General features: G+C 37.8%; 2 protein-coding genes across 14 annotated transcripts; one reads left to right on the top strand and one right to left on the bottom strand.

The window, feature by feature from the left end:
- Positions 1-63,304: 63,304 nt before the first annotated feature.
- FAM13C (family with sequence similarity 13 member C) lies at positions 63,305-194,671 on the top strand. Of its 12 annotated transcripts, none has more exons than XM_084996998.1 (14): positions 63,305-63,346; positions 63,485-63,523; positions 70,585-70,638; positions 74,012-74,165; positions 133,944-134,007; positions 150,244-150,328; positions 171,501-171,711; positions 173,161-173,299; positions 178,759-178,840; positions 180,290-180,501; positions 186,620-186,715; positions 188,011-188,210; positions 189,620-189,721; positions 193,072-194,671. In XM_084996998.1, exons 7-14 carry the CDS (start codon positions 171,707-171,709, stop codon positions 193,193-193,195), a joined length of 960 nt encoding a protein of 319 aa, XP_084853124.1. In that variant the 5' UTR covers positions 63,305-63,346; positions 63,485-63,523; positions 70,585-70,638; positions 74,012-74,165; positions 133,944-134,007; positions 150,244-150,328; positions 171,501-171,706; the 3' UTR covers positions 193,196-194,671. The 12 variants fall into 12 exon arrangements, 10 of the variants coding, with proteins under 10 accessions (XP_084853124.1, XP_084853127.1, XP_084853123.1 ...); XM_084997001.1 differs by lacking the exon at positions 133,944-134,007 and adding an exon at positions 115,278-115,396 and having other exon boundaries at positions 188,014-188,210; XM_084996997.1 differs by lacking the exon at positions 133,944-134,007 and adding an exon at positions 115,278-115,396.
- On the bottom strand, positions 192,637-284,400 carry PHYHIPL (phytanoyl-CoA 2-hydroxylase interacting protein like). Of its 2 annotated transcripts, XM_084993039.1 has the most exons (6): positions 284,037-284,400; positions 283,429-283,491; positions 215,139-215,335; positions 212,978-213,152; positions 209,087-209,204; positions 192,637-195,725 (listed from the first exon to the last, which is right to left on the bottom strand). In XM_084993039.1, exons 1-6 carry the CDS (start codon positions 284,140-284,142, stop codon positions 195,191-195,193), a joined length of 1,194 nt encoding a protein of 397 aa, XP_084849165.1. In that variant the 5' UTR covers positions 284,143-284,400; the 3' UTR covers positions 192,637-195,190.
- Between the last annotated feature and the right edge of the window lie 3,958 nt (positions 284,401-288,358).

The following is a 288,358-nucleotide window of genomic DNA, read 5'->3' as shown; positions in this document are numbered from 1 at the left end:
AGATCTTGATGATACATGGTAGCCCCCTGCTGAGAGATTCTGACCCAGTGGGGTGAAGACAAGACCCAGAATCTCCTTGGTGATTTCTGATATGCAGCCATTTGGAATACCACTGAGTTAGGGGGATATGCCTCCAAGGAAATGTTTGTCAACAGTTGGCATATGGGTAGGAAAATGGCATAGAAATTCAGCTCTGAGATCAAGGAGGAAGAAGGATAATTTCTGTAACATGGGGATTTGCACTCAAATCACTTACTAACCATGATTGTATCACTGGACTGATAAATCTTACCGGGTGATCCATGTAAGGAGGAGAATGCTCTCTTAAACTAGGGCTCCTGAGAGCACCTCAAAATTTATGGAAAACATATATGCTAAGAAACTAGGGCTCCTGAGAGCCCCTCAAAATTTATGGAAAACATATATGCTAAGCAACTAGGCCTCCCCAGCTGCTCTTTCCCTGGATAAAAAGGACTCTGGAAGCTTAATAAGTAGTAAAGGGTTGCATCATTGCCAGATGGCTGGATCAGGCCCATTTTGGGGTGCAATGGCCTGAACATTAATATGTGTCGACCAATCAGTAACTGTTAGTGCAATATAACTTATTTTTACTTTTCTGACCACTATTAACTTTGCTACAAGGTGGATAGCATTGTTATCCCTATTTTCTGTATAAGGAAACCAAAATTCAGTGAAACAAAATGTCTTGCTTAATGTCACAAAGCCAGTAGGAAACAGAGTCCAAGCTAGGATAAGAATCCAGTTCTCTTTGTCCTGAGTACTATGATCTTCTTATTATAAGAACATTTGCTCAAGAAAAGGATCAGCATGTCCAAAAGCAGAGTCAAGGAGCTACAGATCAGAACAAGAGTAAGGCAGGACACCGGAGAGGTAAAGGATGCAAAGGATTGGGAATCCACCTGAGACAGAGAAAGACATACAAAAGCTTCTAGGACATCAAGATTAATAGTATAAAATAAGGGGCAAGACAAAAACTCCTATTATCCAAGAAAGTTAGCAAAAAGCCCAAAAGCCTTCAGGTTGTGATGTCATGCCTGAACAGATATTAAGGTTGATATTGCAGAAGACACTGACATCCTCACTAAACAAAAATAGTCTACTCAGCATTAATTATTACAGTTTGATTCACTGTGTCAGAGGAAAATGTCAGTCATTTTATTGAATAGGGATTTCTATAAAAACCAATTAAATTAACTTATGGTTAGTTTTTTTTTTTAACTTCTGACATGTAGACAGAGCCTCTAGGTTTTATAGACATAAGTGCTGCCTTGTCTCCCCAGCCCCTCAAAAAGTAATATTTAAATACCACTACCTTAGCCACAGAAACCAGGCCAACCATATTCTGATTTTATCATGGATGCAATCAAACTCCAATGCAGAGTTTGGTCCTACATCACATTCACAGAGGAAAGAGATCCAAAAATGTTCAGCAATTCATCCAGAACCAAGACTTAAACATATGTTCCCAGGTTAGGTTCTTGTTCTGGTTGCCTTTCATTCCTCCAAACCAATCCAGTAAATGCTTAAGAATGGTAGATAGGTTATGGTTAGCGTTTTGGATTGTTCTAAGAAAATCTTCTTAATATAAATAATAAATGCAACTGAAGACAACCTTATTATAAGTGTTGTGTGTAGTGGAGAGTGATTCACAGCTCATTTGCTTCATGACTCATAGCTCTTGGAAAAGTACAAGATTCCAAGGAAAGAGTGTTTTTTATTCATATCTGGTCAATTGTTAACTACTTTCATCTTCTTCTTTTTGAAAAACAACAGCAACAAAAATACTACAGCCAGGTAGAGTGCTTATAAAAACATCAATAAATAAATCTTCATTATCTAAATCACACAATAATAGAACTTTTTGCAGTGTTCATATAGATGAGAAAATTGATAATACTTATTTTCTGGAAAGAATAGCTAGAGCTGAGAGGCTTTAAAAAATAAGAATTCGGAGAGCATTTTAACAGATCATGATTACTCATTATAAACTTTCCATTGCTATGACTCAGTCTTAACCCAGATGTCATTCAGAACCTACAGTGTATCTTGAAGATTAGATTGTCATGACACAAATTGGAGAGGGTATCAGAATTCATTCAAAATGAAAGCCCACTAGATGATAGGATGAGTAATAAAGCATGCAGGAGAAAATTCTCTTGAGTTAATAATCCTCCCCCAACAATTTCAAGGGAAAGAAAAACAACTTGCTGCAAAAAACACACCTTCTCTTGGTTTTCCAAGTAGGAGATTATTATTTATACCCGTGATTTGACACCAGTACAGAATCTCTCCTTGTCCTTTTCATATTTCTTTTTCCTTTGTCTGCCTCCTCTTGTAATCCAGGATGAAAATGAAAATAGATAACTTGTGTAAATCAAGTCATTTGTGAGTAATAAAAAAGTCAACAAAAGCTCACCTAAAACTAGATTATAAAGTGACTGATGAATCGACTTATATAACTTGAAAGTTCAAGGCATATGGGGCATGGTTTCATTTAGGGATATAAAGGATGCTAGTATCTTTATGTGTCTGTGGGGGTCTGTCACTCAGGTCTACTATTCTCCATATTGGTCTTGTTCTGAGGCAGACTTCCCTGAAAGTGAGGTTTACTGAACCCATTTTCTGATCTACCAGGTTAGCAAGCTTAGGGAAAAAGGGGGAAAATCTTGTTGACTCTTTGCTAGTATATCCTGAGAAGCACTTAGACTCCTATTGGGCCAGGGTGCATTGAACTTCCAACCCCAAATCAATCACTGAGACTAAGAGGATAGATTATGTTAATGGTCCGGCTGGAGCGTCATATCACTACTGTGGTTGGTGAGGAGTGGGACAAAGAGATGGTCAACCTCGGTGATCCACATGGACTGAAAGCAGGAGAGGAGAGCCATGTTTTCTGCTACTGGAAAAAGAGATAGCAGGCATAAGCAATGGATATTTACTGTATAACCTACCAGTTGTCATTTTTTTAATCTAAAAGTGTTCTAAGGGCCCCAGAGCACTCTTGTTTCCTGTGACATTGCTCCTGGAGGCCCTGTCTTCTCCTCTCAATAGCTTCTGCTCTGTCTCCATCTTAATCAAGTCTTGGGCCTGAATTCTGTCTTATTAGCCTGGCCCTTGCTGGTTTCATCACAGCCCATTTAGTCTACAAAAGAACAATTTTCTCTACCTTGCCTGGGGTGTATGTATTAAACCTGAGAGCAAAGAAGCTTAGCAGAGAGAGAAGAAGAGAAAATACTTTTTTCTTTCCAATATATTGTAGGAATTCATGTTGATTACATTTCCTTTTCTCAAAAAGACTAATTCCTTCATCAATCTGGAGCTTTTAATACAAGCACAGGAGACTGTAGTGGCTAAAGGATTATATATGGGATGGTTGCGTGATTTGTCTTTGCTTATAATCCTGATGTGCCTAACTTACCTTCATCTAATAGATGTTAAAACATCTTTCTTAGATTTAAAAGAATTATATCCTTTCAAGAAATGTCAGAGCTCAAAAATCAAATGAGACAATTGGAGCAGCTGAATTAATAAAATCTCTGTTTATGGTTATACTTTTTACTCTTAAGGAATTTATGGGGAGCTAAAATTCTCTACTCTGGAATTGGAAAACAGCTTGATGAATATTGACATTTATTTAACATCTAGTTCATATTTTCTGTGCAAACCATAATTGAGCTCACTATTCAGCTAAATGTCTGCTTTGTTGCATCCTTGCTGTTTTAAATGTTTGGCAATTGAATTGAATTCACAACGAAGGTGCTAAGGCATTTTGCTCATCTGGAAATTGAACACAAAACCAAAGAGCTGACAATTTTTACGTTCTTTTGGCTGTAGCCCCCAAGATTGTCATGTTCTCTGTATACAGATGCCAAGTACTTTCTCTCAAAGTAAGGGATGAACTGGGCATGTGGCCAGTGGGTTGAACTGGAAGATTCTTCCCAAGTTGGGCTGAGATGAGGCCTCAATCGCTGGGATAACACTGGCAACTTGATTTGAGTTATGACTTGCAAAGAGACAACCTTAAACCACTGACTCATCGAGTGAGTCACCCTTGCTGAGCCGTGCACTTTTATTATCCTCAGAAAGCTATCAAGAAATTGTCTCGTTGCTTGCCTCACGCAAATGGAAATGTCTAGCATATTGATTCCACTCCCAGTTTATGCTCAGGATAGAGACCAATTTACACCTGGGGAGCGTGCCAAGATCCTTCTGGGGCGAAATTGTGAAACAGGCAGAAATCGTCTTCCTGCAGTTCTTCTCAGGTCCCCTTCTAGTGCATATTAACCCCTTACCTCTCAGAACCCAAGCTATCCCCCTCTCCTTTCCTCTTTCCCTCCCCCCTTCCCCCCACACCACATGCATGTGCAAAGACACACACACACACACACACACACACACTCTCCCAGTCACTTCCTGGGTTCTCATGGTGGGACACTGTGACTCTCTCACCAGATGCCATCTTCCCTGAAAATTTCCCCTTTCTCTTGCTCCTTCCCTCTGCACCAAACTAATTCTCAAAGTTCCTATCTTTTGGGCCTTCCTAAGTGGTTGAATTTAATTTGATAAACATGGATTTGCATATCGAGCAAGATAGTTGACAAGAGGTATTTACTTAATGTCAGAGAAACTTAACTTATGAAAGACTCAAAACTTTCCTTCCAGCTAATATATGCACACTTGGCACCTAAATAACTACTCTTTGGAAAGGCATCATGGTTGGGTACAGCGTATGGACCAGGAGGTAAACGTGTTCTCCATCTGGGTAGATTTGAATATGTCTTTTAACTTTTTTGAGATTAGGTATTCTTACCTCTAAAAAAGGGAAAAACAAGTTCTTTCTTTTCTCATGAGAATGACCATCTGCTGGGTATGCCCACTTGGCAGATATTTCCCCTCCTTTCCAGTTTTCCTTTGCACAAATACTTCTCCCCACACTTGGTCCATATGCTTTGCTTTAGGGTATCCTGGACCCCACTCAATTCAGAACAGTTAGAGTTATCCTCAGCCATAAAAAAGAATGAAAGAAATGCCATTTTCAGAAACATGGATGGACCTAGAAATTATCATACTAAGTGAAGTAAGTCAGACAAAGACAAATATCATATGAGATCACTAATATGTGGAATCTAATAAAACATGATACACAAGAACTTAGAAGACAGAAGCAGACTCAAAGATTTTGAAACCAGGTTAACAAAGAGGAAATGTGGGGTGGGAAGGATAAATCAGGGGGGGTTGGGACTGACATGGACACACTGCTATATATAAAATAGCTAGGTAACAAGGACCTAGTGTATAGCACAGTGTAAGCTACTGAATACTGTGTTATAACCTACATGGGGAAAGAATCTGAAAAAGAATGGAGAAAGACATATATACACACACACTCACACACACATATATAACTCATTTACTTTGCCGTATATCTGAAACTACCACAACTTTATAACTCAACAAGACTCCAATAAAATTTATTTAAAAACAAACAAACAAAAGTACAGTTAGAGCTAACCTGGGGACTTTTGCTGCAACTACCATGAAAGAGATGAGTTCTTTCCACTGGTAACTCCCAGTGCTCGGTGGTCATCTGTGCCAGACTTGGGGAGAACTCCAAGACTGAGACAGCAGGTTAGCAATACCAACAGAAGGGTGTAATCAGCTTCTTTCTCTCAGGATCTGCCTCTCAGTCACAGGAAGGATTCCTGGCTGGCCCTGGTTGGGTCAGGAGCCCATCCTTGAATCTGGTCCTGCTTGTTGCCAGATCTACGCCTGAGCTACACGATCCCATAAATCCTCCTGTTTGCTTCAGGTATGTTCAAGTTGGGTTTCTGTCACTTATGGACAGAAGTTGCAACAAATCCGTCTTTAAAGGGGTAAAAAGAAGTCCATGAACAACTGGCTTTTGTTCTGTAGCATAGTTTAACAAACATTTTCTGTCAGGGGTCAGACAGGAAATATTTCAGGATTTGTGGGCTGCAAAATCTGTCAAAATTCTCCAACTCTACCACTGTGGTAAGAGAGTCCTAGGCAATACAGAGATAGAAGTGTGGCTGTGTCACCCTTATTCATTTTTATATAGAAGAAATACTATCTATAAATACTATTTATGACACTGAAATTTGAATTTCATGTAATTTTCATATACCTTGAAATATTATTCTTTTGATTTTTTTCAACCATTTAAAAATGTAAAAATCATTCAGTATGAAAACAGGAGGTATGCTGTGGTTTTCTCACCTTTGTTCTATAGGAATAGTTGACTGCAAGTCTCCCAGCAACTGCTTTTCTGGAAATTACAAAAAAGGTTCAGGTGTCAAAGAACACTTAGTGACCTCTGTGTAGTCACTGAATCGAGAATTTTCAGTGACTCTGGGTTTTTTGTTTTTGTTTTCGGATTTTTTTTTTTTTTTTTTTTTTTTTGGCTATCCTCACGCTAATGTCTGCTCAGTCAACAGAATTGGCCACAGGGTGAATTTTATATGAATGTTAAATGGCCTAAGTGTTAGGTTTCCTATATATTTGTCAAATTATATTTTTTCCTAAGGGACATTTTTAATTACATAATTGACCCGGGCATTGAATTGAAGAGAACCAAAAGCTAAGGAATTGATAAATGCAGTCAATAAAAATAAAGATCCTCCTATTAGAGAATACATTGAAGAGTACTTACCAACAGGGAGGATTGACTGCAACTCATTTATGGTCAAGACATGAATAGCAAAGATGGTGGCTAAGAGAAGAAAGTAAAATGTGGGAGAAGAAACTTCAAATACTGAAATAGCAGATACACCAATCAGTGTAATATGTTCATTATCATTCCTATTGTATGCATGTCCATGTGCTGGGGGCTATTTACAAATTTTATATATTGATAACAAGTTATGTGGACATTGTTATAAGTTAGTAAAGTAAATGATGCCAGTTGAAGGTTATTTGAGGAAAGGAAAAAACAAAAATACTAAAATTTTCAGGTAGCGTTCAGGCATGTGAAAGTCAGTAACCCAACATCCCATAACTTCTCTTTTCAAATCATTCTGAGTACAGTGATTATTTTTTAACGCTATGGAATATTACCTGAAATAATGATTGCCCATGGATTACCAAATCACTCTGAATGAATATAATTAAGAGACATTCCGAATACTTGAATGATTTAGAAGTTCTCTTCAGGAGTCAGCCATAACATCTTCCTTTCTTTTTTCTTTTTCTTTCTTTTTTTTTTTAATTTTTATGGCCGCAATCACGGCATATGGAAGTTCCTAGGGCAGGGACTGAATCTGAGCTGCAGCTGTGACCTATACTACAGATGGGGCAATGCTGGATTCTCTAACTTACTGTGCTGGACTGGGGATTGAACACAGACCTCTGCAGACATCTGAGCCACTGAAGTCATCTTCTTAACCCACTGCACCACAGCAGGAACTCCATGGTCCTCCTTTCTTATAGAAGAGTTCCTTAGCTGAAACGCATCTTTAGAATGACTTTATGTGAAAAAAGTGAGGCAAAAATGCCTCAATGTCTAATCACCCTGACATCAAAACGAAAAGCAATTCCATTTAAAAGTAAATACACTTTATCTTCTGTGCAGCCCTTAAAATTTTATTGAGATGTATATATTCTCTACCCCAAATCCAAACTAATTCCCATAAATAATGCTAAGTGGGAGAATGTGATCCTCCATTTTATTTTGTGGCAGAGAACTTATTCCTGAAAATTGGTGGTTTTCTGTTCTATTTTGATTTGATTTTTCCCTTTAGAGGAGCAGCATTTTCAGTTACCCAGAACTACAGCCTTAATTCCTGTTGGGGCAAAGGGACTTGGGTAGACAGCAGTAACACTTGCATCAAGCTCTAGTGTCTCTCAGTGAAGCCAGCTCCAAGTGATTCTTAAATATACAATAAAAAGAGATTCTTAAATATACAATAAAAAAGCCATGTCCTTTCAAGCAGGATAAAAACAGTGATAAACTAATTTTCAGTACCAACATCTTTCCATCTGGTTTCCTATTATTTCTAGACTTAAGTGCTTAAAGCACTTTTTCAAGAAAAGAAATTCACCCAAAGTTGCCTCTCTCTCTTTTCTCTTTATTTCTCCCCTATTCCGTTCCACATTATGTTCTAAAATCACTGCTCTGACCTTATTATTTTTCCCATTGAAAAACTCTCAGGGACTCCCAGAGGCAAAGGGCAAGTGAAGTTCAAATTCTTAGTGCAATATTCAAGGTGCTAATTTTGAATAATCAAGGATTCAGATCTCCACAGGAGATTTAAACTTGCCTTCCCAACCTAAATTTCCCACTTGTGCCCTTCAGACATTGTTAAAGCAGGCAATCAGGAAACTTTGCAATTTCTGGTTCATGATCTTTTTCTTCTCCAAACCTTTTTTTTCAAACTATTTCTTCTCATGCATTCTGCTGAAATTCTCTTTCTCTAGGAAAACTTCTGAGACCCCCAGGCAGGGTTTAGATATTTTTCTGTTCTCACACTACTGTCTCATAGCACTCATTCTAATCTACTGTGGATTATATTTATGTGTATGTTTTTAACATGTCATCTTTCCAACTGGAGGACAAAATTTTTGCGGAGAATAACTAGATTTTTAAATATTGTATCTCTAGGATTTCGTTTTAAAACACAAAGCTATGCCGTATAATAGATTTGCTGTATTAGAAAATAATATTTCTCTCCTTCTCCTTCCTTTTCTTTATTTCTTTACTTCTCTCAATTTTTTTAGCTCTTTTTCCTCCATCTCTAATTCTGCAAACATTTTTCGTTTCCATTTTCCCTTTCCCTCTCTTTCCCTGTCATCTTCATTCATTTTTTTTCCAGTGCTTCATTTGCTATCCCTTACTTTCATCTTCACTGTTGTGGAGTTAGCATGTATCTCCCACCATTAATTCACCTGTCCTTTTATATTTTTGATGTAAAATGTTGAACATGCTCTGAAGCCAATTTTGGCAATGCATCATTATTGAATAACTTACTCATTTGTTTTATTTCATTTTATTAAATAAATATTTGTTGTTTAGCCACTAGCACCAGGCCCTGTTCTAAGCCCTGGAGATCTGAATTGACTAAGACTAACAGAGTCACTGTTCTCATGGAAGTTATGTTATTGTACGGTGAGACAGAAAGAAAATAAATCTCACAAAGAAACAAAATTCTGTAATAATGAGTGTTTTGTATAGAACTTGAAAATAGACACCAAATGATAAATTCTTAATCTCAGCAATGACAGTTATGAGTATCAGACTTACCCTTCAGTCATAAAAATGTGAAATTCAGAAAGTAATACACAGTAATCTTTTCAGGCATTCAACAATAGACCTGCTAGACTGTTACTCTTAAAAAGAAAGAAGCACATGAGGTGAACAACACATTTACCCTAGCTTTCCAAACAATTGTACAGTGAAATAGAAATCAGACGTATCAATAGTGTCCAAGGTCAGAGGTAAGAGGTTTGTGGGGATAAAATATTTGAAGCAGGTTGGCAAAGAGAAGGTAGCTGTTTAGAGATGGAACTTCAGAAATATTTACCAAGGTTCACTTGAGCCACTGGCTTTGCACTCACAGGGCAAGACTCCCTGAGGCTCAGAAGAGAATTTATTAAGGGATGTGAGATGAATGAAGATTTTTGAGGTTGAATAATGCTGAGGACCATTAAAGGTCCACTGAGGCAGAGCAATGGGCCCTCGTTCCGAATGAATACATGGGACACTGGGCATTCAGCAGAGATGCCAAGAAAACCACATCTTAGGGCTTTCATCTGTTCTTGCCTTAGAGCAAGAATTCCTCTAGACAAGTTCTAACAAAGCCTAAAACCAAGTCTGAGAAAGATCAAATGGAGCCCCTGCCAGCCAGAAACTTAACACTCTTCAAGAAAAAAACCACCATAGAGATTTGTAAAAAATTTTGGTAAATCTGAAGCTATACACCTGAAACTAACATAAAATTGTAAATAAACTATATTTTGAAGAGAAACTTTAGAAGAGTTTTTAAAAAAAATTAAGAAAAACACAACGTAAAATTAACTATCTTAACCATTTTTAAGTAGACAATTAAGTAGGGCTTTCTATATTTACATTGTGCAACAAGTACCTAGAAATTTTTCATTCTGCAAAACTTAAAAATCTATACTAATTGAATAATTTTGCATTTCACCCTCCTCTTAATCCCTGGCAACCATTAGTTCTGTTTCTATGAGAATGATGACTTTGGATACTTTGTAAGAGTGGAATCTTATAATACTTATCTTTTGGCAACTGCCTTATTTTACTTGACATAATGTCCTTGAGGTTCATCAATATTGTATAATGTGACAGGCTTTCTTTCTTTTTGAAAGCTGAATAGTATTCTAGCATATGTAAATATACATTTTCTTTTAAAAATTTTATTGAATGAAAGATTTTTACATTCGTTAGTGTTTTATAATTTTCAAAAATTTCTCATGATGATTTCATATAATACCATAATAACTCTTTTTCCTCCTTCTCTGTATTGCCCCTACCCCCGTCCCTCTTCCCACTGGTAAACACTAGTTTATTTTCTATATGTGAGTCAGCTTTATTTTTGTTTCGTTCCCTTGTTTGTTGTATGTTTTTTAGAGTCCACATATAAGTGGTAGCAAAAAGTATTTGTCTTTCTCTCTCTGGTTTATTTCATTTAGCATAATTTCCTCCAAGTGAATCGATGTTGCTGAAAATGCAAAACTTCAACTTTTTATGGCTGAGTTGTATTTGGTTGTGTATATACATGTACATATACATATACACACATATGGGTATATATAGATATACACCCCATCTTCTTTATCTATTCATCTATAAATGGAGACTTACGTTGCTTCCATATCTTGGCAATTGTAAACAATGCTACCACGAATGTGGCAATGCATGTATCTTTCTGACTTAATCTTTGGGTTTTTGGGTATATATAGCCAGGAGTAGAATTGTTGGGTGATGTGGAAAATCTATTGAGGAATCTCCATGCTATTTTCCATAGCGGCTGCCCAAATTTACATTCTCACCAACAGTTCCCTTTTTTTCTACATTTTTGCTGACATTTGTTATTCGTGTTTTTTTAATTACTCAATGAATTTATTACATTTATAGTTGTACAATGATCCTCACAATCCAATTTTATAGGATTTCCATCCCAAAACCCCAGCACATCCCCCCACCCCCCAAACTCCCTCCTTTGGAAACCATAAATTTTTCAAAGTCTGTGAGTCAGTATCTGTTCTGCAAAGAGGTTAAGTCTATCCTTTTTTCAGATTCCACATGTCAGTGAAAGCATTTGATGTTGGTGTCTCATTGTCTGACTGACTTCATTTAGCATGAAGTCAGTCCATCCATGTTGCTAAGAATGCTGGTATTTTGTTCCTTTTAATGTCTGAGTAATATTCCATTGTGTATACATACCACATCTTCTTGATCCACTCCTTTGTCAATGGACATTTAGGTTGTTTCCATGTTTTGGCTATTGAAAATAGTGCTGCAGTGAACATTGGAGTACATGTGTCTTTGCAAGTCATGGTTTTCTCTGGATAGATGCCCAGGAGTGAGATTGCTGGAAATGAAATGACAACCCACAGAATGGGAAAAAAATCTTTGCAAATCAGTCGACTGACAAGGGATTCATCTCCAAAATTTATAAACACCTTCTGTAGCTCAATACCAAAAACACAAACAACCCCATCAAAAAATGGACAGAAGATCTAAACAGAGAGTTCTCCAAAGAAGACATACAGATGGCCAAAAAACACAAGAAAAGATGTTCAATATCACTCATTATTAGAGAAATGCAAATCAAAACCACTATGAGATACCACCTTACACCAGCCAGCATGGCCATCATCAAAAAGTCTACAAATAATAAGTGCTGGAGAGGGTGTGGAAAAAAAGGGACCCTATTACACTGTTGGTGGGATTGTAAATTGGTGCAACCACTGTGGAAAACAGTATGGAGATTCCTCAGAAAACTAAAAATAGAACTATTATTTGCGTTCTTTTTTTTTTTTTTTTTGTTACTCAAATGAATTTATCACATCTGTAGTTGTATAATGATCATAACAATCGGATTTCACAGGATTTCCATTTCACAGCCCAGGCACATCCCCCCACCCCCCAAACTGTCTCCTCTGGAGACGATAAGTTTTTCAATGTCTGTGAATCAGCATCTGTTCTGCAAAGAAGTTCAGTCTGTCCTTTTTTCAGATTCCACATGTCAGTGAAAGTATTTGATGTAGGTGTTTCATTGTGTGGCTGACTTGCATTCTTTTTGATGATAGTCATTCTGATAGGTGTGAGATGACATCTCATGGTAGTTTGGATTTGTATTTCCCCTAACATTAGTGATATTGATCATCTTTTCATGTGTCTGTTGGCCATTTGTATTTATTCTTTGGAAAAATGTTTATTCAGTTCTTCTATCATTTTAAAAAATCAGATTATTGATTTTTTGATGTTGACTTATATGAGCTTTGGATATTAGCCACTTATTGGTCATATCATTTGAAAATATCTTCTCTACTCAGTAGGTTGTTTTTTCTTTTTGTCATTGATTTCCTTTGCTGTGCAAAAGCATTTAAGTTTCATTAGGTCTAATTTTTAATTTTTCCTTTGTTTCCTTTTTTTTTCGGAGACAGATCCAAAAAAATATTGCTATGATTTATGTCAAAGAGTGTTCTGCCTATGTTTCTCACTATGAGTTTTATAGTATTGGGTTTTACATTGAGATATTTAAATCATTTTGAGTTTATTTTTGTATATAGTGTTAGAGAATGTTCTAACTTCATTCTTTTACATGGAGCTGTTCAATTTTCCCACCACTGCTTATTGAAAAGACTGTCTTTTCTCCATTGTATATTCATGCCTCCTTTGTTGTAGATTAATTGACCATAAGTATGTGGGTTTATTTATGGGGTCCCTATATTTTTCTGCTAATCTATGTGTCTGTTTTTGTGCCAGTACCAAAATAGTTTTAATGACTGTAGCTTTATAGTATATTCTGAGGTCAGGTCATATCATTCCTCCAGGTTTGTTCTTCTTTCAAGATTGTTTTGGCTATTGGGGGTCATTTGTGTTTCCATATAAATTTTAAAATTATTTGTTACAATTTTTTGTAAAAATACATGGATATTTTGATAAGGATTACATTGAATATGTAGGTTACCATGGGTAGGATGGTCATTTTAACAATATTAATTCTTCCAATCTAAAAACATTGTACATCTCTCCTTCTGTTTGTGTCATCTTCATTTTCTTTCATCAGTGTCTTACAGTTTCCTGAAGACAGGTCTTTTGCCTCCTTAGGTTTATCCCTAGGTATTTTATTATTATTTTTTTTTTCTTTTTAGTGCTGCACCTGTGGCATATGGAAGTTCCTAGTGTAGAAGTCCAATTGGAGCTGCATCAGCCAGCCTATACCACAGTCATGGCAATGAGGGATCCGAGCTGCATTTGCCACCTACACCACAGCTTACGGCAACCCAATGAGCAAGGCCAGGGATCAAACCCACATCCTCATGGATACTAGTTGGGTTCATAATCTGCTTAGCCCCAATGGGAACTCCCCATTCTTTTTGATGTATTGGTAAAGTGGATTGTTTCATTAACTTTTCTTTTTGATACTTTACTGTCAGGATGTAGAAAAGCAACAAATTTCTGTGTATTAATTTTGTATCCTTCAACTTTAATGAATTCATTTATGAGCTCTGATTGTTTTCTGGTGGCATCTTCAGGATTTTCTGTGTATGGTATCATGTCACCTGCAAAAAGTAACAATTTTATGTCTTCCTTTCTAATTTGACTTATTTTGTTTTTCTTCTTTGATTGCTATGGCTAGGACTTCTAAACTATGCTGAATAAAAGTAAGTGTTTATTCAGTCCCCTACTATTAATGTTTTATGGGAATTGGTTTGGAGCCTTTAGTTCACTCATATTTAAGGTAATTATTGATATGTATATTCTTATTGCCGTTTTGTTAATTATCTTGTATTTATTTTTATAGGATTTTAAAATTTAACCTTTATTCTTTTGTTCCCTTCTCTTGTGATTTGATGATTATCTTTAGTGTTATGTCTGGATACATGTTTCTTTTTGTATGTGTATATCTTTTGTAGGTTTTTTTGTTTTTGGTTACCATGATGTTACAAAAACCTCATACAAAATAGCAGTCTATATGTTTCTTTTAAGTTAGTGATCTCTTAATTTCAAGTGCATTTTGAATACTCTACATTTGTGCTCTCCTCCTCTCATTATTACTGATTTTGATAACATAATGTCAACATATTGATTTTGATAACATGTGTACAATATTTTCTAACTTTATGTTTGCCTTTACCAGTGAACTTTCCTATTTCATAATGTTCTTATTTCTAGTTTTGGCCTTTTCTGTTCCACCTAGAGAAGTTCCTTTACCATTTTCCACAGAGCTGGTTTGGTGGTACAGAATTCTTTGGACTTTTGCTCATCTGTAAAGCTTTTGATTTCTCTGTCAAATTTTAAAAAGAGCCTTTCTGGGTAGAGTATTCTTGACTGTAGGTGTTTCCCTTTAATCACTTTAAGTATGTCATGCCCCTCCCTTCTGGCCTGCAGAGCTTCTGCTAAAAAATCAGCTAATAACCTTGTGGGGATTCCCCTGTCTGTTATTTATTGCTTTTCTCTTGTTGTTTTTAATATTTTCTCATTGTCTTTAATTTTTGGTGAATTTGATTACTATGTATCTTGGTGTGTTCCTCCTTAGTTGTATCCTATTTGGTACTCTGCACTTCCTGTATTTGAGTGACTGTTTCCTTTCCCATGTTAGGGAAGTTTTCAGTTATTATGTCTTCAAATATTTTCTCAGGCCCTTTGTCTCTCTATTCTCCTCTGGAGCTCATACAATATGAATGTTGTTGCATTTGATGTTGACCCAAACATCTCTTAAACTCTCCTCATTTCTTCTCATTCTTTTTTCTATATTCTGTTCAGTGGCAGTGATTTCCACCATTCTCTCTTCCAGCTCATTGACCCATTCTTCTGCCTCACTTATTCTGCTATTTATTCCTTCTAGTATATTGTTCTTTTCAGTCATTGTATTCAACTCTGTTCAGTTTTTCTTTATGTTTTCTGACTCTTAAAAAAAAAAAAAAGTCTTGTGGCTTCTTGCTCTGTGCACCCTTTCTTTTCCCCATTTGGGGAATGGATCATTTTTATGATCATTACTCTCAATTATTACCCATGTAGATTGCCTTTCTACACTTCACTTAGCTGTTCTTCTGGTTTTTTATCTTGTTCCTTCATCTGAAACATATTCTTTGGCTTTGCCATATCATTTTGTTTAAATTTCTACATTTATTTTTATGAATGCAGTAGATTAGTTATGTTTCTTGACCTTGGAGGAGTGTTCCTCTCTAGGGGATGTCCTATGTGTCCCAGCAGTACACTCCCTTCTCATTACCTAAGGGCCAGGGACCAGCAGGTTCTGACCTATGTTTACAGACTTGGTTCTCTAGGCTATAGGATCATAGTTTTTTGTTTGTTTGTTTGTTTGTTTTCTTCTGGTGTATGTTCCCTGGTGGGTGAGGCTGGTCTAGTGGTTTCTATAGGCCTTCTGCAAAGAAGGGCCTGTGCCTGCTTATTGGTAAATGTAGCTGTGTCTTGACCCTCTAGTGGGCAGGGCCATGTCAAGGGGCATATATAGAGGTGTCTTTGGGCTCAGGAAATCTTTAGGTAGTCTATCTGCTAATGGGTGGGGCTGTGTTTCCACTTTGTTAGTTGTTTGGCCTGAGGCATCCTAGAACTAGAGCCTACAAGCTACTGGGGCAGGGAGCAAATCTTGGTACTAATGACCCAAGCAAGATACCTGCCTTGAGCAAGCATTTGTGTAGGTGAATACTCCCTGATATGTATGCCACCAGCATTTATGACTCCAGAGAGAGAAAGAGAGACACATACAACCACTCCCTGCTTCCCCAGGAGATCCTCCATGACCATCAAGTAGATCTGGCCCAAGCTCCTTTGAAGTCACTGCTTTTTCCCTAGGTCCCAGTGCACATGAGATTCTGTGCACCCTCTGAAAGTGGATTCTCTGTTTCTCCCAGTTCTGTGGAGCTCTGCAATCAAGCCCTACTGGTCTTCAAAGTCACATGTTCTGGGGATTCCCCTTCCTGGTGTCAGACCCCTGAGGGAGAACTATGCAATATAATTACTCTCCAGCTTTTGGGTAGCCCACCTGGGGAGTATAGGATTTGATTATATCATGAGTGCACCCCTCCTACTGTCTCACTGGAGTTTATTCTTTAAATCATTGAATGCAAAATATTTTTTTTTTGGTGGGGGGTAGATTCCTGTCTTTTTAGTTGATGGTTTTTCAGGAATTGGTTTTGATTTTGGTGAGGTTGTAAGAGGAGGTGAGCTTGAGTCCTTCTACTCTGCCAGCTTCTCTTTAGAGTTCCCTAGGTTTGACAAGTCTTTATTTAGTTAGAGTGACTATGGAAAAAGAGAGATAATATTCAAATTACTAAAAGCAAAAATGATAAGAGAGGGCATTTCTCCTGACCCTGCACAAATCTAGTGATTTGAGAAATGAAGCTTTCATAAGTACTCTTTTGCCTTGAGCCAAATTTAGGAAAGAACTACACTCTCCTTTGAGGCAGGTATGACTAAGATATTATAGATTGGTAGAGTTTATAAACAGTGACCCACAGGCTAAATTGAATTATTAGATGTTTTTTGAGGTGGCTTACTTATTGATTTTTTATAATTTTATATATATTGATATGTAAAGGTCAGAAAAATTCACATTTTAAAAATTTCTGACTTCTTGTAGGAAAATCTGAAGATTTAGTTGCCAACATTTCAACATGACAACTATTAGATATAGCAAGAAGAACTATTACCTTTAGAAGATACATGTATTTTCAGTAGTTCATAGCCCTCTTGTCTTATACTTGATCATTTTTTTTTCATTTACTCAACTTTCAGCCCTTTTAAGGATTATATTTTAAATCCCTGTTAACAGACATAGATCCATGACCCATTCAGCCCAATATTGAGTGTATGACAAAAAACTCCTTTTCTTAATATCAACCTCAAATGCTAGTTTTAGGGAATATCAAATCCAACCCTTTTTATTCTTCTTGCAGATATATAAGCAAAGTAAGATACAAGAACATAAAATGCTTTAACTAAAGTCACATAGCCAGCTAGTGGAAGAGCTGGAACAAGAACCTTAGGCATGTTTGTCAATTCTCCCAATTTTATGTCTTCCAAATATTTCTGACAACTATTTAAATATTACCTATACTAATTATTTGATCTATGAATTCCATGTTTACTAACCTATGTGTAAAGATGGTTTGTCATAAATTGTCTTAATTTTGCCTCTTTGCAAGGAGGGTATAAAGAGGTTTGGTGTTTTTTTAAAAAAATCCATATTTACCCCTTTTCTATGACCACTTTTCAAAATTTTTAATTTAGTTTTTTTTTTTCTTTTCTTTTTCTTTTTTCTTTTTTTTTTTTTTTTTTTTGTCTTTTTGCCATTTCTTGGGCTGCTCCTCCGGCATATGGAGGTTCTCAGGCTAGGGGTCTAATCGGAGATGTAGCCACTAGCCTATGCCAGAGCCACAGCAGCATGGGATCCGAGCCATGTCTGCAACCTACACCACAGCTCATGGCAACACTGGATCATTAACCCACTGTGCAAGGCCAGGGATGGAACCCGCAACCTCATGGTTCCTAGTCGGATTCATTAACCACTGTGCCACGATGGGAACTCCTATTTTTTTTTCATTTTTAAAGTTATATTGAAGTAGAGTTAATTTATAATGTGATAATTTATCCTCTACAACAAAATGATTCAGTTATATTTGTACACACATTCACTCTTTTTTAGATTCTTTTCCCATATAGACCATCACAGAATATTGGATAGAGTTCAGTGTGCTATAATACAGCTGGTCCCTGTTGGCCAATCATTCCATATACAGCAATGTGCATATGACCTCTTTTTAAAAAATATGCTTTGGTCATTATTCCTCCAGCCTTTATGTTTCAAAGAACTCTAACTTCTCTGTGGGGCTTCCCTTGGAAGTGGCTAAAGGTCATTATGCTGTAGATTTCCCTATTTGCACTTTAGTGCCTCAAAGAATATGTTTGTAAGATTACTGTCCACCCCCTCAGTGCCCTACCTGCAAAGACCACCACACTTAAAGGGAAGCTTATTATGAGAGAAAAAAAGCTCAGCCTAAGAGCTGTTGACAGTTTCCACATCACCTTCCACTGCATATACTCTGATTTCTTTTCCATAATTTCTCTAAAGTTCAACTTTTTGTTTTCTGACCTTTACACATAATTTTCCTTAATCCTCTTATAGTGATTTTTTTTCATACAATTTTTACTTTTACCTTTTTATCTCCTAATTCCTGCTCTTAATCCTTAATCTTCTATATTTATATGGGTTTTGACTAAAATTTTATTTCGTGGATTTTTATCCTTTATCTCTTTTGCTTTTAGATTTTTAGTCTTTAATCTCATTGACCTCTAGCCTTTTATACTTTCTTAAAAATGTTTTCTTTTATTATTTTTTACTACTAGTCTTTTACCTTTTTGGGGGCTTTTTTCCATTTTAATCTATATTTTATTCCTTTTTCTTTGTTTTAATGCTTTCATGTTAGTCTTTCTAACCTCCCATTCCTTTTCAACGATTAAAAATTGTGTTTTTTCTTTAAGTAATTTTTAAAATCATGACTCTCCAGGAGTGTGATTATAGAGGTAGGAGCCATAGAGAAGACCTGTACTAGAAGAGGAGGGATGGGACACTTTCCTTTCTGCCCAAGTTGCCTTCACAGATCTCTTCTTAGTGACATCATTTGTTCATCCTTCTCCTGAACTCTTCATTGATTTTTCTTACGATTTCATAAGTATTCAACATGTATTTATTCTAGTTTCCTCCAGCAGAGTTAGTTTTCTCTGGGGATTGAGTTTTGAAGTTAGCAATGGTCTTTTGTGATTTCATTTAGAATGAAGGGCAATGAGGAGACTGATTCCCTGGGGAACATTCTTTTATTGACATTCATTTATTTCAATTATTTTACCTTTAATGTGTAATTAAGCGTTTATGAAAATGTGAACAAAAAGTTTTAAAAATTTAATGCAATCTTCTGAATGCAATATTACAAGAGAAGTAATTCTAGTTTATCTTTTTCTCTCTTGCTTTTGTTTTACCCTTGCTTTCATTCTCTCTTTTCTCACCTGTAAACATGAGGATTATAATGCTGACTCTATAAGCTTGCAATAAGAATTAATTAAATGAGAAAAAAAATGTATATAACAATGAACAGTGTAATGCATAAACTGTAGTAACTTCTTCTTTTTTTTGTCTTTTCAGGGCCGCACCCGCAGCATATGGAGGTTCCCAGGCTAGGGGTCTAATTGGAGCTACAGCTGCCGGCCTACAGTGCAGCCACAGCAACATCAGATCCAAGCAGCATCTGCCATCTTACAGCACAGCTCACGACAACAGTGGATCCTTAACCTTACTGAGAGAGATCAGGGATCGAAGCTGCAACCTCATGGTTTCTAGTCGGATTCATTTCTGCTGCGCCATGACGGGAACTTCTATAGTAACTTCTCAGTGGAAGTTACTTCTTTTTCTTCATAACCAATTAAAAATTACATCAAATAAGTTGCATATATATTGATTAGAAGAATTAAGAACTTCGTAACTTATAGAAACAACCAAAGCTTATGCTTATTATCAAACACAATTAGCCTATGGAAATAAAAGACATAACAAATATACAGCAATTGATTTTGTTAATAGTTATTTCTTCACTTTGAAATGTATTAGTTGACTTATGATTGATGTCTTTATTAGGGATAGTACCAGACCAGAACAATATCTTTATCCCTTGAACTAACCTTGAGAACCAGAGATCCAGTATAGGAACATTCTTTTACTATCAGATGTATCACTTTAAATGAAAAATTTCTCAAGGAGGCTCCAGGGCCCAATGGTTAGTATACTGGATTTCTAAATGGAAAGTTCCTCACAAAATATACCTATGAACTGATGATGGTGGTGTATGGGGTAACTAAGGAAAAAAATTCCAGAGAATTTCCATCCCAAGGCCACCGTCTTGGAGAACTTCCAGGATATGTCATCCATATGAGTGATAATGTAAATAATGCCTCCTGAGTCCATGTAACTCCAAAGACCTATGTGTCTAATTTCCATGTCAGCACTATTTATTGCGTCAAGTTACCCTTTCTCCTTATCACCTTCTTAGTATGATTTATTTTTCCCAAGAAAAAATAAACATTTGTAATGTGTAGCCTTGCTGTCCCAGTGTTCATTACTCATTCTCAGAAGTAAGGTGGACCAAAGCTTTAAAACTCTGTTGTGACCTATTGCTGTTTAAAGCCTGTTTAAAACTCTGCCATCAATGCTTCAATGGAAATTCTATTCCTTCTCCTTTTATCATCAGTAATTTATTTGAGCTTCAATAAGTCTGTCTTCGTTATGTGACAGCAAACATGGGTCATCTGAAAGCCTATTTTAAAATAAAGAGTGGCAGTTTAGAATGACCCGAAAAGACTATCACCTTCTTTAAGTCAAATTTAATGTTATTATAATTTCACCATCTTAAAAATGTGGGATTTGAGAGTTCCCAGGTGATCTAGTGGTTAGGATTTGTTACTATCACTGCTACAGCCCAGGTTCAATCCCTGGCCTGGGAACTGAAATCACACATCAAGCTGCTGCATGTTGTGGCTAAAAAACAACAAACAAAACCCCTCAGGCTTAATAAATAGAAGTAGGAAGAACTGAACTTGGATAGCATACTTAGCCAAGGGGAGCAGATATAGGATGTGTAAAGCTAAGATCTTGATGAATTGGTAGGAAGCATTCAATTTCTGTTTTAAAAATCACACACAGACACCCCCACACCCATCTCGCACCACACTCAAGATAGAGGTGGTTTTTTTTAATCACCACAAACATTGTCAAGAATTGAAGGGGAGAGGCTGTAATAGTTTGTATAGTTTCATACTGAAATGTGGGTGCAGAGTGGACTGGTTCGTGACTTACATCTAAGAGTCAACTGTACATTTCTTTCTTTCTTTCTTTTTTTTTTTTATGACCATAGCTGTGCAATGTGGAATTTCCCAGGCTAGGCATCGAATTGGAGCTGCAGCTGCCAGCCTACACCACAGCCACAGCAACGTGGGATCTGAGCCATGTCTGCAACCTACACCACAGCTCATGGCAACACCAGATCCTTAACCCACTGAGCAAGGCCAGGGATTGAACCTGTATCCTCATGGAGACATCAGGTCCTTAGTCCACTGAGCCACAATGGGAATTCTTACTGTATGTTTCTTTATAAAGGACACACACATTACCCATGTTGTAAAGTAATAATGTACTTCATTTTTTGAAAGGACCTCTTTTATTCTACAGAGTTGAAAAGTTACCTTATTACACAATTAATCTAAAATATATGTTTCTCTCTTGATGGCAACTTTGGGCTTTTGGGGCCGGGAATCTAATCAAAGAGCAAATAAATGTTTTGCTCATCATCCCCTGGATGGGAGTTCTTTTATGACTAATTGAAGCAAGTTTAGTGCTTTTATCCACTATTCCCCAGCCTTTGAGTCAGTGTACAAATACCAGTATTGAGTTTAGTAAATTAAGTTAAAATAAATCCATTGTTTTTGATACATGTACAGATTTAATATGACTTCCAGTGTAGGGGTTGATTGGTATATAATTTTGATTAATCACAAAACAATTTTCATCTCAGGAGTGTGTTCTGTTCATGGTTCCTTTTTAATTCAAAGATTTATGTCCTGAAACTGATTTTGCCTGGGATAGAGACATACCTCTCTTCCATACAGATAAACATTGTTTAATATGCAAATGTCATGATTTTATTATCATGATCCAGCAGTGCCCCTAATAGATAACCAAACTGACTCTGTAATTATGCTGAGAAAAAGAAGGGTTTTGGGTCAAATATTTTAATACCAAAGATTTTGTTTTGAGAGGATGAGTTTTACTGTGACATTTAACTATATTCTAGCCAATGCTTCTATATGGCAGGTTTTACGTTTTTATTTATTTTATGGTATATTTTGCAACTGGTTTATCTTGGCGATACACTCTGGTTTATTGTAAGAATGCACCATTTTAAATATTGCCTGGCTTTCTTGACAGTTATATTTTTAATTGCACAGGTAGGTGTCTGGTGCTTTAAATGTTTTCCAGGCTAACACAATTTGGGCTATAATCTGTGGTGTACAATTTGGGGGCTATAACCACTTTTTCTTGTGTGCACTGAAGAAGAATCAATATAACCTTTTTCCATTTTTTAATTGAAGTTCTGTAGATTTCCAGTGTTACATTAGTTTCAGGTGTACAGGATAGTGAGTCAGTATTTTTGCAGATTATACTCCATTATAGGTTATTACAAGATAATGACTATAATTTTCTTTGCTATGCAGTATATCCTATTTTACACGTAGTAGTTTGTGCCTGTTAATACCATACCCCTAATTTGTCCCTTCCCGCTTCCCTCTCCCCTTTGGAAACCACAAGTTTGCTTTCTGTATCTGTAAACCCATTAAGAACCACCATATGATCCAGAAATTCCAACATAACATTTTGAGGGGCCTCTTGGACAGTGGAAACATCCTCTCTCAGCTCAGAGGTAGAGTAACATCTCCACATTTTCCATAAGAAAAAACTAGCCCCACTCCATCTCAGTTGGTTATGAAAATACACATTGCCACATTTAACTGGAAGTTTAGAATATTTGCAATCCAGGTTTTGACAGCAAACACTAAGCCATTTATTGCTTTGTCTGTCAAGTGCTATTTTCCTATTCTACAAGTAGCAACCTTCTTCATTACAAAATTACTGGCCCATTCTGTTTTAGACTGAATGTTTGTGTTCCCCTGCCCCATCTATGTACCCTAACCACCCACTGTGGCTGTTTTTGGAGTTGGAGCCACTAAGGAAGTAATTAAGTTTAAATGAAGTCAAAGGGTGGAATCTTTAGGATCCAGTAGTTGCTAGTGGTCAGGATCTAGGCAAAAGAAGAGGTGAGAGAGGGAAAAGGTATTTACTGCAGTCAAGGCCTCGATTCCTGTTGTTTCTGAGGCTCAATTGCACCTCTTTCCTTCTGATAATTTCATGGTGAGCCTGTTAATTCTATTTAGTCCAAGCTGATTTAAATTGTGCCTATGTCACTTGTAACTTCAAGTTCTGCCTAATGCAATGAGCTTGACTTTCAAGCTCAATGTAATTCAGTACTCATAAACACTTGGTAGAACAAGTCCATTTGCCCCCATAAAACTCACATAAAATTATGCTCTAGCATGGGATCAGCCTCTTGCATTGGTGCATGGTATCAGGAGTAGCCCTATAACAGTCTTATAATTATCTTAAGAATCTTAGGAAAGTTGTGCATGACATAGTGTCCTCTTTCTTAAGATGAACAAGATAAATATATTTCTAGTGGAGGCAATAAGCCTGTTTTGGGGGATAAAAATCATGCTTTAGTGAAGCAACATATAATTGGATTTGAAATCCTAGAGTTCCAACGAGTCTCTGTCACTTTAAAAAGTTGTGGTATATATGTACAATGGAATATTACTCAGCCATAAAAAGAATGAAATAATGTCATTTGCAGCAACATGGATGGACTTAGATATTATACTAAATGAAGTTAGTGAAAAACAAACATCATATCACCTACATGTGGAATCTTAAAAAAAAAGGTACAAATGAACTTATTTGCAGAACAGAAACAGACTCACAAACTTTGAAAACAAACCTATGTTTACCAGAGGGGTCAAGTGGTGGGGTGGGTAGGGATGGACTAGGGCTTGGGATTGGCATTTGCATACTGAGGAATATAGAAATGACTGGCCAACAGGGGCCTGCTGTATAGCACAGAGAACTCTACCCAATATTCTGTGATAATTTATGTGGGAAAAGAATCTGAAAGAGAATGGATGTGTGTACATGCATTACTGATCACTTTGTTGCACAGCAGAAATCATTACAACTTTACTTCAATAAAACATTAAAAAAATAAGGAAGAAAAAGTTGTGAGTTCCTCATGGATAGGCCTGGAGAGCATTATGCTAAGTGAAATAAGTCAGACAGAGAAAGACAAATACCATATGATATGTATGTAGAATCTTAAAAAATAGAACAAACTAGTGAATATAACAAAGAGAAGCAGACTCACAGATATAGAGAAAAAACTAGTGGTTACCAACCGAGAGAAGGAAGGGGGAGGGACAGCATAGGGGTAGGGGATTCAGAGGTACAAACTACTAGGTATAAAGTAAGCTATAAGGATATATTGTACAACATGGGGAATATAGCCAATACTTTATAATAAGTATAAATGGGGTATAACCTTTTAAAAATTGTGAATCACAGAGTTCTCACTGTGGCTCAGTGGAAATGAACCTGACTAATATCCATGAGGAGGTGGATTTGATCCCTGGCCCTGCTCAGTGGTTTAAGGATCCAGCACTGCTGTGAGCGGATGTGTAGGTCACTGACTCATCTCAGATCTGGCATTGCTGTGGCTGTGACATAGGCTGTCAGCTGCATTTCCCATTCGCCCCCTAGCCTGGGAACTTCCATATGCTGCACCTGCAGCCCCCAAAAGAAAAAAAAATGTTAAAAAAATTGTGAATCACTACACTGTACACCTGTGACTTATATAATATTGTACATCAACTATACCTAAATAAGGAAAACAGTTGCGAGTTCTTACAAAAAGTGAGTATATTTGTGAAGTAATGATACATAATGTGTGTTCTACATAGCTCTCATTGTGGCTGTAGGCCAATATATGCAAAAGGGCTTTGTAAATTAGGAACCACACATCATAAATACGATTTGCCTATTCCAATCTCACTTTTAATCATGAATTTCAAGGTAATTGTGCAAATTTTTTTTTCTTACTGCACTGGAGTACTGAATATTGCTGCTTGGGGAAACAGCACCTTGACAAGAGCAGAAGGTTGTAGGAAAAAAGAATATTGACAAGATGGGTCAGCAATTCTATTGGCCTGAGCTGATAGAGATTTTTTACCTGCCATTTAGCTCCAAGCCCAGGGCTCTGGGTCCTTTGTGCAGACAAAAACCAAGGTCAGCCAAGGGTTTGAGTGTTCACAGCAGAATCATTTAATTTGGCTCACTCAAGTGTTTATTTGGTAATTAGCATGTTGTCTGCTTCCATTTTAAATCTATTTTGTTTCAAAGTTTAGATTTCCCCTTTTAGTGGTGTGTGTGTGTGTGTGTGTGTGTGTATCTAGAAAGAGACAGAGAGACAGAGGAAGAGATAGAAGAAAGATTTCAATTTTTTTCCTTCTGTAAAATGTCCACTAGAAAATTATAGAAATAGAGAAAATATTCCTAAGAATAAGATTTACCTTATAACTCTTGTATATAGAAATACTCACTGCTACCTGTAAGTTTCTTTTTTGTACATAATGTATTTATATCATTGAGCTTATGTGTATATGCAATTTTGCATTCTGGCTTTTTAAAATAATATCATATCTGGATAATTTCCCAAAGTCATTAAAATTCTTAGTAAATATAACTTATGGCTGTAGAAGAACTCACAACCTAGGCATACTTTTTATATTTCATCATTACCCCATTTTTAGATAATTAGGTGAATTCCAAATTTTTTGTTCTTATAAACAGTGCTGTGATTAATATTTTCTCATAAAAGTCAGTACTCTTTAAAAAGAACTTCGCATTTATTTGTGGCACTTCTTTTGCCATATTTGGAGACTCTTCTACTTATAGACAGGTTAGTTCTGAAGATTACATGTAAGTCCATTTGTTTTTACATCCAAAAAGCCCAGCAAGAACTAGTGCCATCTGTTGGCAGTAGGCAAAGACAAGGGACCTTGCTCTGGCTTGTGGTTTTATTTTAGGGTGTCTAGGCTGAACATTCACAATCAGGAGAGTTTATGTTCTAAACTCTTAGATATTGAATTTGCTGCTAAGATATTCATTGGTGATATCCACTTATCCCATTTTATACCTTATTTTTTTGTTCAAATAACAGATTCTGATGGCATACATAACACATTTATTGCAAAAACATATAAACACTGGAAATTCTGAAGAAGAAAAAGTTAAAACAATCGTTAATGTACTGCACTTAACCATTTGACATACTTTTATCTCAGTGGGTGTTTGTGTGTATTTATACCTTTCCCCCACATAATCGAACTTGTACTTCATATCTGCTGTCCTCAAGGAAGTCATCTGTAATGATCAGTCCTGGTGGTACCCATTTTACATCCTGGTGTGTGAGTGACTCTAGTCTTCTATGGACCATCTCCTTGCACTGTGTCATCTCACTTTGCCAACCATATGGTTGGGTAACAATAATAATGAAATTCATGCATGAAGTATATTTTGTGGTCACGAAGACAACGAGGTAAGGTTTGACTCCATATAGCACCAACTAACTCTGTGACCTTGGGCAAAATTTAACCTCTCAGAGTCTTTCTTTCTAGACCTAGAAAACAGAATAAATAATAATACCTACTTTACAGAGTTGGTATGTGGATCAAAGGGAAAAATGGATATAAAAAGCAAAATGTGACCTATTGAATCCTGTAGGCTTGTTAGCTAAGAAGTAAAATTTTTTTTATTTAAATAAATTTTATTGGATTATAGTTGACTTCTAAAGTTGTGGTAGTTTCAGGTACACAGCAAAGTGGTTCAGTCGTACATATATGTAATCCATTCCTTTTCAGATTCTTTTCCCCTATAGGTTATCATACCATATAGAGTAGATTACCCTGTACTATACACTAGGTCCTTGTTACCTAGCTATTTTGTGTATAGTAGTGTGTACATGTCAATCCCAACCCCCTAATTTATCCCTCCCACCCCACATTTCTCATTTGGGAACCATGAATTTGGATTCAAAATCTTTGTTACTGTTTTGGAAGTTCTTTTGTATCATTTTTTGGTTAGATTCCACGTATTAGTGATCTCATGTGATATTTGTCTTTGACTTACTTCATGTAGTATGATAATTTTTAGAACCCTCCTTGTTATTACAAATGATATTAGTTCATTTTTTGACTAATATTCCATTGTATTTATGTACCACATCTTCTTTATCCAGTCTTCTGTCAATGGAATAGAAGATTTTTTTTTAAAATGGAAAAATGATAGGAGGAGAATGTCAAAACACTCTTAGCTACAAAAGCCTCAAATCCAGTACTCCGTTCCATTTAGAGAAAGGGGTTTGACTGTGGCAGTACTTGGCTCATCTTTTAGATCTTGCCCATTGCAGCATTAGTTTAGAATCTTTTGGAAATTTTATCTTTGTAAGCAATGTCAGTAGATTTCCATAGTATATATTAATTAATTCATTCATTTTCTTGTTTATTTATTAAATAAAATGTCACAAGTAACTTACTGTGTGTCCAGTATTGTGTAAAACTCTAGGGATAAAATGTAAGTAAGGCATAGAAACTGACCTTCAGGACTACACAGTCTGGTGTGGGAAACAGGTGTGTAAGCACAATCTTATGTCCAAAATACAGGCAATTTACTGGGAGAACCAGGGTAGGGAAGCAGTCACTTCTGACTGGTAGCAGTGGGGAGGGGAGCTTGAATGATCACAAAAAAGTCACACCTGAATAAGTCTTACATATGCAAAGAATGAAGCATGTTCCTTCTTGGCTAGGAGGACAATGTATACAAAGGCCAGAGAAGGCATGCTTACAGGAGAAACAGGGAGAAGGAGGGAGTAATGCGGAAGGTTAGAACAGAGCAGGGAAAAGGGAATTTTGTAGGAAATGAAGGAACTTAGTCTGGGATTTGCAGTAGATGTATTTTTGTCTGCCCAGCAATTCATTGAATTTTTTGTCTCCCATTTTTTAGTTCAAGTCATTTAAATAGAACTGACTTCAAGTGACAGTAGATGTGACTTTAAGAAAAATGGGAAAATCAGTTATTTAATACAAATATCTTGTTGGATTCATAAAACCTTGAACAATATAAGAATCATGGATAAAATTAATAAAAGAAAGTCCTAGCCTTGACAAAGTTTGTAAGCACTAACTCATAAGAAACATGCTTCTAATTTTCAATTTAGTATCATCTGAATCAGGTCGTGGATGCAGTTCTAGCAACAAACATGAGATATTTTACTGGTGGAAGAGAGATCATAAGGTCATATTGACTAGATAACTAGAACATTTCCTCCTTTGTGAAAGCCTTTAAAAATAATAGGCTAACCTATGGAAACTGGGTTCTCAAAGGTTAAACATTTATTTTATCAACTGTTTAAATAATTTGGGTTAGGTTCCTTATTTTTCCTGGAGTATCTGCATCCTGGAGACATTATACATTTCTTTAGGCTTGGCCTAATTTGTGGCGGTCAATTGGTGATTATTTTATTGTCAGTGTAATAAAGAAGGGAAGAATATATTTTTATGAATATTCTTGGATCCCTTAGAATGCTGTTGGGTATTCCTACAAATGCCGATTCTAACAACTGTGAAACAGAGAAATTGACAAACTGTGGAAGATTTTTAGTATTTTGATATGATCTTAGAAGCAAACAAGACTGAGAAATACTTTATCGCTACCATCTGAATTTATCATCTGCATTAAAATGTAAAGCCATCCTCCCATCTCACAAAACAGAACAATGGTGGAAAACAATGGCCATCAGTGATTCCAGTTGTTAATGGAAGAAAGAATTTTGAGGCTCAGAATATAGGCTGGAACTCCCAATGGGCTAGTATTAGGAGGAAGAAGCATCCGGCCAGCAATGCTTACTTGTCTGTTAATACAGAAAGTTATTGATGTCATCATCACCACTCCTCTAATCATGGTTATTAATCTTAAGTTTTCTCAATCACTGCTGGAGAAAATAAGCCAAGTGGTTCTTTTTGTGTGGGATTGAACATAGGACTTAGTTCAGAAGAACTGTTCCTAATGCCATCAATTTCAAGTCTAGATGAAAGATTGTCTAGGCAACTCACCCAGCAGCTACATGGCAATAAAGGTGTTTTATCTGGAAGATGTGTGAAGCTAGGAAAAAAAGATGTATAGGTACAAAGAATGCTTTGTTAGGGATTTAGGGAGGGGAAAGAGATTCTCTGTGTTTCTGAGTCACACTCTTGCTGATTTCTTTCAAAAAGGAAAAAAATGGGACATTCTGGCTTGACACAACTGAGATGAAATCAGCTTGATCCAGCTGTCTGCAGCATCAGAAATGATTGCAGCTGGCTAATCTCTAATTATAGAATCTCTATTATTGGTGATGGAAGTGGCTGAATCTGTGCATTGACTTCTCTGATCCCTGGCTTTGTGAAAAGCTGGGATTTTTCGATAACATTTTTTTCCTCTGCATTAATAAACTAAACAAATTTAAATTAACTCTTGGGACAAATATAATTAAGGAGCATCATGTGATATGTTTGTGCCTTTTGCTGACCAGAGTATGCCCTAACTGTGACCTTGGATGAAATTATTAAATCCTGTTTCCGTGGGATTCAGTCCAGAGAATACAGCTCTGACGTCCTGAGGTATTTGGAGAGGCCAAGGTCAACATCAGGAATTCTGACTTTCAGAGAAAGTTTATTTCTCTAATGGTTTGTGTTTAGAGAAGATTTCAACAGAATTACTGCATGTCAATTTCACTCTGAGCCCTTCCTTAATCGTTTGTCTTCCTTGCTCTCATTGTCTCCACTAATTCTGTTTTTGCAGACTGGTTTAGAGAGGAACAAGTGGTCAGGTCAGTTATCAACGTCAATGTATTAGTCTACTCAGACTGCTATAAAAATAGCATAGACTGGGTGACTTAAACAACAGACATTTATTTCTCACAGTTCTGGAGGCTGAGTCCAAGGTCAATGTGCCAGCCAATTCCTATTGCTGGTGACAGCCCTTTTCCTGGCTTGGATGGATGGTTGTCTTCTTGCTGTGCACTCACATGGTATATAGGGAGCAAGTGAGTTCTCTATTCTTTCTTTATAAAGGCACTAATCCCATCATGAGGACCCCACCCTCATGACCCCATCCAAACATAGTTACTTTCAAAGGCCCCACCTCTAATTACCATCACATATTAGAGCTTCAATGTATGAACTTGGGGGAGAGGGGCACAAATATTCAGCCCATTATAGTCAGGAAAACCTCAGTTAGTTATAACTTTTTAAATTAACTTTCAACTTGTCATTTTAAGAGCAGGAGACAGATTACAGATTAATTTGGCTGAATGGTCTCATTAGTCCCAAGATGGTCATCCACCCAGTTTCAGATATCATCTTTGTGCTTGGTATCATATCATCACAACTAATGGGGGGAATGTTGCTCAAAACACTGAAAAATCTTAAGATATCCAACAGGCAATATATATTTTTTTAATTTATTAAAATATGGTTGATTTACAATGTTTTATTAGTTTCTGCTGTCCGGCAAAGTGACTCAGTTATACATACAGATATGTATATATGTGTATGCTTTTTCATTTTCTCTTCCATTATGGTTTACCACAGGATATTGAATATAGTTCCCTATGCTATATAGTAGGAACTTAATATTTATCCATTCTATATATGTTCTAGTTTTCATCTGCTAAACCTGTATGTTTTCTAATACTTCCGTGAACCTGGACTAATAAACCTCAAAGGTTTTCAGTTCATTTTGGAATGAAAATATTTTAATTACAAGCCAGCCAGGAATTATATACCCATGATTTCACCCATTCCCTGCATGTTTTAGCAAGGTATTATACGGCTATTATAAAAATAATAAAACACAGCTTCTGTTTTGATTTTTCAAATAGCCCATTGTTGGACAAATTTAATTATTCTCTATCTCCCACACCAATCTGTTATTAGGCAACTGTCAATCCTAACTCAGAAAATGTGTCTTTTTCTTGACCCATTTGCAAGAAGAGCCTAAGGCAAGGACTGAAGGGCTGAAATTTTGAGAGGGATAAATATGGGGTGGCAAGGCTGAGGAATAAGGCAAGTGAAGCAAAGAAAGATGTAAAGCTATGTGACATATTTCCATGCTGGCTACCAGGTCGTAAGAAGCCATAAAGAGAAATGGCAGGGCATTCAGGAGGCAGACTTACTTAGCATAAAGTACCCTCCAGAAGGATTATGGGGAGGTCATGCCCCTCAAAGCTGTCCTGGAAAGTGGGAAAGGAAGGCAGATTATCCATCTGATACACTCCTACCTCCACTTCCTACTGGTCAAGTGTCACTCTGCAGCAACTTAACTTTCCACATTTCTAGCTTGTGCCATCCATGCCCTAGGCAGCTTAGAAAGCCACTGTATGATATTTGGGTCCTAAAAGCAGAGGTAATTTGGCATGAGGGTCATGGGGCCATGGAATCCTGAGAATTTAACTGACACCTTCCACCTCAAGGAATTTAGTGAAGCATATGTGGTCCAGGAGATGGCCATTGCCTTAGAAAGCAGGGGGGCAGTCAGCCAACTGGAGTTGGCATACAAGATTCGGTCTGATAGAAAACTCTACGGTCCAACTTGAAACTATAATGTGAGAAATTTAGAAAAAGTAAAAATATAAAAGCATGAAAATGATTAATCCTTTAGGAAAACAGACCCATCTGTTTGTCAGATAGATCTTTGTATCAGAAAGATTTAGGATTTTCCATAGAAACAGAACAAGTAGGAGATACCTGTATCTATATCTATCCATCCATCTACATACAAATATGTACAGAGATTTATAATAGGAATTGGCTCATATGATCATGGAGGTAAGTCCAAAATCTGCAGGGGGCGCCCAGTGGTGTAGGGGACCTACAGAGAGCTAATGTTCCAGTTCAAAGATGTCAGGCCGAAAGAGTCAATGTCACAGATGAATCTGAAGGCAGTCACCTAGGAAATTCTCCCTTACCTTGGGGAAGGGTTTGTTTTTTTGTTCTCTTCAGGTTCTCAACTGTTTGCCACCCATATTACTGAGGGCAAACTCCTCACTCTACTGTTGAAATGTTAATTTAATGTTAAAATCTAGCAATTTAAATGTTAATATCATCTAAAAAAAACCCTCCCAGAAACACTTGGAATAATGTTTGACCAAATATCTGAGCATCCTGGGATTCAGTCAAGTTAACACATTAAAGTAACCATCCAAAGGGTCTATCTGGAGTTCCCCTTGTAGCGCAGTGGAAACAAATCTGACTAGTATCCATGATGATGCATGTTTGATCCTTGGCCTCATTCAGTGGGTAGGGGATCTGGTGTTGCCATGAGCTGTGGTGTAGGTTGCAGATGTGGCTTGGATCCTGTGTGACTGTGGCTGTGGCTGTCACCGGCAGCTGTAGCTCTGATTTGACTACTAACCTGGGAATTTCCATATGCTGTGAATGTGGCCCTAAAAAAAAAAAAAAAAAAAAAAAAAAAACCACAAGCAAAAAGGGGGGGGGGGTCCATCTCTCTTACTAGAAAATTCCGTGTGAAACAGGAGGAATGTAGAAAAGGTGAGGAATTGTGAATTCAAGCCCAGACTTGGCCAGTGATTGGCTTTTTGACTCCAGGTAGGTCAATTTATGGCTGTGGGTCTTGGGCTCCTCATCTAGAAAATGTGGGAGTTAGATGTCCAAGGACTTTATAACTCTAAAATTTGCTAATCCCATATACTCCTTAGTACTCAGCTGCAAAGGGTATGTTATAAAGAGATTGGAGGCCATACCTAACTATAGTTAATAGACAAACACAAGAAATCTGTGTAAACTTGTAGGAAGATAGATTTATGTCAGCTCTGTGACAGACCCTCCTCATTTATTGAAGGAGATAAGAGAGACTGAAAAATGATTTATTATAGAATATTAGGGAGACAATGACACCCTGTTTTCTGATTCCGCACACTTTTGACTTAAAGCAGAGCCTGTCATTTTGGGGCCTGCATTTCAAGATGCCATTGTAATGCCTGATGAGTTATTACGCAATTTGTATATTTTATGTTTAAATGCTTGCCATCTTAAATGTTATTTGATATTTTAAATATCTGATCTTCTGTAAGTGGCTATCTAGGGCAAAGAAATTCACCTGCTACAACCAATGAAAATGAAGATTTCAGAGAATTGAGAAAATAGACATGAAAAAGGGAGTTCCCACTGTGGCACAGTGGGTTAAGAATCCAGCTGAAGTGGCTCAGGTTGCTGTGGAGGTGTGGATTTTATCCCTAGCCTGGCACAGTTGGTTAAAAGATCACCATTGCTGCAGCTGTGACATAGGTCACATTACAGCTCAGATTCAATCCCTGGCCTGGGAACTTCCATATGCTGTGGTGCGGCCATAAAGAAAAGGAAAAACAGTTTGGAGTTTTGGGAAGGAAACTGTTCTATTTGGAATGGATGGACAATGGGGCCCTACTGTACAGCATGGGGAACGATGTACGATTGGGTCACTTTGCTGTACAACAAAAATTGAAGAAATACTGTAAATCAACTATATATTTTTTTTTATTTTTTTGTCTTTTTGCCATTTCTTGGGCCACTCCCCTGGCATATGGAGGTTCCCAGGCTAGGGTTGAATCAGAGCTGTAGCTGCTGGCCTATGCCAGAGGCACAGCAACACGGGATCCTAGCCGCGTCTTCAACCTACACCACAGTTCACTGCAATGCCTGATCCTTAACCCACTGAGCAAGGCCAGGGATCGAACCCGCAACCTCATGGTTCGTAGTGGTATTCATTAACCACTGCGCCATGACAGGAACTCCATCAACTATACTTTAATAAAAATATGTAAAAAAGAAAAAAAGGAGAGCTGTTACAACATTAGGTAAGATGCAATTTTCCTATCCTGTTCAGTCTTTTGTAGCTACACTGCAAGACCAATGGCATTTAGTTGCCAATTCTGTTTTTGGACTCTTTGTGAGAATTTTCTTAGTAACTTTTCTCTTCTTGCCCAGGTGTCTTCTATCCTGTTGCCTTTGTGTGGGAGTAGATGTGCTAGCACATAGAATCTAGCCCTCAATGTACTGCCAGCTGTAATAGAGAATACATCTTCTTAAATACTGGTTGTCAGGTTTGAGTATCTGTAACATTTATAATTAGATTACACCATAGGTTGTACAGATACATGTGTAACAAGTAGTGTTATTACTATCCCAGGTTGGCTTTTGTTATACCAGTGTGAGTGTAGGTAAGATTGATAGGTTTGGTAATTTTGCCTACAAAATAGTAAAATTGAGGAATAGTAAATATTCAGTTATTTGGGTGCAAAAATTTCCTTCGATTTTTATTTAATTTTTTTTGGTTGAAATATGGTTGATTTACAATGTTTCTGTAATTTCTGTTGTACAGAAAAGCGATCCATACACAGTTCCGTGTGCTGCGCAGTAGGACCCCATTGCCCATCCATTCCAAATATGGCAGTTTATGTCCCCAAACCCCAATCTGCCTGTCCGTCCCACTGCTTCTCACCACCCCCCCTGGGAATCACAAGCCTGGTCTCCTTGGCGGTGATCTGTTTCTGTTTTGTAGATAGGATCATTTGTGCCATATTTTAGATTCCACAAATAAGTGATATCATATGGTGTTTGTCCATTTCTTTCTGGCTTACTTCACTTAGTATGAGAATCTCTAGTTGCATCCATGTTGCTACAAATGGCATTGTTGTTTTTTATGGCTGAGTAGTATTCCAATGTATATGTGTACTGCCTCTTCTTAATCCATTCATCTGCCAATGGACATTTAGGCTGTTTACATGTCTTGGCTATTGTGAATAGTACTGTGATGAACATAGGGGTGCATGTATCTTTTACAATGAAAGTTTCGTCTGGATATATGCCTAGGAGTGGGATTGCTGGATCATATGGTAGTTTCTATATTTAGTTTTCTAAGGTACTTCCATACTATTCTCCATAGTGGTTGCACAAATTTGCATTCCCACCAACAGTGAAGGAGAGTTCCCTTTTCTCCACACCCTCTCCAGCATTTGTTATTTGTTGACTTGTATATAAAAAAAAATCCAATTATGCCTCCTCCAGGCAGTTTAATCTTTGATCAGTTTGCCATCATCCTGCAGGGTATGATTTGGGACCCAAAACATGTTCTGTTCTCTGGAAACCCCTCTCCCTGTTCATATACAAGTGGTACCCAGAGAATTTTCTTTCCTTGGCTAGTTTCTCATTATAACTGAAGTGACCATCTGTGCAGCAGCCATCTTGCACAAGGGGACAGAAGAGCAGAAAAAGCCAAACTGGAGAGAAAGAAAAAGAAGAGAAGAGAAGGGTGGGGAGGTGAGAAGAAGGCAAAAGCAGACCCATTAGTGGGGAGAAGAAATGAGAAATTGTGGAAGAGCACAAGGCAAGTGTCAGTTCATGTCCTCACACCCCAGTCTAAGGTAAAGATTGCAAAGGAGTTTTATTGGTTAAATCCAGTCTATAGAAACATTTTATTTGCTCAATATAGATTTAAAAAAATAATTTCCAGCTGAGAGATACTATATAAAAAAAATCCAGGAGTTCCCTGTTGGCTCAGTGGGTTAAGGATCTGGTGTTGTCACTGCTGTGGCTTGGGTAGCTGATATGGCACAGGTTTGATCCCTGTCCTGGGAACTTCTACATGCCATGGGCATGGCCAAAAATCCACATTCCTAATTTTTAAAAAGAGAAAGAAAAATACCATATGATATCACTTAAATGTGGAATCTAAAATATGGTACGAATGAACCTATTTACAAAACAGAAACAGATCTCAGACATGGAGAGAAGACTTGTGGTTGCCAAGGAGCTGAAGGATGAAAGTGGGATGGATGGGGAGTTTGGAGTTAGCAGTTGCAAACTATTACATTTATTTTATTTTATTTTATTTTTTTCCACTGTACAGCATGGGGCCAAGTTATACGTACATGTATACATTTTTTTTCTGCCCTTTGTTCTGTTGCGATATAAGTATCTAGACATAGTTCTCAATGCTACTCAGCAGGATCTCATTGTAAATCCATTCCAAGTTGCATCCAATAACCCCAAGCTCCCAATCCCTCCTACTCCCTCCCTCTCCCCCCGGGCAGCCACAAGTCTGTTCTCCAAGTCCATGATTTTCTTTTCTGAGGAGATGTTCATTTGTGCTGGATATTAGATTCCAGTTATAAGTGCTATCATATGGCATTTATCTTTGTCTTTCTGACTTATTTCCCTCATTATGAGAGTCTCTAGTTCCATCCATGTTGCTGCAATGGCATTGTCATTCTTTTTTATGGCTGAGTAGTATTCCATTGTGTATATATGCCACATCTTTCTCAGCCAATTGTCTGTTGATAGACATTTGGGTTGTTTTCATGTCTTGGCTATTGTGAATAGTGCTGCAGTGAACATGCAGGTGCATGTGTCTCTTTAAGTAGAGTTTTGTCCAGATATATGCCCAAGAGTGGGATTGCAGGGTCATATGGTAGTTCTATGTATAGATTTCTAAAGTATCTCCAAACTGTTCTCCATAGTGGCTGTAGCAGTTTACATTCCCACCAGCAGTGCAGGAGGGCTCCCTTTTCTCCACAACTCCTCCAGCACTTGTTATTTGTGGACTTATTAATGATGGCCATTCTGACTGGTGTGAGGTGGTATCTCATGGTAGTTTTGATTTGCATTTCTCTTATAATCAGAGATGTTGAGCATTTGGTCATGTGCTTGTTGGCCATCTGTATATCTTCCTTGGAGAACAGTCTATTCAGGTCTTTTGCCCATTTTTCCGTTGGGTAATTGGCTTTTTTGCTGTTGGGTTGTATAAATTGCTTGTATATTCTAGAGATTAAGCCCTTGTCCATTGCATCATTTGAAACTATTTTCTCCCATTCTGTAAGTTGTCTTTTTGTTTTCTTTTTGGTTTCCTTTGCTGTGCAAAAGCTTTTCAGTTTTATTAGGTCCCAATTGGTTTATTTTTGCTCTTATTCCTGTTGCCTTGGGAGAATGACCTGAGAAAATATTCATGAGGTTGATGTCAGAGAGTGTTTTGCCTATGTTTTCTTCTAGGAGTTTGATGGTGTCTTGTCTTATATTTAAGTCTTTCAGCCATTTTGAGTTTATTTTTGTGCATGGTGTGAGGGTGTGTTCTAGTTTCATTGCTTTGCATCAGCTGTCCATGTTTCCTAGCAATGCTTGCTGAGTAGACTTTCTTTTTCCCATATTATGCTCTTGCCTCCTTTGTCAAAGATTAATTGATAGGTGTCAGGGTTTATTTCCGGATTCTCTATTCTGTTCCATTGGTCTGTATGTCTGTTTCGATACCAATACCACACTGTTTTGAAGACTGTGGCTTTGTAATATTGCCTGAAGTCTGGGAGAGCTATGCCCCCTACTTGGTTTTTGTTTCTCAGGATTGCTTTGGCAATTTTGGGTCTTTTGTGGTTCCATATAAATGTTTGGATTGTTTGTTCTAGTTCTGTGAACAATGTCATGGGTAAATTGATAGGGATTGCATTGAATCTGTAAATTGCTTTAGGTAGTATGGCCATTTTCACAATATTGATTTTTCCAATCTGTGATCATGGAATATCTTTCCATTTCTTTACATCTTCTTTAATTTCTTTGATTAAAGTTTTATAGTTCTCAGCATATAAGTCCTTTACCTCCTTGGTCAGGTGTATTCCGAGGTATTTGATTTTTTGAGATGCAATTTTAAAGGGTATTGCATTTTTGTATTCCTTTTCTAATATTTCATTGTTGGTATACAGAAATGCGACTGACTTCTGAATGTAAATCATATCCTGCTACTTTGCTGAATTTATTAATCAGTTCAAGTAGTTTTTGAGTTGAGTCCTTAGGGTTTTCTATGTGTAGTATCATGTCATCTGCATACAGTGACAGTTTTATCTCTTCTCTTCCTATATGGATGCCTTTTATTTCTTTTGTTTGTCTATTGCTGTGGCTAGGACTTCCAAAACTATGTTGAATAGCAGTTGTGAAAGTGGGCATCCCTGTCTTGTTCCAGTGAGAAGGCTTTCAGTTTTTCTCCATTGAGTATTATATTTGCTGTGGGTTTGTCATAAATGGCTTTATGTTCAGGAATTTCCCTCTATACCCACTTTGGCGAGCGTTTTGATCATGAATGGATGTTAGACTTTGTCAAATGCTTTTTCTGCATCTATTGAGATGATCATATGATTTTTGACTTTTCTTTTCTTAATATGGTGTATGACATTGATTGATTTGTGTATGTTGAACCATCCTTGTGAACCTGGGATGAATCCTACCTGGTCATGGTGTATGATCTTTTTGATACGTTGTTGGATTTGGTTGGCTAAAATTTTGCTGAGAATTTTTGCGTCTATATTCATCAAAGATATTGGCCAATAGTTTTCTTTTTTGGTGTTATCTCTGTCTGGTTTTGGAATGAGGGTGATGGTGGCATCATAGAATGTCTTTGGGAGTGTTCCTTCTTCTTCAGCCTTTTGAAAAAGTTTAAGGATGATGGGCACCAGATCCTCTTTATATGTTTGGTAGAATTCACCTGTGAAGCCATCTGGTCCTGGACTTTTATTTGTAGGGAGTGTTTTTATGACCTCTTCAATTTTATTTCTAGTGATTGGTCTGTTCAGTTGGTTTGTTTCTTCTTGATTCAGTTTTGGCAGGCTGTAAGATTCTAGAAAAATGTCCATTTCTTCCAGATTGTCAAATTTGTTGGCATATAGTTGTTCATAGTATTCTCTTATGTTTTTTTTTTTTAATTTCTGCAGCATCCATTGTGATTTCTCCTTTTTCATTTATAATTTTGGTTATTTGGGTTCTTTCTCTCCTCTTCTTAGTGAGTCTAGACAGGGGTTTGTCAATTTTTGCCTTTTCAAAGAAGCAGCTCTTGGTTTTATTAATTTTCTCTATTGTTTTTTGAGTCTCTATTTTATTGATTTCCTCTTCGATCTTTATAATTTCCTTCCTTCTGCTGACTTTAGGACTTTTTTGTTCTTCTTTTTCTAATTCATTTAGGTGGAGGGTTAAGTTGTCAGTTTGAGATCTTTCTTCTTTTTTGAGGAAGGCCTGTATTGCTATGAATTTCCCTCTGAGCACTGCTTTTGCAGCATCCCATAGATTTTGAGAGGTTGTGTCTTCATTATCATTTGTTTCAAGGTAGTTTTTAATTTCCTTCTTGATTTCCTCATTGACCCATTGGTTTTTTAGTAGCATGTTGTTTAGTCTCCATGTAGTAGGTTTTTTCTCATTTCTTTTCCTGTGGTTGATTTCTAGTTTCATGGCATTGTGGTCAGAGAAGATACTTGAAATAATTTCTATGCTCCTAAATTTGTTGAGGTTATCTTTGTGTCCCAGTATGTGGCTGAATCTTGAGAATGTTCCATGCGCACTTAAGGAGAATGTGTATTATGATTTTTTTTGGATGTAGTGTCCTGAAGATGTCAATTAAGTCTAATTTTTCTATTGTTTCCTTTAGGATCTCTGTTGCTTTATTGGTTTTCTGTCTAGAGGATCTGTCCATTGGTGTGAGCGGTGTATTAAAGTATCCTACTATGATTGTATTCCCATCAATTTCTCCCTTTATGTCTGTTAATATTTGTTGTACATATCTGGGTGCTCCTGTATTTGGGGCATATACGTTGACGATAGTAATATCCTCTTCTTGAATGGATCCCTTAATCATTAAATAGTGTCCTTCTTTGTCTTTCTTTATGTCTTTTGTTTTAAAGTCTATTTTGTCTGATATGAGTATTGCAACTCCTGCTTTCTTGTCATATATATTGGCATGAAATATTTTTTCCCACCCCTTCACTTTCCAATCTATATGTGTCCTTTGTCCTAAGGTGTGTTTCTTATAGGCAGCATATTGAAGGTTTTTGCTTTTTTAGTCCACTCAGCCACTCTGTGTCTTTTGATTGGAGCATTCAGTCCATTGATATTTAAGGTGATAATTTATAGATGATTATTTATTGCCATTTTAAACCTCATGTTCCAGTTGATTCTATGATTCTCCTTTCTTCCTTTCTTTTTTTGGTTGGACGGTCTCCAATTATTTTCTGCTTGAGTGTTTTTCTTTTCATGTTTTGCAAATGTAGTGTTTGGTTTTGATTTGTGGTTGCCTTCTTTTTTAAGTATGCTAACCCCTTCCTATAATTGTGTGTTTTAGCCTGATAGTCCTATAGGTTCAAACACTTCATTACTATAGTAAAATTAAGAAGAGAAACAAAAAAAAAAAAGAGAGAGAGAGAGAGAGAGTGAGAGAGAGACAGAGAGAGAGGGAAAAAAAAGAAAAAAAAATTTAGAGTCTATTTATTTCCTTACTTCCCTTGCCCATGTTTTATGATTTTGATGACTCTTTTTTTCTTTTTAATTTTATTTTGTTTTAAACATGTTCATGATTAAATCTGTATGCTGGCTTATTTGAATGACTGCTCTCTGATTGTGGTTTCCTCAATCCTAGTTCTTCCTCTTTTTTTCCCTTTCTTTCCTTCCTTTCTTTTTGGTTTAGAGAAGCCCCTTCCATATTTCTTTTAGCCGGGTTTTGTACTGCTGTATTCTTTTAGCTTGTGTTTGTTGGAAAAAATTTTCATTTCCCCTTCTATTTTAAATGATATTCTTGCTGGATAGAGTATTCTAGGTTGCATATTTTTTTTTTCTTTTAGCATTTTAAATATCTCTTGCCATTCCCTCTTGGCCTGTAGAGAAATAAGCTGATAACCTTATGGGGGTTCCCTTATAGGTAATATTTTGCTTTTCTCTTGCTGCCTTTAGGATCCTCTCTTTATCATTAACTTTTGCCATTTTTATTATAATGTGTCTTGGTGTGGGTCTATTTGGGTTCAACTTGTTTGGGGCCCTCTGTGCTTCCTGTATCTTGAAATCAATATCCTTTAGATTTGGGAAGTTTCCAGTGATAATTTCTTCAAATATATTTTCCATCCCCTTATCTTTTTCTACTCCTTATGAAATTCCTATTATGCATAGATTGGCCCACTTTATATTATCCCATAGGTCTCTTAAATTGCTTTCATGTTTTTTCATTTGGTTTTCTGTCTGCTGTCCTGTTTGGGTGATTTCCATTATTCTATCTTCCACATCACTAATTTGTTCTTCTGCATTATTCATTCTGGTTTTTACTGCCTTTGGCTCAGTTTGTATCTCTGCAAATGAATTTTCTAGTTTTTCTTTCCTCTTCCTTATATTTTCTAGTTCCTTTCTGAGGGTGTCTGCATTGCCGTTCATATCTTCTCTTAATTCCTTCAATATTTTCACTGTTTCCCTTTTGAACTCCAAGTCTGTCAGACTGAAGAAGTCTGTTTCATTGTTGACTGCTTTAGATGAGTTCTCCTGTTGGTTTAACTGGGGATGGCTTCTCAGCTTCTTCATCTTGATTGTTATTTTCTTTTTCTTGATGGAGTTGTACTCCCCATGGCTGGGCAGGGTTTGCCTTGGCACTGCTGTGGAATGTTTCCTGAGGGCTGGCATTGTTGGTTGATCTTCTTTGAGGCAGCGTGGCTTTTCCTGTGGGCGGGCTGGGCTGAGAGGGTCTCTCTTAAGCAAAGGAGGACTTCTTGAGTGCAGACAGGACTGGGAGGTCTACACCATAATGGAAGTAGATTCCACATGGCTGGGCAGAGCTTGCTCTGGTGTTTCTGGGCTGTGGGGCTCTTCCAGGGGGATGGCAGTGCTGGACAGCTGTTACACGGGAGTGCAGCACCCCCTGAGGGTGGGAGCGGCTAGCTGGGCTGCTGAAAACCCAAGGGGCTCCTCCCCAGGGCACCCAGAACTGGCAGGACCGCCCTTCAATGCAGGCAGATTTTGCATGGCTGGGCCAAGCTTGTTCTAGCTTTTCTGGGCTGTGGGGGCTCTTGCAGGGGGCTGGCAGTGCTGGGCAGTTGTTCCATGGGAGTGCAGCAACCCCTGAGGGTGGGAGTGGCTAGCTGGGCCACTGAGAACCCAAGGGGCTCTTCCCCAGGGCAGCCAGAACCAGCAGAACCGCCCCATAATGGAAGCAGATTTTGCACAGCTGGGCCGAGCTTGTTCTAGCTTTTCTGGACTGTGGGCCTCCTCCAGGGGGTTGGTGGTGCTGGGTGCTACTCTGCAGGGGTGTAGCCCCTCCAGAAGGCAGGCAGGCCAGGACAGAGAAAGCCCATATGGTGGTGGGCTTCCTGCAAATTGTGAGGCCAGCCCTCCGGGATGGCAGGCAGCCTCAGCTCCAGCATGCGCATGTGCAGGGTAGGGGAAGTTGGATGCACTGGGAAGTACAACTTTCTGACAGCTGGTGGGCAAGTGAGCTTGCTGTGGTGTAGGGAGTATTCTGCGGCAGCCCATCCCGCCTCCTCTTCCCTCCCCAACACTGGCGCCTTGTCTCTCCTGCAGATCCAGCTCTTCTCCCAGGTTCCCTCTGATGTGGCTTTCCACTCCCCAGCCCTTAGCGTATTGCTCCCTCCACCCACAACGCTCTGCTTTCTAGTCTCCCAGGCAGTCTCTGCCCTGCCAACCCAACCCACCAGTTCCTAGTCCCCAGGCAATCTCCTCACTGCCCACCCCAGCCCGCTCCCAGGGACTAGCCTCTGGAGCTGAGGTCTCAGTGCCCAGCCCCCACCCAAGCACCTCGGTTTTTGGTGACTATGCCAGTAGTTCAGATGATCTGTTCAGTTCTCACTCTGCTCTTCAGGTCTCAGACTTACTGCTGCGCTCTTCTCTTCATCTGGAGATCCCTCCGATTCAGTTGATCTTTCCACGATTAGGTGACTTTTCAGGGTGTGGGATCACTTTCTCCTCCACAGTTCCCTTTTGGGAGTGCCCATCCAGCCCCGATTCCCCTTCTCTCACTCTCCTCCTTTCTCTTGTTTTATCCGGTTATGTCATGAGATTCTTGACATTATTGGAGTTTAAGTTCTTCTGCCAGTGATTAATTGCTGTTCTGTATGAGTTCTTTAACCTGTAGATGTGGGGTTTTTTTGTTGTGTTTGTGGGAGAGGGCAAGTGTGTCCCCCTACTCTTCCACTATCTTGCCTTCCTCTCAACCTGTTACATTTAGAATGGATAAGTAATGAGGTCCTGCTGTACATCACAAGGAACTATACCCAGTCTCTTGGGGTAGACCTTGGTGGAAGATAGTTTGAGAAAAAGAATGCGTATACATGTATGACTGGGTCACTATGCTGTACAACAGAAATTGGCACAATACCATAAATTAACTATACTTTAATAATAATAATAAACCATATGTTCTGTGAATTTTTGACCCTCATTCCCTTGTGACATTGATGGAGCAGCAGGCTGCAACTGTAGTGGCCTCCTTATATTTTCTTTAAATTTTATTGGGGTACAGTTGATTTACAATGTTGTATTAGCATCACGTTTATAGCAAAGTGGATTAGTTAACATACACACACTACTGTATATAAAATAGATAACTAACAAGGACCTACTGTAAAGGGCAGGAAGTTTTACTCAATGTTTTGTAATAACCTAAGGGGGGCGGGGAGAATGGATATATGTCTATGTAGGGGCCTCCTTTAGATGGAACAGAAACCCTGTCCAGTTCACAGTCACCTCCATCCCACAAGTACTTCCCACCTGCTTCAATGGCTTGTGACAGTTGCCTGGCCTCTTGGGGCTTTTGCATTAAGGACTTTTGCAGGAGTCTTTACTGTGGTCTAATCACCTTTATTTATTCTCTCTAGTCTACTTGGCTTGTCATAGGTGCCGGTGAGTAATTGTGATTGCTGAAAAAAGATATTGTTGATAACAGCCCTGCTCCAAACATCTGAGAGACTTGGAGCAAGAACACATATATTTAAAGTAATAAAGCATGTTCATAAACTATTAAGTAAAAGCCATTCTCTCCTGCTACGGTGGTAAATATCTCTTCATAATAACAAATAATTCTTTTAAGCTATAGATTTCTTTATAGTTATATTTTCAACATTTTAATTTATTCTTTATAATAGAATTATATCTGGCAAAATGTCAAAGTTGACTGATTTTTTTAAAATTATTTTTGCATATATATGGTTATTTGAGCAAGCAATGTTTTAAGGAGTAGAAAAATAAAGATCTATATAATTTATGAATTATTTTAAATTATTCCATAAAACTTATGTTTTATTTCAGCAAAAAATATGTTGTTATTACAAGATTTTCAAATAGTTTGTGCTCTGTTCTCATCCATTGTCTTTGTGAATTATTATGCTTCTAGATAGTTTTTTTATTAACTTTCAGAGAGCTTTTATTTTCCTAAAGCAACAGTAATTGGAATTGTTTAAAAAAATGCTTAAAGCAATATTCCAATTTGGAGATAATCATGAACTTTATATTTAACCCACAAATTTACATATCATGTTTAAACATTGTGATAGGATTGCATGTGATAAAATATGATCACGGAATATATTTTAAAAATACTCTAATTTCATCATATAAATCTATTACACTTATTCCTTAATTTTCATGCTGTCTTAAAGTAATTTTAAATTCACAGGGTAACACAAAGAATTGCCTTCATGCTTCATGCATATATGTCTTTAGATACAGTGGGATGTGTGTGTGTGTGTGTGTGTGTGTGTGTGTGTGTGTTTGAACCAAGCACGTTAGTCTACTAAAGAAGGGATAATTTTATATGGTTCATCCTGATATGTATTTAAGTTATTTGAATAGTTTCATGCTGTAAAATGCTCCTCAGCTGCCAACACCTCATTAATTTGTGAGTGTCTAGAACTACAAATAGGAAGGAAGAGAAGCAAAAATGGGTGCTCAGCACTCCAGGGAAATTATGCAGGAGTCTAGGGCATTCACGCTATCTGAGAGGAAGGATTGACAAGTTAGCTAATTTGTCTTTTATCTTACTCAAGCTTTTCTGTCATTCAAATTCTCCCAGTTCTCTGGAGCAGTGTCTGTGGAAAAACCTGAAAACTACCAGGGCATTTGGGCACAGTTGCTTTTCTTTTCAAGAATAGAAGGCAAAAGACATGGTGCAGTGTGGCCCTGAGGCCAAAGCGGGGTTAGAGGCAGGAGTGAGGTTTAACTGTTGGTCTCCCTCCCTTAGTGGTTTAACTGGATCCTCAAAGACTCATGAATCGCTGTGTGGACGCCAACAGTCCAATAAAGCATGGGCCCAATGCAGAGCCCCCTCTTGCCCAAGTGTAAGAGTAACAAGGGTTGTCAAATTCATATTGCTGAAGTGTGGCTCTAATCATAACAGGATCCCAGTCAGAAGCATTCATTGATGCACAGAATACAGTCAAATATGGCAGTTCAGGCCTGAGACAGCTGCATCCAACACAACCTGCGGGCGTTCCCTCCTACTCTTGGCCTTTTTCCAGTATTCTTAAGGGCAGAAATTGCAACTAAGTAAATTCTAGAAGCCAGCCACTACATGTACATTATTCCTTCCCTCCATCCTTAAAAGCTTGCAAGATTACTTATAGTAGAATTTGAAATTTAGAAACATTAGGGAATTAGATTTGAATAATGTCTTCATATTTCCCACCCAGATCTAGCTTTGAAGGTGGTGGTTTTTTCACTAAGGCAGGCTTTTCACAAAAACCCAGGGATGGCTTTTCCCTTCTGCATAGTCCCTCCTTGTCCTGCATTTAAAATGTGCTCAGTTACATACAGATGATCATACTAAGTGAAGTAAGCCATACAAAGACAAATATCCTATGGTATCACTCTTATGTGGAATCTTAACAAAAAAGGATACAAATGAACTTATTTCTAAAACAGTAACAGACTCACAGACATAGAAAACAAATTTATGGTTACCAAAGAGGAGTGGGGGAGAGGGATAAATTAGGAAATTGGGATTAAAATATGCGCATTACTATATATAACAACAAATAATGACCTACTGTATAGTAAAGGGAACTATATTCAATATCTTATAATAACCTTTACTGGAAGATTTATAAAGAAAGGATATATGTATTCTTTCTTTATAAATATGTATATCTGAATATATACATATATCTGAATCACTTTACACCTGAAATTAATACAATATTGTAAATCAACTATATTTCAATATTTCAATAGTTGATTTTTTTCTTTTAATGATTCTTATTTTTTTCCATTATAGGTGGTTTACAGTGTTCTGTCAATTTCCTACTGTACAGCAAGGTGACCCAGTCACATGTACATATATACATTCTTTTTTCTTACATTATCATACTCCATCATAAGTGACTAGATATGGTTCCCAGTGAAAGCAGGATCTCATTGCTTACCCATTCCGAAGGCAATAGTCAATAATTTTTAAATTAAAATAATAAATACATAAAAATAAAATGTGCTCCATTACTGTTTGTAGCCTGAATAAACTTATATTTTTTATCAGAACCCCAAAGGAGAAGATATCCAAAGTCAACATACATTTTCTTTAGGCAGTTTTTTCTTTCAGGAGGGTGGCTCAGCTTACCAAAAAGGAGCTGACTTGACCTGGCACACTCCCCATAAAGCCCACATTGAAGTTTTACTTGCTGGTTCTCTCTGTTCCTGTTATCACAGCTTAGACTGGCTGTTGGCCAAATAAGGCGATGATTTCTGTTTAGAGCTCTTTGAGATTCTGAAGAATTCTCAACATTTTTTATTCCTGAGTGCAATAGTGAATTCCTAGCATAAGAATTATTTCCTTAGCTTTCCTGATAAAGCTGTGAACAGATTAATTGAAAGAAATGTTAAAAATTGCATGTATCTGAGAGTTTTGGTTATCAGCGATTACAGACTGTGTATTGAGCTATATATACCATTTGGAAGAAAAGAATGAAATAATGCTGTTTGCAGCAACATGGAAGGACATAAAAAGTATCATACACAGTGAGGTTAGACAATGAAAGACAAACATCATATAACATCACTTATATGTGGAATCTGAAAATAAAGGATACAAATGAATTTCTTTGCAGAACAGAAAATGACTCATAGACTTTTAAAAACTTACCAAAGGGGACAGGTGGGGGTGGGAGGGATGGACTGGGAGTTTGGGATTGGCATATGCACATGGAGATATATGGAATGATTGGCCAATGGGGACTTGCTATATTGCACAGGGAACTCTACCCAGTATTCTGTAATCATCTGTGTGGGAAAAGAATCAGAAAGAATGGATTTGTATATATGTATATGACTGGGTCACTTTGTTGTATAGCAGAAATTATTATAATTTTATAAATTAACTATACTTCAATAAGACTTAAAATGGCAACTTTAAAAAAAAACAATTATTTTTTAAAATTTTCTTTTTCTTTTTTAATTTTTAAAAGATTTAAAAATTTTTTATTAAAGTGCCATTGATTTACAGTGGCATGCCAATTTCTGCTCTACAGCATAGTGCCCAGTCGTACATATATAAACATTCTTTTCTGCGTACTCTTTTCCATCATGGTCTATCCCAGGAGATTTAATATAGTTCCCTGTGCTCTACAGTAGGACCTCAAAAAAATAAGCAATAATTTAAAATTCTCTAGCAAATAATAGGAACAATGAAAGGGAGTGAAGCCTCGGTGATAACAGGAAATCAAAGGACACACACTCACAGGACTTACCGTGTACATTACCATGACTTTACCATTGGGCTGTTTAACTTTATTATCCCACTGCCTTCATCAATTTGACTTCACTATTCCAGGGTACTCTTGCCTGAGAAGATAAAAGTTGCAAATAAACCTATTGCTTGTTTCAGGAACTTCCCATCAAGCCCACTTAAATGAACATTAAACTCTGAATCTCTTCAATTGACAAGCAGCAAGCCAGTGTTTATGCCCAAGACTCTTCGAACTCTTTGCCTCAAAATCCTTACCTTGTAGCCACAGGTCATAAATTATTACATCATGATCCTACTTAAACCTCATCATGCCCCCCTCCCACTGAATGTTCTGCCTTAAACCAGACCTCACAATCTCTTAAATATCTTTTCTTTGCCACCCTCCCTTTAAGAGGATAATAAGGCCAGCAAGGTGTTATTCTTCCTTATTAGGTGAGAATAAACTCATCTCTGTCTTATCAAAAGGCCGTTTTGATGAATTTGGGGAAAGCCAGCATTTGGCAAAAGAAGAGTGGCTGAATACTGATAAGTTGGTGAAGCCGAGTGATTGACATATGAGGTTTGTTATACTCACCTCTCTGCTTTTGTGTATATTGGGAAAATTTTGGAAAAAAGAAGAAGCTAAAATCCTTGAATTAAAACCTGGCTGGGACGGAGGCCAAGGAAAGGAGCTGCGGAGTGAGTGATGAGAGCCCAAGACAATGTGATAAGTAGGCTGGAAGATGGAGCTCTGATGTCAGCCTCCTATGGCCCTGTAACATGGTTGCCCTCAGTCTGAGGGATGCGCACATGAAACTTCCAACCTATTCTTGACAAGTACAACATAAAAGGGCATCTCTTCCCACTCACAAATGGTATCCCAGGCTATCACACTGTTCTTATGAGCATGTTATCTATCTGTGATGGTGCTCACTCCAGAGCCTGGAACATGTGAATTGAACCCTCTTTTACCAAAGTATATCTTTTTAAAAAAAGGATTTTATTTTTGTTTTTTGGATTAAAGTATAATTGATTTACTGCCAACTCTATCTGCTGTATAGCAGAGTGACCCATATGCATACATTCTATATTAGTTTCCATCATGGTCTATCCCAGGAGACTGGATATAGTTCCCTATGCTATACCATAGGATCTCATTACTTGTTCATTCTAAATGGAATAGTTTGCATCTACTAACCCCAAGGAGACAAAGAAAACAATAGAAAAGATCACCATGTTATTTCTTCTAATGGTAGAAAGAAGGTATATACACCAGTAAGGGGATTGTTAGGTGAAGCAGCGTAGGAACCGGGAAGTTGAGAGAATCCCAGGGCTTGATTGGAAATAACCCCATTGGCTCTAATATCTACACATACTTTGCCTGTCACTTTTTGGATACTTTGCCTTATCCCTGACCTCAGTAGCCTCCAAACACTTCCCTTCTTCCACTCTTACTTCCAGACCTCTCACGATTATCATGTGGGTGGGACGGGGAAAGAGGGAGATGTCATCTTCGTCCCTTCAGCTTCCTCCCATAGAAACAACTTCACAAACAGTGGAGAAGTAGGTAGCCCAGGCAAGCCCATAGAAGCCAATTTACCCATAATGTAGCAGAAATTGGAGGCGGACTACTGAGATAGTCCCATTCTATTTCTAAAAATAGAAGACCATTTTCTGATGGAGTTATTGAGGTTTCCTAGAAGATTGTAAGTAGAACCTACAAGTCAACATTCTGTGTTATGAGTCCAAAAAAGTCTAGTAGTATTGTAACACCATTAGTTCAAGTTCTTATTCTTTGGACAATCTTTTACCACTTTCATTAAGTCATTTATTGCATTGATATGGTCATCTAGATGACATCAACACATATATATATATACAGTTCTTTTTCACTTCTTTACTTTCTTCTCTCTTTCCTTCCCTTCCCTACCTCCATCTTGCTTTCAAAGTTTCCTCCTTTCCTTCTTTCCTTCCTTTTTCCTCCCCTCCCTTAAACAATGTTGTGGCAGTTTCTGCTGTACAGCAAAGTGACCCAGTCATATATATATACGTGTGTGTGTGTGTGTGTGTATATATATATATATATATATATATATATATATATACACACACACACATTTCCTTTCTTATATTATTTTCCATCATGGTCTGTCCAAAGAGATTGGATATAATTCCCTGTGCTGTACAGTAGGACCTCATTGCTTACCCATTCTAAATGGAATAGTTTGCATCTACTAACTCCAAACTCCCAGTCCATCTTATTCCCTCCTTTTTTTTCCCTCCCTTTCTTCCAAAAATAGGCCATACAGCTTTTTTCCATTTCCCAAGAATCAAAAAATTTTAAAGCTGGCCAAGCCATTAGAGACCGTCAAATCTAGCTGCTTCATAATGTAGGACACTGAGGTCCAGGGATGTTTAGCCACTCACCCCACAAGATTGAGTGTGTTGATAGAATTGAGGCAGCTTTCAAGCCCAAGAACACTCCCTCTATGCTTTTTCTTGCACTGTGTTGCTTTCTAGGTTTTTAAGCTTTCGGCAGTTTAGTTGTTAGGTGAAAAGTATCTCTAATGGGTGATATAGATTTTAACATTTATATTTCCTTTTTTTTTCTTTCTTTTTTTTTTCTTTTGTGCGTGTGTGTGTGTGTGTGTGTGTGTGTGTGTGTGTGTGTGTTTGGTCTTTTGAGGGCCGCACCTGCGGCACATGGATATTCCCAGGCTAGGGGTCTAATCAGAGCTGTAGCTGCCAGCATACGCCACAGCCACAGCAACACCAGATCCGAGCCACATCTGTGACCTACACCACAGCTCATGGCAATGCCGGACCCTTAACCCACTGAATGAGGCCAGGGTTCAAACCCACAACCTCATGTTTCCTATACAGATTCGTTTCTGCTGCGCCACGACGGGAACTCTGATTTTAACATTTATATTTCTAAGTTGCTTCTAGATATTCTATTTTTGTTTTCTAGATTGACCATTTGTGATTAGTTTTATGGCAGTAATTTGTGTCCTGTTGGTTCTAGGATTTGATATTTACTGTTTTAGCTGAAAGACATAGTATCACACATGAATTTTTAATGATTTCTTGAGGACCATTAAGAAGTTAGTTGGTTTCTGTGCGAAGTCCAGCCCAGTAACAACAGGCCCTGCAGTGATCTGAGTTGAATACCACACTGAGGGATTGATACCAAATATAGAAACAGAGCAGCCCTGACTGCCTTAGGGCCCAAGGGAATGCATTCTCTCTGGGTGTGTGTAAACCACCTGCAAATGGCAAATAGCTCACAAGGTCCATAGAAGGTGGAGCTAAGTTATTGTCTCAAGGAAGTGGTAAAGGCGAATTTTATTTTTTAATAGTAGGCACTCAGTAATTAGAAATAGTTGTGGAGTGAGACATTATGCTTTTAGAACTATAAATATCTGCTGTTTTTAGCATTAGTGAATAGTATGCCTGCCTAATCTTAGCAATGTATGACTTTTGAGTTATTTTTTCCAGTATGATTGGTAGCTGGTACATTTTACCAAGTTTCAATAGCCCACATTTGTGAACACACTGGGGAGAGGATTATGAGAAGGAGAGAGAAAAGCAGAAGAGAAAAGGGCAGACACGACTATAAGATTTTTCTTTGTTGCTACTGAGCAAAATAAAATTTAAAATTGCTTCATATTTGGATTTTATCCAGCTTTTATCTAGCCAGCTAATACTGGCTTCATTAGCAACATGCTCTAAGCTAGGAGTTCTTAATCTTTTATTTCCCTCTAAGCCATGAAGGATGGATGTTGGCTGGGGTGTGGAATTTTCCCATCAGTGTGCCAGGGTTATGAGCAGTTCCCAGTGGAAGTGCTGCAACAACCCCACCCCTTAAACTGCACTGAAGAATGTAGTTGGGAATGAATGGGAGACAGAATGATGCTGTTTGAAGGGAAAAAAGCATGGATCTACTCTAATTTATTATTTAGGAATTCAGTTATTTCCAAATATCAAATTTGACAAATAGATTACCAGTTGCAACATGTTGTGCAGGGTGTTGAAACAATGATAGTGAGGATTGCTGCTTTAATCAGATAAATTAAGTAGCCAGACCTTTTGTTCTTTGAGAATGTCAGAAATCTTGCCTCTCTTCTTCATAAGTGTATCATACCCCATATGATTAACATATACCCTAAAAGTACAGATTAATGGTCCTTTGAAATGAGAGGTATAACTGTCTGCTGTCATGACTCTAAGAATAGAAAACCAACATTCAAGGTAAATGTCTGTAGCAGATTAAAAATGGATACAAATACTTTGAGGCTCCTCCCATTAAAAGCTGGGTCTATTATTTCTGCAAAGAGGACATACAGATGGCCACTAGGCACATGAAAAAATGTTCAACATCACTAATTTTTAGAGAAATGCAAATCAAAATTATAATAAGGTACCACCTCACACTGGTCAATAGCCATCATTAATAAGTCTACAAAAACAAATGCTGGAGAGAGTGTGGAGAAAAAGGAATCTTCTTATACTATTGATAGGAATGTAAATTGGTACAACCACTCTGGAAAAGAGTATGGAGGATCCTTAGCAAACTAAATATAAAACTACAATATGATCCAGAAATCCCACTCCTGTACATCTATTCAGACAAAACTATAATTTAAAAAGATTCATGTATCTCTATGTTCATTGCAACAGTATTCACAGTAGCAAGACATGGAAAAAAACTCAATGTCCATCAACAGATGAATGGATTAAGAAGATATAGTACATATACTCCATGGAATACTATTCATCCATAAAAAAGAATAAAATAATGCCATTTGCAGCAACATGGATGCAACTAGAGATTCTCATACTAAGTAAAGTAAGTTGGAAAGAGAAAGACAAATACCATAGGATTTCACTTCAATGTGGAATCTAAAATATGGCACAAATTAACCTATCTACAAAACAGAAACAGACTCACTGACATAGAGAATGGACTTGTGGTTTCCAAGGGAGAGAGGGAGGAGTGGGATGGGCGGGGAGCTTGGGGTTAGTAGTTGCAAACTATTCCATTTAGAATGGATAAACATTGAGGTCCTGTTGTATAGCACAGGGAACTATATGCAATTTCTTGGGATAGACCATGGTAGAAAATAATAAAAGAAAAGGAATGTATATATATGTAGGACTATGTTACTTTGCTGGATAGCAGAAGTCATCACAAAATTGTAAATCAACTATACTTAAAAAAAGAGGTAGGTGTATTATCGTGCTCTTGAATCTGAACTGATTCATATCTGCTTTAAGTGATAGAACATGGCAGAAGTGATGTTATACCTGTCCAAGCCAAGTCTTTAAGTGGACTGGCAGCTTCTACCTTGGTCTCTTGGAGGTCAGCCACCATGTAAGAAGAAAAATTACCCTGGGATAACAATGCTGTGAGAAGTTTAATCCATAGAAAGAGACCCTAAAGGAGAAGATGCCTTGTGGAGAGAGAGGCTGGAAACACTGAGTGATTGGCTCTTTGAGTGAAGGAGTTAGCATAGAAGGTGGTCCTCCCGTCTTACGTGCCCAAGCTGACACCACATGGATCAGACTGCCCAGCTGAACTCTTTTGGAATTTTTTTTCTTTTTACTGCCACACTTGTGGCACATGGAAGTTGAACTGGGGTTGAATAGGAGCTGCAGCTGCAGGCCTATACCATAGCCATGGCAACACTGGATATGAGCCACGTCTGCAACCCTCATTGCAGCTTGCAGCAATGCTGGATCCTTAATCAACTGAGCGAGGCCAGGTATTGAACCGCATCCTCCAGAGACAACTAAAATCTTTAACCCAATGAGCCACAACAGAAACTCCTCTTCTGGAATTTCTGACCCTCCAAATCATGAGCAAAAATAATGTCTTAAGCCACTAAAACAAGAGGTAACCAGAGCAACCTCGGTTGAGAATTTTAAAGGCATCATACAGAATATCATGTTGTAAGCAAAGTCATTTATTATAAGGAGGTTCCCAGATGAAATGTGAACAGATTTACACGGGCCACAGCTCAAGAGCATGTAAATAGCAATAGGATGCTATTGAGATTTAAAAACAGAGTCTTTAAATGGAACTGTGGGAGGAGAAAGAACTTAGAAATTTTCTCTTGGAAGGTGTAGGAGGAGTTATGGGGAGAAAATACACTTTCCCCTTCATAGAACAAAGGAGGATTTTATGAGTGGGCCCCAGGTATCTGAGCTGCATTCTGCTATGGGTACCCACGGAAGTGTGAGGCTGTCCTTCAACTGGATGACTCATTAAATTGCTCTATGTTTGACTACAACTGCAGCAATTCCACTTTGCTGGAATGATGAGGGTGCTGAGAGGATAGATTTTCCACTCTCACCTTGAATCCATATACAACTTCCAGTTGCCACCTCTTACCCTAGGAGCTCCACCAGTATTGGGCCTAAGCCCTTTTTCTCATTCTGTTCCCCCTGCCACCCCTAAAATAGCATAATTCCAGGTATTCTAGGTTTTACCATATTAAATAATTATTTAATAAATTTTCCTGATTTAAATAAATGGAAAATTATGAATGGTATAAAAGCATATTTCTTGAAATGACTGTATTGATAGAGTACTGATTCTATAAAACTGGAAGAGACAGCCAACACAATTTTTGCTAAGATGTATATTCTCAAATGATCCGAAAGGTGGGATTTGATAATATGCAATGTCAGGTCAAACAGTATAGAATTTCATAGGAGTGTATGCGAAGCAGGGACATGGGTTCAACAAACAAATGGCTCTCTTTTTGGAAGGCACAGATGTGGATCTGGAGTAGCCATTGACTCCCACAGTCTGGGTCTTCAGTGTCATGTAACCACCAGAACCGCTCAAGTGATCTTGGGCCCTGTGCAAAGAGGATAAGTTTAAAAACATGGGGGTGCAAATCTCATTTCACTCTTCACCAAACAAACCATGCCTAGAGTGCTGACATGTTCAAGGTAGTAAAGGCAATTTAAGAGGACATTTTCTCAGTTTATTCAGGGCTACACAACCCAGAAAGATGCTGAGGGGGTTCTAAATCACACTGTATGAGAATGTACTGAAGGAAAGGAGGATTTGGCTAGGAGATCAGAAGATTAATTTTTAGGGGCATTCAGTCACAGGTGAGAGTGACAAGAAGCAGGGGGCGGCGTAAGTAGAAAATTTTTTTTCAAGAACTAGAGGATTGGGAGTTTCCATTATGGCTTAGCATGTTTGGAACACAGGTTAGATCCCTGGCCTCACTCAGTGGTTTAAGTATCCAGTGTTGCTGTGAACTGTGGTGCAGGTCACAGAGCAGCTTGGATCCCGTGTTGCTGAGGCTGTGGTGTAGACTGGCAGCTATAGCTCCAATTCAACCCCTGGCCTGGGAGCTTCCATACGTCGTGGGTGTGGCCATAAAAAGAAAATAAAAAAAGAATTAGAGGAGTCCAGTAAAGGAATTTGTGAAGTGTAAGTTTCTTGTTCTTGAAGGTTTCAGGCTGCAGTTGGGGAACCGTCCTGGCACAAGCTCAGTTATTAAAAAAGAATTAGACCAGTTAACTCCTGAGGTTCTTAAGAATCCCATCAATAGGAAGGGCATATTTAATCATCTTAAAATGAATTCAAGATAAGGTGTTAAAAATGAAATGTGTTTTTTTTTTCCCCCTGGAAAAATTTTGTTTTAATAAGGTGTTCTAAGTCAGTAATTCCACTACCATGCCCCCAACTGCCCTAGAGCAAACAACACCAGCACTCCTTCTGGCTGGGCTGGGACCACACCTCAGAAACAATGTTCTGGGCAGTCAGTACCATCAACCGTGTTGGCATAAGAGCATGAAATCTGTTTGTTATCCCTACAGAACAAAGGAAAGGATGTCTAATTCAGGAAAGCCTCATTACCTGAAGGTAACTTGTATTGGAAAAAGTCCACGTAAGGTGAGTCACTTAAGGTGAGCATTTCAAAGTAAATAGAAAAAGTAAGAGTTGAATAGAGCTTTATTTTGGAAAAAAAAAAAAAATGTGAAGGAGTTCCCTGGTAGCTCAGCAGGTTAGGATCCAGCATTATCACTGCTCTGGTACATGTTCTATTACTGGCCTGGGAATATCCACATGCCATGGGTGAGGCCAAAAAAAGAAAGAAAGGAGAAGAAAAGAAAAGAAAAGAAAAGAAAAGAAAAGAAAAGAAGAGAAAAAGTGAAACAATATATTCATTTCAATTCACCAGCATTTTCCAAGTAAGTACCATGGTAGACACCATTTTCTGCCCTGGGGATACAGAGGTAAATAAGATTCACAAATGTTTGTCTTCAAAGAGCTCCCCTGCTAGTGGGGGAGGCAATTATAACACAGACAAATATTAAGATCAGCTAGTGACAGGTGCTATGAAGAAATTATGGCAGGACAAAGTGATGGAAGCTGAGAATTTAAGAAATGTGGTCAGGGAAGTTTTTCCCAAGGAAAACTGAGCAGATCTGGAGGTGGTAATCCAGCGGCCTAGGGAAGGATCAAGGTCACCGGTTGTAACAAGAGCAAGGAGGTCAACAGGATTGGTGGTATGTTCAGAGTTGTCTCAGGACCAGAGCACATAGGGCCTGGGAGGTCATGGTAAACAGTAAATTACATCATAAAAATGTTCTTGGAATTACCACCATGGCGCAGAGGAAACTAATCCAACTAAGAACTATGAGGTTGTGGGTTTGATCCCTGGCCTCGCTCAGTGGATTAAGGTTCTGTCGTCACCGTGAGCTGTGGCATGGGTTGCAGACATGGCTTGGATCTAGCGTTGCTGCGGCTGTGGTGTACTCTGGCAGCTGTAGCTCTGATTAGATCCCTAGCCTGGGAACCTCCATGTACCACGGGTGTGGCCCTAAAAAGCAAAAAAAGAAAAAAAATGTTCTTAAGTTATATTATATTTGCAATGGTCATAGTGATCTAATTCTTAGAAACAGTAAGGAATAGATTATACTTGTTGGAGGAAATATATAATTTTCTGCAAAAAAAATTTTTTGGGCCACGCCCATAACATGCAGAGGTTCCCAGGCCAGGAATCAAACCCACACCACAATAGTGACTAGAGCCACAGCAACAGCAATGTTGAGTCCTTAACTGCTTGGCCGCAAGGAACTCCCTGTGAAATTTTGAATAACTCAGAATGATAGCCTTCACTTCACATTTGACATCCAGTACTAACTATAAAAAGATAACCTTTACAAAATTAATTAAGGGCTTCAGGTATTTTTCCAAGAACCACTCTTGTCAATTTTTTATTCTCTGGTGGTTATTGCCAAAACCTCATTTATCACTGGTTTTGAATCACTTCCACTGATTTCTTGAAATCCTGAATCTTTTGCAAAAATTAAAATTTCGATTAGCAATTGCTTTATATTGTATTTGCATTTTGTTGTCAGATGAATCAGAGAGAGACTGTCAAAGGTGGTTTTTCTGTATGCTAGCCTTAATTGGGGAGAGGGATGTTTGAATGAAAACCAATATTATAACTAGTCCGCCATCCGTTTATAGTTTTGGTATCACAACTTTGCTTCCCTGAGCATCTTTGAATCTTTAGGAGCTTAGGCATCCATTACTCAGATAATGAGGCCTTTTCAGTTACCATGTCAGGTTTGGGGGCTGGTGAGGGAAAGGATGAAAGAATAAGAGGACAGAGAATCAAGGAGGGTTTTTTTTTTGTTTTTTTTTTTAAGTGGAAAATAATCTTTTCAGGCAAGAGTCCTCTTTTTCCACAGGGAAGCCTGGTTGCTCCCAAGGGTCCTGGCAGGAAGCTACAGGTCACTGTGTCCAGGCCACTAGAGCAGGCCTCTGTTGACTTCCTGGCATTGTAAAGACCCTGGCTCCTTGCCGCAGGGTCTTGCAGCGAGTGATTTCTCAGAATTGAATGTTCCTCCAGAGATGTGTGAGTATTTTAAATCAAAGGGCTATAAAGTGAACACAAAGCCACTCTGGTTGGAGCTTATTTCATTTTTAAGAGCAGCCCATCTACATTTAGTAAAGTTTTCATTTTCATTGTTCTTAAAAAAAACCTATGTAAACACTATACCATTATGGGAAATAGAAAGAAAACATCATGTTTAAACCTACAACCTAGCACAGCAGTTTGTTCATCCTGTTTCAAACTTTATGTTTATGTATTCTTCTATCATGATAATAAAAATGATACTGATGATAACATTTAACTTTTTTCTGTCATTTTCAGTCATGTCATTTAATGTATATTAGAAGCCAGGAGATAGTCATTATTATCTCCAGTTAAACAGTTGAGAAAACTGAGCCATGGTGTGGTTGTCCAAGTTCAAACTACTAGTAACTTGTGGGTTTTCAACCTTTGCATACAGTCAAGTCAATACATTAGCATTAATATATTTTCAATGGTAATAAAGATTCTTGTTATTAAGGCTGAAATTCAGATATTGATTCTAAGAGCACTGATAGAGAAAGTAAAGCATTGAAAGTCAACACGTAAGTGAATTAACCATATTCAAATATAGCATATTCATTTCCCCCTTATTATAATTATATTGTATAAAATAGGGTTGTACATACACTATATACTATACATATGTATACATAAATACGTAATTACTCTTAAAAAACATGATGACAGGGATTGCATCTGTCTTGTTAATAGCCATGGAAGAGTGACACACATGTAGCACTGTTTGTTCATTCATTCACTTGTTCAATTAATTACTATACCAGTTAATCTGTTTTGCATTTTCCCTGATATACTCAGGAACTTTCCCTCAAAATTCCTACTTCAATATGATGTTAGCAGATTACATATTTAACAAAAAACTGTTTGGTCTTCATTGAGCTTGAGAAATGTTGGTTGAAAAACAAGATAATTTGCAACCTAATATGCATTTTGAAGTTATAGTGTGCATCCTTTGAAAAACTTATTTTGATCATGTAACTCTGTTTGTTTGTTTGTTTGTTTGTTTGCTTGCTTTTCTTGAACCATCTGGAAGACTAGCATTCCACCGAAGGCACTTTGGAAAAATCTGATCTAGAAATTACTTCTTTTAGACTGCCAATATTAAATTTTCTTCTTTTTTTGAACTCACTTTGAACTACTATTTAGTCAGTTAGTGTCTCCAAAATAACCAAATGTTGTCTGACTATTCATCAGTATTGTCCTATTCCAGGTTGATTAAAACAAAATATCAAAACAAAATGAAGACTCAGACGGTATAAAGATAACCTCTAAACCCAATTTAAAATGAAAACAAATAATGTAGAAGAATGGCTTAAAACATAAAAACAAAAATGGTTGACTTTTTTACATACTGCCAAAAACAAGTATTTTTTCCTGGGATGTTTTTGTTTTTTAACCATAATCGGCTATATAAACAAAGTGTTTCAGTGAATAAGAGTATTACCTAAAAATCTCACTTTGGTCCAAACTATTCATGGAGCTGCTGATTATTCTTATTTCTTTTATATGGACATTGTTGAATATATGCATTTATTTTATACAGTTTTTATTTCATGTTATTTTCAAAGGGCCCACATTATTTTCATACATGTGTCCAAGTCCTACTTTAAAGTTGAAAGCATCATATTTTTCCATTCCAAATGGATCCCTGGGAATGCTTAAACAGGAAAAGGATGATCTTTCTCTGCATTAGAACATTTGAAATCAGCATCATACATAGACAATGAGTAAAAGAGGTTTCCAAAACCTTTGAATTTTTATTATTTTATGTTTAAAAATTTTTATTGTAGTAGATTTACAATGTTCTCTCAATTTCTACTGTACAGCAAAGCAACCCAGTTACACACACATTCACACACACACACACACACACACACACACATATAAATTCTTTTTCTCATATTATCTTCCATCACATTCTATCACAAGTGACTGGATATAGTTCATTGTGCTATCAGCAGGACCCCATTGTTTATACACTCCAAATGCAATAGTCTACTGACCCCAAACACCCAGTCCATCCTATGCCCTCCTGCCCCTTGGAAACCACAAGTCTGTTCTCCATATCCATAATTTTGTTTCTGTTCTGGAGATAGGCTCATCTGTGCCATATTTTAGATTCCACATATAAATGATATTATATGGTGTTTGTCTTTCTTTTTCTGACTTACTTCACTTAGTATGAGAATTTCTAGTTGCATCCATGCTGCTGTAAATGGCATTTGTTTATTTTTTTTTAATGGCTGAGTAGTATTCCATGGTGTATATGTACCACATCTTCTTAATCCATTCACCTGTAATGGACAACCTTTGAATTTTTAGAGCCAAGAATGTGGAATGTAAATGTACTTTGATCAGTCTCAATAAAGCAGAAAGAGTAGACCTTGTTTTGTGCTGGCTGAATAATGTATACACATATATAGTGACAAGGCCATGTTTGACACTCCTGAACATACCTTAGGTGAGGCAATAGGTGGCTTAGGAATGTATATATACTGTATATTAAATAATTCAAGGGGTAAATATTCTTAAATTATTTTAGTCCATAGAGTTCAGACCATACAGGCATACCTCATTTTATTGTTCTTTGCTTTATTGCTCTTTGCAGATATTGTGGGGTTTGTTTGTTTGTTTTACAAATTAAAGGTTTTGGGCAATCCTGTGTCAATCAAGCCTATTGGCACAATTTTTCCAACTGCATTTGCTTACTTCATGTCTCTGTGTATCATTTTGCTAATTCTCACAATATTTCAAACTTTTTCATTATGATATTTGTTATAGTGATTGGTGATTAGTGCTTTTTGATGTTAATATTGCAATTTTTTTTTCAGGCACCACAAACTGCACCCATAAAAGATGCTGAACTTGGTCTATAATTGTTCTGTGTGCTCTAACAGATCCAACAGGCCATTCCCTCTCTCTCTCCCTCTCCTTGGGCCTCCCTTTTCCCTGAGACAGGACAGTATTAAAATCAGTCCAGTTAATAACCCCACAATGGCCTCTAATTGTTCAAGTGAAAGGAATAGTTTCCCATCTCTCACTGGCATCAAACCTAAAAATGATGAAGCTTAGTGAGAAAAGCAAGTGAAAGCTAGGGCTCTTGCACCAAACAGCCAAGTTATGAAATGCAAAGGTAATGTTCTCAAAGGAAACTAAATCATCACATCCATTCTGCACCCTATGCATCTAGGAGTAATTTAGACTTTCAAATCTTAGTGTCTAAGAAATTTTTTTTTAAGGCCACACCTGCAGCATATGGAAATTCCTGGGCTAGGGGTCAAATTGGAGCTGCAGCTGCAGCCTACACCATAGCCATGGCAACACCAGATCCAAGCCACATCTGTGGATTCTTAACCCACTGAGCAGGGCCAGGGATTGAATCTGCATCCTCACAGAAGCAATATTGGGTCTTTAACCCACTGAGCTACAGCAGGAACTCCCAAAGTTATAAGGCTATAGCTACCCTAAGTTTTGATTCCTCAGATAGATCTGGACAAAGCAGATTGAAAACCTTCTGAAAAGGGTTCACCATTCTAGATGCCATTAGGAACATTTGTGATTCATGGGAAGAGGTGTAAATATCAACATGAACAGCAGTTTGGAAGAGGGTGATTCCAACCTACATGGATGACTTTGAGGGGTTCAAAACTTCAGAGGAGTAAGTAACTGCCAATGTGGTAGAAAGAGTGAGAGAACTAGAATTAGAAGCACAGCCTGTAACTGTGACTGAATTGCTACAGTCTCATGATGAAACTATAAGGGATGAGGAGTTGCTTTTCCTGGGTGAGCAAAGAAAGTGATTGCTTGAGATGGAATCTAACTCCTGGTGAACATGCTGTGAAGATTACTGAGATGACAACAAAGGATTTAAAATACTACACAAACTTGGTTTATAAAGCAGAGGCAGTGATTGGAAGGATTGACTCCAAGTTTGAAAGAAGTTCTACAATGAGTAAAATGCTATTGAACACCACTGTACACTACAGAGAAATCATTTGTGAATGGAAGTGTAAATTGATGTGGCAGACTTCATTGTCTTATTTTAAGAAATTGCCACAGCAACTCTGACCTTGAGCAACCACCATTCTGACTGGTCAATAGCCATCAATATTGAGGCAAGACCCTCCACCATCAGAAAGATTCCAGTTCACTAAAAGCTCAGATAATGGCTAACATTTTTAGCAACCAAGCATTTTTAAATCAAGGTATGTACATTGTTTTTTTCAGATATAATCCTATTGCACACTTAGACTACAGTATAGTGTAAATGTAATTTTTATATGCACTGGGAAACCAAACAATTTGTGTGACTAGCTTTATTCCAACATTTGCTATATTATGATGGTCTGGAATCGAACCTATAACATCTCCAAGGAATACCTATATTAGGTTTTTATTCTGCCAGTGTTAAAAATGTCCAGGGAGAGGAAAGGAAAATTGCAAAAGACTTTAAGGAAATCTTGAAAGGTAAAGATATGACTCTCATACAAATATAGGCACACACCAGAATCTATTAACTTACTAATGCGGGGATCTATAAGATGATGATGCTCTTGATTCCAAGCTCATTTTGAGGATCTGAATATTTATATCCATTTAGAAAGAATGTTAGTATAAGACTGGATATGAAATTGGTTAAAGCTGCGCAATGCAATAAAACCATAAATGCTGAGCTTATCTTTTTCTCTGGACAGACTGGACAAAATGTGTAGCATTAGCAGTGTCAGTGTCTGTAGTGTCAGGAATCTAACCAATAGTGAATTCAAATAGTGAGTCAAATTCTAGTCAATCTTTTAAGAAAATTAAGCAGTCCATGGACCTGTGAAACACTGTCTCAGTGTGATACTGAAAGGACTCGTTCTTTCCCCTTGTTACAAATTTGAGTAATTTTTCTAAAAACCTGAAAGTAAAAATTTGAATTTTTTGTTAAATTAACTCATTGGTTTATTTAATTTGGACTAAAACCCACCATCTCAGCTGCTTCTGGAGGGGGAGAGATTAAAAGGGGGGAATGGGGCATCTCAATTCAAAATAAGCATCTTTCTCAGGTGACTGTTCACTGGGTTTCAAGGTCAGCTGAGCAGGAGAAATTAACAATGGAAGGCGGGCAGGACAAATCTCTCCAGGGTGGTGAAGCCACCCCTCCCCCAACGGGGCTGCTTTTATTTAAAGGGGATAGCTTTAGTGGATTTCATCTCTCATCCTTTCTAAAGGTGGTTGGGAGTGGAGTTCAGGAGGGCTGCTCTGGGCAGAGTAAGCCCCACCCCGTGGGGGGTCGCCCCAGTCACCAGCTAATGCCTGAATAAATTCTCCGCTTGCTCTGCAAGGGCTCATTCACCTGCACCCTGGGGCCGACCGCTTCCTCTATGGTACTGAAATAACAGAGTGCAGACAGCTCTGGTGTGATACAGCGAGCCCTCTTTCAGAGGCTTTTCTTTTTCTACACACACACACACACACACACACACACACACACACACACACACACACAACCAGCTATGTTCCCCTCCCCCCGTTCCCGTCCAGCTTTTTATAAACGACTGATGAATCTCTGAGAACCTCCATCCCTTGGGGGGGTGGGGGTGTCTATGAAATTGGTCGGAGACATCTGGAAGAAAGCAAGACCCCAGGGGATTTCAGCACCTAGGCAGAAACACTTGGGCTTTCCTGAGGGTGGCTAACACTGGGTGGCCAAGAGTAAACGCGCCAGAGCCCAGCTGGCGAGACTGGGATCGCACGGTACCGCTCCAGGGGTTCCCTGCGGGGATCCCGGGGTCCTGGGTCCCGGCCCCCGCCGCCGCGCCCCGCCCAGCTCTGTCCCCGCAGCCTCACGGGCTGCTGGGCTTTGTGGTTCGCCCGTGCGGCTGGGCCCCTGCTGGGGGTGTCGTTACGAGCATGTGCAGACAGCAGCCCAAGGTAGAGCGAGCGTGCCGGGCGAGCCCTGAGACTTGCCTTGCAATGCCATGTTTGTGTATGTGCTCTAACTCCCGGAGAGCGATCAGGGAGACGGCTCCCGGGCCAGACTTGGCTGATGTTTTCTTGTTTCTGTTTCAGCCTTCAGGATAATTCCTTCAGCAGCACCGCTGTAACCGAGTAAGTGATTCTTGTCCATAAAATAAGACTTGCATGCCTTTCTTTGGAAGCAACTATCGGGAAGGTACCCTCCACCGTCCCTAGCAGCTCTTGATACTAGATGCATTGTCTCCTGTAATCTGGGGCTGTGAAGACCGCGAGAAGTGCCGGCAGAAGGGGCCCAGAATCTTTATAGGTTGAAATTGGCCTTTTAGCAACTATGGGAGAGATATTAAACAAACCGATGGCTTGGAGAGCTCAGTGCTCCCAGATATGTGTTCTCGGAGTTCAGATTTTTTAAAAAAATAAATCTATTTGACATGTCAGCAAGGAAGCTTTGTTGTATTTTGCCAATGTTGGTATCTGTTTTCATGGAGCGTGCTGTATACATTTACAGCAAATAAGAGATGGATGTGAAATGAGTTCAATTCCAGCATGCGATAAACAGGCTAAACTTAGCCTCACCCTCTCTTGACTATAGATTTTTAAGACACAATAGAGTAAACTTTTCTTGCATGCCCTTTGTCAATTTTGTCTTCTGACCTCAGAGATCTGGCTAGAGGAGGAATGAGTTACCCAGTCCTATGTTTAAAGTGTTCGATTGGGATGGCTAAAATCATGTAACGTTGAATGAAGACCAGCATGCATGGTATTTTTTAAATTAGATGTTTATAGTTTATGGCTTTAATTCTTGCCATCCCTTCCTTAATATGTTTTTCTAATATTGTACATATATATTAAAAAATTAATAGATAGTATATTATGCTAATACTATAACTGATATATAATTGATATATATACATATATGTATGAATGTCTATACTTCATTTAATAGCATTTCAGGAAAAGGGGTATATAAAGTTCTATACTCAACTACATTAAAAATGCTGCAAGTTTGATATAGAAAGCCTAGTAACTTTGGAGCTTTTTGCTAAAGTTTCCTAATAGGCAAATAAATTATGTGAGTTTCAAGTCATCACTGTCACAATGACTTGGTGATGGAAGGTAAGATTCTACAGGGCTTCCCAGGCTCTCTTGTTCACATTCTTTTGTTTCTCTGATTGGATATGCCACTCTCTTGGTATTGTGCTTTGGACTGACTTAAGTGGAATTACTTTAAAAAAAGAAACAAACAAATAAAAAAGCCCCAGGGTTGATTTTAGAAGATGCAATGTAAAATACTCATTGGGACCTGCATCCTGTTAATGAGACTGCTTAGTAAGGATGCTACAACTTTGCTTTTGTAAAAGCCTAAGGGGAGGGAGAGTTGCAGGCCAAAGATAAGGATGTGACTCCCTGGTTCAGGTGCACAGTATTGCTTTCCTCTTTTTCCTGTGCCTACAGCACCAAGTGATTTCTGGGCCTGATTCTCAGGACCCCTGTGTGGCAGAATCCCCAGAGTCGGCCACAAGCATAGCAGCTTCACCATGGAGTTACTTAATTCCAGGTTTCACATGGACAATTTTTTTAAAATCCTTTATAGTTAAATGCTGGGGAAAGTCTGGTACCTTGTCTTTGGACACTCCCCAAGGAGTTCTGATTGCATAAGATCCTGTTGTTGTTTTCAGAGAAGTGACAGTGATTTATTTTAAAAGGCACAGAGTGACAATTGGAATGCCATCTGGCTAATCTAAAAATCTGAGGGTCATGTTTAAAACATACCAAAATCTTCATAGGTGTCACAGCACAGACTACGGTCATTTAAAACTAGCCATTGTATAATATACTATTTTCTCCTCCTCTTAGAAATATGAACCATTTTCCTTGGTTCTTTGGGCATGACCCCCAAGCCAGCAGGACCAGGATGCATGATCCTGAGACCAAGAAGTAACAGGTGCTCAGCCAGTATTTGGGTCTGCTCCTGGTATACACTGAGGAGGCCCTTGCTTCTCTTATATGTTTTGGATACAAGAAAACTTCTCCTTCCTCTGTCCTCATCCCACTCCTGTTTCCTCCGATCCACATGTACTTATCTTCCTTCATGTCTGAAATTCTAACCAGAGGTTTTTTGTTTTTTGTTTTTTGGTTTTTTTTTTTTTGGATGAAGGATTCTGGTGGTGACCCTTATTAAAATGGAAATTAAAAAGTCTGCGCCCCTGGGAAGTGAATTCAAGCTGTCATTAAGGCTTTAATATAAATTATGTTATCAGATAGTCTATTAATAGAGTTCTGCTTGGCCAGCTGGGGGTCTTCTAAGAGTCAAAGAGAATGGGAATTTGGAGGGAATCAAGGACATATTTTAATTCTTTTCTCAGTTTGTCCCATGCCTGGCCCTGTCTGTGCAGCTCTGGACCAGTTCACTGCTAAGATCAGAATGGCCTTGGCCTTCCCTTCTATATCTGTAGCACCCTTTCATCTATTCTTTTTCCATGGTCATTTCTTATGTTGCCCTGGCTAATCCGCTATTTGAAATGAAGTCTGCCCAGCAATGAATTCTGTAAGGAATTAATTATCATTCAAAGCAGTGGTTTTAAAAACCAGCTGATCCTCAGTCTCAACTGGGGAAGGGCCTTGAGGCTTGTGAAAAATCCAGTTTCCTAGGCTTTATCCTGAAGTAGGAACCTGGAAATAAATGATGGGATTGGAGTTAGCCCAGTGCTAGTCTGGGTTTCATAAACCTGCGGGCAGTGTTAAACATTTTAGAAGCATACTGGTTATGAGGCTCCACCCTCAAGAGAGTTGATGTAGTGGGGAGCTGAAGCTAGAATTTTCTTTTCTTTTTTTTTTTTTTAGGTCACACCTGCGGCATATGGAAATTCCCAGGCCAGGGGTCAAATTAGAGCTGCAGCTGTAAGCCTATGCCACAGCCACAGCAATGCCAGATCCAAGCTGCATATGCTGCAGATTGCAGCAACAACAACTCCTTAACCCATTGAGTGAAGTCAGGGATCGAACCCACATCCTCATGGAGACTCTGTTGGGTTCTTAACCCACTGAGCCACAATGGGAACTCCTGGAACCTTCTGTTTTGATCAGGCACTCCAGGTAGCACTGATACAAGTGGTTCTGGGGACACACTTTGAGCAGCCACACAGGATTGCAGCCTGTACCTCGGCAACTTGGCCTTCAAAGGACACGGTACTGCAGGTAGTTGTCCTTGCCTGGTACAACTACATTTTATCTAATCACCAGTCTGAGGCCTTTCTTCTTATTTACCCCAAATCAAAAAAGAAAATCTCTCATGGGCACTTCTTTCTCTACCATGATGCTAAGAAATAAGACTTTCTCTCTCTTATGAGCCTCTAAGAACAGAGACTGAAGAGACTATTTGGTGGGCTGAGTTGGTGGAGCAGAAACAACATGAGCATCACTGCTTTATGCCTTGGAATTCTGGGCAATTCCTTAGCCCCTGTGTGAAGGTAATTCCTGCTTCATAGCATCACCAGGCTTAATTGAGATAATATGAAAGACAAAGTGAGCTGTAGAGTACTATCTACCTTTTTTCTTATTTTTGGTTGATAAAGTGAAAGTCCAAATGGAAAAGTAACAACCCTGAGCATTTCACAAAGAAATGATTTCAAGGACAAATTACCTGTTTACTGTTTGGGAGACCACAAATTAAGAACTCTGGGATTTAGAATCTAGTTGATGAGAACCTTAAAGGAAGTCATTTAATAAAGATGTCTTTCACATTTTTTTTTTTTACTATGGACAAGAGCAAGAAAAACATTTTGTATTGCAATCCAGCACACACACATATTGTATTTATACAATGTATATTTATAATGTATAATAAATCATGATTTGTTTAAAAAGTTTCATGAAATAAAGCTTCACCCGCATAATACTGACATTTTGCATTCTGTTTCTCTACCAACAATGTTAACAAAATACTGGTAGAGGCTAATTTCAGGACCTGCTAATGGGTCCCAATTTGCAGTTTGAAAAGCATTATACTAGAAGATGTCCAGTTCTGAATATTTAAGGAGAACATCATTTAAGAGATTTGTCTTTAAATTTTCTTGTTGGGATATAATATAGGAAGAGAATCTCATGCCCAAGACCAATCAGGCATTTGATCTGCGTTGATTTTGGGGGGAACCTCTGGATATGGGTTCCCACTGTGGAATGCAGTTTTATAATTTGGCCAGTATTATACATTTGTAGAGGGGGCTCCTGGGCAAGGAATCAGTAAAACAATCAGAAGGAAGATGTAAATTTAGTAGAACTTGATGGTCTTCAGTGAAGCAAATGAAAACCCAATTAAACCGAAAGAGCTTAGATATGTGCACCACAGAAGCCACAGGGAGATCTGTTTCATCACCATATCGCCAAGCTAGGAATTGTGTCTTCTGGAGTGGTGATCGGACTTATTCAGCAGTCCTTAAAATTGGATCAGCTAATTAGCTCTGGCCTCATCCTTCAGAAAGACTCTGCAATATGTTCTGGTGCCCCGTTTCCATTTTTAACTAATTCTACTTGGAGAAGAAAGATTAAATAAGTGAGAGGGAGAAAAAAGTTCTTGCCAAACTCCCAAACAATAGGTATTGCTGAGCTCTGAGGCTGAACCTCTGTTTGAACCCTAGTTCTTCAGAAGCAATGATTCCAGATTTCTGTTCTTCATTGATTTTTCTACTTAACTAGGTTGCTTTTACTGGGAAACATTTTTACTCATGTAACAAAGCTCAGATGATCTATGAAAGTAAATGCCTCCTAATGTGGGAGAACAAGGCAACATTTAGGAATTTAATTGTTGTTTTCCATGAAATGGACAAAGTGGGTTATTGAGAGTCAAAAAAATGGGAAAGCACGGAAATTTAGTTCATTTTGTTAAGGAGAGCATACTGTTAAGTTGGTGGATTTTTTTTTTAAACTGCCACAGGAATAAAATATTTCAGCAGGTAGAGAGGGCTGTAGTCTGTGGGTGGCCTTAGTTTAATTCATTACAAAACCATAATTTAAAAGGGGTAATAAGGGAAAAGAACTGAGGCTTCATCAGTTTGTTCTGTGAATAAATTATACACCATGGCTTGTAAGGAATATTTTAAAAATTTAAATGATTTCACATAGTATAAATACTATTTTATGGTTATATCTATGTATGTAAATATTTATCTGGTTTTGTCTACTCATTACATTGTGCCTCTCTCAGAGCAGGGTCCAGTTCTTTACTTTTTTTCTTTTTTTAAAAAAAATTTATTAATGTATAGTTGATTTATATTTGTGTCAATTTCTACTATACAGCAAAGTGACCCAGTCATATATATGTATATGTATATATATATATACACACACACATATATATGTGTATATATGTATGTGTATATATACATACACACATATATATGTGTGTATATGTGTATATATATGTGTGTGTGTATGTGTGTGCATATACTTACATATATATATATACACACACATATATATATACATTCTTTTCCTCATATTATCGTCCATCATGGTCTATCCCAGGAGATTGTATAGAGTTTCCTGTGCTATACAGTAGGATCTCATTGCTTATCCATTTTAAATGAAATACTTTGCATCTACTAACCCCAAACTCCCAGTCCAGTTCTTTCTCAACTTTCTGTCTTTTAGAAGTAGTGCTACTCAAAGTGTGGGCTCACAAATCGTTTGTAATTTGCCTGAGAGATAGAAAGGACAGAAATAGGGAATCTGCATTTAATAATTTTTATAGGAATTTGACATTCCTTTGGTATTTTTACCAAGTTATCTATCCACAGTGAATTGGAAATAAGAAACCAACTAGGGTCAGTCCCAAATCCCCAAAAGCTTGAGAAGCAGAGCTCCAATGCCTAATGCGGTCCCTGGAAGGCAGTGAATGCTCTATAAATGCTTGTGAAATTATTTCAGGGAACAGACTTGCTGAGGAACCAGAGTTAATGATTCAATTCAAACATTTATTGAGTGTTTACTCTGGAACAGTGCTGTGGGTACTGTAATAGTATATCCAGAAAAAGAAATAATGGTTCTTGTCATGGAGTTAACAACTAATTTAAAAGATCTCAAAGAGGAGTTCCCATTGTGGCAGTGGAAACGAATCCGACTAGGAACCATGAGGTTGAGGGTTTGATCCCTGGCCTTGCTCAGTGGGTTAAGGATCTGGGATGCCGTGAGCTGTGGTGTAGGTCACAGATGCAGCTTGGATCTGGTGTTGCTGTGGGCTGTTGCTTAGGCCAGCAGCTGTAGCTCCAATTCGACCCCTGGCCTGGGAACCTCCATATACTGCAAGTGTGGCCCTAATAAAAGCAAAACAAAACAAACAAAAAAAAACCAACTCAAAGGTACAAAGGAATTGCATAACCATTCTAGGCAGGATATGGTTGGTTACTAAAACCTCAGTATGAAGAGTAAACATTTCTGTATTAAGGTTAAAGTGGAAACAAGGTACATGGGTGAAGTTGGCAAAGGAAGTTCCCAGAGCTTGGGAGACTTGAGCATGAAAGCTGAGTAGAAATTGAAGATGGAAAAAGCATTTCAGGCTGGAGTAGTGTGGATTGAGGTGGGGTGGGAGAGAATGGCTGAGAACAGGAACAAAGGCTCCCTCACACAAGGCAGTGGGAAAATGGTCCTACTCCAGATTCCCTTAGGGCAGTATGGAGCATTGGAGAGTTTTCAATATGGAAGAGCCAAGAATTTTCCACAAGGTTATTTCGGGTGTTTTGTGAAAAGGAAGGAGATCGAGAAAGTTTGAAGGCCAATGGAGAAAGCCAAATGGCAACTGGTGTGGTTTGGGACTGCCTGAGGCAGAAATAATGCCAAGAGGCATGTTGTAGAGTTTCTTTTGAGCGAACAACAATCCAGCAATCCTGGTATCAGATGTTCCCTCAAGTACTGTGACCACTTAAGTGTCCTTGTTAAGAACTTGTTAGTTTAGGTGATGCAGAGCAGTGGAGAAAAAGGAAATATTACCTCTGGTTCTGAGCTTTTAAGTTCTCATAATATAATGACATTACTCTCATTACCTGGTAGACATTTTGGGAACTGATGCTGGTTTGGGCCAGAGTGGTAAAGATTGTTCCATTTTTTAGTTTTTTGTGCTAATCTTAAGATAATTCTAGACTATTGCTGCTTATGCTGCCACAGACATTTGGATCTGATGTTTTCTTCCTTCTCCCCAGGTGTGACGAAGACACAGTCTCTCTGCAAGATCAGACTGACTGCTCCAGTCTGAGGTATAACTCACCATTGTTTAGTTCTTGAGCATGAAGAACAGAAACCATCTGGGTCTGGTGTCTCAAGTCTCTTTGAATTCTAATAATTTGTTCTCAGGTCCCATTTCTTCTAATAGATGATCTCCTCTTGAAGGAAGTTTTGTCTTATCCCCTTTTGGGTGGATACCACTCTTAGCATCCAGGACAGTACCTTTCATATGGAGAATGCTCAGTAAATTCCTGTTGGATTACACATGGATTAGTGCATCTCAGTGTTACTGTAAGAGAACTTAAGGAAGAGGTTCTAGATTTATTCACAAAACATGTCATTGAGTGTCTGGAGGGTGGTCTTGGTCATCAAGGGGTTCATAGTATGATGGCAAAACCAACACAGTTAACCATTTCTTCCATATTTGCTTTGTCCCAAGCACATTCACGTACATTTTGTTATTTCATCTAAACTGAAAGGAAGCGGATGTTTTCCTCCTTATCCTGTAGATGGAGAAGCTGAGGCTCAGAGGGATTAGAGCTTATCTAAGATGACACAGCCATTCTGAGGCAGAATTTGGATTCTGGTCTGTCCCATGCTAAAGATAACTTGTTGGATAACAAACATTTGTTGAAGGCCTATTTTGTGAGCCAGAAACCAGTGGAAATATGGGGTAGAGAAAGATAAACTATACCCTGACCCCAGGAATTCAGTCCACTGTAGGAGATAGGCAAGAATATAGATGTGGATGTTACAGTGTATTAAGTGCTCTTTTACTAGAGGTAAACAGAGGATTCTCTTAGAAGAACCTCAATAGCTCAGCAAAGTTTCTGGGATGGATTTCTAAAGAAAATTACACATGGTGCATGACTGTTTTCGATGGGATATAAGGCTCCCAAACCATGATGTAACCGAGCAGAGGGAGTAACTTACTGGAAAGCCAACAGAGAAAAGAGAAAATAATTCAAGTTGAAGGTACAGCAAGCAGTTCAGGATGGCAGGAACTCTGAGAACTGAGGAGGCCAGGATTGGCAAGAAAGTTCCAGAGATAAACAAAAACCCGATTACAAAAGTTTTATGTATCCTGCTAAGGACTTTGGAATTTATCCTGAAGGCACTGGGAAGACTAAATATAGACCTCAGGTTTTTTTCTTTGCAAATAAACACTGGCCTAAGACCCCAAGTAAGTGTAATAATAGCCACTGTTCATTGAGTTGTGGCCTTGAGCCAACTTTCTATGGTAGGCATTTCACAGAGACTATTAGCTCTGCAAGGTAGAGATGCCAGGCATCTTATGGATGAGGGTCACAGAGGTGAAGTAGTGTGGCTTAGGCTGCATTACTAACAAGTGAGAGGATCTTTTGGACTCTTGTTCTTTTCAGAACACCATGCTCCTTCTCAGTTATGATTGATTCCAATAAGCAGTTACCTAATTTACATTACCTGTATTCTATGGGGGATTCTGAGGAACCAATTGGAAATATATTTCTAAAGATGACTTTTGTATTTAGGTTTTATATTTGTATATGAGAGGAAGATGCTTTTTGCTCTCCCCACTCCATCATTTTCCTTGCTTTCAAGTCAAGGAGGTGCATGAAATGGCTTTTATAAACTTTGGGTGCCTTGAAAATATGATATAAAAACAAAATTTAGGTGCCATTTTAAGAGTGAGTCTATCAAAAGAGTAATTTTAAATTTGAAAAATCACTTGTTTTCTTATCGAGTGTTCTAGAATCCTCCTTGAATGAGGAACATTTAGGTTACTGTAAAGGCAGCTGTTCCTTCTTTTGCTGCTCATCCAAGAGTGCAGATTGTGTGGATGAGTAGTATTTGTTCCTATTGAGAGACTTGCATTTCAAATGAACTAGTATAGCTCCAACCCATGGTTTGATATTGGTCTCCAAACCCATTTGTGACTTGAATTTTTTTTTAATGATCCTAAGGGAAAATATGAACCAATTTCACTAGCATTGTGTTTTTTTTTTTTTTTAAGTTAATAATATGAAGAATTATTTCACCTGTTGGGTTTACCTTTCCCAGATTCTAAATTTGTCCTGAGGCTTAAGTTTAACTTTTTCACACAATTTTATTTCCACATCATACCCAAATGCACGCCCTCAGTCATGATCTAGACCACCTGTCCCAATGCTTTCTTTGTTCTCCTCTGAAAAACTAACTGGAGCTCATCCTTCTGCTATCAGCTTAGTGCATTTAATCTTTCACTTGTCAAAAGACATCCAGAGCAGTGGGCACAGAAATCCTTCCTTTGCTGGTCTTGTCTCTTGTCTTGAGCGACAAAGCATTGCTTTCTAGCAGACCTTGTCAAAATCTCTTATGGATGCTTCTGGTCAGAGAGAAGGAGGGAAAGACACCATCTGGGGAAGTGGCCAGTTGTACAGAATTGCATGATCTACTACCATGATCTAGTTGCCCTTGGGTTAAGGAGGATGATATTGATTGTGGAAAGAGAATACCCCATCTGGCTCTGTCCATGATATTTGTGGAATTCTTAGCAAAAGAAGAAAAAAAATGCACCTAGATTTAAGAGGGACAAATGACTTCAAATAGCAGTGTTATTATGTCACAATTTTTGAGGAAATTGAAACAGCAGGGTGATGTTGTGTTGAATTTTATTGATGCGTGAAAATGAGCAGTGCCCACTGAGCACTGAGTGTGTAGAGGTAACACCAGTCCATTCAGTCTTAGCCAGCAATTCTACACCCATAGGACCCAGACACTGAGATCTTTGGCTTTGCATTGAGAGTGTTATTCAGATGGATGGCTTGGTTAGGTAAAATTTGACCCTTGTATTATCTTCTATTGAGGAAGTATGTATCCTATTAAAATAGACCCCAGTTAGACTTTTAAATGTGTCTGAAAATTGTAAGGAGATGCTTAAAGACTTGTCAGTGAGGAGGAAACATCATGCCTTGAAACAAAGACATGTGCCCTAGAGACTGGAGACCCAGTTGAGCACTGCAAGTCTGGGTGAGTTAGCCCTTCTATTCAGCATTTTATTTAATCTCTGGGGTTTAGAGTCTTAGTCTATATACTGGGATGACAATAGCTGAGCAGACTATCTCAGATGATTATTGTGAGTGGAAAAATATGACATGGGAAACCATCTTGAGGTGAAAAATTAAAAATAAATATGACAGGGCAAAGCTACAATGACAAAAAATTATGTATCACTAGCAAAGACTGGAAGGGAATGTGGGGTGATCCAAACAGTGACATTCAGTTCCTTCAAAACGAAGTCTACACTTAAAAAAAAAAAAAAAGTCTGCTAAAATTTTCCAAGTACTGGGAAAATAGAATAGCAATGGGGATCTCCAGCCTCTCCTTCCCAGGGCAGTTTATTATAGGCTTTTTGGTGCTTTCTAAGTTGGGTCTTTCTTGTTTTAGAGATGAAGACAATAAAGAAAATTACCCCGACGCCGGGGCTCCGCTAGAGGACTCCGCGGCTGACGTGCTGCGATCCAGCATGGGCAACTTCAAGTCCCGGAAGCCCAAGTCCATCTTCAAGGCGGAGAACGGGAGGAGCCACGGAGAAAGTCAGGTAGCGAGGCTCCACTCCCTCAGGCGTTTGCCTAGACCAGTGCTTCCCGGGCCAGGGCACAGTTCAGGTGACCGTCGGTGGGTCGGTCTGGGCAGGTTATTCTGCAGGTGGAGGTTTGCGTGACTTGTCTTTGCATCCCGCACCAATACCCTGGGGTGCATGCATGCTCCCTTGGGTTAATAGCGGCGTGCTCTGAGCAAGCAGGCTGCGCTTTTAGCGCCCTTTCAAACCAGTATTCTCTCATGCTAGACTTTGACATCATTGATTTGGATCATCCTTTGCAGGGGAGAGTGGAGGAGGATCTCCACTTATCTTCACTTATCCAGGGCATGTAGCTCTTGTCCCAAACTTGGAGATTTTTCTCATAAAATCAAAAATCCTGTGTTTATCCAGAGCCATGCTTCTTAGCTGCAGTTTAATGGCTTTGAAAAAACTTTCAAGCCTGTATGTGCCTGTTTGTCTGCTGTGTGTGTTTAGTAGCTGGTTCTTTAAGGTCAGTAAGTATTTAAATATATGAATGATCATCTTTCCAACTTGATTCAAGTAATACTGTGTGTATACACACACACACACACACACACACACACACACACAAATTATTTTTTATTTTACTTTTCTTGTTGTAGATGGATGTATCAAAGAATGTGATTTTTAAAAATCTTAAAACCCCTCAAATCATTTTGGGTGCTTTTAAAAGAGATTAACTGAAAATAATCCATTTTAATCTTACTGGGAGGTTAGTGGCCCCAACATTAAGACTATACTTGTCATGCACCTAACAGAGTTTTGGGGACATAGGTGCTTCATTAATGTGTCCTTGGCTTTTTTCTTAATGCTTAACTGTGAACTTTAAAAATCATGTGGGGAATTCCCATTGTGACACAATGAAAACAAATCCAGCTGGTATCCATGAGTATATGGGTTTGATCCCTCCCATTGCTCAGTGTGTTAAGGACACGCTGTTGCCCTGTGAGCTGTTGTGTAGGTCACAGATGTGGCTCAGATCATATGTCACTGTGGCTGTGGTGTAGACCTGTGGCTGTAGCATCGATTCAACCCTAATCTGGGAACTTCCATATGCTGCAGGTGCAGCCCTAAAAAGCAGTAAAATAAAATAAAATAATGTGGGAGGTTCTAGGTGTAGGTAGGTTAATTATATAATAATTTTAAGTCTTATTTAGCAAATGGGCACCAGGTGATCTTCTTGCTATAATGACTTTGGCTGGGCAGTTTATTTGACCTTGTAGTTTTCTTATATGCCTTGTGATTTTTATCTCATTTCTTTCTTCTTCTTCTTCTTCTTCTTCTTTTTTTTTTTTTTGGCATTGTGACCTCTTAGTTAATTTTGCAATGAGATGAAATGCCCTATGCATTCATGAAACTGTGCTGTGACTAGTTTAAACTAAGTTGAGTTGCAGAGAAAGATTAAGTGTAAAATAGCATATACATTATGATAAACTTGAGACCCTGGCTATGACTGAATGTACCCAACACTTGTTTGGTTAGGAGTGTGGTGCTGAAGAGGGCATAGGTACCCAAAGGCTGCCTGCAGAGTCTGACTGGTTCTGGGGAGGTTCTGACCTTGAATCTCCTATTAAAGGTCACCCGTGACATCATGGGCTTGGGGTGACTGGCTGTCTTTCCTAAAATGCCCTCTTTCTTGTCATCCTATAGTCTGGCCTCATAGAAATGACACAGTCATTACCTGTAATAAGGGGCTAATGGGGCATGTAATTCCCAACATGTTGCTCATATACAGGAAGATTTCAGAAGAAGGATATGCTGGTAGAATCCTGGCTGATAATATGACATAGGAATCCTGGACTGCAGGTAAACTTTCCAGTCCATTCCTAATATCTCTGTGTACACAATGAGATTTTTTTCCCTAATGACTAAGAAAACTTTGATACTTTTATTTTAGGCCTTCCATATTTTAGACAAATTTGAAACAGATTTCATTCTTCCCATTTTTTTTTTGGAGAGATATACTTAATCTTGGTTGAGTATTCACCAAGAACTGAGCATATTTAAATAATAATATAAATAAAATCAGCTAAAACTTGTTTAAGCATTTACTGTATCCAAGGCATGTACCATGTTTACAATGATCCTATGGAATGGCATTATTATCTTTTTGTACAAATGGAAAAATGAAGGTTCAGAGGGATTACATAACCTGAGTCAGATTTGGAAGAATTTGAGTGGAATGTCTTTTCCATAAAAGACAGTGTTTCTAACAAAGAGGTACCCAGAGCATTCAGGTATGAGTCTAGTGATTTACTTACCTCCTTATACCACTCATACCCTAATTTTTGTATAAAACCTGTTACTTCACTCTGGAATTTTTTTCCTTTGGTGACATATGTTGTTAAACGGTAATTAGTTATGTTGAAAGGATTACTTTGGAGAAAATTTTATATGTATTTTTCTTCTGTGCCTTAAAGCTTGTGATATTTGTCACATAAGCTAGACAAATCATTTGAGTGAATTCTAGCTCCACTAGGATTTAAGTTCCTTGAGGTCAGTGAGTTAATCTTTCTTGTCTGTCTTTGGATCTCAGTCCCTCCGTATTATTCACTGAACAACTCGAAACTGGAAAAATGTAATCATATATATAATATTACCATAATCATATAAAATATTATATACTACATATGTATTATTTGTAAAATGATATATAATTTTAAATATATAGGTAAAATATATAATGGTATAAAATGTTATAAAATGTAAGCATTATATCTTCATTTAATTATAAATTCATTTCAAAAGTGAATAAAATCTTGACTCTTACACAAATAAGAATCAAAGATTTTATTTAAATCATGAATTAATGAGGGAACCAATAAGCTATTATAACCAGTTCAAAAAAGAATGCAAAGTATCACACATTTATAGTGTGATAAGGAGTGCTGAAATAAATTTGTAAATGCTCTCAAAATCGGCAAAACTTATAATATCTGTAGGTATCTATAGGACATCTACTCAATTTCAATGTCTTTTGTTTTTCCTTGCCTTCTTTTCCTCCCTCCTTCCTTATTCCTTGTGATCATGATGATCTCAACGAAAGATTAACCTTAATCACAAGATAAGACTAGTCTCATTAGGTTTGGTCTTAGTATTTATCCGGGCATAGCAAGAGTGTTAGTTTACCATAGAGGTCCTCTTACATATGCTTTGCAAAATCTAGGGCCATATAGTTTTGAATAATTACAAAATTCACTTCTTTCTGGAGGTTTTCATAAGAAATCTCAGATTGGACTTTTAATGCCTCTATTATTTGCATTAAGGCAAGAAACCAAGTTCAAGAAATTCCTTCCTCCTTATTTCGCCTGCAGTATTTATATATTTGGGTGAATTCCTTTCTTCTAAAGGTCCCCAAAATAACTTTAGGTTCCTGACTTACTGCCTCTAGGTTGGACCCTGTAAACTAGCTAGCAAACTAATTATCCTAGGAGGCCTTTGTAGGCATTGACTCCATGATTAAGTCACATTAGTTCCTTAAAATTGGCCTGTTGTACCTTATCCAAGGAGCATCAGTCTCAATATGATGATCTAGGTGAAACATTAGTTACATAACATATTTCTCCAATTATATCTTGGTAAAAAGGAAGACATTGTTATTGAATAGATGAAATAGCCTTATTGCCATTGAAAGTAAGGATATTTGGTATGAATTTCTGAACTCGGGCTATTAGTAAGACTCAGATATCATTTTAAAATATGTCATTTCAGTTTATATAAACAGAATGGTTTTTAAATACAGGTTTTTATTAACATTCAGTTATGATGAGGCTAATAGATCAGAAAATGACTACTATTTGGAAAGCTTCCTACTCACTGTTCTTAGGTAGGGGTTGTGGGGGTGGCAATGCCTTGTCATGCTGGGCCACATGGGGAAGCACCAAGGTTGTTCGGGAGGAGGATAGGGCAAGGGGCTTTATTGTGGTTTTTAATTGAAAAGGCAAGGCAAGTGAGAGTAAACAGGCTTAGAATTGGATGGTTTGAATAATTTCAGTGGACACTGAGATATAGGGATTCTCTCTACTGATCTGGTAACTGGTCCTGGAATGAGGCAGAGGAAAATTGCCTTTTGGAGAATATGAGACAGATAGAGGAGGTGGTTCAGAGTATGGGCTCAGAATTGGTTAGTTTGCATATGAAAGGCACACTCCAATTTATTTGATATGTTTGCTGTCCCTAAGAATTGATTATCCGCCCCCCCCCACCGAGATGCAATCTGTTCCTAGTCACTGAGGCCCCAAATGCCAGAGCATCAAGAATACAGAAGATAATAAAAAGAAAACTAGTGTAAAAATCTACTAAATTAAATGAGTAATTAATAGTTGATGTAGAAAGAGAAAGGTCTTTCTTATAGATCCAAAAGACAGAATGTTAAGACAACAATATTCCAATCAGATAACCACTGTAAGATTTCCGTTATCAGTCCATTCAGTTTTGTGTAATTAATGCTTGTTCCACTTGATTTTAGGTTAGCAGTGACATGAAGTTGTCTGCTTCTTGACTAAAGTTCTGCAGGTCTTGACTCAGCCCACTGGTGTCATCAGACACCTATAACCCAAGAGTCTATTCTTTGAAAAGTCAGTTATTTAAAATATCTGAGCCTTTACCATGGGACTCTTAAGTGCATTCTTTGTTGAATACACAAACTCTGGCCTGAAGCTGATAGGAGAACCTTCAGACAATATCTGAGGAAAATGAACATCTTTAGATGACAGAAACCGAAAGTGATTTTGGTTAATTTACTACTAATAATTTTCAAATGTGAAGACAATTCATAATAAAAATGGTGCACAATGTGGCATGAAAAACAGCGTAATAAAATCATTCCCCCCAAGTTAGAGTGTCTCAAAGGGTAATAAATAAGCCTATTTTTAAAGAAGTCAGGGAATTTATTTCTGGTTTTACAAAAATGGAGGAATGTAATTCTTACAGATGAAAAATATGGCATAATTATCCTAAAAGAAGATGCCAAGAATATCAGGTAAAACATTCATTAAGTCTGGTGTGGCTCTTAGACATCTATATTATAAAACACCACAGAGAAGTCTGTTGTGCATCCCTGACTGAAAACCACTGGCCTGGATGATGCTAGATTCACATGAAAGAAGTAGGGATCTGGATAAGTCAGTGTTTTAAATAATAACCACAATTATCATTGATAATATTACAGTATTGCTGTCTAATATCATCAGGCAAAGATTCACCAAACTGGAACAAATATACGAGTCTAATAGGACTATGTGTTTCATAAAAGTTTTTTTTTCCCCCAATTTTTCTTTCTTTCTTTCTTTCTTTATATTTAAATATAGTTGACTTACAATGTTTCAGGTATACAGAAAAGTGAGTCAGTTAAACGTATACGTATACTCTTTTTCAGATTCTTTTCTATTGTAGGTTATAACAAGATACTGTTGTTCCCTGTGCTATATAGTAGATGCTTGTTTATTTTATATACATTGGTGTGTATCTATTAATCTCAAATTCCTGACTTGTCCACCCCACCTTCCCCTTTGGCAACCATGAATTTGTTTTCTATATCTGTGAGTCCATTTCTACTTTGTAAGTAAGTTCATTTGTATCATTTCATTTATTTATTTTGATATTTTTTTGGCTTCACCTGGGGCATGTGGGAGTTCCTGGGCCAAAGACTGAATCAGAGCTGCAGCTGAAACCTACACCACACCACTGCACCAGACTGGGGATTGACAGAGATAGCACTGGATCCTTAACCTGCTATGTCACAGTGGAAACTCCTGTATCATTTTTTTTCTTTAATTCTACATGTAAGTGATATCATATATTTGTCTTTAACTGACTTTGCTTGGTATGATAATCTCTAGGTCCATCTACATTACTCATAAGAATTTTGACCAAAGGGTAAATGACCTGTTAACTACATTTCCCATGCACCATGGTGGAGAGAATAGTTCTGTTCATAAAGCCGGATTTATTTGGGGGAACTTGAGTTTATGGCTCAAATCCTGCCTGATGCTTGTTGCCATCATCAAAACACAGTTCTAACTGGTCTGTATGAGATCATCACTGACCAAAAGTATCTGTGAAGACCCTATGGGCACAACTTTATAACTTAGAAGTAACCCTTTTGAAGCTGAAGGTTTAGCTGTTGCCACTTCTGGGTTCTCTGTTCACAAAGTTTATATTTAGGATCCCTGAGTGGATCTTCAGTATGATCCTAACCAGGTTGGGAATGAGGGTGTGGGCAAGGGAGAAGGGGCCAGATAGGAACCACTGGAAGTTTTAAGCTTTCTTACCTTTCTGAACAACTCCAAAGTTAGAATCAGAAATTCCATTTATAGAGGCTGAGATTCAATCCTACTTTGAGCAACTTAACTTTAGTCCACAGAGTAGCAAAATCTGAGGTTTTGTCTATATGTATGAATGTGATTATTTAAAAGAGGAGTGCTTTGGATATATTTGCTGATTCTATAAAAGTCCAGGAACCAAGAAGGAAATGCAAGAATGTCCTCAAAGAGGTTAAGATATTTAATATCTCAGCATAATAAAACTCATTTATGACAAACCCACAGCCAACATAATACTGAACAATGAGAAGCTGAGCCTTCCTGCTAAATTCTGGAACAACACAGGGGTACCAACTCTCACTTCTATACAACGTAGTATTGGAAATCCTAGCCACAGAAATCATACAAGAAAAATAAATTAAAAGTATCCAAATTGGGAAGGAGGAGGTAAAACTGTCGTTGTATGCAGATGATGTGATACTCTGTATAGAAACCCCTAAAAATTCCACACAAAAACTATTAAAACTGATAAATGAACTCGGCAAGACAGCAGGATACAAGAATAATGTATAGAAATCTATTGCATTTCTTACCCTAACAATGAAATATCAGAAAATAAAGTAAAAAAAAAAAAAAACTTCATTTAAAATCACATTAAAAAATACCTAGAAATAAACCTAAACAAAGAGGTGAAAGACCTATCTGTATGGTGAGAACTATAGAACATTGGTAAAAGAAATTAAAGATGATTCAAGGAAATGAAAAGATATCTCATGCCCTTGGATTGGAAAAATTAATTTTGTTATAAATATACATACTACACAAAGCAATTTACAGATTTAATGTGATCCCTATCAAATTACTCATGATATTTTTCACAGAGCTAGAACAAATAATCCTAAAACATATATGGAACCATAAAAGACCCAGAATTGCCAAAGGAATCCTGAGGGAAAATAAAAAAGCTGGAGATATAACCCTCCCAGACTTTTGAAAATACCACAAAGCTACAGTAATCGAAAGAGAGTGCTATTGGCACAAAAACAAATGTATGGATCAGTGGAACAGAATAAAGAGCCCTAAAATAAACCCATGCACCTATGATCAATTAGTATTTAACAAAGGAGGCAAGAATATGTGATGGAGAAAGGACAGTCTCTTCAGCAGGTGGTGTTGGGAAATCTGTACATCTGCATATAAATGAATGAAATGACAACACTCTCTCATACCAGGCACAAAAATAAACTGAAAATGGCTTAAAGACTTAAATATAAGCCATGGCACCATAACACTCCTAGAATAAAACATAGGCAAAACATTCCCGATGTAAATCATAAAAATATTTTCTTAGATCTGTCTCCCAATTCAGGAGAAATAAAAGCAAAAACAGACAAATGGGACCTAATCAAACTTATAAGCTTTTGCAGAGCAAAGGAAACCATAAACAAAATGAAAAGACAACCTACAGGCTGAAAGAAAATATTTGCAAACGATTCAACACAACTCACAAGGGATTAATTTCCAAAATACACAAACACCTCATGCAACTCAATATAAAAAAGAAAAACCAATCCAATTAAAAAGTGGTCAATCTAAATAGACATTTCTCCAAAGAAGGCATACAGATAGGCAATAAGCATGTGAAAAGATGTTCATCATCACTAATTATTAGAGATGCAAGTCAAAACCACTGTGAGGTATCACCTCACACTGTTCAGAATGGCCATCATTAAAAACTCTATAAATAATAACTATACTTCTAATTTTTAAAAATCTACAAAAAATAATAGCTGGAGAAAGTGTGGAGAAAAGGGACTCCTCCTACACTTTTGGTGAGAATATAAATTGGTGTAGCCACTATAGAGAATGATATGGAGTTTCCTTAAAAACTAAAAATAGAGTTACTGTATGATCAGTAGTACCACTGTTGGGCATATATCTGGAAAAGAGAAAAAATTTAATTTGTAAAGGTACATTCACCCCAGTGACCATGGTAGCACTATTTACAACAGCCAAGACATGGAAGCAAGCTAAATGTCCATCAACAGATGAATGATAAATAAAATGTGGTATATTTATAAAATGGAATGCTACTCAGCCGTAAAAAAGAATGAAATAATGTCATTTGCAGCAACATGGATGGACCTAGAGATTATCATACTAAGTGAAGTAAAACAGAGAGACAAATATATGGAATCTAAAAAAAAATAATAATACAAATTAACTTATGAAACAGAAACAGACTCACAGACATAGAAAACAAACTTAGGGTTACCAAAGGGGAAGTGGGGAAGGATAAACTAGGAGTATGGAATTAACAAATACACACAACCATATATAAAATAGATGAACAAGATGATTTACTGTATAACACAGGGAACTAATAACTCTAATATTAGAGTTTATTGATATGATGAACTTGAAGTTAAAACAAGACTTGTGAGTTTTTGCTAAGCAGAGACTTCTTGTCAAAGTAGAGTCCAATTAACAACTTTCTATCCTGTAGAATGTATTATTAAATAGCAAACACTCTTTTTAGGGAGGAGAACTGATTAAGGCAATAGATTATACATGTTCTAATATTTTGTGAAAAATTGTACAATACATGGGGAGTGGGTGAAATGGGTGAAGGTGGTCAAAAGATACAGACTTACAGATATAAGAGAAATAAGTCCTGGGGATGTAGTATACAGCTTGGTGACTGTAATTAACATACTCTATTGTATATTTGAAAGTTGCTAAGAGAATATATCTTAAAAGTTCTCATCACAAGAGAAAAAAATTATAACCATGCGTAGTGAATGAATGTTACCTAGAATTATTTTGGTGACCATTTTGTAATATCACATATATCAATTCAGTATGTTATAATATTATGTCAGTTATATCTCAATAAAAATATATCTGCCTTATCTCATGATTAACAATGAGCTCTGGGGGTTTCATCTCTCCTCTTTAGAATATTTAGGTAATTCTTCATCTTGAGAAACTTTGGAATTGATTGTGAGACCCCGTAATACGTATGTTTTCTACATGTTTAATATGTGTGTGATTATCAGTCTTGATTGGTCTCTCTTGATTTGCGTACAGTTTCTACTATTTTCTGGAACGATTTGTCTCACATTAACTTTTTATAGTCACACTTTCCCGATTACTTAAAAATGTAGAAACCTACCATTTAATTAAAAAAATCCCTATTTATCAACATTTCTGTACTGATTAAAATGAGCATATCCTGGTATTTAAAAAGACAATAGATTTTATGTACTCTAATACTTGGTGAAAAATTCAAGTCTGTATTTCTATCATATTAATCCCCGATGTGGCAATGAATAGACTTGACTAACAGAACCGCCTTCTTGAACTGGATCTCCAGAAGGCATTTAGAGTTAGCATTGGTGAATCAAATTTTACCATCTTCATTTCCTACCAGCTGGCAGCAGGCTCTGCACCATGCTTCTGTCCTCCTTGTGGCTATTTTATTTTATTTTATTTTTTATTTTATTTTCCCACTGTACCCTTGTGGCTATTTTAGCAGAAGAGAAAAAGGAGGCTTATGGAGAGGTTTTTTTTTTTTTTTTTTTTTAAACCATACCCATGGCACACAGAAGTTCCTGGGCCAGACTGAACCTGAGCCACAGCAGTGACAATGTTGAATCCTTAACCATTAGGCCACCAGGGAACTCTTTTCTACTGGAGATGTATGTATGTGTGTGTGTGTATAATATATATACATATATTTTTTTCTGCTAGTTTTTTTAACTGAATTTTTTTTGGAGAGTTTTTCTGCAGTGAGCTGTGTACTGTGATCGTGATGCCAATCCATTTCCTTAGGGAGACCAGCTGTTCGGTCTGGTGTACATACATTGGCATCAGGTTTCTTCCACTTGGCTCTGGTAGATGTGTTAAAAGGCTGGAAAGAGATCCAGGTCTGATTGTGAAAATTGTATTTTTATCTTTCTGCAGAAATAAAAAGCCCCTGAACACTTTTAGGCAAAATAACCTAACTTTATTTACTATAGTAAAGTATAGTCCTTATTCTTACTGTTATACTCTGAATTTTAAAGAAAATCAGTACCTAATTCTGGGTCATTTTTTTTACTCCAAAAGGAACTAAGACTCTGTTTCTAATTATAATTCTACTTTACATTGTTCTTAGTATATGATTGAACCACTTAGCTAGTGCAAATGATAGAAACCTACAGCTGATTGACTTTGAAATTGAGAACCCTGGAAATCTAAAATGAGTGGACTTCAAATAGAATTTCACTTGCTTTTCAGTGAAGGGAAGACTTTTACGTTCTGAATATGCCTTTGAGGGCTTGTATTTTGCAGCGTGTCAAAAGCATGAATTTACTGTGATTCTAACAATTGGTCTTAGATAAGTTTTTTGACACATTAGTTTGCGTTACATTATTTCTCTCATGTGATTGTGCAGCTCCAGTGAAGATGTTTTACTTCAATTCCTGTTAAGGTATGGATCTATGAGAAAACTTGTTACTGGTCAGTTCAAAACATGGCTCTCTGGGAGTTCCTGTCGTGGCGCAGTGGTTAGCGAATCCGACTAGGAACCATGAGGTTGCCGGTTCGGTCCCTGCCCTTGCTCAGTGGGTTGACGATCCGGCGTTGCCCTTGCTCAGTGGGTTGACGATCCGGCGTTGCCGTGAGCTGTGGTGTAGGTTGTTGCAGACGCGCCTCGGATCTTGCATTGCTGTGGCTCTGGCGTAGGCCGGCGGCTACAACTCCGATTCGATCCCTAGCCTGGGAACCTCCATATGCCGCGGGAGCGACCCTAGAAATGGCAAAAAGACAAAAACAAAAACAAAAAAACCATGGTCCTGTGGATTTTTTTTTTTTTCCAGGTTCCACATCACTCCACTGAGAGTAAATGGTTGAAATTCAGAGGGATAGAGTGAGAGAGGGGGTCTTTGAAAGTGAGACCATCTGAGTCAGTGTTTGGATTTATCTGTATCTCATGGTATATCAGATTCTGATACTTCTCTTCAAAATAACAGCCAACCTGTTCTTAGTGATTAAGCTGATGATGAAAGATATCTTTAGGAAGGAATCTGGAATGTTTGTAATATAACTTTATTGCTTCTTTTCAAATAAATAACTACATTCAGCGTCATACTGACATGTAGGAATCTTAAAATTAAGTGAGGTACCTCATTTGGGCATTGAATCTCAAAATTTTTTAAACAATTGTCACTCAAAAAGAGTTTATGTTCAAGTAACTGGTTGGAGACAAGTTTATGAGCAATGGAACATTTGAAATATTGGCACTATAGTGCTTAAGGCCACATTATCTAATTGATATTCCATCTATGATGGACATTACTGAAGAATTACCCTTAAAAAAATGAAGATGGTATTGGTTCTTCTGAGTATAGCAGTGGAAGATAGCCAGAACTCATCTCTACTTACACTTAGCAGAGATGATTCCCACATAGAATGGCTCTTAAACTTGCCTTGTTATCTTTCTTATCCTTATTTATCTGTACAAAGTTATCCTTCACATATATAAAGAAATTCTGATTTAAAGAATCTCTGATTTCCCCTACATAGTTCCAAAGATGGTTTCTGATACTAGACATGTAGCCCTATAAATTTAGCCCAGAGGCAAGACCTACCAGAATATAGAAAGAGGAGTAAATCATCCATGGAACACCATTGTCCTGTTGGTACCTGCTGCCCTTCCATGGGGTTCTAAGACTTGCTCCCTCTACTATAGAGAATTTAATAACTTCAATAACTTCCAGAGCTATGGTTGAATGGTAGTATAATGAGGTGGTAGAAAGCATGCTCTATAGTTCCTGCTGGATATGGCCTCAAATTTCTTCTCAGCCACTTACTTTATGTGTGACTTTAAGCATTTATTTACTAGCTCATTGTGTTAGTGTTCCATCTATAAAACAGAGATTATAATTTGTATTTACTTTAAGAGTTATGATTTGTATTTACCTGTAATTTGTATAACCCTAATGGTTCAACATGTGTTGGGGGCTTAAAAAATTGAATAAATGTTTTATAAACTTACTTGGCTGGAAATACACTAAGCTTCAATAATTCCATGTCCCCTGAGTTAGGCTAGGCTGGGCTCTGCCGCAATAACAAATAATCCAAAACCTTAGTTGTTTAAACCAACAAAAGTGCATTTCTTGTACATGTTCTATAAACATCATTGGTCACTAGGAAGTGTCTGTTCATGGCAGTCAATTAAGGACCCAGATGAACCAAACAGTGTCAATCTTGAATGTGCTGGTTTTGAATCAGAAAGAAAAGAGAGCTCTGGAGGATTCTGAACCAATAATTAGAAGATTTAGGCCTGAAGCCATACGTAGTATTTCCATTCTCTACTAATTGGCCAGAGTTGGTCATGTGTTTCCCCTGTAACCACAATTTCAAAACACAGGGACAAGGAAGTCTAATGCTGCACCATGTCCCCAGAGGGAGATTAAGACACTGGCCAGCAGCACTAATGACTTCTGCATCTTAGAGTAGCATGTCACCTATAGCAAGAGGAAGTTAGTTGACCTTTTTTCTCATCCAGTCCTTCAAAATTATAATGTATTAATGTTCTTAATGTCAAGGACTAGAAGAAAAAAACATTAATTAGGCTAATTTACTAAAGGAGATACATGGCATTATATTATTGTTTTGAACAGGAATTGCAGTTTTATATAAGCACCCTTTCAGTTAAACACCTTCTTCATTAGTATCAGAAAAAAAGAGGTATGTTCAGTTATTGATTTTTTTTTCTCTATTGCCAAATGAAACTTCGGAGTTCATCAATTGTATGTCATTTAGGGACAATTGTGGTTTAAGTCTTGCCTGAAGATTGTAGTGACTTTGGGTTATGTGCAACCCATGGTACTATGATTAAGAGGCATTTTTAAATTTGATCCCTGAATAATCTTTCCTATAGAAAATGGATTTGACAAGGGGGACACTGTCAGCTGTGAGAGCTGGGTTTCTGAATACACACAGATATGCAAATTCACATCCTCATGTACTTGGTGATATTTATCCAAGAGCAGGGTGTTCTTTAGGCAAAGAAAACAGCTTAACAAGGACTTAGCCTGTTTTGGAGCTTGGAAGTGAAGCTGTTTGGGAAGTCTGGAGAGCGGAAACATAATGAACTGACATTTTGGGTAACTAAGGATTGCCAATCTAAACTTTATCAAACATGGTTAAACATCACTTTGGGACCAAGACATAACATATCAACCTCAAGCCTGCAATTTCAGAATGCATATTTTGCAAGAGAGGTCATTGCCAGATAAAATATGGGATATCCAGTTAAATTTGCATTTCAGATAAACAGTGGATAATTTGCTAGTATAAGTAGGTCTCATGTAGATATGGCTTGGAACAGGAATGGGAGTTTTGTACAAGCAAGTGCCTACATGGAACATACTCATATTACAAGGTTATTGTTCATCTGAAATGCAGATTTAACTGGACATTTTGAAATTTTAGTTACTAAATATGGTAACCTTTTCAAGAATGAATGGCCTAGGCATTTGACCTCACTCACCTTCTCTTCCAAGGTAGAAGTAACTAATTGTACCCCTGTAGCCTGAGAGCCTCAGGCTTGGGAAATATTTTTTTTTAGTTGGGTCTTTCCAGGATAGTTCAAACAGGCATAGGAAGGGAAGTCAGCCTGTCCAGAATATTGAGGCTTATAGCAATTTTACATTGCCAGCATCCAAACAGCTTGAAAAATTCTGGGAAAAGCAGTCTACTCTCTTGGGATGATAAAGCCTTAAAAACCGGATAGAAGTACTAAAAAGTTTGAAAATCTGCCCTTGAAGCCTGCAGATTATCCCACTGGACCCTCCTTGCTGTGAACAGGGGCTGTCATCAAGTCAATCGAAAGGCTGGACTGTGAGTTTGGGGTTAGTAGATGCAAACTATGGCATTTGAAGAGGATAAGCAATGAGATCCTGCTGTATAAAACTGGGAATTATATCTGATCACTGTGATGGAGCATGATGAAGGATAATGTGAGAAAAAGAATGTGTATATGGGTATAACTGGGTCACTTTGCTGTATGGCAGAAATTGACAGACATTGTAAATCAACTATAATAAAAAATTTAAAAATTTTAAAAATTAGAAAAAAAGAAATGCTGACTTTGAACCTAAAACAACCAAAAACAACATAATTGATGTCAAACACAGACAGAACAAGGGCACTGGTGTTTTGAGCATTAATCCTGCTGAAGATAAGCAGCCAGACAGAGGAATGCTGCCTTGAAAATTGCTGCTCTGGACTGAGGCTAGTGCCTCAAGCAAGAATGGCCTTCCCTTGAAAACAAAGCTTAGGCATTCTTTTATTGTGTGGTTGACTGACTCCTGACACAGGTGACTGGTGGTCTGAGTCAATGGTGGCACTTTGCCTTCCCACCCAACTAAACCCTGCTTGGTTTTGTTATGAATCTTTAAAAAAAAATTTAATAACTGAGCCTTCTGAAACTTTACTGCTTAATAAGTCGTAGTCACTGTTAGGGGATTTCTTGCAGGAATATGGGTGTTCAGATCTGCTTCTTTTGTTCCTTAACATGCTGGACTACAACATTCTGATTGCTTGGCTTGGTAGTGTTGCTCTGTGCCAGGGAAATTTCCAGTAGGAAAGGTCATCCCAATGTTAGAATTTCCGACTTTTCAGCCGTAACTAACCGTCGGTGATCAAAGGGATACTGTCAAGGTTTAAAGCTCTCTTTATCCATCTGCCAGCAGGTAAGGGGTTGGCTTTTAGTATGTTTTAATCCAGAACGCATTCACTGTACTGAAGGTATGACTTACCAGATTTAAAAGATGCCAGGGGGAAAATCCTTGAATGGTGTGCTTGTGGATCTAGAGGAGGTAGAGGAGGGCCCTAGCCTCCATCACCACCTCTTCCTTACGTCATTCCCTGTTGCTTGCTGTCTTCTCAGTTGAATTGAAACTGATATTTGATTATGAAACCAGGAGAGCCTTGTCTAAATATTGCTTCCTCTGAGAGACAAGAGGACTGAACAGAAGACTGAATTAGTGCAGCTCTAAAGAAAATGCAGGATTTAAGGCTCCTTTAAAATTTTTATTTTTTAAATTTATTTTTTAAAATAAAATATGATTGATTTACACAGTTGTGCCAATTTCTGCTGTAAAGCAAAGTGACCCAGTCTCACACACACACACACAAATACACACACATTCTTTTTCTTTTTCTCATGCCATTCCCCCCCCCAATCAAGTTCTATCCCAAGAGATTAGATATAGTTCCCTGTGCTATACAGCAGGACCCCATGGTCCATCCATTTTAAATGTAATAGTTTGCATCTACTAACCCCAAACTCCCAGTACATCCCACTCCCTCCCCTCCACCTTGGCATCCATAAGTCTGTTCTCTATGTCTCTGAGTCCGTTTCTGTTTTGTGGGTAGGTTCATCTGTGCCATACTTTATATTCCACATATAAGTGATACCATATGGTGTTTGTCTTTATTTTTCTGACTTACTTCACTTAGTATGAGAATCTTTAGTTGCCACCATGCAAATGGCATTGGTTTGCAACCTCAAGTGACATTGGTTCGTTCTTTTTTACGGCTGAGTAGTATTCTGATGTATACATGTCTTGTTTTTTAACTGGCTACTTATAAAAACTTTGACTGCTATCATCCTCCCTACCAATATGAAACATTAAGGCAGAAATAGAGAAAAAAAATAAACAAGATGTAACCCCTATTAAATCTCTACCTCTCTTCTACCTTGTACTAAAAAGAGGATGGGAACCAAGTGATTGTTTCTCCACGTGATCAGGAGTCTGGAAGAATAAGAATTAGAGCTGTCTTTGGGCTGTCTACAGGGCAAGAATCTGGTGAGCTCTACTTTGGCTGATGCAGTCTTGGCTCTTCAGGGTTTAGAGGCAAGGAGGGGGTTCAGGCAGACAGTCCCCCAAAAGGCAGGCAGATATGGGATGGGCATGAAGTAGGCAGAGAGCTCACACTAGGAAAGAGACGGGGTTCTAATCTCAGCAATGGAGATAAAATTCTAATTTACAGAACAATGAAAGTCTTTGCAGAGACTATTTTAAATGATTTTTTTTTTAAATCAGAAAATGCAGTAGCTGGAACTCTGCTTGAGCCTTATCTTCCTGTCTTTGAAAATTTCATTATTTGATTAAAGTTTCTAAAATGATACTTCTAAGATTTATTATAGTGTCTTATAGCAGTGCTGTAGCTCTGAACACGTTTTGTTCTTGACTAGGGTTTTTTTTTTTTTCTTTTGGCCTAGAGTATTTTTTTTTTTTTCTTTTGGCCACATCTGCAGTGTGTGGACGTTCCTAGGCCAGGGATCAAACCCATGCCACAGCAGCGATCCAAGCTGCAGTGACAATGCTGGATCCTTAACCTGCTGTGCCACGAGAGAACTCCAACACCTTGATTTTGGACTTCTGGCCTCCACAGCTGTCAGAGAATAAGTATTTGCCTTTTTACACCACTGAGTTAATTTTTACAGAAGCCCTAGGAAATGGACATAAGGGGTTTCCTGAAGTTAGACCATACATAGGCTGCTCCTCATGCTCCAGGGAAACTGGCCAGAGCTGGATGGGATGCCAACCCAGGAGGATGAGCAGACTGGCAGGGCAGAGACATGGGTACAGAGTGTCCATACAGTGGGCCCCAGGCTGGGATTGGGTGACAGGAACAAGGCAGATACTTGGAATAAAACCTCAGAGTGGCAGCCGCAGCAGGACACATCTGTTGCCACATTACCTACACTGACCTTCCTTTCCTTTGACAGAGGACAGAATCGGCCCCAGATCCTGTTAGAGCCGAACCAAACTGAACTCAGGCCAAGGGAAGGTGGTTGGAGCAAGGGGGCAAGCAATTCATCACATGCAACAGTGGGGTAACTGGACGTTTTTGGATGTACACTCAAGTGCTCACTACTCACACAGTTGCTGAGAACTGTGTCAGTTCCATGTGTTTTTAACTTTTTTGTTTTGGGCCATACCTATGGTGTATGGAAGGTCCCAGGCCAGGGATCAAACCCTTGCCACAGCAGCAACCTGAGCCACTGCAGTAACAATTCCAGATTCTTAACCCACTGATCTACTTGGGAATTCCTCCATGATTTTGTTTTTTCTCTTGGTGGCCACATCCTTGGCATATGGAAGTTTCTGGGCCAGGGATTGAATCCAAGTTGCATCTGTGACCTAAATGCCAAAGCTACAACCTAAATGCCATGACTGCAGCAATGCCCAATCCTTTAACCCATGTTCCAGGCCAGGGATTGAACCCACTCCCCCGTAGTGACCTGAGTTGCTGAATTTGGATTCTTAACCAACTGCGCCACAGTGGGAACTGCAACACTATGTTATTAACTACAGTCACCATGGGCACAGCCTGGTCATGAGTGCTTTATGACAATAATTTCATATGTAATATGTATATGATATTTAGTAAATAATAAATCATGTATTTATATAATAATTCATTTCATTCTCATAACAACCCTGTGGGGGTACTAGTACTCATTCCTTTTTACAGATGAGGACACTGAGGCACAGAGAAGTTAAGTAACTTGCTCAAGACCACAAAAATGGAATGACTGACCTAATGGTATTATTAGGTACTGCTTAGGGTTGTCTTAAAATTGATTTATATTTTTTATCAATTGGGGGATGGATTTGTCCTATTTGGGTCCTTCAATATAGACACCAAATAAGTCATCATAGATTACGAATGTGTCCAGGGCCTGGGAGGTTAAGATCTGCTGGGACTCAAGAAAAGGAGGGAGGGGTTCCTCTTGTGGCTCAGCAGGTTAAGAACCTAACACAGTGTCTGTGACGATGTGGATTCAATCTCTGGCCTCTCTGAGTGGGTTAAGGATCTGTTGTTGCTGCAAGCTGCAGCATAGTTCACAGATGTAGCTTGGATCCGGTGTTGCCATGGCCGTGGTGTAGGCCTGCAGCTCCAAGTCCAGTTCAACCTCTAGCCTGGGAATTTCCATATGCCACAGTGTGTGGCTGTATAAAGAAAAAAAATAAAGAAGGAATCCAACATTCCTCTTACCTGTTGGGATAAGAAAAATATGTCATTCTTAATAAAAGAATCAATTGCACAGGGATTTCCTGGCACTTCCTGAGGAGTAGGAGGAGGGAACTAGAGATATTTTAATGGCATATCTTTGTAATTAATGACAGGTGAGTGCTGTGGCTTTAATGCCATGTGGTATGCTTCAGACGACTTGATTTTTTTTCAGGCAGCAGGGGGTGCTTTTCTTTAGATGTGTAATGGGGGCAGTTCTGTCTGGGCATTTGCACATGAGTAGAAAGGAGTAAGATCTCAGTGGTCGCATTCCTGTAACAGCTCTCGCTGTCTGTTCTGAGTCCCTGGAACCTTGCCACCTTGGGGAAGCTGAGGCATATGGCCGACTTATCCTTTAGTGGTTGCATCAATGGAGAATTGGCCACAAAGTAGTTCAAAACCAGGTTGAGCATATTATCTTAAAGCCTGGCTTTCTTGAAAGCACAGATGTTGTTGACAGTTTGTACTGGGTGGTGTTTTTACCATCAACTTTGGCCGTGGTTGAATGGCAAGATGCAGAGCTTCTTGACCTTAACCTCAGGTTGTGAATGCATACAGTGATTTAGGACCTTCTCTTTCTTCCTGTAACAGCAGGCATTGAGGGTGCCTCTGCATGTGAGGACTTGATCCAGGGTAGTTGTGGGGCTACTTTGCTTGAGGTGGATGTACTGTTACTGGGGAGATGATGACAGGAACAGTGGAGCATCCATTGAGCCCTGGGTGAGGTGCAGCCTCTTTTGTCATTGTTTGGACTTGGATTCCTGTGAGGCACCTGAGATTACCCACAGCTGAAATGGTGGCTGATAGTGTCCTTCCTCCCATTAAGGTTGTTTAAGGCTTAAGTGAGATAATCCTTGTAAAGCAGTGACTGGAAAGCCTGGTATGTAATAAAAGCTCAATATATATTAGAATGCCAGCTGTCACTATGGTTATTATATCCTAATATATTGCTGCAATAATGAGAATGAAAAGTTCCTATCCTTTTACAAAAAGACTAACTGTTCTGTGGCCATCAAAACCTGTTTTACATTTGTTTAAACTGATTGATCACTGCATCACACATGCTTCTATAAACCAGCTAATCAACACCAGCAGCCCCCAATCCTGGGAACACACCCATTGTAAAGGCAGTCAACAAGAATTTCACCCTGGTGATTGCCAGGCTGCTAATCAGCAAATCCACCCTTTTCTCACTCTAGCTTTGCTTCTGCACCTCAGGGTCGGCTAAATGCCTGAGCATTCCAGCCTTTGGAAGTCTCCTAGCCCCTGAAATCCAAGGGTCTCCAAATGCTACATAAGATCAGCTCTCTCTGTTTTGCTCAGAAAGAAGGTCTGTTCAGGCACAGCTGTCCCCTGCTCAGCAAGCTATCAATTCCGCTTTTTGTTCAGATAGTGAGTGTGGAGCTCTTCTTTCAACAATGGACATATGTATAAAGTGTTAAGGTATCACAAAGATGGGGTTATGTGGAAAGGTTCATAGGAAGGGTGATTTCTTGTCCAATGTGTGCAGTAGGAATTAAGTAGGAAAAAATTTGTAGGTGGAGGGAGATTTCTGACTTAAGGGAACACAACATGAGTGATGATGGCAGTTTAAGAGCTGCTACCCGGTGTTCCCATTGTGGCTCGCTGGGTTAAGAACCCAGCATAGTGTTGGTTAAGGATGTGGGTTTGATCCCTGGCCTTGCTTAGTGGGTTAAGGATCCAGCATTGCCACAAGCTTTGGCATAGGTCTCAGACGTGGCTCGGATGTGGCATTGCTGTGGCTCTGGTATATAGTCCGAGAGCTGCAGCTTCTATTCAACTCCTAGAACTTCCATTTGCTGCAGGTGTGGCCCTTAAAAAAAAAAAGCTGCTACCTAATTTGTTATCCCTGGACTGTAGGGTATGTGAAGGGTGGGGTGATGGAGACTAGGACTGGAGCAGTTTGCAGGGACTGGGTTGTAACGGCCTTGGATTCCATCCTAAGGAGTTCTCCTCTTCTGGTGCTTCTCAAACATTTTTCTAACTTTCTGAGTCCTAACCACAGAAGACTGAGCTTTTACCATAAGAGGGAGTTTCTTTGAAATCTCCCTATAGGGGATATTTGTCATTCTATTTTGGCTGCCCAGCCTTTGAACTCTGCTCTTGGGTTTGGAGCATTTCCCACAGAAGGGAAAAAAAAGCAGAATCTTTTTTTTTTTTTTTTTTTTTTCATTCTAGAAGCTGAAAATGCCAGTATTTGCTTCTCCAGCCTCCCTTTCAATGAGGACATGGGCAGAACCTGGGGTGGGAGCCAATGCAGCAGGAGGCAAAACCAGGGCTATGCAAGGTGGTTGTGGTGGTGGTGCCTGTTCTAGTGTGTGTGAGCATTGCATGCTACAGGATCCACTGTTGTTCAATCCAGATATTCCCATATCCCTAACCTTTAAGTATTGCTGAAATAAAGGTGCTCTTGACAATGTTGTGATAGAGTTTGATAAAACATATTATCTAATTTTTCTTTAAAAAATAAAATTGGTGTCCCCTGGTTGCTCAGCAGGTTAAGAATCTGGCATTGTCACTGCAGCGGCTAGGGTCACTGCTGTGGCATGGGTTCCATCCCTGGCCTAGGAACATCCTCATGCTGCGAGTGTATCCAAAAAACATAATAATAACACAATGGTTTTAATAGTGGCATCGGAGATGCAGGGTGCTCAGTGGTGGCAGAAATGTTCGTGTTGGGCCAGTTCCGAGCCCAGTTTTGGTCTTCTGAGCCCAGACCAGAACCCATGTCTGGTTCTCCAGCCTGTTGCATTATTTTGTAAGCTTCCCAATGAATTCATTCTTTGTTTAAATTAGAGTTTGCTTTTACTGTCTGAAGCTAAGAATCTTGACTGGTGGATACTTGCCATCTGAAAAAGTCATAAGAATGCTTCAGGTTATTAATATAGTTGTTTTGAAAGAAGCCGACTTTTTTTTCCTCCCCAAATCTTCACTTAAATTTGATGTCCCAAGAATCTATGCCATGTTAATAGCTCATCATTCAACAAGTATTTATTGACAACCCCTGTGTGATATTATGGAGAATGAGCTCATAATGAAGCTTTTATGTCAGCAGGTATCTTGTGAGTTTGCATCCCCCTGGCACAGCACCTAATGCCAGCCATTCCTATCCTGGGGGACTGGACCCAGGTAAAAAAGCACAGTGTAGGCAATGGAGAGCTGGTAGATACTTTAACTTGAGGAAGGGACCTGATCTGTAGAACTGCTTCTTAAGGGCTTTCTTCCATTATTCTTATCATTATTCACCTGGTGGAATCCTGTCTCCAGGATTCCTGTATCTTGAAGGGTTTCCTATATCTTGAAGCTCTATGGAAACTAATTTGGAGCCGGGAGCTATGACTTTTGGGTTTTGAGACACCAGATATCTATCAAGCTCCAAATGCTTTTGAGTCCAATTGTTCTAGATGGAAAGCTCTTTCTTCATTCCAGCTAATTGCTGGGTTTCCAAATTTAAAACTTCCTTAGTGGGAGTGGTGCTACTATAAGTATTTGGGTCCAGTAGATCCTTAGACTTCTCTCGGGTCCATGTAAGAACTTTTTCATTAGTTACCTTTACTTGGATTATTCAGTTCAGTCAACATGTATCATCTGATCTTACTATGTAGAAGGAAACATCCTTTCTAAATGGGACCCCTTCTTTGCAAAAGCTTTTCATATTCTACCTGTGGCTGAAGAATCTGATAAAAAACTTGAGATAAACAATCCTAGTTTCTCAGTCTGAGTTCATTGAGAAATTAGACATAGAGGTTGCTTGTGTGGCCTTTGATAACACAACTCTTGGCTTCTAGAGAGGTGGTGTTGATTTGTACTAATGTTGTAGATAGAGATCTTTTGAGGGGGGCTGATGTTTTGCACCTTTGTGGGATCCTCTAAAGTCTAGGGGTATTACCAAGGGAAGCTAGCATCAAAGTCTTAGCATCTTTTGACTACTGTTAAAATGGACAAAACCATGATGCAAGTGAATGTTGGTATTCACAAAATACCACTATTTTCAATGTGTATTATCTTTATGGAGCTTAGACTAATTTTCTTGTCAGGGTTTGCTTTCTCACTCCTGTTATTTTAAATTTGAGTTCGCTTAGTCCATAGTATTTCATCGTCACATCAGTTTATTTTAATTCCAGTTATAAAATTCTTTCTAAAGTAAGTTTCTGTGAAATTAAAATCCATCCAGGCATTTCTGGTTTCTGAGATAACATTATTTCTCTTCCTCCTTCTGCTGCTTTCTACAACCTCCCTCAAAAGGAAAAAAAAAAAAAAAAAAAGCCCCAAACAGACCATATGCTTTAAAGATGGGAGTGGTGTGATGCTTCCACAAGGTCGTTAAATAAAGAATGTTCACTGGTCAACAAGATGAAAGACACATGTCCCTTGTTAATTTAGAAACAGAATCGGAGCCCAGTGTTGAAAGCTGTGAAACACCCTTGTCTGATGTTGTGTTTTATTCAGTCCTTGGGTGGAGTTCAGTATTCTACAGGAAGACCTAAAGTTTTCATTTGTTTAGAATTTGTAAGACAAATTCTGGGTTGAATTTTACATGACCATCAGCTATGAAAAACAGACATAATAATAATGTAGACAGGCTTATAAGAATTATAATATTATAACATTATTATAAACATCATCATAATAATATGTAAAACTCAGATTCTTTCCAAGTATTTTGATGCCCTTATTTAAGAAACATACTTGATAAATTATGCTAATGGATGGAAAAGCAGTTTGAGAAGTTTACATACTACAAATGCAAGCTGCTGTTAGTGTTTGGCAGTTTCTGATTTATTCAGTAAAACAGCTGTTCAAGGCCCTTCCCTAGGCCAAACTCCCTTAGCCTCCTTCCAGTTACAGAAATGAGCATGTGAGCAATGAGACATGGGTGTTTCAGTACAGAGATTTAGTTTTTATGCTGTGGAAGTGTGTGTGTGTGTGTGTGTGTGTGTGTGTGTGTGTGTGTGTGTGTGTTTAGTTTACCAAATCCACAAACGACTGATTTTCAGCATCAGGCACTGGTGCTCAATGGACATGTGGTGACTATCTGAATGAATCAACCGATAATTTATATGGTGGTGAAACACTTTCAGAGACTGAAAGAAATGCAAGACACAGATCTCCTTCCTTGGGGTGCTTGCTTACATTTTAACTTGAGGATGTAAGCTAAGCATACAGATCCTACATATACTGTGCAATAGGCTGTACAGGATTAAACACACAGAATGAGAGCAGAATCCAGAGGAGAGGGACAAGGTTTTGATGTGGCTTAAAGTCATCAGAGGATAGGATTTGAGGGGGACCCCCAGGATCTACAGCATATGATATGGACTGCATATGCATACCCCAAAATTCATATGTTGAAACCTTAATCTTTAATGTGATGGTATTTGGAGCTGGAGCCTTTGGAAAATGGATTAGTGTTCCTGGAAGAAGAGACAAAAGAGGGCTTGCCTCCTCTCCCTCTGCCATGTAAGGTGTAGCAAAAGGCATCCATCAGCAAACCAGGAAGAAGCCACCTTCCTGGAGCCTTCATCTTGGACTTCTCAGCCCCTGGAACTGTGAGAAATAAATCTTGGTTGTTTAAGCCACTCAGTCAGTGGTATTTATGTACATCAGCTGGAACTGACTAAGATAGGCTATAAATAAAATGGGAATCAGGCAGATATCCCAGGAGGATGAAGGTGGTCAGGGCACAGCAGAATCTTCTCAGAGGAGAGTATGTATTTTGTGGGGCTCTTAGGCTTATTGATTTGATTGTCTGTTATTACAATAGAAGGTAGGAAGTAGGAAGGAATCCGCATTGACTTCGCAAAAACCTAGAACGTTCTTCGTCTTTTCTCTTCATCTTTCTCTTCCTCTCTGTTTTTCCCCTGAGTGATGATTTGTTTTGTTTTCCACTGTAGTCCCACAGCTAGAACCATCCCTGGCACTGTAGAAAGTATTCAGTACACATTTGAATAAGTACCTGTTAAGGAACCACAGAGGTTTTTTTGTTTGTTTTGTTTCTTACATTTTTAAAAATTACAGTTGATTTACAGTGTTGTGCCAATTTCTGCTGTACAGCAGAGTGACCCAGTCATACACATATATACACTCCTTTTCTTATATTATCTTCCATTGTGGTCTATCCCAAGAGATTGAATATAGTTCCTGATGGTATACAGTAAGACCTCGTTGCTTATACATTCTAATGGAATAGTTATTAATAACTAGAATTGGAAGTCCCTTTTGGCCACCTGCTTATTGAGTATGGAGGGTTTTTTGTTTTTTTTTGTTTGTTTGTTTGTTTGTTTTCCCCTGAGTTTGAGGATATCCCTACTTCTTTTTGTGCTTAACATGACTTGAGAAGCTTGCGGAGCTGGGGTAGTTTTGGGGATGGTAATTTTGGATTTTTCTCATGACTGCTTTGGGAATAGAAAAATAATTTGCTTCTTGCTAAACTAAATCAAATAAACAAGGGAGCTTGTGAAATGAAACATTGAGGGATATTTGAAAGCAAAGAATAATAGACATAGTTCAATCATTTCAGAAAATAACATGATAGAGTTTCCATATCAACAGGCTGTTCACTTTCTCAGTGAAAAGGGAGATAAAAGGTGGCTTTTCCTGGGAAGGAACTGTTCTTAGTAAGAAAGAGGCATTTAAAGGAGTTTAAATCCCAACTCAAAGGGAGATGATTTAAAATATACATAAATATTTAATTTATATTAAGGTCCAGAAATTAGCACTTCGGATTCTTACAGTTATAGTGATCTAAAAAGTCAAAACAAGGCACTAGCTTCTGTCATAGGCTTGAGAGGCCAGGGGCTGAGAAGAAAGCGCACACAATGAAGGAGCCTTTATGTCTTTCCTTCATGTTTCTACCCTTTGTCTATGACCGAGCTCTAGTAGGAAGGCTTGAGCTTCTGTTGCCATATTTATAGGTGGTGACTCACTGCTCCCGTTGTCCCATTTGGGCATGATTTCTTGCTGATGAAAATTGTATGTCTTTATTAAAATTTAACATACACAGACTTTAAGAAACAGTGGCCTCTATTTTAAAGAACATCATTTATAACATTTTCGGACAGAAGTCATATGGTTGAGTGTGCTTTTACTATTTATTGTATATTTTATTGCCTTACCCTGATTTTCTTTTTATTTTATGTTGAATTGTATTTTATTTTTTCATTTTTTAAAGTTTTATTGAAGTATAGTTGACTGACCATGTTGTGATAATTTCTGCTGTGCAACAAAGTGATTCAGTCATGCGTATATACACATTCATTCTTATTCAGATTCTTTTCCCATGTAGATTGTCACAGAATATTGGTTAGAGTTCTCTATGCCAATCCCAAACCCCCAGTCCATCCCTCCCTACCCATCTGTCCCCTTTGGTAACCATAAGTTTGTTTTCAAAGTTTGAGTCTGTTTCTGTTCTGAAAATAAGTTCATTTATATCCTTTTTTATATTTTATTTTATTAATTTTATTTTATTTTATTTTGCTTTTTCAGGCTGCACCTGCATGTGCAGCATATGGAAGTTCCCAGGCTAGGGGCTGAATTGGAGCTACATCTGCCAGCCTACGCCGTAGCCATAGCAATGTGGGATCTGAGCCACATCTGTGATCTATACCCAGCTCATGGCAATGCCAGATCCTTAACCTACTGAGCAAGGCCGGGGATAGAACCCGCATGCTCATGGATGCTAGTCAAAATCACTTCCACTCCACCACAATGGGAACTCCTGGTTTATATCCTTTTTTTAGATTCTGCATATAAACAATATCATGTTTGTCTTTCACTGTCTAACTTTGCTTAGTATGATAATCTCTAGGCCCATCTATGTTGCTGCAAATGGCATTATTTAATTCTTTTTTTGTGGATGAATAATATTCCATTGTGTATATGTACCACATCTTCTTTATCCATTCCTTTGTTGATGGACATTTAGGTTGTTTCCCTATCTTGGCTGTTGTAAATAGTGCTGCTGTCAACATCGGGGTGCATGGATCTTTTCAAATGATGGCTTTCTCCAGATAGATGCCAGGGAGTGGGATTGCTAGATTATATGGTAGTTCTATTTTTAGTTTTTTGAGGGACCTCCATCCTGTTTTCCAAAGTGGTTGCACCAATTTACATTCTCGCCCACAGTGTAAGAGGGTTAGCCTTACCCTGATTTTCCACATGGAATTAATGTCCTTAAGCATTACAGTGAGATAAGACATAAGTAGGATTAGGCAAGAAGCTTCCCTGTCTCTGCATTTTCTTACCATCTCTCTTTCTTGGACTTCTTTGAGATTTCCTTCCCATCTGCCTGTCTCTTAAATGTTGTTAAAATGAAATCTTCTTATTTTAAATTATAAAATACATACTCATAAAATAGTTCAGACAATAGAGCAGTTTATAAATTAACATGTCCCACATTAAAAGAAAATAAGTACACAGTAATACACACATACACATATGTTTAGTTTTCCCCTCCACCTTTCCCCATGGACTCTTACTATATATACTATTTTTCAGCTTAATTTTTAATTTAACAATATATCATCAGTGCCATATACCTGGTAGGTTCTCAATTCCTCCACTAGGTTTTCTCTTCTCTTTCTGCACATGCTGAATGGAATGATACTGTTGTGAAACTTGGCTTCTATCCACCAGCGACAAATAGAAACTAGGAGACAGAGTTTTGGGTGAAGGAGAAAAAGAAATAGCTTTTATTGATTTGCTAGGCAAAGGAGGCCACAGCTGGCTAATGTTTTAAAGACTGTAAAGAAGTGTTCCCCTCCCTTGGGGAAGAATCGTGAAGAGTTCTATAGTCAAAAAGGAGAAAAACAGGGTTCCAGATAAGAATCTGGGTTAGGATAAGTATACATTCTTCTTTCTTTGGGGGAATATTAGTCACTGAAGTTGGTTTTTGATCTGTTGGTCTTCTGGGTTATCTATCTTGATTTTTCCTAGAATAAAAATACTTGTGAAAAGGGCATATTGATCAGAGGTTAGGACGATCTAGGAAAGTACCTAAAAAAATCGTGTGCTTATAATCTTTCACCCACAGGCCATTGTGCTCAGGGTGCCTAATCATGGGTATTTGTGTTTGGGGTGCAATCAAGCCAGGGAGAAGGACAAAGAAGGGCTCCAAGCTGTTCAATTTTAAGCAAGTCATTTCTAAAAGAAGCACAAAGAACATAACTTCTCTCTTAGGTGTATGAGGTGCCTGCAACAATACCACTTATACTCTTAGTTACTTTCATGCTTATTTCCAAATATATATTCCTGCCTTGATCTTTTTTCTTTGATGGTGATCTTCTAGTTTATTTTTTTTTAATTTATTTTAATCGAAGTATAGTTGATTTACAGTGTTGTAGTAGTTACAGGTATGTAGCAAAGGGATTCAGTTATTTACATGTGTGTGTGTGTGTGTGTGTATTCTTTTTCAGATTCTTTTCCCTTGTAAGTTATTACAAAATTTTGAGTTTAGTTCCCTATGCTATATAGTAGGTCCTTGTTGGCTGTTTTGTATCTATCTATATATATATAAAATTTTGAGTTTAGTTCCCTATGCTATATAGTAGGTCCTTGTTGGCTGTTTTGTATCTATCTATATATATATAAAATTTTGAGTTTAGTTCCCTATGCTATATAGTAGGTCCTTGTTGGCTATTTTATATATATGAATGTGTATATACTAATCCCAAACTCCTAATTTATCCCTCTCCCCCTTCACCCTTTGTAACCATAAGTTTATTTTCTATGTGGGTCAGTCTCTGCTTTGTATATTTTGTGTATATATAAAAATATGTATCATTTTTTAAGATTTGACATATAAGCAATATCACATAATGCTTGTATTTCACTGTCTGGCTTACTTCACTTAGTATGATAAGCTCTAGGTCCATCCATGCTGTTGCAAACACCTAGCCCTGATCTGTCTCTGAGACTCCAGCCCACCATTGCCCATTTGGATGTCCCATGGACATTACACCCAGTTCTTCCTAAACACTGTTTCTCCTCCTCTGTCCATCTCAGGAAGCAGCAATATGATTTACTCCATTTCACAAGCTAGAGGTCTGGCATCATCTTCAGTCCATCATCTTTCTCATTCAACCATATGCTGTCCATCACCAAGCCTGCAGTTTCCACCTCTTTAATATCTCTTAAAAAAATTTATTGAAAAAAAAAAAAAGAAAAGGAGTTCCCGTCGTGACGCAGTGGTTAACGAATCCAACTAGGAACCATGAGGTTGCGGGTGCGGTCCCTGCCCTTGCTCAGTGGGTTAACGATCCGGCGTTGCTGTGAGCTGTGGTGTAGGTTGCATACGCAGCTCGGATCCCGCGTTGCTGTGGCTCTGGTGTAGGCTGGTGGCTACAGCTCCGATTCGACCCCTAGCCTGGGAACCTCCATATGCCGCTGGAGCGGCCCAAGAAATAGCTAAAAAGACCAAAAAAAAAAAATTATTGGAGTACAGTTGACTCACATTGTTGTATTAGTTTCAGATGTACAGCCAAGTGAATCCATCATATATCCATTCTTTTTTTCCCCATATAAGGTATTACAAACTATTAAGTTTTCCTGGGCATATATCCAGAGAAGACCATAATCCACTGATTTAATATCTTTTAAATCAATTAGTCTTTTTCCGTTCTGACTACCACCTCTGTAATGCCAGGCGACACTCTTCCTTTGCTTGGGGCTGTCATTCCTACCAGTTCATTTCACACATATCTTGATCCTACCAGCTCATTTCACACATATCTTGATCCTATTGTAGCCTTGATCATACTGCACCGTAATAGCCTGTGCATGGTTTGTGTCACCTTGCCTGCCCCTGCCCCTGCCCTTGCCAACACTAGACTACAAGCTTCCTGAAGAACATAGAATACAGCACCTGTGAGGAGCCACATATTTGAAGGATAAATGAATGTGCAGACAACCGTTGAATAACATGAGTTGGACCTGCAGGGACCACTCACATGTAGATTTTTTCCCCAAAATACTGTACCTGTATTTTCATTTTACAGATCTTTAATTAAGTGTGTGTGAAAGTCTATGTTGATTCGAAAACATAGTATGTGGAATCAAAAGATCTAGATTTTGAGTCCTGATTCTGTCCACAGGGCTTTTCATTCAACCACATGCTGTCAATCACCAAGCCTGTAGTTTCCACCTCTTTAGTATCTTTTAAAAAAAATTTTATTGGAGTACAGCCTCCTGCCCTAGAGTGAGTCACCCATCAATTCCTCGGGTTTTGAGGCAGAGCTCATAGTACACAGATTTTCGACTGGAGGTGGGGGTGGGGAGCCAGGTGCCCCTAACCCCTGTATTGTTTAATTGTCAGCTGGAGTCAGAAACCCCAGGAGCCCCTCATGCTTAAGAAATGGTCTGTTCCAGAGTCCCAGGCGTCAGAATGGTCAGGTCAGAAGCTCCACCCACCTTGAGGGATCGGCAGCTTCACAGGTCCCTGTCAGCACTTTTCAGTTCCTGGGCAGTTTGAAATACCAATGCTGTTAGAAAGAGAAGTTTGAAATACCAGTGCTGTTAGAAAGAGCAGAAGCTCTTTCCATTGTGCTTCATCCTGGGTGGGGCCTTCCTGTAGACTCAGTGACACATTGCAATTGGAGAGAGTGGGAGAGTCGGAGGCTTGCACTAGGTGTAACTCTTCAGTGAGACAGGACAGATGTGAGGGTTCCTGGAGCAAGGTACTTGGATTTGGGGTAGTCATTAACACCCAATCATACCCCTCTGGAGCTGGTTAATCCCGCCATCCCCTGCCAGCCAACAGCCTCCAGTCTGTGTGAGCTCATTAAAGGAAGACCTTTGTTTCTTCATGAATCTCTCTCACTTTGGAGTCCCCGGGTTCTTTACCCACATGCTGCAGAAGAGAAAATAAATACCACTCAGAACCCAGATGCCTTGTGACTCTCTTTTATTCTTTTTAATTATTTATTTGTTTTTTATCAAATTATAGTTGGTTTACAGAGTTGTGCCAATTTCTGCTGTACGGCGTAGTGAACCAGTCATATACATAGCTACATTGTTTTTCTCATACCACCTTCCATCATGTTCTATCCCAGGAGACTGGATATAGTTCCCTGGGCTACAAAGTAGGACCTCATTGCTTATTGATTCTAAATGCAATAGTTTGCATACTCTATTTGATGCTCTGATGATTTTACACTTGAATATCTCTGACCCCAGCTGTCACATTTTGTTCAGTGTGACTGTTCACCCTGATGTTTGCATGGGACACTTCTCAGGTCTACAGTGTTAACGTTAATTTTATATCAGGACCCATAAGATGGAGGCTGCCCCAGTGGCCCAGCCCACCTCAGGCATCTAAATCTAAGTCAGCCTGCGCTTAGGTGAAACACCTGGCAAAGAAATTTAAACCAAACCAATCACAATCCTCCAACTCAGCTTTGGCTACTTTAACCTTACCTGGAAAACAGGACCCACCAGCCTTAGAAGGGATTTCTCTTCTCCTGGCCAATCACACACTGCTTCCTCTGCGTTGCTGTTTCAAATGCTCTATAAAGCTCGCACTTGCCCAGAATCCTTCTCGAAGAGCATTCCACTGCTTAGGAGGCTCTGTACTCTCTCCCCATTAGCGGATTGTATTCCCTTCAGTCAAAGGCATCATACTTGTTACTAAGTTGTTTTAGTTTCATCATTTGACAGTGGTGACGAGATAGGACTCGAAGACTCCTGATGAAAATTGCAGAGGCAGCCCTGAGACGCATATGAAGGTAACAACAGACCCTATTTGGTTTGCAGCCTCTGGGAGAGGGCCACTCTCTGGGCTCTCCAGAAAGCTTCTCTTGGATAGAGCTCCGATTCTTTTGCATTCTGAGCTCTTTGAGTCTGTTGGTCCTAATTTTTCTAGGTGGAAAATTGGTGTTTCAGTGACTCTAGGTTTTCAGGGTGAGACTTAAGGTCTCAGGTACTGTGCTCAGGCAGCCACAAAGAGTAAATCTAATTGAATTAGGGAGAATTATTTCAAGGGAAAATAATAGGTACCCCCTCAATCTAAAGAAAGCAAGGTGTCAGCCATTAGGAGACTTATAAGGCCTCCAGGTAAGTCCACTGGGGGACTTGGGAAAAATAAATTGAGAGAAGAAATTCTGACTTTTTTGACGAAGGGCACAAGTTAGCTATTAAAAACCATCAGGAAATCTTCCACTATAAAGAAATCTTCTTTTGTTCAATTGAGGTAAATTTTGTATATAACATATTAGTTTTAGATATATAACGCAATGATTACATATTGATATACACGCAATGTGAATCACTACAGTAAGTCTAGTTTCTGTCCATCACCATGCAACTGACCTCCTTCACCATTTTTGCCCACCTTCAACCTCTTTCCCCTCTGATAACCACCAATCTGTTCTTTGAATCTATGAGTTTGTTTATAGGTTTTTTTTTTTTTTTTTTTTAGATTCCACATACAAGTAAAATCATAGTTATTAGTCTTTCTCTGACTGAACACATCTCACTTAGCGTAGTACCCTCAAGGTCCATCCCATGCATGATGTTGCAACTGGAAAGATATCATTCTTTTTTTATTGATGAGAAGTATTATCTGTCTATCTATATAGATATAGACACCCACAAATACAGATATATCTCAAATCTTTATTCACACATTTGTCAGTGGACAGTTAGGTTGCTTCCATATTTTGTAAATAATGCTGTGATGTATATTGGAGTGCACACACCTTTTTAAATTAGTATTTCCTTTTCCTAAGATAAATACCCAGGAGTAGAATTGCTGGATCATTATATGGTTCTATTTTTAGATTTTTTTTTTTTTAGTAAATTCCCTTTTCTGTAGTGGCTTTGTCAATTTACTTTCCCACCAATAGTACACAAAAGTTCCCTTTTCTCCACATCTTTGCCAGCACTTATTATTTATTGTCTTTTTCCTAACAGCTCTTCTGACAGGTGTAAGGTTAATATCTCATTCTGGTTTTGATTTGCATTTCCTGGAGACTAGTGATGATGAATATATTTTCATGTGCTTGTTGGCCATCTTTCTGTCTTCCTTAAATGTTTTTTCAGATCCTCTGCCCATTTTTAAATTGGATAATTTTTTTGTTGTTGTTATTGAGTTGCATGAGTTCTTTATATTTTGGATATTAGCTCCTTATCAGCTTTATGATTTGTGAATATTTTTTCCCATTCATTTGGTTGCCTTTTATTTTGTTGGTGGTCTCCTTCACTGTGCAGAAGCTTTATAGTTTGATGTAGTCTCATTGAATTATTTTCGCTTTTGTTGCTGTTGTCTTTGGAGTCAGGTCCAAAAAATTCTTGCTAAGAGTGATGTCAAGGAACTTACATATATGTTTTCTTCTAGGAGTTTGATGATTTCTGGTCTTACATTCAAATCTTTAATCAATTCTGAGTTAAAGTTTATGTATAATATATGAGAGTGGTCCAGTTTTATTCTTTTGCATATGGCTGTCCAGTTTTCTCAACACCATTTATTGAAGAGACTATCCTTTCCTAATCGTGCTTGCCTCCTTTGTCATAAATTGTCTACATATGCATAGGGTTATGTTTGGGCTCTATTCTGTTCCATTGATCTATGTGTCTGTTTTTATATCAATACAATACTATTTCAGTTAATAAAGATTTGTAGTATGATTTGAAATTGAGGAGCATAATACCTCTAGCTTAGTTCTTCGTTCTCAAGATTGCTTTGGTTATTTGGTTTCTTTTGTGGTTCCATATAAATTTTAAAATTATTTGTTCTCGTTTTGAATGCCATTGAAATTTTGACAGAGACTGCATTAAATTTGTAGATTGCTTTGGGTATGTGGACATTTTAACACTGCTAATTCTTTCAATCCATGAGCATGGAGTCTTTCCATTTATTTGTATCTTTTTCAGTTTCTTTCATCAATGTCTTATCAATGCACAGGTCTTTCACTTCCTTGGTTAAATTTATTCCTGGGTATTTTATTCTTTTTCATGCAATTGTAAAGTAGATTGTTTTCTTAATATCCCTTTCTGATAATTTGTTATTAGTGTTTAGAAACACATGTTTTTGTATATTAGTTTTGAATCCTGCATCTTTACTGAATTTATTATTTTCTGTATATAATGTCATGTCGTCTGTAAAGAATGACAGTTTTACTTCTTCCTTCCAAACTTATGTCTTTTATTTCTTTTTCTTGTCTAATGGCTCTGGCCAGGACTTCCAATATGAATATTTAAGTCAGCCTGCACTTAGTGGAACACCTGTCAAGGAAACCTAACACACATCAATTATCATCCTCCAACTTACCTTACACTAGAAGATAAGGCCCTGCTAGTCTCATAAGGAAGTCCCCATCTTCTTAGCCAATCATGTCCTGTTTCTGTGTTGCTTCTTCAAATGTTCTGTCATACTCACCTTTGCCCAAAATCCCTCAGGAAGAGTGCTCTACTTCTTGGTAGGTACTGTACTCCCACAACCCCATGGATTTTTGCCCTTGAATTAAGTATATCAAACCAGTCACTAAGTTGTTTTAGTTTTGCTATTTGACAGTAGTAAACACAGGATATTGAAACATAGTGGAAAGAATTCTAACTTTGGATTTAGGAGATAGAGTTTAGGATCTGGATTCTCTAGCTTGAGTGGTACACTATGATCCTGTTTTATGGAATTTTAATGAAATATTGAATATAAAGTTTTAAGTCTCAAATGCAGGGTCTTCAGGAAGGCATCTCTTACATAAAAGATAGTCTTTCTGGCCTAGCTGAGTCATCTGTCTAGTCTTCCTTTGATTATTCCCAGTGGGGAAAACTGGGAGGGCAAAATCCACCTCCTAGTTTTAAATGAGGAAGTATAGCTTAAAAGTGCCTGGTTTAATGGTTGGTACAGATAAACCACTCAGTGTTTCTTCTTTTTTTTTTTTTTTTTTGTCTTTTTGTCATTTCTTGGGCCGCGCTCCCTTGGCATATGGAAGTTCCCAGGCTAGGGGTCTAATCGGAGCTGAAGCCACTGGCCTACACCAGGGCCACAGCAACGCCAGATTGTTAACCCACTGAGCAAGGGCAGGGATCGAACCCGCAACCTCATGGTTCCTAGTCGGATTCGTTAACCACTGCGCCACTACGGGAACTCCAGTGTTTCTTCTTTGATTTGGAAAGTAGACAAGATAGATAACATAATTTGAGTGTCTGTTTTTTACTAGGAATTCTTAAAACTGTAAGCAGTAAACTGGGTGAGATCTCTGTATTGCAGATAGAGAAATAGGATCAGAGGAAATTTGACTTTTTGGATATGTGGGGATTTTGAACCTAGGCCTGCCTTCCTTCATGATTTACTTTATTTCTGTGTTGAAACTATGACTAAGGTAGGTAGAAGTTATTTTTAAAATGGGACTGATAGCACTGAAGAAATAGTTATATAAGATCCCTGTTTCTTAAAGGGCAAAAACAAATCAAGTAGTAATCAGACATACATTAAAAGAAATTTAAATCATCTCTTTCAGGACTTCCTTTCTCCAGTTATGAAATGAATGTGATAATCAAATCTTTTAATCAGGGGTAAAAGTCTGTAAAACTCCCAGTTATTCAGAAGGATTTTAAGTCGCTTTCACAGATGTGCAGGTTTAAGGTAATAGGAACTTTAGGGTAACATAGGATAGGGTAGATTGAGAACACTTTGCCTGTGTGTTCTAAGAGAGGAAGATACATGCTTCTCCAAACTATGATCTTCAATGCATCAATCACGTAGTAATTAGAGCTCTTGGGAAGCCCACGCTCTCATAAACACAAGACATTTTTATTAGCAATGGAGTGATTTAGTGATAAAACCATTTAATTTATAATTTGAGCCAGCAATTGAATAACACTTTTAATCAATTTTAGGGTAGAATGGACACAGATTAATACCTCAAATGTGAGAAGATTGGAAAAAGTTACTGTTTGGACTGACTACCTCTTGGAAGGGAGATTTATAGGATGCATATGTCTTTGAAGCCCAAGGGTAATATTATGATTTGGCAAGTTAAAGTAGGTAGGTAAAAACTGGAATGAAGATGAAAAATTCTTTCTTCTGGTTCAGCAATTTGTACAAATTAAGAAATTTGGAAGGGTCTGAAGCAGTGGCCGTGCCATTGGATACTCTCAATTTCTGTATGAGCCAGCTAAACTCATTAAAATCCCAACAAGGACAAAATATCATATTTCACCATTTCTGCTTAGGGAGCAGCTAATTTTTCCTTAACTTGGCTGGGGTTTTGAGCCTCTCAACCTAATAGAGAACTTCTCTCTTATCACCATGTATATACCATCCTAGCCTCTGCTCATGGATTAGAATATAACCAAAATAATGTTTGTTTTATTAAGAATATTTTTCTTGGAGTTCCTGCTATAGTACAGTGGGATTGGCGCACATCTCTGGAGCACAGCGGTGCAGGTTTGATCCCCTGGCCAGCAGAGTGTGTTAAAAGATCCAGGTCATAACTGCAGCTTGGAACTGATCCCTGGCCCAGGAACTTGGGGGGCCAAAAAAGGACAAAAAAAAAAAAAAAAAAAAAAAGAAATATCTTTTTTTAACAGAAAAATCTTTGTTATGAAATATCTTAGAGATTAGTCAATTTTTCTCCTGTATAAAGCAGAAAGCCCAGAAATCGCCTTATTGGGGCTGTACTGGGCACATGTGGGAAGTGAGGTCAAAGGGTAGAAGAGGATGATTGGGAGCAGGAAAAGATGTAGGATGGTTCCTTTTACAGATGCCCATTCATCATAGATGGCCATGTGGCAGGAAGACAGGCATGCAGAAGAGGGTCATGGCCTTTACCACCCTTTCGCCCCTTGGTCAGCTTGGACCTGCCCACTTGAACACAGAAGTAGGCAAATTTGTGTATGCCCTCCCACACTTAAGTCAAAACCAGTAAATTTTTTTTTTTTTTTTTTTTTTTTGCTTGTACCCACAGCATATGGAAGTTCCTTGGCCAGGGGTCAAATCAGAGCTGTAGACACTGGCCTACGCTACAGCTACAGCAATGTGGGATCCAAGCCACATCTGTGACCTACACCACAGCTCATGGCAACACCAGATCCTTAATCCACTGAGTGAGGCCAGAGATCAAACCTGCTTCCTCATGGATACTAGTCGGATTCTTTTCTGCTGAGCCACAACAGGAACTCCCAAAACCAGTAAATTTTAAAGTTCCTTGAAGGCAGGGACGTCTTATTCACTTTTATATAACTCTCTCAACTATTAATATCCTTGGTATGCAGTAGGTGACAGCTTTTTTTTTTTTTTTTTTTTTTTTTTTTTGGCGTGGGTGGGCATAGGTGCAGCATATGGAAATTCCCAGACTAGGGATCAAATCAGAGCTGCAGCTGCTGGCCTATGCCACAGCCACAATGCCAGATCTGAGTCATGTATGCAATGTCCACCACAGATCACAGCAATGTCAGATTCTTCACCCATTGAGTGAGGGCAGGGGTCAAACTTGCATCCTCATGGATTCTAGTTGGGTTCGTCTCTGCTGAGCCACCATGTGAACTCTGGTGATGGCTTTTTTTAAAATTGAAGTATAGTTAACATTCAATGTTATGCTAGTTTCAGGTGTACAGCATGGTGGTTACATAGTGGTTCAATATTTGCATGCAATACAAAAGGATCACCATGATATGCCTAGTAACCATCTGTCACCATACAAAGTTACTACAATATTACTGACTCTATTCCCTATGTTGTACCTAACATACCTGTGATTTATTTTTTAACTGGAAGTTTATGCATCTTAAATCTCCTCCACCTATATTGCACAGTCCCCACCTACCTTCCCTCTGGTGACCATCAGTTTATTCTCTGTATCCATGTGTCTCTTTCTGTTTTGTTTTGCTTATTCATTTGTTTTGGTTTTTTTAGATTCCATCTGTAAGTGAAATCGTATGGTATTTGTCTGTCTTTGTCTATTTCTCTTAGCATAATGCCCTCCAGGCCTATCCATGTTGTATCAAACGGTAAGATTTCTTTCTTTTCTTATGACTTAATCCTTTTCTTATGACAGTATTCCATTGTGTGTGTGCATAGGTTTATACCATCTTCTTTATACCTTTTGTCAATGGACACTTAGATTGCTTCAATGTGTTGCCTATTGTAAATAATCCTGCAGTGAACATAGGAGATGCATATATCTTTTCAAATTAGTGTTTTCACTTTCTTTGGATAAATACCCAGGAGCAGAACCACTGGGTCATATGGTAGATCTATTTTAAATTTTTTGGGAAAACTGTTATACATAGTGGCTGTACCAGCTTACATTCCTACCAGCAGTGCATGAGGATTCCCTTTTCTCCAAATCCTCACCAACATTTATTTGTTGGCTATTAGAAAAAAAGATATTCTAACAGGTACGAGGTGATATCTTATTGTAGTTTTGATTTGCACTTTCCTGATTGTTAGTGATGTTGAGCATCTTTTCAGGAGCTAGTTGGCCATGTCTGTGTCTTCCTTGGAAAATGTCTATTCAGTTCTGCCTATTTCTTAATCAGAATCCTACTTGTTATTGTGTTGTATAAGTTTTTTTGTATATTTTGGATATCAGCACTTTATAGAGCACATAATTTACAAATATCTTTTCCCATTCAGTAGGCTGCCTTTCATTTTCTTGATCTTTTGTGTGTGCATGTGCAAAAGCTTTTTAGTTGGAAGTAGTCTTTTTTATTTACCTTTGGTTCTGTTTGTACAATCCATGGGAATCCAGCTGTGGGTAGCCTCTAACCCTTCTCAACCCTGTGGGTTCAAAAGATTAGGTAAAACACTGTCTTTGGGAAATAAAAAACTACTCTTTCCTTAAAAGGATTAAATTTTAATAAAATGGAAATTTCTGGTTTAAACTTTTTAGAGATTCAAAGGGCCATTTCTTTAGGTCTGCAAGATTGGAGATTTATGAATATGGTGTTTAAAATAATATTGTTAGTATAGAAACCTGAAACAAGCATCTAACCACAGAATAGTTTTGCTTTTGCTAACCTCATTTAAAACTCCAAGGATTTCCTTAACACTAGTTTCAGAATATTGAACTTTAAGGAAATTTTTATAACAGGAATTATCATTATCAATAGCTCCCATCCACTGTGTGCCTCCAGTTGGCAAGCAGTAAAAGAGCATCTTCTTCAACAACCTAGTGAACTTAGAGTATTATCTCTATTTTACAGACAAGGAAACCAAGATCCAGATAATTAATATAACTTGCCTAGGGTCACATACCTAGCATACTTGAAAACAGAGCCATCTCACTTGGAAACTATTATCAGGGGGAACTTGGCCAGGATTTGGGTAGCTGTAGAATTTTTCACAAGTGGCTACTATGTCTAGCGAACGTCAGACACTCATGGAATCCTTTCATGTGATGTATCTTCCAGCTTGAAGCTGGAGGCTTAGAAAAATATAATTAAAGAAAGGATCCTAGTAGGTTTTATTCATTCCATTTCCTTAGCTCTGCTCCCACTTTCCATTTTATCCCTCTTCTAGGAAGGCATTCCTACGGTTTTGCTTTAAAAACTTGTGATGACTACTTGGCAAATAGCCCCACCAAATTATTCCAGTATTTTTTTTTATTACTCAATTAATTTATTACATTTATAGTTGTACAATGATCATCACAGTTCAGTTTTATAGGATTTCCATCCCACAACCCCAGCGCATCCCCCCGCCCCCGAACTGTCTCCTTTGGAAACCGTAAGTTTTCAAAGTCTGTGAGTCAGTATCTGTTCTGCAAAGAAGTTCATTGTGTCCTTTTTCAGATTCCACATATCAGTGAAAGCATTTGATGTTGGTGTCTCACTGTATGGCTGACTTCACTTAGAATGATAATTTCTACGTCCATCCATGTTGCTAAAAATGCCTGTATTTCATTCCTTTTAATGGCTGTGTAATATTCCATTGTGTATATTCTAGTATTTTGGAAAAAGTACTTCTGAGGCACCTGACACATTGGCACTTGTAGTAACTTTAACACACACCTCCAATAGAGGAACTTGGCCTATAGTGTCACTGCAGTATCCTGCACAGTTAGACCCAAATTCATGGCATCACATGGATATTTTGACTGCATGACAGTAGCCATCTGGGTTTTCCGAATTTCTCACTGATTTGAGTTGTAGCATTTCATTCATCAGGTAAAGAGGGACTCTTTTATCTTTAGGAACATTTGTCAGAAGTTTGGCATGGCTCAAAGACTATAGTGATTCCACTGCTGAACATATATAAATCTTTCATTTTGGGAATATGTGCCCTTGTATTGAATATAGATTCATTTTATCTTGGGTGTGTTTATGATTTTATAATACTCTTCTTTTTTTTTTTTTCAAGAAGGAAGAGGTTTTTTTTCTTTTTTCTTTCTTTCTCCTCTTCTTTTTGCTTGTTTGTTTGTTTTGCTTTTTAGGGCTTCACCCACAGCATATGGAAGTTCCTAGGCTAGGGGTCAAATCAGAGCTGTAGCTGCTGGCCTGCACAGCAACATGGGATCCCAGCCATGTCTGCGACCTACATCATGGCAATGCTGGATCCTTAACTCACTGAGTGAGGCCAGGGATCAAACCCGAATTCTCATGATATTAGTCAGATTTGTTTCTGCTTTGCCACAATGGGAACTCCCAGGAAGAGATAATTTAATGGAATAGTGGTAGGTATTTCACTTAACTAGATGGAAAGCATGAAATTTTTACCCTACCACAAAGTAACTTGATGTTTCACAATTTACATGTGTATTTACATATACATTTTGTATATATTTTGACATTTGTATCACAATTCTGGCAATTTCAATTTTCTCCCATCAGAAACATTTCAGATTAAATTAAGAGCATCCCAGAGCCACTCTATGATGCTCTTTATAATTAGCTTCTGGAGTTTTTTAAAATAATGAGTAGATTTCATCATGGGATGATGGGACCAATATAATGATTTCTTTGGATGCAGTGTAGCCAATGACAGGTGTAGGGTTGTATGTGTGTCAGGAAGGGAGAGAGGGTTGGGAGACCAAGCATGTCTTGGATTTTGAATTTAGAAAAAAGATTTGTTCCTTAGTTTTCAGACCAACTTAGATTTCTTATTATAGGAATAATGTGTGATTATTGTAAAAACATATAGATGAGCATCTAATAGAAAAAAAATGACATCTTAGTGTTAGTCGCTGTTAAGATTTTGGTTCACTTTATCCCCATTTGTGTGTGTGTGTGTATTCATATATATGTTTGTTTTTGCAAAAATGAGCCTAGGCCATAAATATTCTGGAAATTATCTTTTCAAATGTATCTATTCATTAAATACTCATCTATAATATATTTTTTTCCTGGCCACACCTGTGACATATGGAAGTTCCCAGGCAGGGATTAAATCCAAGCAAGAGCTGTGACCTATGCCACATCTGTGGCAATGCTGGATCCTTAACCTACTGCATTGGGTTAGGGATTGAATCCACACTGCTGCAGAGACCACACTGGATCCCTAACCTGCTGCACCACAGTGGAAACTCCTATAATATTTTTAATGTATATAAAATGTAGGTTTTTATTGTATGTTTCTTTATTGTTTACTCTTTCTATTAAAGAGGCTTTTTAAGTTTTGGATCACTCATCCCTCTTCCTCACCATCATCAGTAGTGTAGTGTGTTTTGTCAGGGCTGCTTACCTGCCCTGAGATCCACCTCACCCTATCCCATCTACCCTCACCAGAGAACACTATGGAACTAACTGAGGGCTGCTGACAGTTCCTCTGCTATTGCTGTTTCTATTGCAGGAGACGGAGCATGTGGTCCCCAGCCAGCCGGAGAGTCGGGGGAGAACAGGAACACCAGTTCAGGAGAGTCCACAAAACCACACCTTCAGGTGCCAAGAACCTGTGCGAGTTCAACCAAGGTGGGCCCTTCATTGTCAAAAGCTGCACTGGGCCTGGGGTTCCTGTCCCAGAAAGGCTAACACCTATGCTTGCCATGCCCACATAAGATGCAAGGCTTTCTGACTTTGTTGGCATTCCTTGCAGTCAGAGAAACCGCTTGAAGGGCCCTAGGAGGAGAACCACTGAGTCTGAGCTTGAGAGAAACATAAATAACCTCCTTCCTCTGCTTTGAGTTTGAAGATAACCAGCCTTAAGGCTCTGGGAGGAGATACCTTCCCCCCGCCCTTTGAGAGAGACATGCTGATCTCATTTTGTCCTCTTTCATTCTATTCCATTCCAGAGATGATTAGGTTTTCTTCTGTGACGATAATTTGTGATGACAGTGTAGGCATCAAGCCAATTGCTCTTCACATATTCTGTCATTTAGCCCTTACCACTTCTCCAGAAAGTGGGTGCTCCCAGCCCCATTTTAGACAGGAGGAGCCTGAGGCTGAGACATTAAGGCACTTGTTCAGCATAGCCCAAGTCAAAAAGGCTGAGCCAGAATTTGAACCTACAAATGTCTGATGACAGCATAGCAGGTGTGACTCAAGTGCTGATCCAAGTGGCATCTTTAAGCCCTGAAGTGGCCCTGGGGCTGGCCTCTCTGGTCGCCTCAACCTGCTGGAAACAGCCCTGGGTCCAGGGCAAGAATGTGGGTAGAAGGCTGTCTGCAGCGGGGTTGGCATGGCATCGGAATGGGAGCCTGGCCCTGCAGCTGTCTATGGAAAGTCTCTTCTGAAAATAAACAGAAGAAAGAATTCAACCGCTAGTTGTGTCAGCTGTCTTTGTAGGATCTTGTGTACAGTGTAATCATAGCTCTCACTCAGTGGTAAGGGAGGGCTAGGCTTCTGGCCTGACCTTTAGAAATCTTTTCTCAGGCAGCAGAGTCTAAATGAATCAACAACTCCAGACAACATTGGCTGTGCTATGAAATTGTCCTTTAAAATATTCAACATACTAAGTTTAGAATCATAGAGCCTCACAGGGTTGATGGGGAGACCCCAAATGTAAAGTGATCCATTATCCAGTCGGATTTCTGGGCCCCTTTTCTCACCCTTCTCAGTGGTTGCCACTTCTTATCTGTTTATTCTTTCTTGACCTTGGCTCGAGTAAGACTCAGCTTTGTCCTTTCTCTGCTGATCAGGAGCCCTTACTATAACAAAGCTGTTTGGGGTTGACTAAGGACCACATTAGGCAGTGACCCCATCTCCCTGCACCAGACTGGTGACTGCCTCTCTCAGCAAGAACAAGGAAAATTGTATTCCTATGCATATTTCAAAATAGCAAATATGGCAAAACAAAACATTAAACCAAAAAATCATTTATATTTGTGTGTGCAGTGCATGGAGCCTTTAGGGTGGATATTCCACAGAGATTGTTAGGGGAAAATGACATTAGCAGTTAACCTTCTCAGAGATGCTTGATGTTTGGTAAACTTTAAATCCCTTCCAATCCCATTTACAGTGGAGAAAGTAAATGGTAATATACCTGTTATTAGAGGGAAAGTCAGAAATTTAATAGGGTTCTGTGGTGAGAATCATTCACACATGACTAGTAATAACTAAGACTATTGAATTACTCAAGAGGAACCATACAGGGCAGCAATTCTTAAATTTAGGTGCGGGAGGTTACAATTTCATTCAGATTCTCAGATTCATGGCTGCTTTCCTCAGACAAATAGAGTGCACAAAGACACAGAAATTTGTTTAACATTTTAGGAGATCCCTAGACCTCTTCTGCATGTCAGGAAAAGGAACTGGTTACAAAGGCCTTCCCTGCTGAGTCCAGGCTTGTCTTCCCAACAGAGTGGCTAATTCTTGCAAAAACATATCTGGTCTCTTGCTCTTCCCCTATACTTTAGCAAACCTCCATAGGATTCCAGTTACCTTGTTGTTCTTTGCTTCCTTTTCCCTTCTAGCCTCCATGTTCCACTTTGACAGGGTCTAGTTTTCTGAGCTAGCAGCATTCCAGAATAGTCCGTGCGCCAGTGTTGGCAATCACAGGATCCGGTGCTAAGTCACCAGTCAGGAGCTGTGCTAGGCCAGTGATGTCTGATATATTAGGTTTTATATTTAGATTGGGCTGATAACCTTTAAACTACAGAGTTATTTGTCACAACCGTGGTGGCTTCACCCAAGGTCATTCTAATGGAACTTAAAAAAAAAATCTCAAAATATTATAGGGATTGTGAAATTTGATGAACTGGTGAAATGAGATCTGAGGCTAAAAACAACGTTGAGTCAGGTAGCTCACATTCCTGATAACATTCTTCCTCTGTCCTAAGCCAGCATATGGCCAGGTCCAGGCATATCATGCCCAGTAAGATCTTGATAGAGACATGGTACTAAAACTGGACACCCTAGACCTAGGTCTGACTCAAGGTGAGAGGAGAAGCCAGGCTCAATCTCAGCAGGTGTAAAATGTCACCTTCTTGTGGTTGGGGCAGGGGGACATGTTCTCAGCATAATGAACACTTTGAGAAAGGGAAGAAAGATCTTTCTTTAGCAAGGAGCTGCCGAGGGGTCACATGCCATTTGGGTGAGACTCAAAAACGTAGTTAGTGTTCAGAGAATGAATACATCCTTGTAGAAGTGAGATTTGGGGCTGATTGTGTCCTGGGGTGGTATTGACCTTCCCACACATGGAAAAGAGAAATAGTTTCATACCTTCAGCTCTGAGATCATATTGTTGAGCCCTTTCTAGCTCAAGGAGCCTTTATCTGTGTCTGTGGATGAGCTTTGGAGGGTCTATGAATGTTTTTGCCCAAGTTTGAGTGTTTGTGTACTATATTGGCTGTCTACTGCTACTGTAACCAATGACCACAAACCTGTGGCTTAAAACAACACCAATTTATAATTTTACAGTTGTGTAGGATAGATTGTCAACATGGGTCTCACTGGACTTAAATAAAGGTATCAGCAGGCCTATATTCCTTTCTGGAAGTTCTAGGTTCTGGTAACCTTTAAGCTATAGAATTATTTGTCACAACTGTGGTGACATCACCAGGGGTTGTTCTAATGAAACTTTAAAAAAAAAAATCTCAGAGTTCCCACTGTGGCTCAGCAGTAACCAACCAACCTGACTAGTATCCATGAGGATGTGGGTTCAATCCCTGGCCTTGCTAAGTGGGTTAAAGATCTGGCATTGCCATGAGCTGTGGTGTAGGTCACAAGTGCAGCTTGGATCCCAAGTTGTCATGGCTGTAGTATAGGCCAGCAGCTGCAGCTCCAATTTGACTCACAGCCTGGGAACTTCCATATGCTGCAGTTGTGGCCCTAAAAAGCAAAAAACAAAAACAAAAAAACCCTCAAAATATTGTGAAATTTGATAGACTGGTAAAATGAGATCTGAAACAACATTGAGTCAGAATCAGTCCATTTCCTTGCCTTTTCCAGTTTCCAGAGGCTGCCTACATTGCTTGGTTTTGGCTACTTTTTCCATTTCCAAAGCTAGCAACATTGCACCTCTCTGAGCATTTTTCTGTACCTTTCCCTCTGACCATGTTATTAAGTCCAAGGTCCTACTGCTCATATCACAACTGGCCAGTAAATCAAGAGATGAGGTGTTGGGGCAAGGAATAATGATTTTCTTCAGAAAGCCAGCAGGCTGAGAAGATGGTAGGCTAGCGTCTCAAAGAACCATCTTACCCTAGTCAGAATTCAGACTTCTTTTATATTAAAAGGGGAGGTGGTACAGCTGGTTGTTGCAAACTCTTTGGTGCTGGAATCCTTTGTTCTTGCAGTTGTCCAGGTAGGTCTGATCACAGAGGTCCTGTAAACCTGCAACTAGACAAAAGTTGTTCTCTTGTTTTGCAACTTTTTATATCTGTAGGAATGGAAAATGTGTTGTACCTTTAAAGGTCAGAGCCTTGAGAGTGGGCTATCCTGTATATTCCAGGCTATAGGCAACATTCTTTTGCAAAGAGCCAGCATGAGGAAGCCTAGGCCACAAAGCAAAAGGTTAGAGCTAGAGGAATAGATCCAATATAGGGCCAGGTTTGTTCTCTGTTACAGCCACGGGGAGGAAGGATATTCTGATTTTCAGGATTCATGTGATTAGATTGATTGGGCCCACCTAGATAACCCACTGTAATCGCTCCATCTTAAAGTCCTTAACTTAATCATCTCAGCAGAATTCATTTTGCCATGTAAGGTAACATGGGGAAGGAGACACACAATGAAGACATAGGTATCTTGTGGGCAACATTATTCTACCCATTGCATATGTTTAGTTTTCTAGTGAAAATATCTATTTATTATAGTCTCATATGCTGCCCATGACCCACAAAGAGGTTTAGACTCACTGTTGTAACTTCATCCTACCTCCACATTTGATTGCTCTTCTGAAATTTCTCAACAGAGCCGACTTCAGATACTGAGTTAGCCTGCACTGTTCTCTTTCATCACATCCTTCCTCCTATTTGCCATCTTCCCTCATCTCTCTTTTATATTCCTTGGCAGTACCATGTTCCACATCAGAGATCTCAAAGTTGGTGTCCTGCAAATGTATCTAGTGAGGAGATATATTTTGCTCATAGAATGTTTTTAAAAGATTTTGATTCAGTATTTAAAATTCAGAGGTTTCATGGATTTTTGACATTCTTTTGAAAAATCTAAAGGTGGGATAGCTCAGGGCATACATTCCTGCAAGACAGCAATTAGCTGGGGCTGAGGAGCAGCTGTCCATTTTTTCACAATTCTCACTTAGATCTCTTCCTTGTTTTATGCTCATTGCCTGGCATTCTATAGGCATTTGATTTAAAATGCCTGCTTCAATCCTTTTCTTCCCAGCAACTGCTCCTCCTTAGGACTCTAGTTGCCTGGAGCTAAGCCCTAATAAGGTGATGGCTGATAATTCCTTAATGCCTCCTTTCCCAAGATTATGTGTTTACATTTTAACTTGAATTTTCAATGCATCTGAGTGGTTGGGCTGCATTTTACCCCTCTCTGGGATGCTCCTCAGGACCCAGAGCTTTTCAAAATATGTAAAATTACAGAACTGCATTTAGTTAGAGCAAGAATGAACATTAGTAATCATTTAATACAACCCTCTCGTTTTCTATTTGATACCCAGTGAGGCTTTGATTTGCTTAAACCCTCACGTCCCCTATAATAGAACCTAGACAAGCGCCATCAATCTGTTTAGAGCAGTCAATTGATGAATATGCATCAGTTTGATTGATTTTTATAGCTAAGCCAGTGCCAATTCTGTAAATGCTCAGATATGACAAACGGGAATTTATGGATGTAAGAGAATACTAATGAAGTCGGGGATTTCTTACCTAGCTAAGTAAATTTACTTTTGAAAGTGATTAATGCACTTGTGTTTAAAATATTGTATTAAAATTTATGACAACATTAAGCCTTTTAAATGTCTTTAAAGACCTTATCTATATAAATAGGAGTTATTCTATAGCAATGTGTTACTACTAATTAAGTTGGAGGTTATATTTGCAACTTGGAGTTCATTAGCCTCTTCATCTGGAGGTTAAAGGAGGTTGAAGATTGGGGTATTAGCAAGGATAATGGTCTTTGATGGTTTTGACTATTTTTGCAACATTCCAGATAAAAGAAAAAGCTTTTGTTACTTTATGGAAAGAGGAAGTTTTGTTGGCAGCAACTTTTCCATGGGGGATAAATCCTTTCATCTTTTGTTTTTGAGATAGACAACTTTGTGTGTGTGTGTGTGTGTGTTAATAGCTAATTGTTTCTTGTTGAAATGTTTTTCAGAGAAGTAAGCAGTCTTAATGGGCTCTGCTAAAAAGAGAAAGAATGAGTAAGAGAAGCAGCAGCCAGAAATTTTTTAATAATAAAGAGGATAAGATCTGCCTTCTTGGACTGTACCAGAGTAGGAGCTCTGCATGTTGTCAGCATGTTCTTCTTATTAGTGTGCTCTTAGGATTTTTCTTTTTCTTTCTTTCTTTTTAAATGGGGCTTGGAAGTGAGTTTGCTTATCTTGACAATGTTTTGAGAGTCCCTGGTTTGTTGGGTAATGAGTGGATTCTAAAAATAGCTTTATTTGCTTATGCTGCATAGGCAGGAAGCAATATAGTGAGGGCTCTCTCCTTCCCCACCCCCACTCCCACCCCCACCCCAATCCTGCCTCTGCTTCCATGGGTGAAGAAGCAATCTGGTGGAATGGAAAGAACAGCCAAACTAAGAAATGCAGGGTTTTCTCTCACGTCTGTCAGGTGACCTTGGTCACTTCACTGACATCCCTAAGTCCCCTCCACTAACATGAGTTTGGGTCAGATGATTTCTAAAACCCCTTCCAGCTCTAACATTGAAAACGCTCAACACTCTAGGTGTTTAAAGGATTAGACACAGAAAGACTTTAGCTAAATAATACAAGCTCTTGCGGTCACAGATAAAAATAATTCATTCCCCCTGCTGTAGAGCACAAAAAAATCCCACACCAAATCCTTAAATTGTTGATTGAAAAAGAGCCCACACTTGATTATTCTGGGAGTGAAACTCTCTTTGCATGCTTTCTTGCTTTCTTTCTTTTTTTCCTCTCTCTTTTCTTTTTTTTGAAGGAGTCTGCCCTTGATTTGTCACTTGATAAAATGTTAGCACTTTGGCTGAACAATGATTAGCATAAAGATAAAAGGGAAACCCATTCTTTTATTAATAATAATAATACAGTAAGTGAAACATGGTTTTATTGAAAGATACAGTAGGGAGTTCCCGTTACAGCTCAGCAGAAACAAATCTGACTAGTATCCATGAAGACGCAGGTTCAATCCCTGATCTCTCAGTGGGTTAAGGATCCGGCATTGCCATGAGCTGTGGTGAGTTGTGGCGTAGGTTGCAGACGCAGCTTAGATTTGGCATTGCTGTGGCTGTGGTGTTCCTAGCCTGGGACTCCATATGCCATGGGTGAGGCCCTAAAAAGACAAAAAAAGAAAGAAAGAAAAAAAGATATAGTAAATTTCAAGGAAATAAAAATGTATTGAAATCTTACCATCCAGATATAAACTCTTTTACCATTTAGTATATGTTTTTATGTTGCTGCCATTGTTTTAATGTGGCCATAAAAAAGAATAGTGTATGAAAGGGACTTCCTAATGTACTAGGGTTTGATTCTGTTAGAAGCATTATTTATTTAAAGCAGGCCCCAGGGTATAAAGTTAGAGTAGAATGCATTCTGACTCTACAGTCTTTGTATAGAAACTGAGTAATAGAGTAATAGGTTAGTGTCACAAGGCTAGTGAGTTCATTGATGGCTAAGGCCAACAAATGGGATTTTCTATAACAAACACTTTAACTTACAAATGTTCTATAAGAAGCTTGTTTTTACAAACGTTGGTGTCATTATAGCCTTGGGTTAGAAATATTTCTAGGAGATTGAATAGAAAACTTTGGCTCTAACATCTCAACATTTTGGGAAGTTTCTTGGCCTAATTTGGAATAGATTTAAGAAAGAAATTTCAATAATGATTACAGAGACCATGTGTGTGTAAACTTGAATCTGAGAACTATGACTATCTGGTCAAGGGTGCAGTGTTCCTGAGGTCATGGGAATGAGGTTGTTCTTCAGCTTCCTCTTCTTCTTCCCAAGAGGCACTGGCTGCTCCAGTACTTCTATCATGGTATCATCAACAGGATTATTCCTTTTTAAGACTAATGCTAAATATTACACACATACACACACACCATATATAACGACACACTCAGTTCCTACCAATGCCCTATTTTTTTTCTTTTATCCTTTACCAATGCTAGGTAAAGAACATTTTTGATTTAATATATATGCATATGAAATATATTTTCTTCATATTATGAGATCTTAGAGGCATTTTTCTATGTAGCTTGCTGTCATACTTAGTGATTATGATTATATTATTCTAAAATAGTCATGACTGGAAATATTATAATTTATGGATAGACCATCATTTATTTAGCTTATTCTGAATTATTTGATATTTGGGTTCCTTCTAGGACTTATATTTGTAGATATTTCTATAGTAAAAATCATTAAAAATACTTTTATGTGCACCCATTGTAGTTTTCTTGGTCTGTGCATAAGGGTTAAAGCTGTCTAGCTGTAGGATTTAAAATGGCTAATCAAGGAGTTCTGTGGTGCAGCACGTGAAGGATCCAGCATTGGCACTACAGTGGCCTGGGTTGCTGCTGTAGTGTGGGTTTGAACCTTGGCCCTGAAACTTTTGTATGTTGTGGGCATGGAAAAAAAAAAACAAAAGGTTAGCTGAAATGAGACTTAGGATATAAATTTTTCAATTTTCTGGTCATGGAAGATAGGAATATAATGGATAATTGATAACTCAGAGAGCTAGATAGAGTCGTGGGGTGGGATTTCTGTATGTGGTATCACAGAATAGTGGCTTTGGGTGAAACATGACTCAGGGCAATTCAGTCCAGTCCCTTCCTCTATACTTGTGTATTCTAGATACTTCTATTTCATCCTGTAGCTCTCATCATCTTCTAACAGATTGTGCTGAGGTCGACTGCCCCTGGCTCTCACATTCCCAGAGGACATTTGGAGGTCATGCGGGGGTGGAGCAATGCTCTGCTTTGTGGGACTGCCCCATACATGTCAGGCTCACAGAGTGTTGGTGGGCACCCCAACATCTGTGCCCATCACAAATAACCCCCAGTTTCCTAAATGTTCCCAGGAAGGTGTACCACCACCCTCTTGAGAAATGCCAATCTGTATGACGGATGTTTAAAACCATGTTTTATGGGAGTCTTTACTTGAATGGGCACATGTTCCTGATCTAGTTATATGTGGCGGGGGGAAGCAATTATCTCACAGTTTTACAACTTGAACCTCAAAGTCTTCAGACACTCACATGCTCCCCTCTCTGTTCTGCTGGCTAAGAGTTGCCTTCAGCGAAGGTAACTCTCCCACACTTTCAAGCTAAGGGATCATGTTCTGCCTCAAATAAACCTTTTTATATAAAAAAAAAAAATTGTTGGAGTAGATTTGACTTACGATGTTGTGTTAGCTTCGAGTGTACAGCAAAGTGAATCAGTCATACACGTACATATATCCGTTCTTTTTCAGATTCTTTTCCTATATAGGTCATCACAGAGTATTGACTAGATTTCCCTGTGCTATACGGCAGCTCCTTATCAATTTTGTATATAACAGTGCGTATATGGCACTTCTAGTGTCCTAATCCTTCCCTCCCTCCAGCATTTCCCCTTGAGTGACTATAAATTTAGTTTTGAAATCTTTGAGTCTGTTTCTCTTTTGCAAATAAGTTATAAAAAACCTTGAGTCAGTAAAATGAAGAGCCTTGGCAGGTGCTTTCAGGAGTGGGGGCGGTGGTGCATATAATGTGAGTGAGCAGAGCTGTGCATGTCTTCTAAGACCCCTCTGCCTCCTGGGCTGAACCCTGCCTGCACTGGAGCAGGTGTCTAACCATTCTATACTAAGTGAGTAGAATAAGTGAGGTGATGGAAGCAGGGAGCTTTGCATCCTGCTCAACAAACCCGGTGATGCTATCACTCATAATAATAATGCATTATTGGGACCTCTGCTTCTGATGGGTTTCCTGTCCTGAATATGCTGTCTTGGACTCGACCTCCTTCCCTCTCCCAGTCCTGACATTGGGCCTCACTGCTCACTCATCATCCAGGTGTTAGTGTGGTTCTGGCTGTTTCTGGGGTCTGTTCCAGCCCACCAAGGTGAGAGTTGGTACCTATGCAGTGTGGCCGGGCCACCTTGTGTTTGAAGTTTCTTAGAGCATCTGCAAGAACTCAGCCCTTGCCTCTTCTGGAATGTGTCCCCTGAGAGGCCAGGCCAGAAACATCCAGGTACTCCTATACTCCCAGAGTCCCTCACCTGTGCCCTTCAACTGCTGGTCTCCTCCCAGGTGGTGGCACTTGAACTTTTAGGATGAAATTTCCCAGTTGGGAATGCCCTGGAGTGCTTGTTAAATACACGTTACCACTCCACTCCTCTGGAAATTCCAATTCAGTGTGAATGTGGCCAGATATCTCTGTTTTTAGTAACACTGGTTGATTCTAATCTTCTGAGAAGTAGAAGGTGGGGTGGTAGCAGTGAGGCTTGAGTCCCAGCTACTGGAGGGCCTGTTACTGGGGCTCAGCATTCTTCCTTTAGCCCTGACACCTAAGTTCCCTCTATGGGAGCTTATTGGCCTGGACAAGGAGATCCATGGATTGAAAAGTCAACTTGACATCTGTCTCTCCACTTCTAGTTCTCTTTCCCAGCAGGGATCCCTTTGAAGGTCATTTTGAACTTTGTGCCTCGGTCTCTTTACCTTTGAAGCTGGTTGCCCAAGATTTGATCTCAGTCCATTTAGCATAGAAACTTGGTAAAAACTAGTAAGAGAATGTCTTTAATACAGCTTACACTCTGTAGGGAAAAGGAGCTTTATATTTGCTGGGTTTGAGAGTTGTTATTGTATCTAATAATATTACTGGAATTTATTGGCATCTTGTACAGAGCTATTGTGTGTGTATAAAGAATATTTTGCTCAGAGGGTTGCCCTCTTGGGATATACCTTTTTGTTTTCAAAAGAGTTTCAGGAAACAACAGTCATCCAGCCAGCGGACCCCACCATCCGGGTATGCATTAGTGTATCCTGTGTTGCTTTCTAATACAGAGGCTCAACCTGAGGCAGTGGAATATCTTAGACTCTTAGCTTTAAAATTCTCATTCTTTTTTTCTTCATTTTTTAAAGTCATTGACGTTTCATTGATTTACAATGTTGTGATCATTTTGGCTGTACAGCAAAGGGATTCATACGCATATAAACATTCCCATATAGGTTATCACAGAATATTGAGTAGATTTTCCTGTGCTGTACAGCAGGTCCCCATTGACTATTCCATACACAATAGTGTGTACCTGCCAATCCCAACCCCTAATCCATCCCTCCCCTTTCAAATTTCTGATTCTTTATTTATTTTCTTTTTTTTATGGCCACATCCATGGCATACAGAAGTTCCTGGGATAGGGGTTGAATCAGAGCTGCATCTGTGACCTGCACTGTGGCTTTCAGAAATGCTGGCTCCTTAACCACTGAGCAAAGCCAGGGATCAAACCTACATCCTCATAGACACTATGTCGGGTTCTTAACCTGCTGAGCCACAACATGAACTCCCTGATTCTTTAAGAAGGACTCTGAAAAGTGTGTTAGAGGCTGCTCTCCTTTGACTCTTCCTGCCCAGATTTTCTAAATAGGGATTAGGGAGTTCCCATCATGGTGCAGCAGAAACAAATCCGACTATGAACCATGAAGTTGCAGGTTCGATCCCTGGCCTCGCTCAGTGGGTTAAGGATCTGGTGTTGCCGAGAGCTGTGGTATAGGTCACAGACATGGCTTGGATCCCATGTTGCTGTGGCTGTAGTGTAGGCCAGCAGCTGTAGCTCTGATTGCACTCCTAGCCTGGGAACCTCCACACACTGGGGGTATGGCCCTAAAAAAAAAAAATGTGGGTGAGAAAGCCAGTTGCTAATCCTTAGCAGGTAAGGTCTCTTCCATCAAGAAAATGTATCTACTGATGGGAATGAGTCATTCCATCCAGCCTGTCCTGCCACCATGCTACAGGTGGAGGATGGAGTGGGAGTTTTATCCTAATCACAATACACACTTAGGTTTATACCAGAATTGGCAGCTGCCTATAACCCAGGGATTGATACTTTATTAACAAACATGTGAGCACCTCCTATGTGCCAAATGCCACGATTAGCTCTAGAGGTAAAACATTAAGCAAGACTCATGTGATCCCTGCCCTGTTAGAGCTTACTGTCATGAGAAAGAGACAACAGTATGAGAAAAAGAGTTTGTGTGTGTGTGTGTATATGTATATATATATATATATATATATATATATACACACACCACCTTAAGCCACATTACTATCATCTGTGGGAAGGGGACAGATGCCAACGTGATTTGGGATAAGACTTTGAAGGACTTGGTGATGGATTGGCTGTTGAGTTTGAGGGAGAGGAGAGTGTCAGCTTACTCTCATATGTCTTCCTCGAGCAATCAGATGGATGGGGGAGCTTTTCACTGAGATTGGGAACATTTTTATCTGCTAATTGAACTGTCGAAAGTTGCTCTAAATCAAAAATCCTATGCTAAAATACTCTTTCTTCACAAATTATTGCATCTGTGGTTTGACATTATCCTCAGGCCAAGAAAAATATCTTAATGCTTTGTTCGTTTCACTCTGGAGTTCCAGTCTGCCTCCCAAGGGAAGGTAACTGCAGGATGACCCTAAAGTCTGGCTCAGCACAGGCTTTAGTGTTCCAGCCATGTGGGAACACCAGCAGTTTTAGAAAAACTGCCCCTTCATGGCCAGGCTGCAATTTTATAGTCACAGAGTCCAGGAAGAAGCTCTTTCAATATGAGCACACTATTAAGTTTTATGTTCCTCTGTTAAGGAGTGTTTTATATTGAATTATATCACAATGGTGGTTGTCATGGTGGCAATGGTAGTGTTGGTGATGACGATGGTGATAGTGATGGCGATGGAGACAGGATGGTGGTAACAGTGATGGGGTGGTGGTGACAGTGAGGTGGGTGTGGTGACAGTGATCAGATGATGATGACAGTGATGAGGTGGTGGGGACAGTGGTGAGGTGGTGGTGACAGTAACGGGTGGTGGTGACAGTGAGGTGGGTGTGGTGACAGTGATCAGATGGTGCTGACAGTGATGAGGTGGTGGGGACAGTGGTGAGGTGGTGGTGACAGTGAGGTGAGTGTGCTGACAGTGATGGTAGGAGTGGTGGTGACAGTGATGGAGTGGTCGTGACAGGAACAAGGTGGTGATGACAGTGAAAGGGGTTGGTGAAAGTGTTGAGATGGTGGTAACAGTGATGAGGTGGTGGAGACAGTGAGAGTGGTGGTGGTGATAGTGATTAGATGGCAGTGACAGTGATGGGTGTTGGTGACAGTGACAAAGGTGGTGGTGACTCTGTGATGGGGTGCTGGGGGTGTTGGGGTGATGGTGATTGGAGGCATCAGTGCTGAGAGCCATGAGTGGGCTCTGAGGAGTCCAGGCCACATTTCCTATTGCCCGGGCCTGGGCTGGAGGGCAGGCTCCTGTTGGAGGTGGCTGAGCACCCTGACTAGCTGTCTCATCGTTGCCTTCTCCCGTAGGAGAAGTGCTTGGAAGGAGATGTGCTGTCATAGTTTTAGATGAAGGGAGGCAAGAGAAGTGGATTGTTTCAGTGTGAACCAGTTTTTGTCCTTAGGCCAACTTCCAGGCAGGATTGTAAATGGTTCAAGCAGTACCTTTAAAGACTTATCAGACACAACCTAGAATAGATTTACAAGGAGATCCTGCTGAATAGCATTGAGAACTATGTCTAGATACTCATGTTGCAACAGAAGAAAGGGTGGGGGAAAAAACTGTAATTGCAATGTATACATCTAAGGATAACCTGACCCCCTTGCTGTACAGTGGGAAAATAAAATTAAAAAAAAAAAAAAAAAAGAAGGTAGTTTGAGACACCTTAATCCTGTTCCAGGTCTTCTCATTTCACTGCTCAACTCCTCTAGAGAGAAGCTTCCGATTCGGTTTCTTCTTCTGCCATGACCTTATCTTTTGCATTCCAGTGGCCTTTTATTTCTCAACTTTCGTTCTCATCATTTCCAGATGACTTGGAGATTTTCTAGCAGCATGAGCTTGGGCAGTCCTTCTGCACACCCTGTTCTCCTCGCCTTGCTTTCTTGTTATGTAATATTTAGCCTCTGGTGCACCATTGATCACTGGTTTATTTCTTTAGCTTCTCTCTGCTTCTACAAGGGTACAAGTTCCATAGAGGGCAGAGGTGTGTTTTATTCACTGCTTTCTTTCCAACACCTGCAATAATACTTGACATATAGGTATTTAATATATATTTGTTGAATGAATTGATAAAATAATCACCTTAACTGTCTCCTATTAGATCAAATGGGCCTAATAATGCTAATAATAATGTAAGTAAAATGCCTGGTATTAACCTGGAATTGTCAGGCTCTTCTTGACATTCTTTTATTCTTGTAACTTCTTTTTTTTTTTTTGTAACTTTTTTTTTTCTTCACTATTTAAAGTGCTCTTCTGGTTGGCTTCTTATCTCCTTCATGGTGCATCTGTGTTTTCCTCATGGCTCTTCTTTCTTCTGTCCCCTAACTGGCCAATTTCTGAGACCCACCCAGAGGCTTTGAGCAAGTATGACCCAGTTTTTATCCCTTTCAGCTTATTTACTCACCAGGCTTCAATGATTACTAATAAGATATGCCGTTAATTATTATCATTTATGATTTTATTATGTTTTGTTTTTGCTTTTAGGACTATACCCGTGGCATGTGGAAGTTCCCAGGCTAGGGTTCGAATTGGAGCTGTAGCTGCCAGCCTACACCACAGCCACAGCAACACAGGATCTGAGCCATGTATGTGACCTGCACCACAGCTCATAGCAATGCTGGATCCTTAACTCATGGAGCGAAGCCAGAGATCAAACCCATGTCCTCATGGATACTAGTCAGGTTCGTTAGCACTGTGCCACCATGGCAACTCCCTATTATGGTATTTTTTACATTTAATTTTACATTTCATGTGGGGTTTTTTTGGTTTTCATTTTCTTTTTTGGCCACCCTGTGGCATATGGAGTTCCTGGGCCAGGGATCAGATCTGAGCTGCAGTTGAGACCTATACCACAGCTGTGGCTGTGCCAGATCCTTTAACCCACTGTGTCAGACTGGGGATCAAACCTGTTTCCTGGCACTGCAGAGATGCCGCCAATCCCACTGTGGCACAGTGGGAACTCCAATGTGTTGTTATTATTATTTTTTTGACTTTTCAGGCCTGTACCCACGGCATATGGAGGTTCCCATACTAGGGGTCAAATTGGAGCTGCAGCTGCTAGTCTACACCACAGCCACAGCAATGCTGGCTCCTTAACCCACTAAGCGAGGTCAGGGATTGAACCTGCATCTTCATGGACACTAGTTAGGTTCGTTAACCACTGAGCCACAATGGGAAATCCCTTGTGTTATTTTTAATACAGCTAACAGTATTCATAAGCATTTTTCACAAACTGTCCTTCACGTCATGAATTATCCTATGCAATAGCTGACAGTGTCTTCACTTCACGGGTGAGGAAACAGAGGCTGAGAGAGGTGAATATCTTACCTATAGATACACAAACCTAGTAAGTGTTAGATTAAAATCATTTTTGGGTCTGGATTCTTCTGTTCCTTCATTTATTCATCCATCCAAAGGGCATATAGAAAGCATGTGCTGTGTGCCAGGCACTGTGCTAGGCTCTGGCCACGCAGAGAGTTAAAGCTTTGAATATATAAATGGAAACTCATGAATTGCCTCTCTTTATGCCTGCTGCCTGTACTCCCTTCCCAAATGGCATATTTTTCTATCTCCATTGAAAAAAACCACCTGTCATCTTTCTTGTCATACAGGCTCGAAACTTTGAAAGAATTTTTATTACCCCATCTCTTTCATTCAATACTTTCAAAACACATCCAAGAACTCATATTGTGTTTCTTCCTGATGATGTTTCTTTATCTGTCTCTACCCCCCCAATTCCTCTCCACCATCCTCCTATGAGCTCCCGTGCCTTCATCCTTGAGGTATGGAAATAGCCTCAAGACTGAGAGTTAGTCAGTTTTATTTTCTTCTTCAGAATCCACTAGATTGTAAGTCTCCTAAAAGTCAAGAGTCTGCTTATTGATTTGTATTTCTCCAACACTGTATCAGTCACATAGACGACAGTCAGATGACCCTTAAATTAAAGCACCATAGATGCTTTGAACATGGTTCTCAAACTTGATCTAAATGCTTACCCAGAGATTACAAGTTGTTTTCCTGGAAAATCCTGTGACTCTATGACATGTAGCTATTCTCTACATCTCAATAATATATACAAAGTCAATTTTTTGCTTTTCTTCCATGACTATTGGCTATTGTGTATTTGTTTTACCATCTTCTGGCATTAAAACCCTAGAGAAATGGTTGAGAACTGTCAACTGATAAATATTCTTTCCATTAGAGGACATGACTTTCCTTTTTCTGCTGCTACCATAGCTCTATAGAAACACAATTTGGGAACCCCTTTAGGTTAGAGGAAAATTAAAAGCCCTTCAAATTTTTAGGTGTTACCAGACAGGCTGGATTTATGCCTCTCCCCCAGAAGGTTTCCCCCATTTTGTAAGAAAGAGCTACTTTGCATTTTCTGAAGCTCTGGAAAGAAACTGATAATTGTGGTTCAGGGAATTGATGTGCAGAGCATGGGTGTGCCAGGTGCCTTCTTCCTCACTGTTCTTTCTCACTTGAACCAACTCTCCCAGGGTTCATGGTTGGGACCCTCAATCTTCTCTCACACCCAGGAGGGACATTCTGATTTGTGCAGACATGGTAGATATCAGTGTGACAGTCACAATTCTGTTTTACCACTCACACATTTTTCTCATTGGAAGTTAATTGTTTGGCAAATGGGGGACAGGTGTGGGGGTGGGATGGACTTGGGGTTTGGGATTGGCATGTGCACACTGAGGAACATGGAATGACTTGCCAACAGGGACCTGCTGTATAGCGCAGGACACTCTACCAAATATTCTCTGATGGTCTGTGTAGGAAAAGAATCAGGAAAAGAATGGATGTTTGTACACTTTGTTGTACAGCAGAAATCTTCACAACATTGTAAATCAACTATACTTCAATAAAAGTTAAAAAAATGAAAAAAAAAAGAATTAAATTCCTGGAGAGTTCCCTGGTAGCCTAGTGATTAAGGATTTGGTGTTGTCATTGCCATAGCTTGGACCACTGCTATCATGTAGGTTTGCTCCCTGGCCTGGGAACTTCCACATGCTGTGGGGTGTGATTAAATAAAAATTGTTTTCACAGTTAGCAGTACTTATGGATTGAAAGAACTTGACATTCTTAAGAATATTTTGAAGTTAGGCTTGTAGCATTCTAAAAATGCATAATAACTTTTAGAAATCATTCATCTTGATGACCACTCAGAGGCCATATATTCTTTCTTCAGGATTCAAAGTAAAGCAGATAATAACTGTAAATAATTATGTTCCAAAATAAATCTTTTCATAAATGACTTAGCACTGACTAAATCCTTTATTCCTTAAGATAGCAGGCCTTTTTATAAGGATAATAACTGTAATTTAATATATTTATTATAGAATAGCATACAAACTGCTGCAGAAAAAAATTGAATGTTATGTAATAGATACCATTGGACCATAGCATTTGATGAATCCCAATTTGGAGCTAAGCATCTGCCAGTAGTGGAGTTTTTGTGGGGTTTTTTGTTTGTTTTTGACCTAAAAAAAATATATTCAGGGTAGATTTGCCTTGTTTCAAGTCCTTTTTCTTCTACTGGAAACAATGAAGAGGTGAAACCTGGCTTTACCATGTTACCCAGCAATTGTCATAATATTTATTGTGTTAGTTAAGTTATAGAATGAAGTTTCCAAAAGCTATCTCCAGTAGACAAATGGTATTTTTCTGGAGCAGCTATATCAGATGATGATTCAGGTTCGATCCCTGGCCTTGCTCAGTGGCTTAAGGATCTAGCATTGCTGTGAACTGTGGCAAAGGTTTCAGATGTGGCTTGCATCTAGCGCTGTGGCTTCATGTAGGCTGCAGCTATAGCTCCTATTCGACCTCTAGCCCGGGAACCTCCATATACCGCAGGTATGGCCATAAAAAGGAAAAAAATAATTTGTCCTAGGTACGGAGGATTCAGCAGTGTAGAAGGTGGACAGAATCACTGATTTCTCGGAGCTTACATTTTTATGTGGAATTTCCCATAACAGGGTAACTTTGGGTAGTGATAAGGGCTAGGAAAAAAATCTAAGGACCAGGCTATAGAGAGTGAAGAGGAAGGATGCTTTGATCAGAGAGGTCAGGAAGGCCTTGCTAGAAGATGACCTAGAAGCTGAGCCGATGCTACATGCTGGCAAGAGTCAATCTGGTGAAGATTTGGGGAAAAGCACATGTGAAGGTTTTTTTTTTTTTTTTCTTTTTGGGCTGCACCTGTGGCATATGGAAGTTCCCAGGCTAGGGGTCGAATCAGAGCTGCAGCTGCCAGCCTATGCCACAGTCACAGCAACGTGGGATTTGAGTCAAAACTGCTACCTATGCCTTGGCTTGCAGCAATGCTGGATCCTTAATCTGCTGAGCAAGCCCAGGATTGAACCTGTATCCTCATGGATACTTGTTGCCTTCTTAACCCTTTGAGCCACAATGGGAATTTCAAGTGTGAAGGTTTGAACAGGAAACCAGGAAACTGCACTGTATGTTCATGAAACAGAAGGTCAGAGAGGCTGGAGGGTAGGGGACTGGATGGGAGTGACAGGTGGTGGGACAGGAAGACTGGCAGAGCTCAAACACTACAAATTGTTGCAGACTTATAAGGAGCTTGGATTTTGTTCTTTAGACAGTGGGACACCGGTGAAGAGTTTTCAACAGGGCCATGGCCAGATCTGTAGCTGCCAGCTGCAAATGTATATTGTTGAAAGGTTTCTTTTAAATGGAAATATTTTTCTTTCTTTGTATTTTATAGTATAGACCAGAAAGCTACCATTTGGCCAAAGGATGCTTTTGAAACTCAACAGGACTTCGAGGAGGTAGGTGCAATCATTGCTGGTTGTATGCATATGAATTAGCCAGTCATGAAATTTATTATTCTTTTACCTAGTAATAGAAATTTATTTATTTATTTATTTATTTATTTTTAGGGCTGCGCCCATGGCATATGGAGGTTCCTAGTCTAGGGGTTGAATCAGAGCTATAGCCACTGGGCTAAGCCACAGCCACAGCAATGCCAGACCCGAGCCATGTCTGTGACCTACACCACAGCTCACGGCAATGCCAGATCCTTAACCCACTGAGTGAGGCCAGGGATCGAACCTGTGTCCTCATGGATACTAGTCAGATTTGTTTTTTGCTGAGCCACAACAGGAACTCCCAGGAATTTATTCTGATTCAAATTTTTAGTACTTTTGCTCTTAAGTAAACTTGTTTTCCTAGCATTTCTTTGGGCAGTGTTTTCCTTGCTGTGGATCAGATTCATTTAAAATGTTATTTGCAAGATTGTTCATTACGTTTTGGACCTAAGCTAAGTCCCATAGTCATTTCATTATACTTCTTTCAACTTTGCTTCAGGATTGTATAACCATGACTGTGACCATTGCATTTGTAAATTTTTCTCTTAATTTTATTTAACTCCCTGCCCTGCCACCTCCTACTTTTTCTGATAGCTTTTGCAGTCTCAAATGCTTACTATTTTTCCACAGAGCATGATATAGTTTGATATTTGCAGTGTGGTCTTCCAGTATGCTTTGGGATATTGAAGCCATACTTTCCAAACCAAATGGTTTCCCACTGCACTGGACATCACAGTGTTAATTAGCTTGTTCTAGATTTTCTTTGAGATATATAATTTAATTCTGTTGGAAATCAATATAGTATAATTAGGATCCCTGTTGTTACAAATGCCTTAGCTTAAGATGTTGCTTTGGAATACTGTAATTTCTCTTGTCCTCGTTATATAATTAAGGAGCAGTGGGTGGTATATCTGATTAGGATTGTGGCAAAAGAATGAAAGGACTTGATGCTCAGATGCCAGGAAGAGAAATGATGGGCTTTGGGTAAATTGTTTGTCATTTGAAGATGCATCTCTCTTCTTCCTCCCCCACGAAAGGCAATTACTGAACTTAGATGGGTTTTTTTTTTTCTCTGTAGAATTTGGCAGAAATGAATAGCCAAGGTAAACCAGGTGCCTTATTAAACTCAGTTAATAACTGAGGTCGTGGAAAATATCCTAAAGATAACAACACAGAAAACTGCCTGTTACTCCTTTGAGCATAGAGACAGCCTTCAGATTCCACAATCTCAATGGTGATAACAGGATGGAAAAAGGAGTTTGAGGAGATTGAGGCAATAAACTGAACTGTTTGCCCCACTGGGAATAAGCACAATGCTAGTTGTAAAGAACACTGATTTATTTTGTCATAAGTGCCTAGAAAAAGGAGGGGCTTGTAAGAGTCAACTTATGATACTTTCAGATATTTGGGAGAGACTCTGAATTGTGAGTTGGAACCCCATGAAAATACTAAGATGACTTGAGCATTCTCAAATTACAGTGGCATAACGCTCTATTTGAAAAACTGCTTTGCTGTATCCCTTCACTATATTGTATTTGAAAATTACATGAACTGTGCCAGCTCACTGCCCTGGGATTACATGGGTGCCAGAGTGCTGAATGGAGCCAGGCATGTGAAAGAGCAGTCAGCGGCATATTGTACATGTGTGCTTTTCCACGAAAAGGTGGTGCTGCTGATCCAGACTTGTTGATGACAGTGAATGTGTATTCAAAGTGGAATTGCTCCATTTACAAGGGTAAATCATGTGTGCAGATCATTTTGTGACTAAGGTTTGAAGACTGTTGGAAACCTTAGAAAAGCTTGAATGGGGCAACTCATGGTCCAAGGCCATGTAGGGAGGGCTGACGTGTTCAGACTCAATGATGGAGACCTCCTGTAGACTAGGAACATATTGTTTAAATTATTAAAGTGTAGTTGATTTACAGTGTAGTGCCAATTTATGCTATATAAAAAAGTGACCCAGTCATATGTATCTTTACATTCATTTTTTGACATTATCTTCCATCATATTCTATCCCAAGAGATGGGATATAGTTCTCTGTGCTGTACAGCAGGATCTCATTACTTATCCATTCTAAATGGAATAGTTTGCATTTACTAACTCCAAACTCTCAGTCTGTCCCACTCCCTCTCCCCCTTGGCAAACACAAGTCTGATCTCTATGTCTGTGAGTCTGTTTCTATTTTGTAGATCGGTTCACTTGTGCCATATTTTAGATTCCACATGTAAGTAATATCATATGGTATTTGTCTTTCTCTTTCTGACTTTCACTTAGTATGGAAATTTTTAGTTGTGTCCATGTTGCTGCAAATGGCATTATTTTGTTCTTTTTTATGGCTGAGTACTATTCCATCATGTATATGTACCACATCTTCTTAATCCATTCATTTGTAGGTGGACATTTAAGTTGTTTCCATGTCTTGGCTAGTGTGAATAGTTCTGCAGTGAACATAGGGGTGCATGTATCTTTTTCGATGAAAGTTCTGTCTGGATATATGCGCAGGAGTGGGATTGCTGGATCATATAGTAGTTCTATATTTAGTTTTCTGAGGAACTTCCAAACTGTTTTCCAGAGTGGTTGTACCAATTCCCATCAACAGTGTAGGAGGGTTCCCTTTTCTCCACACCCTCTCCAGCATTTGTTAATTTGTGGACTTATTAATGATGGCCTTTCTGTTAGGTTGAGGTGGTACCTCAATGTAGTTCTGGTTTGCGTTTCTCTAATAATTAATGGTGTTGAGCATCTTTTCATGTGCCTATCGGCCATCCATGTGTCTTTTTTGGAGAAATGTATGTTTAGATCTTCTGCCCATTTTTTGATTGGGTTGTTTGTTTTTTTGTTGTTGTTGAGTTGCATAAGTTGTCTCTATATTTTGGAGATTAAGCCCTTGTTGGTTGCATCATTTGCAAAGATTTTCTCTGTGGGTTGTCGTTTCATTTGAACATATTAAACTGGGTCTTCCCTAGCATTTCCCAAACTTATAGAATACCCAACTCTTTTTTGGAAGACCCCCCCCCCAAATTACCATTCCTTTAGACAAATGAGTCTTATGGAATACATATGGGAAATACTTCTTTAGTATTTTTAATGTAAATAGAAAATACATATAGAAAAATGCACATAAGTATACACCTAGGTGAATTCTCACAAAGTGCACAACCAGAACTGAGAAAAAGAACACTATTAGCATCCCAGGCACCCCTTTTTAATTCCTTCCAGTCACTGTTCCCCTATAAGGATAACTGTTCTTTAGACTTAAGTAGATTTGTTTTGTCTGTTTTTGAACTTGTTATAAATGGACTATATGTACTCTTTTGTGTCTGGTTTAATTTACTTACTAAATGAGAGATTCATACATGTTTGGCACGTAGTTTTAGCTTTCATTCTTCTTGCTGTAACCCATTGTATGGCTTTTTCTAGTTTTTGACTGTTATAATCAGTTGCTACTAATTGTAATTTTTTTTTTCTTTTGAGGGCTGTACCCGTGGCATATGGAGGTTCCAAGGCTAGGGGTCTAATTGGAGCTACAGCTGCTGACCTATGCCACAGCTACAGCAACACCATATCCAAGCCTCATCTGTGACCTACACAACAGCTCACGGCAACACCCGATCCTTAACCCACTGAGCAAGGCCAGGGATCAAACCTGCCATCTCATGGTTCCTAGTTGGATTCTTTTCCACTGTGCCACAACGGGGACTCCATAAAGAGTTTCTTGAACCTCATAAGAAGCATGGTCCACAAGTATTTTCCAGGTGTTTCTATGGATGCTAATGTTGTAGTTGTTGATTATAACAGTGTTAAGATATTACATATATGCTTTATATTTTCCCCAGATTTCACATCTACTTTTTAAACTTCTTCATTCTACTTTCTCTGTGACAGATAGATGGGGCCCAGCTGTATTTGATTCCAGATCTGGTACTTGACCAAGGTCTCCAGTCTATTCAGTAAGGTCTCCTCTATGCAGTAAGGTCTCCTCTATGTAGCAGGTCTCTTCTATACAGTAACTTGACCCGAGGTCTCCTCTATGCAGTGTGATGTAACACAGATACCTATCGATGTCTGTCTCTGTGTATGTTCCCCATGCTTTCCCAGTGAACTGAAAACAATCACTTCTTGTCTCCCCAGGGCATGAGTACAAATTTGATTCCTGCCAGTCTCACTTGTCTTCTGCCAGTCTCAAGCCCCTGGTTTTTGACTTTGGTCTCTTGATAGGACTTGCATCTCCATTCCATGAGTTTCAGTGTCTCTGGAACTATTCTATAGGAGTTGGTTTCTGAAAAACTTGAGTTTCCTTTCTGCCATTGACCTGAGCTTTCAAGTCTGCCTCTACAAGACATCAGATTTTATTGGCTGTGGTGTCCTGATCCTGATTGGAAAATACTCTAGATTTGAGATCTGTTAATGTCTCCTTCACCTTAGCTCTTGGTTTTAGTCATTTCCCTATGTGCGTATAATTGATAATCAGTCAGTAGTCCCCAAAGTTGCTTGAAGAATAAAATGAGAAAAAATATTGTTTTCCTCTCCACATCTTAGCAGATCCCATTCTTGGCTTCAGTTTAATTAAGAAAAATAACAGGAAGTTCCTGTTGTGGCTCGGTATGTTAAATATTGTCTCTGTAAGGATGTGGGTTCTATCCCTGGCCTCCCTCAGTAGGTTAAGGATCCAGCATTGCTGCAAGCTGCAGTGTATGTCTCGGATGTAGCTCGGATCTGGTGTTGCAGTGTCTGTGATGTAGGCCTGCAGCTGCAGCTCCAATTTGGCTCCTAGCCCAGGAATTTCCATATGCCATAGGTGCAGCCATAAAAAGAAAAAAAAATTAATTAAAAAAGAGAAAATAACAGATGTATGAGGAAAACTAATGTATCTCTTATTCCCTGAGAAAACATGCCATATTATGTCTTTATAATTCTTTCTCCAACTCCCAGACTACATATCATAAAGCATCACATTAATCTCTTTCAGTTTTTGATTTGTAAAATTGAGGCAGAAGTTTTCAAATTGGGTTAACTCAAGGTGTGCTTTCAGTTTTAACACTTATCGCGTCATTCTTTTTTTTTTTTCTCACTGCCTGTAGAATTTAGTCATAGGTTCCCATGAGGGATGGAATGAGGCAACTTATGTCCCTTTTCAAGTGTATATGCACATGTCTATGTGTGTATCTGCATGTGAAAGATTTGATTGCTTTTTTTATTACCATCCATAGTTTGGCATATAGATAAATTTTGGCATCAAGCTGTATCAGACCTCCAGATGGTACTTACTGTTTTGTCTGAGATATGTTTCTCCTCCAAAATCGTTTTAATTTCAAGAAACAGTCTAGCAAGAGGTTTCTTTAGACCCCTGATACTCCTGAGTTGGCTGAATGGTGTTTTTTTCTGTAGGAATAGGCAGCTGTATTTTCCTCTTGAAATGCAAACTCAGTCTACAGGGTTGGGCCTTAGATCAGGATTGACTGAGAATTTTTTTTTCCCCAGTGTCTGGGATTTTTTTCCTTGTGACTGAAAGTTAATTCAAGCTGGCTTTAATAAATAACAGGCTTTTATTGATTCACACACCTGGAACTTTAGGATCAGGATAGGCTTCACGCATGGCTAAATCCAGGGATTAAAGACTTGTCATGTAGATGCTATTTCTTTCTATCTCTTGACTCTACTTTCCTATCCTGATTTCATCTTTATGTCAGCCCCTCTCTGTGGACACATTATTCTTACAGCTAGTAATTCCAGTGTATGTTAGTCTTCTTTTTAAAATTTTTTTAAAGTTAAAGTACAGTTGATTCACAATGTTTTTTCTGGTATGATTTCCTAAGTTGAAAGAAAGTGGTCTTGCTTCCCTACCAACGTTTCTTCCTCAGCAGGAACAGTGTCCAATGATTCATTTAATTTTAGCTCACTTCTCTTTTCATTATCAATAAGGACATCCTGCAGCCAACATGGTCATGGTGTAAACCCCAGTTCTCTTTTCCAGTTGAATGAACCGCACAGCAAAGAAACTCAGAGGTATTTCCAGGCCTGGTTTATTTTGCCCCCTCATTCAGAAGCAACTCTCCAGCCTGGCTTCTCATTTCCAGGGAAACCAGGTTTATAGTCATCACCCTCAGGGGAATCCTTAAGAATAGCACTGGCAGAAAATGTGGAAGCTGTGGCAGCAGCTGGTCAGAATTTCTCCTTGTCTGGGAATTGACTTGGAGAAACTTCAGGGGTGTTGGGCTGAGCAGAGAAATTATGGTAAGACTCACCGTAGCTGACCCACTATGTTTGCCTTTTGCTTAACAGCCTTGCCTTCCCACACCCCACCCTGCTGTCCCCTGTTCTTTCCTCCATCCACTTCCTTGCATTTACTCCTGTCCACACTACTAATTTCCTACTCTCTCATGACAGGCTGGAAGGGACTCTGTCTATTTAGTGATTCCAGGTTTCAGCCTGTGCGGTAGCTTTCATTGCTTTGTAGCTAAAGGAGAAACATAAGAACAATGTAGTAAGGGTTTTTATAAAACCGACGTTGAGAAATAACTCTTTGGAGATTGTTCTTAAAAATTTCATTTTGTGATGAAATGATGGGGAGCTTTGTTTATTCATATCTATCTATCTATCCATCCATCCATCTACCCATCATTCTGTCTATCTATCCATCCATGTATTTTCCACATGATCTCACTTGGCAAAATGTAAAGCTCACAGTTTTCATGATATTCTCTGTCCCCCCACACACTCCCCTGCCAACTTACTTCTACTGATCCTAAGACCAAATTTTTGCCTGAAAGCTGTGATTTTGGGGCTGTTTTTTAAAGGAGTAATTCTTTCCTTCAGTAGTATTTATTACGAAGCAAATGTGTATCCAGTTCTGACTTGGGAACTGGAGTTGGGTGTGGGGGCTGCAGTAGAAGAATGAACTTTATTATCCTTACTTTTCAAGGATTTACAGTATCTTTTACCTTTTTAGGGCATTTTTGGCTTTCTTAGGACTATAAAACTCAGATTTTAAGGGAGGCAAATGCTTAATTTTCACATTTTCTAGCAAAGTATTAGTATTTGAGAAAACAGCTGATGCTTTCCAGTGTGACCTGACATTTTTAAAGACACAGGCTGGTAACTTATTTCATATGGCAAATGATTTTATGATTTCCAGTGGAATGGTTATTAATTTCTAATATTAATTGAATTTTAGAAATTGAAAGGGTTAATATAGTGTCATCAGAAAAAAATAAATTGGGAGTTCCCATTGTGACTCAGCAGCTTAAGAACCCAACACTGTGTCCGTGAGGATGTGGCTTTGATCCCTGACCTCACTCAGTGGGTTAAGGATCGATCTAGCATTGCTATAAGCTGTGGGGTAGGTCACAGATATGGCTCAGATCTGGCATTGGTGTGGCTTTGGTTTTGGCTGTGGCTCCACCTGCAGCTCTAATTCAACCCCTAGCCCAGGAGCTTCCATATGCTGCAGGTGCAGATGTAGAAAGAAGAAAAAAGGAAAACAAGATAAAGTGCCTCTGGATCAATGTGGTTGGATGGTTTGCCCACAGACACAGAAGTAACAAATGGTAGATTTGAGATTAAAAGTACCTGTGGTCCCTCTGCTGTGCACACATCTTACTGAGTTTAGTTTTTAAGCAGAGTATTTTTCAGGACTAAATGAAATTGGGACTTAAGGTACCACAAAGAAGTAACCATATGGGCTACAACGTGGACTAGATTCATGGACTTCAGCCTAAGCGACATAATTGATGTTGTGGAAAAATGTTTTCTTTTTAGGGGGTTTATTCTATCTTAAAACTTGTGCTTTTGCATGGTTTAAGTACTAGACATGACAAAGAGAAGCCATTGAAGTTCACTCTGTGAGTTGAAAAAGAGACATGCTCTTATTTTTGAAAAATCAATGTTTTATCATCTAGAAAAGCTCACAGTCCTGAATGAAAACATGAATTTATAAACTGTATTATTCTCTCTCAAACATCTTGTTTTTATTGCTTATTTAAAAAAGTGAACATAATGAGGATATCCCAAAGAGGTATAGGACTCCCGCTTCCCAGGTTAAAATCAAATCAGAGAGGAGGGAGTGGGAGGGACAGGGAGTTTGGGGTTGATAGAGGCAAATTATTCCATTTAGAATGAATAAGCAATGAAGTCCTACTGTACAACACAGGGAACTATATCCAGTCTCCCTGGGTAGACCAAGATTGGAGATGATATGAAAAGGAATGTAAATATACATACGTGTGTGTGTATGTATATATATATGTATGTATGTATGGGTGACTGAGTCACTATGACATACAGCAGAAATTGACACAACACTGTAAATCAACTCCAATAAACATAAAAATTTAAAAAGTCATCTGGTTGGAAGAAAATTTGGTTTGCATAATTATGTGTGGTGGCAAGATTGTCTTTGGAAAAGAAAGGCTGCTGTCATGGGAGTAGAACCTGGATCCTCTTGTCAGCAGAAGACTACTTGAAGTGAATAGCTTGTTCTCTGAGATTGAATCTCTCCACTGGGTAGTGCAGGAAGGTGAAGGCTGGCCATCCTGCACAGAAAAAACTGGGATGGGCCAAGCATCATCCTTCAGTTAGACTGGGCTGCAAAGCATGGTGAAAGGTAAGCAACACAGGCCCCACAGGGATTAGTGTCCCTGGGAATGGGGTGGATTAGTCATTTTCTTTCTTGCTTGCTTGCTTTGCTTTGCTTTGCTTTCTTCCTTTCTCCTCTTTCTCCCTTTGTCTGTCTGTTTTTTTCTTTCTCTTTCTTTCTTTCTCTTTCTTTCTTTCTCTTTCTTTCTTTCTTTCCTTCTTTCTTTCTTCCTTTCTTTTTTTTCTTTTCTTTCTTTTCTTTCTTTCTTTCTTTCTTTCTTTCTTTCTTTCTTTCTTTCTTTCTTTCTTTCTTTCTTTCTTTCTTCCTTCCTTCCTTCCTTCCTTCCTTCCTTTCCTTCCTTTCCTTCCTTTCCTTCCCTTCCTTCCTTCCTTCTTTGTCTCTTTCTTCCTTCCTTCCTTCCTTTCACTTTTTAGGGTTGTACGTGCAGTATATGGACATTCCTAGGCTAGGAGTCTAATCAGAGCTGGAGCTGCCAGCCTGTGCCAGAGCCATGGCAATACCATATCTGAGCTGCATCTGTGACCTCCATCACAGCTCATGGCAATGATGGATCCTCAACCCACTGAGTGAGGCCAGGGATCAAACCCATATCCTCAAGGATACTAGTTGGGTTTGTAATCCACTGAGCCACAACAGTAGCTCCAAATTTGGCATTTTCTTGGTAGCCATCACCATTGGAAGAAGTCCTACTTCTTTTGGCAGGAATATCCAGAGTACAGCGGCCACAGTTCAAGAGGTAACTCTGCCTTGCTTCTGAGCACCCCATATTTTATACTTCCTGATGTGGTGGTCCAGCACCAAAGATGGATGCCAGGGCTAGAGGCTATTGAGGGTATAGATCAGGGAAAAGTTATTGTTCCTAGGACAGGTAGAGCTAAACAGGCAACCAAGGCAGGGGCTGAGGGAGCATTTCTTCAAGTGTGGACCTTGGACCTCCTGCATCTAAGCAACCCTGCCCCAGACCACAGAATCCAAGTCTGTCCCTTTCTGGGAGTGCACATCTGTAACAAACTCCCTGGTGATTCATAGGCTTGTAGAAAATTGGAGCCAGGGAAGCAGGGAGGCTTGAAACTGGATACTCACAAGGGCCTCCCTGGTACTACCAGAAGGGTCCAGGAAAATAAAACATATATAATGGCTGTCTTTTTATTTTTCTTTTCTATTATTTTATTTTTGCTTTTTAGGGCTGTTCCCGCGGCAAATGGAGGTTCCTGGCTAGGGATCAAATCGGAGCTACAGCTGCTGGCCTACACCACAGCCACATCTACACAGAATCCAAATTGCATCTGCAACCTACACCACAGCTCACAGCAATGCCAGATCCTTAACCCACTGAGCGAGGCCAGGGATCAAACCTACAACCTCACGGTTCCTAGTCGGATTCCTTTCCGCTGCGCCAGGACAGGAGCTTCTTATTTTTCTTTTTTTAAAGGATGAGTATATTTTATTGTTTCTATGAAGCCTGGTCACAATGACTTCTTTTTTTTTCATTTTTAATATTTTATTTTATTTTTTGTTAGAGTTGGTTTACAGTGTTGTATCAGTTTCTGCTGTATAGCATAGTGACCCAGGCATACATATCTATACATTCTTTGTCTCATTCTTTTTCATGGTTGGCTCCCCTTCTTCTTATCATGCTTAGGTACAGCCATGAACAATGGTGGCGTTGTTCCAGCCCTCTTGGAACTGCAAAGGGCCAGTAAATAGGTAGAGAAATCAAGAAGAGTCCACAGTATAGCGAGTATTGGGAAGGAAAAACACAAGATGCTGAAAGAGAAAGTGGGGGGCCCTTGTCTGAAGAAGGTTATCAGAACTGGCTCAAGATTTGACAGAACTCTGACTATGAGGCAACTAGAGCTGAATTCGGCCTGGGGAGGTTCAGGCAGGGAGTGGATGGGAAGGAAGGGTGGAGTGTGTGAGGACTGGAACATACTCAGGAAATGTGAGCTCAGGGAAGAAGGATGGGCGGTAGACATAGGGGTGTGCAGGGACCCCATCGTAACCTCAGTTTTGAGCAGATTTCCAATTTGATATTGATCCATATAACCTTAGAGAATCTCTGTGTAACTTTTGGGTAGCTAAAGGGATAGGGCCATTTAACCTCTTCATAGAATTTAAAAGTAAGTTAGCTCGATGACTGGGGAATTGCAGACAAAGGCATCTGAAAATAGTGTTTCAGCCTGTGTGGGTGTTCTCCACTCCAACCCAACTAAAGTGGGACCTTGTAATTGTAGAGGAGAGAAAACAAGGAGAGTATTTTCTGAAACAAGTAGCATATTTTCCATTATGTAAAAGAGAAAAATGAGCTTTTCAAAAACCCCACCAAGGTTTCATGGATGTCTCTCTGGTGTCTTTGGTGACTGGATGGGAGAACTGGGAAAGCAGAGATGGTTCTTGTTGTTGAGAGGATCCAAGAAATTGAGCCTTGCTCAATTTTCCTGCAGATCCTAAAGACCCATCCAGGGAGACTTGGGATGTGAACCTGGAAAAGTGCTAGAGGCTGGCCTTGAGGGATGGGCTGGGGGCAGCCTGGTTGGGAGCACAAGCCCCCAGGGAAGAGGAGGGAGCACTAGGACCACAGGGCTTCACTGCCCTTCATTTTTCAATCAGAGGAAGGCTTATTTCTGCATTAAAGGTCACCCAGTCAGGCAAGGTTGGAGAGAGTGACAACTGTTTGCTCTCTCTCTCCCCAGGCTTGTAGTTCCTCTCCTCCATAGCCCTGTGAGAGTAGTAACTGGCATTATTGTTTGATTTCTTTGCCTGTTTATTAGCTGGTTCCCCAGTAGACCGGAGCCCCATGAGGAAGGGGCTGACATGGGTCTTGTGCTGCTCCAGAACCCATCTCAGCTTTTTGTGCATTGAGAGCCTGGGAGCTGCCCTGTGTGGTACAGCTGCTAGGGGCATGACCCTCACATCCAATGGCCTTCTCAGGGGCGGCCCCATGGGGCTTCACCCAAATGAGACAGGCTTGATGCCACCTGTCGCCCCCTTGTAGGGCATGTGTGTGACAATGGTAAAAGTCATAGGTAAAGCCTCCTGCTTCCACTATTCTGGGTTCCCTGTCATCAGGCCCATCTCACACAGTCCTCAGGTCATGGGTCTGTTCAGGGTGGGCAAGGGACATGGCTGATGACAGTCGATGGGCGGTTTCTTCCATTCTTCCTCTGCTACTCACTTCCAGTGGTTGATGTTCTCCCTTCTACCTGGAGGTCTTCTTGTCCCTGGAGACCTTCATCATCTCTCTGCTGTTCCATTGGCCACTCTGTCCTTCCTCATTCCTTTAAGCTTCCTCCTATCTGATGTCTGAGAGAGGACTAGATCAGCCATGCAGACACACACCTTTGACCCTCAGAGTCTCAGCTTCAGCCTGAGTACAAGTGAGGGAGGAAGGGAAAGATGGGTGCGAACCACCCCATTACTGCCTCTGTCCATAACTGGGTGTCTGCATTACACCCCACTCTCTGGGGGAGTGGAGAGGCCTCTGAACTCTCTGACTGGATGAACTCTGCAATGAACTTCTTTGCTGTTTCTTTGCATTGTATGAACACATGGCTTGGTTCCACAGACACCGTCCAAGCACCCATACCATCAGGTTCTGTGCACCAGCCTTGTTTGCTTTTTTTTTTCTTGAAAGTTGGAAGGGAACTTACAAGTCACCAAGGCTCAGGTTCTGCCCAGGCAGATGCAGAGAGGGAGCTTGGGAGGTAGAGTGATAAGCCGAGGCCTCAAATTTGCTGTGGGGTTTGGCCTCCTGCATGACCAGCCCTCTGCCCCTGGGATTGGAAATGCATGTAATTACCACACATAATAACCACCATGTCTGGTGCTTGAGTGTTTACCACATGCCAGTGCTGTGAGAAGTGCTTTCTGTGCTGTCCCTCATTTAATTCTTAGAGCAGGTGCCATTGTCACCGTCATTATTGCCTCTAAGATTAAGGCTCAGAACAGCTAAGATACCTGCCTAAAGTCAGGTGCACAGTGTGTAACAGATGTGCCCTCTGGTTCTACATGAAGGCTGCATCCTAGATGTCTTGGTAGAGTATACAGGAATGCATAGAGTATATGAGAGGCAGCTGGTTCCATGTCATCCCGCTAAATATAGAGAAGGACTGGTTTTCGTTCTGTTGTACTCTTGGGTTTTTGTGTTTGGTTGTGTGTCTTTTTAGGGCTACACCTGCAGCATATGGAAGTTCTCAGGCTAGGCGTTGAATCAGAGCTGTAGTTGCCGGCCTACACTACAGCCACAACAACTCGGGATCCAAACCACGTTTATGACCCACACCACAGCTCACGGCAATGCTGGATCCTTAACACACTGAGGCCAGGGTTGGAACCTGTGTCCTCATGGATACTAGTTAGGTTCATTACCACTGAGTCACAACAGGAACTTTTGGGGTTTTTTAAGTTAGGATAAAAAGACACAACATAAAATTTACCATCTTAACCCTTTAAAGTGCACAGTTCAGTGACATTAAGCTCCTTCACACTCTTGTGCAACTATTACTATTATCCATCTCCAGGACTTTATCTTCCTCATCTTCAACTCTGTACCTGTTAAACAGTGACTCTTTCCAACTTCCAACCAGCCCCAGGCAACCACAATTCTACTTTCCATCTCTATGAATTTTATTATTCTAGACATTGTTCTTCTGTGACTGGCTTATTTTAGGTGTAACATAATGTCCTCAAGGTTCATCTATGCTGTAGTGTGTGTCAACATTTTCTTTCTCTTCAAGGCTAAATAGTATTCCATTGTAGATATATATCACATTGTATTTATCAATTCATCTGCTGATGGACACTTGGTCTGCGTCTACCTTCGTATTAATCTAGTAATACTCTCTTAGGTCTGCCATTAAAAAAAAAATGATACCACAGACTCAGGGGCTGAAACAAGATTTATTTTCTCATGGTTCTGGAGGTGGGAAGTCCAAGATTAAGGTGCTGGTAAAACTGGTTTCTCCCGAAGCCTCTCCTTGGCTGCAGATGGCTGCCTGCCTTCTCACTATGTCCTCACCTGGCCTTTTCCTCTGTATATGTGCATCCCTGGCCTCTCTCCTCTTAGAGGGCCCTGAGGGATTAGAGCCTCAGCCTTACAACCTTATTTTACCTTGATTGCTTCTTAAAGGTTCTGTCTCCAAATACAGTTACACAGGGGGTGAGAGAGGCAACATAGGAATTTGGGAGAGTCAATTCAGTTCATAACACATTTCTTGGTTATTCTGAGTAATGTTTCTATGAACATGGGTATACAAATGTCTGTTTAAGTCACTGCTTTCAGTTTTTTTGGGGTGTATATCCAGCAATGGGCTAGCTGGATCTATTTTTAGAATGACCATGTTTGAAAAACTACCTATTTTTAGAACTACCATACTGTTTTCTGTAGCTGCTGTACCATTCTACACCCTTATGGTGCTAGTTCTTAATTTTCAGAATAGTTTTGCTCGTTTTGAGAGGTCACCCCTATTTCTAAGGTTCTTTAGTAGGAAGCTTGCCTGGAATCATTCTTTTTGCATCCCTGATGCCTGGTTACTAAATCTTTCCAGAAACATGGTGCCCTTGCTCCTCTGTGTCTCCTGTTAGTAACCTTGGGCTCTTGTTTCCACCTTGATTGCTCACAGAACATCCTAGAAAGGAAGAAGCTGTAAAAAATGGCCTGATGTTGAGCAGATGGGTCATTCCAGCTGTGGGCTCCAAGGCAACAGCCCCTGAGCACAGGGGATGGGGAGTTGGGGGTGGGGTTAGGGGTGGGGGTGTGCCAGTTCTCACGTCATCTCTGAGCGTGGTGGGGGAGGGGTCCTGAGCCTGAGAAGCCCCTGCTACTTTCAAACTGGCCTAGAAACAACAGATTTAAGAAATTTCTCAGTGAGCAGCTTTTAAAACATACTTCAGGTTCATACTTAAAGGCCCTGTCTCCAAATATAGTTACACAGGGGGTGAGAGAGGCAACATAGGAATTTGGGAGAGTCAATTCAGTTCATAACACATTTCTTGGTTATTCTGAGTAATGTTTCTATGAACATGGGTATACAAATGTCTGTTTAAGTCACTGCTTTCAGTTCTTTTGGGGTGTATATCCAGCAGCAGACTAGCAGATAGGGGAGTCTGTGCAGGAAGGGCCTGGAGTGTGAGGAGGTGTTGGGGGTGGGTGTTCATGTGCAGAAGGTGGGAGGGTGTAGATGGGGATTAGGGGTGGGCATGTGTGGGAACACAGTGTGAGAGTGGGAGTTGGGTATGGGGTGTGGGGGTGCATATAAAGCAGGATGTTGGTGTGCGGTGATGGAGATAAAAAGGGCTGAGTGTGAGGGGTAGGAATGAGAATGTGTGTGGGGTGGAGGTGGGGTATTTGAAGTTGAAAGTATGAGTGGAGTAGAGTTTGAAGGTAGGAGGGTTGGGCATGAGGGTATGAGAGACAATAGCTGAAGGTACATGTAGGGCAGGGGGCGTGGTGCCTGTGTGTCACAGGGTGTGAAAGTATATAAGGGAAGTGGGTATATGGAGTAGGATGTGGCTGTTGGGATAAGGGTGTGTGGGGAATAGATTATGTGGAGAGCAGGCTGTAGGTGTGGTGTGTATGTGTGTGTGTGTTGCAGGTTCATAGTAGGGAAAATGGCTCCACCCCAGGTAGCCTCCCTGCCAGGAAACTGGTGGGTGGAAGAAGAGGGGAGTCCAGCCAGGGACTCGGTCTGACTCACTTCACCTGGTCATCTGGTAGGGGAATTAATTTGCTGGGCATCTGCATCACAGCAGGATATGTGCGTCAGAACATATGACTGACAGTCTTTATGACTTTGTTCTTATTAAGCACCATGGAAGAAATTTAAAATGAGAAAGGAAGAGGTGTGAGGGGATGTCATGCTGGGAGTTAGAAAAGATCAATTGCTTCTCCCTCAGTGGCTGGGTCAGACTAAGGGGCCAAGGTCATCTCCCTCCATCCCTACTCTGTTCTTGATAAAAGACAGCTGTGGCTAATCCCATGTGAGCGAAGTAACTTCAGAAGATACATACACACACCCCTACCCACATGCACACACACCGCATGCCAAGCTAGTTAAAGGAGTCCCAGAGCACCTCAGCGATGCCAGGCAGCCTCTGCAGCAGTAACCCTCTGTGCACTGCGGTTTGGTCTGCTGCAGTCTTTGCGGTGGAGGGATGCTGGCTTTTATGAATGGTAGCTGGGAGGGGCCTCAGGTCACCCGCTCCTGATGTCAGCACAATGAATGAAACACTGGCACAGTGTAAAGCCTCTAACACTCAGGAAGCAGATACCTCCTCAGATTGGTTATCTGGGTGCAGCGTCTCTTGCTGACGAAATCACCAGTCCCATGTGTCACAGATAATCCATATGCGTTAGGATTTAAATGAAGCAGAAACTGAGGCTGCATGTGGAATAACTCTGCATCTGATTCTGGCACAGCCAGCTCTGCCTGAAGCAGCCAAGGCCCCCTTCCTGCCGGTCGCCTGAGAAAGGAGCTGCAGACCCAGCACTCTCTTAAGATCTAAGGGAGCAAGCCTGATGTTCTGCTTTTGCTGGCAGAATTCCTTTCTAAAGCTCCAAGCCCTGGAAACTGATCTGTGCTCTGCCTTTTTGACACACCAGGGAGAAGCTACTCAGGTGCACGGAGTCAAGGATCCAGCCCTGGTGGCCACCCAGAGTTCGCCAGCTGGAGGGGCAGATGCGACAGGTAAGAGGCTGGGCTGGGCTAGGGAGGTCCTCAGTTGTGCTCTCAGGATACTTCAGCCTCTTGCTGCTATCTCTAAAACCTGGTCCCCCATGGGAAACTGCCTGGTGCAATGAAAGCTGAGGAGGTGCCTGTGGCTCCAGGGAGCTGAGAGGGAGGAGGAGGAATTAAGATGGGTTGGAATCTAGATCTTTCTCTCTAGCCGGGGGCCAAGAGTCAGACTTCCCGAGCTGGCATCAGGTGAAGAGCATCCACTTCACCTGATGCCACTCTTCATTTTCCTAATGGTTGTCCTATGACAAACAAGGGGTATGTTTATATCACTGGATTTAGATAATCTCTGTGATTTTGAGAGTCATATTTTTGAGGGATTGAGGGAGTAGGGGAGTTTCCACATTGCTAGTTCCTTTCTTCTGTTAATTGCTTGTAAAATGATCCTTCAGCCCAGGGAATGTGGAGGTGAGTGACATAACTCCTTATGATTCCATGTTGTCTTATGCTGTCTCATTTTTTTCATTAATTTCTAAATTGAAAAGTCTCAAACTTGGGTCTATTTGTCTGTTAGTTTCTCTAGTTTTCATCTCAGGGATGGTAGGTTGACTCACAAGCAGGAGGCAAATGAATGCTTGCAGAAGACTTTGATAGGAAAGAAATCCTAAATAGATGTGATTAGAAAAGACAGTTTATATTTTCTAACCCAAAGGGGTCAGAGGTTTGCAGACTGGTTTCAGAATGGATGGGAGAACTAGACATAGGTGAGCTGGCTTCATGAGATGTCCTTTAGCTCCAGGAACTGAAGGAAGAGACTTCCAAAGGTAATCTATTTCAGTCCCCTTAGCAATAGTGCATTGTAGACATTACTGTTTGAAAAAGGTCCACATGATATAATAGGCAACACAGTCATCTCCAATGTTAGAATATGTATTAATAATGGTGTCTAATAATAGCTAGTAATAGTGGCTTCTATTGTTATTTAAGACTTTCTATGATCCAGGCATGGTTCTAAGTTCTTCATAGCTATTAATTTAAATCCTTAACCTTGTGACATAATAGTATTCATAGTAAGGACACAAAGGCTTAATATGACCCTGTAAGTAAGTGGTAAAATTATTTCCCTGTGGGTGCAGGTGGCCAGTTGGCTGTCCTATCACCTGGTGAGCTCCTCTGTTCTGTTGACCATTGTGTTTGAATGAGATGTAAGTAAAACTGGGAAGGAACCAATGTCAAGCCAGTTAGGGATTTGAGTCACATTATTAGACAGCATCCTTCTTCTTCAACCCCATATTACACTCCCTGTAAACAAACAACATAAAAGACACATAAAGAAGTCCCAAGCCAAATACAAATTAACTTTTGAATTATCTGATGTTTCATAAAGCTTCACAAGTATCTGGCAAAGACTGTTCAATAAAATATTTGTTGCATGTTGGATATGGATATATGTAATATAAAACTATTATTGACGTGTGTCTTATTTTTTACAGAGGTCAATAATAGTTTTATATTTTCTTCTAGATGGACAGGATTTTGAATAAACTTATTAACACATTCTTTATAAAACAGAAATGCATACTGAGTTGATGTAGGGCTCACTCCCACAAAGGAACCACTGGTATATTCCATGTTAAATATCAAATGGAAGAAATGAGCCATTACTGAGGAGGTTTGTGGGCTACATCTGGATTTTCCAAAATGTAGGTGAATCTGAGATACTCTAGGGTCCTTCTAAGAGAGTTTATGAAAAAGAGAGATTTGCATTGTGTGTGTCTGGGGTGTGTTTGCATGTGCGTGCATGTGTGTGTACTAGGCAAGAACAGCTCCTGAAAGTTTTTCAAGGTAAAACCCATCCTGACATTTCTCTCCTTTGCAAAAGGTCTTGTTTAGCTAAAATGACTGCATGAGAATTGACACAGGAAAAGTACAGAAGTCCCAACCCTGATATTGGACCTTGGAATGCTTTATTTGGCACATATTTTATTTTAAAAATTCCCTTTGTCACAGTCTGGAAACCACCCACTAGATGTTTTCAGGGACCTAAGGGACCTTCATTTTGCAGGAATAGTGCCAAAGTGATGAGCACTTGGAAGAGGCTTTCACAGTTCAAGTTGTGGAGTGGTTTGGTCTCACTGGCTTCCAAGATACACTTTTATAGGAAGGCCATACATTTTCTAGTCCATCTGTCACTCAGAAGGAAGAAATGTATGTTCATATTAGATCAGCACTTCTTAACTTGGGGCCTGTGAATGGATTTCTGGGGTGATCTTTGAACTTCTTGGAACTAGATTTTTGTGTGTACATAGAGACTTAATGATAGTGTGACTGCATAAGATTAGCACAGATGGCCATACATCTATAAAAAATTAGAGTAACTTAATTTTTTCCCTTTAAGTCTAGAATCTAGCCCTGGGCCTTAATTTGTCTATATTGAATCAATATTTATTTATGTCAATATTTAATATAACAAGGACAAAATCCAACAAGTGATTTTTATAGGAATGGCTGGATAGAACAAGCTACCAAGGAGCTGTTCAGAACAAACATTCAGAAATACAAATTGTTGTGATTTAAATAGGTTTGAGACATTTTAGATTCGATTTAAGTCATGCCTTAAGTTGTTTAACTTTTGCACTGGACATCCGAAATGATGGTATGAGCAATACACTGTCGTCTTTATGCCTTCAGATGAAAATGCTGGGTTTTAACTTGTGTTGATACGATACCAATATTAGTCTCACCTAGTTAAATACCTGAGATGCTCCCTTGTTCTAGAAATCCAATTACAAACTGCCTGCACAGCCAGAGCAGATTTTATAGCATCCTGGAGGGGCACGCTGTTCCAGAGAGTGTTCTTGAATCTTTCTGTCCATCATGATTACCAGGAAACTTTTATACATGGGGATTCTCAGTCCTCATCTCTTGACAGTCTAAGGTTGGAAGTCCTGGAATCTTTATATTTCATAAATATTCCCTAGTATTGGAAACCACTATGTAAGTGGAAATTGTCTTGAATTAAGAGAGAGAGAAGGTCAGGTTCTCTTAGGTTCTCTTTGACTTAGTTTCATCAGCCAGAAGAAGCTCACAGACGACATGGACTTATAAATCAGGGTATGGCTCAGTCCATTTACTTCAGGAGGAGAAAGGGGATCAAGACAGAGCAAGGGATGGGTGGGATGGGGCAGGGACAGAGCTGAGGGATATAGAGGTATTTAGAGAAAAGTGATAGAGAGGGCATCAGCTGAAAGGCAGATTCCATAAATAACTGCCCCAGTTCTAACACTAAAAATTCCACACACTAGAAATCCTCAATTCCAGGCAATCTAGGACGGCAAGTGACCCTCCACTCTGTATGTTGTAGACTGTGTAATGTGAGATGGAAACCCACATAGTACTTCAGCTCAAAATCCCACTAACTGAATCAACAGCCTCTTATAGAGAGAGCAAATGCTTCCACTGGACATTAGTAAGCATCTCTTCTGGCGATGTTGATTGGAAAATGGAATGAAGATTGTCTTTTCAGCTGCTTGTCATTTTCAATGTGTGTGCAAGAGCCGTTTGACATTCCACATGACCAAGCATAGTCACCTCTGTTCTGCGTGACCAGAGATGATGGAGATTTTAGCAAAAGCTGGCACTGAGGATAACTGAAGGCTGATTACTAGAAGTAATGATTCCAAAGCAATACCAAATTAATGATTATATTCTAAAATCTTGATTTTTCAAATTGAACTTTCCATTTGGGTGAGAGTCTTGTTGCTAATGTTGATTTTTAGACAACACTAATGTCTATGTACAGTCTATAGTTATTTCCAGAAATAATTCTGCACGGCCTGTAGGTTTCTTTCCAATACAAAAGTTGAAATGGGGAAGAATCAAAGAGGACCTGACTTTCCCTATTGTATTTCAAGATATTCCCAATTACTTTGGAGTGCTTATTAAACTTAGATATGTCTGGGCTACCCACCATAAGATGCAAAATTAAAATGTAGAGATGAGGCCTGAAAATCATCATGTTTGAAAAGCTCCCTAATGAATCTGCTGTTCAAGGAGGTTCAAGAACACTTTCTAGAACAAAATACCCTTCCAAGGGTGCCATGAAAGTTGTTTTTGCTGCAGGTGCAGTTAGTTTTTTTTTTTTTTTATGATTGACTTTTAATTTTTTTCTTTTTTTATTAGAGTATGGTTGATTTACAGTGTTGTGTTAATGTCTGCTATACAGTGTAGTGACCCAGCCATGTGTGTGTGTGTGTGTGTGTGTGTGTGTGTGTGTTCCCTTTTTAATATTATCTTCCATCATGGTCTATCCTAGGATATTGGATACAGTTTTCTGTGCTGTATAGTAGGACCTCATTGCTTATCCAATATAAATGTAATAGTTTGCTTCTACCAACCTCAAATTCCAAGTTTATGATTGGATTCAGAAATAGGAAAAATCTCAGCTATCCCACTTGGTGGGATACCATATCATCCTATTTGGCAGAGCCCCAGATAGTCTTTGAAAGTCAGTAAAGAGGGGGTATTCATCACCTCAATTCCAGAAGTATGCAGGATTCCATATATCTTTTGGAAACGTTATACACTGAGTTTGTGTATGTGTGTAATAACTAAATCATTCTTGAATCTTTTTATGTTTTTAGTATGTAGCACTGGTTGCTTTAACTAGAAAAAGGCTATCACTGTAGAAAGTAGTCCTTCATTTTCTGGTCCTAAATTGGTTCCTTCAGACATATGTTTTCAATTTGGGTTTTTCCCCACCCCACCCCACCCAACTTGGGGACATTCAACAATATCTGGAAACATTATTTTGGCATCACAGTTTGTTAGTGTTAGTGCTACTGGCATCTAGTGGCTTGAGTCCAGGGGTCCTGCTAAATGTCCTACAATGTACAAGACATTTCCCCCACAAATTGTTATCTGGTCCAAAAGCTTAGTTATCTAGTGCCAAAGCTTAGAAACCCTGCTTTATAGGTCTTTAAATGAATAGCATCAACATTAGCTAACAATGACCTCTTCATTTATGGCCAGGCATTGTTACATCAATTTTCTTATTTTATTGCCACAACCACCAAATGAGCCAGGTGCCATTATTATCTCCCAACGAAAGATGAGGAAAATTTAGTGGGTTAATATTGAGGGTTCCACAGCTGCTGAGTGGGGAACAGTTGGGAGGAAGTGGGAGGAGTGGGGGAGTTTCCCCAATCAGACTCCATGGTCTCAGTGTTTCACCCTATGTCATTTGCCATCAGTTCACATGGTTCTAATATTCTAGAATTTGAAATTAAGCCCAAAGGTAGCCTGTATACACTCAATATAGCTACTATGTTTTAAAGTCAATTTTAAACTCCATCCTTGACTTTGCAAGACTGAAGAGACCTAGACTGGTCATTGGTTAACTCATTGCAGCCTCTCTGTTCCCATAGTCATTTCAGCTCATTTGATCTAAACCATCTCTAGGTCCCTGTGCCTTTCTTGATGGGTATTTACCTGACCTGCATAGTGTATTCCATTTGGAGTCAAATAGTAGAATTTTATTTGTGAGTATAGGTACTATGCTTTTGCAGAATGACACCATTGGGGAAAATTAGGCAAAGTGTATGAGGAATCTGTAATTATTATTATTTCTTATAACATGTGAAACTCAATGATATCAATACCTAAAAAATATGAGCAGCAGGAATGTTTTATAAAATAGTTACAAAGTAATTATGCTTGTGGGATTGCTTTATATACCCTTTCTAGAAATGTACATTATTTTCTTGCCCTTTTTGTCATATCAGTCCATTTTATGAGATCTCCAAAATTCCCATTCCCTATCAAACAAAGAGTTTAGTGCTTATTATTTGTTAAGAGATGATGGATTAATTTTCTCCAGATGAATTGCCTACTGGCCCACAGTGATGGCCATCTGCCATTATTGAGCCTCTTCATGGTTTGTGCTTTTCTCTTGTGGTTACATAGCATTTTACTCTTTGAAAACTCAGACTCATAACTCTACTTCTGGCTTCCATGTCATTTCTGAAATGTAAAATTAGATTAATCCAGGATCCATTGGCAAGGATCAGTACTCACATGTCTGTCATAAAGATACCAACTCAATCCTGTTTTGGGGGGCATATTATTAATTAATTTTTTTTTTTAGAGCTGACCCGCCCCCATGACATATTGAGGTTCCAAGGCTAGGGGTCCAATTGGAGCTGTAGCTACTGGCCTGTACCACAGCCATAGCAACGCCAAATCCAAGCTGCGTCTGTGACCTACACCACAGCTCATGGTGATGCCAGATCCTTAACCCACTGAGTGAGGCCTGGGATCGAACCTGGTCCTCATGGATGCTAATCCAATTCATTTCTGCTGAGCCATGACAGAAACTCCCTAAGTGAATAATTTTATCTATGACAAAACATTTAGCCCAATCATAATTTGGTTTTGTTTTTCAATAACACTTTGTATGAACACCATGCCATAGACTTCTTGAAAATATAAATAAATTATATTTATTAGGTCTGCCTTGTACAGAAGCATAGCTCTTTGTAGAACCTGATAAGCTTCTTGGGTGATCTCAGACAGGTTATTTGACCCCTCTATGTCTCAGTTTCCTTTTCTTTAAAAAGGGAAAAAGGAGAGCATCTACTTCTTAGGATTATTGTGAGAATGACATAGCATAATACATATGAGGTCCTTAGCAATCACCCGTGGTAAATGCTCAATAAATGTCATCTATCATTGTTTAAGAAGCTGGACATTTAGAGCTTATATTGCCTACCCTCCACTTGACAATGCTTACATTCATGTTTAAATGTCCACTCTATCATAATTTCTAATGATTTTCAAGAGATGGAAATGACAGTTAGTACTGTTTATTCCCTAGAGCCTTGCATATGATTGACATTACTCTAGTTCCCTTCAGCAAAATGTATTTATAACAGCAATAATCTATAGAGCTGATAGTTGAATAATTACCTCTTATTAAAGTCTAAACTACATTTGCTGTCATAAAATCTACCCTGTGCTAAACCTATGACATAACTTGGCTGGAAAAGATCTTTACTGTCAATAATTTTCCACTGATGCTTTTATAACCATCTTCATCATCTCTGAAAGAGGGAGCTTCACATTAACCCCTTATTTCCCAAAGAAAGCATTTTTAGAAATGATTTAAAATTCATGGATGACAGTGTAATTCTCTGATGCCATTTCTATAATTGGCTTTTCTAAAAGGAAAAAATCAGTCCTACAAGCCTAAACTACCAGGCTGAATTTTTTTAATTCAGTTTTTAAGTGAGGCCAAGAACTGTGTTGTATGCATGGTCCCAGTTGTTCACTTTTACAAAGGATTTTGAGTTTTAAAAGGCTCATCTGGCTTAGGATATAATGGCTGTGAGCAAGTAGCATCCCAGACCAAGTTCAGAGCTCTGACTCCAGAGCCAAGGCTTTTAATCAGACTTATGAAACATGTTATTTTTTTAATTTACAGATATTTTTAATGGCCACACTCACAGCATATGAAAGTTCCTGGGCCAGAGATGGAATCCGAGCCACAGCTGTGACCTATGCTGAAGCTGCAGCGATTCTGGATCCTTAACCCAATGCACCAGGCTAAGGATTGAAACCAAGCTCCTCAGCAACCCAAGCTGCCACAGTTCATTTCCTTACCCACTGAACCACAGCAGGAACTCGTAGTTTTCATTTTTAAGGGATTTTAGGTTTATAGAAAATTGACCATACAATACTGAAAGTTCTCATATGCCCCTCTTGCCCCTGCACATAATTTCTCATCTATTACAGTCATTAAAAAACCTTTCTTGAAGTTCACTGTGGCTCAGAATGTTAAGAACCTGACATAGTATCCTTGGGGATGTGGTTTTGATCCCTGGCCTCTTTGACTGGGTTAAGGATCTGGTATTGCTGCAAGCTGTGGTGTAGATTGCAGATGCATCTCAGATCCCACGTTGCCATGGCTGTAGAGTAGACTGGAAGCTGAAGCTCCCATTTGACCCCTAGCCTGGAACTTGCATATGCAGCAGGTGCGGCCATAAAAAGAAAAGTAAGTTAAAAAATAAAAACCTTTCTGATTACTCATTCTTTCTTGCTTATGAAGAATAGTCTAGAAATGATCAGATGTTGTGCCTGGATGCTGAACAGCCAGCTCCTAGGCCAAAGGTAGACCACCTCTTCTATCTCTTCCAGTTCCCAGAATCATATTTTTCCATGTCTCCATGTGGAACTACAGGTCTAACTTTTGGGACTAATGTTTCCTGACATTAAATGAACCTAGAAATACACAGGGAAGGTGGGAATTTCTTTCAGTAGTCTTCCTGTTTACTTTGTATATAATTTCCGTTTTGCTTTTCAAAGCACATCTGCTTGTATATGAACACCCTCTTTTGAAATGGCTCTTGTTACCTTCATAGATGGTTTTTATCAGCTATACCACTGAGGTGATCAATTGTGCAGGAATCAACCAGAAGACGTGGAAAGGCTAAAAAGGATCAACATCACAGCACCCAGTTTTCTCTATGTACCAGGAGGGCCCTTCTGAGTCTTGGACACTATCATGGGTGATATTTGCTCTTTCTTCCCAACCCCTACCCCCTCAACTTAACTGAGCACGTGACTCTACTTTTGTGATATAGGGAGGGGAAAATATTTTTATTTTTATTTTTTTATTTTATTATTATTTTTTTTAATTTTCCCACTGTACAGCAAGGGGATCTAGTTATCCTTACATGTAAACATTACAATTACATTTTTTTCCCCACCCTTTGTTCTGTTGCAACATGAGTATCTAGACAAAATTCTCAATGCTATTCAGCAGGATCTCCTTGTAAATCTCTTCTAAGTTGTGTCTGATAAGCCCAAGCTCCTGATCCCTCCCACTCCCTCCCCCTCCCATCAGGCAGCCACAAGTCTTTTCTCCAAGTCCATGATTTTCTTTTCTGAGGAGATGTTCATTTGTGCTGGATATTAGATTCCAGTTATAAGTGATATCATATGGTATTTGTCTTTGTCTTTCTGGCTCATTTCACTCAGGATGAGATTCTCTAGTTCCATCCATGTTGCTGCAAATGGCATTATGTCATTCTTTTTTATGGCTGAGTAGTATTCCATTATGTATATATATACCCCATCTTCCGAATCCAATCATCTGTCAATGGACATTTGGGTTGTTTCCATGTCCTGGCTATTGTGGATAGTGCTGCAATGAACATGCGGGTGTACGTGTCTCTTTTAAGTAGAGTTTTGTCCGAATAGATGCCCAAGAGTGGGATTGCGGGGTCATATGGAAGTTCTATGTATAGATTTCTAAGGTATCTCCAAACGGTTCTCCATAGTGGCTGTACCAGTTTACATTCCCACCAACAGTGCAGGAGGGTTCCCTTTTCTCCACAGCCCCTCCAGCACTTTTTATTTGTGGATTTATTTTTGATGGCCATTCTGACTGGTGTGAGGTGGTATCTCATGGTAGTTTTGATTTGCATTTCTCTTATGATCAGCGATGTTGAGCATTTTTTCATGTTTGTTGGCCATCTGTATATCTTCTTTGGAGAAATGTCTACTCAGGTCTTTTGCCCATTTTTCCATTGGGTGATTGGCTTTTTTGCTGTTGGGTTGTAGAAGTTGCTTATATATTCTAGAGATTAAGCCCTTGTCGGTTGCATCATTTGAAACTATTTTCTCCCATTCTGTAAGTTGTCTTTTTGTTTTCTTTTGGGTTTCTTTTGCTGTGCAAAAGCTTTTCAGTTTGATTAGGTCCCATGGGTTTATTTTTGCTCTAATTTCTATTGCTTTGGGAGACTGACCTGAGAAAATATTCATGATGTTGATGTCAGAGAGTGTTTTGCCTATGTTTTCTTCTAGGAGTTTGATGGTGTCCTGTCGTATATTTAAGTCTTTCAGCCATTTGGAGTTTATTTTTGTGCATGGTGTGAGGGTGTGTTCTAGTTTCATTGCTTTGCATGCAGCTGTCCAGGTTTCCCAGCAATGCTTGCTGAGTAGACTTTCTTTTTCCCATTTTATGTTCTTGCCTCCCTTGTCAAAGATTAATTGACCTTAGGTGTCAGGGTTTATTTCCAGGTTCTCTATTCTGTTCCATTGGTCTGTATGTCTGTTTTGATACCAATACCACACTGTTTTGATGACTGTGGCTTTGTAGTATTTCTTGAAGCCTGGGAGAGTTATGCCTCCTGCTTGGTTTTTGTTTCTCAGGATTGCTTTGGCGATTCTGGGTCTTTTGTTGTTCCATATAAATGTTTGGATTGTTTGTTCTAGTTCTGTGAAAAATGTCACGGGTAATTTGATAGGGATTGCATTGAATCTGTAGATTGCTTTGGGTAGTATGGCCATTTTTACAGTATTGATTTTCCCAATCCAGGAACATGGAATATCTTTCCATTTCTTTACATCTTCTTTGATTTCTTTGATTAAAGTTTTATAGTTCTCGACATATAGGTCCTTTACCTCCTTGGTCAGGTGTATTCCGAGGTATTTGATTTTGTGAGGTGCAATTTTAAAAGGTATCGTATTTTTGTATTCCTGGAAAATATTTTTAGAGATTAGGCACTGTTCATCAGCCCTTTCCCTTGGTTATTTCTCAATTGTTCTTTGGCAGTGTGCATATAGGCAAAGAAATAAGTCTCAAATAATGAGAGTAAAGTGAAAAGATTCATTTAGTCACCTGGTGGATTTGTCTAGGAGATTGTTTCTTGTTTTCTCCTTGAATTGTGCATTTGGTTTGGTGCTGTGTAGAAACTACCTCCAAAAATATGACCTATCCTTGCCTCATAGGTTCTTCTTCAGAACAATGCAAAGAATAGATTTCTTCCTTTTCCCCATATGACAGATACCCAGAGGTTCCACCCCTGTCCTCAGTGTGGGTCCTGTTACTGTAGCCCACAGCATAGTGCTGAGCTAGAGCAGAAGTCACTAACGTCTGAAGACCTCAGTCTGCCTTGGGCTAGAATTTTACTCTCAGGCTTGTTTCCTCAGAACAATCTCAGCCTTGTCACCCTGCCTTGCCTGCTTTCTCACCCACCTCCACCAGTGTTGTGTCTCTGTTTTTCTTCTTTTTCTTCTCCCACAGCTTCTCGGCTGCCCTCTTTCTTACCCACTACCTTGCCACTTTGTCTTCCTCTTTCTGTTTCCCCCTTTTCCTTTGGTACTTTCCTTGGCTAAGCTAGTTAATTTCATCCAGACACTTAACTTTATTGAATATCAATGTAATGCTGAAAATTTGGATGAGTTCAAACTATTTACACCTCCCAAAATGACACTGTAAACAACATATTAGCCAAATGGCATTGTAATTTCCCTTTGCTTGGACCTTTTTCGCTACTCCCTTTTTTTAAACTGGAGGTCATATATTCCTTATTTTTACCATGGAAACCGTGTATTCCTTATTTTTACCATGGAAAGTGAAAATTCTTAAAAATCCTGTAGAGGAGTTCCTGCTGTGGCACAGTGGGTTAAGAATCTGAGTGCAGCAGCTTAGGTTGCTGTGGAGCTGCAGGTTTGATCCCTGGCCAGGAGCAGTGGGTTAAAGGATCCGGTGTTGTTGCAGCTGTGGCTCTGATTCAATCCCTGGCCCTGGGAACTTCCATATACCATGGGTGCAGCCATAAGAGTAAAAAAAACCAAACTGTAGAAGTCTCTTATCAGAGGACATATAAATTATTATTGTACTAAAATAATCAGTGACAGTATACCCTGATGATTTATGTATCTATATATTTCTGGGATATAAATGTGTTTACTTGGCAAAAGGTGTAGATATGTTCGATATAATAACAGTGACTTAAGAAAACAATATTCTAAAATTGTCTTTCTATAGTTCTCTGGGAAACAGAAGTGGTAGTATTAAATTTATCTTAACAACTCAAAAACCTAAAATCTGCATCTTTATTTCCTGATGGAAATTTAATTAGAAGATTATAACCAAAAATGCAGAGGTGAAGAATAAGTTAAGATCTGAGCTGAGGCTTCTTGATCCATGAGCTTTCTGATTTTTCAGAAAGGATTTTGTATTTTCTCATTGCTCAGCTAACCTGGTGGTTCATTTTAATTGAAATCAGTACATTGGCTCCTTCCATAAAGACAGTGCTCACTGCCCTACCCCCTACTCCAGAAGGAGGATTTAAATGGGGAAGTGTCTGCTGAGGTTGAACCCAGTTAGATTATGTCCCCTGAGCTCCATACCTACACTTATATAGGGCCTATTGGGCACCTTCACCCAGATGACCAAAAGTGCATCTTTTTTGGCGGGAGGGTGTGTTATTTAGCTGAGTCCATGGTGTGTAGAAATTTCTGGACCAGGAATCAAACTCAAGACACATCAGAGACCTCAGCTGCTGCAAAGGCAACACCGGGTCCTCAACCTGCCGGGCCACAAGAGAACTCCCAAATGCCCCTCTTAATCCATTCAGAACTGAACTCATTTTCTTTTCTGGCTCCCATCCTTAATTTCCTAACTAGATCAAACCATAAATACAAAAAACAACTGTCATTTATTAGTGAGTTATTATGCCCCCTCCCTCAGGCACTGTCCTAAACATTTGATTCCTTATCTGTTTATTTTTTGTTGGTTTTTTTTGTACGCAAATGTTCACAGAAGCTTTATTTGTATTTTTTTCATTTTTAAAAGTTTTATTGAAATATAGTTGATTTACACTGTTGTGATTTCTGCTGTACAACTAAGTGATTGAATTATACAATACACATACACACACACACACACATATACACTCACATCCATTCTCTTTCAGATTCTTTTCTGATACAGATTATTACAGAATACTGGGTAGGGTTCCCTGTGCTACACAACAGGTTCCCATAGCCAGTCACTCCATATACCACAGTGTGCATACACCAATCCCAAACTCCTAGTCCATTCTTCCCCACCACCTGTACCCTTTGGTAACTGTAAGTTTATTTTCAAAGTCTGTGAGTCTGTTCCTCTTGGGCAAATAAGTTCATTTGTATACTTTTTTTTTTAAGATTCCATATAAGTGATATGATGTATTTGTCTTTCAGTCTAACTTCACTTAGTATGCTAATCGCTTTATGTCCACCCATTGTTGCTCCAAAGGCATTATTTCACTTCTTTTACAGCTGAGTAATATTCCGTAATATATATATGTACTACATCTTCTTTATCCATTCCTCTGTCAATGGGCATTTAGGTTGCTTCCATGTCTTGGGTATTGTAAATAGTGCTGCAGTGAACATTGGCATGCATGTATCTTTTCGACTCCTTCCAACAGTTTATGAGGTAGATACTGATATCATTCTCACCTGAGACAGATGGGAAAACTGAGATTGAAGAAGATTGAAAAAATTGGGACTTGAAGCTGGTTGTTTGTTTTATTTTTTGGGGGTGCATTTATTTAATTTTTGTTGAAATATAGTTGATTTATAATGCTGTGTTAGTTTCTGCTGTAGAGCACCCTGATTCAGTTATGGATACATGCATATATATAAATATATATGTATGTATGTATATACTCACACACATATATATACATGTATATATGTATGTACAATGTACACACATATACACAGACACACATCACATTCTTTTTTATGTTCTTTTCCATTATGGGAATCTAGGTGTTTCTGAAACTATAGCTCATGCTTTTATTCATGATGGCAAACTTCCTCTTGGGATCTGCAGAGTGTTTGCCATAGAGCTCAGTCTGCTTTCACAGTGACATATTCCTCACCACCCCCGCCCCCCACCACCCCCAGCTTCCTGGGGTTTCTGGTGGTTGTCCACAGAAACTGGCACATAGTAGCCTGCTTGGAGTAGTGACCTCGTCCCACTTGGTAGCTGGAATCCCTCTTCATCTGTTCTTATCCTTGCCTGCCCATCCTAACCTCAGACATGCTGCTTCCCTCTCAGTGGTCTCTGAGCAACCATCTATTTCCCCAGGCTTAGTCATTGGGAGGACTTCATGCCACCCATGTTCTCTCTCTTGTGAACTCTTAGTGTCTTCAGGCACTTAAATTAAACACACCTACAACTAAATTCGATGTGTATCCACCAGACATTTGGGGCTGTTGGTTTTGTTTTGGTGACCCTTTTTTGTGAGGCTGGCCGAGAACTCTGATGCTTGAGCCTTGGTAGAATCATGGACGTACTTCTGGCTTATGTAGTTTTTAAAATCATCAAAAGCTGATGTTTGACATTTTGGAATATATCTGAATGCTACCCATGAACCCACCATGATGGGCAAACACAAATTAACAAACCCACAAGCCTATGGCTCTTTTGTGGCTCAGATCTCAGCAGTCCATCTCAAGTGCTTGCAGATAGAGGCTTATTTAAATTTTGAGGGGTTCTCACTGTGGTGCAGTGGGCTAAGGATCTGACTACCACACTGTGGTAACAGCTGTGGCTCTGTTTTGATCCCTGGCCGGGGAACTTCCATATGCCATGGGTGTGGCTGAAAAAGAAAAAAAAAATGTTTTTGAATCACTTTATTTATTTGTTTTTAATTTTAAAAATTTATTTAAGTGTAGTTGATTTACAATTTGAATCACGTAACAATTCACATTAGAAAGATACATTTTAAAAACTGATTCATATAACAACTGTAATACAGCTTCTAGTCTCACCTGGGGTTGCGCCAGATCAGAAGTGGGCACTTGGACTTCACACCTGGGGATGATGACTTCTCTTCACTGTGTTCCCTATGCTCAGTGAATGCACTACTGGAAATACTCCCTGGCCTCCAGGGTCAGAGATGTGGAATCTTCTACCCACAGGCATTGGTCAAACCCTCCCTGACTAGAGCTAACATGGTCATAACCACCTTCCTTACTGAATTTCAAATGGAGAACACGTTCTTACCAGCCTCCTGTGGTTATTATGAAGATTAAATCACTGCAAACCTCTTACAGGACAGAGCGAGTCATTGTATAAGTATTAGCTGTGATCATTTTTCTTAATTATAAATAAGAACTGGTAGGAGGGACAATATGTTGATTCTCATTCCCTATGTTAACCTCATATGGAGTCCTTGTGTAGTTGGTGCTTGGTAAGAGAAGGTAATATTCAACTTTCTCATTTTGATGATAATAATTGTTAAAATGATGCTTCTCATGGTTACTGTGTTTAGTGGTTTCTACGCCTTATCTCAGTGTTTCACCAAATATGCATGGGTGAAGATTATTTTAATAGGGCTTTAATGTGTATTAGTTGAAGAAATATAACATGTCAAATTCATGATTTCTTGGCCTTCATTACCTAAGATGAAGCTGAAATTTTTAAAAGTCGTAGATCGAAAATAAGATTTTATGTATACATAATATATACACACACAAACATATATATATATATATATATATATATATATATATATACACACACACATATATACACACACACACACATACATATTAAAACAGGTTTATATGGATAGGGCAAAAATTTTTTAAGGGATAAAGTTTTCTTTCATTTCATCCTCTCTCAGGCTTGAGATGCAGGCCCCATTATTCTCCCCATTTTACAGATGAAGAAACTGAGGTTTAATAAGGCCCATCCTTTCTGAAGTGCCTCTTAACAGGTGGTGGACCTAGGGTTCCAACTCAAAATCTTTATATTCTCTCTTGTGCTGCCACAGGGTTATTTCTCACTTACTTTCTCAAGAATGCTTTTTCCCCCCAAATTTTTATATTAATTTTATTGGGTTTTTTTCTTCCTATAAAATTAAGACATATTCATTATAGAAATTTTGGAAAATACAATGAAGGAAAAATTAAAAAAAAATTATTGTAAGAATGCTTAACAACACAAGATGTACATTCTTAAAAACTTTTTAAGTGTATAATACAATAGTGTTAACTGTGAGTGTGGTGTTGTACAGCAGATCTTTGACTTTTCTGTCACAGCCCTGTGAGATGGTCCAAACAAGGACACTGAGAGAGGTCCATGAACTCACTTGAGCTCTACAAGAAAGTAGGAGCACCCCAAACTCCTGGCTCTCAGGCCCTCCCTCTAAATCATACTGCCTCACAGAATGGACCCTGGAAAACTATCCTTCCTTTGGAAAAAAAAAAAAAGTAATGTGTGCTCAGTGTCCTTCAGAAGCCACTTGAGTTTAATTTTGCCATAAGCTTCTCCCTGTTAGGGAGCAGGGTCTGTAAGTGGGGACCTGGGCTCTGTTTCCAGGATGGCAGCAATGCTTGTTGGCTCTGAATCTACCCTGGCTTCTTTTATTGAGCAAGGAGCTTGGTAATGCTGTCTACACAAATGCACAAGCACCCACTGCTTTAATTAAGCCAATTCTCAGTTCAAATGGGGAGTTTAGACAAAGAACTGAGGTGCTAACAAATTGTCAGTTTTTGACTGCTTATTATATTACTTTTCAACTGATCACTTTGGGATCTTTCGGGCTCACTGCTTCCTTGTATGGTGAGTGAGGCAGAAGGGAGGCAGGGATATTAGTTGGGTAGCACTGGTAAATTATGGGAGTGCCCACACAAACAGATACCATGTAAACGGAGGTTTACAGTTGCTCTCACAGTGTAGTTCAAAACGAGACGTTCATAATGGTCTGTGATTCTGTGAAGGCACATCTTAGGTCTCTGTGGGTTTCAGAAGCTGAGCTCTTTGCTTACCTCCACACTTGTCATATGGTTAGGAACCTAAGTGCCTGCATTCTGTAATTTTAAGTCGCGCCAAGGACTTCTCTTAGTTTTGACCTTGGCACCACAGCTGAGCTGAAGAGAAGGCCTCAGATCTTTTTGTTTTATTATTACTCAATGAATTTATTACATTGATAGTTGTACAATTATCATCACAATCCAGTTTTATAGGATTCCCACAACCCCAGCGGATCCCCCCCCAAACTGTCTCCTTTGGAGATCATAAGTTTTTCAAAGTCTGTGATTGAGTATCTGTTCTGCAAAGAGGTTCAGTCTATCCTTTTCTCAGATTCCACATGTCAGTGAAAGCATTTGATGTTGGTGTTACATTGTATGGCTGACTTCACTTAGCATGATAATTTCTAGGTCCATCCTTGTTGCTAAAAATGCTGGTATTTCATTCTTTTTAATGGCTGAGTAATATTCCATGGTGTATATGTACCACTTCTTCTTGATCCATTCCTCTGTCTATGGACATTTAGGTTGTTTCCATGTCTTGGCTATTGCATATAGTGCTGCAATGAACATTGGAGTACATGTGTCTTTGCAAGTCGTGGTTTTCTCTGGATAGATGTCCAGGAATGGGATTGCTGGATCAAATGGTAATTCTATTTTTAGTTTTCTGAGAAATCTCCAATTTTCCACAGTGGTTGCACCAATTTACAATCCCACCAACAGTGTAATACGGTTCCTTTTTCTCCACACCCTCTCCAGCATTTATTGTTTGTAGACTTTTTGATGATGGCCATTCTGGCTAGTGTAAGGTGGTGCATCATGGTGGTTTTGATTTGTATTTCTCTAATAATGAGTGATGTTGAACATCTTTTCATGTGTTTTTTGGCCATCTGTATGTCTTCCTTGGAGAATTGTCTGTTTAGATCTTCTGCCCATTTTTTGATAGGGTTGTTTGTGTTTTTGGTATGGAGTTGCAGGTGTTTATAAATTTTGGAGATGAATCCCTTGTCAATCGATTGATTTGCAAAGATTTTCTCCTATTCTGTGGGTTGTCTTTTTGTTTTGTTTAGGTTTACCTTTGCTGTGCAGAAACTTTTAAGTTTAATTAGGTCCCATTTTTTTATTTTTGTTTTTACTGTCATTACTCTAAGAGGTGGATCTGAGAAGATGTTGCTGTCGTTTAAGTCAGAGAGTGTTCGGCTTCTGTTTTCCTCTAAGAGTTTTATAGTGTCTGGTCTTATATCCAGGTCTTGAATCCATTTGGAGTTTATTTTTGTGTATGGTGTTAGGGAGTATTCTAATTTCATTCTTTTCCATGTGGCTGTCCAGTTTTCCCAGCACCACTTATTGGACAGGCTGTCCTTTCTCCATTTGTATATCCTTGCCTCCTTTGTCTGGATTAGGCTGTAGGTGCATGGGTTTAATTCTGGGCTTTCTATCCTATTCCACTGATCTGTATATTTGTGTCTTTGTGCCAGTACCATTTGGTTTTGATGATTGTTTCTTTGTAGTATAGTCTGAAGTCCAGGAGCCTGATTCCTCTAGCTCCATTCTTCGTTTTCGGGATATCTTTGGCTATTCTGGGTCTTTTGTGCTTCCAAACAAACTATAAAATATTTCGTTCAAGTTCTATGAAAAATGTTCTTGGTAATTTGATAGGGATTGCATTGAATCTATAGATTAGAGAAGGCCTCAGATCTTAACCATTTCAACAAAAATATGCTGGTCCCAGGTGCTTGCTAAAGATCTCTTTCTTCCTCACCACTATGACCAAAAGATAAGACTCAGAATTGGGTAACATGCATAAAATGCATTTTTTTTTTTAGAGCTTAATGGTTTAAGAAAAAGATATGATAAGGAACTCATACACTTCCTGGTGGGTTTTGAAGGTCATTTGTAGTGTAAGCTGCAATTTACTGGTCAGTAACTATTATTCCTGTTAGTCCTTAGGGCTCTTGCCAAATGGCAGTGTTTTTTGGCTATGCTACTGTTAGCAAGGGTGTTGCCTTTGGTGACCAATGCCAGTCACACCAGCACATCTCACCTGTGCCTGGGCAGTGACATTTATCTGGGTCTATCTTTACCCTACTCTCACCCCATCTGTATCCGACCAGCCTCAGCCACTGAATGAAGTGCCCTCAATGAACTGCCTTAAAGGCACAATAGGAAGCATTGTCCATCTTCTCAGTCTCCAGCCTAACAGGGGAGGAGCTGACTGAAAACACACAAGGACCTAATTGGACCATTGCAAATTGCATTTCAAGCTCTGGAGAACATGAGCCATTCTAAACTGATTGAGATGCATCCGGTTCCAAATCATGATAAGTGTTTGTTTTGGAAAAGGGGATCATCAGTATTTTCACATTCTGTTTATTCACCTAGAAAATCTGTGTTTTCCTCTTCCTTTTTTTTTTCTTGTGTCTTTTTAGGGCCACACCTGTGGCTTATGAAAGTTCCCAGGCTAGGAGTCAAAACAGAGCTACAGCTCCAGGCCTACACTACAGCTCATGGCAATGCCAGATCCTTAACCCACTGAGAGAGGCCAGGGATTGGACTGATGTCCTCATGGATACCAGTCAGGTTCGTTACCACTGAGCCACAACAGGAAATCCTTCCTCTTTCTTTAGGGTGATAGGAGTAACAGAAAGCCTGGGGTTGCCCTAACTTGTTTGCTGGGAAAAATTGAGAGGGTTTTGGCTGCTGCTTCTTCTTTTTTTTTTTCCTAGAATCTGTTGTTCTTATCAATATTTATTCATTGTATATAAAACAAATTCAAGGATAACGTGCAAGTCAACAAGAGGGAAAATTGTCTCTTGAATTTCTAGAATAATCCCAAGAAAATGTAAAGGGATCAAAGCAAATAGGTGCTTTTGGGCACAGAAATATTAGAATTTTGGAGTCATATAACTGTATATTTTTAAATCAAGCGAGTGTCATCCCTACAATAAGAGAAATTAAAAAGAAAGGGCAATGCATCCAGATGCACTAATGAAACCAACACATCAGTTATTAAGGGGCCTCTCAGACAGTAGAGTGTATATAATATGTTACAAGACCATAAGAACAGGGCAAAACAGTTATTGCAAGGTGTTTCATACTAGAAGCAAACACAGTCACTTTTGTATTTGGAAACAATTTCTAATTTTACCATAAATCAAAAAATGTAGTAGTTCCAGCTAAGTGTAAAACTACAGCACATGACTTCTGCCCACATCCTAACAAGAAGCCATTTTGGAAAAGTAAAAATGTCTATAGGAGGTGAAAAATTATCTTAGAATGGAAGAAGAGAAAAATATGAGTACATATCAGCAACTTTTGCTTTTAAATAGAATGAGCATTAATCATGGATTTTGAAAGGAAGAAAGAAGGTAAGAAGTATGAGAGAGGAAGGAAAATATCAACATGTTATAATACCATAGCATCCTAAGGTTTTGTTGCCCTCTCAATTTTGCCATGAGATTTGTAGGTTTAAAGAATATATACCCTTATCTTCTTGGGAGTCATATAAGAATCCACTAGTATTTATACTCACTATATATTTTGTAAAATAGGTATTCAATTTGGAAGCTGGGCAAAATTGAGAGGGTTTTAGTTGCTTGTTGAGTAGCTCCCTTCTCTTGGCCATCCTGACTCAGCATCCTTATATCCCCCATCCCCCTGCCCTCACCTCCTTGCCTACCTTCTAGACTGACCCTGCTGGGGGAACTAGTGATCTCATTTAAAAGGGGAGTGATCACAGTGAGAAATCAGATAGAGAGCTGCCTAGCTGGGGAGATGGTTTAGAGCAGCTTTTGTTCTTGATTTTTGCTTTTGCCTAAAATAAACTGCCCTGTAAAATTTTGGAGAAGAAATAGAATCCTTCCTAATTCTGCCATATTTTGCGGCTGTGCTTTGTAGCCTTTTTGATCTTTTAGTGCATTTCTTTGTACACATCAATGTATGTTACTTATATGAAATGGAATCATTATGGTTTTGTGTTGAAATGTGTGGTTTTCATTTAGCACATTCTGAACTTAATTCCATGTTAATAAGCAGAGTTGTCCATTATTTTTAAGGCATGCCGAATAATTTTCTATCTGGGAACTCTTCTCTTCCTCCTTTGTTTTCTCTTTTCTCTTCCTCTTCACCCCTTCCTTTCCCTTCACTAACAATTCTGTTATACCTTCTTTTCCTTATTATCTTTTGCTTCAGTTCAATTTAATTGTTTTCTTTCTGCCGCACTAACATCTTGTAATATACACTTTGGCTTATGGAAATAGTATGAAATAAAGAAAGTATTTTTGTAGTTGTGTCTATGCTGATGCTATAACTCATACCGAATTAATTTGTGTTTCCATTTTGTGTGTGTGTGTGTGTGTGTGTGTGTGTGTGTGTGTGTGTGTGTGTTGGCTTTATCATATTTTCTATCCAGGTTCTGTGAGAACAAACATGACAGTATTTTGAAAGGCTTTCATATCCCCAGAAGGAAGAAATGACAAAAAGGCAAGACATTGTAATGAATGTTTATGATCTTTTTTAGGAACATGACAGTCTCAAGCCCTCTGTCTCTTCTGAGTCTTGATGATTTATCTTGTTTCCTCAGATTCTGTGCCAGGCCACAAAGATGGGCAGAATGAAGTTGACAGTGCGCCTGAAGACCTCCAGTCTGTTGAGACTAGCAGGCTGCTCTACCACATCACGGATGGTGACAACCCACTGCTGTCACCGCGATGCGCCATCTTCAGCCAAAGCCAGAGATTCAATTTAGACCCTGAATCAGCCCCTTCTCCCCCCAGCACTCAGCAGTTTATGATGTAAGGAAACCTTGTTCTGTATTTATCTTTGTTTTGTGCCATTTTTCAAATACTACGTTTATAAGCCAGAGTGAAGGGTATATCCAAAATAGAGCAAATGTGCCTACCGAATGCACATGCAGCCCTGAACAATGAATGGAAAAAAAAAAAGAAAAAAGAGTGTGTTTTCTAGTTGAGAATGCTGCTTCAAGCCTTTCTGTCTCAGGAGGAAATGGTCTCAAGATAACAGGCTCATGTATTTGAACATTTTTGGTGAAATGAGCAGAATCCTAGGAAAATGGATGTACATGCAACTATCAGGAATATCATTCTTGATGTGCTCACTAAGTAGTCTTAGTGACTACTCATTATTATTCTTGATGTGCTCATGTCTTTCCATGTCCAATGGTGGCCTTGATGGCTGGATCGTAGCAATGCTTGGAAGTTGTCTTGTCTCAGTTTCTTCTTAGATTCTAGAAAAGTGGTAGCTCTTATAGCTCCCTACACACACACATATTGTGAAACTGTTTTCTTGTTTTTTAAGTTCCACAAGTAGTTCTTTCTTTTCTTTTCTTCACTTGTGGCAAGTAGAAGTTCCCAGGTCAGGGATCAAACCTGCAACACAGCAGCGACCCATGCCACAGCAGTGACAATGCTGGATCCTTAACCTGCTGCACTGCAAGGGAACTCCTTTTTAGAATTTTATTTATTTATTTATTTGACATGTAGTTTTGATGCATAGCTAAAATGAGTCTCCTTCAACTGGAAATATGTGCAAGGAATTTCTAGTTTCTCCTGAATACCTCCTGGTATTATTTGTGAATTTATGCAGTCCTGGGTCCATGGACTGTCTACTGATGGACCTGAGGGAGTGAGTGAGTTATAACTCCTGTAAAGTCTGTCCTCTGAGAAAGTGAACACATTTTTCTGGCAAGGGGGTCCATTCCTTTCAGCAGATTCACAAAGGCTCTGTTACAAGAAAAGTTAACTACTCATCTAAAACTTCCTTGAAAGTGTCTCCAAGCTTGAGGAAATGCATTTCCTAGGCTAATATTCTGACGTCTGTAGACTGAAAAGTCCCTGATAACATTTTCCTGTTCTCTGATCAGGAGCTTCCATTAATGAGTGGATGCTACTCATCAAATAGTGACCTGGCCTCTGGACCTCGCTGTTAATCCAGGAAGCTGGCTTTGTGGACCAGCAGCAGGGTTTACTGGAAGACCATTTTTTTTGTTTGTTCTGTTTTTCATTTTTAAAAGTTTTATTGAAGGATAGTTGATTTATAAGATTGTAATCATTTCTGCTGTACAATCAAGTGATTCAGTCATACAGATACACAATTCCATTGTCTTTCAGATTCTTTTCCCACTTAGATGATCACAGAACTTTGGGTAGAGTTCTTTGTGCTATATAACAGCTCCTCAAGATCAACATTTTTGGTGATTCTTTCCCTCCCTATAATCATCACAGGCCCCGAAGTTCTTCACGGTGTGGCTGTGGTGAAGGCAAGGAACCACCGACCATTACTCAGCTCACCAAACATATCCAGAGCCTCAAGCGGAAAATTCGGAAATTTGAAGAAAAATTTGAACAAGAAAAGAAATACCGGGTAAGGACCCTGTGGTTTGAAATGAGTGGATTATGGCAGAGGTGTATGGGCTTTCTGTCCTTCCTTTTTGAGCACTTCTCTGTGCTAGGGGATGGCTAAGTTTCCATTGGCCAATGAAGGACCTATCATAACTTGAGTGTCCATCCTGAATCTGTCTTGTTCTCATGTGCTGTGAACTGATCTCTGCTAAGGTGCTTTCTAGTAACAAATTCTAACTCTTATTTCCAGGCTATGTGATTATTGATCCTTTCTTTCTTTCTTTCTTTCTTTCTTTCTTTCTTTCTTTCTTTCTTTCTTTCTTTCTTTCTTTCTTTCTTTCTTTCTTTCTTTCTTTCTTTCTTTTTTCTTCTCTGAGGAACCTATCACTAGTACTCCTAGGACTGAAATTTGGGAAGCTTTTGAATGAGCTCTTACTTTTTTTAACATTTGCATTTTGATAAGAGCCTATTAAGGACCCAAAAGGCAGAATCTCTTAATTGTGGAACAGAGCGAAGGAGAGAGAGTTTTCTTTGACAATAAAATACTTTTTGGTTGATTGATGAGGACATATCAAGGGATGTCTATTCACACCACTCATAAGAACAAACCCTGATCCACCCTTTCCAATCAGAGAAATACTGGGCTTCATGTTGGGGCTGTAGTGTTGCTTTTCTTTTCTTACATAAGAGACAATAGAGTCAGAGGCAAGTGTACTGATGGCAAATGCTAGTTTTATTGATTTTATTTAATGGTGACCATGGCATAGAGAAAAATTATATCCATGTAGAATTGCACAAAGATATTGGCTCTTTGGCAGAGGGCCCAGAACAGTTTGTTATGAGAATAAAAGAACAGGGAATAATGTCTCATAGATCTTGAAATAATTAAAGGCTCACTAAGCACTTGGTGCAGAGGCAATCTGCAGGTCCCTGTAGTGTGAATAGGTTCTAGGGAGGGAGGAGAGAGTGGGTAACATTCCACTCTCCTGTTCTTCCTGTTCTGTTTTTCCCACAGTGGCTTCAATTTCACTAAAAGAGGAATTTCAAGGAGTGGTTTTTCAGCTTTGCAAAAATGTAAAAAAAAATTAGATTGGCTTCCCAGACAACCTTAGGGCATTGAAGATCCTTCTCTTCCTTGAGGTCAATCACAGCTCCTTTCTGTCTTTAAAAGCAAGAGGGCATTCCGCATATTATGAGGATCGGCCTTTATAGTACAGATGAAGAAACAGAGGTCCACCAAAGATGTATAACTTTCTTAAGGTAGTAGTGTTGTGTCAGCTAAGGCTATGGGTTCATGTTAAAGATGGGTAGGTTTTGTGGATTTCCTTTTGTGGCTCAGCAGGTTAAGAACCCTACATAGTATTCTTGAGGATGCAGGTTCAATCCCTGGCCTTGATCAGTAGGTTAAGGATCCTGTGTTCCTGTGGCTGTGGCATAGACTGAAACTGCAGTTCTGATTTGACCCCTAGCCTGGGAACCTCCATATGATGCAGGTGCAGCCCTAAAAAGACAAAAAAAAAAGTAGGTTCTGCAGTGGAGAAATAGAGGTAAAATTAATTAAGTGCCCACATTTTGAAAGCTGCAAATATCCTGAGGGAGGCTGATTTTCTTTGTTTGCTGCTGGAGTGTTACTGGATCAGGGATGCCCTCCTATTGGAAGCTACAGAGTAATAGTTAGGGGCTTCCTCCCCAGGGCCTGTTAATATGTCTTACCTGACAGCTCTTGAATCAGGCTTATCTAGGTTTGAATCTAGCACAGCCACTTAGGAACTCTGTGACTTTGGACTTGTGACCTTACCTTTCTGAGTCTCAGTTTTTCCATCTGTAAAATGGAGTTAACATGAGTAGTGACTTCTTAAGTTTGTAAGTATTAAATGAGGGAGTGAATATATAATGCTTACTACAGTTTGGGCACAAAGGAAGAAAGTGGTCCTCAATATTAACTTTTTGATCTGAGTGATATTTGAATAGGCTATCCCATGGCAGCCCATGCCTTGTCAGAAAACAAAGGAAAATTGTAAACATTCATTTTCTACTGTATTTTTCTACCTGCAGCCACAGACCCTGGATTATGTCTCTCAACTATAGCAACTGCAACTATTTTAAAAAAGAATTTCTATTGCCTTGGAATGGATTAGCAATGGGATCTTGCTGTGTAGCACTGGGATTTATGTCTGGTCACTTATGATGGAGCATGATGATGTGAGAAAAAACAATGTATACATGTATGTGTAACTGGGTCACCATGCTATACAGTAGAAAATTGACAGAACACTGTAAACCAGCTCTAATGGAAAAAAATTAAAATCATTATATAAATTTCAAAAAAATAAATAAATAAAAAAAGAATTTCTCCTGGCACCTCCTACCTTTGTCTGGAGAAACTTTAGAGCCAGAGCAGACACATATCCACACACTTAAACATGCAGATGGATGGCTTTCGGAGCAGCAAAGGAAGAAGGCTTCATGGTCACTGTGTCCATGTGTATAAATGTCACTGATGCAACAGACCCTTCCATGTCTCAGGAAACAGGGCTTCCCCTCACTCTTCCTGTCTGGATGCCAGGCTGTGATTAGAGGTTTGACATGTCAGTGGACTTTAATTGGTTGCTGTGTGTGTGGCTTTCCCTTCTGGCAGCCTGACTGTGGAATTAATAGCACCCATTGCTAATTTTTGAATCTGAGCTCCTGCTAGGCCTCCGTGCTAGTCTGATACCTTGGTATAATATACATCTTTCCTTCTCTGTTGAATGTAACCATTTCATTTCCTCTCCTAAACCATGTATATTCCTACAATTGATTTTACATTCAACTACTGTTAGACCTCTGGACTTAGAAAAGGCTATTTCAGCCAGGTGTCCTTTTTCAGTAGAATTAGAGAATGTTAGAACTAGAAGAGATCAGTTAGTCTTATTTCTTGTTTGACCACTGGAGAAACTGGGGCCCAGAGATGGAAACCAACTTCTCCATGTTTGCACAGTATAGAATTGATCTAGCCAAAATAACAACATAAGTGTTTTCATTCCTGATCCATAAAGCTTTCTAAGGTGTCCTTTGAACCATCTTTGACAAACCAGACATCTGATCCAGGGCTATACTCAGTTATGTGACTCAGGAGCCTCATTTAAATTACATTAAACAAAATCTATACTGTGTACTTTTTGGGTGTATGGCCCTTGGGGTCTGTTAAACTGAAACTTTCAGTTTATAAGTGCAAAGGCTTGAAAACTCACAGCTTGTATATGAAAACCTTCCAAATGATTTGAGAGCTTCCATCCTTCTGAGCTTGATTTAACCTCTTTTGAAAACTCCCTTAAGAGTAGGGAAATACAAAATTCATTTCAGAAAATGATTTCAGGCTTTAAAATACTTTGTCAGAAATTTCAGCCTTCAGTTTATACCAATTTGCAAGTAGTGAAAGCTTATTTCTTTGGTAGTCATTGGCTTAGGGTCTTAGGTGTTTTTTTTTTTTTTTTTAAAAAAACAGTATTTCAAAAGATGGCATTAACTGTGTGAAACATATCCAGTGAAAATGATGTGTTCCATAGGATGTGTTTTCAGATCAGAGTGGAGAATTCTGTGAAGATTTTGAGAAACTAAATGTAAAACATTGGTTGTTCATATAACCACACTGTTACCCAAAGTCAAAGTATTACATGTTACATCAGGGAAGTAGTAAATTGCATCATTCTAGTGGACCATGGGAGAACCAGGCCAAGCAGTTTGGAGGGGCTGCTGCTGTGTCACTGTCCATGGTCCTGAAACAGGGGCTTCTTGCCCAGAAACCAGTCTCCCTTCTGGACACTCTCAGGAAATAAATCATTGTCATTTTTCCTCAGTCTTGCTTCCATCATGATTTTAAAATATATTATTTTAGAAGTGACATCACTATAAAAGTGACAGAACCATGTCTTGTATTTCACAATTAAAATATCTAATCCCATGTACCTTTGATGATGCTGTCACATAAGCACTATTTTTTTCCTTCAAATGCAAGAGGAACACATTCCTCTATGTCTCTCTCACCAACAACTTGCTGATGTTACATGGATTTAATGATCCTTAAACATGGCCAAGCCCCTAGCCATGCACACATTTCTGGCTATTATCATGATGTTTATATCTTCTTGAGCATTCCTATATAGCTCTTGGTATATCCCCAATTCAAAGTAACAGTTTATCTTCTTGAGTCTTCATTTAAGTTACCAGAGTGGCCTCAACTTGTTTAAGAAAGTTTCCTACCAATCAGTGGAGGTGGAGGCTAGATATGTTTGGCTATTCTTTTCTGCCAGTTTCTCTTTTCTGAACAGGAGGCATGGAGAGGCTAAATAATTTGCCCAAGTTTATACTCATATGGTTAAATTTTACTTTAAATTCTGGCCCAGTAGGATATTGTGTCTATAAACAATGAGAGAAGTAAAAATATGGGTATCCCCCCGACATACTGACTTCTCAGACTTTTGTCAGATTTTAGTGATCCTGGGGTCCCCTTTCTTCAGCTTGGAGAATATAACTAAGAAGAGTGAAAGCTTCCAGTCTGTCCTTGTTCATATGTCATGAGCAGAAGCAAGGGGGTCCACCACTGGTTTGTATCAATTATCTATCTGAGTACTTAGAAATGCAGCCATATACAATGATACAAAGAATGGCCAAGGTGTTGGGTGTTGGAGGCCACAAGGGTGTTGAAGGTTAGACTGAAGGAGTGGCTGGCATGGTAAGGACTGTAAAAAATGCTGGGTTCTGTGGTTAGGACTTCCAAATAGCCATGAAGTAAAAGCTGCTTATCTCTCAAAGCATGGGCTAAAAAGTAGCACAATATCATTTCTACCATTTTTCAGCAGTTAAGTGGTTACTGAGCCAGCCAAAGTTCAAGAGCATGGATATAGAGCTCACCTCTGCATAAATAGAATTCCAAGAGAAATGTCTAAAATTTGTGGGCATTTTTCATCTGCCAAAAAAGTTAAGTATTATTTCATGAATATGTTGTGTCTGTTGCAAATATATGAGTATATATTTGGTTAAGTTGTATGTTTCTTTTGATGAGTAAAGTTCAAACATTTTTGAAAGCCATTGAAATTTCCATTTTTATACTTCATATTCCTCCTCAATTTTACGTTATTCCAAAAATATACAACTTAAGGTACTGTATCTAAATTATATTCATTTTCTAAAACAAGCCAATAAAAGTATTAAATAAACCTCCCCAAAAAATGCTGGGTGACTAGGCATGTTTAGAAACAATATCCATGGCAAGGATGAAAGAGTTGGGGAGGTCAAGAATATCTGCTCTGTTTTGTAGAGGCAACTCCATCAGCTGGTGCTTTCATGCCTGAATTTCTCTCCCAGCTTTATCTGTTCCTGAACTATTATTGTGTGCCTCAGCTGTTTAAAGTTTTTGTTCTCCTTTTCTCTCCTTCTTACCCTCCTTCCCTACTTTTCCTTCTTTCCCCCCTCCCACCCCCATTTTCCCCTCCCTCACAGCCTTCACATGGTGACAAGACATCTAATCCTGAAGTCCTGAAATGGATGAATGATTTGGCTAAAGGTCGTAAACAGCTCAAAGGTAAATGCCAGCCGGTCTCCTTTCTCAGAAAGGAGGCAGTTAAAATAGTGATAATGTGCTCCAAAGAGTTTTTCATTTCCACCTGTGCCCTCTTTAACCTTGTCTCCTGACTAGATTGGAGGCCTCATCTCGAAAGAAAGGGTCCTGGGTTCCTTTCATTATTTTACCCCATTTAATAAGTCTCCTCATAAAGAGACTGGGGAACATCAAACTCCCAAGTGGAATGAGTCACTTCAGTGCCGGGAACATTTCAGCGTCTGGAGTATTCATTTCCCTGGGTTATTGGATTCCTGGATAATAGAAACAGAAGAGGCCCAAGCAGTTGTTTATTCCACATACATCACTGCACAGAGGAAGACATTCATGTCAGAGAGAGGAAAAGTGACATGGCTGGGGGTGGTAAGCTAGGAGTAAAACTCGGTTCTTTTGCCTCTGAATCCAGTCTTCTTTCTCTGTCTCCCTAAAGATGGTGATGTGAGTATTAACTAACTCTAAAATCCATTCTAAGGGACTGTGGTGATTTACCAATAAAGAAACATTTCCTTCCTCTCTTTACATGCTTATTTCAATACTTAGAGACACGGGAGTTTTCCCAGATATCTAGAAGGAAAGTGATACAGAAATGGAAAGAAATATTAATTCATTTGTATTAAACTGTAGCAGATTTGTATTTGTGATGTAGCAGATTCACAAAATATGTAGTGTTTAAACACCATGCCAGAGCCTAACTAAAAAACAAAACATCAAGCAAAGAAAATGAGTTATGTAATTGGGAAATCAATATATATATGGCCTTATTCACAAGACCAGTCTTCTAGCATCATCTGAAATGTAATTCCTTGATAAGTCCTGGGAGGCCTTTTAATTTTTATTGTGTAAGTTTATAGAAAGCCACATGGCAATAATGGTGATTTCTAGATTTTAAATACTGGCACTAGACAAAATTATGAAATACATCAGGTTGGGGCTGGCACTCCCATCTCCCCTTTTCCATCCCTCCCATATATCCTTAGATGTCTGTGTGTGTAGTCCCTTCAGAAGTGCTCGCATTTCCACAGGGGCTCTTAATGACTGCCCACCTTTCAAAACCCAAGTAAATTAGTCTGTGTGTGTAGTATTTCAAGGGCTGTGGTAGATAACAGGTGAAAACTTTGGGGCCAGGTACCACTGGTCTTTCTCTTCTGAAATCTTGATCACTGAGTTACCCCCTTATAGGATCTTCCACCTCCATGAGATCCCAGCCTCAAGAGCCCTCTATTTTCACATCTGATCGGGAGTGTATGCCCTTGGCCTTGGTTATTAAGACTGCTGTTGCTTCCATGAAAAGCCATCATTAGCACTGTTCATTTCTACTCACTTGGCATCAGGGAAGGAATTCCTGAAAGTCTCGGTTCTTATTAGGGCCAATGAGTCTTCCTTGCTCATGGTGACTCATGGTATTTCTCCTAGAACTAAAACTGAAGTTGTCAGAAGAGCAAAGAAGTGTTCCCAAAGGCCCACCTAGAAACCTGTCCTGTGAGCAACCTGCAGTCCCCAGAGAGAATGGGAAGCTGGAAGCGGTGGGTGCTGAGCCATGTTCCTCTGGAGAGGAGACTCCAGATGCTGTGCTGACATTCCTGAAGGAGAAGAGAGAGCAGCTTCCTTCTCAGGAGGAGTCTAAGGTACCTCGCCAACCTTCATAGGGCCCCAGCACTCCACACTGTGCCAGGGAGATCGTGGTTTTGACCAGTTTGTCCAAGCACTTTGGTACCATGTAAATATCTTTGGGAGACTGGTTCTGCAATTTCAGTCAGATGAGTTCCTAGTGGGTTATTAGCGATGACCTAGGGTGTTGCCACATGATTCTAGGGTGCTGCCATTCTGGAGGTTATACTGTTGTATGTTGATGAGAAACAAATGGTAAAGACATTAGAGTATATCATATCCCTTTCTCCCCAAGTTCCCCTAATAAGTTAGCAGACGAACCCAAGACTCATTTTACTCTATGCATAATTAAAATAATAAGTTAGAAATGAGGTATAAACAGTAAGGAATGTGGTTTAGTATTTTATATGATAAGTATAGAGAGGTGGGGTTTCTTGAAGAGTGTTAGATAGGATGTCTTAGGACTTCAGCTTTAGACATCTTAGTTTTGAAATCTGCGAGATACCCAGATAGAGTTGTCAATGATGCATTGGGAAATAAGAGCCCAGAGTTCAAAGAAAAGATGTATTATATTTTACAAAACAGAGGATGAAAGCCATTAGTATTTCCCTGGTTAATTCCTCCCCATCCTGCATATCTGTGCTTGCATTTTACTTGTGGCATAGAACCTTCCTTGTAGTCCTTCCTTTCTGAACTCTAAGAGTGGTGCAGTTGCCTTCCACTTCTTGAATAATCTTTAGCTTCCCTATCATAGCTCTAACTATGCTGTGTGCCATTTTATGTCTTTCATATTATAGGCCCGTAAATTTCTTGAGTAGGGTTTAGACTGTTTATTGCTCGTGATGCTGCAGTGTCTGTACACAGTAGTTATTTAATAAATGTTTCTCGAGTGAGTGATTAGCTGAATGAAGTAATAGCATATTTGACTTTGAAATGAAGTCTTCTTGAGAATGCTGGCTGTACCTAATATTCTATTATATATTCTCTAGTCTTGATCGTAGATTAGAAATATCACAAAAGGCTCGCCATATCTCCCTGGACTAGTCCTTTATGTTGGTGCTATGGGATCTGCAAGTAGACATGGGCTCTTGGCAACCTCTGTCTTGACAAAATACCTTTAGACTTAAAAATGACCAATATATACTGTAAGGACTGAATGAAAAGTTTTATCCACCTACCTAACCTATCTCTTCCTCCTACTCTCAAAGATTCTAGACCTTTGTGATAGTGGATAAGTGGATAAATTGTGTGTAGTGTGTGTGTGTGTGTACAACTGTGGTTTTCCATCCTTCAGTGCTTCTGATGGTCTTTCCTGGATTTTATACTTTGACCACATCTATCGAAACAGCTTGGTCAACACCCAAGTCCTAATTCTGTGTTTTACTCAGTTGACTAGGGCAGTGAGGGATGAGTTGGAACTGGTAGAATAGAGCAGGACTTAATCCTTGAACAAGCCACTTTCTCATCATGTACACTTGGCAAGTGAACTAATTCTCTGATATTCAACTTCCTCATCTCTAACATGCAAATATTATGTATTTATCAATGCCTGGTATCTGGTGGGCAACCATTCATTTGCAAAAAGATTTGAGTGCTTACTCCTCTGTGTTGTGAATATAAAAAACAAAACAAAACAAAAAACAAGATAGAGAAGTGATGTGGGTCATTGCCCTTATAGAGCTCAAATGTTTTTCTGGGAGTTGGGAGATGACAAGAAATAACTCAATAAAAAAAAAGTCCTTGAAGATTTTGATAAGTACTGTGCAAAGAAGTAAACAGATGATATGGTATAAAATAATAAGTATGGTTTCTATTTTATATAGGGTGATTAGGAAGACCAATAGGGTGACATTTAATGCAGAAGAATCAGCAAATCAAGAGAGTAGCAAAGAGCACGCTAGACAGATGGTACTGCAAATATGAAGGCCTTGACAAAAGAACTTATCTATAGTTGGGATTCTCAGTCCTGGGCTAGAACACAGGGTGGCATGAGATGAAGTCAGAAAAGACAGATTAGGCTGCATAACACAGGACCTTTTAGGCTACTGAGTTTTGAGAAGCTGTTAAATGGTCGTTTGTGTGAAAGAGACATGGTGTGATTTACACTCAAAAGATCTTTCTCATTACTATATGGAGAATAAATCATAGGGGAAAAGAGTGGGAAAGGGAAGATGAAGTGGGTGGCTTGGACCAGTGTGGTAGCCTTGGAGATGGAAAGTAAATATATTCAAAGTATATTTTAGACATGTTGAAAAGTTCCCACTGTGGCAAAGTAGGTTAAGAATCTGGCTGCAGCAGCTTGGGTGCTGTGGAGGTACAAGTTTGATCCCTTGTCCAGCGTGGTAGGTTAAAAGATCTGATGTTGCCACGGTTGTGGTGTAGGTCATAGCTGCAGCTCAGATTCAATTCAATCTCCGGCTTGGGAACTCCCATATGGCACCAGTGGGGCCATTTAAAAAAAAAAAAAAAAAAAAAAAAAAAAAGACATGTTGAATCATTGGATGGTAGGGAGTGAAGGAACAGAAGATGGGTCCATTTACAGAGATGGGGAAAACTAGAGGAGGAGCAGATGGGGGGTGGGGGTGAAAACTCAGGATATCTGTTATGGACATGTTCCGTTTAAGATCTTTCAGGAAGAGGGTGGGCAACCATCCTAGGTTTTCCTAGACTTTCCTAACTTTAGCACTGAAAATTCCATGGCTCACCAAAAGCCTTAGTCCTGGGAAAACTGAGATGGTCAGTCACCCTACTGAGGCATCTAAGTCAAATAAAAACATGTAAAGGAAAGTTGGAAGATGGGAGAAAAATCTCTGAGTTCTTGAGAAGAAGTCTACCTTTGTTCAAGTGGCAATTTATTTCTTTTGAAGTATCTGTTAAACTGTTTGGTAAGTGTCGGAAGCCCCTTCAAACAAATATGGTATCTCAAGTTAGGTCCTTTAAATAGAGACCATGTGCAGCAGAACATGTCTGTCTTAATACGTAAAGCTGCAGTATTGGTCCTGGGAGAGCTTAACCCAGCAGACCATGGAGTGGCTAGGTGGCTATCAGGTGGTTCCTAAGGGGAGTTGAGCAGCCATAGCTGGAGGAAAGGGAGGATTGTAAATTTCCAAAATAGTATTATTCCTGGCTCCTTGGTGAGCTCAATAGCATTTTAGATTATCTCATTAGGTCCGATTTCTTTAAACTCAAGTTGACAGATGATTTTCACCTGGAGTCTCAACTTCTGAAAATGCATAAAATATTAAAGCTTCCAGGATGAGGAGTTATTTCTTTTCTAGAGAGACCTTTGTTATGACTTCCTGAAATTTTCACATTTTATGTTTCATCAGAGTCCATACTAAAGCTGATAAACCCTACAGTGTTGCCTCGTCAGTTCAGATACTGCTGCTGAGTAAATCTTCCTCTGTCATCTGTGGGTGATTTTGGGGGTAATCACTTCTGGGTCACAGAGTATCTGTTAAGCACTGGAAATGAATGAATCATCTTATGGGTCTGATTGTGGTGTCTATTTATGTCCTTTTCTTTCGAAAATCCTGAATTGGTACTGTGCATATATACCCCTTTTTATTGCCCTTTCCAAGAACTGTAGGTGGGGTCAGGTATGGCACAAATTTACCAAGTGGATGAGTAATGGCAGTTACTTCTTCTGGCCCTTCATTACCTGCAACTTCTTTGAGGAGAGAAACATAATAATTCATTTTACTTTTTAAATAAAATTAATAACTGATTATTGAGTGCACAGGAGAGAGGGAAGACTTATAGGTAAAAGGCACCAAAAGGAAGATCCCATAAAGTCCTTCTGCCTACTTATCTTTTAAACCAAAATTTAATTTACTGAATAGGTAATACTTTCTCACATAGTTCAAAAAATTATAAAAGGCTACACATTAAAGACTCCTTCCCACCCCATCTGCCAGTTCTAGTTCTGAGGTATCTGACCCCCAAGAAAGTAATTATTGTTATTAATGTTTTATGTGCCCTTTTAGTTTGTATTAAAAGTATGTAGATGAAAGTATCAATATACAGGCTTAAGCCCCTTTTAAACAAAAGGTAGCAGCCTACATATAATTATGTATTCCTTTTTACTTTGCATATTCGAGATAGATTTTTACATCAAAACTTAGAGAACTTACTATTTTTTTATTCTTAAAATTTATTCTTTAGTAGCACCATGATATTCCTTTATGAGTTATATATACATTGATAGTAACATCAAATAAGCTAGTTGATAGCTTAAATAACATTTACTATGTCTGACTTTGTGCCAGGGACACTTATATAAGATAATTAGAAATGATCCATATTTTGCATGTTAAAAATCTGCTTATTAAGAATCTAAGGTTCAGAGATTCCACAATTTTCCAAATTAAAAATGGTGTGTAATTTTTGAAGCTAGTTATCTTAACTCATGGTCTCTGTTTCCAAGACCCAATATTAATCCTCAGTCTACTTAGAAATCTGAATTGACAAAGCCATTCTCTTCAGCAGTTGCTTTCCATGTCCTTTGAAGGACTGGTTTGGTTCAAAAGGTCAGGGGAGGGAGTGGGATGGACAGGGAGTTTTGGGTTAATGGATGCAAATATATTTAGAATGAACAGACAGTGAAGTCCTACTGTGTAGCAGAGGGAACTACATCCAATCTCCTGGGATAGACCTTGATGGAAAATAATATTAAAAAAGAGAATATATATATATATGTGTATATATATATAACTGAGTCACTTTGCTCTACAGCGGAAACCCTAACCTTAACCCTAACCCTGTAAATCAACTATACTTTAATTTTTAAAAAAAGGTCAGACTTGTTCCACATATACTGTCTCCCTCAGTGAGGAGCTGGAGAGACTTAGACATATGGAAAGTCTGGCAGACTTGAATCCCTAAAGCCAAAGACTAATAGATTCTTATCACTCACTGTTCAGAGAGGAAAATGCCAGTTTTACTTCGCTTTTTAGGAGACAGCTTGTTTATGTGGACAGTTAGAATGATTATTGTAAGTTTCTGTGGTTTAGTGTGAAAGAATACATTGGACCATTGCCATGGGAAGAAAGGAAAACAAGTGTAGTGGTAAAAACTATGGCAGTTTTTTCCCCAAACAACTTTCCAACCTGGGCCCAGAAAGAAATAACACTTGGGCTGGCCACTCAGCAGCAATTCTGCCTGAAAAGCCCGCTTGTTTGGAAGCTGCTATTCCAGACCTTGATGATTCAAATAACCTACTGGATAGGAGGCCGGGAGGTTTTTTTTTTTTTTTTAATGACAGAGTTGTTTGGCTATCAACAAAGTATATCAAATTTTATTCTATGTACTGTCGCCTCTTACTCAACCTCCTTTAAATTTCATTTCTCTTGATGCCATAAAAAAATGGAGGAGCAGGAAATAAGGATAATTAGCTTTGGGGTTTATCTCCTTACATTTATCTTTAAAATATGACAACCCATTCATGCTCTGGATATGTCTCTCTGGCTCTTTCAGGTTATTCAAAAGGGTCCTTGTTTCCTCCATTTAAATAAAAATCAAAAGTTAGATATTATTAGCATAGCACTGTTACATATCATAGCCAGTCACCAATATGCAAAATTAGGGAGGGAGGATGCATTTCATAGAGAGCCATTGAATTCAGAGGAGAAAATGGTTTGATTCTTAGTAGAGAGTGGCTGAAGTTAAGGTCTAATGTAGACCCTTGGATTTGGGGTACCTATTCAGCAGAGCCTACATCTTCACTCACTTCCACCATAGAGATTGGCTTTGCAGGCCTCCTGATAGCTTGTCTCTGCAGGCACCCAAGTAGAAGGCAGCTCCTGGCACATAGTCTCACCCTTAACCCTGCTTCTTCAGGCAGGCTACCTCCTTGTCCAAGTATATTTGAGGATAAGCACTTAGGGCATTAGAATTTTGACAGTGTCCTATACTTATGGCCATTGAACCCTCACATCTTCCTTTGGGGGTTGCTTTGGAAATGATCCTAAGAGTAAAACCATGGAATCAGTAGAATGAAAGACAAGTGCATGCATTATCCATGTAATCCTTTACTTTGAGGTTTCAAAAAAAATTTTTTTTTTGGCCTGCTAAAAATATTGACATGCTTGCATTTAAGTTTGAGAAAGGAGCAATAATGAACTTCATGTTTTCCAGGTAACTAAGCAAGACAAGAACCTCATAAAGCCTCTGTATGACCGATACAGAATTATCAAGCAAATCTTGTCCACGCCTTCCCTTATTCCAACAATTGTAAGTCAGGATGCTTGCATTAACTAGAAACTTGTCCTTGTACTTTGTCATGCTTATTAGGGAGGCAGCACTATGAGTTATAAAGGAGCCTTCTTGCTGCTAACAAGGCCAGTTACTTCACAAGGTAGAAAGTGGTCTCTCTTAACTTTAATACTGTACTTAACAGTGGCTAATAATAAAAATGACGTGAAACAGGAATATATAGCAATTCTATTTTTGAAGCCAGTTTTATCATTTGCTTTCATTTCTTGGGTAAGGAGAATAAATGATGGATTTTAGTTTGGCATTCTCTACAACTACACAGCTAGACAAGACAAAACCTTTCTGGTCTGTGTATTGTTAATTTTTCTTTTTAAAAAGAAAATTGATAGTATGCTCCTTGATATGATGCAGCATTTGTTTTTGGTACCATTTGACCACTACTGTACAAGATATAAGTAGACTTATTTCAATAGAAAATATGAATACTGAAATTGAGTTATACTACTTTTAATAAAGATTGATTTATGGGCATACAGAGCTAGAAAAGTACCACAAATCCTACTCCATCAATACCACAACAGTCACATGCTCAGGATATCAGTATTAAAAAGATATTAACAAATATAAATTTAAGTATACTTCAGTACATTTATACTTCCACAGTTCCAAAGACAAAGACAACAGTGATTCATATTCTTTGAAATTTTCCCATTAAGGAAGCATAATTTAAAATGGGGTATGATTTTCAGATTACCTTGCAAGAAAATCTTTGGGATGTGATAGGCATTACCAAAACAGGTTAAGGAGTAACTGCATTTTGTTTTGGCCTTCATAAAGGTCTTCCCTGAATTTGTAAATTTTTTGAGCATCTTCTGTGTCTGAAAGTGGCCCACATCAGGACTTAATTTGGGGTATTTTCGGATGACTAAAGGAGTCTGTGGTCCATCTCATCCTAACCCTTATAACTGTTAATGAAGCTGGGGCCCAGAGGGTCTGGGTAAAGGGAAGAACTACTGGGTAATGCAGCCCACATTGGCCATATCCTAGATATCTGTGCCTTCTTTGGCCCACAGAGAGTGCTGAGCTTGATGAGCATTTGAGCCAGGAATGGTGCTTCTTTGCTTATTAACTTCTGCAAGTTTTTGGATGCAACTGAGCCACGGTTCTTCTTTGTTGCTTCCTTATTAGTTCTCAGTAGGCACAGAGGTCACCTACTGTTTTTGTGGCATCTATTTATGGTTCCTCTTCCTGTTTTTGCTTCCTCAAGAGGCAGTTAGCATTCTGTGATTTTATTTAACTCTTCCTATGATTAGCAGGAGGAAGAAGACTCTGATGAAGACTGTCCACAGGGAAGCCAACAACTTTCTTTGCCAAATCCAGCATCCCGTGTTCCTACTGACGACCACCTCACCTACTCTAATGAGACTGAGCCTGTTAGGGTCCTGCTACCAGATGAAAAGAAGGAGATCAAACAACCAGCCCTTTCCATGTCCAATTTACATGAGGCCACGATGTGAGTGTAAATCCTAAGTGTGGAGTCTCCTTTTAACTCCTTCTGGTCTGGGGAACCTTATAGGTACACACAGAATTCTGCAGAGCAAATTTCTCTAAAATTTGCTACAGTCACACATCTTTTCAGCAGGGTCTGGCACCAATCTAATACTCGACAGTGTGTTAAGCAGAGTTGACCTTTGAAAATGCTGTACCAAAAGGAACTGGGATCCTGGGTTGGGTCAAGAGGTGTCAGGGTCTTTATCCTAGTCTATTCTATTTTATTAGGATAAAAGTTTCTCCAGACTGGGCCTTTAAATGAGCTGAACTTTTTTCACCTAATGGTCCCTCAATCAAGAGCTATTTGGCTTATCGTCATCATCATCATCATTATTATTCAGTAGCAGGCGTGCCTCTTGATCATTTGACCTTCTTTGGTTTATGTATTATAGGCCAGATTATGAGATTTTCTTTAACAGGTATTATAGTGTGGTAATTGTATGTCCCAAGAAAAGGATAGAATCCTCACAAATATACGGCTAGACCAAGGGCTAAATTGTAAGCTGAGATTTTAGTGTGCTTATATCAGTTGGTACCCCAATTTCAGCTCAGAGAAGAGTGACCTGTTTGGAAGCAGAATGTTAATCTTTCCTCTTCCTTCCCTTTCTTTTTGTTCCCTTCTCTTTTCTTCCCTCCCTCCCTTTCTCCCTTCCTTCCTCTCTCCCTCCCTTCTTCCTTCCTTACATTCCTTGTTCCTTGTCTAGCAGTTCTAAAGCAGCTGTTCTTAACTTTTTGGGGGGTGTTAGACTTTTTTGAAAGTAATGGAACCTTTTTTTAGAAGATGCCATATATAATCTTAGAGAGTTCACAAAGTTTCTGAAACCAGACACAAGTTCCTCAGCTGCTCTGAAGTTTTTGACTTTTCTCTCTAGTCTTAGTAGAATGCAGTGAGTAGAATCAGCACCATAACTATAGCTTTCTCTGGGTTTTTTTTTTTTTTTATTATTCCCTAGGGTTTTGCCATTCTCCTTATCCTCTAGATTGAGTGACAGAATTTTCTTTAAACTATCTCCCTCTTGTGACTTTATGTTTAGTCTATCACCAAATACTGATGAATATTCCTCCAAAATGTCTGTCTCTCCTTCATGCATTCACATAGCCTTTATCCTTACCACTTTGTATAACGGACTCGGTCCATGTGCCTCTTGTTGATCCTTTCCCTTTCCCTATGACATTTTCAATCAAGTAATTTCCTTTGTGATCTGCTTCCCTATGATAAGGCTCTACAAGTATCATATTTATTCCAAAGACATCTTTTAGGCGGAACACTTCTGTATCATAAGCTTATGCTAAATAGGTAACTCTACTTACAATGATCTCTCAAGTATGCCAGAACTCAGTAATCGCAAATATACATGGTATCTGATACAGGCCTGTACTTCTTGACCATCTCCGAGAAACAAGAGCTGACAAGAAGAGACTTCGGAAAGCCTTAAGAGAATTTGAGGAACAGTTTTTTAAACAAACAGGAAGGTAAGTGTGGGCGGAGATATTTCTTAAGCTAATACTTCCTAGAGAACTACTGTTAAGAGTGAATTACAATTTTTTTGCAGGCACAGTGACTTTATACAAGACATAAATAATTTCCACAGTGACTTAGACCCAGAGTTTGTCTAATGCAACATTCTGATTGTGCCATTGTTGGGTATGTTTTATGGGAGGCTGTAGCTTATCAAGTATGAGACATCAAGTTTTTATTTTTATTTATTTTTTTAAACATCTTTTTTTTTTTTTTTTTTGGCCAAGCCTGTGGCATGTGGAAGTTCCTGGGCCAGGGATCCAACCTGCGCTACAGCATTGACCCATGCCACTGCAGCAACGACATTGTCCTTAACCAGCTGGACCATTAGAGAACTCCATGATATCAAGTTTTTAAAATAAAAGATTAACTCTCCAAATCCTTAACTTTACATAATAAATCTCAATATAACTATTGAATTTACCTAAGCCTTAAAAAATCTGATTTTTCAGTTTATATAATTTCTTTGTTCTTGTTCACTTAGTTTCACAAGTTATTTCCTACTCTATTAAATGATTATTCATTTGCTTTAAATATATTCTTTAAGCTTCAGGATATGGCCTTATTATTTTATTTTAGGATTCAGTCAAAATTTCATAGTTATTCTGTCCTTAAAGAAATGTTTAGCTATATCCTCTATTTGTCCTCTATTTTTCTATGTCAACGCAAATCTCTCTATGCACTGCATCAGTTTCTTCTAAATTGTGGTGTATCATCAACAAAATTTATGTATGTGAATATGTGTGTGTATATGTATATACATATGTGAGTGTGTATAAAATGAAATAAGGGTTATTTATCTACTTCTGGAAGAGACAGAGATAAGCCACTTAGCTGTCTTGAGGCTGTTTCCATAGTTGTAGGATGAAATGATTGGAGTTCCTGGGATATTTTAGGAAGCAGTAACTGTCAGGTGGGACATCAGCCTCTAAAAAAATGTTAAAGGGTGTAAGTTTCCCAAAGTCACAAAGTTATTAAGGTGGCAGAAGAGGAAGTCAGTGACACACTGGCTTCTGAGTATTCTTCTCCATCTAGGTGTCTTCCTTTCCTGAACTGCTTTGATTTCAGCAGCCTGAGGGTTTCCCTGATGGAGAAGAGATTATTTTCTACAAGCTTGGTCCCAAAAGCTTGGTCTACTCACCTCTTAGTAACTCTCCATTTCAGTCCTCCAGGGCTGTTCATTAGAACTGGACCTATCAAACTTTTTGTTTTCGGCAAGTCTAGATATAACCTCCTAGTTTTCTACCTGGAATCTTCACATTGATTGCTTTAAGTCTAAGTTACTTACCTTTCTGCTGATGTTAACTATCTAGTGAGAAATTGCTGTTAAATTTAGAAATAATATATAATGTTTTCTTTTTCTCTTTCATTTTTTTCCTTTACAAAATTTGCCACAACTTTTATATTTTTAAACCTATTCGAATTTAATGAGTTTGAGAATTTCCCAGTATATGAGTAGTCCTGCCTAATGGGTCTGTAGTGGTACTTAGCATGCCATTTGACATACAGGAACATTAGTTATGTTCTGCATATAGTATTCTAGTGCACCTGTGAGTCCCAAACCCATGTCAGATATACTTCATATTTGACTATAGTTATATGCCCTCTTGTGGTAATACATTTAAACTAAATGCAGAAGTGAGTGGTGCTGTATTACAAGTAAAATCAAGTAGTTGAACATCTAGGAAGTACAGATCTTGTGTTCCTAAAACATCTCATTGGGAAGGGTTTACTTTCCATAGGTAAAATTACCATGCAAATGGATTACTAAAAATTTTAAGGTACTGTAAATGTTCTTGGTAATATTCATTTTGCAAGAAGAATATCTGTATAGATAGGGCATTAATACTTATGAGGCAGGAACTATATGCTAAACACTTGAGTATGCTTTATATAATGAGAAAATTGCCTAAGGAAATTCTTGGCAAAAATTTTCATTCTGGCCAATGCATTCTTGTTTACTAGCCAAAATGGATTATGCAGGACCATAGAAAATTGCACAATGGGTTATTAACATTTCCCTATAAACTAGACCATTTCTTCACTTAGATGTGTTTGCACAATTTAAGTGGTTTTCAGACATCCAGTTATAAGATTCGTTCAGAACACAGAATGGAGGCAAAGGAACGATGTTATATAATTGAGGCAACATTTAAAAGGAACCTCATCTATAGATTTGTGTACTGTTTTGAGTTCTGAAGTAGAAATATAGAATTACAACCCAAGTAGATAATTTCATTCTTAGGGAATTTTTATAGATTAGCTGTTCTTTTACTTGTTAAGAGATATAAATATATCTTTATCAGTACTGGGAAAATAGTAGGGGTATAGGTAAAACATTAAATGTTGGCTATTTACCCATTTTCTGGCATACTAATATCAGATAAGATTTATGTTATATTTAGTAGTGATTGTGGCGACTTCCTCAGTGTTTTTCCCACTCTTTGTATTTCATAGTAATACGTGAAGATATTTTTAAAGCAATTGGCCATCTTTATTAACTAAGGAGAAAATCTTCTGAGATCCTGAAGTAACTATTGTTCTTTAAAAAATATATTCTCGTAGTATATTTTTCAGGGAAGGCAAATGATTTTAACTCCAGATGCTATCCAATTATTCTTCAAAGTAAATGTCAACATGTAGTATTAAAATGCAAATGTATAAAAATATGTGCATCATCCTATGCCTAGTTTTAGTAGAATTAGTATGCAAGGAGAACCATGGCAATTTAGACTCAAATTCTTTAAAGGAACTTGTCAGTGATTCTACTATACATTAGCAGAGATAGGTATGATAATTACAAGAAAACTTAGGCATATTTCATGCTTGTAAGGTAGCTACTGAGCTTTTTTTTTTCCTATTACCAAAATTTTGTAAGTTATTTCTGATAATATAAATTCTGTAGTACTTTTAGGTTGACATTTTTAACAACTGTCACAATAAGGGTTAAACATTCTTCACAGGTGTGGAACTGTGCAGGCATGGGTAATGGGAGGATGACTAGATAAGAAATACCATGAGGGTTCTGGTTTTTGTTTTTGTTTTTTCAGATCAGACCTTTGCCTTGCCTTACCATTGTAAATCCATACACTGGACTATATATTTGCGCAATACCTATGATATTTAACTTCTCAAAGAGTACTATTATATTGAAACATAGTAATATGTGGGAGAAGGAGGGAATGAAGGTGAAAGAGAAGAGAAAAAAAGATATGATGTAAAAACTAAGTAGAAACTGCTACTCTGTACTTGATTTTTAAGGACTTAGTTCATTATGAACTAATGGACACTTCTTTTTTTGCAGAAGCCCACAAAAGGAAGATAGGATACCAATGGCAGATGAGTACTATGAATACAAGCACATAAAAGCCAAACTGAGACTATTAGAAGTCCTCATCAGCAAGCAAGATGTGGCCAAAACTATTTGAGGTTCAGGAAATGTTTGTGATCACTTTTACCCAAGATAAGTCAAGTTTATTTTCCTCTGCCATTGTTGCTAAGTAGTTTTGACAACTGAAAATTGAAGCACTTTAGTGGTAGAATTTATTAGCTATTTTTAAGAGGGAGTGGCAAGTGTAATTATAAATGAGTAGAAGGGATTAAAATGGGGGGGGATACAAATAACAATATAATTGGAAAATAAAGTTCAATCTCCATGCCAAGGAAAAAACTTGGTATAATTATTTCAGAAAAAATCTATTTTATCAAATCTAAATAACATATAGCATCCACCTATTAAATGGGCCACTTGTTAGAGAAAGTCAATTTAGTGTCCAAAGATTACTTATATTGACATATGGAAAAGAATGTGGTTTTTAAAAATTAGTAAGAGGAAGAAAGGAAACTTTATTTTATGTAGGAAGGAATACAGCTAGTAAGAATGTAATTTATTTATTTGAAACTCCTAATAGATTTTTAAGTGATAAAAAAAATCTACTACCTTGTCCTGTAAGTCTGCTAGGCTTTCAGCACCCTAAAATATACTAGAATGTGTCACTGCTAATTTTTTATTTCTATATAAAAATAGCACATTATTTTATCATTTACTTAAAATTTTACATTTCTGATTACCAAAGTTCATTCTGATAGCATGTACTTTGTGAATTACCTTTGTCTATAACTGACAGATATTTATATTAAAATAAAATATTGTATTAAAATTTGAAAATAGGTATTTTGGATAGATGTGTCTGTAGTATATAATCTAATGTGATCATAGTTATGATTGCTAATCTTTTTGTTTACTATAAAATTATATAACTATTTTTCCATTGGGAATGTGTCTTTCTTAATGTTCAAGGTCTATACTTTGTAAAGTCAAAAAACTTTCTCATTAACTGCAGTTGTTCCTCATTCTGTACAAAATGAAAGGTTTGGAAATAGTTTGCTATGACACCTTTGGCAAGAAGCCAGAATACTTTATTTGCTTCATCAACTTTAGTGTATATTGTTTTGTTACTTTGTACTAGACCACATGTTGATTACTTTTGATTTTGTAATAATAAGTAAAAGGTCAACATTTTCTCTCTTGTACCAACCATGTTTGTATTTCTATTTTCTGTAATGTTTAAGCATGATGTTGAACAAATTCACATTTTCATGTAGTTTGGATGGGAAGAATATTGACTATTTCAGAAGCAGACTAGATCAGAGGCAATTATTATTTTCTCTGTATTTACCTGATATTTTATAACTTTTTGGAATCAGAATAATGTCCTTCATAAATTTGTTTAATTAAAGTCATCTACTTAGGACACATACACAACTATTTGAGGTTTACGAACTACATCTTTGATAAGGGAAATGGTTTCGTGACATGTATACAATTAAAATGTAACTCTATATATTCTATAAGATTGTAAATATTTTATACAACAATACAAATAAAATATTTTTCTATTATATTTATTATGTTGAAACACAGTAGTTGTTTCCTGTTAGCTAATATAAATAACATAAATAACACTGTCAAACATGTTGGAAGTGCTGATAATTCTAGGCTTCAAGATTTAACTCATGCTGCAATTACACCCTTTCATGCGGTTTGGAGTTATCCCAATATTTGTTCAGTAGATTAAAATGAGTGCATATTTAAACACCATTTATAAGCCACCATTATCTTGTACTTTGCTAAAGCAGTTTACATAATTGTTTTGTTATGTTTGGCATAAAGGAAAAATAAAAACATTGCAGCATCTAGGCAAGAGAGTGTCAGAAGGACAACTTAGGCTATTTCATCACTGAAAGTAGTGGGAAGGTTAGGGAATAGGAAACACTAAAACAGCTCTGAATGAAATTTGAAAAGTGGCAGTTTGCTTTTGGTGATAGCGGCATGTGCATGCTTCATTGGAAAACATCTGGTGATGAAAATGGACAACAGCTCCTAAGGGAAGAAAAGGGACTAAGAATAAGAAAAATGGGCATTAACGTCCAACACTGATATTACAGGTTTTGCAGCTGGGATCTTTCTTTGCATTTGCAGTAGACAAGCTCATGAGCTGATGACCAGTGATTTCTGCCACGGTGCCTAGAGAAAGATCCACAGGGTCAGTGTAAATGACTTCTAAAATGACATCCTGGGCATGGTGGTAAACCAGCATCCCATCTTCTTCTGTGCAGGTCAAAAATTTATTATCCTTGGAATTTAGTTGAGGAAGGCGCTGCTTACAAAATTCATCTCCTGGTGATCCCACAGGGGCAATAACAAGAATCACATAATGATAAGCAGTGTACATACAGTAGAAGTCCCCAAAGTACAAGTTAGTATTGGGGTTAAAAAGTTTTTCTGCTGCAATCTCAAACCTGTATCTTCCATAAGGTGAATCCTGGGGTGGCTTCCCAGTATTGAATTCAGTGCTGCAGCTGAAGAAAATGCCTTCTAATTTTCCACTGATAGGAGAGCCATGGCTACCACTGTTATCCTTGACAGCGGGCTGCATAGCATTCGCATGATGTTCTCTGTAAGAGAAAATAAACATGATCACTGCTTGGAACAATAGTGGTAAAGCTACTGATTTATAGCATTTAATGGTGGCAGGTCTAAAAGTCATTTGCTTGCTATTAAAGGCCTGAGTGCACTTCCATTCTACTGTCAGACCAAGGGGAATTACCTATAGATGGCTAAATTCTAGCCTTGCCTATAAAGTAAAGTTGCTCTGTTACACACCCTGGAGGTCTTTAATAAATTTCCTGACTAGGAAAACCAAAATGGAATTGGAACTCTTATAGCTGAAATTATAGCCTACTGGATTTCAGAAGTGACTTACTGAAAACTGGACTACAATACTGGTTATGTATGTTGACTATTTCTTTAAAGGCCAGAATTTAGACCTAAAATGAATGTTGTCTGTGTATACTGGCACAAAAGAATCTTGTTTATTTTGTTTTTGTTTTAGTTTTTTTATCCAGGAACAGTTTACTAATCAGGCCTCTCTCCTGCCTTTTGCTTAGAATAAAGCTGGTTTTTCCTCCCTTTACCCCACTCTCAGATCTATTCTCTATTCTTCTTGCTTTCCACCATGGGCTGGGACTCTCTCATCCAGTTCTTCCTGTCCTTTGGTTCCTTCCATTTCAGTTCTATCAAATGGAGGCATAGTAGGAGACCTAAGGGAGGAAGAGGTAATCCTTGAGCATGTCCACTTCCATCATGCTTCAGAGCCCTGGGGTTGTGGCAGGGCTGGGTTCATCTATATCTCTGACTACTTCTCCTGCTGGATGACCTCTACTCCCCTTCTCTTCCCAATAGTAAAATCTTTCAACGCTCATAATTCCTAGTTGCTTTAGCATCTTTTTATCAGTTGTCTTAACCCTGCCTATACTTCTGTGACAGTACTTCTGTTAAATTTCCTCCACAGTTCTCCCTGAGGGTGTGTTTTATTTCTTGCTTGGTTCTTGACTGGCAGGACTTCTAATGAAAATCACAAATTACCACTTAAGCAAGAGAAGGTTCTCCCAGTCAAAATGCTTCTTAAAGAGTCTGTGTCTCTTCCAATTAAAAGAACAAGAAAAATCCCCTGAAAGAAGAAACAATGAAACAAACTCCAGTCTACCAAATCCCAAGTTCAAAAAAGACGTAATAAAAATAATGAAGAATTAAGAAAGGCTATCAAAAGAAATGCAAATCACTTTAACAAGAAACTAGAAACTATAAAAAGGAGCTAATTAAAATTAAAATTAGAAAACTCATTTGCCTAGATGAAAACTGAGCTAAAGGCAATGAATACTAAACTAAACATTGCAGAAGAGCGAATAAGTCATCTGGAAGATAGAATAATGGAAATCACCCAATTGGAACAGCAAAGACAAATGAAAAAAATGAAAGGAATAATCTAAGACCTAGGATAATATAAAGTAGCCAATATACATATGATAGGGATCCCAGAGGAGAAGAAAGGGAAAAGGGAATCAAAAATGTACTTGAAGAAATTATGGCTGAAAACTTTCCTAACCTAAAGAAACAAGGAGATATCAAGGTATAAGAGGCACAGCGGGTCTCAAACAAGATGAACCCAAACAGGCCTACACCAAAACATTTTATAATTAAAATAGCAAAAGTTAAATAAAAGATTCTAAAGGCAGCAAGAGAAAAACAGACTTAGTTACAAGGGAACTCAAGGCTATCAGCTGATTTCTCTATAATAATGTTGCAGGCCAGAAGTGAGTGGCAAGTTATATTTGAACTCTTGAAAATAAAAATATGCAACCTAGGATACTCTACCTAGCAAGATTATCTTATAGAAGGAAAAAAGAAAGTACTTCTCAAACAAAAACTAAAAGAATACAGCAATACTATACCTATACTAAAAGAGACATTGAAAGGTCTCTATAAATAGAAAAGAAGCACAAATCTATAAGAAAGAAATTCACAGTTGCAAAGTAATCCTTTAAATATGCCAGTACACAGATTTTTTAAAAAGTCAAAAATATTTGTGAAAACAAAAGCTACAATGAACAGCAAAAGGATAAATGTGAAGATGTAAAAGAGGACATTAAAATCATAAAATGTCAGGGAGGGGAGTAAGAAAATGCAGTTTTTTAAAAGAATGTGTTTGAGCCTTTATGACTACCAGTCTAAAGAAAGTTAGGTTTGGTAATGAGTCAACATGCCTGAAAAACAGGGTAACTACACATCAAAACCATATTATACATTCACAAAAACAAAAAAGGAGAACTTGAGAATAGAAGAAAATAAAATCATCAAACCACAAAAGGAAAAACAAAGGAAAATGAAGACATACAAAATCAACTGGAAAACAAGGTTTAAAATAGCAGTAAATAAACATCTCAACAAATACCTTAAATGTTAATGTACTAAATGCTCCAGTCAAAAGACACAGATTGGCTAATAAAACAAAAGGCTAAAATACACTGCCTACAAAAGACCCATTTTAGGGTGAAGGACAGACAGAGATTGAAAGTGAGGGGATGGAAAAAGATATTTCATGCAAATGGAAATGACAAGCAAGTGAGGGTAGCAATACTCTTATCAGACAAAATAGACTTTAAAATAAAGGACATAAAGATAGAAAGACACTATATAATGACAAAAGTATAAATACAAGAAGAGTATTACACTTGTTAACATATATGCACCCAATATAGGAGAATCCAAATACATAAAACAAATGCTAACAGACATAAAGGGAGAGAGTGATTGGAATACAGTAACAGTAGGAGAATTTAAACCCCACTCACAATGGACATATCTTTGAGACAGAAAATCAATGAGGCAACAGAGATCCTAAATGACACAACATAACAGTTAGACTTAATTGATATTTTCAGGACATTACATCCAAAAAAATCAGAATATTCTTTTCAAGTGCACATGGAAGACTGAATCAAGAACAAATAGATACTTTGAACAGATTGATCACTAAAAGTGAAATAGAATCTTTAGTAAACAAAACCCCACAAAACTCCCTGCAAACAAAAGCCCAATACTGGATGGCTCACTGTAGAATTCTACCAAACATACAAAGAAGAATTTATACTGTTCCTTCTCAAACTTTTCCAAAAGTTCAAAGAAGAGGGAATGCTCCCGAAGTTATTCTATGATGCCACCATCACCCTGATACCAAAACCAAAGACAGTAACAAAAAAGAAAATTACACGTCAATCTCTTTGATGAATATAGATGCAAAAATTCTTAATAAAATATTTGCCAACTGAATCCAACAACACATAAAAAACTTCGTACATCAAAATCAAGTTGGATTCATCCCAAGGTTACAAGGATGGTTCAACATATGCAAATCAATGACACACCACATCAACAAAAGAAATAACAAAACCATATAATTATCTCAACAGATACAAAAAGCATTAGATAACATCAATATACATCAATGGTAAAAACTCTTACCAAAGTGGGTATAGAGGGATCATATCTTGACATATTAAAACCTACTATGACAAACCCACAGACAACATAATACTTGTTTGATAAGCTGAAAGAAAGCCTTCATAAATCTGGAACAAGACACAGATGCCCACTCTCACCACTTCTATTCAACACCGTATTGAAAGCCTCAGCATTCAGACAAGAAGAAATAAAATATATCCAAAATGGAAGGGAAACAGTAAAACTGTCATTATATGGAAATGACATGATACAGTGTAGAAAAAATCCTAAAGACCTCACACAAAAGTTACTACAATTAATAGATTCAGCAGGATAGAAGGATACAAGATTAAAATACAGAAGTCTGTTCCATTTCTTTACACTGTAAGTGAAATACCAGAAAGGTAAAATAATGAAAATCCTTTTTAAAGTTGCATTAAAAAGAATAAAATACTTGGGAATAAGCCTGACCAAGGAGGTGAAAGACCTATGCAGTGAGAACTATAAACACATAAAGAAAACTGAAGATGATTCAAAGAAATGGAAAGATATCCCATGCTTTTGGATTGGAAAAATTAATATTGTTAAAATGGCTATACTACCCAAAGTAATATACAGATTTAATGTGATCTCTATCATATTACACATGCCATTTTTCACAGAACTGGAATAATTCATAAAACTTATATGGAACTATAAAAGACTCAAAACTGTGAAAGTAATCCTGAGGAGAAAGAACAAAGCTGGAAGCACAACCTCCCAGACTTCAGACAAGACTACAAATTTATAATAATCAAAAAACAGTGTGGTATCGGCACAAAAACAGACATATGGGTCAACAAAACAAAACAGAGCCCAGAAATAAACCCACATACCTATGGTCAATTAATCTTCAACAAAGAAGACAAGATTATACAAAAGGAGAAAGAAAGGACAGTCTCTTCAACAAGTGGTGTTGGGAAAGTTGGACAGCAGCATGTAATTCAATGAAATTAGAGCACTCCCTCATATTATACATAAAAATGAAATGAAATCCAAAGGGTTTAAACATTTAAATATAAGACAGGACACCATAAATATCCTAGAAGAGAATATAGAGAAATCTATCTCTGACATAAATCACAATAATACTTTCTTAGGTCAGTATCCTAAGGCAGTTGACATAAAAAAAAATAGAAGAGGGACCTAATCAAACTTATAAAATTTTGCACAGAAAAGGAAACCATAAACAAAATGAAAAGACAGCCTACAGACTGGGAGAAAATATTTGCAAATGATGTGACTAACAAGGGATTGATTTCCAAAATACACGAACAGTTCAGGCAAAAAACAACCCAATCAAAAAATGGACAGAAGACATAAATAGACACTTCTTCAAAGACATACAAAAGGCCAGTAGACACATGACAGTATGCTCAACATCACTAATTTTTAGAGAAATGCAAGTCAAAATTATGATGAGATATTACCTCACACGGGTCAACTGGTCATCCATTAAAAAGTCTACAAATAACAAACGCCGGTAAAAAGGGAACCTTCCTACACTGTTGGTGGGAGTGTGGCCACTACAGAAAAGAATATGGAGGTTCCTTAAAAAGCTAAAATAAGAGTTGCCATATGATCCAGCAATACCACTCCTGGGCATATATCTGAAAAAAGATGAAAACTTTAATTTGAAAAGATGCATGCACCCCAATCTTCATAGTGGGACTACTTAAAATAGCCAAGAAATGAAAGCCTCCTAAAAATCTATCAGCAGATGGTAGATAAAGATGTGGTTTCCACATACTGAAATACTACTCGGCCATAAAAAAAATGAAATAAAGCCATTTGCAGCAACATGGATGGATCTATAGATTATCATACTAAGTGAAGAAAGTCAGAAAGAGAAAGACAAATACCATGGGATATCACTTATATGTGAACTCTAATATATGTTACAAATGAACAAAACCAGAAACAAACTCACAGACATAGAAAAAAATCTCATGGTTACCAAAGGGGAAAGAAAGGAGGGGGGCAAGGATAAATTAGGGCTTTGGGATTAGCAGATAGTCTACTATACATAAAATAGATCAACAAGTCTACTGTATAGCACAGGAAACTGTATTCAATATCTATAATAAACCATACTGGAAAATATAAAATAGAAGATAGATATATATGTATAACTGAAATGTAATCACTTTGCTATACATACAAATGTAATACAACATTGTGGTTTCAATATACTTCAATAAAAAGGAGAACATCAGTTATGCAACACTATTATTTTACATTACACTAAGAAAAAAAAACTTCTAATTTCAGTGTGATCCAATGCTTTCTTTTTTCAAAATGTTTTCAGTGTAGTTGATGTACAGTTTTCTATCAATTTCTGCTGTATAGCAAAGTGACCCAGTTATATATACATTCTTTCTCTCACATTATCCTCCATCATGTTCCATCACAAGTGATTAGTTATAGTTCATTGTGCTATACAGCAGGATTTCATTGCTTAGCCACTCCAAAGGCAATAGTTGGCATCTACAAACTTCCAACTCCTACTCTATACTATCCTCTACATTTCCCCCTTGGCAAACACAAGTCTGTTCTCCATGTCCATGAGTTTTATTTTTTCTTTTCTTTTTTTATTACTCAATGAATTTATTACATTTATAGTTGTACAATGATCATCACAATCAAGTTTTATAGGATTTCCATCTCACAACCCCAACGCATCCTCCCACCCCCCAAACTGTCTCCTTTGGAAAGCATAATTTTTTCAAAGTCTGTGAGTCAGTATCTGTTCTGCAAAGAAGTTCACTGTGTCCTTTTTTCAGATTCCACATGCCAGTGAAAGCATTTGATGTTTGGTGTCTCATTGTCTGACTGACTTCACTTAGCATGTTAATTTCTAGGCCCATCCATGTTGCTAAAAATGCTGGTATTTCATTTCTTTTAATGGCTGAGTAATATTCCATTGTGTGTATGTGCCACATCTTCTTGATCCACTCCTCTGTTGATGGACACTTAGGTTGTTCCCATGTCTTGGCTATTGTAAATAGTGCTGCAATGAACATTGGAGTACATGTGTCTTTTTCAGGTCATGGTTTTCTCTGGATAGATGCCCAGGAGTGGGATTGCTGGATCAGATGGTAGTTGTATTTTTAGTTTCCTGAGGAAACTCCATACTGTTTTCCACAGTGGTTGCACCAATTTACAATCAACAGTGTAATGGGGTTCCTTTTTCTCCACACCTTCTCCAGCCCTTATTGTTTGTAGACTTTTTGATGATGGCCATTCTGGCTGGTGTAAGGTGGTACCTCATAGTGGTTAAGCTGTTGACTGGAGATTTTTCTTTTTTAAGAAAGGCCTGTATAGCTATGAAATGACCTCTAAGCACTTCTTTTGTGGCAACCCATACTTTCTGAATGGTTGTCTTGAGTTATTTTTTTAATTTCCTATTTGATATCCTCATTGACCCACTGCTTTTTTATTAGCATGTTGTTTAGTCTCCAGGTAGTCAGTTTTTTTCTCATTTCTTTTCCTATGGTTGATTTCTAGTTTAATGCCATTGTGGTCAGAGAAGATGCTTGAATTAATTTCTATAGTCTTAAATTTGTTGAGGTTAGTTTTGTGCTCCAGAATGTGTCAATCATTGAGAATATTCCATGTGCATTTGAAAAGAATATATATTCTGATTTTTTTGACACAATATCCTGAAAATGTCAAGTCTAACATTTTTATTGTGTCATTTAGGATTTATCTCGCCTTATTGATTTTCTGTCTAGGGGATCTGTCCATTGATGTGAGTGGAATGTTAAATTCTTCTACTATTATTGTATTCCCATCAATTTTTCCCTTTATGTCCGTTAGTGTTTGTTGTATGTATGTGGGTTCTCCTATGTTAGGGGCATATATATTTATGAGTATAATATCCTCTTCTTGAATTGATCCTTTTATCATTAATTAGTGTCCTATTTTGTCTCTTTATGGCCTTTGTTTTAAAGTCTACTTTGTCTGATATAAGTATTGCAACTCCTGCTTTCCTGTCTTTTCCATGGGAATGAACTGTCTTTTTCCATTCTCTCACTTTAAATTTATACGTGCCATTTGCCCTAAGGTGAGTCTCTTTGTAGGCAACATATTGTTGGCTCCTATTTTTTATCCACTCTGCCACTCCATGTCTTTTGACTGGAACATTCAGTCCATTTACATTTAAGGTAATTATTGGTAAATATGTATTTATTGACATTTTAAACATTATTTTCCAATTGATTCTGTATTTCTCCTTTGTTCCTTTTTTTTTTGTTTGGATGATTTCCTTTTATTTTATGCTTGTGTCCTCTTCTTTTTAGTTTTTGTAAATGTATTGTTTGGTTTTGATTTGTGCCCCGTTTTTCAATTATGTTAACCTCTTCCTAAATCCTATATCCTGATAGGTATATAGGCTCAAACACATTCTTTAAAAAAAAGTCTAGATTTTCTTACTTTCCATGATCTTAATTCCTTTTTTTTAACATCTTCATGTTTATCCTTTGTTGTTACTTGTGTTTTCCCTCACTTTTATAATAGGTTTTTTTTTTCCCTTTTAGATCTATATACTGCCTCAAGCGATTACTTTCCAATTGTGATTTCCTCCTCCTTTATCTTCTTAATCCTTCCTATTTAGAGGAGATCTTTCAGTATTTCTTTTAGATTGGGTTTAGTATTGCTATACTCTTTCAATTTTTGTTTTTTGGAGAAACTATTTCTCCGTCTATTTTAAATGATATTCTTCCTTGGTAGCATTCTAGGCTGCAAATTTTTCCCTTTTAGAACTTTGACTATATCTTATCACTCTCTTCTGGCCTGTAGTGTTCTGTAGAGAAATCTGCTGATAACCTTACAGGGGTTCCCTTATAATTAGCTGTTTTTCTCTTGCTGCCTTTAGAATCCTCTCCTTGTCTTTAACTTTTGCCACTTGTGCTTAATATGTCTTATTGTGGGCCTGTTTGGGTTCAACTTGTTTGGGGCCTTCTGTGATTCCTGTATCCTGATATCTGTTTCCTTTAGAATTGGAAAGTTTTTGACTGTAATTTCTTCAAATATATTTTCAATCCCCTTTTCTCTTTCTTCTCCTTCTGGAATCCCTATTAGGTGTAGATTGGCCTACTTTATATTATCTCATAGTTCTCTTATATTGCTTCCATGTTTTTTCATTTTGTTTTCTGTCTGCTGTCCTGCTTGGATGATTTCCATTATTCTGTCTTCCAAGTCACTAAATTTGTTCCTCTGCATTATTCATTCTGCTCTTCAGTTCCTTTAACTCATCTTTGTCTCTTCAAATGATTTTCTAATTTTCCTGGGTCCTACTTATAGTTTCTAGTTCCTTTATAAAGTAATCTGCATTACTGTTCATATCCAGTGCTTTCTTTTATATTAAAACATCCTCAACTAAAACAATCTAAAAAAAAAGAGTTTGTGGGTCAGTGAGGTATGACTTGCCTTTGGAACAACAATGGATCTCAAATTCTAGCATTTGTGATCTACAAAGGGAGCTTATTACAACTGCAGATTCAAGAGAAGACCAAGAAACTGTCACAGATTAGAGGAGAGAAAGAAGACATGATAAATAAATGCTATATGATATCCTGGATATGGATTCCCACATTTTCACTCTTTTGTTCTTTCTTCCTTCTTGATATTCCAAAATTCCCTTTTTAAAAAGCATTTCCTTCATGTTTCAAAAACTTCTATTAGTCATTGTTTTAGGGTGGATAGGCTGATGATAAATTCCCTTACTTTTCCTTCATTTGATCATGGTTGATTCTCTTTCACTCTTAAAAGGATATTTTCCCTTCTGGGTTAACTGTACTCTTCTAGAACTTGAACATATTCCGCCACTTCCTTCTGACCTATTTAGTTGCTACTGCTGCTGCTATCAAATTATTTTTCCTCTATAGATAAAGCCTCTTTTTTATTTGACCATTTTTGGGATTTTTTCCCATGTCTTCAGTTTTCAGGAGTTCATAAAGTGTCTTGGCAAGGATTTCTACATGTTTATCTTGTTTGGGGTTTATTTAGATTCCTGAGTCTTTAGGTTTATGTCATTTGCCAAATTTGGTTAATACTGAGCTATTATTTATTTGAATATCTTTTCAGTTCCACCCTCATCCTCCTTTCCTTTTTGACTCTGATGAAACAATATTAGCTTTAGTCCCACATGTCCACAAGGTTCTGCTCATTATTTTTTCAATGTCCTCTCTGTTATTTAGTTTGGGTAGTTTCTTTTGTTCCATCTTCAAATTCACTGATTCTTTCATCTCCTTGATTTTGTTGTTGAGCACATCCATGAGGTTTTTTTTTAAACTTAGAGTGTGTTTTTCAGTTCAAAATTTTCCATTTGTTTTTTTACATTTTCTATTTCTTTGCTGTTTTCATTTGTTTCAAGTGTGTTTGGAGTTGCTTTTTGAAAAACTCACTTTTATAGTGGCTTTAGAAAATCCTAGTCAGATAATTCCAAGATCTGTATTATTTTAGTGTTGGTGTCTGTTGATCATCTTTTCTCATTCAAGTTAAGATTTTCCTGGTTCTTGGTATAATGAATAGACTTCAGTTGAATCCTGTACATTTTGGCTATTATGAGACTAGATCTTATAGTATTTTAGTAGGCCTCTTCTGACTCCACACCCAGTGGGGGAAATGGGGGGGGGGTCACTTCACTGCTGTCAGGGGATGAGAGTTCAGGTTCTCCAGTCAGCCTCAATGACATAGGGCAAGGGGTGTGAGTACTGGGTGGAGGTGGGAGTTTGGGGTCCCTCTAGGCTTCTGCTAATATAGTCTAGCTTGGAGAGGTAGGGGTTTTCTCATTACTGCTTCCTATGTGGCCTTCACTGACACTGCAGAAGCAAACCTTATCATCATCCATAGGCTGTGGTACAAGTCCTGGTTTTCACTAGGCCTCTTCTGACACCACCCCAGTGGGGAGGATGATAGGCATCTCATTGCCTCTGGTGGGGGTATAAATCTAAACTTCCCACCTATTCACCCTCCTCTGACACTACCCAGCAAGGGATGAAGGAGGAAGGGATGGTGATTCCTTAGAGTGGGGAGGTGGAAGTCTAGGTTCCCCACTAGGCCTTGGCTGCGGGGTGAGGGGCACAATTTTTTCCCCCATGATATTTGGTTGGAATAGGGTAGTTATTATCTAAAATGTTTCTTTCTTCAAAGCTGTCTCTTAACTGATCATTTGGGCAAACAGAGAAAAACTGCTGGGAAGATTTTTTTTTTGCCTGTGTACTGATGTGAGTTGATGGCTTCTCTAGCACCTAGTCCAGAGCTAAAAAGAAAATTCAAGGAGCTCATCACTGTATTGTTCCTTGAGTCCCAAGATCCATAACTGGTTTATCTTCTCTCCACCTTTCAGAGTCTAATGTTTAATATATATAAATATGAAATATGTATCTATCTATCTATATATATGAATTATATATATAATGTCCAGGGGTTTTAGCTGTACTTAGTGGGAGAAAGGGAGAAATGCGTTGATTCCATTTTGTCCTGAATCAAAAATTCTTAACCCTGTTACATTTTCATTAATAAAACCCAATTATTAATATGATACATATCCTACATGAATCTATAAGTACAATTATATGAAATTATAACAGCATAAAATATATAAACAAGAATTTAGGCTAGGAGAAATGTCTTAATATCAGTGACTGACATCAATTTTAAGAATATACAATCAAATTCTAGCAACCAAAAAGTACTAGAATTCCTATACATGTCTACCAATCTCAGTGGATTCCTGAAGAGAAAACTTTCAGATACAGAAAGGTATTTTAAGGACAATTCATCTACTTAGTGAACTTGAAGGAGTAAGAGAGAGGAAAGTGGTATTCTGATCTGCGGTAAGGTAAAGCAATATTAATTTAAGAATTCATTTCTAGAAGAAGAGATCAAAATGAGTTCATTCCATATGCACTGAGTCAGAATTTATCCAGGGCTTCTTCATAATTCATAATTATTTAGAAAGTGAGCCAGGAAAGTCAAAAGTTCCTTTCTTCTTAAGTATTGTGAATAACAAGATGACATTTTAAAATTAATTCTGGTAAAGTGTGCCCTAATTAGACTGCATTACATGAAAATGAAATCATGATCCACTGATGCAAATGCATCTTCAGTTAATACAGCCTTTTAAAAAAGCAATGTTGAAAAATTATACCCATGCCTTGGAAAGTATATTTATTATATATATATACTTCAGTATATGTATATAAACTGCATCAAAATACAATTCACATGGGTGGATTTTATTATAGCTATCATGGAAAAGCCAACAAAGGTAAATTTCCTTGTTAGTAAATACATCTTTTATGCTAGTATGTTGGAATCAATCATACAATATATACAATAACTTTTCCACTTTCCATGATTCTTGTCTTTAACTTTTTACTTCTTGCAAGAATTTTTGAAAGTAGAGCAAAGTCTAGAGTATCTAAGGACCTGAGAACAGAAGGCCAATTCCCATCCAAAGGAAAGAAAAAAATCAGAGAAATACTGACCTCCAGTGGCCACCTAAAAAGACACTGGCAATAATCCAGGAATGTAGATCTAGTACCAATGATGTATTTATTTATTCTACTGATGCATTTATTTATTATTAAAAAAATAGAAACAGTGGATCTTTTTTCTTTCTAATTTTATGCTTATCCAACATAAATAAATAACTTTCTTGTTGAATATATAAGATCATTCCCATTCAACAACTGAAAGGTATAATAATTTGTGTTCTGTCTCTCAGTTCATTTTCTCTAAGTTATATGAATGGCATCTACCATGAATTATAGAGACTCAAGGTAAATAATTTACTATAAAAGAGAATTATGGAGTAAACCCTGCATTTGTAGGATATTCAAACATAAGGCAGGAATAGTTTTCATGATCAAAATATATAAAAATATATGATACTGCAAAGAACTTAATTTGAAGAACACACATGCCGAAATGCACCTCTCGCTCTCTGTTTCCCTTTGCATTTTTGACAGCTCTGAGCTTATTTAGATCTGGAATCATGATCTTGATTTAAGAAAAACTAAAGAGTCATGAAGCAAACAAACAAAAAACCCCAAAAACTTACTAAATTTTTTTTTTCATATACAATCTTTTCAAGAATACTTTAGAGTTTAAAGTGAGATCAAGGCTTTTAAAATGACAAAGTATAGGGAATTCTGTGAAAAGCTTTAGAACCTATATAGCATTTATCAAGCTAAAAGCTTCAGTCTCGTGTTAAAACACACATCTGCCTATTTATTCTCCTGAATATTTTTCTACAAATATGAAAGCGCTGTAAGTATTAAAACTACCTGTGACATGGAATTTTTTTGAATTCTTGTAAACTGCTTCCAGGGATAAACATATATTCTCAGAAATATAGCTGAACAGTAAAATTCAAAAGTAAAGAAAGGATATTTTCCTCATGAATAATTAACCCAAGATAATGGCTAAGAGATTTCTCTACATAGGCAGAAGCCTGAAAATTTCCCCTCATTCACCCTTTAAAAAATTTCCATGAAACAGTCACGCTTTTAAAAATTCTCTCTTACTCAATGATCCACAAGAGGAGGAGAAAATTTGGTAGATGGTATGAGACAGAAGGCACTCTGTTATTGGGAATTAGAGGTTGAATGTGTACCTGCAAATGAAATGCTCATCCATCTCAACCCTGGAGGTTTAAGATCTTCCATTCAAATAGATAGGAATTGGTATGACAAATGATTATGGAAAGGAATCTAAGTCAAGTGGAAAAAAAATCCTTTGATTCGACTTTTTCTACTTAATGATTCTGGGAATAAAAGTCAGTATAAATAACTATTTTGAGAAGAAAACTAAAATTGCTATTTTGCAAGAGCAGACTTGAGGGAAAACTGAGCCTCGAGGGAAACCTGAGCCTCAAATTTGGAATGGCACTTGGTAAAGCAAATCAGTATATATTTTTGATTCTTACCGAATATAGTCAAAATATTCCTTGTGCTGGTTACGATAAAAAACAGAAAATTTAAGCATTCGTCCTGAAATCACTTCAGCCTTCTCCAATAGCTGTGTGAGATGAACTTTTGAATAATCTGAAAAAAACAGTAGATTATTAAAAATACATTATCAAAAGTATTAAGTATACATGCTTAATAAATTATAGATTATAAAAATTCACTTTTAGGAAATTCATCTTAGTGAGTAGGAAATTGCGCTTAGAAAACATTCATTGTCTTTGTGTGCCACATTTTTTTCTTTCTACAAAAATATTTTTGTCATAGTTTATTGGTTGTTTGGTTGCTTTTTAGAATACCTTTGCATTTTTTTCACACATTGAAATTAAAGATCCTGAAACCAAAATATTAAATAAGGAATACAGTCTCTGTACAACCAAGTCATGAAAATGAACCCTACTAGCCTTCCTTCAATCAGGTGATAAATCAAATAAAAGAAGCTTGTAGCCTGCAATCAATAGCAAATGAAATTTAAAGATGTAATAATAATAACTTCCTTTTAATTTACTTCTTAAATCTATGAGATTGGCAAGGTAGATTAAGTATGACCATTTTATTGCTGCAGAGACTGAGGTTTTTATCACAGTTTGCCAAATGTTCATGAAGCCAGTAACTTAGAGACTCGGCCTTTGGATTCTAGTTAGTAGTTTTGGAGTATGTAAGACTCATGAAATTCTAAAACATCTGTCAAGGTAACCTGATCTTTTCACCAAATTTTTGTTTTGAAAATTGAGGATTGTTGTCAAATCTTCTGTACTAAAATCTAGGCAACAATTTTGGTCTATAAAGATTTTAAGACTTTCCAAACAAAAGTAGCCCAGTTGAACTACTCATGGTAGCAATGTTTGTTTACCCACTGCTTCACTGGCTCAACAAACATTTATTGAGAGTAGAACATATGAGGTACAAGGCATCATGCAAAATTATACGACCAGGATAAAAGATTACTCTCAAAGAATTCACAGCCTAAGGGAAGAGCTAAATATATAGACAACTATGTTTCATCTCTGTCCATTAGTCAGTGCATTCTATTTTATTTCTAATACTTTGTATAGTGCATAGCCCACAGCATGTGCTCTAAATTTTGAATTAGATGTTTAGATTAAAAACAATTTATATAAAATATTGACTCAAAATTTACAGAGTCAAGGTTATTAATAAAGCTGAGGTGAAACAGGCTCTTAATTATTTTAATAAGTTGAAACAAGTTTGAATAGCTTAAGTTCCCCTGAGATGTTACTCATGGAAATAAAAATGCAAAATAGTTTATAGAAAAATACTGTGGAACATTTAAAAACTTGCATTTTCCTAGTTACTACCCCGTAAGTTCTTTAGAAGATTTAAAGAATACAGCTGAATAAAAGAGCAACAGAGAGATCACTCTAAAGGAAAGTAAGAAGACATAAGACTTTTCTTTATATACCTAGATATAAAACATGTACTCATGTAGTTATATAGAACTGAGTGTATTTGTGTGTGTATCTAGGTTAGATAGATTATTTCTGAACTGAAAATGCCAAAGGTCTTCCCCTTTCCCTAATGTCAAATGGGTTTTAGTGGGTAACTTAAAGCTCTTTTAATGAACAAATACTACGGTACTGTATGGTGTAGTCCTATGGAAAATAGCAGGTGATAAAAAAATGTCAAATGATATCAGGTCTTATTTAGATTAATCCTCCCTGGTAGGATGCAATAAGAGCAAATAGGGAGATGTGTAAAAATATTAAACATGATGTAGATTCCAAGGAAATATTTTAATTCAGGAAAAAATTGAGGGGTACATTAATTCTAATATGACACATCACATACAGATAAAAATTGTATCAATGAGAAATTCTTTACACATTATTCTTTACACGATACTGAAATCATTACCTATTTAATTACTGAATACTGGATATGATGTATACCATATTTCATCTATTCTAAAATGTATTTTTTCATATTTTATCATCTCTGAGTCTGACAATAAATGTGATAGAAAAATAATTTCACAGCTTAATTGGCAGTTTAATTTTTTCTTAACAATATAAAAATGGTGGACCTTTTAAGCAATGATGTCTCAGGAAAAAATACAGTATCAGAGAGTACTATTTTCCTTGCTTTCATATGTTAAGGATGTTGCAATCCTAATTCCTCATAGTAATTTCCTCATAGGAAAAAACAAAAAGGGTTGAAGTTAAAATCACAATAACTTAGAATTAAAACTTCAACCATTCTACATATCTACATGAGACATTTTATACTGAGTTTGGGATTAAGAAAAACAGAAGATAATGAGATAAAGCAGTAGCTAAGCATGTAGAGAGTCTAAAATAATTCCAAGTGTGAGGCTATGGAAAAAAAACAGCTGATTTATCTGAAGGATGCCTCAGCTGTGGAAAGTTGCTAAGCAACCTGCAATAGGTGAGGCAAATTGTTTTAAGACTTCTTCTACAAGCTCCTTTCTGTTGAAACAAACATCCAACCTCTCTTTACAATTATGGAGGAAACAATCACCTAAACAAAGAAGAGGAAACAAAGCCCTATTCAAAGAGACAAAAGGAGTGGATGGCAGATATATTCAGGCAGAGATATCTTTGTGTCCCTTCACCCCTTTTAAGTGCTCAATAAATATTGTTTCTTGATTGAATGAATAAACAAATAGATAAAGGCCTAAGATGAATGGTAACATTTACAACCCAGTGGAATATTAAAGTACAGTTCAAGACCAAAGGGCTTTCCATATCAGGTAGTCCCAATGCCAAATGGCTAGGAAGGACTTTCTAATGAAGCAAAGACACACACACAAGTTTAGAGGGAGATCTTCAGCATTTAAGTGAAAAATCTAGTAACATTTTTGCCAGGTACAGTCATTAAGATTTGCCTCCATTCCCTTAAAGGAGAGAATGATGTTCCTGGCTTCTTTCTTTTAAGACTTGTGAAAATAAGTAACAGAAAAAAAAAAAAAAAAAAAAAAGGGAAGAAAAAAACTCTCTCACTCGCTCAAAATAAATTTCAAAATATGCTGAGGATAGCTCTACTACTCAGCCATAGAAAAGAACAAAATAATGCCATTTGCAGCAACACGGATGCAACTAGAGATTCTCATACTAAGTGCAGTAAATCAGAAAGAGGAATAAAAATACCATATAATATCACTTATATGTAGAATCTAAAATATGGCACAAATGAACCTATCTACAAAATGGAAACAGACTCACAGACAGAGAACAGACTTGTGGTTGCCAAGGGGGAGGTGGGAGGGAAATGGATGAACTGGGAGTTTGGGGTTAGTAGAGGCAAACTATTACATTTAGAATGGAGGTCCTGCAGTAAAGCCCAGGGAACTATATCCAATCTCTTGGGATAGAACATGATGGAAGATAGTATCAGAATATATATGTATGTTTGGGTCACTTTGCTGTACAGCAGAAATTGGCACAGCATTGTAAATCATCCACACTTTAATAAAAAGTACACTATGTATATTTTCAACTTGCATACATTTTTAATGATATTTGTTTTTTCCATAATAGTTGGTTTACAGTGTTCTGTTAATCTTCTACTACATAGCAAAGTGACTCAGTCACAATACACATATATACATTCTTATTTGCAAAGCTTTTACTTTGAAAACTCAAACTGTCCATGTAGCACAGAAGTACTTTAATATCATTAACCAGTTTTTGCTGAAAACCTTAGCTCCCTCTAATCAATTTATTCTGTCACACAATGCTACTGGAATGCAAAAATGACCAACACAATACATATCACTTCATAATTACAAAAAATAAATATATTTTCTATAATTGGCTTTCCAGGAACTATGAAATAATTTTTTTTTCTGTATTTGTACCCAGTTCTCTTACCTGCTGTGCAGAATTCTATAATTTCACTCCATTCAGACACAACATAATCACCGTCGACTTGTTTTGAGGCAGTCTGCACTGCTACTGTATACTCAGTTCTTGGGCTCAAAAACCAGTGTCCACGTACAGTCATCGGCAAAGGAACAGCTTTTGCCACGAGTTTTGTTGGAACATCCTAAGAAAGGAAAGAAGGAAAGTAGGAAAGAAGGAAGAAAGTAATGAAAGGAGGGAAATGAATTAATTTAGCAGTATAACTTGAATCAATTGTAAACAATATTGAGGAACTTATTAAATTTCTGGCTGATGACACAAGTTTCCTGTTTAAGATATCTAGCAATTATTATATTCAATTTCTTATTCTCCACATGTAAAAATTAGGGTCCAATCTGATCAAGAGATAGCTAATGACATAAATGTTTTGGGATCACTTTTTTGATTTCCAGTATAATATTCTTCTCTGTACACTCCTTAATATGCTCCTTAAAATGCAACATTCTAATACCAAATGATAAAACAACACAAACAGAAACATGAAATAAATTATATTTAGTAAATTTAATATTTTAAAATACTATACTTGTTTAATATATACTACCCAATAATTTCATCAGAATAGCCCATTACTAAATATTTTATATGTGAATGGACAGAATATTTTTAAGATAAATGATTCAGTTTTACATCCGAGTTAACATTTGTTTTACTTATATTCAAATATGAAGCCTATGTGTCATAGAAATGTTTAGGTATTTTCAAAAAAATGCTTAATATGATAATTACACCTAATAGTTGAATATTAATTGTATTTCCAAAGATCTGGTATTCTAAGTATGGAATGAAGAAAGGGGATAAAATCTTGATCCCTCTTCACTTAATGATAAATATTTCAAAGCTACTTCAAGAAGGCAAGTATCAGCAAAGAAAATAGCCAAACCAGAAAGCATAACTAAAGATGGAACATGGAAAAATAATGACTTACAAATCTTATTCTATCACACTTATTTGTAAATATAAGCCTCATTTACTACTGCTATGTATAATTACACAACTAGTAAAATAATATACAGAAAAGACAATTTTTCCAAAAGATCTGCCAAGTTAAAATTTAGTAGTAATATTAAAAAAGGATCAGTTTTCATCATCAGTGAAAATACTGAAACATAAGAAAGCATTCTTAAACCAGGTAACTATTATCCTCTTTATAGCTATTTTTTTTTTTTTTTTTTTTTTTGGCTGCACCCACAGCATGCAGAAATTTCAGGGCCAGGAATCAAACCCATGCCACAGTAGTGACCTGAGCCACAGCAATGACAATGCCGGATCCTTAACCATTAGGCCACCAGGGAACTTCTACAGCTACTTCCTAAAGGAGATACGTATCAGAAAAGATACATGATAGGCAGACAAGTAAGAGACTAAATATTAGGGAATTGTTATATGTTTAAAACACCTAAAGGTTAATTTTTTTCTCAAACCATAAAATAAAATTGACTACATAGAGCAATTTTCAGCAGTATTTTAAAAAATATCCTAAAGTTTATAAGCTGCATCATGTTCTTCTTTTGGCAGTTATTACAGGGGAAAAATTGTGTGTTTCAGTGGAAAACTACGTATTGCCTATAGCACACTCTTTTGGCTATCTTCTGATTTTGTGGAATCTATTTTACAACTCCGTAATTCGTACACAACTGATAAAAATTCAGTTATTCTTGTCTACATAAATGCAAGTATGTTTTGTCCAGCAGAAGGACAACCCTCTCCACCTGTTCTTGCTCCTTCCTCAACCCAAGCCAGTTTGCTTCCATCTATACATTTATTTCAAGATCTTGATCCATAAAAGTGTCTTTCTTGGATCAGCCTTTTGAATTGGTTGTAATACCTAATCATTTGCCTCATTAATAAGTAAAATAAAAACTTTAACAGATGTTCATTTTTATGTCTGTATGAGAGTCAAAATTTCACCTTTTCTGGAAAAAAGCTATTTTAACAGTAGACTGGCATTTCATTTTCTTATATAATTTCTTGGAGGAATAGGGTTGTTAAATGACAAATTTTTATTCTTCCTAATATCAAATATATCATTTAAGTAATTAATAGAACATTATTTCTTCTTTAAAAGTTTTAAGATATAAATTAATATAAGTAAGAATTAGGGTTTTACCTTGTGTTTAAATTTATTGGAGTTCTTGTTCTCTTTCTTATTGAGGTCAATGAAATAGTGTGTAATACGGTCCTTTGATTTTGAATCCATTTCCCATGAAATCTTGAATGAGTCACATGTGATATTGCTTATTTTGATGTTATGTGGTACAGGAAGTTCTTCCATCTCTGCTATGCCACTGTCTTGTGATTTGTTCCCTGAAAGAAAACAATGCACAGATAGTTTCCAACTAATAATTTTTTTTTCTAGTTTGCAAGGCCATTACTACATACATGTTTCTGACCTCATCTAATTACTAAATCTGAGATTTCATTTTGTTCATGAAGTAATTTGAGTGTTAATACAAGTAATACTGTCATTACAAGGTCTTATTACCAATAAAAAAGCAGAAATGAATTAGTCTTTACCACCTCTATGTTTTCAATTTACTTTTCCAATTTTTGCTTTCACATAAATTAAAAACAAAAACACTGATGATCTAACTTTCTAATGTATGAAAGATTAGCCTTACATGGTAGGTTCTGTCTGAAAGGCCCCAAGAGTCCATTTTCCCCTATATAACCAATTAATTCTGCTCAAAAGTAATAGTTTTAAGCTACATGAAACCAGAAATATTGATAATGAAGTGAAGTGAGTCCAGTCAAATAAACGGAATGTTTCTTTAAGAAAAATCTATGAGGTGTCAATGACAGTCTATAAAAATTGCTCCTGCTTTTTCCTTTTAGAAATTTATATATAGAAACAGCATTTAATGTTTACACTACATATAAAAATATCAAAGACCATTCTCTTACAGCTACTATGTGATAGATTATTCTACGAATCTTTTTATCTGCTGTATCTTGACAAATTTAACATTGAGCGCTAAAACAAAAAATTGATAAGCTTAAAAGATGAAAAATGATTGCCATGTTTATTGATATTATTAAACTCTCAAAGAACTCATCTGACATTTGGTTACTTTACAGACTGTGTCCTCCATTTCCAATTGGAGAAAATGCTACCACTTTGGCTAACATTACAGGGTAAAATATGATGAATGACAGAACAAAAGGAGAAAATATAAATTTGCCAAGGTTGTTTCATACGTAGGAAAGCCATACTGTATCAAATTTTATTCTATTTCTCCTTCCTAAGTTCCCTTCCCTCAAGCTAACATAAACTTTAATGCCCCAGAAAAGAAAAAATAAATAAATGTAATTGTTATTCATATGACGAAAGTGGTAGGTCATAAATCAGCTGCATAACCTGTTCCTAATCTTAATCAAAAAAACCTAAAAAGAACAACAATGAATGTCACCTCGTGGCAATAGCTTCAACTTCCAGATTAGGTTGTGTTTTGTGCCCTCACTCTTCCATCTCAGTGATTAAAAACAAAAACAAAAACAAAAAGCTTTTGACAATTCCCAGTCTTATTAAATATTTCACCCATGTTGTCTCATCCCAAGCTGTGTTATGGCCAGAAAACCTGATGATAATCAGTGACTAATTTCAAAATAACTGAAGTTCTTTATTGTCATTTCTTCAACAATACTTTTAAAAATTCTTCTTTTTTCTCTTATGTACTTCCCTCACCTTCCAGTTTCCTCAGAACCCTACTCTATAAAACTCCCAGAAAAACTGCTTCCAAACCTTTTAAATTTAGCCCCATCTGGCCTCAAATCCCTAAAATGCTTCCTGCTAAAGCCTTTCAGAAGTCAAGTGAAGGAAAGAAACCAAGTGGAATATTTTAATGGCTTTGGGAATGGCAATAAATATGTAAATAGTAATTTTTGTTCTAAGAAAAGCTCACGTTTTTAAACTATTATTGATTGCAGTTATCTTTAAAATATAAGCAACACTAATGAAATACTTTCTGGACTCTTAACTGTAAAAATTTCTGTAGAAATCATATTACATTATGACTGCTCATATAATTTCCCAACAGAGTGAAAAACTGTTTTAAGAAAAAATAAAGCTTTTTGAATTTGATCCAATTTAATGAAAATATAACCTTAATACATCAACACTATCTAAAATGTATATTTTGCCATTTAAACTTCCTCTATTGTTACCTTACTCAACCTTAAAGTTACAAATAATTATTTTCCAGAATATGACACTTTGTTTTATGTAGTTTATCTTCTAATTATTAAAACTTCAGAAATCTGTTACTTATATTGAAAGGTGGAAACTTTTCCTCCTCTCATATTTTGCCATTCAGAACAATATAAAACTCAAACCTATGAAGGAAATGTTATATCAAGAACCCTCATTTTCAAGCTACTTTCTTAATTCCAGTTCTTAACAAAACCACTAGATTAGTCTCTATGCAGCTTTCTTACTTGGGGAAAAATAAGAAAAGCATTTATTTAAATAAATCCTATCATTTTACATCTAATTTGCTTCCTCCTCAAGCTGTGTGAATCATTTTTTAAGAGAGATTTTTTGAGGTGACAGAAGACAATGATTCTGTCTTTAAAACTGGGTAAACAATAGTGTTCCACATGATATTAATATTCCATAACCAGCCAATACTATCTTAGATCTTTACAATTAGGTATACTTTCAAATATAGCTTCCCTTTATTTGTTAAGATTTCATCTTAAGGGTAGTTCTAGCTACATTTCTCTATTTTACATGCAAAATAATTCTAATAACTCTGGCTACACTGCTCATTAGTAATAATGAAGAGAAAACAAATAAGTGACACTTTTAATCCATCGAAAATATTAAAGTTACTTTTTCAGAACAACCATTTCAAAAGCACTTTTCTAATAGCAGCAATTATTAAAATGCAAACTGAAAAGATAGCCAGATTATATATATTTTATATGCATGGCTCTTCTCTTACTGAACTTAAGTTGGCTTGCAAAAAAAGACTTTTTTTTTTTTTTTTTTTTTTTTTTTTTTTTTGTCTTTTTGCTATTTCTCTGGGCCGCTCCCTCAGCATATGGAGGTTCCCAGGCTAGGGGTCGAATCGGAGCTGTAGCCACTGGCCTATGCCAGAGCCATAGCAACGCGGGATCCGAGCCGCGTCTGCAACCTACACCACAGCTCACGGCAACGCCGGATCGTTAACCCACTGAGCAAGGGCAGGGACCGAACCCGCAACCTCATGGTTCCTAGTCGGATTCGTTAACCACTGCACCACGACGGGAACTCCAAAAAAAGATATTTTAAAAAAAAAAATTTATTTAAATAGAATCCACATACCATACAACCATTCATTTAGAGTGTACAATTCAATGGCTCTCAATGGATTCAGAGTTGAGCATCCATCCCACAATTACAGAAGATTTTTATTTACACCAAAGAGAAACCCCATACACCTTAGCTATCACTCCCCAAACCCAACCTCTTCATGTCCCCTTAGTCCTAGGCAACTACTAATCTATTTCCTGTCTCTAGAATTGCCTATACTGGACATTTCATTTAAATGGTATCATATAATATGCAGTCCTTCATGACTGGCTTCTTTCACTTAATACAACGTTTTCAAGGTTTATCCATGTTGTATAAATACCTTATTTTTTTATTGCTGAATAATATTTCATTGTATAGATACACCAGTTTTTGTTTATTTACTTATCAGTTGATGAATGTTTGGTTTGTTCCTACTGTTTGGCTATTACAGATAATGTTGCTATGAATATTCATGTATAAGTTTTTGTGAGAACTTAAGCTTTCTCTTCATTTGAGTATATGCCCAGGAGTGGAATTGCTGGTACATATGGTAACTTTATGTTTAACTTGCTGAGGAACTGCCAAACTGTTTTCCAAAGTGGTTACATCATTTTACATTCTCAACAGCAGTGTATATGGGTACCAGTTTTTCCACATCCACATTTCCTATTATTTATCCCGTACTTTTGGTGTCATATCTAAGAGACCATTGCCTAATTAAAGGTCACAAAGATTACATCTTTTTTTCTTCTAAGAGATAATATAGTTTTAATACTAACATTTAAGTTTTGCATTCATTCTTATTTTTATATAAAGTGTGAAGTAGAGGTCCAGGTTCATTGTTTTTCATGTGGATGTGCAGTTGTCCTACCAACAATTATTTTAAAGATCATCTTTTGCTCATTTAATTACCTTGGCACCCTTGTCAAAAATCAACTGGTTATCTTAATATTTATTTCTAGACTCTCAATTCTATTCCATTGATCTATGTCTTTATCCGTATTCCATTTATCACATGGTGTTGACTACTATAGCAGCATTGTAGTATATTTTGAAATTGAGAAGTGTGTGTCCTTTTTTTCAAGATTATTTTGACTATTCTGGGTCCCTTGATTTTCTACATGAATTTTGGGATTGGCAATTTTTTGTTAATTTTTTAAATTAAAGTATTTACAATGTTTCTTCAATTTCTGTTGTACAGCAAGGTGATCCAATCATACACGATTCCCTGTGCTGTACAGTAAAACCTCTCTGCCAATCCATTCAAAATGTTACAGTTTGCAGCCACAAACCCCAAATTCTCCATCTATCCCATTCCCTCCCCACTGGCAACCACAAGTCCATGTCCATGATCTGTTTCTGTTTTGTGGATCAGATCATCTGTACCATATTTTAGATTGCACAAATAAGTGATATCATATGGTATTTCTCTTTCTCTTTCTGACTTACTACACTGGATATGAGAACTTTCAGTTCCATTCATGTTGCTGAAAACGGAATTAGTCTGTCCTTTTTCTGGCTAAGTAGTATTTCATTGTGCATACATATCACATCCATAATCCATTCATCTGAGGATGGACATTTAAGTTGTTTCTCATGTCTTGGCTATTGGGAAAAATGTTTCTATGAACACAGGGATGCATATATCTTTCTGAATAAAAGTTTTGTCCAGATACATACCCAAGAGTGGGACTGCTGGATCATATGGTAGTTTTATATTTAGTTTTCTGAGAAACCTCCATACTATTTCCATAGTGGTTGTACCAATTTACATCCCCACCAACAGTGAAGGATGGTCCTCTTTTCTCCACATTCTCTCCAGCATTTGTTATTTGTTGATTTGTTAATGGTGGCCATTCTGACCAGTGTGAGGTGATATCTTACTGCAGTTTTGATTTACATTTCTCTAATAATTAGTGATGTTAAACATTTTTTCATGTCTATTGGACATCTATATGTCTTCTTTGGAGAAATACATATTTAGGTCTTCTGCTCATTTTTTAATTGGGTTGTTTATTTTTTGTTGTTGATTTGTATGAGTTGTTTATATATTTTGGAGATTAGCCCTTTGTCTGCTGCACCATTTGCAAAGGTCTTCTCCCATTTTGTGGGTTGTCTTTTCATTTTTACAATGGTTTCTTTTGCTGTGCAAAAGTTTTTCAGTTTTATTAGGTCTCATTGATTTATTTTTGTTTTTATTGATCTTATTCTAGGAGGTGGATCAAATAAGATGTTGCTGTGATTTATGTCAAAGAGCATTCTGCCTGTTTTCCTCTAGGAATTTTGTAGTACAGAGCCTTATATTTAGGTCTTTAATCCATTTTGAATTTATCTTTGTTTCTGGTATTAGAGTGTGTGTTCTATTTTTATTCTTTCACATGTAGTTTTCCAGTTTTCCCAGCGCCACTTATTGAAGAGACTATCCTTTTTCCACTGTATGTTCTTGCCTCCTTGGTCATAGATGGATTGACCATAGGTGCTTGGATTTATTTCTGGGCTTTCTATCCTGTTCCATTGATACTGATTTGGGTTTTTTTTTGTGCCATATTGTTTTGATAACTGTAGCTTTGTAATATTGTCTGAAGTCAGGGAGCCTGATTCCTCCATTTCCATTTTTCTTTTTCAATATTGTTTTAGGTATTCAGGGTCTTTTGTGTTTCCACAAAAATTTCAAAATATTCTGTTCCAGTTCTGTAAAGAATGTCCTTAGTAATGTGATAGGGATTGCAATGAATCTGTAGATTGCCCTGAGTAGTAAAGTCATTTTGACAATATTGATTCTTCCAATCCAAGAGCATGGTAAATCTTTCCATCTGTTTGTGTCATTTTTGATTTTTTTCTTATCATACAGTTTTTGCAGTATAGGTCTTTCATTTCTTTAGATAGGTTTATTCGTAGGTATTTTATTCCTTTTGATGCACTGGTAAATGGGATAGTTTCTCTGATTTCTCTTACTGAACTTTCATTGTTAGACTATATAGAAATACAATCAATTTCTATATATTATCTTGAATTTGGCAAAGTTGCAGGGATCTGCACTTTCTGCAAAGAAGTCAGGTGAAATTTTGATAGAGATTGAGTTAAACTTATGGGTCAATTTGAGTGATGTTGTCATTGAAACTGTAATGATACTGTCTTGTGATCCATAAACATTAAACATCTTGCCATTTATTTAGGTCTTCTTTAATTTATTTCAACACGACCACATCTTAAATGCCTTAAAAGCAAGAGTATTTAATGTGGAAGCAAATTTACATTATCAAGACCACTGTGAATTCATTCCTTGTTAAAAGTCATTTTATTATGGAAGTTTACAAAAATACATCAAATATAGAAAATACTATAATGAATTCCCATGTAGCTATCACCCAGCTTCAACAATTACTGATATTTTTCCATTTTTCTTCATCTATTTACCACCTATTCATTCACCTTTTAATTTTCGACAGTATTTTTAATACAATTTTAGACTTCAGAAAAGGTGCAAGAATACTACTAAGGGCTCTGGTATTCTTCCCTAAGATTCTCCAATTATTCAATCTTAGACTTTCCATTCTCCTCTTTTCTCATTCCTGAAGCTTCCCTGGACCTTTTCTTCTCTTTCCACTTACTCTAGGAATGGACTTTGGACAGAAGTTTGAGAAATGGTTGTACAAATTTTTTTTTTTTTTTTTAAGTAGGACGTAATTTGAAAGTTATATATTCTCAGTTTTAAAAGTTATTATGAAGGTATGGGATTTAGGTCATTGTATTTTTGTTGTTACTCTCTACATAATATCTGAAATGGGAGAGTTAGACTTTGGTGAATCTGAATCATTTTTCAAATTCAGTTACTTAGAAATCAGATTCATTCACTTATTTTTATCTTGTGCTAAGCTTAATCATTGGAAAGCAATTTTTTTGTATTTTTAATTTTAATAAAACTTCCTGAAAGGAAGATAAAATTAGGTCTCTTCTTTGGATGATTTTTCACTTTATTTTTAGCATGGGTTGAACTAAGTGGCTTCTCACATTGACTTTAACAAATCACTCAGATTTCTAAAGCTAGTTGAGGATGCTTATCATTCTGCTACTTGATTATGTGTCCCTTTATATATTTTTTTTACTTATTAAAACTTCTATTAAGTACAAATTACTTTTATAACAAGAGTATGCAACAGAAGAGATGCAAAGATATATAAATTAATTCCTACCTCAAGAATATAAAATGGAGAAGAATGTGGATAATATCATATTCAAAGTTATGATATAAATAATCTAAGTGAAAGACATTAAGGGAATTAAAGAAGTGCTTCAGAAAATATGTGACATTCTTCCTTATAGAAGTTAAAATTCTTTTATTGAGATATAATTGACATGTAACATTGCATAAGTTTCAGGTGTACAACTGTTTTGATATGATACATATGTCAATATAATTTATCTACTGCAATATGATTACCACACAGAGTTAACTAATATCTTCATCATATCCCATAAATATCATTTCCTTTCTGTGATGAGAACATTTAAGATCTATTTTCTTAGCAACTCTGAAGTATATAACACAGCATTATTAACTCTAATCACAAGGCAGTGGGAGAAGCAGAATTTCAAAAAATGAAGACAATAGTGAAAAAATTGAGGACATGACATTCCAAATGGAGGCAACATAAAAAAGCATTAAGAAACAGTGTATTTTCATTTTAGTTATTTCAGCACATGGTATAGGAAGAAAACACTGAGTGAGAATGCTTAACAACACTAGAAAAGCTGTCAACAAAGTTGAGGAATTACTTCTAAGGGAAAAGCTAATGGTTAATTTACATGGAGTTCAACAGGTATAGAACTAAAGATAAAATTTCACTGAAATATATCAGACTCATAGTTACTTCAGATGTGCCCTTCAATTATACTAAGAACGTAATCTTCATATATCCATGAGTATTTGGTCTAATTCCATCTATTTTAGAAGATATTAAGAAGTATACACAACAAACACTGAAAAGCACCTAAACTCAGTAAAACCTTTCAGATGTACAAAAGGATAATAAACCTACATCACATCTACTTCAGTATCACTTATTTCAATCTATGCATATAAAAACAAGTATTAATTCAACATTATGAATTTATTTATATATATATATATATCAGTGAAATACTGTCAGTACATTCCATAAATTATCCATTTTATAAGAAAGATTCTTCAAGTTTGTATATTTCCCCCCTTTCCTCTCAAGAATTAGTAAAGCTATTCTAAACAAACATTACTCATTATAATCTTTATTCCTTGATTTTTATGGCCATATTCATAATGGACATAATGCAATATAATCTTTTTGTCTCATTATATATATGTATGTGCATTCATCTGTTTGAATATATAATACATACACATATAATGATACAATATTTTTCTTTTAATAGCTTTGTATGGAGATTTAAATTATTTACCTTTCAAAGGCCTTAGCTAAATTCCTTACAATCTGAGATGTCTTCTCTATATTTATCTTTTTGAAAGGTATTTCAAAGAAAAATATTACTTGGTTATCAAGCTTACCTCATGAAGTATATCCCTCAATTTGATTGATCCAGAAATAGTTTTATCTTGAATAATAATTTAAAAAATCACCTAATAAACAGATGTACTCTGACAAACAATGCAACAGAATATGTCTCAATAAATAGAGGACCTCTATGGGTTTTTTTTGTTTTTTGTTTTGTTTTTTTTTTTGGCTTTTTGTCATTTTCTTGGGCCGCTCCTGGGGCATATGGAGGTTCCTAGGCTAGGGGTCTAATCGGAGCTGTAGCCGCCAGCCTATGCTAGAGCCACAGCAACTCGGGATCCAAGCCGCGTCTGCAACCTACACCACAGCTCACGGCAACACTGGATCCTTAACCCACTCAGCAAGGCAAGGGATCGAACCCGCAACCTCATGGTTCCTAGTCAGATTCGTTAACCACTGAGCCACGACAGGAACTCCAGGACCTCTATGTTTTTAGCAAACTTTTTACACCATTGTCCCTTGGCCCCATAAGTTTTATAAAAAGGAGTAATTTTTCCTTCTCATATTATCTTCCCTAGGGTGCTGTGAGAGTAGCCAATCTAAAATCTTAGTTACTATAGTTCAAAGAGCATAAAAGACTTAACGAATAAAGTAAGAGAAAGAATCGTTTAAAGAGGTAGTTTTAAAATTAAGCCTTGGGTTGTCCTTCTAAGAAAAAATTGCAGGTGTTAGGTTCACTTCTCTTAAATACAGCAATCAGAAGAAATTTCCTCATATTGTACATGTCATTTTTTCCTTCCTAAAATTTTAGTGATGAAAAATTGGGCTACCATAGTATAAATAGGAAGACTGTATAATTAAGATTATATGTGTATATATGCATACATTTAAATAAATGCACATGTTAATAATTCTCATTATAAAATCAGAAATATAGTCTTCTGGGATAAAAATACATTTCTCTTCATAAAAATAAATTTAAAATGCTGCAATAATTTTAAAGTCATGAAGAAAAACTAATTATGACAACAATAAAGCTCAGTAATCACATCAAAACCTGAAACTATTCTCTGTCACAATAAACACCCAGAATAAAAATACTCTTAGCAATAACATTGATTAATAGAAATTTCAGGGAAAAACACAAAGAAGAAGGTAAAAATCATCTATAATCTCTATACCATTAACATACTATAGCATATTGTTTTAGAGCCTCTTTTTACTTGTTATATTGTGAATAATTTCTTATGAATACATAGAATTCTAATCTTGGTATATTCTACTCTATTAAACAGTCATCATATTGGATATGCAGATTGATTGTTTCCAGTGTTTTCCTGTGATAACACTTCAGTCAACACCAATCTATGTAGATTTTTGGGCATATCTAGGATTATTTATCTTTAGATAAATCCCATGAACTGCAAATGTTGAATAACATTTCTTTTCATCATTTTGTATTCCTGTCTACAATTTTAGAGTGCATATTTTTGCATCTTTCTCAATTCCATTTATTAGTATTTAAATGTCCATTTTGATGGGCAAAAACTGAAATCTTATTTTATATTAAAAAAGCAAAAAATGAACCTCGACCTAAAACATGCATCTTACATAAAAATTAGCTCAAAATTGAATTAAAACCTTAAATGTAAAACATAAACACTATTAAACTTTTAGGCGGAAAAAAAAAGAAGAAATTCTTTGGAACTTAGACTAAACAAAAAGTTCTTCAATTTAGATCAAAAGCATGATCCATAAAAGGAAAAACACTCAGATTCATCCCAAACTTATTTCTTTATTTTTTCCCAGTTAATGGTCCTTCTACATTTCCATTGTTTCAGCTAATTTCTCCTTTTTTCTTCCTGTATTTTGAGGTCTCATTGTGTGCATGTGTGTGTGTTTGTGCTTAGTTATATCTTCATTGGAAATTACAACTTGACCATTTTCATCTTAAGGGAAATATATTAATTATACTTTGAAATAGTTGTATCCTGCTTTAATTCAACTTGCATGTGTATGGACTATCTTTGTTCATTCATTTGTTACTTAGTGGTATCCCATCCACCTGGACATGTGCTTTTCAGCTTTAAGATAATTAAAATTCTGGATATCCAAACTCTAGAATTAAAGGAGGACAGGAACTGAGGATAACTATTCCTTAGGAATTAAAATAGAAAATAAAATGTAGAACTGGGGTCCTCTTGTGGCACAGAGGAAATGAATCCAACTAGGAACCATGAGGTTGCAGGTTCAATTCCTGGCCTCGCTCAGTGGGTTAAGGATCTGGTGTTGCTGTGAGCTGTGGTGTAGGTCACAGATGTGGTTTGGAGCTGGCATTGCTGTGGCTGGCACCAACAGTTTCAATTAGACCCCTAGCCTGGGTACCTCCATATACCACTGGTGCAGCCCTGAAAGGAAAAAGACAAAAACAAAAACAAAAACATAGGACTGAAGCTTGATAGAAGGTACGGATTATGTTACACTATACAAGAGTTAAGTATAGGCTTGCATAGCTTTCATACTGAGGTAACATTCAAAAGAAGAAAAAGAGGAAGAATCAATCATGAACTACCAGATGATCCAGGAAGAAAAACATGAAATAGGATACAGTTAAGAAAAGTAATAGAACCCATGAACAGATCTCACAGGTGGGCCAAAGGCAATTCAATAATTTTAACTTTCACTTTGTTTCTTCATGGTGATTGAAAACTGCAGGTTCAATCCAATCCCACTGAGCACCAGCCATTGATTATAAAAAAAATTGACACTGGCAGAAGAGAGCCTCTGTCTTCGGCTGTCAGACTCAGAGGGTGTCTAAGCTACTGGATTGCTTTTCACCCAAATCAATGTAGTTTCTCTGGGACATTTTCAGCAAAGGAATGCATATGCTTCAGTGCCTTTGAGGCAAGAATCTTAAGGAAAACAAGAACCCAACTTATGTTTTAAATTAGTACAAAATAATGTTGATAAAATCAAGCAATTGAGGGGAAGGATCAAGATGGCAGAGGAGTAAGACATCACGCTCAACTTCTCCCACAAACACGTCAAAATAACACATTTATATGTAAAATGATTTGCATAGAACATCTACTGAAAGCTGGCAGACGAACTTAAACCTCCAAAAAGGACAAGAAACTCTTGACATAACAGGGTAGAACAAAAGAGAAAAAGAGACAGAGAGGAAAAAAAAAAAAAAAAAAGAAGAAGCAGGATGGGACAAGCATTCCTGAGAGGGAGCTGTAAAAGAGAAAAGAAACCCACATCCTGGGAATTCACCTAACTGATGGGGAGATCAGCTGAGACAGAGGGACCTCAAAGTCCCTGAGAAAAGCGCAGTAGCTGGACTGAGGATGGCAAAGTATAATGAGAGCCGGACAGATCACCTGCACCACCTCCCTGGACACCACAGCCTGAGACGCTTGGGTGGGGGCTGGGTGCTGAGATTCAGGTTCCAGAGGGCAGTTCTGTGGAGAGGACTAGGCTGTGTGGGCACACCCTGAGAGGCTAAGGAGCAACGTGACACAGATAGGGGAGTGGTGTGCTATGGGCTGGGGAGTGAAACGCCATGGCAGAGGGAACCTGGGAGAAGGTCTACGCCCACAGGAGGAGCAAGGTATTATTGTTGGGAAGGGTTAGAGCAGGAGGGGCAGACTGCCACAGGCTAAGAGCTGTGGCTCAGTGCTAATGCCCACCATTACTAGAAGGTATAATACTGTGTATCACTATCCTAGGAAATGATCAAAATTCAAAGTACAGCTTCTATTGAATGCATATTGCTTTTGCACCATCATGAAATTGAAAAATCCTAAGTTAAACCATTGAAAGTTGCAGACCACCTGTAGTATTTTTCTTTATGTGCCTGGCTTATTTCTCTCAGCATAACGTCCTTCAAGTTCATCCATGTTGTTCCCAATGATAGTATCTCTTCCTTTAAGGCTGAGTAATATTCCATTTTTTATATTTATATCACAGTTAGCTTATCCATTTATCCATTGACAGACATTTAGATTGTGTCCATAACATGGCTATTGATGCTGCAATAAACATAGGAATGCAGATATCTCTTTGAGGTACTGATTTCATTTCCTTTGGGTATATACTCAAAAGAAGAACTGCTGGATCACAAATAAAAGACATCTAAGTTAGAAAGTAAGAAGTAAAATTACCTGTTTTCAGATGACAAAGTCCTCTAAGTAGAAAACCATAAAAACTTAACAACACAACAACAAAGGTTCAAACTAATAAATGAATTTAGCATAGGTGCACAACACCGAAATCAACATATAAAAATCAGTTGCATTTCTTTAAACCAATGATGATCTATTTGAAAAGAAAATCAAGAAAATAAGCTCATTTATAAACCATCAAAAAATACTTATGAATAAACTTAACTGAGCAAGTAAAATATCTGTACACTGAAAACTTTAAAATATTGATGAAAGAAATTGAAGAAGACATAAATAAATGGAAAGATATACCATGTTCATGAATTATAAGACTGCTAAAATGTACATACTACCCAAAACAATATACACATTTAATATAATGCCTTCAAATTTCCAATGGCAGTTTTCACAGAAGCAGAAAAACAAATTCTAAAATTTATACAATACAAAAAGACCTCAAATAGACAAAACAATCTCAAGAAAGAAGAACAGAGTTAGACAACTCACACTTCCTGATTTCAGGTTATAGTACAAAGCTACAGTAATCCTAATAATATGATACTACCATAAAAACAGACACAAAGGCCAACAGAATAGAATAGAGAGGGCTGGAATAAACCCAAGCATATATGGCCAACTAATTTCCCACAAAGGCATGAAGAATACACAATGGGGGAAAAAGAAATCTCTTCAACAAACAGTGCTGGAAAAACTGGATATCCACATGCAAAAAAATAAAACTGGAGCCTTAACTTAAATCACACACAAAAATCAACTCAAAATGGATTAAAGACTTACACATAAAACCTGAAACTGTAAAACTCCTAGAATAAAAAAAAAAAAATAGAAAAAGCCCTATGACACTAGCCATGGCAATTATTTTTGAGTATGATGCCAAAAGCTCAGGTAATAAAAGCAAAAATAAACACGTGGAACTACATTCAACAAAAAGTTTCTGCACAGAAAAGGAAACATTCAACAAAATAAAAAAGATAACCTACAGGTTGGGAGAAAATATTTGCAAATATTTGTATCTGATAAGGAGTTAATATCCAAAATACATAAGGAAAATGGTCAATAGGTAGATGAAAAGGTAATCAATTATCACTAATCATCAGGGTAATGCAAATCAAAACCACAATGAGATATTTCACACCTGTCAGGATGGCTATTATCAAAAAGAAAAGTTAAGTGGTTGGTGAGGATATGGAGAAGAGGCAATCCTTGAACACTGGTAGGAATTTTGGTGGGAATGTAAACAGGTACAGCCAGTATGGAAGACAGTATGAAGGTTCCTCAAAAAATGTAACCTGTTCTTCAAAGTTGATCTCATGTCACGCCTCTGAAAGTCTATCCCAGTGACTCAGAGATGTGACTCAAGTCATATATCTGAAAGTTTACCCCAATGACAGCTTCTCTCTGAACTCTAAGAGAACACTGTGTTGGTACTGTGTACTCTATAGATTAGTCTACTCTACCCTATTTATATATTACATGGGTATTGAAATCACACAAGACTTTGATATCTTTGTAACTTCTAGTTCTGTGATCTTGGGGATATGACTTAAATACTTGTATTTAGGTGATTCACCTTGAAAATGGAGAGGAAAATACTATATCAGGAAGAAAATTCACCAGGAAACTAACAAAACTTAAGTTTCAAGGGTCCATTACTTGTACTTGTTTCTGGTACTTGATTTTATACCCAAAATTTTGTATTGCTTTTTTCTCAAATAAGACATCCCAAATTGGAAAACCTCAATTTTATATGGCTGAATTCTGGCTCCACCCCTGACCAGAGTAAAAACAAAACAAAACAAAACAAAAACAAGTGTGTGTATGTGTGTGTGTGTATATAAAATATATGCAGGCCCAACATGTTCAAAAATGAGAATAGTTAGTTAAGCAAAAATCCTTAGTTGAAAGACTAGGATGATTCAGGGTATTGGCAGTAGCATCCTTGATTCTGATTTCAATGAAACTTATGTTAGTGTTAGAAAATTAGTCTTCACATAATCACCTGGAAGGTAACACTGAGTGAAAAGAAAATAAATGTTTGATCTTAGCCCAAAGTCATAAAGGGTTGTGCTGGCACCATACCTGAAACTCTATGTTTCTTCTGGTAACTGTTATCTATGTTCATTAAAAAGAACTATTTCTCAAATAAAAGTAAGAATATGTCATGCTATTACTTCTACTTAGTAGGAAGTGATGTTTCCCTCACATTTTGGTTATGAATCATCACACATTAAACTCATTTGAATTTATTTTAAAGTGAATAATGATTTATAAGATGCATATATACAGTGTACCATATTTTAGATATTTTCTGTAAATCTGTCCCTTCACTGTGATGCATAACTTTATGTAAAAATATTAAAAAATGCAAAACACATTAACAATATAAACAGATATTGCATACAGAAAAACAATGAAAACATTTCAAGGACAAGTATTTCTTGGAATATAAATTCTGCAATTACATTTTATAGAAAAAAATACATGAGGAAATTTTACAGAGAAAATTTATGAGGAAAAAAGATGTGTACTTTTCCCTGCACTGGAAGTTTGAAAAACGAAACTTTAAAACATACATCTGTATAATAGTTATTGACAAATTATTTCTTTTATTCCATTTTTGACCAGAAAGTATGTTTGTAAACACTAGAGAAGCTAATGTCTCATAAAGTGTTTTCTTTTAAAACTGATATTATTTGTATTCAGAGATTATAAAATTGAACAGCACAATGAAATTTATCTTCCTAAAGAAAAAATGTGAGAATTCTGCAAGCAGGCGCTGAGCCATGCCCCACAGTTCTGAGAGTGTGGGAAACACAACCACCATTCTAGGACTTGTGAGAGGGTGCCAGGCCCTGCCCCCACTCTATCCAGGAAGTGTGCCTGCCCAGCTCTCCCTGAAGGACCTGTGAACAGGTACTGAGCCCTGGCCCCACTGTCCTGGGAGTGAATGAAACTTAACAACCCTTGCAAAATCCATGAGCAGGCATCAGACCCTGCCCCCACTTTCCTGGAAGTGTACAGGCCCTAGACACCCCTTTAGGGCCTGCAAGCAGATACCTAGTCCTGACACACTGCCCTGGGAAGGCACAAGTACGTACCCCACATCAAGGGAATAATGGCCAGTACATGCTGAGGAAAGAGGGTGCAAACATCCACACTAAAACCAACTCCTCAATTCAGGACAAGATGGTAGAATAGAAAGACTTGAGCTCATCTCCCCACATGAAAACACCAAAATCATAACTAACTGCTGAACAATCATCAACAAAAAAGAATGGAGCCTACAAAAAAAGACATTTTTGATTCAAGGACAAAGAAGAAGGCACAACAAGATGGGAGAAGTGCTTTTATGACCAGATCAAATCTCATAAATGCCAGATGGGTGACCCACACACTGGAGAATAATTATATCCCATGGCAGGCTCCCTGGCCTGAGGGACTGGCATCACGAAGAGAAACACCCAGGGAGCTCGAAAGGGCACACACAGTGTTTCATGTGCACTGGGACCCATAACACTGCAGCAACTCCACAGGAGCCTAGGCTAGACCTACCTCCATATCTTGGAGGGTCTCCTGGGGAAGCAGAGATTGGCTGAGACTCCCTGGAGGGTTAAGATCACTGCTGACAGACACCCTAAGGAATACTGATTGGTGTGAGCTCTACCAGAGGCTGCCATTTAGTCACCAAGACCTAGCCCTACCCAACAGTATTCAGGCTCAACTGCTAGAACATCATGGCCAAACAACCAGCACAATAGGAACATGCCCCACCTATGAGCATCCAAGCTTCCTAAAGCTGTACTGAGCTCACAACCAGCTCTAAACACACACCTTGACAGAAGACTACCTACCAGAGGGACAATCTCAGCTCCACCCACCAGACCTTCTCACCAGGAAGCCTGCACAACCCCCTGGACCAATCTCATCCACCAAGGGGCAGACACCAGAAGGAAGAGGAACTATGATCCTGCAGCCTGTGGAAAGGGGACCACAAAGATAAAAAGTTAGACAAAATTCAATGGCAGAGAAATATGTTCCAGAAAAAGGAACAAGATAAAAAATCCACAAGAACAACTAAGTAGAGATAGGCCATCTACCTGGAAAGATATTCAGAATAATGATAATAAAAATGATCCAAAATATCAAAAAAAGAATAGAGGCACAGACCAAGAACTTACAAAAAAAAATGTTTAGCAAAGAGCTAGAATACATAAAGAACAAACAGTGATAAATAATAAGTGAAATGAAAAACACACTGGAAGCAATCAGCAGAATAACTGAGGGAGAAAAATGAATAAACTATGTGGAAGACTGAGTGGTGGAAAACACTGCTGCATAAGAGAATGAAGAAAAATAATATAAAGAAAGGAAGGCAGTCTCAGAGATCTCTGAGGAAACATTTAAGGCGCCAATATTCCATTATAAGGGATTTAGAAAGAGAAGAGACAAAGAAAGGGCCTAAGAAAATATTTGAAGAGATTACATCTGAAAACTGCCACAACATGGGAAAAGAAACACTCATTCAAGTCCAGGAAGCAGAAAAACTCCCATACAGGATAAACTAAAGGCGGAACATGCTGAGACATATATTAACAATATGACAAAAATTAAAGACAAAGAATAGTATTAAAAGAAACCATGGAAAAATAACAAATAACATATAAGGGAACCCCCATAAGATTATCAGCTGGTTTTTCAGAAGAAACTCTGCAGGCCAGAAGGAGGTTTTATAATATATTTAAGGTGATGAAAGGGGAAAAACCTAGGACCAAGAATACTTTACCAGCAAGGCTCTATTCAGATATGACAGAGAAATCAAAAGATTTACAGATAAGCAAAAGGTAAGAGAATTCAGCTCCACCAAACCAGCTTTACAACAAATACAAAAGGAACTTCTTCAAATGAAAAAGAAAAGGTCGCAACTAGATATAAGAAAATTATGAATAGGAAAGCATGCAGGTAAAGGCAAACATAAAGTAATATGTAGGAAATCATCCACACACAAATATATTAAAACCAGCAATGGTGAGAAAAGGACAGTAGAAATTATAAATATATATACACACACACACATATATATACACACAGCAAACCAATAAATTGTAATAGACACACAGACAAAAGAGAAAAAGCAGTCCAAAGACAACATGAAACACAGTCATCAAATACAAGAGAAAAAAGAAGGGAACAAAAAAGACTTACAAAAATAAATCCAATTAACAAAACACAGTAAGAACATACATATCAATAATAACACTAAATGTTAATGAATTAAAGGCTCCAACCAAAAGGTAAAGACAGGCTGAATGGATGCAAAAACAAGACAGGCATATTATTCTATCTAAAAAAACTCATTTCAGATTTAGTGACATAAACAGACTGAAAGTGAGGGGATGGACAAAAATATTCCATGCAAATGGAAATAAAAGGAAAGCCGGAGTAGCAATACTTGTATCAAACAGAATAGACATTAAAATAAAGACTGTTACAAGAGACAAAAAAAGGACACTTTTGAAAGGATCAAGCCAAGAAGAAAATATAACAATCCTAAATATATATGCACCCAACATAGAGGCACCTCAATATATAAGGCAACTGCTAACAGCCATAAAAGGAGACATCAACAATAACACAATAATAGTGGGGGAATTAACACCCCACTCACATAAATGGGAGATTATCCATAAAGAAAACAAGGAAGCATAGGCCTTAAAGGACAGATTAAACTGGATGGACGTAATTGATGTTTATAGAACCTTCCATCTGAAAGCAGTAGAATACACAATTTTCTCATGTGCACCTGGAATTTTCCCTATGATAGATCACATACTGGGCCACAAGTCAAGCCATGGTAAATTTTAGAAAAATAAAGTCATATCAAGTATCTTTTCCAACCAACCACAACACTATGAGATTACAAAACAATTATAAGAACAAAATAAAAAAACACAAACATGTGGAGGCAAAACAATATGCTACTAAACAACCAAAGCATCACTGAAGAAGTTGAAGAGGAAATTAAAAAGTACCAAGAGACAAAAAGGTCCCATGTGGCATAGTGGGTTAAGGATAAGGCATTGACATAGCTATGGTGCAGGTCTCAACTGTGGCATGTGTCTGATCCCTGGCAAAGCAACTTGCACACACCATGGGTTTAGTAAAACAAAAAAAAAAACCTAGAGACACGTGACAAAGAAAACATGACAATCCAAAATACATGGATACAGCAAAAGCAGTTCTAAGAGGGAACTTTGTAGCAATACAAGCTTACCCAAGAAAACAAGCAAAATCTCAAGTAAACAACCTAACTGGATACCTAAAAGAACTAGAGAAAGAACAAACAAAACCCCAAGTTAGTAGAATGAAAAAAATCATAAATATCAGAAAAATAAATTAAGTATAGACAAAACAATAGAAAAGATCAATGAAGCTGAAAGATGGTTCTTTGAAAATCTAAATGAAATTAATAAACTTCTAGCCAGACTCATCAAGAAAAAAAAGGGAGAGTCCTCAAGTAAATAACATTAGGAATGAAATAGAAGTCATTTGACAACACAGAAATACAAAGGATCAAAAGAGACTACTACAAACAACTATTTGCCAGAAATATGGACAACCTAGAAGAAATGCACAAATTCTTAGAAAGGTACAACCTTCCAAGATTCAACCAGAAGGAAATAGAAGAGCTGAATGGATAAATTACAATTACTGAGCTTGAAACAGTGATTAAGAACATTTTAACAAATAAAAGTGCAGGACCAAATGGCTTCACAGGTGAATTCTATCAAACTTTCAGATAAGAGTTAACATCTATTCTTCTGATTATCTTCCAAAAAAATTGCATAGGAAGGAACAGTCCCAAGCTCATTCTATAAGGTCACCCATTACCTTGATACCAAAACCAGGCAAAGGTATCTCTCTCTCTCTCTCTCTCACACACACACACACACAAACTATAGACTACTATCACTGAGGAAAACAGATGCAAAAATCCTCAACAAGGTACTAGCAAACTGAATCCAACAATACATGAAAAGGATCATATGCCATGATCAAATGGGATTTATCCTAGGGATGCAAGGACTGTTCAATATACATAAATCAATCAATGTGACATACCACATTAACTGAAGAATAACAACCACATGATCATCTCAATAGACACAGAAAAAGCTTTTGACAAAATTCAATACTCATTTATGATAAAAACCTTCCAGAAAGTGGGGAAGGAAGCAACCTATCTCAACATAATGAAGACCATATATGACAAACTCACAGATAACATCATTCTCAATTGTGAAAAGCTAGAAGCATTCCCTTTAAGATCAGGAAGACAAGGATGTCCACTCCTCTCACTTTTATTCAACATAAAACTTTCATGGCTTGGAAGTCCTAACCATGGCAAACAGAGAAGAAAAAAAAAAAAAATGAAAGGAATCCAAATTGGAAAGGAAGTAAAACTATCACTGTTTGCAAATGACATGATACCACACATAGAAAATCCTGAAGATGCAACCAGGAAACTGCTAGAGCTCAGCAATGAAGTTGGTGAAGTTGCAGTGTTGTAGGATTCTCATATAGGGAGGCAGGACACTGAGGTTTCTTGCCAGAAAGCAGCATTTATTCGTGCCGGCACTGGCTCAGTAGATTCATATCCAAAGGCTAAGCTCCAAACACAGCGGGGCACTGTCTTACATACACTGTTTTTTTTTTTTTTTTTTTTTTCTTTTACACTTATGTCCCTTTGTCCCCTTATAAGGTAACATACATTCTGTAAATTCTGGTTGGATGGTCTATGTTACAAAGTTGCACATGAATATGGATTATGTCATACTGCCACAAAGTTGCACATGTGCACACAGATGCTGATTGTGCACTTTGCCTTCCCTTTGTTCAGGGTGGACCCCTACCACATTTCCCCCTTTGATGCGTGAACCTCCCTTTGGGGTCAAAGAGCATCATCTTGGTTTAGGGGTTTATATTTCCATAGAATCATGACATGTGGCTTTTTTTTTTTTAACCATGGCCTCAATGAGTCTGGAAACAGACCTCATAACCAGAAGGGCTAGGCAGGGAAGGATCAGGCAAGCCCCCCAAATTAAAAACTATGAGGGTTTTGAGTCTCCCAAAAGTTGAAAACCATTCCCCAAAGAAATTTTTAACAACTGCCTGTAACCTTATGATGTAGTTTACTATATAGATGGGAGTACAGTATTCATAAGACCCATCCTCTGCCCAGGTGGCTGGACCATAGTAATGGACATACGCTCAGGGGGCCATTTGTCATCTTTTCAGTTGTCAATTTGTAGTTCACGCAGTTTTCTTTAGGTATCCTGGTCCTCTCACTTGGACTCCCAAATGTTTCCTGCTGGAAAGTGGGAGCAAGAAGAAAGGTGGGTGGATTGATCTGAACACATAAGATCCTGACCAGTCTGGGGGAAGTACAGTATAGGCTGTTCTCCCACATATCCAGTATAGTCCACCTGGGGCCCACCATTCAATGTCTGCGTTGACCTTGTGCCAGGTCTTTTGTCACATTTTCAGTCAGATGGAGCAGTCTCTGCCAATCCCATGGCAAAGGTCAGGGGAAGGATCATAACAACAGACAGGCGCAAGGGGTGGCAGTGCATCACAGTAAGAGAACTGAAATGGGAAACAAAAACAGTCTATTTATCCCATCTGGTGGCTGATTCCTCAAGTTTCTGCCATGTGTAGACCAGTCAACTTCTGAGTGACTAGAGCAAGGCTATAGTCCTCAGGGGTCTCTGGAGCTGCAACTTGCTTCTTTTGGATGGTCAGCTTGTACAGTGTTGAGGGATCAGGGATGCACTCCCAGTCTCAAGATGCTGGTTTTATTTTGCTGTGGTGAATCTAAGGAGCCAATTCTGCCACCTTTACTGCAATAGGGGTGGATAAAATGACAGTAAACAGGCCCCTTCAAAGAGGACTTAATGGCTGGATATTCCATTCTTTTATCTCTATAGCATCCCCTGGTTTGAAGTGGTGGGTGTCTGTGGTTAGGCTTATAGGTAACCATTCCCTAACCCACTGATTGAGGGTGGCCAGAGTGGAACCTACACCTGTATCTGTTGCCTCACGGCGAGGTTTCCTAATTCTTTTGGGTGCCCCCTTATACTCTTAATGAGAGGAGGGGGATGCCCACAGAGGATTTCATAAGGGAAAAACTCTGTCTGCTTAGTGGGGCTGGACTGAATTCTCAGCAGGGCTACTGGCAAGAGCTAGTCCCAATGTAATTGAGTCTCCTGGCACAGTTTGCTTAATTGCAGTTTCAGAGTCCGATTCATCTGTTCCACCTTCTCAGAGCTTTAGGGCTGATGGGCCATGTGTAACTTCCAGGTGATCTTCAACCCCTTTGCCACCAATTGCACCACCTCAGCTATAAACACTGGTCTGTTGTCCAATCCAATGGTGATTGGTATCCCAAGTCAGGGAATGATTTCCTTTGGGAGAAATTGGGCCACTTCATGTGCCTTTTCTGTGCTAGTAGGGAAGGCCTCTACCCAGCCTGAGAATGCACACATATAGACTAGCAGATATTTATAGGCTTAGACTCGGGGAAGCCCAGTGAAATTCACAACTATATTTTTGATTGGGAGCCCTCCAACACTCTATATTCCAGGGGGTGGCCCTAGGTCCCTGACATGGGTTATTTTGGGCACACATTTCACATTGTTTGCATACTATCCAGGCTATGCTGGAAATCTGAGGGATGTAGAAGTGTTGGTCCAATGTGGTCTCGAGAGCCGTTTGGCTATTGTGAGTCTCTGGTTGAAACTATTTGACAAAGGCTGGGGCTAAGGCCTCAGGAATTGCTATTTGGCCATCTTCAAACTTCCACCATCCATCTGGAAATAGTTTCCAGTCTCAGTTTTGAACCAGGTGTTTTCATATTTTGATAAGTTAGGATCCCATTCTTCCAAAGGACTAGGGAACAGTGCGGTAGTCAGAGCCACTTATTCTATTGTCCCCTTGGAGGCTGTGAGTTTTGCTGCTCAGTCTGCTTTATGGTTTCCCTGAGTGGCTAGTGTCCCCCCTTGATGTCCCTTGACAATGTGTGACTGCCACCTTTCTAGAGGCCCACACAACATCTGAGTCCAACAATTTCTTTGCCATATTTTATGTCCTTTCCTCCTGAGTTGATTAGGACCTTTTCTATATATAAAGCCCCATGTACATGGAAGGTGGTGAAGGCATATTTGGAGTCTATGTATATTGACATGCATTCCTGCTGCCAGATGGAGGGCTCTGGTTAGCACGATGAGTTCTGCCTTTTGTGCAGAAGTCCCTTTTGGGAGAGCTTTTACTTCAAAGCTGGAATTTGGGGTCACCATGGAATACCCAGCAAGGCGTTCTCCCTCTTTTACAAAGCTGCTACTATCGGTGAAATTTTGAGCATCTGGGTCTTTGAGGGGCTGGTCTATTAAATCCAGTCGACTGGAAAATACTTCATGCATGACATCAACACAATCATGATCTGGCTGGCCCGGCCTGACAGGTAGTAGGGTTGTAGGGTTTAAGGTCCTCACTATCTCTAGGTGAATGCATGGATTTTCACATAACATTCCCTGATATTTGACCATCTTGGCGTTAGTCAGCCAGTATTGTCCCTTATACTCCATTAATATTAGTACCAAGTATGGCACTCAGACTGTTAATTCTTGTCCCATAGTTCACTTATCAACTTCTGACACTGAGAGCTGTGGCTGCAAGTGCCCTCAGGCAGGGTGGCCACCTTGGGCAACAGAGTCAAGTTGCTTGGGAAGGTATGCCACTGGATGACGTCATGACCCCAGCATCTGAGTTAAGATCCTTACCATGACCCCAGTGTTCTCGTGCACATATAAGAAGGGCTTGGAGGTGTCTGGGAGTCCCAGGTCAGGTGTGTTGGTGAGGGCTCACTTGATTTATTCAAAGGCCTTTTGTTGCACTCATTCCCACAACAGAGGTCTCGTTCTCCCCTCTTTGTGGCCTCATAAAGGGGCTTTGCCAAAATGGAGAAGTTGGGTATCCATATTCTACAGAAACCTGTGGCTCCTAGAAACTCAGGGATCTGGTATTAAGTTGTCGGGACCAGGACAGAGCAGACAGCCTATTTTCTTTATGGGCTGACTTGACGTCCCTGAGACAGGTGAAAACCAAGGTACTTGACTTTTTTTTCCCAAGAGATTTGGGCTTCCTTCATTGAAACTTTGTAGCCAGCCTCTCATAAGAGAGTGAGGTGTTCTTTCCATATAATTCTCCTGAGTTTGTCCAGCCAACAGTAAGTCATCCACATACTGGAGCAATATACAGCCATATTGGTCTACTGGGAAGGCTTTTAAATCAGACACTAGAGCAGTGCCAAAGATAGCTGGAGAATTCTTGAATCCTTGAGGCAGTTTAGTCCAAGTTAATTGGCCCTTGTCACCATTATCAGGATTTTTCCACTGGAAGACAAAAATCAATTGACTCTGGGAGGCCAGATGGACATAGAGTGTGTAGGGGTTTGGGATGGCCAGAGGTAGGGTGACTGTGGCTTGATTTACTGCACACATGTCCTTGACTGGCTGAAAATCATTGGTACCTGGCTTCTGGATAGGCAGGAGAGGCGCATTCGAAGGTGACTATCGAGGCCAGAGAATTCTGTACTTTAGGGAACTTTGTACTAATGCCTATGATTTCCCATCTGGGCCTCACAAGAGATGAAATATTGCTTTTGTTGGATGGGCCTGACCCCTGGCTACCCTAAGGTCAGGATTGTGTGGCTGTGGAAGTTAAAAGATATCTGGGCGTGTAGCTTTCCCAGTAAGTCCTGACCCATCAATGCCACAGGCTAGTTGGGGAGGTATAGAAATTTGTGAAAGACTTCATATCCCCCCAAAGTGCACTCTCTAGGCAGCAGGAAGGGGCACCATGTTCAGTTGCCTGTGGCCCCTACGATGGTGGCTTGCCTCTGCCAGAGTGGGCCCACAGGCTGAGTTACCACTGAGTGTTCTGCCCCAGTATCTACCATGAAGTCAATGGGCCGGCCCCCTATATTCATTCAGACCATTGGCACTTAGAGGGCCTAACAGAACAGAGCCCAGTCTGTCCTTGCCTTCCTCATAGTTTCCCATAGCAGCTAGCCCTACAAAATTATTTTTTGGGGGCTCCATGTGGCTGCTGGGCCAGCTGATATCAGCTCTGGACCACCTGGCCTCTCTTCCCCTCTGCTTGGGGCCCAACTGGGAATCATCTGACAATTGGGGGCACTCATTTTTCCAGTGGCCTTTCTGGCAACAGTAGGCATATTGGTTTTATCCCAGTTTTGGCCCTGGGTGAGATGGTCCTCCTTGTTGCCCCCCTTTCTGGCCTTGGCCTCGGCCTCAGTGCTGTGGGGCACCTTCCATTTTTTTTTTACCAAGGCAGCAGCCGTTAGGCTTGCCTTCTTCACATCTTTTTGTTGTTTTCAGCCTTTAGTGCTGCCTGGTAAATGCTGGCAAACACTTTGGTTGTTATCTCCAGCAACTGACTAGCATTTATGCCTGCAAAGCCCTTTAACTTCTGGAGCTTGTGTTGGATGTCCCCTTGTGCCTGGCTCACAAAGGCTGCATTGATCATCCACTGGTTTTCAGCTGCTTCTGGGTCAAAGGGGGTACAGAGGTGGAATGCCTCACATAGCCTTTCTTAGAACTGGCCTGGGCTCTCATCGGGCCCCTGGAGTACCTCTGAAGTTTTGCTCATGTTCATGGCCCTTTTCCCACCTTGTTTCATGCCATTTAGGAGAGCCTCATGGTAGCATGAAAGTTGCAGAAGTCCCCCTTCAACACTAGGGTTCTTTGGGGGTCCCTCCTGGGGGGAAATAGTCTCAGACATAAGCCTGGGCATCTAGTGTTTGTGCCGGGGCATTTTTCCTCTAGCCAATTTACAGCTGCCTGAGTAATTTGGTGCCATTCTTCAGTGTTAATCAGAATCAGGAGAAGCTGACAGCAATCAGTCCAGGTGGGCTTGTGGGTTTGAATGATGGACTGCATTAGATCAATCATAGCCTGTGGCTTCCCTGTGTAGGAGAGGCTATGATTTTTCCAATTTAGGATATCAGCGGTGATGAAGGATTGGTACACAAAACCACGCTGGCCTCCTTGAAGTTGGCCTTCTTGATCAAAATAGACAGGCCCTCTGGTCTCTCTCAGTGGCATCTGCAGGAGCCCCTGGCACTGTAGTGAAGAGGGACTGCCTCTGCTGGCCTGATTTTCTGGTTGTCTTCTGGTCAGAGTATACAGGGTTAACACTAGAAGCTCTGGAGAGGTGGTGACCGGTGACGTCATGGTGAGTCAGGAGAGGGGGTGCTCTCAGGGCAGGCAGCAGCCTCTAGCATGGCCCCGGCTGCTGCAAGTGCAGGCAGCAGTGGAGGGTACAACAGTGCATAAGGTGGGGGAACTTCCTCTGGCTCCCTAGATAAAATAGGCTTCTTGGGTCCCAGTTGGCATTTTGAGGAGGCCATCATTTGAGCCAATTTAATTTTATAGTTCTCTTCCAGGCAGGCTTTCAGCCACGGTGGCTGAGAGAGGACTGTCTTGCCAGCAATCAATGTAAGGGAATTGATCAGGGTGTCCTGAGTCTCCTGTGATGACTCTTAACACTTTGCTAACTAGTTCTTTATCTAATGACCCCTCAGAGAACCAACCCACTCCAAATGAAGGCCAATCCATCTCACAGAATGTCTGTAGTGTTCCAGGAGTCAACTTAATGCTATAATCTCCTGAATATCCCTTCTTGAAATTTTTTTTTTTAATCATATACTCTAAGGGGTTATGTTTACTTTGTTTTCAACTTATTTCCTCCCCCTAAAAGATGACAGTCTCACACAAGAAGAGAATGGGAAACAGTAAACAATCACTTCTTCTGTCTCTGGCTGTTCTCCTGAGGGAGCTATTTCAGGCACCTCTTAGCATTGGTGGGACTGTATAAACCCCAATGTCAGGACCTCTCTGAAAAAAACCACCATAGGCCATATGAGGATCACCACAGAACCACAGATCAGGACTCAACACTTGCTTCTGCTTGAGTTGGAACTCTTCCATCATCTGTCTTACTCACTCATATTTATACAAGTCTCCAACTCACCGCCCAGTGTCTTGGAGTTGTGGTTTTTGTCTCCTGTCTCCAATGAGACTACGTGGGCAACTCCAGGAGGTGGTCAGGCTTCCCTTCTGCCTCTTGGGGGCAGGCTACCAAACTGAACCCAGGTTCTTACCAGTCTGATAGGCAGTGTTCCCTTGGCTGGTTCCTGGGCCTCACCAGGTTCTGTTGATCTCCAGGGGTCCTCACCCTGGCACACTGGGAGGGCTAGTCCCCTATGTATCAATTGTTCCACTGGTGCCAGGTGAGGTCACCTCTCCTGGTGTCCCAGGGGTTGCACCCAAGTGACAAAGGAGTCACTGTCTCTGAGTCCCAGATGATTTCCCCCAAGAAATGTTGTAGGATTCTCATAAAGGGAGACAGGACACTGAGGCCTTTTGCCAGGAAGCAGCATTTATTCATGTGAGCACTGGCTCAGCAAATTCATATCCAAAGGCTGAGCCCTGAACATAGCGGGAAGCTGTCTTACATACCCTTTTTTTTTTTTTTCTTTTACACTTTGGCCCCTTTTTACCCCTTATAAGGTAACATACATTCTGTAAATTCTGGTTGGATCATCTATGCTACAAAGTTGCACATGGATACAAATTATGCCATACTGCCACAAAGTTACACATGCACACACACAGATGCTGTGTACCTTGCCTTCCCTTTGTTCTGGGAGGGCCCCTACCACAGCAGGATACAAAATTAATAAAAGAAATCAATTGCATCTCTATATGTTAACAAGTAAAGATCAGAAAGAGAAATTAGGCAAACAATCCCATTTACCATCACATCAAAAAGGATAAAATACCTAAGAATAAACACACCTAAAGAGGCAAAAGATCTGTACTTTGAAAACTTTAAGGTACTGATTAAAAAATCAGATGACACAAACAGATGGAAAGATATACTGTGCTCTTGGATTGGAAGAATCAATATTGTTAAAATGACTACCCAAGGCAATCTACATATTCAACACAATCCCTATCAAATTATCACTGGTATTTTTCACAAAACTTGAATAAAAATTTTTTAAGTATATATGTGGAAACACAAAAGACCCCAAAGAGCTAAAGCAATCCTGAGAAAGAAAAATGCAGCAGGAGGAATCAGGCTCCTCAACTTCAGGCTGTACTACAAAGCTACAGTCATCAAAACATTATAGTACTGGCATAAAAAAGACACATAGATCAATGGAACAGGATAAAAAGTCCATAAATAAACCCATTAACTATGGTCAATTAATCTGTGACAATGGAGGCAAGAATATACAATGGAAAAAAAGACAGTCCTGTCAATATGTGGTGCTAGGAAAACTGGAGCTACATGTAAAAGAACGAAATCAAAGTACTCTTTAACACCACACACCAAAGAAACTTAAAATGGATTAAAGACCTAAATGTAAGACCTGATACTATAACACTCAAAGAAAAATATAGAACAGTTTTTGACGTAAACTGCAGCAATATCTTTTTGGAGCCACCTCCTAGAGTAATACAAATAAAAACCAACCAACCAAAACAAAAACCAAATGTAACCTAATTATACTTAAAAGTTTTTGCACAGAAACCATATGCAAGTGAAAAGACAACCCACAAATGGGAGAAAATATTTGCAAATGAAATAACCAACAAGGGATTAATCTCCAATATACATAGACTCATGCAGCTTAATATCAAAACAACAAACAACCTAATCAAAAAAGGGGGAGAAGATACAAAAAGACACTTCTCCAAAGAAGACAGAGAGTGGCCCAAAAGCACATGAAAAGATGCTCAACATCACTAATTATTAGAGAAAGGCAAATCAAAACTACAATGAGGTGTCATCTCACAGTGGTCAGAATGACCATCATCAAAAAGTATACAAACAATAAATGCTAGAGAGGGTGTGGAGAAAAAGGACCCCTCCTGCACTGTTTGTAGAAATGTAAACTCGCACAATCAATACGGAAAACAGTATGAGGGTTCCTCAAAAAACTGAAAATATAACTACCTCATGATCCAGCAATCATCAGCATATTTCTGGAGAAAACCATAATTCAAAAGGATACATTTACTCCAATGTTCACTGCAGCACTATTTACAACAGCCAAGACCGGGAAGCAACCTAAACGTTCATTGAGAGAGGAATTGATAAAGAAGATATGGTCTATATATACACAACAGAAAATAGACCAGCCATAAAAAATAATGAAATAATGTCATTTTCAGCAAAATATATGAAGCTAGAGATTATCCTACTATGTGAAGTAAGTCAGAGAAAGACATATCACTTATGTGTGTTATCAAAAAATGACACAAATGAATTTATTTACAAAACAGAAACAATACCCACAGACTTTGAAAGCAAACTTATGGTTACCAAAGGGGAATCATGGTGGGGAGGGAAGGACTGAAAGTTTTGGACTGGCATATGCACAATATTGTATATGGAATGGATGGTATGTGGGGACCTGCTATATAGCACAGTGAATTCTATGCAATATTCTGTGAAAACTTATATGGGAAAAGAACCCAAAAAAGCAATGGATATGTGTATATGTATTACTGAATCACTTTGCTGTACAACAGAAATTAACACAACACTTTAAATCAACTATACTTCAATAAAATTTTTAAAAATAGACTACTTCAAATTGCCTTTACACTTGAAAGACTAAAAAAGTTTCCCAGTTGCAAAATAAATATTGGAAATGACCTGTCTTTGTAAAAGGTAGTCTAGTATACTATTACTTGTCACCTCAAGGTTATGAAAGTGCTCCATAATATATAAATTTTGAGGATTATAATTTCATTCCAAGAATAGAAAAATAAATATGACAAACTCTTTCCTCAGATACAGTTATAAGACTAATTGTCTCATACGTTCAACAGACACTGGTTCAATACCTAAGGGCAAGAGGATTAAAAGATGAATCAAGGGAGTTCTCGTCATGGCTCAGGGATAACGAACCCAACTAGCATCCATGAGGATATGGGTTAGACCCCAGGGCTCACTCAGTGGGTTAAGGATCTGGCATTGCCATGAACTGTGGTGTAGGGTTGCAGATACAGCTCGGATCCCAAGTTTTTGTGGCTGAGGTGTAGGCCAGCAGCTGTATCTCCAATTAGACCCTGGGAATTTCCATACACCATGGGTGCGACTCTAAAAAGACAAAAAAAAAAAAAAAAAAAAAAAAAAGATGAATCAAGGAGACACTAGATACTTTCAAGAAGTTTACCTTATAATCTAGTAGACACATATATATGAATATGTATATATGTATATAGGTGTGTATATAATTTTTAAAAATCTTTTCCTTTCATATGGTGATCTATATCTTTACTTTTCTTCATAACCAAACTTCTTTGAATGCCTGCCAAATCATGTTATCGCCATCTTCCACCTCCTAATCACTCTTAAATCCAGGTGAATCTAGTATGTACCTCTACCACCCCAACACTTTTATGTCATGAAAATGCAGTGGATACTTTCCCATTCTCCCCTGACTTTACCTCTCAAAATCATTTAACACAGTTGACCATTTGCTGCTGCTTAAAACATGCTCTTAGTTTTTCTCTTGTTTCGTATTCCTTCATCTTCTCCAGACCTTGTGTCTAACCAAAAGTTAGTGTTTCTCAGGGGTCTACACTAGTGCTGTCCAATAGAACTTTATGCACTGATGGAAATTTTTCTGTTTGTGCTGGTTAGTATGGTTGTCACCAGCCACATGTGACCATTGAGCACTTGGAATATGGCTATTGCGAATAAAGAAATACACATTAAATTTGACATAATTTTAATTAATTTAAATTTACACAGCCATTTGATCTTAATGGCAACAATATTGGGCAATGCAGTTTTAGAGAAAGCCTTCTTTTCTTTCTTCTCCCTATAAGTGATCTAACATCTTTTTGCTTACAATTTCCAATTTATATCTCAAGATCTAAAGTATATTTAACACTTCCCCTTGGATGTCTCACAGACATTTCAAACTTAAACTATGTGAAACAGAACTCCTGATTTTCCTTCCTAAACTTATACTCCAATCTAGTATTCTCCCATTTTAGTAAGTGGCATCAGCATCTGCCCAGATGCCCCATCTAGAAAGTTTACACTTCAACAACTAATATAACTAATCTTTTTCCAATACTTAAATAATCTAAGCTCTTTTCTCCCTGATGGCTGCTTCCCCTCTCTTATAATGATTTACCTCCAGTTCTTTAAAAGCTACTTCTCCTCATCCTTTTGGTCTCTTTTCTAAAGTTTGTGCCCCCTATTACTGATATTCTCCATAAGTTCCTATTTATTTTCTTCATAGCACTTCCATAGTTTATATTTGTCTATTTTTCATCTTTAATCTTTTTTTCCAATGTGTTCATAAGATCTATGAACACAGGGATCATATCTATCATGCTACCAATATTTCCACATTGCTAAAATAAATGTTTACTGAATATATGAATGCTTAAATAAAGGAATCAATCCACTTTCCAAATACAGAAATAGGATATTATTTTTATGATTCTAAAATATCAATGAATTGGCAAAGGAAGTTTTAATTATTATTATTTTTTTGTCTTCTTGCCTTTTTTTTTTTTTTTTGTCTTTTTGCTTTTTCTAGGGCCACTCCCGCGGTATATGGAGGTTCCCAGGCTAGGGGTCCAATCGGAGCTGTAGCCGCCAGCCTATACCAGAATCACAGCAACGTGGGATCCGAGCTGCATCTGCAACCTACACCACAGCTTATGGCAATGCTGGATCCTTAACCCACTGAGCAAGGGCAGGGACCGAACCCACAACCTCATAGTTCCCAGTCGGATACATTAACCATTGCACCATGACATGAACTCCAGGAAGTTTTATTAATCATTTGATTTCCAAAGACTCATAATAAATTATCCATTTTTTCCCATACTACTCAGGTGATAACCTATTATAAGGCAATGCTGACTTTTATAGATCCAATAAAGAAGTTAATAAATATACTTTAAAACACAAATACAACATGACAATGTTTTGCTATCACATTATATGTGTAAATCCTGCCAACCCCAACCCCAAGTAACATGCTCTTTCAGGCTGACATTAACTATGAGCAACACTTTATCTCTCCAAATAATTTTTAATGATTTCATCATTCCAAAAATAAAGAATGCATAATATTCAAAAAAAGGAAAGCAGTGTACTATCTACAATGTTACCTAGCCCTTCAATTCCCCTCCCCAGCAGTAACCATTATTAACAGTTTTTCTGTGTATCCTTCCAGAATATTCTAAGCACATAGACTTATCTGCCCTTTTCAGATCTGGAATCAACCATTTCCTCACAGTTTTTTTTTGGTGGAAAATGACATTTTAAGAGTGTTATCTGGGCACTAAGGATGTTCATTCCTAATGGATTAATCTTTGTTTCAAGGAGTTTTCATTTGACAGAACTAGGAAGTAACTGTTTAATTTTTAAAGAGAAAAAGTTATTGTAAGTTTTACTAATACTTCTAATTCAACTTTAATACTGTAAGGTTTTAATTTAGTCCCTTCATCCTGTATTTACATTTCATTTCTCCCATGTCTGGTTCTCGAGAGGACCAGGATGATATAATTAGAATACTATTTATATACTCATCTTTTTTTAATTCCCATAATCCATACATAACAGTCTGAGAATAACAATACTAACATTACTACCAACAATATAACTTCTATAAATAGTCACTAAAGTTTCTTTTATCAGTTCTCTTTTCCATAAGGTATATGCCACTAGGGAGGAATACTCTGTTAATGTTTTTAAGACACTTGGAATACTTCCTCTCTGAGTGATTATACCACTAATTGGATACTCTGAGGTTCAATTTGGTTTTCTTATTTTAAATTTTAGGGCTCTTTTTTGTTTTTTAATTTTGTACTTTAATAAAAGTTATCAACCTTTCTTATGATTTCTTGATTTTGTGTCATTCCTGAGTGTCTTCTGCATTCCACGAGTATATATTTTTAGATAGTCATTAATTTTTTTTCCTAGTGCTTTTATGGTTTTATTTTTAAATGTTTAAAACTTTGATCTGTATGGAATATGGTAGAGTAGGAATCCATTTTATTTATTTATTTTTGTCCAAATGGCTATCTAGTTTTCCTAGCACCACTTATTGAATAATCCATCTTTTTCCTCACTGATTAGAAATATCGCCATTTATTAAGAGTTCGGACTCACGGCGCAAGTTTCTAGTGGCAGAAGCATTAATGACAATGGCTGGGAGTATCTACTGGCAATGGTACAAGTAATAGTACTGAGAGTAGACTATTGCTAAGGCAGAATCTTAGCTCTGCTTCATCCTTTGTTTTCTGTTCAACCTAGATCCTCGTGTTTTGTTTATTTTTGGCTGTTTGTGGCCAAGAAACCTAACCTACACAGTATGATTTTTCTCCTGCTATTCAATGGTAATAAGCATTTCCAAAATTGAAGCCTTTCAGTCTGTGCTCTACACTCTAGTTGAAACTTATATCCATAATTATAATTATCAGAATTTTCACTACCATCTCTAGTACCTGACTCCAAATATGTATCACTAACTATGAGCTCATATCACCTCATTATTTTTATGTTTTTCATTTCAGAGGGTAAATAAACCTATGGTTGGTTATCCTAACATTTAAAACTATCTTTTAAATATCATTTTTCTAAAAATATTTTGAAGCTATAAGAGATAGCATGAGTGTTAAAGTCAAAACAAGCAGAAAGATACGGATAGAAAAAGATAGGAGAAACGGCAGGAAATAAGGCTAGATTAGGAGACAAAGGTAAAATCACAGGTTTTTTTTTTTTTTTTACATTGGACAGTTAATATTTAATAATATAATCAATAAGTATCCAATGAGTAATTCTAAGTAGTAAATGACATGATTAGATTTTTTTCGTGAAAAATCACTCTGGCAGCACTGAAGAAAGTAGAGAGAAGGACATCAGATTTTCTTTCTCTTTCTTTCTTTTTCTTTCTTTCCTTTTTTTTTACAAAGCCCTTTTAAACCGAATAGATTTAGGATCCTACTACACATTCTAAACAGTCTTCTACAAATTATTAACAAAAAGCTATAATTTGGAACCATATACAAAAGTATGGATGCCAATTAACTTATAAAATTACCAGTATGAGTTTACAGATAATATGAATAAAATATTGCTTACCAAGTGTCACCTTGAAACTGACAGACAACAAATATGGTTTCTAATCAAGTTGAATCATTAACTACATTATAATATATCATTAATTTTCTATCTATAATACACAGATTAATAAGTAGATACGTCTGCATTTAGAAAATTATTACACCCTTTGGGATACGTACAGTTTATTTACCACATAATCTTAAGTGTTACATTGAGATGACTCTATAATTAATTACATGAAGACCCATAAACTACAGGGTCCAAATAGGGATACATATCACTTATGGTTTGGTTTTACATGTATGGAAACAATAATTTTCCTTTCTTCAAAAAATAAAAATATAAAATCAGAAATATATGTTTCACTTAAGAAAGGGATAAGCTTTTATTTATAGACAAACTACATAAAATCAATCGACCTTCACGAAGTACTTTGGTTTATTTGGATGCTGTGCTGGAAGATAGCTAAATTTATTTAATAAACTAAATAAAATACCTATTTGTGATATTCTTAAGTAAGGTAATTTATCTAGGCCCTATTCTTAAACTATCTCTATTGTGGCAGCCTATGACTGACTGAGAAAATGACTGTCTTGCTGTATTGTTTTACTAAAGAAGCTCATATTTACTTCTTTGAAATGGTAACTACTGGAGAGGGGATCAAAACAGCAGAGAAGTTAGATGTGGCACTTACCTTCTCCCAAAACACATTAAAAAAAAAAAAACAAAAAACAAACCTACATGTAGAACTATTTGCACAGAACATCTACTGAACACTGGCAGAAGAACTTAAAACTCCAAAAAGGGAAAGGAATCCTCCATATAGCTGGGTAGAACAAAAGGAAATAGAGAGAGAAAATGGAATCAGGATGGAACGAGCACTTCTGAGAGGGAACTGTGAAAGAGGAAAGGAACCTACACCTGGGAAGCCACCTAACTGATGGGGAGATAAGCCGAGATGGAGGGACCTCAAAGCCACAGAAAAAAGCAGAGTAGCTGGACTGAGGAGAGCAAAGCAGAGAGAGGCACAAAGACCATTGGTACCATTGCCCCTGGACATCAAAGCCTGAGACATTCAGGCGGCAGCTGGGCACTGAGACTCAGGCTCCTGGGTCACTTCAGAGAGAGGACTAGGGTTGGTGGTATGGAGACAGACTGAGGGAACTAGGGAGCAGTACACCAAAGGCTGGGAAATGCCACAGCTGAGGGAAGGCAAGAGGAGGTCTAGGCCCACAGGAGAAGCAAGAAGACACTGTTGGGGGAAGGTAGGAAGAGGGGCAGACTGCCAAAGGAATATCGTTCTCTGCACAGGCGTGGATTCACAGAGGGAGGGGATATGGGCATTGAGGCACCTCTTGCACAGGGATATAGGTGAAGGCCCCTCTTGTGCTGGCTACGGTGGCAGCACCTCCTGCTCAGGAGAAGTGAGATGGGGTGTTTCTTGTGTGGACTTAAGGTGGCAGGGGGAAACCACTGCAGTTATCTCTGACTCCAGAGGTGGATGTGGCCTGCCACCACTACAGGTCTGTGAACTGGCACCACCTGTGGCAGCAGTCACCTCAGAGGTTGGCACAAAGGAGGACACTTCAACTGAGCACACTCATTGTTGCTTTCATTCCCCTGGGAATGCACACGACCTGATGATGCAACTGCCAAATGCTCCAGGTGCAACCTAAACCTGCCTGAAGCTACTGCCACTCTGAGGGCCCATCAATAAGGAGCAGACTGTGCCATCTTCCTGTAGGTCCTTACTACTGTCAAGGGTCCAGCAAACAGGTACTGGCTACTAAACCTGCCCATTGCCACCACCTTGCTGGAAGCATGCAGAGCACCCTATCAAGGAGATAACAGCCTGCACATGCTAAGAGACAGCAAGCATCCAAACTCTCACACCAAAAATAAATAGTAAACCTTCACAAAATACCCAGGGGTAAACAGCCCTTCAAGACTACAGTAGCTGGTTTCACTAAACTCTCAGAATAAGAAAAATATAAGCAAAATGAAGAAGCTCAGGAACCATTCCCAGTTAAAAGAATAGGAGAAGTCTCCTGAAGGAGCAAACAATGAAATAGTCTGAGGAGTCTAGCAGACACCAGGTTCACAAAGGAAATAGTGAAAATAATAAATTAATTAAGGAAAATATGAAGGAATAAAGATCAGATATGAGCAGTAATGCAGATTACTATAGAAAGGAACAATAAAATATAAGGAAGAGCCAAGAAAAATTCATTTTCAGATGCAAAGTTGAGTTAAAGTCACTGAAGAGTAGAATGAATAATGCAGAGGAATGAATTAGTGACTTGGAAGATAGAATAATGGGAAATCACCCAAGCAAGACGGCAGACAGAAAACCAAATGAAAAAACAGGAAAGCAATATAAGAGATCTATGAGATAATATAAAGTGGGCCAATCTATGCATAATAGTGATTTCAGAAGGAGAAAAAAAAAGGGGGATTGAAAATACATTTGAAGAAATTATGGCCGAAGACTTTGAAAATCTAAAGGAAACAGATATCAAGGTACAGGAAGCACAGAGGGCCCCAAACAAGTTGAACCCAAACAGGCCCACACCGAGACATATTATAATAACAATGGCAAAAGTTAGCATAAAGAGAGGATTCTAAAGGCAGCAAGAGAAGAACAAAGAGTAAATTATAAGGGACCAGCCCTATAAGGCTATCAGCTGATTTCTCTACAGAAACACTACAGGCCAGAAGGGAGTTGCAAGATATATTCAAAGTTCTAATACCGAAAAATTTGCAGCCTAGAATACTCTACCAAGCAAGGATATCATTTAAAATAGGAGAAACAAAGAATTTCTCCAAAAAACAAAAACCAAAACAGTACAGCAATACTAAACCCATTATAAAAGAGAGACTGAAAGGGCTCCCCTAAACAAAAAAGAAGTAAGAAGAAAGAGGATAGAGAAAATCACAATTGGAGAATAGTCACTTAAATAATCCAGTGTACAGATCTAAAAGGAAAAAGAAATGTATTATAAAAGTGAGGATAAACACAAGGAACAGTAAAGGGATAAACACGAAGATGTTAAAAAAGGACACTAAGATCATAAAATATGGGGAAGGAAAGTAAGAAAATCTAGATTTTCTTTTTTTTTTTTTAAGAATGTGTTTAAGCCTATATGACTATCAGGCTAAAGCAAGCAGATACAGGAAAGGCTTAACATAGCTGAAAAACAGGGCAACCACAAATCAAAACCAAACAATACATTCACAAAAACTAAAAAGAAGAGGACACGAGCACAAATAAAAGGAAAGCATCCAAATAAAAGAAGAAAGGAACAAAGGAGAAATATAGAATCAATTGGAAAACAATGTTTAAAATTGTTTTAAACACATATTTTATCAATAATTACCTTAAATGTCAATGGACTGAAATGCTCTAACCAAAAGACATATAATGGCAGACTGGATAAAATAAAAAAGTTTATGGTATACTGCCTATAAGAGACTCCACTTAGGGCAAAGGACAAATATAAATTGAAAGTGAGGGGACGGAAAAAGATAGTTCATGCCAATGGAAAAGACAGTAAAGCAGGAGTTGTAATGCTCATATCAGACAAAATAGACTACTTAATGATAAAAGGATCCATTCAAAAAGAGGATATTACACTTGTCAATAATATAGGAGCACCCAAATACATACAACATATACTAACAGACATAAAAGGAAAAATTGATGGGAATACAGTAATAGGAGGAAATTTTAACAACTCACTCACATCAATAGGCAGATCCTCTAGACAGAAAATCCAGAAGGCAACAGAAATCCTAAATGACGCAATAGAAATGTTAGACTTATTTAACATTTTCAGGACATGACATCCAAAAAAAATCAGAATATACATTATTTTCAAGTGCACATGGAACATTCTCAAGGATTGACCACATACTTGAACAAAAAACTAACTTCAACAAACTTAAGAGTGTAGAAATTATTTCAAGTTGACCACAATGGCATGAAACTAGAAATCAACCAGAGGAAAAGAAATGAGAAAAAACTGACTACAGGGAGACTAAACAACATGCTACTAAAAAACCAATGCATCAATGAGAAAATCAAAAGGGTAATTAAAAAACACCTCAAGACAAATGATAATGAAAAGATAAACATTCAAAATCTATGGGATGCAGAGGGAAGTTCAAAGAAATACAGGCCTTCCTTAAAAAATAAAATTCTGAAATCAACAACTTAACCCCCCACCTAAAAGAATTAATGAAAGAAGAACAAACACCTAAGTCAGCAGAAGGAAGGAAATCATAAAGATCAGAGAGGAAATCAATAAAACAGATGTTCAAAAAAAAAAATAGAAAAAAAATCAATAAGACCAAGAGCTGGTTCTTTGAAAGTGGAAACAAAATTGACAAACCTCTGTCCAGACTCACCAAGAGGAGAGAAAAACTGCAAATAAATAAAATAAGAAATGTACAAGGAGAAATCTCAAAGGATATTCCAGAAATAAAAAAAAAGGAGAGAGAATATTATGAACAATTACATACCAACAAATTTGACAACCTAAAAGAAATGGACAACTTCATAGAGACTTACAGCCTGAAGAAACTGAATCAAGAAGAAATAGATCAAATGAACAGACTGATTACTAGAAACAAAATTGAGTGTGTAATAAAAACACTCTCTATGAACACAAGTCCAGAACCAGATGGTTTCACAGGCGACTTCTACCAAACACACAAAGAGGAACGTATACCCATCCTTTTTAAAAGTTTAAGTAAAACTTTTCCAAAAGGTTGAAGAAGAAGGAATAATCCCAAAGACAGTCTATGAAGCTACCATCACACTAACATCAAAACCAGACAAAGATACTACCAAAAAAGAAAATTGCAGGCCAATATCTTTGATGAATATAGATGCAAAAATTCTCAACAAATTTTAGCCAACTGAATCCAACAACATATAAAAAAGATCATACACCACAACCAGGTGGGATTCATCTCCAGGTTCAACATATGCAAATCAATCAACATCATACACCACATTAACAAAAGAAAAATAAAAAACCACATGATCATCTCGATAGATGTAGAAAAAGCATTTGACAAAATCCAACAAACACTTATGATTAAAAACTCTTACCAAAGTGGGTATAAGGGAACATTCTTTAATATAATAAAAGCCATTTATGACAAATCCACAGCCAATATAATACTCAACAGAGAAAAGCAGAATGCCTTCCCACTAAAATCTTGAACAAGACAAGGATGCCCACTCTCAACATAGTATTGTAAGTCCTAGCCACAGCAATCAGACAAACAAAATAAATAAAAGGTATTCAAATTGGAAGAGAAGATAAAATTGTAACTCTATGCAGATGACATGATACTATATATAGAAAACAGTAAGGATCCCACACAAAACTCTCTAATTGATCAATGAACTCAGCAAAATAGCAGGATACAAGATTAACACTCAGAAGTTAGCTGCATTTCTTTATGCTAACAATGAAATATTAGAAAAGGAATATAAAAATACAGTACCTTTTAAAATCACACCCCCAAATATAAATACCTAGGAATAAACCTGACCAAGGAGGTGAAAGACTTATATGCTGAGACCTATAAAACATTAATCAAGGAAATTAAAGAGGATTCAAAGAAATGGCAAGATATTCCATGCTCCTGGATTGAAAGAATATCGTTAATGGCCATACTACCCTAAGCAATCTACAGATTCATTGTGATCCCTATCAAATTACCCATGACATTTTTCACAAAACTAGAACAAACAATCCAAAAATTTATATGGAACCTAAAAAGACCCAGAATTCCCAAAGCAATTCTGAAGGAAGAAAAAACAAGCAGGAGGCATAACTCTCCCAGATTTTAGACAATATTACAAAGCTACAGTAATCAAGATGGTGTGGTACTGGTATAAACATAGACATAGAGACCAGTGGAACAGAATAGAGAATCCAGAAATAAACCCAGACAGCTGGTGAGAATATAAAATGTGAAAAATGCAGTCTCTTCAGCAAGTTCTGCTGTGAAAACTGGATAGCTGCATGTAAATCAGTGAAATTAGAACCCACCCTCATACCATGCACAAAAATAAACTCAAAATCACTTAAATATAAGACAAGACACAATAAAACTACTAGAAGAGAACATATGCAAAACATTCTCTGACGTCAACCATATAAATGTTGTCTTAGGTCAGTCTCCCAAAGCAATAGAAATAAAAACAAATACAAACAAATGGGACCTAATCAAACTGACAAGCTTTTGCACAGCAAAGGAAACATTAAAAAGATAAGACAACCTATGGAATTGGAGAAAATAGTTTCATACAATGCAATGACAAGGGCCTAATCTCCAAAATGTACAAACAACTCATACAACTCAACAGCAAAAAACAAACAAACAATGCAATGGAAAAATGGGAAAAAGACCTGAATAGACATTTCTCCAAAGAAGACATATAGATGTCCAATAGGCACATGAAAAAAAGGCTCAACATCGCTAATTATTAGAGAAATGCAAATCAAAACTACAAGAGGTACCACTTCACACAGGTCAGAATGGCCATCATTAGTAAGCCTACAAATAATAAATGCTGAAAAAGGTGTGGGGAAAAGGGGGCCCTCCTACACTATTGGTGGGCATGTAAGTTGATACAACCAGTATGGAAAAGAGTATGGATTCCCCAGAAAACTAAATATAGAACTACCATATGATGCAGCAATCCCACTCCTTGGCATATGTCAGGACAAAACTATCATTCAAAAAGACACATGTACCCCCTATGTTCATTGCAGCATGATTCACAATAGTGAAGATATGGAAACAACCTAAATGTCCTTTTACAGAAGAGTGGATTAAGAAGGTGTGATATACATACACAATGGAATACTACTTGGCCATAAAAAGAACAAAATAATGCCATTTACAACAACATGGACGGATGTAGAGATTCTCATACTAAGTGAAGTAAGTTAGAAAAAGACAAATACCATATGATATCACTTATATTTGGAGACTAACATATGGCACAAATGAACCTATCTACAGAAAAGAAACAAACTAATGGACATAGAGAACAGACTTGTGTTTGCTGGGGGGGTGGGGGTAGAGAGTGGGATGGAGTGGGAGTTTGAGGACAACAGATGCAAACTATAGCATTTGGAGTGGCTAAGCAATGAGATCCTACAGATTAAGAATGAGTTACACTGTGAGTCAATACACAGAGATCCAGTTACTAGATAGACCTTTGAAATGAGGATGCCAATCAGGGAAATTCTAAGCAGCCCATAGGGAGAGGTAATCCAGACAGGCTATCAGAGAAATCTGGTAGCCTCAAGTGTGATTGCTCCCTCTGCCTTAAAAAAAGATCCTACTGTATAGCACAGGGAACTCTATCTAATCATCCATGATGGAACATGATAAAGGATAATGTGAGAAAAAGAATGCATATATATGTACACCTGGGTCACTTTACTGCACAGCAGAAATTGAAAGAACATTGTAAATCAAGTCTAATAATTTAAAAAATAAAACATAAAAAAATGTTAACTATTATGTTAATGAATTATGTTATACTTTCCAAAATTTTTGAGAAGTCATAAAACATGACTAGTACAGGAGATAAACTGTACTTACGGTTAATCACTTAAAATGTTTAACTAACAAGTGCTTTTATCCTTTTCTTGCCGCTTTGAATTTAGTTCTCCAAAAACTACTAAAAAATAAATAAAACACAAACCTATAACAGCTTATAGTTACTTCCTAGAAGCTTTAAAAATTTTCAGTCTCCCTATGCAGTATGAAAGTCTGACTCAGAAAAATGTGTTTCTGAGTGTTTCTAAACTAAGCACGACTTGCATTTATATTCATCAGGCCTAGTTTGCCCACTGGATTTTCAGAATTAGCCTTTTTTCTTACACAAAATTTTTAGGTAAGAATTGTAAAATCAGAGACAGATTAAGAATGAGTTACACTGTGAATCAATACACAGAGATCCAGTTACTAGATAGACCTTTGAAATGAGGATGCCAATCAGGGAAATTCTAAGCAGCCCATAGGGAGAGGTAATCCAGACAGGCTATCAGAGAAATCTGGTAGTCTACAAATGGTCAAATTCCCATTTAATAGGCAAAGCATGACATGGAATAAGAGCAAGTAATATAATAGTAGGCAAAGGAAGGAGTACAAGTGATCAGGCTGTTGCATCAGGGAGTCTTAACAGAAAAGTTGCCAAATTTGACCACTAAGGAATTATGAAAAGCAATATTCTAGTATTTAAAATACCACTTTAGGCTGGAAGGAACTAGGATAAAGTGCAAGAAAGGAAAGCACAGATTCATTTTTAGATGAATGCAGGGATTTGACTGTTAGAAACAGATAAAGGGGCTTGAAAGAAGTCAAAGCAAGAGCTTAATTATTACTATAATTAATGTACCAAGACAAACTAATGCCTCAAATCAGTTGATGCTAAGGTCATAAAATCCTGACCTTGAGTTCCTTACAGTATCTGTTCTTAAATATAGAATTGTATTTAGAATTGTAAAACTCAAGTTATAAAATCCAGAAGAATTATCAGGCCAAGGCCTATAGCTGTCATTGTCACCCCAGAATTCAGGCCTCAAGTGTGATTGCGCCCTCTACCTTAAAAAAAAAAAAAGGCTGAAGTAGAATTAAGGATACAGGTGACCTATAAAACTGTAATTTCCTGGCATACTGGCAACTAGGATGTTGTACCACTCTTTTGGCAGGGGATGTGAAGATAAATACATAATAAGAACATTCACAAATATGCTGTCTGTGGTGAGCTGACGAAATAGGTGACTATATTAAGGATTTTAAAGAATAAGATGAAAACAATATTAGTAACATAAACAACTGAAAAATCTTATGTTTAGTGAGAAGAGAGCAATGCCGTAATTATAAAAAAAATCAAGGAAAATTTGTCTGTGAAAAATAGAAAAACTACTTCCATTTGGTTCCATGACCAACACTTGCATAATCCCATATTCATGAAAAATATCCACCTAGAATGTCACATGGACAAAACTGAGCTGCTGAATCAGGATAACTTGAATAAAATGTCCACAAGGAATTGGGACATCTTCTCATAGTCTAACTTAAAGTATATTGACTTCATGTTATTTTAACAACTTCATGAGACTCCTTTCTACTGATCCTGAGTGTCTGGATCTAATAAATATTTGTTGAGTGAATAACAAATGCATGAATGAGGAATACAAAAACATGAATATATGACTAAAGCACACTAGAGACGGTACTCTTACCAAGTGCTAGCAATATTTAATAGGTTAAGAAAAAAATTTCAGGTTATAAGCCAATAAAGGAGTTCCTGTCGTGGCTCAGTAGTAACAAACCTAACTAGGATCCATGAGGATGCAGGTTCGATTCTGGGCCTTGTTCAGTGGGTTGAGGATCCAGCGTTGCCATGAGCTATGGTGCAGGTCACAGACATGGCTTAGATCCCACATTGCTGTTGCTGTGGCGTAGGCCAGCAGCTGTAGTTCTGACTTGACCCCTAGCCTGGGAACCTCCATATGCCATGGGTGCAGCCCTAAAAAAAACAAAAAAATAAAAATAAAAAATAAGTCGCACAGAAGATATTCACACAAAAGGGAAAAAAGTCTACATTAAGTGAAAACTGGTCCTTGAGTTCCCCCAGATGACATGGGAATGGGACCAATTAAGTTTGTACTAATCCAGGGACTTTGAAATTAATGAACCTTGACCTCCTTCTTCTCCTTTTTGAAATAAATGAATTCCCATTTGACTGACAAGGGAAATTTAAAGCCCCATAAAAAGGGAATCTGTTAAAAGTCTTCATACCTAGAGTCACTAAATACTAAAATATGACTTTAGCATTGTAACCACTTAGGCCATTTAGAATGGTCTATCACTTAAAAATATGCTATGTATTCTAACAGTAACATACAATTTAAATGGCAGCATAAGTCATCAATTTTCATATTTCAGTGTTATTTAAAGTCTGGTCTCCTAGCAGGCTAGAACTTTTAAAATTTAATATTTGTATATACTGAAAGAATATTTTATGACTTGTTTTACCTTCTTGATATGTCTTTTTGTGAAGTTTTTCAGAAATTTGGCTTATTGGCATAAGCCCTATATACATTCTATAAACCCTATATATTCTATAGTTATATAGAGAATTTTCATGGAATTTGAACTTAATGTAGATTTCCATAACTATGAAACCATTTAGGCCTCTTCCAGTCACTGGAAAGTAATTCTTGTACATGCAGCCAACTGGTCAATACACCATAATCTATCATCTCTTTAGTGATCACTACAGTCTGCCAAAGTTGAGACATATGTACTACGGTTTATGTTAGTGTGACTTTTATGCTATAAATGACAATTTGCACATAGCAGTGTAAATTGCAAAATAAAAACATATTAATAAAATAGTTGAAAAAAATGTCTTAAGTATACCTATTCATGATTTTATTTTGTGGAATGATAAATACTGGTTAAGAGCACTGGAATTAGATAAAACTGAAAAAAATTCTGTCTCTGTTATTTACTGGCGATGTAGCATTAGAAAGGTTATTTAACTTAAATAATCCTTGATTTTCACATCTGAAAAATGGTAAATTTGAAATAGATAATTTTAAGACATTCTCTAAACTCTAAAATTCTGTTTCCTTGATTTGGGTAATAAATTTAACACTACTTAAGCATTCAAAGCACCAAAATGGTATAAAAGTGAAGTAGTAGCATTCAGAAAAGGGAAACACACACGCACACACACACACACACACCCACACCCACACACACCTAAATTACTTAAGTTATTTAGCAAAAGTTATTTTGGCTTTAATAATCTGAAAAACAATTGTTTAAATTCTCCTCTTAACCATTCATGTGATGATGATGTTACTTCCATTCTTTAAATCCTTCCTCAGCTCACCATGTGATAAAATTAACATAACTATTTAAATTGGCCCTTCAAGATCTTGTCTATTTTCCTCTCTGGTCTAAACTCTGCTGACTCCTAGTCTTACTCTCAGTAGCCATTATTAAGCCTCTGTTGCTAATTCCTCATAACTGGCCGAGTACTGCCTATCTTATTACTTTCTCTCCCTACCACTATCTCCCGGAATTTTGCCTTCCTAATCTTTACTCATCCTTCAAGTTACTTTACTCTCCTGAACCACGCTCCCCCAACAAGTCAGTTAGAAGACCTTCTTACATATTTCTCTGTTAGATGAATTAAGAACAAATGATAAACTTTGCATCTTCAAATAAGATTTCAAGCCCAGATATACCTTCGATATTTTCAATTTATAATTTTGATAAATCATTAAGTTTTTCAGTTTAATATCAACTTTCATTATTTAAGGGCTGAAACTGGAATGGGAAAGGCTATATGACATTCTGATTCCTCAAAAGCATCATACTGGTCCAAGACTGGTCCAAGGAAGGGTTGGCATCTACCCAAATGAGAAGGCAAGTATCATAGAGATCTAATTCTTCCTATGCCTACTCTTCCTCAGGGTTTTATCCCACAAGAAGGCACAAATACAAATCAAGCCCCAGGCTTTTTTTAGCAACAAAAAAACACAGATGCAACTATATTTGACCTAAGATAAAATAAAAAGTAATAAATAGAAATACGTACAAGAGGAGCACAAAATAATTTTGGAAATAGAAAAAAAATGATAATTAAAATAAGGGCTAACTGTATTTTATTTTATTTTATTTTATTTTTGCTTTTAAGTGTTAGAGCCACACCTGCAGCATATAGAAGTTCCCAGGCTAAGGGTCAAATCAGAGCTGTAGCTGTGGCCCTTCACCAGAGCCATAGCAATGCGGGATCTGAGCTGCATCTGCGACCTGCATCACAGCTCACCGCAATGCTAGATCCTTAACCCAATAAGCAAGGCCAGGGATCAAACCTGCATCCTCATGGACACTAGTCGAGTTCATTACCACTGAGCCACAGTGGGAATTCCAGTAACTGTATTTTAAAACTGAATTTAAATGAAAGCAGTCTCTTAAATTGTTGGGGGATCCAACATGTAGAAGCCCACAGAAGTAGGGAGTAAAGCCTTAAGTGAAAGACAAAAAATCTGGTGTATAGCTGGAATAGAAGATGACATTGGTAAATTGTGGGACAAGAGTTAAAGTAGGGAATGCTGGCCCTGGAGTGTGGCACAATGACTTGTAAGAGTAAAACAATTCACTTTGAACTTGGTGAACTTTTGGAAGGAAACACATGGAATGCAGGGGGAAGAAAGTACAGATAAGTAGTCAGCTAGGTGAGCTTGGGGAACAATGCGGTGACAGATGCCAAGACCAAATAACCCTAAAAGATGGGAGGATGAAATAGTCTTCATGAAAGTCTGCAAGTATATTGCATTTGAATTAAAGTTACTTAAGAGTTAAGACAGATATTGAAAACCTACTGTCAAAAAAGATTATTTTTAGATCAAGAATAAATTGTGACTGGAGGAAAGAGAGACTAGTAATGTGAGGTCATCAAGTAGATTCTCAAAGTGATTCAGTTATAAAGTTATAAGAGATAAAGTCAGATTAGGCCAGTAAAGAGAAATAATTCAAAGGATATTATCTTAAAGAATCAGATAAGAATAAGAATAATATATTAAAGAATGTCTCTAAATGTCAGTGCCTTGGGGGTTGGAGAGGATAATGAGAACATCCTTTGGAAAAGAGAACGATTGATGGGAATAGTCAATAGCAAGATGATTCTAAATTTATGGTGTTTTAGTTCCTTGATGAGCACCTAAACTGTGATTTCATATACATGAGTAATTTTTTAACTCATGGAATTCATCAGTAGCATCATGTTAAAAGAACACACAAAGTTCCAGTTCAAGATGGTGATTCTAGGCTTGCCTCGTCCCATGGACAAACAAAAGCTACAGATAATATGGAAAATTACTAACAATTCCCTCTGCATTAGATGAATGAGAAAGTCTCACATCAAAGTGGGTGGGAGAGGTTGGGACACGATCTTGCCATAAATTCTATCCCTGTGACAGTGAGCAACAGTCAGGAGGGAATTGAGAACCCAGAACTTCTCCTTGGACAATAAGGGTTTGAACTCCACATTGAGCACCCCAACTTTTAAGTCCTGCACCTGAGAGACGAGCCCACAAAACATCTAGCTTTGAAAACCAACAGGGCTTGTATCCATAAGACCCAAGAGGCTATAATGATTTGAGAAATGGCTTTTAAAGGGTTTATATGTTCAGACTCACCTACAGAAGAGAGGCAGCGAACAGAGAAGCACCAGACTTTATGTGAATGACATTCACATGTTAAACATAAAGCTTTGGCCTGAGGAGCAGGCATCTGATTTAGCACACATCTAGGGGCCTAGCAGCTGGTGGGCACCATCTTTTTTTAAGTTACGGTTTCTTTTTTTCTCTTTTTCCTCTTTTTTCTTTCCCCTACAGGCACATCTATATATTCTCCTCTTGTCTCATTCCAGGCAGCAGGCACTATCTTTGGGCTCTCTCTAGCTGAGGAGGGCCATCTTTCTTTTACCACTTTTCCTGGTGGGTGCCTCATTCCAGTCAGTGGGTACCATCTTCATACTCTTCCCTTCTGCTATGCTCCAGAGCACAAATATCCCCAAAGAGGAACTTTCACATAATTCTGATGCCCTAGTTTTTGCAGCTGCCACTCAGTGAATGTTCCTTGATCATCTAGCTCTGGTGGTCAAGGGGATTTATATTCTTGGGTCCCATGGGATTGTTACAATAAGAAAGACAGTTCTTGGCAGACTACCCAGGGCACTGCATAGGCAGCTGACTGAAACACATTCCAGTCTTTCTGTGAATGAGGCCTGTTTGTCCTAGAGCTTTGCCAAAGGGACAGGCTTCAGGACTGGCATAGAACAGGGGCCAATGGAAGTGTTCAAAGGGAACACAGACCAATGGATGCTGTCTTTGCACTTTCCCTCTGCCTTCCTACACCTTGTCAATATCTCCTAGAAAGGAACTTATACACTCATCTGGAGCCCTGATTTCTGTGACTGCCATTGAGGGGATACTTCCAGATCACCTGGTTCTAGGGGTCACTGGGCCTTACACTAGCAGTCCCATAGAACTGATAGGGATGGAGTAGGCACAGGGAGTTGTAAAGGTCCCAGTAAGGGTCCACAGATAAAGAGGGAAACAGGGGACTTTGGGAGATCAACATAAGTTAATAAATTGCTCAAGAAAGCCATCAGAACAAGGCAGACTTGCTTGATTAGTGGAGGCCCGAGACTGCCTCAGGTCGTGGGTAGGGGATGGGATGAGGCCTGCATTCAGATTCAGACTAAGGGCAGGAGTTTGAGGATCACCTTTCTGTTGAAAGAGGAAGACGTGGTCCTTTCTGACCCCCACTCCTCTTGGAAGATAAAACTGCAGCCCACTGGATACTTAGGGCAGAGCTTCCATGCCTGCCTGTTTGCAACTCTCACAAGTGTCCTAGCTTAATAACTTTATTTCCTGCTTATCACTTTGTCTCTCGCTGAATTCCTTCTGTGTGAAGGCATGAAGAATCTGAACTTCAGTGAGTCCAGACACTGTGTGAATGACTCTAATTTAAAACCACTGGGTCAAGTCTCAATCTGGGTTTAGGCTGGGTTCGAGTAGGGGCATGTGGCTTTAAGTCCCAATTTGGGTTTGGGCTGGGTTCAAATACTGGCATGTGGGTTCAAGTCCCAATCTAGTTTAAGCTGGGTTTAAGTCCCGGCACTTGGGTTCAAGTCCCAATCTGTGTCCTGGCTAGGTTCGGACAATTAGTGCTGTCAGTTTCAGAACTGTATTTATTTGCATACTTTAAAAGTTGCTTTTTGAGGATCTGGCTTTCAAAAGAGCCTGAATCTAGGTGCTGACTGAACTCCTCCCCTTTGAGACATCAATAGGTCTTGACACACCTTCAACTACTGGGAGCCATTAAAAAAATAGGCTGCTTGAACAATCACAAAGTTTTAGTGAAGTAAGCTACACAAATACAATTATCATATGATATTGCTTAAAAATGTGGAATCTAAAAAAAATACAAATGAATTTATTTACAAAACAGAAAAAGACTCACAGACACAGAAAACAAACACAGTTACCAAAAAGGAATGATGGGGGGAGGGATAAATTATGAGGATGGGATTAACATATGCACATATATAAAACAGATAACCAAAAAAGACCTACTGTCTAGCACAGGGAATGGTACTCAATATTTTATAATAACCTGTAAGAGAAAAGAATCTAAAAATGAATAGATATATACAGATATAAGCATAATTGAATCACTGTGTTATACTTGAAAATAACACAATATTGTAAATCAATTATACTTCAATTAAATTTTTTTTGAACCAACCAAGAGCTAGGGCACAGATGGATGTGTAAGACCACTCCTACAAGACTGAAAGAGGTGGCTGTTTTATCTAATGCTTAGGAAACAAGATAGTCAGTCAAGAAGATGAAGAACCAGAAGAATATACTCCAAATGAAGGAATTAAAATCTCAAAAAACCTTAATGAAACAAAGATAACTAATTTATTTGATAAAGAGTTCAAAGTAATGATCATAAAAGTGCTAACTAAACTTGGGAGATGAATAGATAAATGCAGTGAGAACTTCAACAAAGAGAAAATATAACAAATAGAAGTTACAAGTTGAAGCACACAATAGCTGAACTGAAAAATACACTAGAGGAATCAAACAACAGATGAGATGCAGGAAACAACTCAAGGACAGGGCAGTGGAGCTCAATCAGGGCAGAAAAAAGAAAAAAAGAATGAAAAAAAAAGTAAAGCTCACTTAAAAGACTTACGGAACAATAGCCAGGGAACCAACATTTGCATGAGACATCCCAGAAAAGAGAAGGGATAGAGAAAGGAGCAAAAACTTATTTGAAGAAATAATAACTGAAAACTTTTCTGACTTTGTGAAGGAAATAATTCCAGATACAGGAAGCCCAGAGAGTTCCAAATAAGAGGTATCCAAAGAGACTAATACGAAGAAACCATACAATTAAAATATCAAAAGTTAACGACAAGGAGAGATTTTTAAAAGCAGCAAGAGAAAAACAACTTGTTATATACAAGAGAACCCACCACAGACTATCAGTAGATTTTTCAGTAGAAACTTTGCAGGCCAGAAAAAAAAATAGCATGATTTATTCAAATCCCTGAAAGAAATAACTCACAGCAAAGTTATGATTCAGAATTGAAGTAGAGAGAATTTTCCAGACAAACAAAAGCTAAAAGAGTTCTTCACCAGTTAGTCAGCCTTATAAGAAATGTTAGAAGGGCTTCTTTAAGCTGAAAAAAAAGGGTGTTAATTAATTTCAAGAAAATATATAAAAGTCTAAGTCTCACTGGTAAAATAAATGTACATTAAAGGTAGTGGATTAATCACTTATAAAACTAGCATGTAAGTTAAAAGACTAAATTAGTAAAAATTACTATGCCTACCATAAGTACTTAAGAGACACAGATAAAAAATGTAAAATGTGACTCTGAAAACATAAAATTTGGGAGTTCCCATCATGGCTCAGCAGAAACAAAAGTGACTAGCATCCATGAAGATGAAAGTTTGATCCCTGGCCTTGCTCAGTGGGTTAAAGATCCAGCATTGCCATAAGCTGTGGTATAGGTTGCAGATGTGGCTCAGATCCCAAGTTCCTGTGGCTGTGTCATAGGCCAGCAGCTTACAGCTTTGATTTGACCCCTTGCTTGGGAACCTCCATATGCCATGGGGTGAAGCCCTAAAAAGACAAAAGAAAGAAAGAAAGAGAGAAAGGAAGAAAGAAAGAAAGAAAGAAAGAAAACAAAATTTGGTGGGAGGAGAATAAAAATGTAGAGCTTAAAAGTGCATGAAAACTTAAGTTAGGATGAGCTTAAAATTCACAGTTATAAGTTATCATATGTAAGCCGCATGATAACTACAAAGCAATATCCTACAGCAGATACACAAAAGATAAAGAATTTAAACATACCACTAAAGACAGTCATGAAACCATAAAGGAAGAGATCAGGGAAGAAGAAAGTAAGAGAAGGGAACAACACAATAGTCTGAAAACAATTAACAAAATGGCAGTGAGTATATGCCTATCAGTAATTACTTTAAGTGTAAATGTACTAATTCTCCAATCCAAAGATATAGAGTAGTTAAATGGGTTTTTCAAAAAGACATCTATATGCTCCTTACCAGAGACTCACTTCAAATTTAAGGAGACACACAGACTGAACACTAAAAGATGGAAAAAGATGTTCCATGTAAATGGAAGCCAAAAAATTTAGAGTAGTTATATTTATATTAGATAAAATATACTTAAAAAAAAGATTATAATAAGAGACAAAGAAGGAGATTACAAAATGATAACAGGGGCAACCCACCATGAAGATTAAACATTTGTAATTATTTATGCACCCTACATAGAAACATCTAAAAATACATAAAGCAAGTATTATCAGACATAAAGGGAGAAATAGCTAGCAATACAGTAACAGTAGGGGACTTTAATAGCCCACTTATATCAATGAATATAATGAATATAGATCATCCAGAAAGAAAATCAATAAGGAAATATCAGCCACAAACAACACCTTAGAACAGATAGATGTATCAAACATGTCCAGAACATTCCATCCAAATGCAACAGCATACACACTCTTCTCAAGTGCACATGTAACATTCTCTAGGATAGATCATGTTAGTACACAAAACAAGTCTTAATAAATTTAAGAAGACTGAAATCATAATCAAGCATTTTCTCCTACCATAATGGCATAAAATCAAAAATTGCAAGACAAAAACTGAAAAATTCACATACGTGGAGATTAAACAACATGTTACTAAATAACCAATTGATCAAAAAAAAAAATCAAAAGTAAAAAGTACCTAGAGGCAGATGAAGTTGGAAGTACAACAAGCCATAACTTAGATTTAGCAAAAGAAGTTCTATGACGGAAGTTCATAGCAGTAACTGCCTACATCCATAAACAAGAAAAATTTCAAATAAACATCCTAACTTCATATCTTAAAGAACTAGAAAAAGAAGAGTAAATGATGCCTCAAGTTATTAGATGGAAGGAAACAAAGATCAGAGTAGAAATAGAGAATAAAAGGACATTAGAAAAGATTAATGAAACTAAACCAGTTATTTGAAAAGAGAAAACTGACAAAACTTAGCTGGACTCACCAAGTAAAAAAGAGAGAACACAAATAAATAAAATCATAAATGAAAGAGGTGACACTACAACTGACACCACAAAAATACAAAGGATCCTATGTGACCGCTATGAGCAATATGAACAATATTACCACTATGAATATGCCAACAAATTTGAAAACTTAGAAAAACATGGATGAATTCCTAGGAACATACAACCTACCAAGACTGAATCATGAGAAATAGGAAATCTGAAAAGACTGATTACTAGGTAAGGAAAGTGAACAAGTAATCAAAAACTTCCCAAAGCCTCCCCCGCCACAAATGTCCAGGACAAGGTGGCTTCACTGGTAAATTCTACCAAACATTCAATCAATTAATAGTCCTTCTCAAACTCTTCCAAAATAATAGAAGAGGAGAAAACACTTCCAAACTCATTTTACAAATCCAGCATTACCCTGACACCAAAACCAGACAAGAAAAGAAAATTATAGGACAATATCACTGATAAACTGTGTTTGAGGTTTCATACCTAGGGATTAAATCAACTGTAGATCCTATAGAATGGCAATATTTATTGAAAGAAATCTGTGTATAAGTGTACCTGTGAGGTTCAAATCTCTGTTTGGGTCAATCAAATTACAAACAGTATTTATTATGGATAAAATATAAATTTAAAATAATAAAATACATAATATTTTAAAACATTTTTATTACTAAAACAAATATATAGGTATATGTTCTTATTTTGATAATTTTAGTTTAACATTTTGTGATATAGCTATTCAGATGACACCCTCTAAACTTGATTTACTTAGACGCCTGGTTTTAAGGGCTATCACATTTGTAAAAGATATCATATGAAAATGGGTACATCATTCTAGAGAAAGTGCATCAGAAGCTATCTTATTAAGCATTAATAATTTTTATTTCTGAATTCCATACACCTATCATACAAAGGCACTCTATGCACATATAGGTAATAGTTTGATATACCAAAAATTAATCCATATAGATAAGATTAATCAAGCTTATTTTTTCTTATATTAAATAGGATTAAAAAAAAGTATTAATAGAACTTCTATTACTTTCTTCCACGGCCCAATTGCTTATCTTATGTGACCTCTGGGGTCATACACAATATACCCATAGTATTTGCGGTGGGGGCACACCCATAGCATACGAAGGTTCCCAGGCTAGGGGTCAAAATGGAGTTGTAGCCTCTGGTCTAAACCACAGCTACAGCAACTTGGGATATGAACCATGTCTGTGACCTACACCACAGCTCATGGCAATGCTGGATCCTTAACCCACTGAGCAAGGCCAGGGATTGAACCTGCATCCTCATGGATACTAGTCAGATTCATTTCTGCTGAGTCACAACAGGAATTCCCAATATACCCATGGCATTTACATGACACTCTTATAAGTCCTTACATTGTAGAAACAAAGCATACAGTTTCCCCATAAAAAGTAACAAGAGTATAAAAGAAAGGAAGTAAGCCATTTGCAGACCCTTAGTGATAATACAAGACAATGAAAGCTATCTTTCATTCTGGCATCACAATAAATTATGATATCTTATATTGTTAGTATAATAATATTTGTTAATGCAAAAATTTTACAAAACTACTTTTTAATTTAACAAAAATTACTCTTGGTAAAACCTCTTTTCTCCTTTCTGTTTTTTTTGGGTTTTTTTAAAACATCCTCACACTTAGTTTTCTAGAAGTCATTTTTTTTTTTTACTTAGAAACAATGTTTTTGGAATTTCACAGGAGTTCTGTGTGCTCTGAGAAAAAAAATTAAAGAAATGTTGATTGATATGCTGGGCAAAAACTTCGTAAACTCATAGGTAAATGGTATAAACAGTATTCCAGACTGTTTTTGGATTTTAACTATCAGCACAATGACAATTTAGCTATCTTTGATAAATCTAAAAATGCTAAATCTTTATATTTCAAATATCTACTATTCCTGTCATCAACATTTCAGAGGTGATTTAAGAAAGCATAGGTTAAGATAATTTAGTTGGTATTACATTTCACTACCATTTTGTCCCTCTGTCAAATTCTTCTGAAGGACCAATTAAGAACACTAGAGAAATGGCAGAGAACATATTGTGGGGAAAATAATTATGCCCTGAATAATGTGTTTTGTAAGTTTAGATTTAATATTTCAGATTTTCTTAAAGGATACACATCTGCATTTTAAAGTGAAATGAAAATAAATACACACATATACATATACTTTTGTGGTAAATAGCACCATGCATGTATCCAGAAAAATACATTTAATTTTTTCATTAAAATATTAATACATGATAATGAAACTAAATGGTATTTTTATGTCAAAAAGTTTAAATGTAATGTATTAATACTAAAAGCAAAAAAAAAAACTGGTAAAAATATTCTTGAAATTACTATTAAGGCAGTGAAAAAAGTTCAATGACTGCTGATCCATATAAAGCTTTTAGAAATATTTATGAAGCTCTTAAAAATATTTATATAGATGAAGATACACTACTATAATACGTAGTGCTAAGAAAAATTCTGGTAGAGGTGGCTAGACTGTATTTGGAACATTTATCACTATTATTTTTATTTTATTATTCATTTATCACTATTTCAACCTAGGCCTATAAATTTTATCATTACAATTCAAATGAATAAAGCCTTTAGCAAAACAAATGGCACAAACAGCAAACTGCAGAATCACTGCCTTTTTAGTCATCAGGCTTTCCTGCTTCTTTTTTTTTCCTTTAATCACTAAAAGAACCAAAAAAAAAAAAAAAGTATATCAAGCTCCAGGGAAATTAATATTGGGTATACTAAATTATACTAAAATATATAAAAATAGGCTCAAACACCCAGCCTTAACATAGCTTGAAAAAGTTATACAAAAATCATATGTATTAAAACAGAAGGTTTTGCTAAACTTAAACCAAAAAAATCTGCAAAGAACAAAAATTAAGTGTAAAAAAATTAAGTGTAAAAAAAGCCCATGTCTTTTTTAGGCTAACATTCAATACATACCTATAGTAAACAATAAATTAGCAGGTTCGAAGTCAAGAGAAAAGCTTGGAAATACATGTTGAGCATGACAGTTTTAGAACTAGCTTTGGTGAAAATTTTAGTTTTTCTGTAGGCTCTAGTTTCATTATTTTTCACTAATTTGAGTTCAACAGCAGTACTATGGACTGCTGCCACGGAAGGAAACATGAGTCTAATGTATTTCTACAGTAAGCACAGAAAAATCATACACTTAACTCTCTTTCCAATCAATATAAGGGAAACTTATTGAGTATAGAGGTTAGGTCAATTGCATTTCTTCCAATGTTAACTGCCCCAAATAACCACTTCTAAGCCAAATTTAATTATATCAAAGTAATTATTTTTCAAATGTACCTTTTAGGCACTACAAATAAGAAAACAACATTTAAATTTACTCACTCTAATGAGCAGTTCAACAATTTGGCATGAGTCTACAAAAGACTGACTAGAAGACGAAGGAAGAAACACTTGATAAAGGAGAAACTAGAGCAATAAAAAAAAGTCTGAAAAGGACTACCAAATTTCATCTTTTATCCTCAAACTCTCTTCTTGGGAGACCCAGGTGAATATTTTTAACAGTCTTCTGGATAATTCCATATAGGAATTCCACAACCACCTGAAACCTAACTTGTCCAGGAAAGACATTAATAGCTTCTTAATAGCTTATCAAGGCTCCTCCTTCACATTCCTTCCATCCAACAACTACTACCTTATTACCAGCATCAAAATTTAACCAATCTCTCAATCTAGCAAATTTAGTGATCATCAACAACTTTGCATGTCTCACACTACCAGTTTAATCACATCACAAACTCAAAAACTTTACTTCAAAAATGTTCAATTTCACCCCCAATTTTTATTTACCTGTTCTTAACAATCCCATTATCTATAATTGTCCTGCAAATGGTTGGACTCTTGAGCTCAATATCCTATTTCATTCCTCAAATGGATATATTTATTAAAACCAAAAGTGTAATATCTCTTCATTACCTATGAACTTCTTTAGTCATGTTACCTAGACCTCTAAGTATGGCCTCTGAATCACCAACATCAGCGTCACCTGGAAATTTGTTAGAAATGCAAACTCTTGGGCTCCACCCCAGAACTAATGAATCTGAAACCTTGGGGTGGGGGTGGAGACAAACAATCTGTTTTAACAAGCCCTCAAGGTGATTAATTTTGAAATCCAGTGGTTTAAGTTGGTTCTGACAAATGATTTAATTTTTTTTAATACAAAGGTGTTTAAAAGGTTAAGCAAATAACATTTAATTTTCTTAATAATTTCTGCACTATTCTCAAAACTGTAATACAAATAGTATACATTAAAATGTGCTTGCTGTAAGAATTATGTTATTTTGGCTTAAATATCAAAACTTTTCCTGCTACTTCAGTGCATAAAATGGCACAATGTATAAAAAAAGTTATGGCTCCGATACATTTTTTTTTTTTTTTTTTTTGTCTTTTTGCCATTTCTTGGGCAGCTCCCTCGGCATATGGAGGTTCCCAGGCTAGGGGTGGAATCGGAGCTGTAGCCGCCGGCCTATGCCAGAGCCACAGCAACTCGGCATCCAAGCCGTGCCTGCAACCTACACCACAGCTCAGGGCAACGCCAGAGCGTTAACCCACTGAGCTAGGGCAGGGACTGAACCTGCAACTTCATGATTCCTAATCGGATTCGTTAACTACTGCACCACAACAGGAACTCCACATTTCATGTTTGTTTTTTTTTTAACTTAAATCAGCAAGTATACACTCAAGTAAAATTTAACAAACACTGAATGCTTGTGTTCAATTAGGTGCATGCAAAGCTGAGGTGAAGTTTGGCCATTCAGCTCATCAGAAGTAACTGAAGGGGTTATGAATTTTGTGTACTTCTTTTTATTTGTGATGAAGTCATTCTAAGTTTGGGTTAGAGTTACACTTTTTCTTGTATAAATTATGAAATAATTACCCATAAAACTAGTTAAAAGCAGTAATGTTAAACAAATGTTAACATGGATGTATTGAGACTGATTTGGCTCAAGACCTATCAAAAGTTTTACAATTAGTTAGAACCACCTGATTTTTCAGCTAATATTTGGGAGCTCTCACCAAAGCTAAATATTAATGATAGTCATCTGTTAGTAGAATTTACACTGTAGCCATAAAACTGATTAATTTATACCAAAGTGATAAAAACTGATAAACTTCATTGGGTCTCATACATCAAGGTTTTGCAAATACAGATATCCTCTGTTTTCTTAAAGTCGGCTGTTATGTCACTTCACTTTTATGAAGTATCTGCACAAGTACCTGTTCAATGCTAACCAAAAAATCCAAAAGATTTATGCTTTTACCAAAAAAAAGGCTGGGGGAGGCAAGTGAAAACAGCCTTCAGCATTTGTTTTTCAGGGAATTGTTATTGAAGGAGTAGGCACCCCAAGCAGGGAGAGCAGCACCACCAAGTTCCTTTACTGGAAACTACACTCAGCATCTCAGCAACAAACTGCCAGAGCTCTGAACTATGTCTGTGAGCATCTGTGCTTTATCTGGATTTATTTTGTGCATCCATTACCAAGAATGTGTCCTAAGGGAATTGTTTTTTCGCGTTACACCATTTTGTCTTACGAAAGACTTTGGAGGAAAGCTCCACTTTTAGATATCAGGGGGATCTTGTAATGACACAGTCTTTGACAAGTTCCATAATTTAAAAAAAAAAAAAAATGTGTGTCTTAAGTTATTGTAAACCTAGGAATTAAAATGTGCTCCAAAGTCACCAATATCACCTATGAACCACAGCAAACACAATTGCCAAAAAAAAAAAAAATCTTATTAAGTTCTGTATGACAGTGCAACAAATGTTAAATTTGTAAACTGTTATAAAAAACTGAAACATTGGTGCATGTCTAAAAATACAGAGAATACAAAATTCTTCATCATATATGCTTGATTAATTCAAATGTTGAGATTATGTAAAAAGTCTCCAATTTAACTGCTTGAGAATATGAATGTGGCAGATCTCTCCATTTACTTTTATAGAAGTTTCTCAAATAGGTAAATTCAAGGATTCTAAAACCACACACAATGAACAAGAAAATTTTCATGTCTAAGTCAGTTTTAACAAACTGTAAGAATCGTTGAAACAACTACATTAGGGGAAATAGATAAAATTTTTAAAATCTCAGGAGTGGAAATTCCTGTAAAAGCTGTTGCCAGCTTTCATTAAGTAGTAACTGTTCACTAATGAGGACTGGATATTAGGATATTTCAAAATAATTTTACATAATCACATATAGTCTATCATTTAAATTGATGGATTTTTCTCCCCTTTTTTTCTGAGCCAATTGTAGTGTTACAGACAGAAAATTTCAAAATTCATTTTTTTACACCAAATTTAGGTGGGTGTTCTGAAGCCAGGCATAAGTATTTCACAAGAAACAAGAATATTTTATAATTAAAAAGATACTTTGATAAATATCTTTCAAATGTCAATAACAGGCAAACTAGTAATGATTATATAGCTTTGTAACAATCTAAAAAAACTCAATGTGACAATACAGTCACAAATGTTACCAAGCCTATAAATGCAAATAAAGTATCAGTAATGAAATTGATCCTTACAGTTAAGGTTCATTGTTCAAATAAATTAAATTAAGCTGTTCTGAAATTTTAACAGATCAGTGCAAAGATATGAGTGTTTTTTAAAAAGTTATCAATGAATATCTCAGAATATTAGAAGATTATTGTTATCATTATTTTCTCACCAAAATGAAAAAAATGAACTGATGGGGAGTTCCCCTCATCACTCAGCAGCTTAAGAACCTGACTAGTATCCATGAGGATGTGGGTTCTATCCCTGGCCTCACTCAGTGGGTTAAAGGATCTGATATAGGTAGCAAATGTGCCTTAGATGTGGCATTGCTGTGGCTGTGGAGAAAGACTGCAGCAGCAGCTCCAATTCCATCCTCAGCAGGGAACTTACATATACCACAAGTGCAGACTTAAAAAGAAAAAAAAAAAAAAAAAAGAACAGATGGATGAATCAATTCTTTCACTTCCCTACAAAAGTAGTTACACTTTGATTCAACTTAGGGGAAAAAAAAATCTTACTATTTCAAGAGTATCCTGAGAAGCAAAATGAGTTTAAAAACATTACCATTTGCCACTACTTATCTGAATGAGCCAGAATTTCCTAGAAACAATGCAATGAAAGTAAAATTCAGAAACAAAGACTGAGGTTGATATAAAATAACAGCTTTCAAGTAAAACTACTAATTTTAATTTATTACCAAACCCACAGATGGATTTTACTTGAAAAATAATATGTTTGAAATTCTGGGATAAGTGTATACTAATCAAATGCTTCTACTTGTTAAGAGTTTTGTAAAATGTAGTGGTTTTGTTTTAAAAGGTTCTCTACAAATTAGAAAATTTGAAATAAGATTTCAAACTAGATTAAGTCCAAACTATGGATCATGGCATAATCTAGCTAGCTTTTAGTTTATTTTCTCACAAAGAAAACTTCTTTCCTTCACCAATACTAAAATCTGTGTGTCCCTAGGACATAACATGGTCTTATGCCTTCATATATGCCACTTATCTTGCTAGAAATGTCCCATTTCTGGAAATTTTTTATTTTACTTTGAATACCCAGAAAAAAATTTTGCTTCCCTCTATGAAGCCATTTGAGAGATTCAAGACAGAATTAACCACTTTTTCTTCTATACTTTATTATGTATTCTAAGGATATTGTATACTTATCATATTATATTTATTTAATTATCTCATCTCCCTACTGCCAGCAAATCCTTTGAATGCAGGGTATGTTACACTCATTCTTGGACCCTTTCCCCCCATCTTAATTCAGACCCTAAAGTTGTAATAATGTTCAAATAAATAGTAAAAACAAAAAACAGACCAAAAAAAAAAAAAAGGCAAATAAAAGAACAAAAGGAAACAAATGAGAATATTAACTAAGTTTAGCACCTAAAAATTAACTTTTGAATAAGAATAGAATGTCACTGTCCTCTAGCTATTGTATTCAAAGTGTGGTCTGTAAACTATTTACCAGCCTGTGATGAAATAAATATAAAAATTGACTAAGTATTTAGAAGCTTTTATAGGAATTTGGCAGTGATTTTTATGTCTGTTAAATCTTTTGGATTTTTTAAATTTCATTTTTCTAATAATTCATTTTATTATACTTTCATAACATATCAGTCAGTGATAGATTGACTATTAAAAAATACAGATAGTTTGAAAAGCACTATGTGAGACTATGGAAATAGAAAGATGAGTAAGACTTTGCCTCTTTTTCAATGAGAATTTGGTCTAGAAGGAAGAAGATGACATACATAAACTTTAATAATATATCAATATAACTAGTCATTTCTCAAAGTTCATATTATCATCTTTGATACTTTAAAACATATTTATTAATGGAATTATAAGTGTACCTAGAAAACCTTATGTATAACTAGCATTTCTTTCTAAGGTTATTTACATGATGACTAGATTTCAAGTTAAAATTAGGGCTTGTTTCGCTCACTGACTATCAGACATAATGGCACAGAACTAGGCTAATGCCTGGTAAGGTTTTTCAGCTTTCCAAAGCTCTCTGCCTGACCTGCATAATCTTAAAACCATGGTAATCTATAAAAGCAAAATGATTATACAATTTTTTCTAGAAACTCTTCTTTCAATATATTATTCCTATCAAGAGATATTATTTTCTTAGTCCTCTACATTAAGAGTTGGCAAACTTTTCCTACAGTGGACAAGACAAGTATTTTAAGGTTTAATAAGTATTTTAAGTTTTGTGGGCTAAGTGGTCTGTTATCACAGCTACTAAACTCTTGATGTTTTAGCACGAAAGCAGTCAGATAGTATACATGTAAGGATAACCTGACCCCCTTGCTGTACAGTGGGAAAATAAAAAAAAAAAATTATAAAAAAAAATGGGCATGACTTTATTCCAATAAAATTTTACTTACAAAAACTGGCAGCAGGTTTTCAGATTTGGCCCAGGGAGGTAACTTGCTGATCCCTGTTCTACATCATAGATGCAGTCATGAAGAACATATCACATAATTGATGCTCAAAAAATTGTTTTTTTCTTTGCATTTATCATTAGTTTTAAAAATTTTTAGGGACTGAGAGATTCACCAACATTTAGACTTGGAGAAGACACTATTTTTTGAGAAAATCAAGTATCTTGGAAAAAATGTTTATGCCTTGCCTCTAATGGCATATATCTAGGGGAGTTATACGCCTTTAATACTATTATTAGATAGCAACACTCCCACAGGCTATAGAAAACAAAGAGAGTTATTTATACCAGTTGCCACTATGCTACAACTAATAGTATATATATGCAAAAATCACACAACCCCTTTAAAATGAACCACAAACTTGGCCCAAATGGTCATAATATCACAAACAAAGCTAATCATAATTCAGAATACTATATCTTTGTTCAACTAGCTTCTAGTGAGCAATTTCAAAATGCAGAGCACTTGTTTGCATTAATGAGCCTGAATTGTAGATTTATTCCATCTTTGGGATTCAAAATTGACCTTCCCCATTATGTGATGACTCCTTACCTTCAAGGGATGAGACACAAAGCTCATTAGAAGTCACTCTAAAACTGAAGTCAAATTCAAATCTTTCTTTTTCACTTAAGTTCTAGTTTCCCTAGTCAAATATATAGGTCCATGAACCACTCTATTCCTCACTCTAGAACTCTTTCCCCAGAACACAACAGAAATTGCTAAATGTTTAATATGCTTCCAAGGAAGTCTTCTATGTTAGATTTCAAATGTCTTAAGGTACATTTTCTTTTCACTTTATACTAAATCCCTGTGAAAAGTCTCCTAAGACTCCAAAACTACATTTACACAGATGGCTCAAAATCTCTTTGTATGTGTATGACTTGGTCACTCTGCTGTACAGAAGAAATTGGCAGAAAAAAAAAATCTTAAAAAAATTTCTTTCATAATCCTCTAAAAGGTATCAAGTGGTTTAGGTTTTATCTAGTAATGATTCTCAAAATATTATTGGATGATGAGTAGCTTTAAAGAGTGGGAATCAAGAAAAAGAGTCTAAAAAGAATGTAAATGGATTCTTTTGTGGAGATTCACACTGAAACAATAATGACAAGGCAGTATAAAATACTGTTCTGGAAAAATGATTTTTCTGAGCGGTGCCCCTAGAAAAGGGTGTGGGACATATTCAGATGTCCACTGAGACCTAAAATATGAGATGTAAAATATTGTCATCATGATGTCTAAATACTATTTTCTTTTTCTTTTCTTTCTTTCTTTCTTTTTTTTTTTTTTTTGGTCTTTTTTGCCATTTCTTGGGCTGCTCCTGCGGCATATGGAGGTTCCCAGACTAAATACTATCTTCTTTTTCCTTTCTTTCTTTCTTGTCAATGATTCTTCTGATTTCCCAGATTTATAATCCTAAAGTTACCCTTTGTCGCTTCCCATTTTGCTTGAAAATTCAATCACAAAATTTTAGTAATTATTTTTAGATTTCTTTTATATACTATTTTATACTCGCTATCCTTTCATATAAAGAACATGCTGAGGCTGCTTATTTTTCTTGTTAGGACTCTTCAACTCTTCTACATATTTCTGCTAGAAGATTTCCTCAAGTACTGATTTTACTTCTCAAATGTATGTGTACAAAATATAGTCTTCTTAGAAGCTCCCGTCGTGGCTCAGTGGTTAACAAATCCAACTAGGAACCATGAGGTTGCGGGTTCGATCCCTGGCCTTGCTCAGTGGGTTAAGGATCTGGTGTTGCAGTGAGCTGTGGTGTAGGTTGCAGACGTGGCTTGGATCCCGAGTTGCTGTGGCTCTGGTGTAGGCCAGCGGCTATAGCTCCGATTTGACCCCTAGCCTGGGAACCTCCACATGCCTCAAGAGTGGCCTAAGAAATGGTAAAAAGACAAAAAAAAAAAAAAAAAAAAAAAAAAATTATGTATATATAGTCTTCTTAATAAGACCATTCTTAATAAGACAGTTTAACTATTGTCTGGTAATAAAATATTTTAAACAGCTAAAAATTAGGTAAATGCTTTAGAATAGTAAAGATAAAATTTAAATAATTTATAAACATTAAAAAGATCCATATAGAAAAACTAAAAAGAAATGAAAAACAAACCCAAGAAAGAGGCAAATGCTATAAGAAAAACTTAAATAATACATCCAGTAAGGGCAGAGAAGGTAATCCAAAAACCAAAAGAATTATGCTTACTGTAGTAACTGATGCAGCTGATGTTATTACTGAAGCCCAGGATAAAATATCAAAGTCATAAAAAAATCAAGCTTAGGCCTAAGAGAGGGAAACATTAGCAGTGATTAAAGAAAAGTGACTTGGAAGCTGTTTAGATAGTGTTCTATATCTAACACTGTTAGTGTTCTAACTGGCTTACTTACCTAGGCAACAAATCAAGTTGCCAGTGTTACTGCTTATTATGACATATCAGTCATTCTACCACTGGAGGGAGCCTGGTCACATATTCTTTGATGTGACTTTTACTCTAATGACTTCCTGATTTTCTCTGGGAATGAATTAGAACCCCTACCAAGAATATAAATTGGTTTAACATAATCTGATGACTTTCAAGCTTTTTGTTTTAGTTTTCATTTTATTTTTGTTTTGTTTCATACTCACTAGTGCAAACTTATGGCACCCCTATAGTCATAGCTGGGTCAAAGAAATTAATCCACAGGTCACATGTACAGATCCATGGTTAGAAAAAAAATAAAAATAAAAAAAATAAAGAAAACAATTGATAAGATCAAGAGCAGAGAAGCCTTGTGATGCAAATACCTACCCAAAGCAGGTATCAAGGTCACAAGGCACATGAAAAACAGCAAACAGCAGATTTGAAGTAGAAGCTGAAAACAGCTTTTAGGATTAATGCTGAGAAAGATATTACTGATAGGATAGAAAAATATAAGCAAAGGATGGAGTACTGTAATTGATTTTACTGTTCTTTTAAGATTCAGAATTTACAGTTTTCACCGACTACTCATGCAGTTCGAGTGACAAAAGAAAGATTTACTATGCAAACAAAACAAAACTAAAATAAAGGAGGACTCTGGCCAGGAGTTCCTGTAGTGGCTCAGTGGTTAACAAACCTGACTGGTACCCATGAGAATGCAGGTTTGATCCCTGGCCTCCCTCAGTGGGTTAAGGATCCTGCATTGCCCTGACCTGTGGTGTAGGTCACAGACACAGCTCAGATCTGGCATTGTAGCTGTGGCGTGGGCTGGCAGCTACATCTCTAATTTGACACCTAGCCTGGGAACCTCTATATGCTGCAGGTGTGGCCCTAAAAAGACAAATAAATAATTAAGTAAATATTGTCCAAAAAGAATTAAAAAGCAGTAGTTCGACTGAAGAAGATAATGTAGAGAATAATATTCCTTTTATAATACCAATTATTATTCTCTTTTGTGTCAAGAATCGTAAGAAATGCTACGTAAGTAATACTTCAATTAATTATTTCAACAATTCCACAGGACTGACATTATTTTTCCATTTTTACATGAGAAAGTTTGAAGCTAACAAAAAGTTAAGTAATTTGCCTAAGATATCTATCAAGAGTCAATATTGTAAAAAAAATAAATAAATAAAAGTCAATATTGTGTCATAGGTCTAGCTGATTCTAAAATGGTATTTACCACCATGCTAAATGCTATGTCAGTGAGACCAACGCCAACCTTACATTCTTGTACTATTAAAGGTAATAGCTAAGAGTATTCTTCCTAGATGTCAATTTTAGAAATATCATTAAGAATTATCTAACGCAGAATTGTGTTACTAAGTACTTCGGTATTTTGTTTCCAAAATTAACATTTATTTAATTCACATTTCAATAAGCATAAAGAATATCTCAACTGATTTCAAATTTAAACAAATACGATAAAGCCCAAATTCAAGGAATTTACCTTTTAAAATATATAAAAAGAAAAACCCTTTTTCCCTTTCCTCCACAAAAACTACTGTTAGAGACAAAAACAGGGAAATCTGTCAGCTTCTGCCTGTGCAATTTCTTTAAAATGTGTTCCCTGGCTGACTAGCATCATAAACTTCACAGATCATATCCAGGCAGTCAGAAAAATGCCCTAATCATGGAAAGAATACTTGTTCAAGCTAGAAAGCCTTGGGAATGGATTTAAGTGCTACACAACAAATTAATTTTGTATTTTCTTCCTCACTATTATAACAAGACTGCAGGGAGCTTGGATGCATATAAAGCAATATAAAGATAAATCTTCTCAGCAAGGAAAGAAAGCTTCTATATGTATATGCATGATAAAAAAGATGAAAAGAAGCAATGCAGAATTCTATGTATGGAGTCAGAGTTGTTTTGTCATGTTAAGGTCACTGAGGGTCTGAAGAAACAAACTGGAAAAGAGTTTCCAAATTACTGATGCTTCCAGATGAGAAATTAATGTTTTTTCTTTGATGTTTTTGGAAAAGTACATTAGATATGCAACTTGAGGATACTTCAGCACAGCAGAGATGGAAGAAAACAGACTCTTTCACTTACAACAGAGATTACAGAAACTACTAGATCTACAGCACATCTTCAGAGATTTCCTAATAGAAGTCTATCCAGAATCTTCATCTGGAATAACCCTTAGGCAGGGCCTTACACTAGCAACCAAAGCACATACGCCCAGGATAAAAGTACACATGAGATAGTGTGTGTATATAAATCCTCTTGTATAATTAAAAAAAAATCCAATTATATGACCACTTGGACTCTATTCTATATTTTCAAAGACTATTAGGTATTTTTGAGGAATCATGAGAAAAAGAAGCATTGTGAATTGTTGCTAATAATGTAAACAAATTAATTTATAAGAAAATAGCTAAATACAGAAAAAAAATAAGAGAGCCAGAGAAACATAAGCCATACTGTTTACCAGCAGCTCCAGCTCTTAGTTGATGCAATACGCAAAACACTATAAAATTAAACATGTCTATGAGTGGAGAGGGTAAAAGGAAATGTTTATTAAACAATCATATGCTACTTTCTCATTCTATTTTAGTCCACTTACAAGGAATTTTTCTAATTTTTCCCATCAGATTAATAGTAGAGTAAAATAAAGAACAAACAAGACAAATCTATTTCTATAGTCATAAAATTATGAAAATATAGCATTTATTACTTGAGCACATAATATACCTACCACATACTAATATTTCTGTAATATAGTTATAGAAGTTAAATAATGAGGCCTTAGAGAGTGAAAGGAAGGGAATGAAGGAACCAAATAGCCTTTACCTGAAAATCTCTCAATATAAAATTTATAATAAGATGTGGTTGAAAAACTTAATGCAATACTTAGAAATTTTTTTGTAAAAATAACTATATCATCTCTTCCAAATTATTCCCATGAAGCCAACTTATTAACATCTTTGGAATTGATGCATAGAGTTATGAAATGAAAAGTTAGGCATTTAAGAACACCTTTACACAAGCTATTTTCAAATTTTACACATCTTTTAATAGAAGAGTTAACCCTTTATATATGTTGGTATACACTATTTTATAAAATGAAACATTAGTTAATCTATGCTGAATCCATTAGAAAGTCTGCAAATAAGCAATTTTCATAGATATGGCCTAGTGACAATACCTTTCCAAATCAAATGTTACATAATTGGCTCATTTTGCAGGATTAATAATGTGAAATGAAACAACTAAAAAATATTAACAAAATAAAATGACCACTTCTCCAGAAGAAGAGACCATGGTAAATGCAGCACATTAATTTTTGCACTCTACATTATTAACTCTGTAACCATCATTTAAAAACTTTATGTTTCCTAGTATCTTTGAAACATGTGGTTAAAAGCAATTTTAAGTATTGATTACTGGCTTCTGAAGAGCAACCATGACTGCCTGTTTCCAAAAACTACAGCAATAAGCTTCTGATACATCACTGAGGTAAATGAAAATAAAATCTACTTTTAGTAGATTCTTGGTTTTCTGTCAAAGCAATCTAGGAAAATGAAAATATTTACAATGATAACAGTACAAAAAGTCATTTCACAATAGTGTAAAGTAAACTCCATGGGACTTCTTATGTGATATGTTTTTTAAAAATCTGTATATTCTAATAATGCAAGCTTATATATAGAATATAGAAACAATGAATTTTTTTTAGATGCCACAAATATGTGCACCTATTACTATGGTGACCAAAATAGTCTAAGGATGAAGGAAATGTAAGTAACTTTTCCAAGAATATTTCATAAACATACAACACTTGTTTCAGAATTATTTAAAGTGGTTTTGGATTCAAAGAGCAATTACTCAAAGAGTGACTGTCCTAAATTTATTATCAAGTGGAAACTCCATGTTCAGCTGACCTAAACTGCACTGTATAACAACGCCTAACCAAGTTATTACCATTTAAATGACTGTAAACAAGACCTCTGCTCTCTACTTGGATTGATACTGATCAATTTTATGACCTATCATAAGCATATTAGTGTTTCTATATCACTTTGGCTAAACACCATTTTAAAATTACCCCTCTCTATATAGTTAAACCTTAATTTCATTTAAAGCCCAAACTGTTCAGAATCATCTCGACAACACACAAATTATTTTTCCTTTGTCAGATGTACAATTTTACAATTATTAGGCCAATCAATACTAATTAGGTGACTTTACAGATGAAGTTTTATTCCACATTACTTAAATAGCACTGACCTCCAACTACTCCAACTCATACAGAAGCACTATAACTACCCATACTGCACAGAGTACTAGTTTATCTCTTTAACGTTCAGAACCTGTGTTTAATCAATTTCCTTCTTTAGGAGACTGCCAACTTTAACAATAGAATAGGCCATATAATATCAACACACAATGGTGAGTACTCGCCACATATTCTGAATCACAGGAGCTATATTAGGCCACTTCCTTTACAGATTTTTGACAGTTTCTAAATCGTACCCCAAAACCACGAAGCCTGTGGCTGTCCTTGGTGCTGAAATGCACTCTTTTTCTGCCCCTTCACTGAAGAAACTGTCACCTCAATCCCATTTTGAGAGAAGGAAATCTGAAGAAGGGAGGTTCAGAAAAGGAAATGATAAGTTTCTGGGCAGAGATCGCTAACTAGTGTGTGCGGGGGGTGAAGGGGGTGGAACAGGCTAGAAACATCCTGAGGGCAACTCCCCTTCGGCTCCCGGAGACCCAGGAAAGCGGTTCTGCGGCAAAGGTCGGACACGCCTCGTCCCGAGCTGGAGCAGCGGGCAGGAACGGCGCCCTCGCGGGGCAGCCCCTCAGCCGGGGCCAGGCAGCCGAGAACAGCGAGCGGCGCCGCAGCCGGGGACTTTCCCGGACGAAGCGCTAGCCCCGGGGTCCTTTTGTTCCCCGGGTTTGAGGGGAGGGTAGGTGGGCGAAGGGGAGCCCCCACCCTCATTCATTTGCACAAGGGTTGGGGGGAGGACAACAAAAGACCCTGCCGCCCGAGCGGGCAGGGTCGGCCAAGCCGGGGCTGCCGAGGCGCCTGGCCGCGGCGCGGGCTCGGCCCCTCTCCCCGAGGTCCCGGCCGCTCTTACCGTCCCGGTCGCACAGCTGAATGGCCTCCAGGCTGAGGTTTTTGATCACCTCTTCACAGGGACTGGTAGGGCTGTTGAGGGCATGATCCAGGCGCGGCACCTCCATTTTTCCAACCCCCTTCTCAAGTCCGCCTGCTTCGTACCCAAGCTCTCTCGGCGGACCGTGTGGTAGAGAAGGGCGGGAAAGGGAAGGGGAGTGGCGGAGGGCGGGAGGGGGGCAGGCCTGGGAGTCGGCGCTGAGGAGCCGAGGCTGAGCTGCGGGGCTAGAGAGCCGCTGCCGAGGCGACAGCAGAGGCAGGAGCTCCGCGGAGCGTGCGGGTCTGAAAGACGGAGACCGACCCGGCGCGAGGGTGGGAGGCGGCGCGCTCCCGGCGGGGAGGGGACGCGGTGCGCGGGGAACGTGAGGAAGAGGGCGCGAGGCGCGCAGGCGCGCAAGAGGACGCGTCCACCTGCTGGCGCGCAGCATTCGCTCTCCCCCGCCCTTCTGCGCGCGCGCGCCCCCGGCGGCCCTCCTGCCTCGGCGCCTTCAGGCCCAAGGTGAGGGCTCTAATCGCCAGGAGCGCGGGAACGGCGGGCGTGTCTGGCGGTGAGGGTGGCGCTTGCCTCTCCCTCCCTCCCGGTGAGGGTGATTTGGCGTTCATTCCCTCCTCACAGTGTCATTCGGAGCCAGGTTGGCACTGAGGCTTCTGCACGAGGAGGTGAGATTGAGCAGTTGGTTTATCAGGGATTGGGAAAATGAGGGTCCACACACTTTTCTATCGGGTTTGGGAGCCCGCGGGCAACCTTCAACCCCTCACGGTCCGGGGCTCCTAGCCGCCCTAATCCTGTTTGCTTGGCCAGCCATTGGAAACAGCTGCTCAGTGTGAGAATGAGCCGACTAAATGAGGAGAGGTACGGTTTAGGGATAGGATTTTGGCCATCCCGAAGGAGGGGCAAACTGTGGAATTCAGAACTGCCAGAAAGGTGAGGGAATAAGGGGATGCCCGCCAAAGCTGCTGAAAGGCAGCAGATGTGCCTTGGGGAGCCAGCTGCTAGTCTTTCATCCTTCACAGTCTAGCTTCATTCATTCATTCAACAAATAAGTGCTTACTCCCCATCAAAGGCTTTGTTTTAGTTGCCAGTGAAGGAGAGAAAGACAGTATCTGCCCTGCAGCATTTGGAAGGTAGCTTTCTTTTCCACAGTGGAAAATGTGCTGTCTTAAGTTACCCTAAACTTGTGTGCCCATTATTTTTAGTGTCACGAGATTCTGCAGTGCACTCAGTGGAGGTGTACATGATTTTTAAAAAGAAAATAGATATAGGGTCCCAGGCGTTTTGCTTTTTTGGAATAGTTTTTAGTTTTGTTACTATCTCAGGATCAAAAGTAGTGCCACCTCCCCATTTTTAGTGTGTATTCTAATTTGAAATGAAAGTTTCTTGTCATTGATTTTCCAACCTCAAACCTAGATGTTAACCTATAGAGTAAGTTTACACATGGATTGCTATATGCTGCCCTTTCTAGTCGCATCCATTTAGCCATAACATGGCTAAATCTAGTTAATTGATGCCTCATGAAACACAAGGACCAGCTTAAGGTAAAATAAGCCTGTGAGAAAATTTGGCACAATTGCAAATTGTTAAAAATCTGCAGAATATAATTGGGTATCCTAAAGTGAAACGTCCTCATTATCAGCTTAGGTATTAATGAAGATGGATGTCCTTCGTGTACTTTGAGAAAATTTTTGTGTCAAGGTGTCCCCAAGGAAAGGATAAATTATTACTTGTCAAGAAGCATGACAAGATGGTGCTTATTGGTGAATTTCCTGTGTTTTAAAGCCTGGTTCTGAAGGACTAGAAATTAATATTGTCAGCCCAACTACAATAAGTTCATCTTTCAGAGTAGTATTAAATTTATAAATCTTAAAATGAACTGTGTAAGCTATATTACCAATTTATTGATTTACAGATGAGAAACATAATTCATGCATAGAATTAAAATTAAAAAGCATATGAATATTTAGAAAGCACCTGCTATGTCCAAGGACAGTATACTAAACGTTGAATTTTTGAATCCAAATAAGGAAAGATAGACATTGAAAAAGTAAAATGATAGGTGTTATGAAAGAGGAAGTATGGGAGTTTGTGGAAGCACACACATGGATCCCATCAAAGTCTGGTTAGTTAGGAAAGCCTCTAAAATGACTTTATTTTAAAGATATGGGAAATGATTGAAAGGCTTTAAAGAGTAAAATATCAGTAGAACAGTATTTGAGTAATGGAAAATGGGGTGATGTTTTGAGAAATAGTAATGCAAATATAAGACCTACTTAATCCAAAGCACCTTTCTGTTAAGGATTTAGATTGTTACATAAGAAATATGAAAAATCAGTTAATGTTTAACTTTTGACATTCAGCCTAGGATTTTTTTTTTTTAGCAATTGTTAGGCCTCAAATCAAGACATTGTCAAGAGATAAAATATAAATTTGTACATGGTTTAATATTTCAAGATTAGGCCAATGATGCAAATGATAGAATTTCTCTAGCAAAGACAAGATATTCTAGCCCACCATAAAGGCTTAGGTCAGAGATTGGTGTAAGGAAGATGGTGGCTGTGGGATAAGTAAGTAGAAGAAAAGGCTCAGAGGATTATAAAAAAGAGGTAGAAGTGCTTGAGGAAGGCATCCAACAACATTTTTACTCACTCTTACCTTGAGGATGTAGGGTGAGGGGTTGTAAATTTAGAAATGTCCAGATAGATATGGGAAGGCTACAGGACAGAGCAATTGCTGCCCCAGTTCTTAGATCTCTGGGAGGATGTCACCGGGTCATGCTAAGAGGGAACCACATTCAAGTAACGTTGAACAGGGCATCATTGTTAGGTGAAGGGAAGACAGGAGTTTACTTTCCAGAACTGCTGAAAGTTCCTTGTTCTCAGAAGGTAGCTGAGTTGAGAGCTAGCAGGCCTGCCGTGTTAAAAGAGCAAAGTGATATTCTAGCAAAAACTGCAGGGGAGACCTTCTAGAACACTGATGTCTAAACCATCAAAAAAGATAAGACTTGTCAGTCAGAGACAGCTACCAGGCCCTGACCAAACTGAGAAAGCACAGACTAAGAGTTTTCTACCCACCAACTCCAAATGAAAAACCAGATATGCAGGAGATGTCAACACAGAAACCCGAGGAGGCAAAAGATACTATTTAAGTCCCAGTGCCTCAGAGTAATGATATTCCCAAATACCATTTAAAAGAGGATATAGGGGGAAAGGTAGAAATCTGAAAGACTGAGGGTTATATCTAAAAAAATCCTAACTTTACCTAAAGGAACATATTAAAATACTGATTTATTTAGGTTCCTGGATTAGACTAAAAACATATTATTCCCCCTCATCTATATATAAGTGAATGAAATTTATGAAGATAACATAATCAGTTTTAGGTAAAATGAATATGAAGTTGCAGTGGGAGCCTTTGTAATCTCCATACACTTACATTGTTTAATTTTTAGCCTGAGGTGCTTTGCAGTAAAATCCTACCAGTCATTCAAGCTCCAACTCAAATGGTACATTCCCTGTAAAGATTATTCCTACTGACCAAAATGTCTTTTTGTTTTATTTACATGAGGCTTTATTTATAGTTATCTATAGACATAATCACTATGATTTATGTCATTATTATACATGAAGAATCAGGCTCAGAATTTGAAAAGAACCTTAAACATATCTTATTTCAATCCTTTGTCAAATGTTGAAGACCTCAATAAGAAGTTGTTTATCTTTTAATAAATGATAAATTAAAATCCTAATGAAGTAATCCAAAGTCTTACTCATTCTGGGCCCAAACATGCCTACTATAAGGTCAATACAAAGACCTTAATTTTCCCCTCTGTTGGTCATACACAATAACGATAATCCTTCTTCTTTCTACCCATATATTCAATTCCCTGGGTAAATGCTCCTATTTCAAGTATTTCTGATATCAGATTGCTTTGAGTCTCTCTGAGACACTCATGTTGCAGAGTGTCTGTCGCTCTGTACGCTTTCCTCTGGATGGCTGTAATTTTTTTAAAAGTTTGTAGGTGAACGCACTAGTTGTGGAAATATAATAATATATATATTTAATATAAGTATTATAAATTATATTATAAATAATCTAATGTATAAGGAAATACACAGAAGTATATCACTATATATGCCATACATAACACAGCCCAGGATCACATGAACTTTCTGACAGTTATCACTCTGTTCACACATCTTGAGCTTATAATACCTCTTTGTTGAAAATTTTTGTTTCACCTGTAATGTTGTATGTTTTAAACACATGTTATAGTATTTGCATAGAGA

This window comes from Sus scrofa, chromosome 14, assembly GCF_054392235.1.
Source record: "Sus scrofa isolate SSC_HxYL_T2T_F1_AM1 chromosome 14, Sscrofa_HxYL_maternal_Yorkshire_Landrace_v2.0, whole genome shotgun sequence".
In the NCBI taxonomy this organism is placed as follows: Eukaryota; Metazoa; Chordata; class Mammalia; order Artiodactyla; family Suidae; genus Sus; species Sus scrofa.
This window is presented reverse-complemented; position numbering and strand designations above follow the sequence as displayed.

Bases quoted from the DNA above. Each gene is read 5' to 3' on its own strand.
- PHYHIPL (XM_084993039.1), bottom strand. From the start codon at position 284,142: ATGGAGGTGCCGCGCCTGGATCATGCCCTCAACAGCCCTACCAGTCCC. The intron at 283,492-284,036 runs GTAAGAGCGGCC...CAGTTTCTTCAG, and splicing joins TCAGCTGTGCGACCGGGACG to TGAAGGGGCAGAAAAAGAGT. The intron at 195,726-209,086 runs GTAAGAATCAAA...TTTCTCTTACAG, and splicing joins GAATATTTTGACTATATTCG to AGAACATCATGCGAATGCTA.
- FAM13C (XM_003133039.5), top strand. From the start codon at position 63,462: ATGTTTTCTTGTTTCTGTTTCAGCCTTCAGGATAATTCCTTCAGCAGC. The intron at 63,524-70,584 runs GTAAGTGATTCT...CCTTCTCCCCAG, and splicing joins AGCAGCACCGCTGTAACCGA to GTGTGACGAAGACACAGTCT. The intron at 173,300-178,758 runs GTAAGGACCCTG...CCTCCCTCACAG, and splicing joins AACAAGAAAAGAAATACCGG to CCTTCACATGGTGACAAGAC.